The 234,338-nt window shown below is 59.4% G+C and overlaps 9 protein-coding genes and 4 long non-coding RNA genes across 42 annotated transcripts; 7 read left to right on the forward strand and 6 right to left on the reverse strand.

Moving 5' to 3' along the window:
• Positions 1-11,063: 11,063 nt before the first annotated feature.
• NES (nestin) lies at positions 11,064-19,669 on the forward strand. The gene is made up of 4 exons (XM_058700349.1): positions 11,064-12,006; positions 12,707-12,831; positions 14,557-14,630; positions 14,870-19,669. Exons 1-4 carry the CDS (start codon positions 11,227-11,229, stop codon positions 19,186-19,188), a joined length of 5,298 nt encoding a protein of 1,765 aa, XP_058556332.1. The 5' UTR covers positions 11,064-11,226; the 3' UTR covers positions 19,189-19,669.
• A 7,398-nt stretch (positions 19,670-27,067) lies between these two features.
• On the reverse strand, positions 27,068-43,196 carry BCAN (brevican). 8 transcript variants are annotated; one of them, XM_058700546.1, is made up of 16 exons: positions 42,975-43,196; positions 40,953-41,065; positions 40,480-40,701; positions 39,462-39,571; positions 38,508-38,882; positions 37,987-38,161; positions 37,593-37,720; positions 36,800-37,093; positions 34,666-34,887; positions 33,564-34,187; positions 30,294-30,401; positions 29,648-29,806; positions 28,993-29,075; positions 28,471-28,615; positions 27,803-27,993; positions 27,068-27,498 (listed from the first exon to the last, which is right to left on the reverse strand). In XM_058700546.1, exons 3-16 carry the CDS (start codon positions 40,485-40,487, stop codon positions 27,394-27,396), a joined length of 2,727 nt encoding a protein of 908 aa, XP_058556529.1. In that variant the 5' UTR covers positions 40,488-40,701; positions 40,953-41,065; positions 42,975-43,196; the 3' UTR covers positions 27,068-27,393. The 8 variants fall into 8 exon arrangements, with proteins under 8 accessions (XP_058556529.1, XP_058556527.1, XP_058556528.1 ...); XM_058700544.1 differs by having other exon boundaries at positions 40,953-41,069; XM_058700545.1 differs by having other exon boundaries at positions 40,953-41,120.
• A 12,006-nt stretch (positions 43,197-55,202) lies between these two features.
• HAPLN2 (hyaluronan and proteoglycan link protein 2) lies at positions 55,203-59,886 on the reverse strand. The gene is made up of 6 exons (XM_058700663.1): positions 59,821-59,886; positions 57,937-58,048; positions 57,367-57,720; positions 57,120-57,236; positions 56,810-56,992; positions 55,203-56,604 (listed from the first exon to the last, which is right to left on the reverse strand). The coding sequence occupies exons 2-6, from the start codon at positions 58,022-58,024 to the stop codon at positions 56,324-56,326; spliced, it is 1,023 nt and encodes a 340-aa protein (XP_058556646.1). The 5' UTR covers positions 58,025-58,048; positions 59,821-59,886; the 3' UTR covers positions 55,203-56,323.
• A 6,026-nt stretch (positions 59,887-65,912) lies between these two features.
• Positions 65,913-73,051, reverse strand: LOC131495326 (uncharacterized). 2 transcript variants are annotated; one of them, XR_009253892.1, is made up of 3 exons: positions 72,622-73,029; positions 68,004-68,711; positions 65,913-66,425 (listed from the first exon to the last, which is right to left on the reverse strand). It is a non-coding gene; the product is annotated as an uncharacterized LOC131495326 (long non-coding RNA). The 2 variants fall into 2 exon arrangements; XR_009253891.1 differs by having other exon boundaries at positions 65,913-68,711; positions 72,622-73,051.
• A 24-nt stretch (positions 73,052-73,075) lies between these two features.
• On the forward strand, positions 73,076-79,158 carry LOC131495324 (G patch domain-containing protein 4). The gene is made up of 8 exons (XM_058700170.1): positions 73,076-73,165; positions 74,861-74,999; positions 75,458-75,531; positions 75,635-75,727; positions 75,810-75,896; positions 77,240-77,331; positions 77,586-77,636; positions 78,050-79,158. Exons 2-8 carry the CDS (start codon positions 74,921-74,923, stop codon positions 78,777-78,779), a joined length of 1,206 nt encoding a protein of 401 aa, XP_058556153.1. The 5' UTR covers positions 73,076-73,165; positions 74,861-74,920; the 3' UTR covers positions 78,780-79,158.
• Positions 79,159-79,359: 201 nt separating this feature from the next.
• On the reverse strand, positions 79,360-81,628 carry NAXE (NAD(P)HX epimerase). Its single transcript, XM_058700171.1, has 6 exons — positions 81,398-81,628; positions 81,173-81,281; positions 80,980-81,090; positions 80,791-80,904; positions 80,033-80,180; positions 79,360-79,667 (listed from the first exon to the last, which is right to left on the reverse strand). Exons 1-6 carry the CDS (start codon positions 81,577-81,579, stop codon positions 79,465-79,467), a joined length of 867 nt encoding a protein of 288 aa, XP_058556154.1. The 5' UTR covers positions 81,580-81,628; the 3' UTR covers positions 79,360-79,464.
• A 3,336-nt stretch (positions 81,629-84,964) lies between these two features.
• LOC131495258 (uncharacterized) lies at positions 84,965-87,525 on the forward strand. The gene is made up of 3 exons (XR_009253863.1): positions 84,965-85,058; positions 86,142-86,391; positions 87,005-87,525. It is a non-coding gene; the product is annotated as an uncharacterized LOC131495258 (long non-coding RNA).
• On the reverse strand, positions 85,396-96,271 carry TTC24 (tetratricopeptide repeat domain 24). Its single transcript, XM_058700018.1, has 11 exons — positions 95,869-96,271; positions 94,133-94,201; positions 90,701-91,419; positions 90,306-90,509; positions 89,570-89,698; positions 89,361-89,473; positions 88,946-89,044; positions 87,988-88,055; positions 87,736-87,842; positions 87,032-87,128; positions 85,396-86,445 (listed from the first exon to the last, which is right to left on the reverse strand). Exons 3-11 carry the CDS (start codon positions 91,407-91,409, stop codon positions 86,364-86,366), a joined length of 1,608 nt encoding a protein of 535 aa, XP_058556001.1. The 5' UTR covers positions 91,410-91,419; positions 94,133-94,201; positions 95,869-96,271; the 3' UTR covers positions 85,396-86,363.
• Positions 96,272-96,377: 106 nt separating this feature from the next.
• On the forward strand, positions 96,378-131,409 carry IQGAP3 (IQ motif containing GTPase activating protein 3). Of its 2 annotated transcripts, XM_058700017.1 has the most exons (38): positions 96,379-96,543; positions 99,000-99,087; positions 103,585-103,741; positions 104,269-104,346; positions 105,630-105,706; positions 106,365-106,432; positions 106,521-106,634; positions 106,852-107,030; positions 107,650-107,728; positions 108,280-108,443; positions 108,858-108,945; positions 110,516-110,679; positions 112,077-112,234; positions 113,502-113,620; positions 113,699-113,862; positions 115,301-115,391; positions 116,185-116,352; positions 116,438-116,577; positions 116,676-116,846; positions 119,649-119,732; positions 119,890-119,961; positions 120,056-120,125; positions 121,351-121,553; positions 122,141-122,299; positions 122,557-122,720; positions 123,050-123,274; positions 124,105-124,245; positions 125,100-125,184; positions 125,533-125,765; positions 126,054-126,186; positions 126,294-126,396; positions 127,009-127,135; positions 128,037-128,124; positions 128,783-128,995; positions 129,390-129,556; positions 129,770-129,868; positions 130,201-130,309; positions 131,152-131,409. In XM_058700017.1, exons 1-38 carry the CDS (start codon positions 96,507-96,509, stop codon positions 131,263-131,265), a joined length of 4,893 nt encoding a protein of 1,630 aa, XP_058556000.1. In that variant the 5' UTR covers positions 96,379-96,506; the 3' UTR covers positions 131,266-131,409. The 2 variants fall into 2 exon arrangements, with proteins under 2 accessions (XP_058555999.1, XP_058556000.1); XM_058700016.1 differs by having other exon boundaries at positions 96,378-96,543; positions 125,533-126,186.
• Positions 131,410-140,188: 8,779 nt separating this feature from the next.
• On the reverse strand, positions 140,189-149,407 carry LOC131495640 (uncharacterized). Of its 2 annotated transcripts, XR_009254038.1 has the most exons (4): positions 149,005-149,407; positions 144,274-144,478; positions 141,876-141,964; positions 140,189-141,785 (listed from the first exon to the last, which is right to left on the reverse strand). It is a non-coding gene; the product is annotated as an uncharacterized LOC131495640 (long non-coding RNA). The 2 variants fall into 2 exon arrangements; XR_009254037.1 differs by having other exon boundaries at positions 140,189-141,964; positions 149,005-149,196.
• Positions 149,408-153,528: 4,121 nt separating this feature from the next.
• Positions 153,529-184,624, forward strand: MEF2D (myocyte enhancer factor 2D). 6 transcript variants are annotated; one of them, XM_058701811.1, is made up of 12 exons: positions 153,529-153,867; positions 169,634-169,825; positions 170,394-170,597; positions 171,891-172,025; positions 172,756-172,966; positions 173,145-173,201; positions 174,676-174,866; positions 175,286-175,306; positions 176,333-176,462; positions 179,766-180,003; positions 180,386-180,692; positions 180,967-184,624. In XM_058701811.1, exons 2-12 carry the CDS (start codon positions 169,772-169,774, stop codon positions 180,976-180,978), a joined length of 1,560 nt encoding a protein of 519 aa, XP_058557794.1. In that variant the 5' UTR covers positions 153,529-153,867; positions 169,634-169,771; the 3' UTR covers positions 180,979-184,624. The 6 variants fall into 6 exon arrangements, with proteins under 6 accessions (XP_058557794.1, XP_058557796.1, XP_058557793.1 ...); XM_058701810.1 differs by lacking the exon at positions 171,891-172,025 and adding an exon at positions 171,704-171,841 and having other exon boundaries at positions 153,534-153,867; positions 169,751-169,825; XM_058701808.1 differs by lacking the exon at positions 171,891-172,025 and adding an exon at positions 171,704-171,841 and having other exon boundaries at positions 153,535-153,867.
• Positions 184,625-190,149: 5,525 nt separating this feature from the next.
• On the forward strand, positions 190,150-194,708 carry LOC131495623 (uncharacterized). The gene is made up of 2 exons (XR_009254029.1): positions 190,150-191,696; positions 192,364-194,708. It is a non-coding gene; the product is annotated as an uncharacterized LOC131495623 (long non-coding RNA).
• A 17,142-nt stretch (positions 194,709-211,850) lies between these two features.
• On the forward strand, positions 211,851-233,106 carry LOC131495467 (uncharacterized). 15 transcript variants are annotated; one of them, XM_058700452.1, is made up of 8 exons: positions 211,997-212,677; positions 212,941-213,012; positions 221,025-221,135; positions 224,324-224,422; positions 224,744-224,882; positions 230,459-230,575; positions 232,128-232,328; positions 232,843-233,106. In XM_058700452.1, the coding sequence occupies exons 1-6, from the start codon at positions 212,507-212,509 to the stop codon at positions 230,509-230,511; spliced, it is 645 nt and encodes a 214-aa protein (XP_058556435.1). In that variant the 5' UTR covers positions 211,997-212,506; the 3' UTR covers positions 230,512-230,575; positions 232,128-232,328; positions 232,843-233,106. The 15 variants fall into 15 exon arrangements, 2 of the variants coding, with proteins under 2 accessions (XP_058556436.1, XP_058556435.1); XR_009253967.1 differs by lacking the exon at positions 221,025-221,135 and adding an exon at positions 229,696-229,844 and having other exon boundaries at positions 212,659-212,677; XR_009253965.1 differs by lacking the exons at positions 211,997-212,677; positions 212,941-213,012; positions 221,025-221,135 and adding exons at positions 217,783-218,008; positions 229,162-229,333; positions 229,696-229,844.
• The last annotated feature ends 1,232 nt before the right edge of the window (positions 233,107-234,338 follow it).

Raw genomic sequence — 234,338 nt, forward strand, 5'->3', positions numbered from 1 at the left:
GAGTATTGTGGAGGGGGGTAGGAGATGGGGGGGAGCTGAGTCCAACCAGGTATTTCCCCTGGCTGGGCCAGCCCTACCTAGGAAAGATGGGGGGCAGGTAGAAGGACTGTGGGGGTCTGGGGGGCCCTTTGGTCTGTAGAGAAAGCGAAGTAAGATGCAGACTGTGTGCTAGCACCAGCAGGGCCCCGGCAGAGCTGGGGGAGGCCGTTCCGGGGCCGGCCAGGGGTCCCCTGGGCAGGCCCTCCCGCGTCTCCTGCCGGTCTGCTGCCCTCCTGACCTCTCGGCTTCTTCCTGTCCCCGGCCCCCCCCCCAGGCGCTGCCAGTCGAGAAACCAGTTCTGTTCCCGTCCTGGATAAGGATCTCTGGGCTGGGCTCTTCCCAGGCAACGGCAGGAACCTGGCAGCCTGCAGCACCCCTGCCACCAGCCAGGGCCGCCGGGGTCTCCCCACGTCGGGTGGGGGGGGGGGGGATGGCCTGCCCCTTCCTCACCAGTCCTGCCCTGGCCTCCTTCCCCTCGAGGAAGACCTCCCAGCAGCCCTGTAAGGGGCAGGGGGCCTCCCTTGCCTTCTCCCTTGGGTGCCCCAGAGGCCGGTCCCTCTCCCCCTGCCCCCTCGGCGCCCCCCAGGCTCCCAGGCTCCCCACGGAGCCCTGACAATTGCTCCCTACGGCGGGGTCAGCCCCTCGCCCCAGTCGCAGGCACGGAAGGGGGCAGGGTGACACGGGCTTGACCCCACTTAACCCCAGCCCATGGTCTCCTCCCGAACCATCATTCCCATGACATTCTGGTCCCTTTCTCGTCCCTCGGAGCTTTCCCCCCACCCCCCAACTCTGCCAACTGGAAGGGTTTTAAAAGGTCATCTCCTGCATTCTTCTGCCTCCTCGTCAAATGTCTGCCTGACCTCTGCCCCTGCCCGGCGCCCCAGAAACCTCAGACCGCTCCCAGCTCCTTCACCAGCACTGCGCTGGCTTGGCCAGCCTCTCCCAAATGCCTGCAGGGACTCAACCGCTTGCAGGGGCCGTGGGAGATCAGAAGGCAGAGAGGAGGGCAGCTCTGGCAGCCACCGGGGAGACCTGGGGCATCTGGAGGAGACTTGACTCAGGTCCCAGCCCCCACCCCCACCCCTGGAGGTGAGCAGGTGTGACAAGCCAGGCTGGGATTCAAGCTGGTGACTCAAGCCCGAGCAGCCGACAGCTGCACGGTCCACGGCCGCAGCCAGCCCTCCCTTCCGCCGCCCCGAGGTGGAATCTTAGAAGCTGGGAATTCTAGAACCAGGGAACAGAGTCCCAGAAGGAAGGGCCCTCGGGGATCATGCCTCTCCTTTGTTTGAGAGGAAACTGGGGACCAGAAAGGGGTGTGGCCTGCTTGGGGGGTCGCTAGGACGTCAGGGAAATCACTGGTCACACAAAAGGGGGCTGCTTGGCTTTAGCACAAAGCAGGTGTCAGCTGGGCCCCTCCACACCCTCTCGCTCTCTGGGTGGACTGGGTTCTTCCGTGTGCAGAGAACTCTGTTCCCTGTGCTCTTATTTTCCATCCCTCACCCTGAGTGGAGCAAGCCTGTGCCCTCACTGGGCCTCCCTCTCCTTCTGGGCCGCAGATTATGAGGCCAGGACAGGTGCGGGGGGGCCATTCAGCCTCAGGTGAGGGATTATAAGCTAAGGTTTCAGCAGGAGCCTGAAGGCAAGGGTGTCCAGCCCAGAGGTATTCAGCCCAGAGCCGCCCGGGGAGGGGGGAGCCACCTTCCCCTGGCCCAGCGTGCTGCGGGAGGGACACCCAGCCCCCCACCCATCTCAGCCCACCCAGGCATGTGTCTGAGCATAAGGAGATGGGGGGGGAGCGGTCACCGCCCCCCTGCGTGGCACACGGCCACAGGTGTTGTCGCTGTTTCCAAGGCCCTACAAAGGGAGAGGCCAGGCCAGGCCTCGGATGGGCAGCATTTATTGACAACCATTTTCAGAGCGTGAGCGCCGTGCAGACGCCGTGTGGGGCAGAGCCAGCACCTTCCCTGGCACCTGTCATCAACCTCAGGGCCACTGAGGAAATATCCCCTGACCCCCGACCAGGTGCCAAGCACGTCATCCCACGGCACCCCCTCAGCTCCGGAGCCAGGCTGGGACCTGGGAGCCCGCCGCGTGGGACAGGGCGCCGAGGAGGAGGGCCCCCTCCCCAGTGTAGCCTCCCCACCCTCAGGCTGCCTGGGGCTCAGCTCCAGCCTCCCCTCCCAGCCGCGCAGAGGCTAGACCTTTCAGACAAGCTTTCCTGTAATTGTCCTGTCATCACGGCTCCGACGCAGAAACCAGCCAAGGGACTGTGGAAATGCAGAGGCAGAAAGGTGAGGTCACCCTTCCAGCAGCCTGTCTCGGGGCAAGAACGCAGGCCACGAGCCAGCGGAGTCTGGCACTTACTGGAGAAGGAGACGTCCGCCCTCCCACAGCCCTCTCTGGCTCACCCCTTCCCTTCACACCCAGCCCTCCCGGGAAGTCCTTCCCAAAGGCTAACTTGAGTGCCACCTGCTGCGGCCTTAGCTCCTCATCGGACGGAACCCAGAGGACAGGCTCCGTTCTCAGACGGCTTCGGGGACCGGCCAGAGGAGCGTGTGGGTGCACCCGGGCGGGGACACCGCCGTCACCCCACCTTTCTTTGCTCTCTCTCCACCCCACTCTCCCAGCCCTCCTCTCGCCTTAGCCCCCCACTCCAGCTCCTGGCTGGGAGCCAGCATTGTTCCCGCCAGGCTCCCTGCTCCCCTCCTCCTTCCCTCCCTGGGCACCCGCCTGCCCGGTCCCTTCCAGGGGGTGGGGGGGGGGTGGGGAGCAGGACTTCATCCCAGACTCTGCTTCCTCATCACGTTGCGTCCACCGACAGAGAAGGCTGGGGAGCTTGGGTTACTCAGGGGCCCCGGTTATTTTTAATGCCACCAGCTCACAAGATAAATATACCTCCCCACCCCCCAGCTGCCCAGAGTCCCTCCTTCCCCCACCATTCACCCAGTCTCCTCACACGGGGACTCACAGCTAACGCCTTCTCCTCACATGCCCTCCTGGTGGGTCTCCGTCGGCCCTGGACTCCCAGTGGGAGGTGTCCTAGAGACATGGCATCTGCCAAAGGGCTCCCAGGGGAGCCTCCCCCTGCAGCGGGAGGCAGGGGGAGGCTGGCGCAGGCCTCCCCGAGCCCTGGGGAGGAGGTGCTGGACGGGGGTCGCTCCTGCAGCTTGGTGGGCCTCCTCTCTGACCCCACTCCACTCCTGTTTGGTCCCACCACGCAAGCAAGTTCTTTCTGGAATTAACGTCTGGGCCTCTTGCTTTGGGTCAGAGAACACTGGTTCAGGGCAGGCACTGCGGCTCTGGGGAGGGCCGAAGAGCAGGCCTGGGATCAGGACGGATTGTTGCTCGTTCCTAGATGGTTGGGGTGTCTGTCTCCGCCCAGGCCTTCGGACAGATCCCAGGCGGCCCAGCCTGCAGAAGGTAGACGTCTGTGCACCGGTGCCGGGCACGTGCTCTCTCGGCGGCACCTGCTATGGCACAGAAGCAAGGCTTCGGACCTCGCGTCTGTCCGGCCTGGTACCCGGCCCCACAGTTTCCGCCTCGCAGGCCTAACTGGGTCCTGGGTCCACATGGGAAGAGTCTGGGCCCTTTTAACCAAGAGCCTTCAGATGCTTAAGATACCCTGTCCTCTGCCTGTATTTCCAAAGACTTCACGCACTCCGGCCGTAAAGAATGACAGAACACACAAGGGCACACCCGTCCACCCCCCAGCATCTCCCTCCTTCTCCCCAGAGGGAACTGCCGGCCTCATCGTTAGCTTTATCGTTAATTTGCCTTTCAAAAATACTTTCACAATAGGGGCGCCTGGGTGGCTCAGTGGGTTTAGTGTCCAACTCTTATTAAAACTTTCTTTCTTTTTTCTTTTTTTTAAATGTTTATTTATTTTTGAGAGTGAGAGAGACAGAGTGTGAGCAGGGAAGGGGCAGAGAGAGAGAGGGAGACACAGAATCCAAAGCAGGCTCCAGGCTCTGAGCTGTCAGCACAGAGTTAGACATGGGACTCAACCCACGAACCCTGAGAGCACGACCTGAGCCAAAGTCGGACCCTCAGCTGACTAAGCCCCCCAGGTGCCCCATCAGCTCAGGTCTTGATCTCAGGGTGGTGAGATCGAGCCCCACATTTTACTCCATGAGCACAATGTCCAAAGGACACACTGTTAGGCAGGGTTTGAACACTTACGCTCTGCCCCTCACTTTCCCTTCTCAGCATGAAGCTCGCGAGGGTCATCCGTGCGATGTGATCCCACAGTCGTAGCAAATGAATACACGTCACGGCGGGAAATGATTAATGACCTGACGGACCAAGACTACGTGTCGCAAACCGGACCTGTTTGTGCGCCGCTGGAGGGGAGTAAACTGCTAGGCACGTTTGGGAAGAACGGTGTCGGGGGCGTCTGGGCGGCTCGGTCGACTGAGCGTCTGACTTTTGATTTCGGCTCAGGTCATGATCTCACAGTTCATGAGATCAAGCCCCACATCAGCCTCTGTGCTGACAGTAATGAGCCTGCTTGGGATTCTCTTCTCTCTCTCTCTCTCTCTCTCTCTCTCCCCCTCCCCTGCTCACGCTCTCTGTCTCTCAAAATAAATAAATAAATAAACATAAAACAATACAAATAAAAAACAGTGTGGCCTTATTTGTCCAATGGAGCTGAAGACGGTGTGCCCCCTGGAACCAGCGACCCTTCCCAGAGGGTGCCTGAGAGCGAGGCGTGCACCTGTTCTGCAGGAGGCCTGGGTGAGGGCACCCAGAGGCAGCAGGTGGCAAGGGCCCAGATCCACCACTTTCTCCATTCATGTACCCACTTCACAGACGCACACTGAGCTCCCGTTAAGGGCCAGGCGCTGGGAATCTGGACAGGACGGACAGAGGTACAGAGGTGAGCGGTCTGGGATCAGGTCGGGTATGTATTACTGTCCCCACCTTAGAAGCTGAGACTCAGAGAGGTCAGGTGTCTCTCCAGAACCCAAACTCAGGTCTGCCTCCAGGGCCGGTGCTCTCCACAGCCTTGCCCCACTATTTCCAGGGGCCTGCTCATCGGACAGGCCTGCTATGGTGTCGGTGCCCTCCTTCAGTGCTCTGCTCAGGCCCAAACTCGGTCCTGGGGTGCGGTCAGTGAGTCAGCAAACACCTGCCGGGAGCTCCGTGTGGGCAGGACAGCCAGTCCCAGCCTGCCCCCAGCCCCCAGCCTGCACCCCCAGCCCGCCCCCAGCCCCTGCTCCAGTCCAGTCCAGCTCTTCTCTGTCTGCTTCTCCCCAAGCTGGGGGCGCCGGTGGCGGTGGTGGGAGAGGAAGACTCAACTTTAACCAAGGGACAGGGGCTTGAGTCCCAAGTCGGTCACCCCCTGGCTCCGTGGGGCCCATGGTGGCCCTGGAGGAAGATGAGGGGATGAGACCTCCCTATGAAGTCCCCTCTGACTCATCCTCCGACCCCCCCCCCCCCCGCCCCCACCAGCTTTGTTCCGGGAGAGAGGGTGGTTGTGCAGGCTGAGGCTGGGCTCTGCGCTCAGGTTCTGACTGTGTGCTCTTGGATAGGTCACTTGACCTCTCTGAGTGGTTTCCTCCAGCAAAAACCACGGACTATGACGACAGGATCGCCTGCTCTAGGGTTTAGAGATCGGTCCCCGGGGACGCCGCGCTTCTTGAGGCAGCAGCGGCCCCTGGTGGCCGCGCCGCAGGGCACAGGTCTGCGCGGAGCCCGGAGCCCGCCGGGGGGCGCCCTGCCTCTTTGCAAGCTGCTCTTCTAACGCGGGCGGCCAGAGACCGAAGGGAACAGCTGGACCCCCACGTCCTCTCCCCCAACGGCCTCGTCCACGCCCACGGGCCACCTTATCCGCCCCGCTGGTGCATCATCCTTCTAAATGGCAGGCCCGCCCTGCACGTCTCCCCAGGCCACAGCACCACACCCCCTATCCCCACCTGTCACTCTTCCTGGAACTGACATTCCAAGAATTCCCACGTCTCTTCCAACCTCTGCACTCCCAGCCTCCCCACTCATCACACCCCACCTTGGTGGTGGCCACAGCCTCCTGACCGACCATTCTCTCCCACCGCACCCCACCCCACCTCCACCCTCCACAGTGATCTTCCTAAAACGAAGGTCTGACCAGATTTACCCTTCGACTGGCTTGAAACCCTCTTGCTGCCTTGAGGGCAAAGGCCCCGGATTTAAAAAAAAATTTTTTTTTGAATGTTTATTTATGTGTTGAGAGAGAGAGACAGAGCATGAATGGGGGAGGGTCAGAGAGAGAGGGAGACACAGACTCTGAAGCAGGCTCCAGGCTCGGAGCTGTCAGCACAGAGCCCCAACGCGGGGCTAGAACCCACGAACCGTGAGATCATGACCTGAGCCAAAGTTGGATGCCTAATCGACTGAGCCACCCGGGCGCCCCAACAAAGGCCCAGATTTAACTATACTGCCTCGTCCTTTGCCTGTCTACCGATCACGCTCTGTGGCCCCCATGTGTGTCCTCCAATAGGTCCACAGGACCTGGGGGGGGGGGCTCCATACTCGTCCTTGGTGACTCCTTTGCAATATTTATTCAGTGCATAAGGTGCACCTGGCATTCAATATTGCCTCGCAAGTATTATCTTAATAAATAAGTGGGAAAACCGAGACCCAGAGAGGTACACTGACTCGTCCAAGCTGTGTAAAGGGACAGGGCTCTTTGTACAGTGACTTTTCCACCCCATCTGCTGTCCCTCAGCCGCCTCGCCAGGATGGAGCCTGGGAAGGCTGTGTGCCCTGCTGCGGAGGAGGCAGCCAGGCCAGCCCCACGGTCCTCTGGTTGGGTAAGGAGCGGGGACAGGGAGAGAAAAGGAGGGGCTGACTTCGGGATAGATGCCCCAGCCTCTGCATTATGAGACGAAGAAGGTGGGAGGTAAGAAAAATGAGGTCATGTGAGATCTCCGTGACCACCTCCATAACATCCTGGTCTGTCTCCCTCTCCTGTCCCTTAAGAGCATGCTAGCAGACCCCGTCTGAGCTTCTCTCTCCTCTGTAGGAGGCAGGAAACAGGGGTGGGAGCCGTGCCGCAGGCAGTCAGCCTCCCTCGGGCGGGGACCTCCTGGCACACAAAACCTCCCCTGCCCCTCCCTGTGTGTCCCCCTCTGTTCCCTGCCATCCCTCTCCAGAGTCTGTGTCCCTTATTCAGTGAGGCCCAGAGGGCAGATGAGCAAGCCCCCTGCCCAGGAGACCCCCACCCCTGAGGAGCTGTCCCCTTGGGGGCCCACACCCACTCACCTTGGGGGACATCACTCTTCTCCTCTGAGCAGAGGACGGAGAGGCCGCGGGCCGCCCTCCAGGGCTGGCTGCACCCCCAGGGCACCTGCACACAGGCTGTTCCAGCTCCATCTGCCTCCGTGCACGTAGACAAGGCACAGAGTCCTTCCCGGTGGCTCTGGGGGAGCTCTTCAGGGTGTGTGCGGTGCTCAGAGGCTGAGAGGCTGTCGCTTTTAGTTCTGGAGCTCAGCTGGGACATGGGTAGATTCAGAAAGTCTTCATCAAACATGACTCTGACTTTTCTTGCCGTTCAGTCTTCTTTCTCTGGGATCAATTCCAACCTATCAAGGTCCCTCTTAAAATACAGTATCCAGAGGGGCGAGTTTGCGAGTTCGAGCCCCGCGTCAGGCTTTCTGCTGTCACCACGGAGCCCGCTTGGATCCTCTGTACCCCGCTCTCTCTGCACCCCTCCCCGCTTGCGCTCTCTCTCTCCCCAAAATAAATAAATATTTAAAAATAAAATAAAATGCAGCATCTAGAACTATACTCCAGGTGTGGAGGCCAATGAGGATGTCAGCACCTCTGAGGTGGACACCTCGCATCCATTAACCACTTGCCTGTGTGCACACCCGCTTTACAGTGTTGGTTCACGACAAGCTGTGGTCTGCTAAGACCCTCGGGCTGTCTTCGCTGCACACTCTACTCCTTATTGTTCCTTTTTTTTTTTTTTTTAATTTTTTTTTCAACGTTTTTTATTTATTTTTGGGACAGAGAGAGACAGAGCATGAACAGGGGAGGAGCAGAGAGAGAGGGAGACACAGAATCGGAAACAGGCTCCAGGCTCCGAGCCATCGGCCCAGAGCCTGATGCGGGGCTCGAACTCACGGACCACGAGATCGTGACCCGGCTGAAGTCGGACGCTTAACCGACTACGCCACCCAGGCACCCCCTCCTTTTTTTTTTTTTTAATTGTGTTTTATTTTATATTTGAGAGCGCATGCACTTGAGCAGGGGGAGGGGCAGAGAGTCAGAGACAGAACCTGAAGCAGGCTCCAGGCTTCAAGCTGTTAGCACAGAGCCCGACCAGGGGCTCGAGAGGGGCTCGAACTCACAGACCTGTGACATCATGCCCTGAGCTGAAGTCGGAGGCTTAACCAACTGAGCCACCCAGGTGCCTCTCACCCCCCCACCCCCCCATCTCCTCACCGCCCCCTCCCGCTTACTGTTCCTTCCTTACGCTGTTGACTTAGAAATCAAAAAACAGGGGCACCTGGGTGGCTCAGTCCGTTGGGCATCCAGCTTCGGCCAGGCCGTGATCTCATGGTTTGAGAGTTCGAGCCCCACGTCGGGCTCTGTGCTGACAGCTCGGAGCCTGGAACCTGCTTTGGATTCTGTGTCTCCCTCTCTCTCTGCCCCTTCCCCACTCACACTCTGTCTGTCTCTCTCTCAAAAAATAAAATAAAATAAAATAAAATAAAATAAAATAAAATAATAAACATTTTAAAAATTAAAAAAAAAAGAAATAAAAAACCAGAATTTTACATTTATCCCTATTAAATGTCACCTGGTTCATTTTTTTTTTTTCTATCCTGTCAAAATCTTTCAGTTCTTGCATAATCTGTAGATTCCACAAATACAGCTTCTGTGCTTTCGTCCTGGTCTTTAACAAAAACGTGTGACAGTCAAGACCAAGGACAGAGCTCTGAGTGGCGGCCCGTGGAGCCTTCCCCACTTTTCTGACATCTCTGGGGATGGCCACTGAACTGTGTGTCTGCCCACTGTGGTACCGCGTGGCCCACGTGTCCTGAGCCCGGGCATAGAGCGAGTGCAGCCGAAGGCCTCACAAAAATCCGGGTAATCCAACGCAACCCCAGGGGGAGGAGAGGAGGCCGTGTGGCTCTGCCTGTGCCCATTAAGCACCTGCTGGCCTCCACGAAGGGCCTTCTTTTCCCCAATTTGTCATTGCTTCAGGGATCGGTTATCTGTTTAGATTCTGCTGAGCATTGCTGCAGCTCTGCTAGGCTGTGCTCGTCCCCACCTTCTCCTGCCTTAGGAAAATCAGTAGCACACTCTTCGCCAGCATTCTAGAGCATCGCTGCTCCCAACGACCCCCAAACTCACCAAGAGTGTTCATGGGAGAGTTTGCTCCAGTGTAATGGCGTTCGTGGTGATGGCCCTCCCAGACCTCCCGACGCTTGGTCTTGTTTGAGCTTCAGAACAAACTTAGGGGAATGGATACATAGTAACCTCCTTTACCAACCAGGTAAACTGAGGGTCGCTTAGAGAAGTTATGTGGCTTGCCCAAGGTCCTTTAGCCAGAAAGTAACAAAAGTCAGACCCGGCGCTCTGGCGCTCTCTGCATGACACAGTGTCAAGTGTCTCCCACCTGTCCACCCCCCTGCCACCCACCCCATCCCTCCAGGGAGCCCCATCAAGGACCCCAGGGGATCACGAGCAGGCGGCATCTCTCCCCGCAGCCAGGATCTGAAAGGGGACAGACCGGAAGTTAGCTCTGCTGGACACAGCTCTTGGGAGCCGCCATCCCAAGCCAGACAGCGGGCTTTGTGAGGTCATGTGAGAATGGAGAAGCCTCAGCCTCGGTCTGCACTGACTCAGTACCTCTGTTCCCCATCCCTCCCGGGCCAATTCCAAAGCGCAGTTGGCCTGGGGACAGGGGTGGGGTATTGGTGGCAGGGCCTTCTGGTCACTGACCCTGTTCCTCCGCCCACCCAGAAGCCCTCTCCTTCTCTGTGCTCCCCCAGCTCTCTGGCTCCTCCAGGGCTGGGGCGGGGTGCTGACACATAGCAGGTACTCGGTTCATACTTCGTAGCCTAAGTTGGATTTCCGTGAGCAGAAGATCCCCAAGTCTCCCCTTTTGACCCTGCCTCCCCTTTACATACTGCACATCTTACTTGCCCCTCACTACCCAGCCCCAGGACCCCCCCCCTCCTCCAGAAGGCCCGCCCAAGTGCTCCCACCCCAGTGAGCTCTCCGCTTTCAGAACTGCAGAACCCTCAAGGGAACGTTTTGAGGATGCAGAGACTGTCAGTAACACGTTGGAACGGGATCTGGCACATTCCAAAGGCTGAGTGAATTGGAGCTGCTTGTGAAAAAGAGCGGCACCTTCCGGGCCTGATCTGTTCGCCACCAGGGGGCACCCTCTGCCCAAAAACCCCCTGACACGGGGTGGGGAGCAGGATGGGGCGCCCCGTCCGGAGCACGGGGATGCGGGGGGGGGGGGGGCTCCGCCCCCCCTGAAAAGTGGGTCTGAGAACCTCAGGTCACCCGGAAGAGCGGTAGGAAGGCCGGAGGTGAGTCACGGGGGCGCGCACCTTTCTCCGGACCTCTCGGTTTCCCGGGGCGTGAGCACGTGCCGGGCGGTGTCCCTCTGTCGTCTGTCTGCGTTTCAGCAGGGTGAGCACTTGCTACCTGAAGGGCAGGGACACGTCCGGCAGCCCCGTGAGACTCCCACCACTGCCCCCATCGTATGGATGAAGAAACCGAGCCTCCGAGGAGCGCAAGAAGCGGTGCCCCTCCTGAGACGCGCCCCGCCGCCGCCCCGGGCCCCGGGCCCCCCTTCCACCGGCCCCGTTCTGCGCACAGTCCGCTTTTATGGGGGGGCTATGACCCTTCCTCGCGGCCTCCTCCCTCAGAAGGCCACTGCGTGGCGTCTTTCCCCGCGACTCCAGCACGGCGGGGCGGGGCGCAGGGACGCGGGCCGCCCCGCTTCCCGAACTCCAGGGGTTAAGGCCCGGGTCCCGCCCCCTTTCCCGCCAGCCCGGCGGGAGTATGAATAGCCCCGTTCCCTCCGCGGACGTCCAGTCGCCGGGCTGCTCCTCGCCCCGCCCCGTCATTGTCCCCGCCGGACTCCCTTTCCGTCCCCCGTCCGTCCTCGGAGCTCCGAGAGTCGCTGGCTGCCCCCGCCGCCCCGCGTCTCTCCACCGTCGGCGGGCCAGCCTTGCGAGCAAGATGGAGGGCTGCCTGGGGGAGGAATCTTTGCAGATGTGGGAGCTCAACCGGCGCCTGGAGGCCTACGTGGCGCGGGTCAAGGCGCTGGAGGAGCAGAACGAGCTGCTCGGCGCGGAGCTCGGGGGCCTCCGGGCGCAGAGCGGGGACGCCTCGTGGAGGGCCCGCGCCGACGACGAGCTGGCGGCCCTGCGGGCGCTCGTCGACCGGCGCTGGCGCGAGAAGCACGCGGCCGAGGTGGCGCGCGACAACCTGGCGGAGGAGGTGGAGGGCGTGGCGGCCCGGTGCCAGCAGCAGCGGCGGGCGCGGGAGCGGGCGGCGGCCGAGGCGGCCCGCAGCCGGCGCGAGGCCGAGGCCGAGAAGGGCGCCCGGGCGCGGCTGAGCTCGCGGGCGGCGGAGCTGGAGCGGGAGCTGGAGGCCGTGTGCGCGGCGCACGAGCAGGAGCGCGCCGCCCTGAGCGCCCGGCCCCGCGCCCCCCGCCGCCCCGCCGCGCCCCGCGGGCCCCCCGCGCCGGCCCCCGAGCTGCACGAGCTGGCGCGGCGGCTGGGCGAGGCGTGGCGCGGGGCGGTGCGCGGCTACCAGGAGCGCGTGGCGCTCATGGAGGCGTCGCTGGGCCAGGCCCGCGAGCGCCTGGGCCGCGCCGCGCAGGGCGCCCGCGAGGGCCGCCTGGAGCTGCGGCAGCTGCGGGCGGAGCGCGGCGGCCTCCGGGAGCGCCGGGCCGCGCTGGAGCACAGGTTGGAGGGCCGCTGGCAGGAGCGGCTGCGGGCCACCGAGCAGTTCCAGGTGACCGCGGGGTGCGGGCGAGCGGGGCGGGCCCCGGGGGGCCGGCGGGGGGCCGGGGGGGGGGTGGCCAGGGGATGGGAGCGGGGGCGGAGGTCTGGCCACTGCCCTCCTCCCTCCTACGGGGGGGGGGCGGGTCAGGGGCCCTGGGTGTGCGGCCACCAGCCCATCTCCCGCGTCTAGGCTTCTCAGCTCTCCTCGCACATTCCAGAGGCCTGGGACAGCTGCTCCCCCTCGCACGCACGGTGCGATGGGACCAGCAGCTGAGAAAACAGCCTCCTGCCTGGGCCAGACAGAGGTCCCCCCTCCCCCGCCCCGTCTCTCTGAAAAGAAAGATTCCAGAACTTGTGGGAAGCGGAGGGGGTGGGGGGGCTGGTGTGAGGACCAGGAGACCGTGATTGGGACCGGCGGTTGGCCTCCAGCCCTGCGGGGCCCCAGGCCTCTTGATGAATGGTTTTTCCTTCTGCTTCCGCTTCCACTCCGCCCCCCACCCAACCCATCTCCTCTTCTCCTTCCCCTCCCCCTTAAGGCGGGAGAGGGGCAAGAGGGGCCACCGTCCTCCTCTTGGGAGGGATTCGGGCGGCCCCAGGCAGAATCTGCTCTCCAGAGAAGTCAGGCAGGGGGCCGGAGGCCGGGCCGCCAAGGGGGCTGCGGGTTGGACGGCAACCGCCCCTTCACTGGCTGCCTCTGGCTTGTCCTGCAGCTGGCCGTGGAGGCCCTGGAGCAGGAGAAGGAGAGCCTGCAGAGCCAGATTGCCCAGGTCCTCGAAGGTCGGCAGCAGCTGGCACACCTCAAGATGTCCCTCAGCCTGGAGGTGGCCACATACAGGTATGGGTGGACCCGCCCGCCCAGGCACACACACACACACACCCCCGCGCCCGAGGCAGAGACACCACCCCCCCCCCCCCACCAAGGGGCTCAGGGCCATGGGTGCTGGTAACTGTGCTACCACTAGATTCTGTGATTCTAGACTGATCCCTGCCATACCAGGCTGTGTCCCCCCTGAGCCTACCTGCTCCCCCGTGGTCCAGACCATAGAAGCATCCAGTGCCAGGAAACCCCTCAGGGAGAGGTGATGTTGCCGAGGGGGACGGCCTCAGGAGAGACAGCTGGACATGTGTGGGGCATCTCCATCCAGACCCTCCCCCAAGGGGCTGAAAAGCCCAGTCTGTGTGTGTGTGCTCATGCGGAGGGGGTGATGTCCCCGGGCAGCCCCAGAAAGGAGGAATTGCAGGTGTGGGGGGCGGGGTGGCGCTGACTCACCACCTGACCTGGGCCTCTGTCTCCCTGTCTGGAGACGGGACATGGGCCGGGTGACATCCAAGGCCCCTTCCACACTGACTCCCCCTCAAGCCCCAGGGCCCCGGCCCTGCCTAGCCCTTCTGCTGATCACATTTCCTGTTGGCTCCAGAAAGGCTGAGACCGAGGAAGGGCTGGTCCTGAGTCTGTGGCCTTGGGCAAAGCCACAGTCTCTTCTGGGAAACTGGTCTGCTGGGCCGAGGACCCGGTGATGAGCCCGAGGAAGGGGCTTTGCCACGGAGGTGGGAGGGCAGGGCTAGACACGCTATGAGGACAATGCCCCCAGAATTCACAGGCCAACAAAATCAGGGGGCCTGGGACAGGTTCAGGAGGGCAGGGGAGGCAGGGCCCAGAGAGGGAAGGCCAGTGAGGGTCTTGGGACGGGGAAGAGAGTGTTGTATGGCCACGGAGCCCAGAGCCCAGAGAGCAGGACAGAGGTGTGACCATGGCAGACGCTCATCAGACTCAGAGCCCTTGAAGAAGAGTAGAGAGAGAGTAAGATGTTCAGCATAGCTTCCCCCTCCCCTATCAGCCCCCTCCTCCTCATTCCCCGTGGGGCACTGAGGCAGGGTCATGGACACAAAGGCCTCCGTTGCCCTGAAAGGCTTGGGATCCAGAGTGCTTAGAGATCCCAGGATGAGGGCCTTGATCCCCAATCAAACCACTGAGGGGAAGGTCTGGGCAGGCTTAGCCACTGGTTTTTGAAGCATGAAAAGGATTTAGAGAGAGAGCGCAGAATTCATTTGCTTTTGTCTGTGAGCAGCTTTGGGGGCCCTGGGGGAGAAGGAGGGAGCCTATATCCCATGGGAACGGCCTGAGAATTCCCATTTCCCCCAGGAAGCCCCCTACTCAGACCCTCCAGAAGGCACTGTGGACAAAGGCAGCAATTAGCATGAGAATCGGCCCCACAGGGAGGATGAGATCACTGGCCTGGGTGTGTGTGTGTGTGTGTGTGTGTGTGTGTGTACACACACTGTGGGAATCTGCTTGTGTCTGTGAGTCTAGCCCTGTGTCCCAAATAAGCGTGTGGTGCCGTGTGAACCAAGTGTGTGATACCTGCGGGTCTGTGTCCGTGTGCTTTCACGTGTACAGCCAAGTATAACCCCACGTGTGGCTTTTGTGTGATAGCGGTGACAATGGAGAGGAAGCCTGTGGGGCCAGGGACCGCAAGCTCAGCCGAGTTCTCCGGGGCTGGCTTGCCTGCAGGCCTTTGGGCAGAGGAAGACTGACTGACTTTTCCTCCCTCATCCCCAGGACCCTCCTAGAGGCTGAGAACTCCCGGCTGCAGACCCCCGGCAGTGGTTCCAGGGCTTCCCTCAGCTTCCAGGGTAAGAGGAGGGGGGCCAGATTCCCCCAGACTCTCTCCTTCTTTGCTCTTTATACCCCGGAGCCATTCCTCTCCTGGGAGGCAGGTCTAGGTCTTGACCCCTTGGCCTCATCAGCCGGGTGTGTACTCTCAGCTCCACTAGCCAGTGGAAGGTGGGGGCAGGGCTCACGGCACTCTTGCTGGAAGTGGGGGCCCCTGCCAGTACCTCCTGACCCTGTTTCTTGCCCTCTGCCTTTCCAGACCCTAAGCTGGAGCTGCATTTCTCTGGGACGCCAGAGGGCCGGCATCTGGGACCTCTGCTCTCTGCCCTGAGCCCTACTCCCCTCTCCTCGCCCTTGCCTGATACCCTGGAGACACCTGTGCCAGGCTTTCTGAAGAGCCAAGAATTCCTCCAGGCCCGTACCCCAACCTTGGCCAGCACCCCCATCCCGCCCACACTTCTGGCTCCCTGCGCTGTTACAGATGCAGAGATCAAAACCCAGGATGCCCCCCTCTCCCTGCTCCAGCCGCAGCTTGGGAGGCAGTGGGCTCCAGAGGCCATATGGGCTAAAGCCAAGGAGGCCATCACTACCAGCATCCTGCCAGGACCAGAGGAACCCGGGGGTGAGCAACAAGAGGCCAGTGCAGGCCAGTCCCCTGAGGATCATGTCCCCTCAGCCCCACCCCTCAACCCTGACCGCCCTAGTTTAGAGGCCAAAGGTGGAGAACCCAATGGGTCTGGAATGTCCAGCAGATTCCAGGAGGAAGGTGAAGGGCAAATTGGGGGGCTGGCAGAGAAAGAAACAGCCATAGAGGTCAAAATGGTGAACGGTCTGCAGCAGGAAACATGGCAAGGAGATGGGGGTCTGAACATGAAGAAAATCCAGGACTCCCAGGGTCCTTTGGAAAAAGAAACTCTGAAGTCTCTGGAAGAGGAAATTCAAGAGCCACTGATGTCTCTGGAAGAACAGACCCACGAGACACTGAGATCTCTAGAGAAAGAGAATCCAGAATCTCTGCGGTCTTCAGAAGAAGAGATTTTAGACACATCTAAAGGTCTAGAAAAGGAGAATCAAGAGCTATTGATGTCTTTAGAAGAAAAGAATGCAGATGTAGTGAGACCTCAAGAAACAGAGACTCTAGAACTACTTCAGCCTGTAGGAAATGAGGACTCACAGACATTGCGATCTCTAGAAAAGGAGAATCAAGAACTAATGAGGTCTCTTGAAGGTACTCTAGAGACATTTGTATATCCAGAGAAGGAAAGTCAAGAATTAGTGAGGTCTCGAGAAGAGAACTTTGAGTCAATGAGAGATCTAGAAAAGGAGAACCAAGAGCCCCTGAGAACTCTAGAAGATGGGAATCGAGAGAACTTGAGACTACAAGAAAGAGAGAACCAGGAGTTTCTGAACCCTCTGGAAGATGAGAAGCACAAGACCTTGAGAACTCTAGAAAAAGAGAACCAGGAACCACTGAGGTCTCTGGAAGAAGAGGACCGAGAGACAACGAAGCCTCTAGAAAAAGAAAACCAAGAGCCAGTGAAGGCTCTAGAAGATGAGAACCAGGAGACATTGAGACCACTAGAAAAAGAGAGCCAGAGGTCCTTGAGGTCTTTAGAAGAAGAGGACCAGGAGACAACGAAGCCTCTAGAAAAAGAAAACCAAGAGCCAGTGAAGTCTCTAGAAGATGAGAACCAGGAGACATTGAGACCACTAGAAAAAGAGAGCCAGAGGTCCTTGAGGTCTTTAGAAGAAGAGGACCAGGAGACAACGAAGTCTCTAGAAAAAGAGAACCAAGAGCCAGTGTGGTCTCTAGAAGAAGACCAGGCAACATTGAGACTTCTAGAAAAAGAGAACCAGAAGCCAGTGGGATCTCTAGATAAGAACCAAGAGACATTGAGACCTCTAGAAATAGAGGACCAGGAGCCAGTGGGGTCTCTAGAAGATGAGAACCAGGAGACATTGAGACCACTAGAAAAAGAGAACCAGAGGTCTCTAGAAGAAGAAGACGACCAGGAGACAATGAGACCTCTAGAAAAAGAGAGCCAGGAGCCAGTGGAGTCTTTAGAAGAAGACCAGGCAGCACTGAGACTTCTAGAAAAGGTGAAACAAGAGCCACTGAAGTCTCTTGGAAAAGACCAGGAGATATTTCGACCTCTTGAAAAAGAGAATCAACAGTTGTTAAGATTCCTAGAAGAAGAGAGTGCAGAGGTGATGAGATCTCCGGAAACAGAGAATTTAGAATCACTCCAGTCAGCAAGAGAAGACTTGGGAATATTGCAGTCTCTAGGAACTCAAGAGCCGCTGTGGTCTCCAGGAGAAGTGAATCAGGAGACAATGAAACCTCTAGAAAGGGGAAGTCAAGAACCACTGGAGTCAGTAGAAGAGAACCAGGAGACATTGAGGCTCCTAGAACAGGAGAACCAGGAGTCCCGGAGATCTCCAGGAGAGTGGGGCCTAGAAAATTCGAGGCCTCCAGAAGGGAGAGGTCAGGAAAGTCAAAGGTGCCTGATAGAGGAAGAGACCCCGGAGCAGGCGAGGAATCAGGAGCCCCCGGGGTCTTTGAAAGAGGAAAGGCAGGAGTCCCCGCTGTCTGCCCGACACCAGGGGAGGGAAGAGAGAGTGGCGGACCAGGAACTGGATCAGGAAACGCCCCCCGGTGGGGCCGCAGGGGGCAAGGAGGCCGAGGCAGAGCTGGGCGTGAGGGAGTGGGGTAGCCTCCCCGGGAAGTCCGCGGGGCACGGAGAGCTGCAGCTGGCGGCCGCAAGGGAGGTCTGGAGCACAGGGGAGGGGCGCCCAGGGGGCCCTGAGCCCGAGGAGCAGAGGGTCCCGGTTGAGGGAGCCAGGGGGGAGGGAGGCCCCGAGGGCTTCCAGGACCCTGAAGGGCAGCCAGAGCAAGCGGGGGGCCCGGGCCTCCGAGCTCCCCAGGGAGTGTTGGAGGGGAGAGACCTGGTGTTGGAAGGCGGAGAAGAGGCCCCAAGGGATGGCCAGGTCTCAGAGGTCGCCTCGACGGCTGTGGGTGAGGCTGCTTCGGGCAGCCAGCAGGGACCAGAGCGGGAGGTGGTGGTGCCACCCGTGGGTGAGGAAGGTTTGGAGGCAGAGAGGAGGCAGGGCTTGGAAGAACCCCAAAAGGACCCAGAGGAGGCAGCTGCTCTGAAACCAGAGCTTTCCAGCCCGGCTGGGAGGAGCACAGACCCCCCGGAGCCTCCCAGAGGCTGGGAGGAGTCGGAGCCCGAGGGCCTCTGGGGGGCAGAGGGGGCGTTCCCTGCCGAGACCCTGTGCCGCGCTCTCGGCGGAAGTGGTACCCCTCAGCCCGGGCCCCAGGGGCCCGAGGACGCAGGGGAAGAGGCAGTGTTAGAGCCAGCGTCGCCGCCCAAGCCATCGGAGCCCCGGTCGCCCACCCCAATCCCTGGAGATGCCCCTGGGCCCCAGCCCCTGGCTGCGGGGAGCCAGGAGGCTGGCTGGGGGCTGGAGGGCCAAGCGGAGGCTCTGGGAGGGGTGGAGGGGGAGCCAGAGGAGCTGGGTTCTGAGGGGAGCCCTGAGGATCTCCAGGAGGAGGGGGAGGAGAACCGAGAGGACAGCGAGGCTGATGAGCTTGGGGAGACTCTTCCTGACTCCACTCCCCTGGGCCTCTATCTCAGGTCCCCCGCCTCCCCCAAGTGGGACCTGCTTGGGGAGCAGAGGCCCCCCCCTCAAGGGGAGACCAGAAAGGAAGGCTGGGATCCTTGTGTGCTGGCCTCTGAAGAGTGTGGGGCCCAGCCAGGGGAAGAGGAGGAGGGGGAGGAGGAGGGGAGGAGGGAGGAGGAATGCGGTCAGGACTCTGACTTGTCAGAGGAATTTGAGGATCTGGAGGCTGAGGGTTCTCTCCTTCCTGGGGTCCCCGGGGAGGCTGTGGAGCCTCCAGGCCAGAGGCCTCAGATGCTGCTGGAGCCTGCAGCCTGGGAAGGGGATGGGGAGTCTGATGGGTTTGCAGATGAGGAAGAGAGTGGGGAGGAGGGGGAGGAAGACAAAGAGGAAGAAGAGGGGAGGGAGCCAGGGGCTGGCCTGTGGGGCCCAGGGCCCTCTGTCAGCACCCTCCGCGCTCTGAGTGGCCCTCAGAGAGGGACCGTCCCGGGCTCTGAGACCGTGGATGTCAGCGTTCCCTGGGACGACAGCTCGCGAGGCATAGCAGCCGATGCCGGTGAGGAGTCCCAGGACAGCACCGAGCCCGAGCCCTCGGGCTCAGAGGAAGAGTCTGACCCTACTCCCTTGGAGAGCGAGGACCCAGTCCCTGGCCCTCTGGAGAGCCGCTGTGGGGTGGGAGACACCCTTGGGGTCAATGGCCGGGTCCCCAGCTTGAAGGAGGAGTTAGAGCATGTGAATGGGGGGGTGGTAAATGGGCTGGAGCAGTCAGAGGGAGGAGGGCAGGGAGAACCAGGGGGCCCCCAGGGGGACCAAAGGAGCCCCTTGGAGGACGAGGAGGAGGGGGGTGCCCTGAAGACTCCTTGGGCAGGACCTTCTCTTCACCTGGGCCCAGGCCAGTTCCTGAAGTTCGGTCAGAGGGAAGGAGACGTGGAGTCCTGGTCCTCGGGCGAGGACTAGAGCGAGAGCCCCTCTCCCCTCACTGAGGACTTGGTGGGGTGGGAGTGGGGGCTCCGAGCCCCCTCCCTGCTCAGAGGCAGCACCCTTAAGTTATCATCTCCTGACCTGTGGTTTCTGTCCCTGAGGCCTGACTGGCCAGGGCGAAGCAAGGGGTGGCACAGGGAGACGCTCCAAGAACAGAGGCCCCCAGACCCTGCGAAGGGGCCACCCTGCCGGCACTGTCCCTCGAGGCTTAAGCCAGCTGAACCGCTGTAGGACTAGGCCCTTTCCTGACACCCCCTTTCTCCCCCTCCTGCCAGTGGGGGAGGGCTCCTCCCGGGAGAGGGGGCTGTGGCACCCTTCACCGTGATGTGCCCCCTCATCGCACCTTCTTGGGGTGTCTGGCCACCCATGAGGGTGTGTTCCCATGTCCTGACCCCCTGTGTTCCTGCCCCCTCGTGTCTGGCTCATCCCTGCCTGAATAAAGTCATGCTTCCACCTACCAAGTCTGGACGCCTCCTTCCCTAATTTGGGGGTCCGCAGGGCGGGCAGAGTGACTGGGGGAGGAAGCAGGGTGTGCTAGTGCCAGGGCCCGGCCACCCTCTGAGGACAGGAGGAGCCGGACGACCTCGTGGGACCAGGGGCCGGCCGGGCGGCAGTCCGGGTGACCCCAGGGCTGGCAGAAGCCAGGCCCGTCATCATCTCTACCCACAGCGCTGATGACAGGGGATTAGGCCCAGGGCCGCCCCACCTTGTGCACCCCCCACCCCCACCCCGGCCCCTCGGTGCCGCCAGTATAATGAACCCCTTGCGTCCAAACCCAAACAGTTGTCTGGCCTGGCCTGTGATGTCTCCTCCGAGTGGCCGGGTCAGAGCAGGATCGGGGAACAGGAGGCCCGCTCTGCCTCAGTCTGGTTGCGTGGCCTCTGGCCAGTGTTTGACCTCTCTGAGCCTCAGATTCAGCCACATGGTGAGGGGCGCTGGGCTGGGGGGCAGGAGGAGGCTGGGGGGAGCGGGAGCCGCGGTTTAGATCTTCCCCGGGACTTGCCTCTCGAAGAACGATGCTGATGTGAGGGAGGGGTAGGCCAGCAGGTGCGAAGGACCCAGGGGGCTATGCTGTCAGCTGGGGTTTGGCCTGGGGTCCCCCCCACCCCCAGCCATAGCTTCTCCCTGCCCCCATCTCTCTTCCCAGGAGTCCTCTGGGTCCCTGTGGGGGCAGAGGGAGACGGGTTCCTGGATGAGATGGGGCCCTGGAGCCTGGATGCCCAGATAGAGAGCAGGCCCGGCCCAGGCCGTCCCTCTAAGTGTCCCCGGTGGGGGCGGGGGTGGGGCTGCCCAACAAACGTTCCACATTTGGAGGCAAGCCCAGGTCCCGGAGCGGGGTCTTCCCCTCCCCAGGTCCAAGGCCAAGGGCAGGGGGACAATGAGAGGGGAAGTCCCAGCCCCGCTGGCCCCCACTCAGGACCTCTGGCCAAGGAGGGGTGGACAGGAGGTGCCCTGATAGAATCGTACTGTCTGCTTCTCTGCACACGCCTTTCTCCTTCTCCGCTTGGGAGTCTCTGTCTCGGGGCCCCAGGCCCCCATGTCACACACCCCCCTGCCCATGGGTTCAGGATCTTGGGTGTCCCCACCCTTCTGGCCAAGCCCCCTCTCTCCTTCCTGCGCCCACTGCTGACAAGGCCTCGTCTGACCCTGCTGGGCATCCAGGACAGTAAGGCCGACTCCCTGCCCCTCCGAAAGGGACAGAGGAGCACTGTGCTTGATTTCCCCAGGCCCTCGGGCACCACCGCCTGGGCGAGGGGCCAAGGACAGAGGCCACGCCAAACAGTCCTTCCCTGTCCCCGGTGCCCATCCTGCCCGTTGACACTGGGATCCCTGGTCCCCAACAGAGCTACCCACACGGTCCTAAATGGGGGTGGGAGTGGGGAAGGATGCGAGTTAGAAGTGAGGACCTTCCTAAAGGGGGTACGGGGGTACGTAGCGGGAAGCGTGTTCTCTTTGGAAATGGCAGTGTGTCTATGCAGCAGACAAACAAGGGTTAGACAGTAGGAGGGACACTCCTGGTGGGGATAACAGCTGTGAGTGTCACTTTTCGATAAATATTTGCTGAGCATCTACGTGCTGTGCCCCATGCAGATCCTGGGAACCCAGGGTTCCTCGCTCCCTTCTAATTGAACGAGGGCTTCTGAGTGGAAGTCATGTTTGAAAACAGACGATTAGGAGGCTGTGGGAGCACAGAGCAGGGGACCTCACCTGATCTGGGCTGAGGGAGTATGGGGACAGGTGGAGGGGGATGCCTGCCCCAAGAACCTGAAGCTGGCCAGTGGGGGGAGGACGTGGAGGAGGAGGAGGAGGAGGAGGAGGAGGAGGAGGAGGAGGACGGAAAGGATCTTAGAGGGAATAGCATGTGCAAAATCCTGGTGCAAGATGACAGAGTCTGGGCATGAGGAGCAGAAGGAAGGTGTGTGTGGCTGGAGGTGGAGAATGAGGGGGAAGAAGGCTCACAGTGAGACTAAAGAGTCTGAGTCACTGGGCCCAGGCCTCACCAGGTGGCCAGGAAGTACACGCTTCTTCCTGGGGGAACGAGGAGACTCTGAAGGGCTTGGGGTCATCAGGTTGGGCATGACCAGGTTTGCATTTTCAAATGCTGCTGATGGGTGGATAGGAGGGGGCAGGAGTGCTCCAGGGAGACTGCTGCAGTGGTCTGGGAGGGGCATTGGTGGCGGTGGGCACAACGAGGGTGTACAAAGGGAAGCAGGTGACCTGATGTGGGGGATGGGGGCTGATGTGGCCGCAGAGGCTCCCAGGGTTTTGGCTTGGGCAGCAGGAGAGGGCCGTCCCATCTTCTGAGCTGGAGCATCCGGCAGGAAGTTGCGACCTCCAGCAGAGAGGGCCAGGGTGGAGACAAGAGCTAGAGGGTGGTTGGCCTAGAGGTCACCTGGAGAGAGCCCGGGACGGAGTCCCCAGGTACCTCCCCGCAGAGAGGACATACTTGTGCAGGGCCCGCAGGAGAGGTCAGGCAGTAGGAGGACCCCGTCATCTCAGCTCCAGGAAAGCACCACTTTGGCCAACACAGTGCCTCTGGGGGCCCTTGAGATGGAGGGATGGACGGATGGACGGATGGATGGACAGATGGATGGATGAAGGAAGGAACAGACTAAGGGCTGTGATGGAGTCAGACCTCGGAAGCACTTCGGAGGGTGGAGTCCCCAGAGAAGGGAATGATCAGGCAGCACCCCCCCCCCGCCACCCCCCCTTCCAACACGAGGACAAGTGGGAGGTTATTCTGGGGCCTCCACTGAGTAAATATAGCCTCTGAACTGGGTGGGGGTGGGGTGGGGGGCCGGAGGTGGCTTCCTCGGTTTGTTTGGGGCACTTCCTTATAAGGCTGTGCCAGCTGAGGCGCCAGAGGGTGAGGTCAGGGGCTGAGCTCTCCATTCAGCCAGGCTGATGCTGTCCCTGTCGCTGCCACGGGCCCCACTGCCCGCCACCCGCCGGGGTCTCAGAGGAAATCAAAGGCCTGGGCTCTGGGCTCCGGCCCAGGGAGCTCAGACGGGGCCTCTCAAAGGGCCCCGCGGCCTTCCTGCCTGCTGTGCGAGCCCAGTGCAGGGGTGCGGAGGGCGGCCGTCCAGGGTCCCCTGAGAAGGTGGTCCTGGGTCTCCCCTCAGTGCAGCAGTTGCTGTGGCTCCCAGAGTCTCACCCGTATTCCTCCCGCTGCAGGCCGCCCCTCTTCCTCTTACAATCACTCAGATTCACTCACTGCTTCCAAAGGCCCTGGCCCTGAAGTCCCCCTCAGTCCCCCTCTCAGCCCCTCTTTGGGGACCAGCTGCTGCCACTTGACCCTGTGGTGTCTCAGCTGCCGTCTGCTCTGCCGTCCTTGGCAGCCAGGGAAGGAGGAATGTGGTTTAATTTCAGCTGGAATGTGCCCTCTGGGCTGCCCGCCGGCGGGGGAGGGGACGGGGACCGGGCCCACCCAAGCCCAAGAAACCCAAGAGGATTCTGGACTGGGGGACAGGCTCCTGGGTCCCCACCGGGCCCACTCCCACCCTGCAAGGGAGGCTCCGGTCCAGGACGCATCCGACAGGCTGAGTGTTTTTCAAAGCTGGGGCAGGAGATGCTCTTTGTGAACGTGGCGAGTGCTGACACACAGGACCCAGGTGCCACCCCTGAGTCCGCAGGTATTCGGGAAAGACAAAGAGGGAACCTCAGGGGGCTGATGCCCCTGGCTCAGGGACGGAAGAGGGACCGAAGTGAGGGCCTGAGGCCAGGGCCCATGGAGTCTGCGGTGGGAAGCAGGGGGAAACACGGAACTGTTTCCTCTGTCTGCACGGGGGCCCTTTCCCTCCCCTCCCCAACCTAGCACCCCACACCCCGATCAGACTCGTGTCTTCTTCCACATTCCAGGAGCAGCCTATTTTGGCTCCTGCTCCCCCACGCCTTCCCCAGGCCCCATTATTCCAGGGTCCCCTCTGGTAACCTAACAACAGGGATAGAGCCCAGACCCCAGGGACCCAGGTCCTGGAACCCTCTTGTCCCCTGCAGTCTTCTCTCCCAGTGTCACAAGCTCCCCTCCTCCAGCCCCATTCACCCTGCCCACCCCCATGACTCAGCTGTGGCTCCAGAAATAAACGGAGGCAGATGCCAGGGGGCCACCGTCGAGGAACCGCCTCCCAGCAGCTGTGGGCTCAGCTGCTGACAAGCCAGTGCCCCAGCGTCCGGGGAAAGGTGGCCGGAGGGCTTCGGGGTGGGGAGGTGCCCCACCAGCTCTGGCCCTCGGTCAGCCTCCCTCACCACTCACAAGCCCACCCTTCCCCCTGCTCTCCCTTCTTCTGTCCTATCCTCTACCTGCCCTTCCCCCTTCTCCCCGGCCCCTCCACAACTCCTGAATCCCTTGGTTTCTCCTGGGATCCTTCCTTTTCTAGTCACCCCACATGTCACAGAGAACGTCAGCTCACCTTGATGGGGAAACTGAGGCACGGAGAAATGTCCCCTGGCAATGCTACTAAGAGTCCCTAGATGCCTCTTGGGGGCCATAAACACGGGTCAAGGGGCTGTGGGATGCTCCCCTTAAATGTCCCAGTCCCAAGGGGTCAGCAGCCCTCCCTCGGCTAACAAGCTATCCAAAGACTAAGGAAAGAAAACATCAGGAAATACAGAGGTCGCAAGATCCACCCACTCAGACCATTAAATAGAGTCCAGAGTCCTTCGGTGGGCGAGTTGCCTCACATTCTTCCTCCTTCTCCCTCTTTCTCGGTTTTCCTCCCTTTCCAGCCCCTTCCTGCTGCTCTGCCCCAAATCTTTTGGTTCTTCCTTCCTGGGAGGAAGCGGGCTGCTTTGGCAGGTGGGGCAGGAAGCTACTAGATCTCAGGAAGGAGTAATGAAGGAACCTGGGTCCTCACTTCAGGCAGGGATCTGACCGCAGCCCCCAGGGGGCGCCTCCCACCCCCAGGGGTCTGACGGGCTGAGCATTTTTGGAAGTCTTTGCACGGCCCGGACAATGGGGCCCTTTCTCTCCCTGTGCAGGAGACAGGCCTACAGACAGGGCCTCGGGGCTGGGACAAAGGCCCCAGTGAGGTCAGGGCACTGTGTAGGAGTTGGGGGTGGGGAGGTGGGGACCGGGGGAGGAATGGGGAGGTGGGGTGAGGGTCAGAGCAGTCTGGGGGGTTGCTGGGGACCACAGTCATTGGAGGGCCTCTGGAAGGGCCATCTCAGCGGCCTTCAGGGCCCTCTGCGACCGATGGCCAAGCACCTAAGGCTGGACCTCCCTTCTCTACTCGTATCCATACGCTCTGACCTCATCCCAAGAGAACAGGAGACCCTGAGGTGGACCCCACATTAGACATGCGGGAAAGAGGCCGAGTTGAGCCACACATCCAGGGGTTTGACAGGGTGGGCACATGGTCTGTGCTGTGCCCTGGAAGGTGTCCCCTGCTCCGGGCTCTTCCCAGATGAGGTGCCAAAACCCCATCCCCCGCCATCTCACGCTCTCTCTCTCTCTCTCTCTCACACACACACACACACACACACACACACACACACACACGGGTCAGCACTGGATTCTATTCAGGGTGCTGAGTCATCCCTGGACCGGCTCCCCCTTCTCCAGGAAGCCCAACAAAGCAGGAGAAGGCTTCCGTTTCCGGCCGCCTTGCTGAAGCAGCCAGCAGGTGTCGGGAGGGGGAAAGGATTCGAGTTCCAGCTCTGTGTCAACCTGTGGAACTGCCCTTCTGCACAGGTCGGACGGCGGCCCCCAGCCTGCCGCCGTGGGGGAGATCCAGTGAGGAAGTGTTAGCCGCAGGGCTGGGAAACCCAAGCCCCCTCCGGCTCGCCCCCAGGAACCCTCTGGGAAAGCCAGCTGGCCATCTCAACTCCGTCACTGTGAGGATGTTTCCCAGAGAGCCTCCCTTAGGACCCCAAGGACAGACGCTGCCCCCCCTTCAGCCTCCTTTTTCCTCTTCAGGCCCTACCTTCAAAGACCCATCTTGTCTCCCTCAACTCACAAATCCACCTAACGCCTGACATCCGAACAGCGCACGGACTAGGCAATCACAGGCAATCCAAGTACAGAATAAAAGGGGGGTCTGCTCTGGCCTCAGGACCATTTTCCTCCCCGTGGCTCGCGGAGAAACAGCCCCATTCGCGAGCCTTGGGAGGCTGGGTTGTGTGGGGAGGGCAGGGGGAGGGCAGAGGGAGGGGCAGGTGAGCCCTGCGGGAGGAGAGGGGTCCTGGTGGTCGGTGGGTCTGGGAGGTCGTGCTGGATGCCCAGACACAGCTGGTCTGGGGGTCTCCTTGCACGGTGGGCAGCATGGCGGGGAGAAGCCCCCAGCTCCTCCCAACAAGCACCTGTCCTGCGGGCCTCACTATCTCTGGGTCTTTCTATGCGGCTCGCAGCCTCTGTGATTTGCCCCCTGTCTCTGACTTTTATCAGGTTTTCCCGACTTGCAGGGAAGGACGAATCGCCCATGTGGGCGAAGGCGGTTAAGAGCCGGCACAAGCAGAAGTGTGAACACCTGGCAGCGTGTGCATGTGCGCGACTGCGTCAGGGCGAGGGCTGGGACCCGCGGCAGGAGTTACCCCGTCCGGAAGGTGCACGACCACGAGGCCCAGTAAGGCACAATCCTGTACACGCACACTCGCGGCCGCTCATTCTCCCCGGTTCTGAGTGACCTCACCATCTCAACCTCCGATGACTCACAGCCCCCGGGGCCAGCGCGGCACGGCCGGAAGTCACCCTCCGCCCGGCAGCCCGCTACCCGCTTCCCCGCCCGACGGCTCCCAACCAGAGGTCGCGGCGCCCCCTGGCGGTCCCCCGGGACTCTTGCGACTCCCGGCGCCGAGCCCGGCGCACGCACGCGCACACGGCACCCTCAGGCCGACGTGCCTGAGTCCACAGCGCCCTCTGCCGGGCACAGCCTGGGAGACCTACCAGGTCACTCCTTGAGCCCAAGGCCACCGCAGGGCTGGGGACCCCTCCTCCGCTTCTCCCTTCCCGCCTCTCTTCTTCCTCTGCTGGAAGCAAGCCCTCCTGCAGTCTAACCCCCAAACCTGCACTCCCTCGAGTGACCCCCCCCCCCGGGGGGAGCCTCAGAACTGAGACACCAAGGCAGCCGGGTCTCTGCTTTCTCCATGGCCCTCCGTCTCTCTCCCTCCCCAGACTGAGCTCGTCTAGGTCTGCTGGACCCGCACTCTGAGCACTCCAGCTCCTTCCGAACACGCTCCCACTCCCCCGATCCCCGTGAGCTCCCAGCTATTCTGTGCCAGGCACTGTCCTATCCACTGGCATCTTGGGGACCGCTCCGACCTCCGAAGTTAATAAACACAGAAGGGCTGTTTATCCTGGGAGGCCCAGTCCCACCCCACTTTCCTTTTTCTCTCTCTCACACAGAAACATCAACCTTGCTTGTGCTGAAATGCAGCTTTATTTCCTGCTGGTTGGCAGGTACCCCATCCTGCAAGCCCAGTCCCCCCTGGGAAGCCCGACGGTGGGCAACGTGCCCCCCCAGGGGATGGCAAGGAGAGGGGCAGCTGAGGCACTTAGGGGCCTTCCCCGAGGCCCTGAGGGGAGAACCTGAGCCAAGGCACGGGGGAGAGGGTCTAGTCTAGGCTGGAGCCGCCCAGGTGCTTCCCGCAAACTCCTTGAGGCACTGCCGCCTGGAGGGCAGCTGCACCCTCCCAAGTGGTCAACCGGTGATAGGGAGAGGGCAGTGCCGGGCAAGGCCTTGCTCCCTAGGGGCCTGGAGAGGGACTGGAAGGAGGGGTCAAAAGTTCCTTCCAGCGTCCCAGTAGCCTCCCCTGATGTCCTGGGGCCTTCGCCAGGTGCAGAGCTCGAGCCTGGGAAAGACACACACACTCACGCTCTCCCCTGGGCCCCTCCTCCTCGTCTCTTCTCAGAGCCTGCGCCCCGGGTGTTACTGCTCCCTGGGCCCCGGTTAAAGCACTCGTCTTGGCTCCGCTACTGTTCTCAGACATCGGCACTGAAAGGGACCCCAGGGCATCCAGCCCAGCTCCTCCTCTTTGCCTCACAGACGGGCAGTGATTACTCCAAGGTCACACAGCCAGTGACCGGCAGAGCTAGGACTAGAGCCCAGAGCTACTGTTGGCTAGTGCCCCCCACCTGCATTCCCCTGGCACTCACAGGCCTGCGGGGCACACAGGAGATCTGGGGGGGCTCCCAGCGACCATTCTCCTGGCAGCGGATCAGTGGCTGGTTGCGCTGGGTCAGCCCCTCGCGGCACCGGTAACGAAGCACGGTGTCGACTTCATAGCGCCGTCGTGGGCGGCCAAACACTTGAGCCAGGGGCAGCTCTGGCGGAGGCCCACAGGACACTGCAGGGGGGACACAGTCAAGATCTGGGAGTCCGGGTCTGCGGGTGACAGCTCCCAGAGTCGGCAGGAGGAGGAGGAGGGGGTGGGCCACAGGGTGATGCAAAAAAGAGCAGAGATTCCTGGTGGACCACCTCGTTTGTTAGACGTCCCCTTGCCCATGGCCTGGGACACGTTTCTGACTCCTCTGTAGCTTTGCGCCCTCCTTTTAATTTTGAGTTTATTTATGTATTTATTTAGAGAGTGCAGGGGAGGGGCAGAAAGAGAGGGAGAGAGAGAATCCCAAGCAGGTTCCCCACTGTCAGCTTGGAGCCCCCTGCGGGGTTGGAACTCACCAACCCTGAGATCTTGACCTGAGCGGAAATTAAGAGTCAGTGGCCTGTCCAGCGACTGAGCCACCCAGGCGCCCCGCCCCCTCCTTCTATACACCCAGCAGTGATGGATCCCCCTGGCCCCCTCCTCCCCCTTGCCCGGCCTCACCCAGACCCATCTTGCAGGTGTAGGACAGGTGGTAGTTGCAGGGCACATCACTCCATTGTCCCTGATCGTGCCACACCATGACCACGCAGTTCTCCCCGGACAGGAAGTAGCTGTCAGGCTGCCCAGGGTTCCAGTTCTCATAGAGCTGGGGGGACGGGGTGGGGGAGGCGGTGAGGGCTCCCGCACCGCAGCGGGGGGGGGGTGCGGGGGGAGGGATGGACCTAGAGGGCCTGAGCAGGACAAGGGGGGGGGGGGAGGGGGGAGCACTAGGAGAGAGGAGACAGGGGGATGGGGGGTAGGGGTCCAGGAGGAGAAAGGACAGGTCGCGGGCTTTGGCGGGGAGGGGTAATGAGAGCCAGACTGGAAGAGAGAGAAGCGCACGGAAGGGAGGCGGGGCCCGTGGAGAAGAGCGGAGAAAGGGCCAGAAAAAGGAGGGGGAGGGATGGGGTCACTGGAGGTGGAGGGCAGAAGTGCTTGGAAGAAGCGACCGAGCCAGCTAGAGGGGCGGCCGGAGCCTCTCACCAGAGGGACGCCATCTGACCACAGGAAGTCGCCTTCGATGGTCCGGTCGTTGAGCCCGATCCACTGGTACTCGCGGTATCGACCTGCGGAGGAAGCGCGCGGGCGCACGAAGGTGCGCAGTGAGCCCCGCTGCCAGCAGGTGGCGCCGCTCCCCGTTACCGGCGGCCCGCGCGCGCGAGTCCTTCCCGCCAGACCCACCCCGCGCTTCCCTGCTTTCCTATCGGCCCATCTGCCCGCGGACGGGTAGAAGGCAGAGGAGGGCGGAGGGGTTGGGGAGAAGAGAAGTGTCACCAGGGCCAGGAAGGGGAAACTCTGGGGGAAGAGCAGAAGCTTTCATTGAGGTCAGAGTCGGGACCCGCAGAAGGAGGCGGGGGGGGGGGGGGGTGCAGTCTGGCCGATGCAGGTGTACTCCCCGCGCCAACCCCAGCCCTCTCGGCCTGAAGCCCCCCTACCCACGTGTGGAGGGAGCGAGGACAGAAAAGGGAATGAATGAATGGATGGATGGATGGATGAAGTAAACCAAGTAATGGGTACCTGAGTTAATGAGTAAGGGAGTTAATTAATTAACACACTCACGCATGATTCATGATGAGTTAATGGGTGAGTGCGAGAGAGCAGGTGACGAGGGTCCCCTCCAGCCCCGTCCCCAGCCCACTATTGATGAAGTTCTGCTCCTCGGGCGTGCTGATGCTGGCCAGGTGCGCGCCGTACATCCGGCACTGGGTCTCGGCCTCCTCCCAGCTCCTCCGGGTAGAAAAGTGCTTGTAGCAGGAGCCCTGGAAGGCGTCCCAGCCCGGACTGCAGAAGCGGAGGCCTGGGGCGCAGAAGGGCGGGCAACTGAGGCCAGAAGGGCCAGGTCCCCTGGAGGGGACTTGAGGGGGCGGGACTAAGGTGCCAAGGAGACAGGAGGGCATGAGGGGAGAGGGGGAGCCAGGAGGGGCCCTGTGCAGGGGGCCTTGATGGCTTCCTCCTCCGGGCCACAGGGACTGCCAGGGTGAGGGCTGCGGCCCCAGCCTGGGTCCCCCCAGTCCTCCACCCCAGAGAAGGGCCGCGCCCTCCTCTCTTCCCAGGAGAGAACTGGTGGGTACCGAGCACCCCTCCCACAGGGGCCGCTCGGGAAAGGCATTTCTGGTCCACTTGACAGATGAGGAAATTGGTAGGGCTCGGAGAGGTTGTGTGATTTGCCTAAAATGGAGATTCAGGACAAGGCCCGTGCCCTCCCTCCCGGCTCCAGAGCGAGCACATTGTGGCAGGGGCCAGGCTCCAGATCCGCCCCCACCCCTGCCGCCCACCACACTCACCAACATCACACAGGTCCCCCCCATAGCCAGGCAAACACAGGCAGCGGACCCCCTCCTCCTCCTCCAAGCATGTCCCACCATTGTGGCAGGGGCTGGGGACGCAGTCACCTGAGAGGGGAGACAAGTGAGGTGGGCGGAGCAGGGGAGCACAACTCTGCAGCCTTTGCCCCCCAGGAGAGGGTTCGGCGCGTCCACGGCCCCAACCCCCTTGTCCTGAGAGCTATCACAGCATCTTGAAGTCAGCCCAGCCCTCAGTTCCGGTTTCTCTCCCACCCTGACCCCCCTCACCACCTGCCACTTCGGGGTCGACTCAGCCCCGTGCTGGCCATCGCGGTGCCCCTTGGCATGGGCCCAGTCTAACAGGGGCTGGGCGAAAGTGGCCAGAAAGGCCCTCAGGACCCAACCCCACTGAAGGGAAAGATGCTGGGCTGTCAGTCATGAGACCTGGACTCTTATCTGGCTCCTGGCTCTGCCGAGTGACATTGGACAGGTCACTGTAGCTCTCTGGGCCTGGAGCTTGGTTCCCCACCGCCTTGTCTTTGTGCCGGGTCCCTGCACGGTTTTGTGTGGTTTCGGTGGGGGCTGGATGAAGCGGGAGGAGAGGAGAATCGCCACAGCAACAGTAAGGGGTGGCCTGCCCTTGACTGCTTCTGGGACCCCATACTGGGGTGGGGGTGGGGGGCTAGCTCTCCCTCTTACTCTCTGGGTAGAGTCAACAATCCCAGAAGCTGATAGTGAAGAACCAATCCCCTCCCCAGGCCCCCTCTGCAGGCCAGTCAGCCTACCCCCCTCCCCAATCCATCTCTCTCCCTTCTTCTGGCACTCTCTCCTCCAGGCAGTCCTCTTAGACTGACACGCTGCCCTGAAGGCCTGCAATCTGTTGTCTGGCTGGGTCTCCTGCCTTCTCCTCAGGACTCTCTCCCTCTGGATCCTGGGGTGGGAGGCGGCTGCCCTAGACCAGGCGGGGGTGCTGGACGGGGCAGATTCCACTCCTTCTGGTCCAGGAAGAGGAAGATGGCCCCACAGACTGACAGTGCAGGGCTGGGCTCTCAGCTGGGGAGGTAAAACCACCCCTGGGCGGGACTCTTGAGACCACGCCATACCCCCAGCAGCCAAGGGCGAGGCCCACTGTGCTTCCCTCCGCCTGGTGGGGGTGAGAGCAGAGGTAGGGGGAGGAGACGCTGGAGTCGATTCCAAGAATTTTGCTGGGATGACCTCGCTGTTTGGGGTGAAATGAATCAGCTGTTCCAGCACCACCACCCTGTCACCTCTCCTCCTGCCAACAGTTTCTTCCAGGCTGGTAGCACCAGCTCCCTGGGCAAAGGGGGAGGGGAGGTGTTTTATTTAGCACCAGGCCCCGAGGAGGGCAGGAGTCCTGCAGCCCCTTCTGTTCCTCACGCTTGCCTGCCCCTCTGCGTTCAGCCAGCCAGCCCTGGGGAACAGAGACTTCCACACTCGGTCCCTGGTTGTCCACCCCAGGCCAGAGGTCCCTCCCCTGAGCCAGGACCGACAGAGTGGGGGCAAAGGAACTCCTCTTGAAGGAACTTTCTGCTCTTCCTTCCTCCCCCTTCTTGGGGCCAACTGCTACATACAACCACAGAGTTCTTCACTCCTGCTCTAACAGCAGGGCCAGAGGACATCCCTCACCCACCAGGTGGGGTAACTAAGGTCCTGCAGAGACTTCCACTGATGCATCTCTTCCCACCAGACCCCCTCCTAACCCACACGGCACTGAACTCCAAGGCCAGTGGGCAGGGAGCCAATAGTTGAAATGGGGGAGCCTGGGTGTGATGCAGGGGCCCCTAGCCAGCCCTGGACCATGCAGGAAGGGCTGTGGGTCCTGGGACTGGGCGGATCCCAGCCGTCTCCAGGGATCCCCACTGGGAAGCTCAGCCTTCCCTGAATGGGTAGGGGGGCTCTCAGACCCCAGAATCTAACTCCCCACTCCTCCCCCCACCTCTACATTCCTTCTTCCTCGCCTCCTGATTTGTGTCTTCGCCAGCATTAGGGACTTGGAGATCCTTTGGTTCAGGGAGGGTGAGACCATTCTTCCTAAGGGTAAGGTGGGCTTTAGTGCAGGGGTTAGTGAAGAAGGGGGAGGCTGTGGGCAGGGGGATGCTTGTTAGATGCCGTCTCCCTGCTGAGTTGTGCTGACGGGGGGCTGGGGTGCCTGGATGCCAGTTTGGGCCTCTGTGCTGAGATGGACTTTCTCTATCACGAGTCTGTATGTATGGCTCTAGATGGGAGCCATCAAGATGGATCAGAAATGAATACAAGCACGTGTGTGTGTGTGTGTGTGTGTGTGTGCGTGCACGTGTACGCGCGCACGCACACCCACCCACACACACACACACCCACACACACACATTCAGGCTGGTGGGGGTTTCTCCCCATCAGGAGCGAGGGACAACCCCTCGCAGTCCCATAGACCGATGGACAGCGACTTCAGCTTTGGACTCTCAGCAGCCGGGAAGAAAGGCAGAGGAGAGCTAAGGGGAGGACAAGGGAACAGGGAGCGATGTTAGACAGGAGGGCAGGAAAGGGCGCTGGCTGAGGATGAAAAGGAGGAGGCAGAGAGGCGTGGAGAGCAAGGGACACGGGCGAGCGAGGGAGAGACACAGCACAAAGGGAAGCATCAGAGAGCTGCCTCCAACACAAATCCAGGGAATGAAAAGGGCAGACAGCTGGGGTGCAGACAGAGGGTGCCAGAGTTTTGGTTATAAAGTGGTTTAATAGAGATTTATTTCCAAGGCTTGTTTTCCATGAAACAGTCGAAAAATACTTCACAGAAGTAGTCGCTTAAGGCTCTGTGGGGGTAAGGGCTCTCCTAGACCCCGGCAGCTGACCCCAGGCCTTCCTGACATCAGTGGGGTGTCTGAAGGGGAGGGAAGGGGGCAGTAGGGGAGGGGCCTGAGCCCCGAAGAGTAGAATAGGGACCCAGGAACCCCTATCACAAGAGGAAGGAGGGTGCTCTGTGGGGCCAGTAAGTCACCAGTGGAAAGCCAAAGGCAGGAAGGAGTCCCAGGTGGTCAGTGGTGGGGCTGGAATCACGGGGTAGGGCCATGGCACTGGGGGTCGTGAGGTGAGAAGTCAGAGAGCTGGTGTCCAAGGTTGGAAACCCACAGGCAGAGGTGTACAGGAGAATGAAGACGAAGGACAGGAGAGGCCGGGGCAATGGCGGTTAAAGGATCATGGATCATGTGACCCAGAGCTTCAGGGGGAGAAAGGGGAGGAGGAGGAAGAGGGAGGTTGAGCCTTGGGCGAAGTTACCTGATGAGGGGGCCATGGCCACTCCACCTTGGCTGGCGCTGTCAGTGGGCAGCACGGGCTGAACCCGCACTGAGGTCCCTGCTGGGACAGTTCTTCCAGAATTCTCTTCAGAGGGGGCCTCCAGTTCCCTGGCACCCTCAGGGGCCCGTGTGGCTGGAAACAGGGCAGGGGTATCCTCAGAGCTCCCTGTCTCCTCACTCTCTCCTCGAGGGACCCCAGACAGCTCAGGACCCCCGACCTCCTCCCCCACCTCTCTCTCCCCAACCGGAGTGGGAGGTGGTGGGGAGGCCAGTTTCCCATTCGTGGGAGTGGGCAGAGTCTCAGTGGGTGGTCCAAGGACCCTGGGAGGCCTGGGAGCCTCTGGCTCTCCATCGGGAGGTGGTGAGGCACCAGGCTGTAGCACTGGCCTCGCTGGCGGTGGGGAGGCATGCAAGAGTGACTCCTCTGGGGTTGGCTCAGTGGGGAGAGAGGCCTCTGGGTCTGGGCTGCTGAGCTCGCTGGGCCAGGCCCACGGGGCCTCCTCCTCTGCCTCCTCCTCTTCCTCCTCTTCATCTTCTTCCTCCAAAGCCTTGCCTTCCTCCTCTGAGGACCCCGGGGGAGGGACGATGGATTGGGTTTCGATTTCTAGACAAAGCATAGGTGGTTCAGCACCAGGGACAGCACCGGCCGAACGGAAGACGGAAACGGAGGGGAAGAAAGGCGGGGCTGGGGCGGGGGAATGGGAAGGGAGGCCCGAGGCGGGTCGGGTCGGGGGAGGCCGGGAGGAGGCTGCCCCTGCTCGCCACCAGAAGACCTTCAACTTGAGCTGAACTGTCATTAGCCCGGTACAAAAATATCGTCACCATGTCTCCCTCTCCTTGTCTTAAAATTCTCTAGTCTATTTTGGGTAGGCAAGGAGGAGGAGGGAACAAAGGAGGGAGCACCCTGCTTCCCAGACCCAGAGAGTTTGGAGTAGAATGTGCCGGAAAGGCAAGGGGTGGGAGCGTACTGGAGAGATGCCCTGCATCACCGAGATGCTGAGAAGGGTCAGGGCCGTCAGGGGGCCGTAAGCCCAGGACAGGCGGCTTCACCCCCGCTTCTCTTACTAAGGGACTCCAGTTACCGAGGAGGGTCCTAGGGGCCTCCGCCGGGTCTTCTGGAGGGGACCTTGCACCTCCCGCATCCTCCACAATGGGGACGGAGTAGATGGCTCCCCGGGACTCGCTCTCCACGGCTTCCCGCGGCAGCTGGAGCTCCTCTAGGGTCTCTGTCACTGTGACAATGGCCTCCAGCCCATCAGAGGCTGGGTCAGAGGCCTCAGGCGTGGTGGAGGGCTGGCCAGAGTCTGTGAAGAGGAAAGTGTCAGTGGGAGGTTAAACAGGTGGCTTTGCACTCAGTCACAGCCTGAACTCGAGGGCTCTGGGTTAGACTCAGAGACCATGAAATTCTCCCAGTTCTCACTCATCTTTCCTGCGGAGGACCCATGAAGACCCAGGAAGCACTGCAGGACTTTATCACTTGTTCCTCAGGCATTAATCAAGTGCCCACTCTGTGTCATGCCAAGCATTCTTCTGGGCACTGAGGATACAGTAGAGAAAAAAGCACCAAGCCTCCTGCCCCAAGGGAGTTTATAACTTAGCTATGCAATAAACAAACACACATATAATGTTACCATATAAAGAACACTTGGGTAGAATAAGGAAACAGAACGGTGGGAAGTACTACTTTAGATACAGTGGTCAGGAAAGGCTCAGGGGAGAGAGATTCCCTTGAGAAAGGACACGGAGACAGAAGGATGGACAGGTGGCCTCGGGACCTTGGGACACCTTGGGAGCAAGGTGTGAGGGCTCCCAGGGCTCCTGAGACTTTTGAAATGGAAGGGGCCAGGGGGCATTGCCCAGGAGAGCTGATGGCTGGAGTGCAGGAAGGACATTCAACAGTCACCACCCGAGGGTCTCAGCATCGGGGCAAGAGGGCAAAGGAAGTGGTCGCCCCATCCTTCCAAAAGCTGCTCCCTTCCAACAACAGGAGCTTTCGAATAGATTACCTCGTCTTTGGAGAAGAGAGCCAAGATCAGAAAACCAATGAAGCGGCCGCGGAACTGGGCTAAGAAAAGCCCCGAGGGCTGTCTGTGCTTAGCCAGACGTGCAAGCACAGCACGTCCTGCCCCTCCCCTCCCCGCGTCACCTGCTCCAGTGAGCCTCACTCATGCCAGACAAGCAAACCTGTGTCCTTGCCTGCCTCTGTCCTCCACCTGTTCCCAACCTCTCCATCCAGCCCCTCTTTCTGTGGCTTCCTGGAACAGTGCTTGGCGCGTGATCAATGTATAGACATGTTCATAATTACTATAATCATCATCATCCGCCTTTCGGTTGGCCTTTCCACAGGGACCTGCCTTCCTCTAGACTCCACTTCCCCACCGCTCCCTAGCCCCAGGCTGAAGATACTTGGAGATCTGTCCAATAGAAGTGATGCTTTTCTCTTAGTCTCTCTTCGTGCTGGGAGCAGGGCATGTTGTCCTCCCTCAGACTGGGGGCTCCCAGGGCAGAAGCAGGCCTTCTCCCTTCAGAGTAGGAGCTCCCTGAAGGGAGAGGCTGTGTATTCTCCCTTCATTTTTGCCTCCAGCCCTTGTCGCAGTCCCGCGGGCTCACACTTCAGGCCAGGACCCACGCACGCCATGGCACTGCCTCCCTGATTGTCAGTCACTGGGGGTGCCTCTGGGGGTCCCAGGCACTGCCTTCCCTTCAGCCCCCAATATAAGATGTGATCAGGAAGCCATCTCTGCCCCCAACTGTCCTTGAGGACCTGCTCCCTGTGGGGGGAATTGTGTCTGTCCATCAATACTCCGTGGTTAAAGATCTGACACCCTCAAGCTGAAGGTTCTGGAATCCGCCCCCCCCCCCCCCCGCCCCGCGAGGGCTCTTGAGGGCATCAGGTTAACTGGAACAGACCATTCGTTGGGTTCAGAGAATGTCCATCATCTCTCTCCACTCATGCGCTGACCAGAAATGGAAACCTATCCAGCCGTGCGGTAGGGAAGAGGCAGCTTTGACCCTGGAGAGACAGGCGCTCCCCGGGGCCACACAACCCAAGCCAGAGGGCACAACCAGAATGAGGACCCTCGGTGCCCAGGCTCCTCCAGGTGAGCGGCAAAGACCTGAGCAAACCGGGACAGAGCTGGGTGGGACCAGAGGGCTCAAGGCTGTCTGACCCACAGAGAGAGGGTGGGCGCGGCGTCTGCAGGGGGGCTGGCTCACCTCGGAAGCAGTAGACGTTGAAGCGGCTGTACTTGTTGGGGAAGCCGGTCTGGTTGGGGAAGAGGAAGAGAGTCTTGACGCCAGGCAGGCCCCCACCGCAGCGCTGGCTGGGTGTGACGATGGGGTAGCGCACGCTGCCATCGGCCAGCCAGCCGGGGCTGCAGCGGTCCAGGCCGCCGTCCCAGGCTGCATACAGCTGGCCCGTGGTAGCGATCTCTGCACCCCGCTCACGGCAGTATGCCCGTGCCTCCTCCAGCGTCAGCTTGTCTGGAGGGGCGCCCAGGAACAGCTCTCCTGGTAGGGAAGAGGGGGCCGGGTCACCAGGAAGTTGGGAGCCCCTTTGACCCCGGGCTCCTGCAGAGACCCTAGGCGGGCTTCTCTGGGCCTCAGTCTCCTCATCTGTGACATGGAGTCAAACGTCCTATTTCAAGGTCAAAGTTCAGGTAGAGCCTCAGCAGAGATGTTATTACTCAGAGGAGCCTGGCTCGACGTCCTCATTCCGCAAAGAAGGTAAGCGAGGCCCAGAGATGCTAAGAGGCAGAGACATACACAGCAGGTGGCTGCAGAGTCAAACTCAAACTCAGTGTCGTCCCACCTGGCGGAGGCCTCGGCCATGGACTTGCGTCTATGACTGTGTTTGGCAGGAGGGACACCGGTTATTTCCTTGGAAACAACCCCCCTGGAGCCCCGAGTGAACACACGAGGGACGACGGGTCCAGCACAGGCCCCTGAAGGACCTACAGGCAGCACCGGAGAACGGGCTCAGGCCTGGGAACGCCTCACCCCCAATCACCATTTAGGTCTTCAGCATAGCAGTAGACATCATAGAGGTCATCCGGGTCCACCACGCCATAGTTCCGGACCCCAGGGAAGCCATCCATGTCTCCATAACAGGCCTCCCGTGGGGTCTGGATGGGATACCTGGGAGCGAGTACAGACGCCTTCACCAGGGAGCCATCCAGGGATGCCCCCCCGCCCCCAGCCGAACCACACTGCCCTCAAGGTAGCCAGCTGTCTTCCCAGTTCTGCAGGGACACCCCCCAGGGCGGGGTCCTCACCTCCCTCCTTCCCAGGAGGCGGGGAGCGCCGTGTGGCTGGCCCGAGGCGGTGGGCAGCCCCCCGCAGAGGCCGGGCCACCCGTCACCCCAGACACAACTAGAAACCCCCGGTCCGCGGCCCCAGCCCACCTCACGGTCTGGTCGGACAGCCAGCCAGCATCGCACTGCTCATAGCCCCCGAGGTAGGCGGCGTAGAGCTGCTCCGGGGTGGCGATGCGGGCTCCGATGCGGGCACAGGCCTCCTGGGCCCGGGCGAAGGAGAAAGCGTAGCGGGCAGAGCCCTCCCGGTAGAGAAAGACGACCCCTGAGGGGCACACAGGAGCCGTGAGGCGTGGTCACCCCCACACTGGCCTCCCCTCGCCCTCCTTGCCACTCCCCCGGACACAAGGGGGGGAAGTCCACATCGCGCTCACTCTACAGCACGAGGGGCTTAAGTTAGACTGGGCAGGATTTCCTCCACCTGAAGACAGAAAGGAGGTAACAGAGGTCTGTGTCTACGCACTCCTTTTCCAGCTCAGTCTGTGCCTTCCACGTATGTTTGCTTCCCCCTCAGACTGTGGGCTCCGGGGCGGGGGGGGGGGGGGGGGGGGCGGGGGGGGCGGGGAGTGCTACCCTGCCCTCCCCTCCCCCCCCTCCCCCCTGCCCCTCACCTTTGACCTTGACCTCCACGGCATCGCTGCTGTCGTCTATGCCGTGCTGGACCTCGCAGCGGTAGATGCCAGAGTCGTTGGGCCGCAGCTCGCTCAGCGCCAGGGAGACGTCGGTGAGTGACGCCGGGTAGGCGGGCAGCGCCACGCGGAACCGGTAGGCCTCGCTCACCTTGACGCGCAGCCCCCGCGCCACCAGCACCTCGGCCTCCCGGCCCCCAGACAGGAAGGTCCACTTGACCCGCGGGGAGCCCAGCACGGCCCGGCGGCCCGGCGGCGGCCGCAGGTAGTGAACGTGGCACGGGATGGTGAGGGCGCCGCCCAGCACGCCCTGCAGCGGCGCGTCGCCCGAGATGCCCACGCGGAAGGCCCGGTCCTCTGCGGGTGGGCGGGCAGGGCCGGCTGGGACTCAGCGCCTGGGTCCGAAGGGTCCCCCCGCCCAGGTTTCCATGCGCTCCCCCCCCACCCCCAGAGTACTGCATCGCCACCCCGCACCCTCTCCAGATCTGCCCCCAAAGTCTCCGGGTTGGCTCCGCCCCCAGAGTGGCCAGCGCCACCCCACGATTCCCAGGCTGCACCCCAGGCTTTCTAACCTCACCCCTTGGGTCCTCCAGTCCTCAGAGGTTCCCTCAGAGTCACCTGCAGGATTTCTCCCCCTGTCCTGCCTCCCAGCTCTATTCATCCCTCCCGCACCCTAGAGACGGGCAGCCTGGCACTCCTGCCCCTCCCCAGCCCTACCCCCAAGTTCCCCCTCCCCTCCCCAGAGCCCACAGCTCATCCCTTCCTTATCTCCAAGTGTCCCAGGCCAGACCTTTCCCCACAGTGCCCACCCCCCAATCTTATCTCCTCCCTGGGTCCCCCAAGGCTGGAACAGTTTGGTGGGATGAAAAGCGAGGCCATTCCCTTCCATAGGGGAGATGGAGAAGACAGACAGTGACCCTGAGTGGGGTCGCTTACCTGAGCTGTCCCCTTCCAGGGCATCAGTTGAGGCCGTGGGGCCCGGGGCCAGGGCCAGGGCTATCAGCAGGGGCAGGAACAGTGGGGCCATGCTCAGGCTGCTGGAAGGACTTGAGGAGGAGAGATGGGGTTAGACTTCAAGATGGACTTCCCCCGGCACCCGAGCACGCATATCCCGGCCCAAGAAGCCCAGCGTCCCCACCTCACTGTTAACAGCCTCGTTTCCGATCCTGTCTCCCCACCAGGGATTCCTCCTCGGAACCAAGACCTGGGCGCTAGTCAACTTGCTGCAAGTTCCTTAAGCTCTCAGGGCCTTTGTTTTCTTCCTTGTAAAAGACCAGCATCATAACAACCTCGCAGGGTGTAATGAGGCTATGTGCTTTCCACCCTAGGACCCCTGTACAGATGCACAGCGGCAGGCATACAGCAGGGGCTCAATAAATGCCCCCAGCATGAGTGGTGGGTGCTGTCATACTTAACAATTCCCTCTGCTTTTCCCAGTGCCAGACTCCTTCCTCGAACCCAGAGCCTCCTCCTGCCCCAGCACCCCTCCAACATTCCCTTCCTGTCCCTTCCTCCCTGAGTACCACACCCCCCTGGCCCCTTCCAGGAGGGCCTCCTAGACTGACCCTGGGCATTGCACAACTTCTCTGTAGCCCAACCCCTCCTTGACCTCTCCCTACCCCACCGTTACTTATAAGGAAACTCTTCTCTTTACTCCTAGCACCCTCCACCCCCTCCTTGGCTGCCTTCTCCCTTCTTCTTCCCAGCCTTCCTTTCTGCCTGGCACGGGCTTTCCCACCGGATCCCCTGGCTCAGAAACCAGCTGGGACAAAGCCCCTGTCTCTGCCAGTCTGGCTTCCATCCAGCCTCTCCCTTCCCCCCGCCCAGTCCCAGGCTGGGGGGTGGGCTAAGGGAGGGTGAGAATAAATGGGAGGGGCCATCTCCCTCTTGCTCTCTTGGCTATCAGACACTGTGAGAACCCGGAATATTCCTCTGAAGATCTCAAAGCACTTACACTCTCATAATGGAGGGATGGGGAGGGGGGATGACACTGAGAAATGGAACCCAGAGAGGCAGAGAGGGACAGGGCTGACCCAGAGTCCCCAGCCAGGCCAAGTCAGGTACCAGCCCGATGAGCCTCCAGGAGTGAAGGCTGCAAGGCTAGTGTCCAACGTCACCCTTAAGGGCCGGGCTACACTTAGGAGAGCTTGAAGGCCCTGCCATGGGGTAGGTCAACCTGCAGCAGGAGGGATGCAGGTTAGACTCCAGGGAAGACTTCCTACCGATCAGGCTCATTCCCACTCCAGGCCCATTGTTCAGCCTTCATCTTCTGTGCCCTCTCAGGCTCTGCCCTCACGCATGTCTCCCCCTTCCTGAGCCTGAGCTGCTGGGAAATGTCTCCCCCAAATCCCCCCAGGGAATCTCAAAGCCCCCCCACCACCACTGTAACCTCCATTTCTGCCACTACGGTGGGCTTCATTTCCTCACAGTCAGACTTGGGGAAGGAGTGACAGGAGCCAGATGTCCAGGGTCTCTCTCGATGGGGCCACATCAGAGGACGCGGAGACCAGCTCTGGGCGCGGGAGCACTTGGGAGGACTGCTTTCTGGGGGTGAGGGCGGACCGTTTGGCGTGAGCAGCCAGTGCCTACCGGGTGCTGGGCAGACGGTTCGCCATCCATCTGAGTGGGCCAGGCCCCGGGCCAGGCCCCTTTCTGGCGCCTTCCCTCCCCTCTCTCTGGGCTGGAGCCGGAACTGCTCACAGACCGGGTCCCAGCTCTCTGACAGGTGGCCCAGAAACCCATATATCTGGAGCCACTCTGGGACCGGCATCCTGGACCCCCCTCTCACTTCTGTTTTGAAGGTGAGGGGATAGAGGGAGAAGGTCTGAGACCGATAAAGACCTGGCCACCCCGGACTATGGAGGTGAGCCCACCCCCACCTCCGGGAACGGGGGTCACTGACCAGAGAGGCCTGGATTCTGTGGTTGTCACAATTGGCGACCTCTGCACTGTCCCCACCCCACTGCCAATCCGCCCCAAGCTTGGGCTTCAGCCCCATCCTGTGCAGCTAGGAGTCCTGAGAAAACTTAGCTATCCCCTCTTCGGGCTCCAGCCTCAGTGCGGGCATTGGCCTCTGCACCCCCTCTGCTGTCCTCTGTTTCTGTCCCCGAGAGCTCAGCTGTCTTCCTGTCCCTTCCCCTCGTGCCACACCATCCCTCTCTCCAGCTCATTCTTTCCTGCTCCAGCTCTGGAATTTCGGCCCTTGCCTTGAGTTTCCCAAGACCAGCCTGTGTGTGTGTGTGTGTGTGTGTGTGTGTGTGTGTGTGTGTTCATGCGTACACACGCCCGACACCCACCACCTCCGTGCTGAGTGGTGAGGGGGTGCTGACCCCCCTGCCCCCCGCTGGCAGTCCAAGGTCGGCCCCATAGGAACTAGGTTCCAGTTCTCAGCGGGGTCAGCAGGAGGGAAGCTCCAAACTGTCCCCTTAGCCACGGTGTGAGCAGCAACCCGAGTACACAACGGCGGCCGGGCGTTCGCAGGCCCCGCGGGACCAGCTAGAGAAGTCACATAAGCAGCGAGTGACAGACACTGTTAGGAACATCACTGCCCAGCCACCGCAGCTGCTCCTAGTTCAGAATCTGAAAGGTGGACGGTGCTAAGTCAGCCACGAAAACACAGGCACTGGTAATGCTCCGGGGGGTGTGGGGGGCAGTGGGAGGGGGGGGGTCCGTGGGTAACAGTGTCCCTTGACCTCACTGCTGTTATCTGGAATAGAAGTCACGCAGATACTAACAGCACTAACAAAACTGATGGCAAATCTCTTGGTCCCACTGGAAGCACGTGGGCAGAGCTATTCCAAGCAGAGAGGGACGTGAAAGGACGGGGGTGGGGTCCCCCAGCCCAAGGCAGTGCTAGAAAGGAAAGCAGGAGTGGTAAACAGAATTCCGTCCACCTGAGCCAGGCCTCTTAAAAAGGCTTCCGGTGCACAGCCTTAACTTTGAGAAAAATGCTGTTACACCGATGAGGAACCCCAGGTTCAGGGAGGTCAACTAACTTGTCCAAGGTCACACAGCAAGTAAGTGGCAGAGTTGGGACTCCAGCTCCGGCGGGCGCCCGGACCCCCAGCTACGGCTCTGGGGAGGGGGGCCCCCAGAAGGAGGGCCGCTTCCCGGCTCCTCCCGCCGCCCGCCCGCCGCGGACAAGGTCGGAAATCTGGGCGGGGGCGCTGACAGCGGGGCGCGCCGTAGGGAGGCGGCGGGGACCCGGGGAGGGGGGCGTTCCCATCAGAGTCGGGGGGCCGCGGGCCGCAGGGCTGGGGCTGGCAGCAGGCGCTCGGGGGCTGGCCCGCGGCGGACCCCGGTGGGGGGTGGGGGCGGGGGGGGGCGCGGCGGGGTCAGCGGGCCGGGGGCGCCGGAGCCTCGGGAGGCAAGGGCGGCGGGGCTGGGGGCGCGGACCCGCCGCCTCCCCTCCAGGGTCCGGGCGGCCCGGCGGCGCTCGCGCTCACCTACCGGCAGGCGGCCGAGGGCCGGGGCTAGGGTGCGGCACCGCCAAGTTTGCCGCCTCCTCCGGGCTCTCCTCCGGGCTCTCCTCCGGGTCCACGCTCGGTCTTGCGGCTGCAGCCGACTGCGGCGGGGACTGCGCGGGCGCGAGGAGAGGCCGGGCCCGCAGGGCGCTCGGGAGAGGGCGCCGGGCCGCCGGGCGCCGCACAAAACCCCCTTTCTTCCCCCCGCCCCCGTCCCGCCCCTCCCCTCCCCTCCCCGGGGCCGCCCCCGCCCCCTGGCCGGGGACGCGGGGGGCTCGGGCAGGTCACGCGACCCGCTGCTTCCTCTGCGTCCGTTCCCGGCGGCGGCAGCGAGAGCAAGGACGTGCGAAGTAGGACATGGTTCTGGGGAGGAGAGGCCGGGGACTTGGAGTCGGGGGGGGGGGGAGGGCAGAGGGGCGGGGAGGGAGGGCTCGCGGAGCTGGAGCAGGATGTTGCAGCGGGAGGGATGGGCGTTAGACTGCCGGCGGGACTTCCCGCGGGCAGGGGGCGAGGAGGAGGGACTCAGACCTGCACAGTAAGGGAAAGGATGATGGGAGCGTAAAAGGGGGAGGGGCGCTCATTCGGAGGCAGGAAGAGGGTGCAAACGACCACGACCAAGGCCACCTCCCTGTCGGAAGCTCTGATTGGGTCCCGTCTACGGGTGCTCCCACTGCCTGCGCGGAGGAGGGGCTGACTTTGCAGCTGGAGGGACGGAGGTTAGACAGCAGACTCGTGGGTTAAGCCGGGCAAGTCAGGGGCTCTCTAGACGGGCTGTGGGGGAGCGACAGCACGGTGCGTGGACATACAGGTCATGCCAACCAATGTGCGAACCCCCGGCGTTGCCGGGAGCCCACAGGGCCCCCTGAGCGGGGCTGTGGCTGATGAATGTGCAGCCTGGTGCCAGGGGGTGGGCCTCGAGTGCTGCCCAGCCGTGGGGGACTCCTCGGAATACCAATGATGCCCCCTCCCCGTCTCCAGGGCCTCCTCTTTCCTCTGCTTTCCCAGGCTCTCTCTGCTCCTCCCTCTCTCTTGCCCCCTCCCTCCCGGGACTAGAAGCAGAGCCCCTGGCACGGGCCGTGGGCAGGACAGCCAGATGCCTGGATTCCTTCTCCTGGACACCAGTGGTGGCACCAGGGATAGCTTGTTGGGGGGGGAGGGGTTGATCCCCATCATCTCCAGCAGCACCCCCAAAATATCCCCAGTAACGTGGGGTGCTTGCAATGCGAATCAGCCTCAGGACAGTTGTCTGTCCTTCCATTTAGACTGCACCCAAGTCCCTCCTTCCTGTGCTGGAATCTGGACTGCCCTCTGCTGATGCCCCAGCTGCCCCAGTCACCACTGCCTGGATTCTACGCCCAGTGCCGTAGACTTGGTTCCAAAGGGCTTTCGAGAAGCTCACAAAAAACTGCTCCCTGAATCCTTGAGGATCTAAAGGTAGAATCCGGGCCCCTCCCTGGACGCCCATCTACTGTAGAGACAGGACAGGAACACCTGGGGGTGGTGGGTGGGAGGGTCCTTTAGTAAGAGAAATGACCCAGGCAGGGATGTGAGTCTGGAGAGGACAGAATAGGTGCCTGACAGAGTCTGGGGAGGGAGAGACCTCCGTTTATTCATTTCATTAAATAAATGTTAACTGAATGTCCACTATGGACCATGTACCATTTTAGGACCAAGTCCTCCAGTGGAGAGGGGGGATCTGGCCTTGGGGCAGATCCGGGCAGCGCCAGGCAGCCCTAGGCTCCCTCTGCCCCCCTCAGGCCTTGCAAGCCCGAGCCGAAAGATATCCCGCCTCCCCCAGGGCAGCCTCAGCACGGGGGCATGCATCCAGCCTGTCCCCACAAGTGCCTGCTCAGCTCCACATGGGGCTTGAGTCCAGCCGGGCGGGGCCAGGCAACCAAGGGGCTGAAATTCAATCTCAGTGGTGGTTTGCCCGTAACTACAGCTCTTTGCCGCGGGGAAACCTGGCTGTGATGGAGGAAGAGAGAAAGTGACCTTTCTTGCCATCTCCCCTCATGACTAGAAGTGTGGACACACGTTTTGGTGTCTCCTGGGGGAGTCCAACCTTGACCGAGGCCAGCAGCCTCTGGGTCTGGACCAGGGCTGGTAGCAGACAGTCTGTTCCAAGAGGCAGAGCCCTGGTGGGAAACCAGACGCGGTGCGAGAACAGGCAGCCGCTGCCGAGCAGACTGACGAGGGCCAGGCCTCCGCAGGCGTGGGCACTGAGGTCAGACCCCTGGCTGGCCATCTGCGGCGGCCAGACCTCGGGACGGGCTTCGTTCCTCAAACCGTTTCCTGTTCTGAACGGGCCGCATCTATGGCACTCGGTAAAGACTACCGCCCCTGGCCACGGGTGAGCTCAGCAAAATCTAGTTCCTTTCCTTTGCTAGCCACACACGTGCATGCACACACACACACACACACACACACACACACCGTAATCTGCACCGATCTACTGGCCAGGAGCTCGGAGGCCACTCCCCTGTGGATGGGACGGAGGGCTCATCGTTATCTGAGAAAGGAGTCCTTCCTGAGGATTGCCCAGGGGAGGAGATGAAGGCCTCCCCACATTTCCAGCGCTGAAGATCTGCGCTGAAGTCTAACCAGCACCTGCTGATCAGGGGCTTTCTTTACTATCTTAACTAGCCATCTTGTCCCTGGCCACACGATCCCCCCCCCCCCCCGACTTCTGTCCCTTTCTGAGAAGAGGCAAGAACCAAGACCCCCTCGAGGTCTCCGAAAGGGACCCTCAGGGACCGGCTGAGAGCAGGAGGGTCGACAGAGGCAGGAGGAATTAAAGTGAGATTTCAGGGAGAACTTCCTGCCCCAGTAACAGAAGGAGAAGGTGTCAGAAGTCCTCGTACCTTCTGGACAAGGAAACACACCCAGAGGTGAAGCGACTGCCTCGGGTCACACAGCATGCGATTGGCTGACCATGGCCAAATGCAAGTCTTCTGACTGACGTCCAGGCCAGGGTTCTCGCCCGGGCCCCAGCTGTCTCTCAGGGGACAGAAATGGTGCAGGCAGAGAGACAGAAAGAGAGAGGGAGGGAGAGCGAGGGCAGCCCAGCTGGCCGGCCTCCCAGCCTCCTGGGCCCTGGGGACTTTTCCAGTCTCTCTGGATGAGAACAATCCATCTCCTGCCTCTCCCCCTCCCCCTCCCCTGACATCCCCTCCCCTCCCCTCCCCCCCCCACCCAGGCCAATGCTGAAGCCGTGACCCAAGTTGAAGAAACAGAGCCCCCTCCCAGGTTCTTGCAGCCTGGTTCCCCCCAGTATTAGCCCCCAGCCTTCCTCAGTGGACTCCCGGCCACGGTGGCCCCTGCAGCCCCTTGGGCACCTGGCCCCACTTTCCCAGACTTGGAGGTGGGGCCCGGGCAGCTCAGTTCCTCCCCAGGCCCTGCAAGTCTTAGAGGCACCTGGGCCCTCTGCCGTGGGGACGCGGGACAGGGGCTGTGCACACGCACTCCGGACGCTGGCACAGCTGTGCTGGGAGAATGGGGGCTTTGATAACTTCTGAAAGGGGCCAGGAAGCACGGGACCCCAGCCCAGACGGGGGAGCGGCCAGCAGTGTTCTGATGGTTCCTGCAGCTGAGGGCCGGGGGGCGGGGTGCCAGGGCAGGCCGGGTGGCGAGGGGGCAGCAGTGGGACCTACAGGCTGAACAGCATCTTGGGAGAGCCCTTGAGCAGGAGCGGACAGATCTCTGCCTGGAGGGGAGCAAAGTCCTGTGTTCAGAGGGGACCACCAGACTGTTCCCCAAAGAGCAGCGGAAGGGACTGGAGAGTTGGACCCTGAGACCATCCAGAGCTCCTTCTAGAGAAAGGGGTCCCGTAGGGAGAGTCCTCGTAGCCCCTCTCCCTGCTCCTGCTGGCGAGAGATTGTTCACTTTTCTGTGGTGCTGGGGCAACGCTCGTGTCTGTGGGCCTCAGTTTCTTCACCTGTAAAATGGTAACAGCATCCTGTTTATGGTTTTGACATTGGTGCCACATAAACAATTTATACAATCAAAACATAAAAGCAGGGCACCTGGGTGGCGCAGTCAGTCAAGCATCTGACTCGTGATTTTGGCTCATGTCATGATCTCACGGTGTGTTGGGATCGAGCTCCAATCTGGGCTCTGTGCTGACAGCATGGAACCTGCTTGGGATTCTCTCTCCCTCTCTCTCTGTGTGCCGCCCCCCCCCCCCGCCCCACAGTCTGTCAAAATAAATAAACTTTAAAAACACATAAAATTAAATTTGAAATAATTAAATTAATTTTGGATTAAATTAAAAGGAACACAGGGATGCAATCCCTATAAATCTGAAACAAAGCGGGGGCGCCTGGGTGGCTCAGTCGGTTAAGCGTCCGACTTCAGCTCGGGTCACGATCTCGCGGTCCGTGAGTTCGAGCCCCGTGTCGGGCTCTGGGCTGATGGCTCAGAGCCTGGAGCCTGCTTCCGATTCTGTGTCTCCCTCTCTCTCTGCACCTCCCCCGTTCATGCTCTGTCTCTCTCTGTCTCAAAAATAAATAAAACGTTAAAAAAAATTTAAAAGAATCACCATTTAAAAAAATAAAATAAAAACATAAAATTAAATTTGAAATAATTAAATTAATTTTGGATTAAATTAAAAGGAACACAGGGATGCAATCCCTATAAATCTGAAACAAAGTGGGGGTGCCTGGGTGGCTCAGGCGGTTAAGCATCCCACTCTTGTCGGACCCAAGCTGGTTTGACTCAGGTTATGATCTCATGGTTCATGGGATCCAGTCCTGTGCTGACAGCGTGGAGCCTGCTTCGGATTCTCTCTCCTTCTTTCTGCCCCTCCCTGCCCCAAAACAAAGAAATAAACTTAAAAAATAAAGAAAACAAAGTGAAACAAGTGTGCATAATTGTGCATAAAAGATGACATTGGAGGCAAAGCCACATGGGGGAATTTTCTTTCAAGTGATTATAAAACGCACCATTTTGACTATTCATCCCTCAGGACAAAAAGAACCACGAAGAAATCATAATGTTGGCATTGTTGTTTCAAAATGCATTATTTCTTTTAAGAAAGCAAATAAGTAATTATGGTAACGGTGTTCGGAACTAGGAGTTTCAGTGCGAGAAGAGGAAAGTCAAGCAAAACTGCCAATGTTTTCTGTGAATTGGAAATAACAGCATGAACTCGCGATTTGTACGGACAGCTCCCGTCTGCTGAAAAGGCTGAGCAACAGTGACCACCCAGTAACACTGCGTGGCCCCGGTGGCCAGATTGTGGTCTCTAAAGAGTACTCTCCACTCACAGGAACCAGGCCTCCTGGATGCATTCCAGTCAGGGACAGGATAGCTTGTCGTACTTGAGAATAAAGGAAGTTTTGAGACTCAGGCCAGGCTCATGTCAAAGGGACCCATGAGCCAATTTGTGAAGATTCCTGTTAGCCACGATGAAATGTCAGCTTTAAAATGAATATCGAGGGGCGCCTGGGTGGCTCAGTCGGTTAAGCGTCCGACTTCGGCTCAGGTCACGATCTCGCGGTCCGTGAGTTCGAGCCCCGCATCGGGCTCTGTGCTGACAGCTCGGAGCCTGGAGCCTGCTTTGGATTCTGTGTCTCCCTCTCTCTCTGCCCCTCCCCTGCTCATGCTCTGTCTCTCTCTCTCTCTCAAAAATGAATAAACATTTTTTTAAAAATCCATGGGCACCTGGGTGGCCTCGGTCGGTTGAGCGTCCAACTGTTGATTTTGGCTCAAGTCATGATCCCAGGGTCATGGGATTGAGCCCCACATTGGGCTCTGTGCTGAGCATGAAGCCTGCTTGGGATTCTCTCTCTCTCTCTGCCCCTCCCTTGCTTGTGTGCACCCTCTCTCACTCTAAAATAAAAAAAAATTAAAAATGAAATAAACAAAATAAGATCCCTGGTCACCCCTGGGCATTGATGGGGCAGCATCTCACAGTTGTGAGAATTAATAGGGTCTAGTGGGTCCTGTCAGTGTCCACCTGTGTCCCCTTACTGGCCACCCTGACAAGACAAAGGCTGCTGATTGCCCGAGGACTTTTTCTGAGCGTGCGGGTACGTTTGGTCCAAGTCATACGTGCGTGGGAGTTGGTGCCCTGGAAACAGGCCTCAGCCAGTGACAGAGAGAGAGTTGGTAGACTAGAACCCTGGTCCCCCTCAGGTGGGGACACCGTGAGGCAAGTCCCCCCGTCCCCCCTCACTCCCAGCAGCTTTGGGCTCCAGCTGTCCACAGTCATCACCTGCTCCTGTTTTTTGGGTCATTTACTCAATTTATGGGATTCCTTCCCTTCCCTGTCTCACTGTCCTATTAGATCTGGGAATTCAGGGCGCCCGGGTGGCTCAGTCGGTGAAGCGTCCGACCTCGGCTCAGGTCACGATCTCACAGTTCATTGGTTCAAGCTCCGCGTCCGGCTCTGTGCTGACAGCTCGGAGCCTGGAACCTGCTTCGGATCCTGTGTGTCCCTTGCCCGCTCGCACTTTGTCTCTTTTGCTCTCTCTCTCTCAAAAAGTAAATACACATGAAAAGAAAAAAAAAAAAAGATCTGGGAATTCAGAGCCACCAAGTCGTGAGCACGCGTGGGTGAACGTTTGTGCTGGGGCATGAGTGCATTCAGAGAGCACAAGCAAGCCTGCCTCCCACGTGCCCGGTCTGTGTCGTACCCGTGACTCTCTCAGCTCACCCGGAGCGTCGCGGGGCATCTCTGTGACCAGGCTTCAGAGGAGGAAGAAGTCCAGGCCTGGTTCCTGGATGGGTCGCTTTGATGTCCTGATGGGAGCTGATGGGGAGGAGGCTCCGCACGCTGGCCACGCTGGTTTGCAGGGGGGAGAGGTGGCTCAGGGGAGGGGCAGAGAGAGGGAGACACAGAATCCAAAGCAGGCTCCAGGCTCCTAGCTGTCAGCACAGAGCCCGATGTGGGGCTTGAACTCAGGAGCTGTGAGATCAGCACCTGATCCGAAGTCGAATACTTGACTGACTGAGCCCCCCAGGCGCCCCGGATTATGCACATCCTGGATACGGATTTGCCTCCCTGCCCAAGTGCTTTGGCCAGCACCTGTATCCAAGGACATAAAGGAAACGATTTATCCCTATGAGATCCCATAGTATCACCTCTAACCAGGGGGATCCACTTTATAGTGAAGGAAAAGTGACGAGGACACAAGAGCACGGCATCCGTTTGCCCCTCGGCGTACCAGCCAGGTGAGGTGGCAGGGGACGTCCGTGCGGCCTCTTTACAGCACGTCTAAGTACCATCTTGGGGAAGACATCCTCTGGGATTGGGTCCCGGACGTCGACACGTAGTATCCGTTTTGAGCCAATGGCCATTCTATGGCACCATATGCCAGACAGCTGGGAATCGTGGGAAACGAGAAGGAAGCAGGAACAATCCTGTCAGCATCAGCCCCGGTGGCCCAGCTCGGGGGGGGGGGGGGGGTGTCTGTGCTTCTGTTCCCGTACATTTAGGCCCTGAGGGATCAGAAGCCCTAGGTCCTAGGGTGGGAGGTGGGTCTGCCAGCAGCCTCTGGTCCCTTTGGGCAGCTCACTGCCAACTGACCAACGGGCCAAGAAGAGAATTCTAGTGCCAACGACATTTGCTCCTGACCGTCCCCTGTCCGGTGGTCATCGTGAGCAGGCAGTTGCCACAATGTTGGCCCGTCAGGGGCGTGGTGATGAAAGGCCCTGGGGGGTGAGGGTCTGGGTTCTCCTGTGAAAGCCCCACAGACCAATGGACAACCGTGGAGGAAGGCGAGGCGGGCTGCTGGGGACAGCCCCGGAGCCGACGCCAGCTGCGGCCTCCCCAAGATGCCCTGCTCACCCTCCTGCCGTGACTTTCCTTCCTAGAACTAGAAATTGCGCCCAGCCGCCGCCTTGAAGAGTCGGTGACAGGACAGAGCAAATATGGGGACACAGGGTGGACAGAGGCTGTGACCCCCATCCTCCGCTGTCATCTCCACAGCCAGGAGGCTTCTCCGTAGCCTCTGCGACTCTGCCCGAGGGCGTGTCTGTGCTCAGGGCTCCCAGAAGAGGCCATCGACTTTCAGACAGGAAGGTGACGAGTATGACCCTACTGTCTTTGCCCTGTTCTGCTTCACGCCCTTCCCTGCCTTCCCCCCCCACCTCCTCTCCAGTTCTGTACCTCTCAGCATGACCCTCCCCCCAATAAACGGCTCCTACTCAAAGCCTTGCCTCAACATCTGGCTTGGGGAAGCCCTCTGGTCTTAGTTCAGGCTGCTGTAACACGTCACCACAGGGGCACCTGGGTGGCCCAGTCGGTTGAGCATCCGACTCTTGATTTCAGCTCAGGTCATGATCCCAGGGTCGTGGGATCGAGTCCCGCCTCGGGCTCCATGCTGAGTGTGGAGTCTGCTCAGGATTCTGTCTCTCTCTCCCTCTGCCCCTCTCCCCAGCTCGTGCTCTCTCTCTAAAATAAAAACATAGGGGCGCCTGGGTGGCGCAGTCGGTTAAGCGTCCGACTTCAGCCAGGTCACGATCTCGCGGTCCGTGAGTTCGAGCCCCGCGTCAGGCTCTGGGCCGATGGCTCGGAGCCTGGAGCCTGTTTCCGATTCTGTGTCTCCCTCTCTCTCTGCCCCTCCCCCGTTCATGCTCTGTCTCTCTCTGTCCCAAAAATAAATAAAAAATGTTAATAAAAAAAAAAAATAAATAAAAAAAATAAAATAAAATAAAAACATAAAATAAACCAATCACCACAGACTGGATGGTTTCAACAACAAACATTTTGCTCCTGTCAGCACTGGAGGCCGGCAGATCTGTGTCTGGTGAGGGTCCCTCACTTCCTCATTGTTTTGGCGGGGGAGGGGGGAGCAGGGGGGCGGGGTGGCGCCAGGAGAGAAGCCAGCTGCCCCAGACCTCTCTGATAAGGGTACTAGGTTCATCCTGGGACTACCTCCTAAAGGCGCCGTGTCCAAAACCATCACCCTGGGGACTGGGCTTTAACACAGGACTCGGGGAGGGGGTGCAAACATTCACGCCGTAGCACCTGTCCCATTAATCCCACCTTCCCTGAGTGCTTCCAAGCCAGGGTAACAATAATCGACAAGGGAAACTTTTCTTTAGAGACAATTCACAGCTAATAATAAAAGAAGGAGAAATGACACAACTGGAGGGTCTGTTTGGGGCTCCTAACGATTGATAGGTCTAGACAATGGTCATCAGCAGCCATTAGATTAGAAGGCGATGGACCTAGAGGGCTGCATGGCGGCCACGAAAAGATATGTCCGCATCCTAACCCCTGAAGCCCCGAGAATGTTAACTTGTTTGGAAACGGGTCTGTGTGGATGTAACTCATTACATGAATTCCCGAAATTCAGTTGACGGTTTTGAGATGAGATCACCCTGGATTAGCAGGTGGGGTAAATCCAGTGACAAGTGTCCTCGTGAGAGACAGATGAAGAGGAGACAGACACTTGAGAAGGGTGAGGCAACGTGACCTCAGAGGCAGAGACTGGAGTCGTGCAGCCGGAGAAGCTGACGAGGGTCGCCTGCCACCAGGAGATGGAAGGAGCAAGAAAATTCTCCCCAGAGTCTGCAGAGGGAGGACGTCTCCCCCGGTGTGGACGTCCGGCCTCCAGAACCGTAGAACACATTCCTGGGGCGCCTGGGTGGCTCAGTCCGTTAAGCGTCCGACTCTTAATCTCGGCTCAGGTCATGATCTCACGGTGTGTGGGTTCGAGCCCCACATCGGGTTCTGCACTGGCGTTGTGGAACCCGCTTGGGATTCTGTCTCCCTCTTTCTCTGCCCCTCCCCTGCACATTCTCTCTTTCTCTCAAAATAAATATTAAAAAAGAAAGAATACATTTCTGTTGTCTTAAGCCACCACGTTTGTGGTAATTTGTTACAGAGGCCGTAGGCACCTAACACAGCAAGGAGCTTTGTAATGAATGGACCAGGCTGAAATTACCAGAACTTCCTGATCAACCACGGCATCGACAATCAGACACCGCGTGCCTCCTGATGGGATACACGGTACTACTTATGAAATATTCCTGGGAAAAAAAGAATGTATGTTTAAATATTTTTAAAGAATATTTTGTTTATTTGAGAGACAGAGACAGCACAAGGAGGGGAGGGGCAGAGAGAGAGAGAGAGAGAGAGAGAGATTGAGAGAGAGAGAACCCCAAGCAGGCTCTGCACTGTCAGTGCGGAACCCCACGCGGGGCCCAAACCCACGAAACCGTGAGATCATGATCTGAATCGGAACCAAGAGTCATATGCTCAACTAACTGAGCCACCCAGGTGCCCCTAAAAATAAATGTATGTTTAATCAAACTTCTAAATATAATTAGAGGGGACAGAGGACCACGTGAATTGTCACTACAGGGGCACACTCAACTGAATCTAGAACATGGGAAACCTGACAGGGAAATAACCCAGTTTCTTTTAATATATATTTTTTAATGTTTATTTATTTTTTTGACAGAGAGAGAGAGAGAGAGAGAGAGAGAGACAGAGCATGAGTGGGGGAGGGGCAGAGAGAGAGGGAGACACAGAATCCGAAGCAGGCTCCGGGCTCCGAGCTGTCGGCACAGAACCTGACTCGGGGCTCGAACCCACAGACCACGAGATCATGACCTGAGCCAAAGTCAGACGCCCAACTGACTGAGCCACCCAGGCGTCCCAACCCAGTTTCTTTTAAACAAATAAACAAAATGGCATAGAAGAAATGAAGGAGGAAGAAATATCACCATCTAAAAGATATTTTTTTAAAAACTAACCAAGAAAAATTAATCACATGCAATGTATAGACCTTACTTGGATCCTGGTTTGGGCAAGTCAACAATAAAATGATATTTTTTAGACGTTCAGGGGAAATCAATCATGAAATCTGTATTAGGTAACATCAATTGGGGGGGTGGAGTGTGATAATGGCATTATGGTTATTTTTATTTTGTTTAATGTTTATTTATTTTTGAGAGAGAGAGAGAGAGAGAGACAGAGCATGAGTGGGGGAGGGGCAGAGAGAGAGAGAGAGACACAGAATCCGAAGCAGTTTCCAGGCTCCGAGCTGTCAGCACAGAGCCTGACGCGGGCTCGAACTTATGAACTGTGAGATCCTGACCTGAGCCGAAGTCAGACGCTTAACTAACCGAGCCACCCCAGTGTCCTAAGTATGGTTCTTTTTCAAAGTCATCATACGTTAGAAATACATAGTGAACACGTACAGGTGATTTGCTTTGAAATACTCCAGCAGACATGAACACAAGTGAGGGAATTCATGGAACAGGAAAGAATTTGGGGATGGTCAAGCCAGATGATGAAGGGTTCCAATGTTCTATTTTGTGTGTCTGTTTGAAGTTCTCAAAAAAAAAAAAAAAGTAACAGCAGCACGGAGAGTAGTTGTAGAAATGAGCGGTCATGTGTATGCGTTTTCCGCGCGGGAAAGAACAAAGCGGTGCTGGGCCCAGCGTCTTGGCTTTCTGACTCCATGACAGGCCAGAACTTAGAAAAGCCAGAAGGGCCCTGGAGGAGTGGATGACTGCTAGCATGTTCCAGAATCTAGGCTGCCCTCCCGGGTGCCTGTGGTGAGACTGCTGCCAGGTGCTGAACAATTAATTAGTTGCAATGTTACTTCTAGGCCCGAGTAGGGTTGCTCTCTCCTGCCCCCTTGTGGTTGAGCGAGGTCTGTAACTAGTTCTAGACAAACAGCTGTGAACAGAAAGGGACAGGTGTCTCTCTGGGCGGCGGTGGCTAATTGCAGAGACAAGACCCTCCAGAGCTCTTTTTATCTTCTCCTCCTGGTGTGGGGACTGGCAGCATTTGAGATAGCGGCGGCTCTAGCAGCCTGGGTCCCTGAATAAGAAAATGAGAAGAGCCCCCTTGTTTGACCACCATGCACAGGTAGCCTAAGGGAGAAATGATCTTGTCTTAAGTCCCTGATACTCGGAGGTCGTTTGTTACCGCAGCATAACCGAGCTCCTCCTGGTGAACACAGCACCATACAGCAACCAGTCCTACAGGCTACCTGGTAAGAACCTGAATAATTGCTGCGGTTGTTCTGTTACTGTTAGTATTCTTGTAATAACAACCGTCCATCATCACAGGTACCATTTACTGAGCACCTCTATGTGCCCCCAGGACGTGCCACCCGTCATCTCAATTACCGATCCCGGCAGACCCTGGAGGCAGATCTTCCTGCCCTGTGACCAAGATCAGAAAAGCAAAGCTTAGGAACTGCCACAAACATTCCACTTGCTGTCTGAGAGTCATCGAAGATGCCGTTCATTTGATCATTCGTTGTCCTTTATATAAAACCCCATGAGATGACTTCCCTTTAACAATTACAGCCAAGAACCCTCACGGAAAGCAGTTTTACAACATATATATCAAGCACCATGAGAAAGTTCATACCCTTTGCTCCAGTGGTTAGTCACTAGCCCAAGCTTGTTGCGGTGCAGTTAGATTGCTTGAACAGTAAAATGAATAAACAAACGAATTAGTCAATTAATTAAAATAGTATACATATTAAAGAAAAACGAATTAATGAGAATTGAGCTTGTGTCTTGAGTTCCCGGTCTGTTTCCCGCAGCCGGATGTTAAGAATGCTCCCGGTCCAGCTCCCCGCTTCGCCTCGCGGCTGCCGGACACACAGTCCCCTCAAGGCTCAGCCCGGCAGGTGGCTGGTGGCCTTAGCTGGTGCTGGTGTTGGCCGCCTCCTCCCCGAGCACGGGTCAGCTTCCCGTCGGCGGAACAACGCTACGAGTTTCCTACACAGGGTAGGAGACTGGCAGGATACAAACACATTGTGAAATATGTCTAGGCTCATCTTTGCTCGTTCCGTGGTGCCCAGCGGGCAGGCCTGAGGGTTTGGAGCGCTCGGGCCGAGCTGAACCACAGTCTCCGGTGGGTGCGTGGCGCCCCCGCGTGGCGCCCGGCGCAACAGCACCCCGCGTTCTCCCGCGTCGTCCCCGGGTTCTGCCGCCCGCGGTGCTCGCAGTCCCCCTCGACCTCTGGGGCCCCCTCCTCGGGACCCCCGCCGTCCGGCAGGCTCGCTCCCAGCGGCAGGGGCCCCACCTCTGACCGTCTCCCCGGGAGCGTGGTCGGCCGGATGGGCCCAAGGCCACCCCGTGCCCACCCCCACCCCCGCCCCGCCTCGACACACAAAGTCCTCAAGTTACTTAACTGCTGTGTACAGAAGTGGGTTAATGCCCCGGGCGCTCGCCCTCCCCCAGCAGCGGCCGCGGGAGCGCGCGAACGGCCGCCGGTCCGGGTGCGAGCGTCCGGGGGGGGGGGGGTGTGTCCCCCCTCTCGCAGGGCGCCGCCACCTCCCCTCCCCCGCCCGGCCGGGACCCTGGGACCCCGGGACCCCGACCGTGGCAGGCTGCGGGACGGGGGCCGCGGCGGCCCTACTCCGAGTAGCAGTACGTCCCGAAGGCCGCCTGCTGCGCCCGCGGGAAGCCGAAGCTGCGCACGCCGGGGTCGGGGAGGCCCCCGCAGCGCGGCCGCGGCGAAGTGATGGGGAAGCGCACGCTGCCGTCCGCCAGCCAGCCGCCGTCGCACTGGTCCAGCCCCGAGAACTTCCAGGCGGCATAGAGGTGCCCGACCTTGGCCACCGTGGCCCCGCGCCGCCGGCACGCCGCGTGCGCTTCAGACAGCGTCAGCCGCCCGGGCACGAAGAACACGTGGCCTGGGGAGCGGGGCGCGTCACCCCCCGCCGCGGCCGAAGCCTCCCCGGGACCGAGGCCGGGCAGCGGTGGGGGTGCCGAGGCAGGCGCGCGGGAGGCGGGGGCGGGAGCCTGGCCCGCGCAGTGACGCAGGGACCACGCGGGTCTACGTCCCGCCCCCCGTCACCGCACTCCCCCCCCCCCCCCCCCCGCCGCCCTCGCGCTCACCTGCAGTCACCGAAGTGAAACAGAAGGCGTCGTAGCGGTCGCGCTTCCGGTCGCGGGGCCCGTAGCTGCGGATCCCGGGCCTCCCCGGGCCACCGCACGGGGCGCGCGCGGTGAGCACGGGGTAGCGCACGGAGCCCTCGAGCAGCCAGCCGGCGTTGCACCAGTCCAGGCCCTCGGTCCACGCTGGCGGGCAGGGGGAGACGGGGCGGGGGTCAGAGGGGTCCCGGCAGGAACCTGACCCGAGCTCGCCCCCTGCGGAGCCGGGTGACAGCCCCGACAGGCCCGGGCGGTGCCCAGGTCGGGCGCTCACCCTGGTACAGCTGGGCGTAGGTGGCCAGACGCCCGTCCTGCTCCTCGCACGCCTGTTTCGCCTCGTAGTAATTGAACTGGTACCGGCCCCGGCTGGGCTGGTACGGGAACACCACACCTGGGGGGGACGCCGACAGCCTGAGGAGGGCCCGCAGACGGGGGAGAGGGCTGGGGGACCCCGGGAGACCCGAGCTGGGGCTGCCAAAGCCCCACAGGAGAAGAGGGGGGCGGGAACCCAAGGGCCTCACCCTCCAGGCGCAGGGTCAGCGCCACGCTCTCATCCTCGATGCCGTTGATGAGTTCACAGCGGTACCTGCCCTCGTCCTCCAGACGCACGTCCGCGATGACCAGGGAGGCGTCCAGCCGATGCCCCCTCCGCATCCTGGCGCGCCCCCCCAGGGGCCCGTAGCCCCGGGCGTGCAGGCCGTTGGTGATGAGGATCAGCGTTTCCCGGAGCTCCCCCGGTTCCACTTTGCTCCAGCGGACCTTGTAGCTGGGAGGCGGGGCGCCCAGGACGCAAGGCAGCGTGGCCGTGGCCCCACGACGAGAGTGAATGACCTCGTGGATGGGGGGCAGGAGGTAGTGGGGGCCGGGGTGGGGTGCTGAGCAGAGGGGGCCACAGTGGCAGGAACCCCCTGACCCCCACTGCAGGTGCCCGTCCAGACGCTGCTCCCCAGGCCACCCCCCCTCCCCTCCACTGCGCACTCAGCAAAGGCTCTCACTCCCTGAACACCTCCGACGGCTGCCCTATCCACTTTACCCACCCCTGGAGCCGCTCCCCCACCTTCCCCAGAGTCTGGGCGGGGCTGAGGTCTTACCTAGGTCCCCCAGCGCTTTGTGGAAGATGGCGAGGGCCCAGGGGAGAAGGAAGTGGCAGAATGTTGGGAGACTAAGCAGGCCTGGCATGATGGAGAGTCAGCCCAGCGCCGTCTGCGGGGCACAAAGCGGGGAGGCAGTGGGGTTGGAGATGAGCTCCCATCTATCAGGGATCCCTGACGGGGCTGTCCAGCTGGAAGGCGTGAGGGCAGACAAGGGGGCTGTTGGGGGCAAAAGGTGATGGGGGGAAGGGGCAGTAACACACTCCCTTCCCCCAGGCCTGCTGCGCCGCCCCTCTCAGACCGCAGGGCCAGACTTGGCGCCGCCTCCCCTCCCCCTCCCATCCCAGGGGCCATCCCATCTGGGTCCCGAAACCCGGATTGCCTGGCCGGATTGCCGCCGGCCGCCGTCTCTCTCCTCTCCCAACGCTACCCGCCAGCAGCCAGAGTGACCAACGAAACCTTGTCACTCTCCTGCTTAAAGCAGTCGCTCCCTTTGCCCTAAGGATAAAGTTTGGTCTCCTAGCCAGGGCTTCCAAGGCCCTCTGGGATCCAGCCTCTCACCGTGCCTTCAATGTCGCCTCCCACCCGCTGTGCCCTCTGCACAGTCTTCCAGACACGTTGCACTTCTGGCTCCAAAAGTGTCCAGATTCACTTTCACCTGGTTCTCCCAGGCGTCACTGCGGGCCAAACCGCCTCTGGGAAAACCTTCCTCTTCCCCGGCCCGCGGCAGTGCACTGTGGCCTACCACACTGGCCTGGACACTTGTTCTTAGAAGGACTTTTATTAGCCACTGAATTAACAGTGTGAATTTTAATACATATGCGCGTGTAGGCCGTATCAGTGAGGTTTCTGGCAATTACAAAATTATAAAAACTAATTCCAAACACAATTGTCTATTTCAATAGTTGATTTTCCCCTCCTTTTTAAAAAAAATTTATTTGACTTTAGTAAGTAGGCTGTACCCCCAACATGGGGCTAGCACTCACGACCCTGAGACCAAGCGTTAATGCTCGGCCAACTGAGCCAGCCAGGCGCCCCAGTTTTCCCCCTGCCTTATTCTGTTCTTTATCACCTTGACCATTTTTTAGAAGTTGGACTAAGGACCCCTTAGCCTAGCTTGACTCATTTTCTAAACCTGATTCCTCTAAGTGCTAACTGCGTGACTCTGAACGAGTTCTTTAACTTCTCTCGGCCTCAAAGTCCTCATCAGTAAAATGCGGGTAGTAATTCCCATCGACCTCACTGAAGTAACGTGCACAGTGCTCAAAATCGTGTCTGGTATGCAGTAAGCGCCATGTATGTGTTAGCTATTATCCGCAGCATCCAGCATCGCTTCTGGCACACAGTGGGTGCTAAATAAGTGTGTGTGTTTGTGAATGAGCCCACACGAAGGATTCTGGGAAGGAGAGCCGGCCGGGAGGGAGAAGGAGGAGACAGGGCTGGAGTCGGAAGAGGTGGAGCCGAGCCCCTCCTCCTCCTGCAAACGAAGGCCTCGGCCGCGGGAGAAACGGGGGCCGGGCACGCAGGGCCTCGCGGTGGTTGGAGGGCAAGTGCGTGGGCCGGGGACGCGCCCAGGGCGGGAGGGCCGCGTGGGCCGAGGGCGGGTGGGAAGCCACGCCGACGCACCTGCGTGAGAGCGCGCCCGGCCCTCCCCTCGTACGTACGAATCCCCTTTTACGCATGGCCAGACAAAGGGCACAAATTCTAGGAGACTTGAGGGAGGTCGCACAGCTGGTAAGAGGAGGGTTTGCTGGGATTTGAACGCGGATTTGAGGTCAGGCTCAAGCCCACCGGTCTGCACTTCTGTCCTTGAAAGCAGGCGCACACATGCCCTCTTCGTAGCCCTTACAGAGAACCAGAGAGCCGACAGCCCCAGTTGCCTACCTGTTAGAAGCCGCTCCCTTCACAGGGACGGGAGCGACAGGGACTGGCGGCGGGTTCCGGTGAAGGCGCTGCCTGGGCCCCTGCGAGATCCAAGCACTTCAGGGCCCTGGGACTTGGGCGCCTGATCAGCGGGCTCCCTCCCCTTGCACCTTTGAGGAAAGGCTTCTGCCCTGAGCTCGCAGAAGCAAGCAGCCAAGGTGCCGAGAGCTTTGTTCCCCTCGCCACTCCACTAGGCCAGGCTAAGTGACCTGTGTCCAGCCCGTGACCCGGCACTGTATGCGCACTGCTCACTGTCCTGGGCCTGGGGAAGATGCGGCGCTTGGGGCCAGGGGTGGGGACCCCCAAAGGGATGCAGTAAAGGAGGCACCCGGGAAGGATTACCTGGAAGAACGTGGAGGAGGTGGTGCCTCGTTTCTTCCTGATGCTCGAGGGCCAGAGAAGGAGCAGACTGCCTGATGGGTATGAAGATGCTGGCCGCTGGGTGTGCGGAGGAGCTACAGGTGAGCTCGAGGACCTGTGGCCAAGCCCCCGCTGTCTCGGGTTTTCCCCGAGGGCCTCCTCCAAGCAGCACCCTCCCCTCCCCCAACCAGTCCTCACCTCTGTCCTCCGGAGCCTGGGTGCGCATTGCCTGTGGGAGGAGGCTCTCGGGGTGGGACCCAGACTTCCAGGACCTCCAGCTGCTTCAAGAAACCTGACCCCTTCTGTCCAGCCCCCTGTCTGTCCGTCTGTCTGTTCTTTCCCGCTCCGTCCCCACCCCATCGGAAGCACAAGTTCCCATTGTCTCTGTCTTTCCCCCTATTGTTGAATAACAGGGGCCCTTTCTTTATCCTGTGGGCAAGGGCAACGAAATGTCAACAGCTGGGGATGTGGGATGCGGGACCGGCTGGCACACAGCACCGGAAAAAGGGCCGGGGTAGGGGCAGGCTCAGAACAGGACTGGACATCCCCAGGGAGAGGGGAGTGGGGGCGGGGAGGTTGGTGAGAAGGTTGAAAGGTGGGGGGGGGGGTCCCCTCCACGCCAGGCTTCAAGCCTCGGGAGAGATGTGGTGTGAGGCCAGGGGTGGCGGGGCCCCGTGGAGGGCAGAACGCGTGGTGGGAATAGCACGGGGAGCGAAGGCAGGAGGGCTTTCTGCGCCCGGGAGGGTAACGGGAGTTTCCGAGAAGGACTTCGGAGAGCTCTCCAAAAGAGGGGTCGGTTTATTTTGTCCCGCCTCCTCCTAGTGCCAGTGCTCCGGAGAAGGGAGGTCCTCGACCTCCCTGGGAGGACATACGCTTCTCCACAGCGCCCCCTAGAGTCTAAGCGGCTGGAGTTCACACGCCCAGTCCGGACCTTTCTGTCGAGGTACAATCTGCCTCCGACAAGCCGCAGAGACCTCCAGTGGACAGCTCACTGCACTCACCAGTATACACGCCACGGAACTAACCCCCGGATCAGCATATAGAACGTTTCAACGCCCAGGATAAGCCTGTTTCTTTTTTGTTTGCTGTCAGGGCAGAGGGAGGACTCTCTCCGGAAATAGCCATTTAGGAAGGTTCCAGCTTCCGGTCCCTCTTAGCCTTACTTTCTGTCTGTCCGGCAACCCCGCATCAGTAGCTTTGGGTTATTGAGATCGTGCGCTTTTTGGAACCGGAGGGGACCTCAGGACGCCCAGCTTCTTCAGTCACCGACCAAGAGGACCTGGTGAGAGAGGGCCTTGCCCAAGCCCGCACGGAAGGCAGCTGTGGAGCCTGGGACTTGCTGCTGTTCCCGCCAATCCCTCTTCGGAGCCTCAGTCGGATTCTCCGAGTCCGCGGGCTGTGGGCTTTTCCGCTGGGGCCGCATCTCCTAACAGGGAGCCCACGCCACCTGCTCCCTTCAGGGCTTTGGAGGACAGTCTCCACCGTCCTGCATCACCATCCCCGTCCCGAGCCCTTCCCTCCTCCTCCCAGAGGAAAAGGACAAACGGCCCCTGTCTCGGGCCGAGGACACCCGGATCCGATCCCGCGCATCTGACTGGCCAACACCCAACTCAGACAAACAGCCCCCTGCAGCGGCTCGGAGGGGGACACGGCGGCTCTGCCACCGCCCAGGCCCCCCGGCCTGCCCTCCCGCCTCCCCAGATCGCTTCTGAACCGTGGTTTGGAAGTCTCAGGTGTGTGGACCCACGAGAGGCTGAGTTTGGCAGGGAGGAAGGCCTGGAAACAGTTGATGGAGGCGGAAAGAGCCCTTTGAGGATGGAGCTGGGGAAGGGACGGCCCAGGAAGAAATGTGCGGTGAGCCAGACTGCACTCCCTTTGCCCGAGGTCCTCTCACCCCCGGTCCTCAGTCTGCCAGACACTCAGCAGACCGGGAGGGTTGGCTGCTGGGCTCACTCTTCTGGGTGGAGGTCTTTGCCACCCGCCGCTGCAGACTCAGCAAGGTGACGGGAACGAGCCCGCACAAGCCCTGACTTCTCTTCCTCGAGCACCCAGACCTGGCGTCAGGCAGCCGGCCGACCAGCTTCTTGATCCCTGCTGCGCACAAGCAGGTCCCGTTGGACTGTTGCATGAGGGATGAGGACAGTTGGCAAGGCAGGCCTTTAGGCGGTTGCAGGGAGAGGCTGTGGGTGACTGGCAGGACCCCCTCTCCTTCCAGCGAGGTTCACACACAGCTGCCTCCCTCCTCCACCCTGTGAGCCCCAGGCCACGCTTCTCTCTGGCCCAGGCGGGGCCTCCTGGGGGGCTGGATCCCTGCATCCCCGTGGGAGGAGGTAGGGGGGAGGCTGGGGACGCATCAGTCTTCAGGAAAAGGCACTTTTTCCACTCAGGACCGCTGCTTCCCACTCTATACTTCTGTCTGTCTGCGGAGCGTGAGGACGTCACCTCCGTGCCTCAGAGGCCCCACGGAGCCTGGGCAGGAGACTGTTCCTCATCTCGGTGGCCCGGCCCCACCTGGACGTCCTGGACGGAGCTCAGTCTCTTGAGCCCTTTTAAAGCTTGGGGCTCCTGAGAAGTGGGTGTCCCGGTGCCCACTTCAGTAGGACCGGGACCTCGAAACTGGGACTGACCGTGTCCAGGGGGAGGACTTGGCTGGCCGCGTGGCCAGCTCCTGCCTGGCTCGGCAAAGTCTCAAGGGAATGGAATGGGGGTGTCACCTGCTGCTCACCCAACCTGGCCAGTGTTCCGGTCCATCAACCCTGTCTATTCTGAGGGCCTGCTGGGGGGCAGGGGGAGCTCCTCCTGTGCGGGAACCTTTTCACGGCACCAGAGGGCTGTCAGAGGAGAGCGGACAGAGCCTTAGAAGGCATGGCTGTCCCTGGCCTTTCCCTGAGGGACGAAAGGCAGCGGTGCTCAACTCAGCATTCTGCTCGATTCGGCCCCTCACCTGGATTCTGCTCCTGGCCACGGATGTACCCACCAGCTAGACAGACACCTGCCCTGTGTGTGCAGGACAGAGCTCCAGGGTCCAAACGTTACAGCCACGGGGCATGGTTGAGCCTGCATCTGAGCTGGCCTTGGGTACCGGTCATGATTCTGCTGCAGGCTGTGTGTCCCCGGGGCACAGCCTCTTCACTGGGCCTGTGTCCTCACCTGAACAACGGGACTGCGATCCATTTAAACTATTTTCTGGGGGCGCCCGGGGGGCTGTCGGTTCAGCGTCTGACTCGATTTCGGCTCAGGTCATGATCTCGTGGTTTGTGGGATCGAGCCCCGTGTCAGGCTCCAAGCTCACAGCGTGGAACCTGCTTGGGATTCTCTCCCTTCCTCTCTCTCTGCTCCTCCCCAGCTCTCTCTCTCTCTCTGTCTCTCTCTCTGTGTCTTTCTCTCAAAACGAATAAACAAACGTTAAAAATAAAATGACAATTTTCTGAAGGGCCTCGGTATGCAGAGAACGCTAACGGATGGAAGTTCCCAGTCTGGGGGTGATGTTTGGTGGAGGTGAGGGTAAGGTCAAATGGCAGGAAGCACAGAGAACAGTAAAAGACAAACATCTAGAAGCTATTTTCATGGTGGCAAAGATTTGACAATTATATTTTACTTTTTATTTTTATTTTTACATTTATTTTTTATTTTTTGAGAGACATAGAGAGACAGAGCACAAGTTGGGGAGGGGCAGAGAGGGAGGGAGACACAGACTCCAAAGCAGGCTCCAGGCTCCAGGCTCCAGGCTCCGAGCTGTCAGCAGAGCCCGACACGGAGCTTAAACTCACAAACCTTGAGGCCATGACCTGAGCCGAAGTCGGACGCTTAACTGGCTGAGCCACCCAGGTGCCCCCTACAATTATATTTTACTTTTTAATAGTCATGTCACCTGTCATTCTGTTTGTTAATAGTCTGTTCGCCACTGTGTTCAAGGGGGGCATTTATTTATTTATTATGTTTATTTGTTTATTTTTGAGAGGGGGAGGGGCAGAGAGAGGGAGAATCCCAAGCAGGCTCCACGCTGTCATCGCAGAGCCCGACACAGGGCTCGATCCCACGAACCGTGAGATCATGACCCGAGCCGACATCAAGAGTCACACGCTCAGCCGACTGAGCCACCCAGGCGCCCCACGAGTGGACCATTGAAACTGTATTTCTGTTCAACTACCTCCTGCAAGTGCCTTGAGACCCCGACTCCCAATTCATCAGCCGTTCTCCTGGGGCGGGGCCTGGGGCTCTCCCACACCCCTGCTTGTGTTCTCCGCCCAGCTGGTCGAGGCTAGGTCCCACCGCACTGTGTGCAGACCCCCACTCCCAGGCTCCCGTGGATCAAACTGAAACCCAGAAGGATGTACCCATCTACCATTCTTAGACCAGAATTTGGATAATTTACAGAGTGAGCCCGTCCCAGAGCTCCCATCCTTTCCCACGGGAGAGATACTGTCACAGCATCATTCCCGTCTCGCGGACACAAAAACCAGTGTCCAGAGAAGGTTAGTCACTTGTTCAAGGTCATCTAGCCACTAGGTAACCCAGGTAGCTTATGTCCAAAGCTAGAGGAGTTCCTCCCTTCTGTGACAGAATAATTCCTCCAAACTCGGAAAAGGTAAACGGACAAGTGCTTGTTCCGGGTGGTTTTTTGGTATCACTCTGGAGCATCGTCAAAAGCTTGCTTGACAGCCACCGGACTCGCCTGGAGAATGTACCTTTGTTGTTAGTCTACTTGATAAATAGTCCACAACCAGACATTTACAGTTCCGTCCTATTGGTGGTTAACCCGCAGAAGCGGATAAAGTAATCGGCTGTTGTTGCCCACTACAGAAGTTAACCATAAAAGTGTTTCAGTTTGGTTGCCTTAGAAAGTCGACCAGTCTCATATGTAAATTAGTAATCTTACTTTGAGATTCCTTTTTTGCCTTGTTCCCTCATTAATGAGTTAAATCAATGTTTGTTTTTTAAGTTATTTTTTAAGTTTATTTGAGAGAGAGAGCAGGGAAGGGGCAGAGAGGGAGAGAGAGAATCCCAAGCAGGCTCCATGCTGCCAGCATAGAGCCCAGTGCAGGGCTTGAACTCACAAACAGTGAGATCAAGACCTGAGCCAAAACCAAGAGTTGGACCCTCAAGCGACTGAGCCACCCCGGTGCCCCTGCATGTTCTTATTTTCTTTTTCTTTTTTTCTTTTTGAGAGAGACGGAGTGTGAGTGGGGGAGGGGCAGAGAGAGGGAGACAGAATCAGAAGCGGAAGCAGGCTGTCTCCAGGCTCTGAGCCCTCAGCACAGAGCCGGACAGGGGCTCGAACCCACCAACCGTGAGATCATGACCTGAGCAGAAGTCCGATGCTTAACCTGCTGAGCCACCCAGGTGCCCTGCATGTTCTTTTTAAATCTACTTGAGATCATATCCTAGGAGCTGTTCCCTGCCTTGCTCTTTTCGCCTAATAGTGTATGGCATGTGTCCCATCAGCATGGGACATAAAGCTTCCTCTGGTTCTGGGTCTGAATGGTGTCCCAGTGGGTGACTGCAGCATATTTACCCTGACGCCCCCTGGTGGACATTCACGGTGCCACAGGTTGGGACAACTAGTTAGACATCGTGAGGGAAAAAATATAGATGTATATGAGCCACAACCCTCTCCATAAACGAAATCAACTCCAGGAATCTTAGAGAATTAAATGTAACAGTGAAGCCAAAATGAATCCCAGACTAATCAATTTTTCCATTGGAAGGCAACTTTTATTGCTTTTTAAAAACACGATCACACGATGATACTTAATTGTATACAACTTAACATCGAAACATTAAAAATGAAAATCTCCCTCAATCCCACCACATAGAGTAAATTGAACATTTTCTTGTTCTTCCCAACTTCCAGGACCGGGATCACGTGGGTTGAGTCGGGCGTCTGGGCTGCCGTGCTAGCGTGCAGGGCGCCCGAGGGCCAGCAGGGCGCGCGCGCAGGTGTCCGCTCGCCCTTGGGTCGACCCTCGCTCTCTCGCGAGCCCGGGGCGCAGGGGGCGGAGTCCCGATTTCTCAAAGTCTGGTTCCGAGGTGGTGAGTTGGGGGGGGGGGGGGGCTTGCGGGGTCTCCCATGCCATCCGTTGCAGGACCGGTCCCACTGCTTTTCCACTGAGGTCTCTGGAAGGACTGCACTTTAAAAATAGAAAAAAGGGCAGCTCTCCCTGCCCAGGGTCCTCCCTGTGCTTTAATAAAATCACCTTTTGCACCTAAAAATAAATAAAACAAATAGAAAACAAGCAACCCAAATGTGGATGCATCCGCTCCCCTGAACACTGTGCTTCTCCAGGGTGACTCTAGAGGTGGCCCAGAGCTGCGGAGGGCAGAGGGCCCCTTGGCGCCTGCCCCCTCCCGCCCTCCGGGCTCACCCCACCCCAAGGCCAGCATTTCTGCGTTCGGGGTTCAGGCCCCTTCAGGGGGGACGTGAGGCCAGGAATAGGTCCTCAGAAGCACTTGGGGAGACTGCGATCGGAGTTCAGGCCTTGACCCCGAAGGGACAGGAGGATAGTACCAAGCGCAGGTGGCAGTGGCGTTTCTGGGACACACCTGTCTCCCCCTGAGACCGCGGTCCTCTCTCTTCATCCCCGTTTTGTGTGCCCTCTGGCCCTCCGCTGACTTGCCTGCAAATAGGGACAACTACATCCAACGCGGGGTCACGGTGGGGATCAAATATGATAACGTTTGGGAAAATGGCATTTTAAACTGTAAACCACCATTATAAAGACCGTTACTTTTCAATAGTAAAGCACTGTACGAAGAGGGTTGTAATGTGTTTATTATCGCGAACTGGGTCAATGAGGTAGAAAAACGAGAGACTGCCTAGGCGAGGGATTAGGAAGTCATCTCGGTCTAAGGAAAACTGAGACCTGGGCGCCTTCTTTTCCACCCGGAAACGAAAGTAAACAGAGGCTGTTCTGTAAACATGCCAGTGCTTGTGATACAGGCTTTTCAAAGCCCCGCATTGTACTTGCGACCGCAAGCTGTTTTGTCTAAGCTCGCTCTCAGGTTTTGTTTCATTTATTTATTTACTTACTCATTTTTGAGAGAGAGCAAGAACGCAAGCAGGGAGGGGCAGAAAGAGGAGGAGGAGAGAATCCCAAGCAGGTTCTGCACACGAACCCTGAGATCATGACCTGAGCCGAAACCAAGAGTTGGACGCTTAGCCTGCTGAGCCACCCAGACACCCCAGTTTCAGGTTTTATCTGCAGGGGAAAAAAAAGGGGGGGGGGCGACAAGAGCTGGGGAAGAGAAGTGACTCAGGCGTTCATGAGCCCTCGGGCTTTGTTGGGGGGGGCGGTGGGGCTTTAAACGCAGTACAGAAAATTAACCCAATACCTTGAGGATTTCACTCGAGTCCAGAAACACAGAAAGGAATTCAAGTCGGTAATCCCAGGGCCACTCACTTCCTCTATGTTTCTCTTCTCTGTGCCAAATCCCTCAGCACTGACTCTGGGCTGTACCCATTTGCTGCTTTAAAGTTATTTTCCAAGGGGCGCCTGGGTGGCTCAGTCGGCTAGGCATCCGACTTCAGCTCAGGTCATGATCTCACAGTCTGTGAGTTTGAGCCCCGCGTCGGGCTCTGTGCTGGCAGCTCAGAGCCTGGAACCTGCTTCAGATTCTGTGTCTCCCTCTCTCTCTGCCCCTCCCCCCACTCACACTCTGTCTCTATCAAAAAATGAATAAACATTAAACAAAATTTTTTAAGTTATGTTCTGATAAAATAATATATGCTAACTCCAGAAAATTTGAAATTCGGGGAAAAGGTACAAAGAGGAGGAAACTCTTACCCATAATCCCTTCACCTAGGAACGGCTGCTTATAACATGTTCGTGTTCTTCCTTTGTTCTAGTGTGCCTGTGCATTTCTTAAAGGTATAATTCACAGGCTGTAAAATGCAATTCAGTTGTTTTTAGGATATTCACGAGTTTAGCTGCCGCCACTATGTAATTCCAGAACAATTCATCAATCTAAAAAGAAGCCCTGTGCCCAGATCAGTCACTCTTCATTGCCCTCTCCCAAACTGACTTGTGTCTACAGATTTGCCTGTTCTGAACATTGTGTGTAGAGGGAACCACACAGGATGGGGCCTTTGTCTCCGGTTTCTTTCGCCTGGCACGTTGCCAAGGTTTCTCCACATTGTGGGGAGCACCGGCCCTTCACTCCTTTTGATGGTCAAGTAATATTGCACTGCGTGGGTCTATCATGTTTCATTTATCCATCCAGCAGTTGATAGATGTTTGGGCTGTTTTCACTTCTTGAATATTATAAATGATGTTTCTATTAACATTCACATACAAGTTTCCATACAGACATAGGCTTTCAGTTCTCTTTGGGCGCACACCCAGGATGTGGGACGGTCGTGTCCTATGGTAATTCTATGTTTAACTTTCTCAGGAACTTTCAAACTGTTTTCCAAGGCAGCTGCCCCATTTTACATTCCCACCAGCAATTACACGAGGGCTCCAATTTTTCCACATCCTCTCCATGTTGTTATCCTTAAAAAAAAAAAAAAAATTAGTTATCTTAGTAGGTGTGAAATGGTATCCCTTATGATTTTCATTTGCATTTCCCTGATGACTAATAAAGTTGGGCATCTTTTCATGAGCTTATTTGCCACACGTAGATCTTCTTTGGAGAAATGTGCATTCAGATCCTCTGTCCACTGTAAAATTCTGTTGTCTTTTTATTGTTGAGTTGTAAGAGTTCTTTATATATTCTGGACATTAGAACCTCAACGGATACATGATTTGCAAATATTTTCTCCCATTCTGTGGATTGTCTCTTGAATTTCCTGATAATGTCCTTTGGACCACAAAAGTTTTAATTTTAAGAGATTTAGAGAGGGGTGCCTGGGTGGCTTAGTTGGCTAAGCGTCTGACTTTGGCTTAGGTCACGATCTCACTGTTTGTGAGTTCAAGCCCGGCGTTGGGCTCTCTGCTGTCAGCACAGAGCCTGCTTTGGATCCTCTGTACTCCTCTTCTCTGCCTTTCCCAGGCTTGTGCCCTCTCTGTCTCTCTCAAAATAAATAAATAAATAAATAAATAAATAAATAAATAAATAAATAAATAAATAAAACATTTTTAATTACAAAAAAAGAGCCTTAGAGATTTAGCTCCTACATTGAGTTCTCTGATCCATTTGGAGTTCGTTTTTGCATGATAGGAGGGAAGGGTCCAAATTCTTTTTTTTTCTCTTTTTTTTTTTGCATCTGGCTATCCATTGTTTCATCACCATTGTTGAAAAGACTATTCTCTCCCCGTTGAATCCTGGCATTCTTGTTGCCAAAAAATTGTCCATAAATTTATGGGTTTATTCCCGGACTCTGGATTCTATTCCATTGACCTGTACATCTATCCTATACCAGAACAACACTCTTGATTGCTGTAGCTTTGTAGTAAATTTTGAAATAGAAAAGCATTAGTCCTTCAACTTTGTTCTTTCTCGAGAATGTTTTGGCTATTCTGGGCTCCTTGGATTTCCATATGAATGTTTGGATCAGCTTGTCAATTCATGCCAAAAAGCTGACTGGGATTTTGATAGAGACTGTGTTGAATCTGCAGATTCATTGTGTTGAATTTGGAGAGGATTGTGACATTAAGTCTTCCCATTCATGAACATGGGCATCTTTCCATTTATTTAGATCTTCCTTATTTTCTTTCAGTAACATTTTGTTTTCAGGTACAAGTCTTGTACTTCTTTTGCTATATTACTTTAATGCTTAACTGTCTTATTCCTTCTGATGCCGTTACTTATGGATGTTTAACAAGGATGAGCCCTTACCTATGGATGCTAAACAAGAATGAGCCCTTCTGTTACGTTTCTCAAGATCCACATATGAGTGAAAACCTATGTGGATCTTGAGAAACGTAACAGAAGACCATGGGGGAGGGGAAGGGGGAAAAAAGTTACAGAGAGGGAGGGAGGCAAACCATAAGAGACTCTTGGATACTAAGACCAAACTGAGGGTTGATGGGGGGTGGAGGAGAGGGGAAAGTGGGTGATGGGCATTGAAGAGGGCACCTGTTGGGATGAGCACTGGGTGTTGTATGGAAACCAATTTGACAATAAATTATGTTAAAAACAACAACAACAGGAATGAGCCCTTACCTATGGATGTTTAACAAGGATGAGCCCTTACTATGGGCGCCATCTTGTATCTGCTCTTTTCACTTCAATTACACCATAGACACTTCCCCCAAGTTATTAAGAATCCTTCTTCAACATCATATTTTAAGGCTGCATGTTAGCCCACCGTGTGGTCACACTAACTTATTTGGCCATTCCGTTGTGGGCTATTTAGGTTCTTTACAATTTTTCCATTTTTAGATATTACTGTAATAAGTATTTCTATGTACCGTGCTATGTCTGCAAGTCAGATTACCTCCTTCAAAGTACTCACGTATTCTTGTTCTAACAGCCTTTGTTTCTACTCTTGTGAGGAGGCGTGAGACTCCATGTCACTTGGAACTCCTTGAGGCCCACTTCCCTTGCAATCGCACACCGTCCCCAGGGCCAGGCCTGCACCTTCAAGGGAGGCTCCTTCAGAAAGCTTCGCCCGGGGGCCCCCGAACACGGGCAGGTGCAGCCATCTTACTCCCCACCCCCACCCCAGTACTGTGTCCTAACCTCACCAGAGCTCTCTTGTTCCTGTGATATAAATGCTTGGCAACTTGTATCTCAGCAAGACTGTGAGGGCCAACAAGACAGGGCTGGACACTTTTATACCTCCAGCCCTTGGTCTCTAGAAAGCCCTTAATGGGGGCACCTGGGTAGCTCATCAGTTGAGGGTCCGACTTGCTTTTGGCTCAGGTCATGATCTCACAGTTAGTGAGTTTGAGCCCCGCATCGTGTTCTGCGCTGACAACGTGAAGCCTGCTTGGGATTCTCTCTCTCTCTCTTTTTCTGCCCCTCCCATGCATTCTCTCTCTCAAAATAAATAAACTAAAAAATATGTTTAAAAGTATTAAAAAAAAAAGAAGAAGACCCTTAATAAATGTTTATTGAATAAATGAGTCAGGCAGAACACAGAGCTCAAGGCCTTAGACCAGAATAGGGGCCCTGGGTCAGGGAATTAGGGCCACTCGGTTTTTAGAGTGACCCACAGAGTATTGTGAGCTGGGAAGGGCCCCTGCGGTTCCCTCATTCCGGAGTTTTCAAACCTCTTTTATCACCACAATATGATGTAAGACATTGGATAGGGAGAGGAGAGAGAAGAAATGGAGAGGGAGGTGGTGGAAACTGAAGCCCGGTCTGGGGATTCCCTCAGTGGTCCCCGAGAGACCACAAAAGAACCAAGTCTGTAAAGGTGATTTAACTAGTCCAACATTCTAATTTTCCAGACAGGGAAAGGGTGCTCTTGAGCAGAAGTGACTTGTTCAAGGTCCCACAGTTAGTGACAGAGAAAAGGACTCAGAAGTGACTACCATTCACAGAAGATTCCAAAACTGAATCCAGTGTCTGAGGAGCATCTTCGTAGCAATCATGAAGAATTTCACTAGGCAAGCATCTAGAATTCCACTAACCGAGCACCATTGTTTAAACTAGTGTTCCCATGTAGCATTTTTAAAAATGTTTATTTTTGAGAGAGGAGGAGACAGAGTGCTAACGGGGAAGGGGCAGAGAGAAGGAGACACAGACTCGGAAGCAGGCTCCAGGCTCCGAGCTGTCAGCACAGAGCCAGATGCGGGGCTCGAACCCACCAACCCTGAGATCATGACCTGAGCCGAAGTCAGAGGCGTAACTGACTGAGCCACCCAGGCGCCCCTCCATGTAGCATGTTTAAAAAAAAAAAAAAAAAAATGTGTATTTATTTTTGAGAGAGAGAGGGAGAGGCAGAGAGAGGGGGAGACAGAGAATCCCAAGCAAGCTCTGCCCTGTCAGTGCAGAGCCCAACGTGGGGCTCGAACTCACTAACCGTGACATCATGATCTGAGCTGAAACCAAGAGTCCAACGTTTAACTGACTGAGCCACCCAGGCGCCCCCCCACCTCCGCACCACATTTAGCATATTTTAAAAGTAAAGTTAATTTTACGGAGAAAATGTGATGAAGAGGAGTGTGACAAAGTGAGCAATTTTGACAAACCTTACCGCCGGTTTTTTCTCTTCCAGTTTCTGGAGCAGGTGCACCCTTAACTTCCCGTAAATACTGATATAGGGAGGCCGATGGGCGGATTTTTTCAGGTTTTAGTTCTGCGGGGGGCTTGGCGGGGCCCAGGCACAGTGGGGTGGCTGGGGGCATGTGCAACGTCTCCTGCTAACTTGTTAGCCAAGTGCAGCGAACTGCACAGTTTCCTCAGTGGAGCCACCTTGCAAGTGCAAAGTCCCCAGCTTGGCGCGCATTCCGGGACCCCGGGGCCCGGCGTCTCGCTCCGGGCCCCACCCCCACCTCCTCCAGCCCCACTCACGGTGTCAACGACCCCGGCCAGGCCAGAGGCTCCCGAGTCAGGGCATCACCAGTACCAAAGAGGCAGGTCCCGGCACAGCGTTTGATGAGCCTACTCAAACCTCCAAACGCCTGTTCCCGCAAGCTGAGCACTGGTCCCGCCGAAACCACTCCCGAGGGGCCCCCTCCCGACCCCTGCGCGCTCCCCGGAGACTCCTTTCCCACGTCTGTGGCGGGACTAGCTCAGCGTCGCAGCCAAAGCTGTTCTCGGCGTTCCCGGGGCCAGTTAGGACAAGTCCCTCGGCCGCTCCGGGGCTGTAGGCTGGCGGCGAGTAGAACACCCCCGAACCTCCGAAAACTGGCGCGCGAGTTTCCATGGCAACCATACCCACCAGGGCGCCTCCGCAACACCCACCAGGCCCCAAGGACCCGGGCTTCCGGGGCCCGTGATGGTCTCTATGGTTTCGGCAGCCTAGAGGGGCCGAGCCCCCCGGCACTTCCGGGAAGATGGCGGCGCCCTGGTCGGAGGAGGCACGTGTTCCTGCGGAGAGGGCCCCGCGGTGACGGTAAGGGGCTACCGCCCTCCGCGACGGTGGCATTCGGAGCCCGGGCTCGGGAGCAAAGGCTAGAGCAGGAGAGTAGCTTTGCCCGGCGGGACCGCGGCGGGAGGGCTGGGATTTAAACCTCACGAGGAAGGAGGCTAGGGAGAGGGTAGCGGCCCTTTGGAACTGCTGTCAGGAGACTGGCCTAGGCCACTTTCCCAAAAAACTCAGGTTGACAGGAGAGGAGATAGTTCGTGAAGGCGCGCTCGCAGACTTCAAGGAGCCTGCGGCGCGCAGCCTGGGATCTGGTTGCTTCTGTCCACGGTTATCCATGGGCAGCGGGCTAAAGCAGCCCCCACCTGTGTCATACCGGCTGGACGCATTCTCACTCCGGGCGCTGCGTTAAGTGCACTGGGGTTGGAGAACAAAGTCCGACTCCGATTTCCAGGGCGAATGGTTTCTGCCACGAGGGAGAGGCTGCGGTAAACCTTTCGTCGGGAAGCACAGAGAGCCATAAGAGACCGAGGGGGTATTAACACCAGTTCTGGGATGTCTGAGATCCCGGATCCCCGACTTGCCAGCTCTCTGATTTGGGCGGGTAGCTAAACTCCTCAGTGCCATTTCTTCGTTTGCAAATGATGGCAACACTTGCTAGTAGGATTGTTGGGAGGAGGAAATAGGATAATCTGTGTAAAGCAATTAGCAGCATGCTGGCATCGAGTAAATGTGTTAATGTTAGATGTTTTTATTATTGAAATTTGGGGGCTGATACATCAGCGATAACTTCTGGGAGGAGGCAGAGTTTTGAGGTAGCCTTAAAGGCCCCAGTGTTTTTTTACCATTCTTAAAAATTCAAGAAGCAAGACAGAGCCATTTCTTCATTCAGCGCTCTTTTGTTGGGATTCTCGGAGTATCGGTTTTCAGGTAATCGTCCTTTAATCGTCCTTCACGGTAAGAACGTGAACAGAAGTGGAAGTCATTCTGAGTTTGTTTTCATACCTAACCAGACTGGTCATCATTTTGTTGTTGTTGTTGTTGTTTTTTAATGTTTATTTTATTTTTTGAGCGACAGAGAGCGAGCGGGGGAGGGGCAGAGAGAGTGGGAGATCTAGAATCTGAAGCAGGCTCCAGGTTCCGAGCTGTCGGCACAGAGCGGGCCTCGAGCCCATGAACTGCGAGATCATGACCCAAGCTGAAGCCGGACGCTCAACCAACTGAGCCATCCAGGCGTCCCTTTGTTGAGTATTCTTATAGCTCAGGTTAAAAGCCTCTCAGCTTTGTTTTTACATGGTAATAAACGGTGGGAGATGTTGTCGGGCAGTGGTGAAGAGCAGGGAGTCTGCAGACAAGATGTCTGGTGGCCGTCTACACATCAGCTGTGTAACCTGGAGCAAGTTGCCTAACCTCCTTAGGCCTTAATTTCCTCATTTCTAAAGTAGGGAGAGTAATACCTTTCTGAATGCAGAGTACTCTTCCCGGGCTGGGAAGATTGAGTGAAATCATCATGTGGCGAGCTCTCGGTACATTTCGGTATTATTATTGACACTAGGATTTGACTTTTCGACTTGCTGACCTCTCTGTGGTCAGACAGGGAGCTAGCTCCCCAAAGACTGGGCCTCCTTTCTCTGTCTCTGCCCCAGGTTCGGAAAAGAATTTTTATGAAAGCAGCCAGGATGGATTTGATGGGTGATTTGGGCACTTTCCCCTTTTCTCTTGAAGGGACGAGAATGATGTCGTCTACTCTGCTGAGGGCCTGAGCTTAGTGACCCTCCCGTCACCATGAGTGTCACGCCAGAGATTAAGAGCCGTGGGATGAAGTTTGCCGAGGAGCAGCTGCTGAAGCATGGATGGACCCAAGGTCATCCCCGTGGCGCCCCTTCCACATCCTCCCAACTTTCTGGCCACTTTCTGCCCAGGGGAGCGGCGGCGTCCCGGGCTACCCATTTGTAATCCGTGCAGCTGGAGGAGGAAAAGCTAGTTTAAAGGGAAATTTACAGGTGAAAATTCCCAGCTTTTCCAGAAAAGGGAAGAGTGGAAGGAATTTTACAGTGGGTCCGTGAGAAAGAAGTGGTTGGGAGGACTGGGAGAGGGGGGAAGGGGCACAACCTCTGTCCTGGAGGAAGCATGAAGGAAAAGACAGCTTGAGCTCAGACAAAGGCAGGGACACTGTGTGCAGAAATGCCAGGAACAGTGGGACTGGAGGGCATCCGCCCGGGACGGAGTGTGCCCAGCGCTCCGTGTGGGAGGGCAGAGTGGCCCTCCCAGTGGGGGCTCAGGGCAGGCGGCAGAATAAACGGGTCGCTCCCCGTCCTGCAGGCAAAGGTCTGGGCCGGAAGGAGAATGGCATCACCCAGGCCCTCAGGGTGACGCTGAAGCAGGACACTCATGGGGTAAGACTGGGCAGGCTGAGGGAGGGCAGTGTGGGTGGGAGAGGGGGACTCTGGGGACAGGGCGGGGACAGGTCCTCAGGGTTCACACTTCTTCCTCTGGCAGGTGGGACATGACCCTGCCAAGGAGTTCACGGACCACTGGTGGAATGAGCTCTTCAACAAGACTGCAGCCGGCTTGGTTGTGGAGACTGGGCAGGTAGGAGTGCTGACAGATGGCCATTGGACCGTGGGGGCCTGGGACACGCCTGTGCCACCCATTGACTGACACCTTCCCCCAGGATGGAGTCCGGATAAGGCATCTTTCTAAGGAGACTACCCGTCGTAATCGTCCCAAGCCCAACTTGCTGTATCAGAAGTTTGTAAAGGTACCGGGGGGTGGGTGTGAGAGGGTCCATCCTTTTTCCCCCCTCCCTGGCCTCCCCCGGGGCCTGAACAGTTGCTTTGCATTTCTTACCTGTTCTGGGGACCACCCTAACGTCGCATTCTGTGACCAACCTTGCCGTTGCTTGTCTAGACTGCCTGGCCCTTGGCCAGGACTAAGGTCTGCAGGTCCCGTGGATCCTACGATCTGCTGAGGGGCGGCGATAGAGGGTGGGGGGACAGAGATGCTGCCAGAGCAGGGTGAGAGGGGATGCCCAGTGCGAAGGACTCCAAATCCAGAGGGGACCTGAGAGAGGATCTGACCCATCCTCTGTATTGTGCAGTTGTGGCCCAGAGTGGGGAAAGTGGCTTGTAGACAGGACTAGAACCCAGGTCTGCAGACTCCTGCTTTCCAGCATACTGATAGAAGGGAGCATCTGTTATGTGCTGTATGGGCTGTAGCAGCCCTTTCCCCTGGTCCTCATCACTGTGGCCATTGTCCTTTCTGCTGGATTTTGTCTCAGCCTTACACGCAGACTCCTCACCCCGTTAGTTCAGTGCCACAGAGCGTCCAGAGTGCTCTCTGTAACAGAGTTCACTGGGGCTCTGGCTCGTCCCTGACCTAGGACGACAGTCCTGATGTGTCACACTGGCTCGTGTGCCCCTGCAGCCTGGTCCTGTACTCACCCTTGTTGAGACCTCTGCACTGTTAGCCGGATCGAATCAGTTCTCAGGAACGTTACATCTTCGTTCACCTTCAGGGCTTTGCACGCGCTCCTCCCGCTGCCTTTCCCCCTCTGCCTGCCAACTTTTGTTTGTCTTCCGGAGCTCACCAAGGTCCTGAAGCTTCCCTAAACCCTGAAGTCAGCTTGGGTACCCCTCCTCTGGCACAGGCAGCGCTTTCACCAGGATGGCCTGTGTTCTGTCATCCTCCCTTCGCCCCACACGTAGATTTCACGTGGGCTGGATCGCTCGATCCTGTTCCACTGTGTACCCCAACCCTTGGCCCGTGGTAGGTTTCAGTCCGGTTAAATAAAGCCCTGTGTGTAGGTGTGGGGGAGGAGTGAGAAGCACCGTCTTTGCAGTCAGCACCATGAGGACCTGCAGGTCCGGAGCACTCCCTCCTCCCTTGTGCCCACTGCCCCCCACCCCCCACAGCTGCAGCCCACCCCCTGCCCGAGTTGGAAGTATGCAGCTCGGCACACCTGCCTGGGGGTCTCAGGGAGCCGTATCGGGGACTGGCAGGTTTGTGCCTATGGCTACCAATTCCTGGGGGGTTCCAGGAGGGGAGAGGGATTGGCAGTGGTGTTGAGCGGGCTCTGTCCACCCCCATGATCACTCCTTCTAGACGGCCACGCTGACGTCAGGTGGTGAACAGCCAGACAAAGATGTGGAGAGCCACAGTGATGATGACAGCCAGGGGTCCAAGCCTCCAAAGATGTGAGACCTCATTTCAGTGGTGGGGGGGGGGTGCGGGAGGAGAGACCTTTGAACCTCCAGAGAAGGCACCAAGTCTCGTGCCTGACTGGGCTGCTTCGGGTGGAACCGCGTTGTACTGATCTTTGCATCGCCGGCACCTAGAAAGTGCCAGGTCCCGAATGGGAAGTCAGTGTTGAAGGAATGCCTTAGAGGGCAGGAGAGGGCAGGCCTTTCCACGAGCTCTGTGTGTAATTCTTGATCCCCCCACCCCACAGTCTGACCGATGACATGCTGCTCCAAGCCTGTGAGGGGCGAACAGCACACAAGTGAGTAGTGTTCGGCTCCCCGGGCTCCCTGCCTTCCTCCCTGTCGCAAGCCCACCCTAGAGGATGGTCTGCGCCACCCTGTACTCTCTCCGCCCCAGGGGGAAGGGTTCCAGCTGCCCGCAGGCAGCTCCGCGGCACCTGGGGGGCTCAGTCACTTAAGTGTCCAGCTCTTCATTGTGGCTCAGGTCATGATCTCACGGTTCATGAGATCGAGTCTCACGTCGGGCTCTGTGCCAACAGTGTGGAACCTCCTTCTCTCTCTGTCCTTCCCCTGCTCACGTGCGCCTTCTCTCAAAACAATAAACGTTGGAAAGAGAGAGAGGCAGCTCTTCCCCTGCCAGTTCTGCACACAATCTCAGGACTAGGCCTGCTCCCCCATACCTCACTCCGACCCGGGCCTCCATGTGTTCCAGGGCTGCTCGTCTTGGGATCACGATGAAGGCTAAGCTCGCTCGGTTGGAGGCCCAAGAACAGGCCTTCCTGGCTCATCTCAAAGGCCAGGACCCCGGGACCTCTCAACTACAGTCTGAGAGCAAGCCCCGCAAAAAGAAGAAAAAGAAAAGAAAGCAGGAAGGGGAGGAAGAGGCTACGGCAACTGATGGGGATGCAGAAGAGGAGTGCCCAGAGGACCCAGGCCAGAGCACCAGGAGAAGCCAGAAGAAGAAAGGGCAACAGCGAGAAAAGGCGGTTGCAGATGAGACAGGGGGCACAGCTGTCGGAGGCGGGGACGGGGAGGCCACAGGAACAAGTGAGCTGGGAGAGTGGAAGAACGGGGAGCAAACGGATGAGCCCTTCGGGAAAAGGAAGAAGCGGCGGCACCGAGCAGAGAAGGTGGGGGTGTCGGGTGGAACAGGAGGCATTGGGCCGGAGCAGGCGGAGAGCGGGGCACACGCGGAGCCGGGCAGCAGACACGAGCAGAGGCGGCGGCAGCAAGACTTAGGCGCAGAAGCCACGGCCCGGGCTGCCGAAGACAGTGGGGCCCAGGAGGCAGCGAGCAGAAGGCACGGTGACGGGAAAAGCAGGAGAAGGAAGAAGAAAAGGCAGCGGCCCCAGGAGGAGGAGGATGTGGGGGAGGGGGAGGGGGGCAGAGCTGGAGTCAGCCCTGATGGGAGAACAAGGAAGGAGAAACAGAAGAAAGACTGAAGAAGGGCAGGTCAAGGCGGGGCTCTACAGATTCCTTTTCAGGACTTGAAGTCTGAGACCCCCAGTGGACAAGCGCTCCTGCGCCCTCCCCGTGAGGAGTCCCTCCCAAGGAGGAAGCCGAGTGCCGGAGCGCCAGCTGCTCACAGGACGGTGTGGGCACAGCGCTGGGGACCGTGGGGACAGGAAGGCAGAGGCCCTCTGGAGGGGCACCCTTGCTGAAGGCAGATGCAGGTGTGGGCAGAATGGACTCCAGCCCATAGCCTGCCAGTGTCAGCACTAGAAAAAATGGTTAGCTTGGGCTCCAGGCCGGGTGGAAGTCCTGACTGGCCTCTCCACGCCCCGCCTGCTAACATCCTAAATACAAATTCGTTTCCTGGGATGCCTCTGAAGGGATTTCTTCTGTTCACCTCCTTCTTGCTACCCTGTTAGTGGACGGAGAAAGCTCAGAGAACCTCACTTGGGTTTTTTTTCAGCATCTGAAAGTCCATTTTCATTGCCCTCAAATGCCACGGCCACCTCCCTTGCCTGCTCTGTTCTCCCAGAAAGGGGGCGCCATGTCTCATTCAGTTTGCTGTCCAGCTCCTGCCACCCAGTAACTTTTATTGCCAGAACAGCTCCCAGGACCCCATGGCGGTAGGAGGGGGGCGCTAAGTCTTTATCGGGAAGGACGCCCGCCCGTCTTCCCTCACTGCAGACGGTAGACACACTCCGTGTCGGGGTAGGGCGGCAAGTTCAGCTGGTACTTCTTTTCCAGAGCAGGAGGCACGAAACGACCTCCCAGGTAGTGATAGCGACCGGTGAAGTGGCTCGCAGACTTTTTGGGTGCAGTCAGGGAGATGAGCAAGTCTGGCTGGATCCCTCCAGAATTTCCCTTCTCCACATCCCATCCTGGAAAGAGGGTGTATTCAGGGAGAGAGAAGAGAGCAGGTGTCCATTCTTCCATACCTTGTTCTGCCCCTGTCCTGAACGAGCGGGGGCCCCGTGTCTCTGCCTGGGGAACCCGCATCCTTGGAGCTCCATGGCCATGGCCATGGCCTCCTAGGCTTTGGTCTCTTGGGTCCAGCACACAAAAGGTGCTCCCAGCCTGCCCCCTGGCCCTTTTATGGAATCCCAAAAGCTGTGTTCTGCCCCTTTACACTCAGCTTGTTTAGAGCTTGGCCTGAGCCTTGGAAGAATGAGGACTCCTGGGTACCTATCTTAAGACAGGGCAGGACCCAGGCCCCCATCCCACCCGAGCTCCTCGGACCCGGCACCTGAGGGAATGTCGATACTCGCAATGGGCACGGTGAGCCCGCTCAGGACGCTCAGGATGCTCCGGAATGGCTCCCGGACGTCCCCTTTGAAGCTGAAGCCGAAGATGGCATCCACTACCAGCTCGTACAGTTCGTCGATCAGCATGGGCTGTGGTGGAGCAGGGAGAGGAGAGGGTGTGGGAGCCCCTGACCGGACAGGGCTGTCCCCGGCACACACCACTCAGGGGCACACGGGTCATTTTATCTCCCTCAGAGACTCAGTGCAAACTGGTCAGTGATTTAGACCAAGCGGAGTCCACACGTGGTTTCTGTTCTGAGTGCCTGTCTGCCTGTCTGCCTGCCTGCCATTGGGGCGGGTACAGGGTGGGGCCACCTGCAGCTGGAGGCAGGACAGACCCCTTGCTTTCTCTGCAACACCTCAGTCTCTTCACCTGTGAAATGCGTTAAGAAACTTAAAAAGCAAAGTCCTTATTTCCCATCCTTAGGTCCATGTCCCTGCAGAAAGGGCTTAGGATGAGGCAGTCACATCAGCCCCTTCTCAGGGGGTTACTGCCTGCCGAGCAGGCCCTGACCTCAGAAGTCAGAGGGAAAGGTGTGGCCATGGATGTGAGAGGCGGCCTCGGGCACTGCTGGAGCGGGGGCAGGCTCTTCACACTGTTCCTGGTCAAACGGTACACTTAGGCACCTGTGCGGGGCACTTCCCCACCTGCCCGGAGTCTGTCCTCCAGAGAGATGGGCGGGGGAGCTCAGCCACCTACCTCCGGGGGCATTTCACCAAGGAAGGGGATGTCCATTTTCTGGCACTGGGTCACCAGTGCACCGAAGAGTGGCTTGTTAGGCCTTTTGGGGTAATAGATGGTTGGCTGGTAGCCCTAGGGGGAAGGAGAGGGGTCATTCCAGGCCAGACCTCGGCGCCCCCCGCCGCCCAGCCCTTCCCCGGTACTCACAAAGAGCTTGAGGTGCCGGGCACAGACCAGGCCGTCTCCTCCGTTATTCCCGGGCCCGCAGATGACCAGGACCGTGGGGGGGCTCCGGGACATAGACTTGGGGGGATAGGCCTGGAGGCGGAGTCAGGGGGCGTCACAGGGGCCCTGGGCGGCCCCACCCCCCCACCCCCCGGGCTTGACCGGCGCCACCGACCTTGGCTATGGCTGTGGCACAGCTCAGCCCCGCCAGCTCCATCAGCTGGTCCACGCTGAACTGGTACTCGTTGAACAGCTCCTCGTCCACGGCCTGGGCCTCCTCCTGGCTGCGGACACCCACCGCCTGAGTCCCGCCCCAGGGCGCTCGGAGCGCGGGCGCGCTGCCGCCCCGGTCCCGGCCCCCGCCCCCACCCCGGAGCGAGCCCGCCCGAGCCTCGCCTACCTCAAGTACTTCACCGCCGGGCTCGCCATGAGCGCCGGGTCCCCGCGGCCGCCCGACTGCGGCCGCCGCGTCCCCCACCAGGCTGGCCTCGCGCGGCAGACCCCGGCCGGGCCCCGGACGCGCTGCAGGTGCGAACCGGCGGCCAGCAGACCAAACCCCAACAGCGCCCGCAGGGCCCTCATGGAGCTCGCGGCGCGCGCCCCTCCCACCTCGTCCGGCGCAGGCGCGGCCCTCGTCCCGCCCCCACCTGGAGGCGGGGCCTCGGCTCGTCCCGCCCCCTCGCGAGCGAGCGGCCGCCTGGCCTCGCGTTCCCTGGGGGCGGAGCGCTTCGCTCGCAGCGGCGTGGGCGGTGGCTGGTCGCCTTGCGGGTCCTGCCCAGAGGGCGGCCCGGGCACGTACCAGCTGCGAGTGCATGTGGCACCCTTGGTGTCAGTGCCCTGCGAGTACGCGCTCCACGGGCGCCAGCTCTTGCAGAGCCGGCCACCGCGCCCGCGACGCGGCGCTCGGTAAATCGGGCTAATGTTGTCACTTACACGGCAAGCGGTTCCCAACGCGGGATGGACTGCTCAGGCTGGAAGAGCAGTACTCGAGAGACAAGTGATGGGGGGAAACGAAGGTTTGCTTTATTCAGGAAGAGAATGCACTAACACCCCAAAGGCCATCTTCCCCATCCGGCCAAGCTGAGGGTTTAAAAAAAAATTTTTTTTTTAAATCTTTATTTTTGAGAGAGAGACAGAGTGAGAGCAGGGGAGGAACAGAGAGCGAGGGAGACGCAGAATCCGGAGCAGGCTCCAGGCTCCAAACTGTGAGCACAGAGCCCAACACGGGGCTCGAACCCACAAACCATGAGATCATGGCCTGAGCTGAGGTCGGAGGCTTAACCGACTGAGCCACCCAGGCGCCCCCAAGCCAGAGGGTTTTAAACGGGAGGGCGGTGCCAGAAACGTGGGGGCTTGTGCAAGGGAAGCTGGTGCCTGGGCCCTTAGTCGTTTGTGGTCATGATCTTGGGCAGGCCTTACCTCCCGGAGAGCCTGATCCCTCATTCCTCAAGGCCAGTGGTCTAATCCCTAGGAAAGTAGGTGTTCTGCTACAGACCAAGAGACTTAGGTCAAGCAAGCAAGGAGCCCCTAAGCTTGAAGTAAGTTAACCCTTAAGAGTGGTTGCAGTGCTGTTTACAGTATAATTTAAGACCCCTCCCCCAAATACATTAGCTGCCCCTACCTCTGCTTACCAGGATAGCATGCTTCATTTCTCTAATCATACATAATACTTGTTCCCTGTCATCAACATAATAGCTATGGAAATACAAAGTTATAAACCTTAAATAGGTTGAGAGTGTCATGGTTAAAAATGTAGTTGAAACCATAGGCTCCAGATTCCAATAACATATCAAGAAACACCTGGAGGGGAAGACTGCAATTTTTACCCAAGAGGTTTTAAGAACGCAAATACAAAAATAAAAAAATAAAAACTAAAAAGAGGGGTGCCAGGGTGGCTGAGTCAGTTAAGCATATGCCTTCGGCTCAGATTGTGATCTCAAATTTGGTGAGTTTGCCGCTGTCCTCTTCAGATCCTCTGTTCCCCTCTCTCTCTGCACCCCCCCCCCAAATAATAAATAAAATAACTAAATAAATAGAATGCAAACACACACTCTCACAGACTTAAGCGGCGGAGTGCGGGGGGGAAGTCTTGGGAATAACACACCAGTTACCACTAAGACATCACGATAAAGTAATTCACCAGGTGAAGGTCCTGTTTTTATGTTATTTTTCTGTGCCATGAATTGTATCCTGGCTAGTTCCCTGAGAAAGGCAAGAACCCTCCCCCCCCCCCCCCGCTTTTAATTACTCTTCTGCTATTCTCCTTTTGAATTATAAAAGATTTATCATCTCCTGTAAGATGTACCCTTGTCCCCCAGCTATGCTTGTTTTACATGTTTGTTGTATGAAATAGAATTTATCAGACTGCATTTGTGGTGGAAAATTGTTTTTGTTAGACTGTGTTTGTGGCTGGAAATTGGGTTTTTACATCTAAATTGTAATGTCCCTTACAATTGGATAATCTTATCCAAGACCTCATTCATTTTATACCATCACCAGTATGTACAAGTCCTTCCCCTTTTTGTTAGGATCTCTTTTTTTGTTTTTAAGTAATCTCTACACCCAACATGGGGCTCGAGCTCATGACCCCGAGATCAAGAGTCACACGCTCCACCAACTGAGCCAGCCAGGTGCCCCCTGAAGATTTATTTCTAAAACACAATATGAAGTGTGCTTTTTTGACAGATAACATTTGAATACTTACATGTGCCACACGCTAACATGAATCAGCTCATTTTACCCTTGCAGCAACCCTGTTATCGTTCCCATTTTCCAGAAGAGCAAACTGAGGCTTCAAGGTGTTGAACCACATGCCCGATGACACAGCGGTAGCTGTTGGTGGAGGGGGAGCTAGGGTCCAAACAGCCTGACCTAGAGTCTGCACCCTAAGGCATTATTCTGTACTGAACTGCCCTCTCTGGTGTGGAAATATGTAATTAAAGGGTTGTCATTGCTGCCTTCATTCTGATGAGATGTGAAGTATAGGACAGTGACACAAGCATATCTCACCACATGTCCCCAGGAAGTGGAGCCGAAGACCTACTCCATCCTATTTCTGCTTCCAGGCTTCTAGAGTTTTCTTTGAGAAATGCCTTCAAAACCAATTTATTAAAGGCTCATGGATCGGGCACTCCTGAGTTCCGGATGCTTACACATTTCACCCTGTCGGTCCTACGATGCATTTTTATCCTCGTGTTATAGATGAGGACATTGACTAGCACAGAGAGAAGTCATTTGCCTAAGATAATACAGCTATTCAGTAGTAGAGTCAGTGACGGTTGACATGGGGTTGGCCTGACCCCGTGGTATACTCCCGTGTGGCAGCTGCCGCTGCTTGTCCCTCAAAATCCACTCCCCTTTCTTCCTTCGGCAACAGAACCCCGGAGTTTTCTGTGGCCACACGGCTGCCCGGCTTCACACTACATTTTCCAGTCTCCCTTGCAGCAGCCGGGCATGTGCATGTGACTAAACTCTGACCAATGAGGTCCGAGCAGAAATGACTTGAAACTGCCAGATGGCACCTTCTAAAAAAACGCAGGTTTTCCTCCACTTCCTTTTTCCTTCTTACCGGCAGGAATGAAGGTGCTATGCCGCAGGTGGGGCAGCCAGGTTAGGACATGTCATGGGAATGCTGTGTTGGGGACGGCAGAGCGTCCTGCCTGACTCCCTGAGCTCCAGGAAGCCACCGCCTCCATGGGGACTGCTTACGTGAGACAGGAGTAAAGTTCTCTCTGTTTAAAGGCACAGTTACGGGGCTCCTGGGTGGCTCGGTCGGTTAAGCGTCCTGCTCTCGATTTCAGCTCAGGTCACGATCTCACCGTTCGTGGGTCGAGCCCCGTGGCTGGCCTTGCAGAGCCTGCTTGGGATTCTCTCTCTCTCTCTCTCTCTCTCTCTCTCTCTCTCTCTCCCCCCATCTCTTTCTGCCCCTCCCTCTCTCTCCAAATAAATAAACTTTAAAGAAAATAAATAAATAAATGGTAGATTACATTGGACTCTGTTACAGCTGGTGAACCTGCATCCAAATCAAGACACCCCCAACACCTGACGAGACAATAAGAAAGGTGAGCGGCCGTGTCCCCGGTGTCCTCAGCAGCTCGTGGCATGCCGGGCATATGGTAGGCCCTCGGCGGAGATTTTAATGAATCCGCAAAATCTCGCGGTGAGGAGTTCCCGGTGTAGTGGAAACCCTCTTCTCGGACACGACCTGGAATGGGTTCTTTTATTTCAACTTAAAACGAAAAAATACATTCATCTGCCATCTGTCAAAGTGTGGCCAGGGTCTCTTCTTGGAGAACAGGCCGCGACTGACTTCTTCATCCTTCGCGCATAAATGGACCACCTGCGATTTCCAGTTTGCTCACGGGGGGCGGAACAGCGAGTGGCGTGGTTGAAGCAATGTAAGAGCAAAATTCATCTAGACTTTTATTATTTTGCAGCCAAACGTGATAATTGTCTTGGTCCCATCTAATTCAATAGTAGTTTTTGAATTGAGTCACCTTAATCAAGACTTCTAAGGATTCGACTTAGTTTTCATAGAAACGGTGCTTGTTTTCACACTTGGTTCATCAGTTTGCACGATATTTAATTAAATGACAAATTGCAATAACACATACGCCAGCGTAAGCACACTCGGTACCGACACGGTCAGCTCTTGGTAAGCACCAGCATGACCGGGGCGGGGGTGGAGGCGCGGAACTGCCCCGCGTTCTAGAAGGTGTTGATGGCCTGGGTTTGAGTCCCGGCTTCCCCACTGCCTAGTGGTGTAGCCTGAGAGGACAAACTCATTAACCCTGGTGCTGTCTTTTCCGCATCTGGGAAAGGGGGTCATCCACTGTGAGGACTGCAGGAGGAAGCACCGTGTGGTTTGTGCCCTGTGTGACCGCCGTGTGACCGCTCATCGCGGCTGTCCCACAGGCCTGCGGGGCTGCCTCCCAAACCCCCGACGGTATAGCAGTGCGTTCAGAGGTGTCCTCTCTTGGGCTATATCCCCGTTTCCCATTCGAGAAAATAGACGTCTGGAGACGTCAGTGACTGCAAAGCCTCTTGGCCAACATGTCACAGCTTTTGGAACTGGCAAGGGCCTTAGCAATCATGAGGTTTGGATCCAGAAGGAAATTCACTGTCCATGTTCCTCTTTCCTTTAGCCCCCTGAGCCCCAAACTTCCAGCGAAGAGCAAACTGAACATCTCAGTGCCGAGACCGCCAAGCCCTTGTTCAATGCGCACAACAGCCCATCTGTCGTTGGTGGCACATCACGTGTCCATGCAGCGCTGAACCCCCGGGAAGAGGCTTGGTCCCAGAAACCCGGAACGTTTGAGTGTTGCGGAGGAAGCACAGAGGCCGCGTTCCGGGCCAGCAGAGTGGAGTCACATGATCGTACAGAACCCAGACTTGGTGAGTCTCCTCTGAGGGTTCCTGCTTGGGGTTTCCCTGGGCCGTCCGGGCGACCTGCGGGAGTCAGGGCGGGCTTGCCAGGGGCAGCGGCCGGGGACAGAGCAGAGGGCAGCCTTCACCTTGGCCACTGGGCCCCAGGGCAGGAGGGGGCAAGCTGGAGCTGCACGCCCCCCCCCCCCATTCAGTGGGACTCTCCCTCTCTGGGAGGCCTACGGTCAGGCTGTGCAGGAGACAGGGGACCCCCAGGGCTCCAGAGTTGGGTGAGTGTTGTTAAGAGTGTTCGAGGGCTTACAGAGAACAAACTGAGGGTGGACGGGGTGGGGTGGGGGAGAGGGGAAAGCGGGTGATGGGCATGGAGGAGGGCACCTGTTGGGATGAGCACTGGGTGTTGTATGTAGGTGATGAACCATGGGAATCTACCCCCAAAACCAAGACTGTATGTTAGCCAATTCGACAGTAAATTATATTTTAAAAAACAAAAAAAAAGATTGCTCGAGGGCAGACAGAGAGGGTCCAAGCACTATGCCCCCAAGTACTGGGCCGTATCTCCCCCACCCCCCCTTAAAACCATCCAAAGCCACATCCTCTCCTACTCCTTTCATCCATTCCCCAGGCCTCTTCCCCTCCCCCGGGGACCCACCTATTGACTTGGGGGCCACTGGGGACCAGAATGCCAGGATGCTCCATTTGGAGGGGGCCTTGGCCTCCAAGCGGGAGATGGGCCCCGGATCCTGGACCTGGATGGAGAGGGACGGGCACACTCATCACAGGCCTCTCTGCGCCAAGAACCACATGGTGCAAAGAGAAAACTTTGGGAGAAGAACAAGGAGGGTGCGTGTCGGGGTGTGTTCACCGGGCGCTGGCACGGGGCGCACGAAAGACTACCCTCCGTACGGGGCAGGCGCTTGGCAAAGCTGGGCCGCCCACCGCCCACTGCTGCCCGGAGGACGGCACACTGAACGGAAGACAGGGAGTTCAAGTGTGAATAGAGAGTAGCAAACAGCTCTGGCCCCAGAGGTCGAAGTCTTTGGGGGACGAGGCTGGTATACGGGGAGCAAGGGCAAGAAAATCACTCGGTCTCCGTACCTGGCACGTGGTAGGCTTTCAATAAAACTTGGTGTTCTAAGATGCAAAGTTCTAGAAGTTCGGAAAGCCACGGAAGCGGCCAGGAAGAGGTGACGGAGAAAGGGGTCAGGGAGACTGGGCCAGGGCCTTGAGAGGTGAGCAGGAAGGGGAGGGGGCTGGTCAGGCCTCAGCGGCAGACCCAGGGGGGGGCGGGGCATCCAGGAAACCAACGTGTCCAGGTAGGAGAGGCACAGCTAGGGACAGTGTGCTGCCACTCACACTCCAGCCTCTGCGCCCAAGACGCCGGGGGGACATCCGGTGGGGCCTGGTCCTCTCTCTCCTCCTGGCCCTCCTCCAATTCCTCTTCCTCCCACCCACCCGAAGACCTGGAGGGGTAGGGAACAGGAGGCAGAGCAGCACCAGGGACACGTCCCCCACCCCTCCCCGGGGGGGCCTGCGTGGCCGCGGCCCCAACCCCACCAGCGTCCGCACCCCCGTGGAGCCCCGGAGCCCCGGCCCCACCCCACTCACCTGTGCCTCACTTCCACTCTGCCCCTTCCCGGCCCTCCTGGAGCCTGGGGCCTCCCTGGAGCCGAAGTCTGGGGATGGCGGGGAGTAAAGGGAACCCGCTGTGACATATCCGCGAGCGTATGTATGTTCCCTCCACACGCAGCGGCCCCACACAGAGCGGTGCTAGACGCTAACTGGGATGGGCCACGCCTCTGAGAGCGGAAATCCGCGACGAGGTCCGTGCTAGTAACGCTCGAGTTAGAACTTGGGCTCACGGACGATCAGACATGGCCAGAGCCTGGCCTCCACCTCATCCTGCCTGGGGCCTCCAGGGGCAAAGTCACAGGAAGTCGGTGGCTGCCTTCAGACGGACCCCAGCTCTTCCCCAGTCCAGTCCTCTGCCCGGACCAGGCTAATTTAGTTTCACTTGCAAATTATAAATACAGTGTCCTAGTCTTTAAGAGAAGACACGAATCCCATTAAATAAATATAATAAATAGTCGAGTATAATTTTAATTCCTGGGTGGGAGGTTCCCCGAGGTTATCTGGAGGGGTGAGAGGCAGGGAGGCCGAGAGAGGGTGGGGGGAGCCAGAGAGCCAGGGGGTGGTGGAGACGCAGGGAGAGCCGCCCCGACTGGGAACCGCAGCACCGCCCCCACCGTGTGGCCTGTTGGAGAACTGCAGCCCGGAACTGGGTTTCCAGCTTCTCTGGGTAGGGCTCAGCCTCCGGGCTAGTGACCACCCGGGCAAAGGCCTGGCACTGCCCAGCGCTGGGAGACGGGCCACCCCCCGCCCACCTCCCTACCAGCAGGTGTCCTCGGAAAAGCGACACGTGTCCACTCTGCGGGCTCTGGGGCAGGTGAACACACACGAGCAGCCCGGGGCGGCAGCCCTGAGGGCATCAGCTCTGCTTTGCCACCATCCGCTTCTCTGGGCCACCTGTCCCCACCCCCACTCCTTGTCTCAGGTGTCACCTCACCAGGGCGTGCGTGGGGACGAGCCCGGCCCGGGCCAGGTGGGTCCTCATGGCGTCCGCCAGCTTGGCCACCAGCCGGTCCCGCACAGAGTCTGGCTCCTTCTGGAGGGAGGGTGGATAACGGGGGTGGTGGGGGTCCTCTGGGGATCGGGGAGGAAAGAGACAGGAGGCGGAGGAGGGGAGGGGGCTTCGTCTTCCTTCTCTTCTACCGCAGCCCCGGGCCTTTGCCAGGATCCTGTCACCGCCTGTGCACAGTTGTGGACAGACGAACCCCTCGTGCCAGCAGTGTCCCGGGGCCCGGCACACTGTGCCCAGTGTGTCTGGTGGGTGACGAGTGGTGGGGGAGACAAGGCGAAGGCAGGAGTGTCAGCAGAGGAGGGGAGCAGGGAGAGTTAGATTCTGGGGCGTGGGGTCTCACCTGACTCCGAGCCAGCGCCTCCTTATAATACGTCAAGGCCTGGTCGTGCTGCCCCAGTCTGGCTGCGGCAGCCCCCAGCCCCTCGCAGGCCTGCCATTGGCCCTTCGTGTCCCCTGGGGAGAGAGCCCGGGGGTCCTCTGGCGGCTCCCCACGCGACGGACCCTCCCCACCAGCCCCGGGGACCCTCCGCCCGTCCCCCTGCCGCTCACCGGTGTCCCGGGCCGCCTGCAGGGCGTGTAGGTAGTTGTCTCTGGCTGCCCTGTGCTCCCCCAGCTGGCTCAGTACAAATGCCAGGCTGCCAAAGCTCCGGCCCTGCTCCCGTCGCTGCCCCCCAGAGCCTGACGACAGAGCCACCCCGTCGTAAGCGGGGGCCTTGGCCTCTGAGGCGTATCCCCTGGCGGCCAAGGCCGGGCCCCCGGGAGTCCCGGCGCTCAGCCCCAGCGTGCCTCCAGCTGCACCGCGGAGGCCTCTCCTCAGGCCTGCTTTTCGGCCTGAACGCACCCCACCCCCCACCCCCGCTGGCCACCTGGAGCTGGGCAACGACCCGGCGACCTGACCCTGCGAAGCGGCAAAGTTCCCTTCCTGCACGTGCAGCAACCGAAGCTCGGAGAGCGACAGGGACTGACTTGCACACAACCACTTAACCAGAGAGGCACTGGCTTCCACATCAGGCTCCTCTCCCGCCCGGGGCTCTGCCCTCTGCCCCCCCACCCCCCCCCCCGTGTCCCCCCAGCCCCAGGCCTCGTCTCCGGGCCCTCAACCCACTGTCCTGTCTGGCCATCCCATCTCCTGCTCCCCCAACCCTCACCTCCTGGCTCTGGACTTCCTGGCCCCATAACCAGTCCCAAAGGTCCATCCACGCTCCAGCTTCAGGCCCCGGCTGGAGCCCCCCCCCCCCCACTTAGTCCTTCGGTCCCAACGCAGCCCCCAGCCCCTGGTGCCCACCATGCAGGTCAGCAGCCTTCTGGTGACACTCCCGGGCTTGCCGGTAGTTGCCGAGGGCACTGTGGGCCGTCCCGAGGTTTCTCAGCACCGTGGCCTCCTCTCCCGGCCCGCGACACAGGGGCAGGGCCCGCAGGAAGGCCTCCGCTGCAAGCGGGAACAGCTGGAGCTGGCAGTAGCTCAGGCCTAGGTCGTTGTAGAGATGCCCTGGAGGGCGTGGCAAGGGTCACGGGCAGCCAGGTCAGCTGCAGCTGTCCTGGCGCGGCCCCTGTCCCCCTCTCCTGGGGTCCTCCGACCCTTTCCCCAGCCCTCGGAAAAGCCTCCGCTTGCACCCCACGTCTCAGAGCATCGCCTGGTCTGATCTCCCCAGACCCCACTTCTCTGCCCGCAGGCCTCACCCAGCAGTCTGTGCTCAGGGCTCCTCTCAGCAAGCCTCCGGCTCTCCTCCAGCACCCGCGTCACCGCGCCCACCCCATGCCGCCCGCTCTTCAGCATACACCCCGCCGCAGCCCCCAAGGCCAAGGCCGCAGCCTGGGGCTGCCCTGCTTGGGCGTAGGCCCGGCTTGCCTCCTGCAGACAGTGGGCTGCCAGCTCAGGCTGTCCCAGAGCCTGGTAGCAGGCTCCCATTTTTGCCTGGACTTGCCCATGGTCGCCTAGTGGCTGGTAGTGACCCAGGGCCCTGTGGTACCAGGCCAAAGCTTGAGGCAGGTCGCCCAGGGCGTGGTAGGCCAAAGCCACATTGAAACACTGGTCGCCATGACGCCTGCCCTGCGCCTTCTCCTCAGGTCGGGCTCTCAGGAGCAGCTCGAGGCCCCGGGCTGGGTCCCCGGTCTCCACGTAGGCAGCCCCCAGGTTGAAGGCACAGGCCCGGAGAACAGGGGTGTCGCGAGTTTGCGGGGCCTCCGAGGCCAGGACGAAGGCCCTCTGGAAGCTGGCCAGGGCTTCGTGGTTCCGGCCAGCCAGGAGCGCCCCGTGGCCAGCCCTGGTGAGGGCGTGGACGCTGGCCTCTTGCTGTGGCCGCTTTCCCCTCTGTTTCTGCTTGGAGGTTGAGGGTTCAGGCTCAGACTCAGGCTCTCGGGGGGTATCCTCAGGGTTGGAGGAAGACATCGTGCTGACACTGGGGAGCAGGGGGGTCAATATGTCACCCTGGGCTTCCTCCAAAGCAGGCTCCCTCTCGGGTGATTCAGCTCTAACCCCGCCCCCAGGGCCGTAAGGACTTCTCGCTGCCGCTGCACTCCGCTTCCGCACCCTTACTGGGCGCCACATCACCCCTTACTCCAACGTCCCAACTCGTTCTCTGTCCTCCTTCAGGACCCAGTTCAAGTAACAGAAAGCCTCCTCCCTCAGCCATGTGGGTCCTTCCGGACCCCACGGCACCTTGTGCCCGTGTCTTTTCCAGCGTTTATCACACCGGGTGAAAGTTGCTGACTTTCTTGTCTACCTCTCCTACCAGATTTGGAACGACGTTAGGGTCTGGCACATAGTAGGTCCTCAATAAACGTCCATCGAATGAGATGGAGGTGGCTGGAGGCTATGGCTAATGCGTTAATGCGTGTGTACCCGCTGCCACTGGGCTGTGCGCTCAGAAACGGCTTGATGGGATAAAAAGGTATGTGTACCTTACCACAACACAAAAAACATTCACTGAACGAGCAAACGAAAGGGCAGCTGAACGGAGCACGCGCAGGGCCTCCCCTCCATCATCTGTTCTCCTCCACCATCACTGTTCCCCACGGACACCCTCGCACTCAATCTAGGCGCTCCTAGGTGTGGGTCGGGTCAGCTCAACAGACGCTGCACCCCGGGAGCCATACAGGGCGCCGGGGACGCGGAGCTGAGAGGGCTATTGAATCGGCAAGGAGTCAGCTTTCAGGACGGAGGATGCCGTCCGGCCATTCATGCCCACGCCCCACTTCGGGGCCTCTTGTTCCACAACTGGCTGGTTCTGGGCCCCCAGCCCCCTGCTCCAGTCATCACATGTGCTTCCCTGTTAGGATCTCTCTCCTAGAAAGGCAAAGCCTTTTCCTGAACTCTCTTCCCAGGAGACCGGGGGGAGGGTGGTAAAGACTGGGGCCTGCACGATCAGCACCCTCTCCCCCCCCATTTCTTTCCTTCTTTCCCCTCTTTCTTGGAAGAGGCAGGCAGAGATGTCTCTCTTTTCAAAGAAATTCCCCCTGCAACTAAGAACACCTAGGAATCCTGCCTTCAAGGCCCTCATCCCTGGGACATTCCGCGCTAACCCCACCAGGTCTCGGGGCCCCAGCCACAGGATACCTTACCTCCCTCGATCCTCTCTGCGGCCGGCTTTCTGGAATGGTCCCTCTGGCTTGGGTTACCTCCCCAAGCCCTTAGCTCAAAGCCCCGGGGTTACCAGACAACCAGGCACCGCCCTCCACTCCTAGGGAATTTTTTGATGGACACTTCAGATGACCTATCCCAGTGCTGAATCACTGATGGCACTTGGGCAGTTACCTGGATTCCATCGCCCTTCCTGCCCCACCACTGCCCACCTCTGCACACACCCCTCAAGTCCCTCACTTTAAGCAAGGAGCCAAAGCATGACGGGCTTGTGCCTGCTTACAACCTCAGAGATCATTTGTGCCAAACTCTCATTCCGCAGAGGAGGGGACCAGGCTCAGAAAGCAGGTGGGACGTGCCTGAGGTCACAGAACCATGCAGCTGGGGTTAGAGCCCAGGTTTTCTGATTCTGGGCTGATTAGCCCAGGGTCCCTTCCACTGCACTGGGATTGCAAGCTTTAATGAGGCCTGGGCTGTCCTAGAAGTGAGCCCTTTCACACACACACACACACACACACACACACACACACACACACACACACACACTGTGCTCCTGTGTGGGTACATTCCACATGTGGGAACGAGGGGAAAGGTGATGGTCAGGAAAGGCCTGGAGATCAGAAGAGTCTCTCTGCCCCCACTCTGATCTGCAACATCCATGTTCTGCTTAATGAGAGGACAGCAGGCCTGTGACAGCGGCCCCTACTGTGCTAACTCGCTGAGGGTGGCTGGCATTAGAAGGCAAGTGTCCTCATTTACCTGGGGCAGAAGACTTTTTATTTGTATTTTATATATTTTTTAAAATTTTTAATGCTTATTTATTTTTGAGAGAGAAAGAGCATGAGCAGGGAAGGGGCAGAGGGAGGGAGACACAGAATCCGAAGCAGGCTTCAGGCTCTGAGCTGTCAGCACAGAGCCCGACGCGGGGCTCGAACTCACGGACAGTGAGATCGTGACCTGAGCCGAAGTCGGACGCTTAACCGACTGAGCCACCCAGGCGCCCCCAGAAGCCTCTTTTAAAGTAGAGAGGCCTTCGCCAGAAACCAAGTTACCAGGAAGTAATCGGGCTCCCCCAAAACGGCTGGACAGTGTTTGCTGAACGCCTGCGGTGTGCAGACATAGCGCCTTGTGCCCGCAGGCTTTCCCAGCTGCCTGCAGCTCCCACCCGTGGGCCGGCCTCCAGGACACTCCCACAGCCCGGCCAGGGCCTGCCAGGCAGCTCCTCTGTGCCCAGTCAGCAGCCTTCCCTTAGGGGGAGAGGTTTTAGGGAGGTACGGGGACTCAAACTACTCTCACCGAGGTTCCAACGACCTCTCAATGACCCAGCGATCATTTCCGAATCATTTTCTTGTTTGATCCCCCACTTTATCCGACATCCCCTTGCAATTCCGTCCTCACTAGGGCTTCCAGGACCCGTGTCCTGGCTCTTTCTCTTCTTCGGATAGTTCCTTCTCTGTCTCCTTTGCTGGGCCCTCTGTCCACCCCTTAAATGCTAACAGTCCCCAGTGCTCTGCCCTCTGCCCTTTTCTTACCTTACGCACACTTCCACGAACACTGCATCCACGCCTCTGATTTTCACACCACTGATAAGCCAATAATTTCTTTTATTGTTTATTTATTTATTTTGAGAGAGAGAGAGTGAGTGAGCACCAGCTGGGGAGGGGCAGAGAGAGAGGAGAGAGAGAATCCCAGGCAGACCTTGCAATGTCAGCGCAAAGCCCCATGCAGGACTTGATCTCATCACTATGAGATCATGACCTGAGGGGGAAATCAAGACTCAGACGCTTAAGCTTAACCGACTGAGCCACCCAGGCGTGCCCCCGCCCCCCGCCAATAATTTCTACATGCACATCTCCAGACTTACTTCATCCAAGCAAAATTCCTGTTTCCTCCCATCTACTGACCCCATGTTCCACCACCAACCCAGTCCGTGAGCTGGAAACGCGGGGGACATCCGTGACCCCTCTCCTCCGCTCTGGGTCATACGGTTCTACCTCTGAAACCTCTCCCCAGCGCGCCCTCCTCCGCTGTCTCATAGCCACGGCCATGGAGGCGGCTTAGCGCACAGCGGTGGAGAAGTCAAGCTTGGGGCTGCACTCGTGTCTTGGTGCCACCAGTTTTTAGCTGTGTGACATTTCTAAGCCTCGGTTCCCTCATCCCTCTTGTGAAGATTCAACAAGATAATGCTAAATACAGTACCAGTAGGCAAGAACACCGGATGCGTGTCATTCTTGTGTGTTGGTCCCTAACCCTGGTATGCGAGAAATACCTCTCTGCTCAGCCCCTGTTTCAAGCCCCTGTTGCACTGGGATGGTGGAGACAATAGGAGTCGGGATCTCTGTCCCCTCCTTTCTCCCAGGATGCAGGGAGTAGGGGACGCTAAGACTCGAGAGGGAAGGCCCGTTGGGTCCTCAGCCATTTACTTACTATCCACCGACACCTCCTTTCATCTCACGGACCTGGCCCTGACGGGGCGAGGGGCCCTCGTCCCAAAGCAGAAGTGAGGGTAACCCACCCGGGTACTTCCTTTCTGGCTCAGCTGGGGAGTTTCTGCACAACCTCATTATGCAACTGCTCCTTGTCAGGGTCCTGTGCTGCCCGGAAAGCAGGGAGTGCGACCTCCATCCCCAGGAGCCTAGATTCTCTATGCTTTCCTGCTGGTGGAGAGCAAAGGGGATCCCTTCTGATCTCAGGGAGCACCCCCTGTCTTCAAACCCCACATCTCCCAGTTTTGTCTCCGCCCTGAGTCTCTTCTGTCCCTCTGAAGGTTTGGATGTTTTCTGTTTCGTACCCCTTCAAATCCCTCCCCTGAGGCTACGAACCTAGGCTGCCTCCTTGCTTGAATGAGGCATGGGAGTGGGGGGGGGGGAGGGCAAAAGGAGAAACACCAGATGGGGAAGCCTGCTAGTTAATATAGTAAAAAAATAAAATAAAATTCAGGACAGGTGTCAGAATTATTTTCACGAGTTCAGACTTGACTATCTCCCACCTGCGCTACTGCCTTGCGGTCTCCACTGGCCTCTGCCCCGGGCCTCCCCGGCTCCACGCCCTGCTGCAGAAGGAGTCTTTATAAACTCGGAATCTGGCGCTGCCCTGGGTCCGAGGTGTTCCTCGGCTCGTGACCGCCCCCCAGAGCACCTCCAGGCACGTCAGCGCCGCGCGAGGTACCGCAGCGCCCGCCGTGCCCCTCCAGGCTCTCTTCCCGCGTCTCCCCGACCGAGCGTCGTTCTCCGATAAAACCGAACCGCTTCTTACTTCCTGAACTCACCTCCGGGCTCTTGCACATGCTGTTTCCACGGACTGAAATTCCTCTTTCAGCCTGATGAATTCTTGTTCCCTTTCCAACCCAGATCAACTGCCGCCTCCACTAGGAAGTCTTCCTGACCTTCCCTGCCCTTAGCTTCGCGGCAGCAGTGACCTCGTCCCTCTGCGTATCACTGACCTCTAATTTATTTGACTTTAGGTCTGTCACCGATTCCAGAACAGCGGCTTTTAAGGCATTAATCATGTTGATTTACCTCTGCATCCGCACCATCCAGTTCAGTACAAGCTGGCCCACAAGTTGGCGGGAACCAAGAATGCTACAGGAAGCGGAGCGGGGTCCGTGGGGACACCGGGGAGAAATGACGGCGGCAAGGGCAGAGGCTACCTTAGCAGCGGAGGAGCCCTAGAGGAACAAGGCGCCCACGGCCGGGCGGAGAAAGGAGGGCAGCTCCCCCCGCCCTTCCCCCACCCGCGGCGGCCTCCGCCTCCGCACCTGGCGGCGCTCCTGCGCCTGCGCGCGCGCGGCCTGGAACTACAAATCCCAGCGCCCCCCGCGGCCTGGCCGGAAGTGCGCTCCGGCCGCGGCGTCGGTGAGGGCGGTGGCCGGGCGGCGGGAGATTCAAACCTGGAAAGAGGAGGAACATGGAGCGGCGGAGAGCGGGCGCGGGCCCGGCGCCGTGTGAGTGCGGAGGGGACCGAGGAGGGCGGCGGGCCTGCGCTGCGCGGGGAGGGAGCCCCCAGTCGCGTCTCCGGCGGGCCGCAGTGGCACCGGGAGCGGCGAAACGCCGGACCCCGCCGCGCTTCCAAGCTTACCGACCTTTCTGCCGCATCCCCACGTTCCGGGGCCCTGGGGCTGAGCGGGTGTAGGTGGCCTGGGTGGCCGCGTAGAAAGGCAGCAGTTGCGGATGGCAGGCTTGCACGCCCAGCGCTACGCGGGGAAGGGGGGGCGGGACGCCCAGAGACCTCGGCTTTTGATGCCGCTTTGAGATCAGGCCTCTCAAAGGTTAGGGTCAGAATTACCCAGGAGGCTTGTTTCCAATCCGCATTCCGCAGCCCTCTCCCAGAGCTTCAGCTCCAGCAGGTCTGGACTGGGGCCCTTCCCTGCGTTTGTAGCAAGCCCGCTGCGCTGCTTCCCGCACCCCACGTAATCAGGCAGGTAGTCCGTGGGCCGCGCTTGCAAATACACTGCTTGAGAAAGAGACCGGGGTCAGGAGGTTTGGTGGCAGAAAGGTTTCTGTTTGACCTTCCGAATGAAAGGCGAAATCTCCTTCTTCCGCCTCTTCCCCTTCCTTGCCGTTAGCGTTTAAAAAACAAAGTCCCCGTTCTCCGTTCTGTTGAAGGGAAGCTAGTTTCAGACCTTGGAAGGGCAGGAAGACTCTTTTTAAGACCCATGAGTGTACAAAGCCCCGCCCATCTCACACAGCCCTCAGCTCGGGGCTCTGAGGTGATGTCATTCGCTTACTGGTTGATTTTCCGTGCTTAGCAGCCAACACTTGTTCCTTGTACACTCCCTGGAGGGAACCGATGGATTTCCTATGATTGGCTGGGCCTTTCGGATCTGAACGTGGCGGTTTTGTGCGTGCGTGCGTGCGTGTGTGTGTGCGTGCGTGCGTGTGTGTGTGTTTTAACCTGCTCAACTGTCGATTCCAATAAGCCTGTCCCTCCTCCAAATCATGTTTCAGGATATGCACGATAAGGAAATGAGGTAAAGAGTAGGATTGGCATGAAGTGTTGAGTCAAAGACAGACCGATCCAGCTCTGTCTCTTTTCAGGCCCTCTGTGTTTATTTCTTGTGTGTGTGTGCGTGCAACTTTGTCTCACCGCGTCTGGTTCTGTATTGTCTTCCCTAAGGAGACTCCAGAGGTGGGGGACAGGAGGAGGGGGGCTGTGGGAGGGCACAATACGTGTGCTCTCTCACTTAAGGGACCCCAGTTCTCAAGTTTGGGGTCAGAGTGTTGTCTACATTTTATTGAGCTTGGAGATTATTCTCCTCCTCAAGTGACTTATACCAAAAAGGAGAGTAGAGATAGCTTTGTGATCTTTTAAGACTCTCTCTCTTTCCACTTAATCCTAAGTGATTGCCCTTTTCCACATGATTCCCTTTGTTGAACTACCTCCCCCCTCTGCCCCTTTCTGCCTGTTTGTTCTTAAAATTTTTTTTTAATGTTTATTTTTTGAGAGAGAGAGAGAGAGAGAGCAGGGGAGGGGCAGAGAGAGAGGGAGACACAGAATCCGAAGCAGGCTCCAGGCTCCCAGCTGTCAGCACAGAGCCTGATGTGGGGCTTGAACTCATGAAGCATGAGATCATGAGCTGAGTCGAAGTTGGACACTTAACCGACTGAGCCATCCAGGTGCCCCTGTTTCTTTGTGTTTTTTTTTTTTCAGTTTATTTATTTATTTTGAGAGAGAGAGAGAGAGCGAGAGCGTGTGAGCATGCATGTATATGAGCAGGGGAGGGGTAGGAGAGAGGAAGAGAGAGAATCCCAAGCAGGCTCCTCACTATCAGCCTGGAGGGCCTCGATCTCACAAACAGTGAGATCATGACCTGAGCCGAAATCAAGAGTGCGACTCTTAACCTACTGAGCCACCCAGGCACCCTGAGAATCTGTTTCTTGAGAGTAAGGGTCTGCTAGCCCAGGGCCTGACGTGCAGAAGGTAGGGTGTGAATGAGTGGCTGTGGGATGGTGAGTCCTGTTGGTCCTGTTAGCCTAAGTCTCTGGGAGGGTCCTTGGGGAGGATGACACGGGCCCAGGTCTTAGAGAACTCAGAGGCTATTAGGGATAGAATAAGGAGCTAAGTTCCCAGCCACGGAGGGGTCTGGACATCCGTGTGGGGAGACCTCGAGGGAAGGGCTTGAAATGGAGGGGAAGGAGGGGTCAGGAGCCGGCTGGAGAGGAACAGGAGGGAACCCCTCTGACACAGGGGAGCCCCCTGTTGCAGATGCTGACCAGAGCGGCTTTACGGGGTGGGGGCTGGAGATGGGAGCCAGGGCTGTCGGGAAGAGGGGCACCGACGTGTGAGGTGCTCCAGGTCACTGGGCAGAGTTGCCTCAGAAAGTCTGTTAAGAAGCAGCTTCAGTGCTATGGCCCTTTGTCCTATACTCCCCGCCTTGACCTTATCCCCCTGACTCCTCAGATGAACGCCTCACAGCCGAGGAAATGGACGAGCAGAGGCGGCAGAACGTGGCTTATCAGTACCTGTGCCGGCTGGAGGAAGCCAAGCGGTAAGCGGAGGGGCTGCCTCCTTCTGGAGCCCCATCCCCTCCCTGCCCGCCCCAGGCACCTGCCCCCTAGCCAATGCAAAAGGAGTCCATTCTGTGGGAGAGGGAGAGTTGAAATAGCACCTCTCTCTCTCTCTCTCTCTCTCTCTTTTTTAAGTTTATTTTTTTATTTAGAGAGAGAGCAGGTTAGCGGGGGAGGAACAGAGAGAGAGGATCTCAAGCAGGCTACTCACTGACAGTTCGCAGCCCGACACAGGGATTGAATTCACGAACCCGTGAGATCATGACCTGAGCCAAGATCAAGAGTCAGATGCTTCATGGACGAGCCCCCCAGGCACCCCATCTTTTTTTTTTTTTTTTCTTCTTGTTTTAAGACTTTATCTTGCTAGAGCAGTTTCAGGCTCAAAGTTAAGAGGAGGATAGAGATTTCCCATATGCCCCCTGCTCCCACACATACACAGCCTCCTCCACTATCAGCATCTCCAAGAGTGGTACGTTTGTTGCACGTGATGAACTCACCTTGACACATGATCCCCCAAAGCCCGCAGCTTACCTTGGAGTTCACTCTTGGTATCGCACGCCCTGTGAAATGCGTCACAAACGTAGAATGACGTTATCCGTCAGTGTGGTGTGTTGGAGTAAGTTCACTGCCCTAAACATCCTCTGTGCTTTGCCTCTTTGTCCCCGCATCCTGCCCCCTGGCAACCACTTATCTTTTTTACGGTCTCCATCGTTTCTCCATAGTTGGAACCATAAGGTACATGGCCTTTGCAGACTAGCTTCTTTCACTTAGTGATGTGCGTTTGAGATTCCTCCGTGTCTTTTCAGGGCTTGACTGCTCATTCCTTTTTTTTTTTTTTAATGTTTTTATTTATTTTTGACACAGAGAGAGACAGAGCACGAGCAGGGGAGGGGCAGAGAAAGAGGGAGACACAGAATCCGAAGCAGGCTCCAGGCTCTGAGCTGTCAGCACAGAGCCCGACGTGGGGCTTGAACTCACGGACCATGAGATCATGACCTGAGCTGAAGTCAGACGCTTAACCGACTGAGCCACCCAGGCGCCCCTTTAAGTTTATTTTTGAGAGCAAGAGAGACACAGAGAAAGCGTGATCAGGGGAAAGGCAGAGAGGGATCACCTACTGAAGGACTTCTTGGTTGCTTCCAAGCTATGCCATTTACCATCAAAGCTGCTATAAACATCTGCCTGCAGGGTTTTTATCTATCTATCTATCTATCTATCTATCTATCTATCTATCCATCCATCCATCCATCCATCCATCCATCTATCTATCTATCTATCTATCTATCTATCTATCTATCTATCTATCCATCCATCCATCCATCCATCCATCCCTCTATAGAGAGCACAAGCAGGGGAGGGGCAGAGGAAGATAGAGAATCTTAAGCAGGCTCCATGCTCAGCACGGAGCCCAATGCAGGGTTTGACCCCAGGACCCCTGGGATCATGACCTGAGCCAAAATTGAGAGTTGGATGCTCAACCAACTGAGCCACCTAGGCACCCCAGCATGCAGGTTGTTCTGTGGTCACATGTTTCAACTCCTGTGGGCAATTACCCAGGGTGAGGCGGCTGGGTTGCATGGTAGGAACATTCTGGGTTTGTAAGAAAGCACCAAGCCGTGTTCCAAGGCGGCTGCACCATTTTGCTTTCCCAGCAGGGTGAGCGAGGGCTCCTGGTGCTGCACCTCCTTGCGGCACCGGGTGTAGACGGTGTGCAGACTGTGGTCATTCCAACAGGTGCAGTGGTGTCTCATTGCTTCTATTTCATTTTTTCCCGGATGACATACGGTGTGGGGCAACTCTCCTGTGCTTTTTTCCCATCTGTGTGTCTCTGGTGAGGTGTTCGTTAATGGGTATCTGTGGCCCATATTTTAATCAGCTGTTCTTTTATTGTTGAGTTTTAAGAGTCCTTCCTTCCTTTCATTCATTCATTCATTCTTAATAAGCTCCACATCCAACACAGGGCTCAAACTCACAACCCTGAGATCAAGAGCCCCATGTTCTACCGACTGAGCCAGCCAGGCGTCCCGTTCTTTGTGTATTTCGGATACTGGTCTTTTATCAGATGTGTGTTTTGCAAATATTTTCTCCCAGAGTGTGTCTCGTCTTATTCTCTTGACATTGTCTTTTCTGGAGCAGAAGTTTTTCATTTTAATTAAGTCCAGCTGGCCAATTTTTTTTTTTCGACGACTGTGCCTTTGGCATTATATTTAAAAAGTCATTGCCAGGGGTGCCTGGCTGGCTCAGTCGGTGGAGCATGCGACCTTTGATCTCGGGGTCATGAGTTTGAGCCCCACGTTGGGTACGAAGATTACTTAAAAAAAAAAAAAAAGTTATCGCCACACCCAAGGTCACCTAGGTTTCCCCCGTGTTATCTTCGAGGGGTTTTATAGTTCTGCATTTTACATTTAAGCTGATGATCCCTTTTGAGTTGATTTTTGTGAAGGGTCTGAAGTCAGCCTCTGGATGGATTTCTTTTGCGTGTGGACGTCCCGCTGTTCCAGTGCCATTTGTTGAGGAGATGATCTCTGCTCCATTGGATCGCCTTTGCTCCTCTGTCAAAGATCAGCTGGCTGTGTTTACGTGGGTCTGTTTCTGGGCTCTGCATCCTGTCCCGTTGGTCTGTCTGTTCTTTTACACTGCCTTGATTCCTGTGGCTAAGTTGGGTCTCATCAGTCTTCCAACTCTGTTCTTCTCCTGCAATGTCGTGTTGGCTCGCCTGGTCCTTCAGGCTCCGCATACAGGCTTTAGGATCAGGGTCTTGCTATCCACAGCGTAACTTGCTGGCAGTTTGTTCGGGATGGCTCCGAGCGTGTGGATCCAGCTGGGAAGAGCTGGCGTCCTTACAGTACAGGGCGTGGGGTGTCTTCCACATAGTTTGGTTTTCCGTTGATTTTGTTCATCAGGGTTTCGTAGTTTTCCTCAGAGATCTTGTACGTATTTTGTTAGACTTAGACCTAAGTATTTCATTTTGGGGGTGCTAATGGGAACCGTGTGTGTTTTTCAAATCCCACTGTTCACTGCAGTATATGGGACAGTGGTTGACTTCAGCGTATTAAGCCCGCGTCCCGCAGCTTTGCTGCGCTCCCTACTGGGTCCCGGAGGCTTTGTGTCACCTTCTTTCCGATTTTCCACGGAGACGGTCACACTGCGGACAAAGACAACACCCCGTCTTCTTATCCCCCTACACACGTCCTTGCCTGTCTCTAAAGCGTGTGGACATCTGCTTACATACTAACCACGATGCCATTATAATAGCCAAATAAGTCATCCATCGATCCTGGGAAGGTCCATACCCAGGCCATTTTCAAATTTTCCTGATTGTCTGAAAAAAATAGCCTATTTGTCAGCTGGCTTATTCAAATAAGGATCTGAAAACGCTCACATATTGTATCCGACGTTGGTGTCTCTTACATCTTCTTTAATCCAGGATGACCCACCTCCCCTCTTCAGTTCTTTACGTCACGGACTTGGTGAAGAAACAGGCTCATGTGCCCCGTAGCTCATCTCCCCTCCTGGATTTGTCTGTTTTCTTCCTTGTTTCAGCCAGCTTGTTCCTCTGTACCCGTGTTTCCTGTAAATGGATGTGGGCTCTAAGGCAGCAGAAAATGCTTCATTCTGTCCTTTTAATCAATAGCGTATTTTTAATCTTCTCCAGGAAAACAGATAGCATGAGTGGACAGGAAAGCAGGCGTCTGTGGCAGGGAAGGCACGGAGTGCAGCGCAGTGTGACTGGCTCGCTCTGGAAACAGACACTTTCCTGTAGACGTCGTACAGGGAGAAGCCTGGAAAGCCCGTCTGAAGAATGCTTACGCTCTCCCTTGAGCCCCTCGCGCGACCATCAGCGATAATGATGCTTTACGTTTCTGTCCCCAGCACGCTCGCTCTCGTTAGCTCACTTGCTGCCGAGGCAGAGACAGTACAGGTCGCGTTCTCTTCATTTTGCAAGTTGTGCGAGTGAGGCTCCGAAGGCGAAGTGGGGGATGGTGTGGAAAGCAGGACTTCTGACTCAGAGGGCTGTGGCCTTCCTGGCCCTGTGTGCTGCTCCCCTCCCACCAAGCCTGGGGGTTCCCCACTACCCTCATCGTCCTCCAAGCTGGGCTATGAGCTGTGTAGGTCACTGGGGCGGACAGAACCCTTCAGTACCTGGGTTCCCAGAAAACATGCAGAATGACAGATGCGAGCAGGTTCGGTGTGGTCAGCAGGCCTGCGTGACCGGCCCGAGTGGGAGGTTCTGGCCCGTTTGAACCACACCGGGGATGCGCGGGTTCAGGATCTGACCGGGAGGAGTTTCAGCGGTGGAGGGGGCTGAGGACTGGCCATCCCAGTGTCCGGGGCGGCTTGGGGTGAGGTGGGAGCACCCAGACAGTGGGCAGAGAGGGGAGCTGGGGCAGGGGCGGGAACGGGAGGCAGGAGCTGGGGGAGGGGCGGGAGCTGGGCCAGGGTGGGTGGCAGGCACAGTCCGGCTCTGGTGCTTTCAGCTGGATGGAGGCCTGCCTGAAGGAGGAGCTTCCTCCCCCCGTGGAGCTGGAGGAGAGCCTCCGGAACGGGGTGCTGCTGGCCAAGCTGGGCCACTGTTTTGCACCCGCCGTGGTCCCCTTGAAGAAGATCTATGATGCGGAGCAGCTGCGGTACCAGGTGGGGCGGGAGGCCTCTCCCTTCTACCTGCTTCCTCTTAGCTTGCCCTTCTCCTTAGCAACAAGGGACTCTTGCTAGGTGGGCCCCGGGCTGCCCCTGCTATGAGGCTTCTGAGCAAACGGGTCTACCCAAGTCCACGCTCAGAGGCCTGGGGGCTTTGCCGCCGTGAGGCTACTTTCTGGACGCGCTGCCCCTTCGCCACGCTCTGGCCGGCACAGCCCTGTCTCCTTCCTGCCTCACCTCTGGACTCCCCTTTACTAGGAAGCCTTACTAGGTTGTTGATCCCCTGTCCGCCGTCCTTCCCAAATGTCCTGCTGGGTCATCCATTCCTGGTGGCTTCCGTCTGTGACTCTCTCCTGGAGGGTCGGGGGACGGAGTATGGGAAATCTGCAGGGCAGGGTCCGCTGGCTCCCCACCCCCCACCCCCCACCCCGCCCTTCAGATCTCCAAGCCGCGGTCTGGGCTGTGCCCATGGGGAGCTCTGAGAACTGTAGAAATAGATTCTCTTCTCTTTCCTTCCCTTTCAGGCAACTGGCTTGCATTTCCGCCACACAGACAACATCAACTTCTGGCTGTCGGCCATAGCCCACATCGGCCTGCCTTCGGTAACGCTGGGCCTCGAGACTGGGGAGCATCTTTACTCTCCACCGGCCCCCCACCCCCACCACGCACGCTTTGTCTCCCCGGATCCTTCAGCCCTCGTCAAAATGTGTCTCCTTAGCTAACTTAACCTGAGGGTTTAAATTGCCTGCAGGTGTCTGTCTTTGAACCACGTTACTTGGTCTCTGCCTCTACTTCCTGTGGGTGAGGGAAGTGGAGGGAGGTGAAGGCCCCCTGACCTAAGCTGCACTGTCCCCATTAGTGAGCGAGGCCCCCGTGCAACGCGGTGGATGCATATTTAGCCAGCCTTCCACCAGAATTTCGTGGCGTGATGTGGGCTTGCTACGGGCCATATCCCTTGGTGGTGGACTTGGAGGCCCGGGCCCGGGTCCCCTGTTGGCCACACATGGCACGTCCCCTTGTCCTTTGGATCTCAGCGTGTTACTTGACTGTCAAATGGGGATGGTGATCCCTGCCCTGTGTACCCCGTGAGGCTGTCAGGAGGACCGGATGATGTGCGTGAGTTCCCTTTATGAATCCTAAGGAACTGTACCAATTAAGGCATGATAGGACTCTGCAGGGTTCTTCCTACAGGCAACTGTGCAACAAGGAAGCAGCAGTAAGGGGACTTTGGTGGGAGGCAGGAGTAATAGGGGCCAGCTGTCCTCAGTGAGGCTGGAACGCTGTCAAGTCTCTAGATTGGGTCCTTCCTGTGAATCTGAAGTAACCAAGAGGTTTTGAGCTTCGACCTCATGGGAGTTGCCAGGCGGAATGGGACGCCGTGTCTTGGAGGGAGGACTCAGTTCTTCGAGGGGACCCCACTGATCAGAGGCCTGTGGCCCAGAGACAGGGATGAACGCCCTGTGCCCTCGGTGGTCCTGGACAGCGTGTGCCTCTTTGGGCCTTCCGAGGGAGCACGGCCGGCCCCCCAGCATGCCGCCTGCCTGGCGAGAGTCCACAGGGGCACAGGCTCGCTGTGTCTACGGGATGCATAGGGGGCCTCTTTCTCCTGGAGGACACGGCCTGTATCCTCTAACCGCAACAGTCTTGCCTGTGTCCCGTGAATCTGGCGATGTGCGTCTGCGCCTGGGCCTCGGCTTTCTTTAACACTTGGTGTGTGTGGCCACAGTGCTGGCTGTCAGAGGTTGGGGAGGCTGACTTCGAAGCCCCAGGCAACAAAGGAGTATCTCCCCGGGTCAGAGAGGAAGACCCATTCCTCAGCCCCTCTCTCCATAGCTGGTGCTGCTTCACGTTTCCAGCGGCAGTAACCAGCTGCTTTCCCCTCCAGACCTTCTTCCCGGAGACCACAGACATCTACGACAAGAAGAACATGCCCCGGGTGGTCTACTGCATCCATGCCCTCAGGTGAGAGGCCCCAGACTTCCGTCCTCCGGGTGGATACAGGAAACATGGCAGCAGGAAGGAAGGCAGGCACTTCTCAGGAGCGTGAGACTTCAGAGTTTTGCCGTTGTGCGTAGATTTATGCGCACGTTTGTGTGTGACCTGCAGGGGTGAAGGAAAAGGGCAGGAGGGAAGGGTCTTCCGTTTGTGCCTGGGGCCCAAAGCAATCAAAACGAGCCCTCAAGAGCGTCCCATGCGGCTCACCTAGCGGGAACGTTCAGGCTGTTTGGTTCTTCTCAGAACCGGCCATCAGCATCCAGCTGGCTAGAGCTTAAAGTGGCCGACCAGTTCCTGCGTCTGCCGCGTCGTCTCGTCCGGACTTCATTTCCCACGTCCTTTCAAGCCCGCCCGGCTCTGCGGGTCTCTGCTTGCCTTACCCTCTGTGTCCACCTGGTAATCGCAGTGTGCCCTTCTCTGTGAAGTCCCGATGCCCCCTGGCCTCTCGAGCATCGTACTTAATCTTCTGTAGCTCTTGCCTCGGCCTGACTTCCAGTAACATCGCTCCCCGTGGACTGGGGGGACTTGGGAGCAGGTGTGGTGGGCTCCCTGTCCAGGTCCCTGTGGCATCTCCTGCAGACCGTGTCAAAATAAATAGGCCCCAACGCCTTCCATTCTTTTCCAGTCTCTTCCTCTTCCGGCTGGGACTGGCCCCTCAGATACATGATCTCTACGGGAAAGTGAAATTCTCAGGTGAGCCCAGCTCCTTCCCCAGCCGCTCGTGCGGGCAGGGTCTTGGGGGCTCTGGCCCTGAGGAGAGGCACCTGTGGTGTCATTGCAGCCGAGGAACTTAGCAACATGGCCTCTGAACTGGCCAAATACGGCCTCCAGCTGCCGGCCTTCAGCAAGATCGGGGGCATTCTGGCCAATGAGCTGTCGGTGGATGAAGCCGCAGGTAGGGGTGTGGCTCTGCCCTGCTGGGGGGTGGGCTCCGTGTGAAAGGGCAGACTCCAAGCCTCCAATGCATTCTGGCTGTCATCTGTGAGGTGACCTGGTTTGCCCGGCCCTCTGGATGGAAAAAGGGAATGGTGTCAGGGTGGCCTGTGGCTGGTCGCGCTGCAGCGGTCTGGGGTTTGTTCTGGCCTCTGACCTTGTCTCCACGCCCCTCCCAGTCCACGCGGCGGTCCTCGCCATCAATGAGGCGGTGGAGCGAGGGGTGGTCGAGGACACCCTGGCTGCCTTGCGGAATCCCAGCGCTCTGCTGGAGAATCTTCGAGAGCCTCTGGCAGCCATCTACCAGGAGCTGCTGGCCCAGGCCAAGGCAGAGAAGACTGCCAGCGCCCAGACCCGAGTAAGGAGGAGCCTTTGCTGTGCAGGCGTGGAGAGTGGGGTGGCCCAGAAGGCCTCCGGCGGACAGGACTCCGGCACATCCTGTCTCCACGGCCCAGAGTTGCTGAGAGCAACGCTTGTTGGTTGTTGTAGAGAAGCAGAGGAGGCACCCAGGGATGAGGATTCAGGAGAGAAGGCGGGAGACGGGTTCTGGGGACTCGATCTTCTGGCCAGGCTGAGGTGGGGACGTAGAACTGGCCAAGACTGGACAGGAGATTTGACTTAACCGTGTCCATGCCGAGGGCGTGAACCCAGGGGTTCTCCAGATTCCTTCTTCTTCTTTTTTTTTTTAATGTTTATATATTTTTGAGAGACAGAGTGCAAGCAGGGGAGGGACAGAGAGAGAGGGAGACACCGAATCCGAAGCAGGCTCCAGGCTCTGAGCTGTCAGCACGGGGCTCGAACTCATGAACTGTGAGATCATGACCTGAGCCCTCCAGGCAGCCCCAGATTCCTCCTGAGCAGACTGACCTTTGGCCTGGGAAGGCGCCCAGGGGAGGGAAGAATTCGAGACAGGGAGGGGGGAGCAGGAGAGGACTGAGCTGGTTTCCCAGGTCTCCCTTTCGGCATGGTCTTTGCAGGATGGTGGAGAAAGCTGGGACATATATGACTGCTACCTGACTCAGGCTGAAATCCAGGGGCACATCAACCACGTCAACGGTAAGAGACCTGGGCCAGGAGGGCTTCGGGGTGCTCCCAGGGCAAGCCCCCGCATCGGGAGGTTCAGGGATAGCTCTCAGGCCAGAGGCCCTGTAGCCTCACTTGGGCCAACCCTGGTCTCAGGGAAAGACCAAAGTCAAACAGCAGGGTGTGTGCTGCTTTTCAGCTCTCGCTGTCCAGAGAAGTGACCCTGTCCGGGGGGTTTCTGTTTGAATGGAGATCCATGGACAGGGCAGAGGCAAAGGACAGGCCTTGCAGCTCTTGCTGCTAGAAGGGCAGCTGGCCCGGGGTCCTGGGAGAAGGAGCTGCGAGGCATGGACGGGGTGGGGCGGACACGAGGGCAGGAGGGGCTGTTTGGAGACCCAGGATGGAGTGGGCAGCTGCCTGTTGGGGTCAGGATGTCCTCCCGGTCTGGGGTGGGGAGGAGGGGAGGCTGCCAAGATCAAGGTTTAGGGCGGGGGGTCATGCTGGGCAGGAAGAACAGGGCAGGTCTGGGGTGGTACCGGCTGGGCTTCTGCACATCGTTCATTGGGGGGTCTTGGTCTTTGCAGTCCATGGGGCTCTAGAAGTTGTTGATGATGCCCTGGAGAGACAGAGCCCTGGGGCCTTGCTCGAGGCCCTTCATGACCCTGCCCTGGCCCTGCGCGGAGTGAGGAGAGACTTTGCTGACTGGTACCTGGAACAGCTGAGCTCAGACAGAGAACAGAAGGCACAGGTCAGCTGATTACCTGCTCCCTGCTCTGACTGTCTGCTGTGGGATGGGGACTGCCTCTTTCTTAGGCATCCCCTCCGTCCCCTCCTTGTATTCAGTAAGTGCTGACTATGTGTGTAAATGGTTACATCACCCCAAAGCCTAATGGCCCAGACTGACCAAGGGGTCCCCGGGGGCAGCCGGCGAGCAGTGACGTGCTCCCCCATGGCTGAATGGGGGCCTCAGTGACAAGGGTCCTCGCTGCCATTGGCCTTCTCCATGACACTGTCTTCGTGCTGCCTGTGTTGTTAGTTCAGTGCCTGCTGCGTAAGAAAGAGCCAGACTTCTAGGCAGGGAGGTGGGGGTGGGTGGGCCTGGGAGCCCGTGAGGGCAGCTCCTGTGAGAGCTCTCTCCTACGTCACCTCTTCCCCTCCCCAGGAGTTGGGCCTGGTGGATCTTCTGGAAAAGGAGGAGGTCCAAGCTGGTGTGGCTGCAGCCAACGTGAAGGGTTATCAGGAGAAAGCCAGTAAGTCACTTCCAGGCTGAGGCCTGGCCCCGGGCCCATCACTGCGGCATCTAACCCTCGCCTGGCTTCTGTGTAGGGGTGTGTAGGGCGATGCAAACTGCTGCCCACGTTTCCAGCGGGACCTCTCCCCTCCCTGATGTGTCCGGGCCCAGGCTGCCTGCGTGCACACTACAGACGGGTTCCTTAAGGCCTTAGGGGTAACGACAGTCACATCAGGCTGGCTCCTGGGGCAGACAGTTTTCTTCAGGGCACTTGCCCTGTATCTGGACGGTTTCAACCTGCTTGAGTCCTTGCCTCTCGACTGTAGTGAGAAACTCATGATCAACTCACTTTCCCTTAAAAACATTATCTACAGGGACACCTAGGTGACTCAGTCGGTTAAGTGTCCAGCTCCCGATCTCAGCTTAGGTCTTGATCTTGGGGTCGTGAGTTCAAGCCCGCCACTGGGCCCCACGCTGGGCGTGAAGCCAACTGAAAAACAAAACATCATATACAAACACAATTTTTTATTAGAGGAGTGTGGCCTGGTGATCGTGTCCCTCCCGGGAGGTCAGCGTGTGGCAGGAGTGAAGTGAAGCAGAGTTGGGGGGCGGGGGGGGGTGGTGCCACAGCCTGTGGCCACCAGCCCCGTTTCAGCCGTGTAACTCCGTCCTGACCTGCCGTTAGAAGTCGCGTACGGGTGTGAGACGCTCACCTCTGTGTCGCGTGTCTTCGGGCCTTCCTGGCCTCTTCCCTGACTCGGCCTGGACTTCGGTCCCATATGCTCCGTGAGGCAGATGAGGCCTCCGGTGCCCCCTCCTCTTGTCACACGCCCATTCCGCCCGGCCGGACAGCCTGTCCTTCCCTCGCTCTCCCGCTGCCAGCCCTTCGGTCGTCCGGGCTGCTTTCCTTGTGCACTTTCACCCGGGGAAAGCGGGTGGTGGCATCCGTCAGCGCCGCCTCTGCCCCTTCCGTCCCCCGTCTCCCACCAGGACCCCTCCTTCCCCGGCTGCCAGAGCTCTGGGGGCGGGAGGCAGCGCTGGCATGGAGTGGCCGGTGTCTTTGGACCCTTACTTCTCCCCAGGGGATGCATCCTGACACCAGGGCCGGCATCTGCTCGGCACTTCCCAAGCCCCGGGGTTTGAAATCGGAAACCCCCCTGGTGCCCCGTGGCCCCTCCAAGCTCGCTCCTGCCCCTTGTGGCCCAAGCGGCTCCACTCACCCCTCTGTGCTGTCGGCGAGATGTGGCCCCTAGAGCCCTTGACTGACCTCTTCTTAGCCGTGCCCCGTAGCCTCCTGCCAGTCCTGCGTCCACCGCCCCTGCACCTCCCCCCGCCAAGGCGGCCCCTCTGCCACCGGCCAAGCTGCTCCATCTCTGGGCCTGACGCACTGCTTCTTTCAGTGCCCCGCAAAGTGACTCGGCACCCCTCCCTCACAAACACTTAGAAGCTCATTCTGGACCTAGCAGAAGGCAGAACGGTTTTGAAGAGGCGTTTCCCCCTCGGATACCCCAGCAGAAGCCAGTTAGCCAGGAGACTAGGACGGGCCCTGGACGCCCGGCCCGTACAGCCCTCTCCCTCCTCCCCTGCAGTGCTCCAGGCCGTGTGCAGGATCAACGGAGCCATCCGGAGGGGAGTGGCGGCTGACACGGTGGCGGAGCTGATGTGCCCAGAAGCCCGGCTGCCTCCAGTGTGCCCCCGCGCCCCGGCTGTGTACCAGCAGGAGCTGGCAGTGCTCCAGCAGCAGCAGGGAGGGGTGAGCCCCAGAAATGAGGGTCCTGCCCCCGCGTCCTAAGCGGGGGGGGGGGGGGGGGGTGGGGCGGGGGGGTCCGTGCAGAGCACCCTCGGAGGGATCCTGAGCTCATAGTAGCTAGCACTCTTGAGCGGACGCTGCTCTACGCGGTCATTGATCCTTGCTAGAACCCTGGCGGGTGAGGAAGATTTCCATTTAGAGGTGAGGGAACTGAGGCGCAGAGGTGGATACGGTTCCTGACGGCTGTGGCCGGCAGTGCTGAGAGGGCATGCTAAGCCGGCTGCGTGGAAGTCTGTGCCCGTCACCTCTCTGTGTGCCCCCTCACCCCTGTCCAGACGGCTCCCGAGACATGGAGGTGACAGAGCCCCCCTGCAGGGAAGTCCCAGTCCCTGCAGGAGGTGGAACACACCTGAGGGTCCAGATAGTCACAGGGAGGGAGAAACGGATGGTGTCAGTGGCAGAGGACTTCAGACGAGGAAATGGAGGGAGCAGAGCTGGGGGTAAGTCCGGGAAGGCTTCCTGGAAGAGAGGAGACCCGTGGAGAATCATACCCACAGAGGGAAGTTTAGAGCATGACCCCAGTCATGGCCTTCAGGAAGGGCACGGTCTCCATACCGGTGACTGCAGTACGAGGCAGAGAAGACGAGCCCTAGGAGGTGACGCACGGTGACCCGGGCCACGGACGGCAGAGCGGGAGTCAGCTTCTGGCTCTGCTGTGTCCTCACTGTGCGACCTTGGGCGTTAGTTCCTTGTCTGCCCCTCAGTTCATGTGTGAAATGGGAACAATAACATAATTCCCTACAGGATTGTTGTGAGGGCTACACGCGTCACCGCGCACGCTTAGAAGTGGGCCCGGTATGTGAGCTCAGCTGCTGTGACCCTTATCTGCGGTACTCCTTCTGTACGGGACAGGGAGGTGCTCTAGAAGGAGGGAACAGTACGCGCAGGTGTTTGGAAGGGAGGAGAAAGCTGGGCCGGGAAGTGGGGCGTGTGGTGCCGTGTGATGCCGTGTGGAGGGGCCCTGTGTCCCCCTCTCTGTCTCCCGGGGCCTTGCGCCCTCCCTGGCGTGTGCCAGGAATCAGAAAGGAGTCGGTGCGGCTCTCTGGTTGAGCGTGGGCTCTGGAACCAGGCGGCTAGCTTCAACTTGTGCTGTGTGCTCATCTGCAAAGTGGGGACATTAATGGTACCTCCCTCGCTGGTTCGTTACGAGAACAGAGTGAGTGTGTGGGGGCATTTACCCCCTGAGCACACAGTGAGCACACTCAGTGTTGGGCACAGTGAATTAGCGAATGAGTTGGGGCTTGGGATAGAGACTGGGATGTGGGAGGGCCTTGGGGGCAGGATAGCAGTGGCCCCAAGCCCTTGACCCGCCCCACGGAATCGGTGCTCCCCTGTTGTAGGAGCTCGGCCACGAGGAGCTCTTTGTGGCCGTGGAGATGCTGTCAGCCGTGGTCCTGATTGACCAGGCCCTGGAGGCCAGGGATGTCGGCGGCTTCTGGAGCAGTCTGATGAACCCCGCCACGGGCCTGGCCGAGGTGCAAGGAGAGAACGCTCAGCGGTGAGAAGGTTTAGCAGGTGTGAGCGGGAGGGGGCGGAGCCAGGAATCCACCCTCTGCTTGGGACCCAGCCTTCTGCGCGGTTCCCTGCTCCTGGGCCCAGGCCCCTCTCTGGGGCTGTTCGCAGCCCCTGGCCTGCGACTCGTCCTGGGAGTGGGGCTCAAGCATCCCCCCTTCCTCCATTCCTTGTGCTTTCGTAGAGGTTTGAGTCCCGCCCCGTGCCAGATACTATCCCGGGTGGTGGGAAATGTCAGTGAACAAAGCCAAGTTCCGGCTCTCATCCAACCCACGTGCTCGTAGAGGGGACAGGCAAAGCCAACGTGCCGGATGACTGGCGGGGAGGAAGAGCCATGGCAGAACCAGAAGGGGCCGAGGGGGTAAAGGCTGGGGACAGGCGGGGGGTTAGGGAAGGCCCCGTCGGTAAGGGGGCGTTGAGAGGGACCTCGGGGCATCTGTGGTTGCGGGGAGCTGCGTGGGGCACAGGCCCAGAGCAGGACATTGCTTGGTGTGCGCAGGGAGTGCCAGGAAGCCGACGTGGCCAGGCAGAGAGGGCAGAGTGGTGGCTGTGAAGCAGTGGGGGCCACGCCATAGCTTGGGAAGGGAGCCACAGGAGGGTTTCGGTGAGGAGGGGGCGATGTGACCTTTTGCCAAGCTCTCGGTGGCTGCTGCACTGGGGATGGCTCCAGGGTTGATCAGGACGGGCAGGCAGCCTCCAGGCCAGGCGCGAGGAAGTCATGGCTGAGGGCAGCGGGCGTGGGTGGTGGCGGAGGGGAGTCTGGTCCTGGGTCTGTTCCCCAAGTGGACCTGACGGGACTTGGTTGCGTGTGGATGTGGCTGTGAGGGGGAGAGTGTGGTCACCTGTGGCTCCAAGATTTCCTCCCTTAGAGATTGGAGTGTGTGTTGACAGGAGTGGGAAGGACTGGGGCACACAGGCCAAATGGAGGTGCAGAGCTCAGGCGTGAGCGGCAGGCGTGGGATCACATCCGGCATCCGTGGAAGGAGCGAGGAGGCCGCTGGCGTTCACGCACGGGTGGCGGGTTGGGGAGACCTTAAGGTTTCGGCGTCCCGAGCCGTGGGGTCAGGGAACGAGTCCGGAGACCGAGCGGTGGGAGGCTGGGGCACGCAGGGCTCGGGCCGGGCGGGGAACCAGCACAGGGGCCTCGGAAGAACAGTGGACAAGGGGAGAAGAGAAGGAGGAGAGCGCGGCGAGCCCCCTGACTTCCCGCTGGCGGGGCCCCCGCTGCCCGCCCTCTCTCCCTCTGCTGCCAGTTACTTTGATGCGCTGGTGATGCTGCGGCAGGGGCGTGCGCCAGACGGCGTCTTGAGCTGGAATGACCTGCAGGCCACCGTGAACCAGGTCAACGCTCAGGTGCAGGAAGAAACCGATCGTGAGTGGAGTCCAGGGCGGGCGGAGGCAGCCCATCCCTTACCTAGTCCCTCTGCCCACCGACGTCTGTCTTGCCCAGAGGTGCTGGCGGTCAGCCTCATCAACGAGGCTGTGGACCAGGGCAGCCCCGAGAAGACCCTGTCGGCCCTCCTGCTCCCCTCGGCTGGCCTGGACGACGTCCACCTGCCTGTGGCCCCTCGGTACCATTTCCTCCTTGTGGCGGCCAAAAGGCAGAAGGCCCAGGTGAGGTCTGCGTCGGTCGCTGGAGCAGAAAGAGCGTCCGCCGTGGGCAGAGCTGTGCCCAGGATGCACCTGGGGCCAGCCCAGTCTGATGAGAGTCCGCTCTGGGGGTGGAGGGCCGGAGGGGCCGTGGGGGCAGGTGGCCCCACGGCCAGGGTGCTGGACCGAGCTCCGGATGCCAGCATGCAGAGGGTGGTGGGGGCTTGTGCGTGGGTAGAGCACGGGCCTGGGGGCCAGAGAACGGGGCCGCACTTCCTGCTCTGACACTCGGCGACGTTGTGACCTCCAGCAAATCCCGTGTCTCTGAGCTCTGCCCACGCGTCCGTAACGTACTGCCTGCGCTGGTTCTACGTGCCTTCTGGAATGGGGGAAATCACACGATCGGAGAGCGTGGTGGGGTCCTAACCCTGTAGCGCCCTGAGCCCACGGTGGCGCGGGGGGTTGAGGGCTAGACCCGCTGGGCCAGACGCCTCCTGGTGGGCTGACCCTGCCCACGTCCTGCTGTTTCCTCACCTGCACACACGACATGACAGTCGACGTGTCTCGCGGTCAGGGGTTCGGTGACATGGCGTGCTGGTAAAGCTGCCTGGGTTCTTCCTGGGCCGAGCATCGTTTGTGGGCTTTGCAAAAGCCGGTTCCAAAGAAAGTGCTTTAGAGCGCTGCCTGGAGCACAGCGGCCCGTCACGTTTTGTTTAGAAAGTTTCTCCCGTGGGGCGTCTGGGTGGCTCAGTTAAGCATCCGACTTCGGCTCAGGTCATGATCCCACAGTTCGTGGGTTCGAGCCCCGCATCGGGCTCTGTGCTGACAGCTCAGAACCTGGAGCCTGCTTCGGATTCTGTGTCCACCCCCCCCCCCGCCCCCAGCTCCTCCCCCGCTCACGCTCCATCTCTCTCTCAAAAATAAACACATTAAAAAATTAAAAAAAAAAAAAAAGAAAGTTCCTCCTGTCTGTGAGGAGGGTTGGCAGGGAACGGAGTCGGGTTGGGGCTGGGTGAAGGGGGGTGGGGCAGCGGGGAACCAGCCTGACCCTGTGGCCTGCACAGACTCTCTCAGCCTGTGGTCACACGTAGCCTGCCACGCCTGGTGGCGTAGAAGGTTCGGAGCAGGGATGGGAAGGACAGAGGGGAGGCCAGGGTCAGGATCGGCCCGAGAAGGTGCGCGATGAGGCACAGGGGCGCAAGGGCAGGTGCAGGGAGACTTTGGTCCGGGCTCTCCTGGGACGTGGCTGAGGCACAAGGGCAGGGAGGTGAGCTGCCCGGAGGGCGGAGGCTCTGGGGTGCTGCGGCCAAGCTGAGAACAGGCCCGGACCGAGCCTTCTGAGCCTGGCAGCAGCCCACCGGAGCAGGTGACAAGGCCATGCCTGCACGCGGGTCCTCGCACAGCTGAGCTTGGGGCCTGCCTGGCCCGGCTCTCGTCTCTCCCACATCTCTTGACATCCCAGGCAACGGGGGACCCCGGAGCGGTGCTGTGGCTGGAAGAGATCCGCCGGGAGGTGGTTCGAGCCAACCAGGACACGAACGCCGCACAGCAGAGTACGTGGGCCTGGGGGCCCTGCAGGAGTCTGGTGGCCGGGGTGGGGTGGGGGCTGGGGGAGGGAAAGAGGTGTGGGCTCCCCACCCAGGGAGATGGGCCAGAACCACAGCAGGGCCTTGCTGCTTGGACTAGAGGGTGGGCTTCCAGCAGCCGGGCTGGCAAGTCTCAGGGTTGAGAGCCCACAGCCCACCCGTGCCTCCGTCCACGCCTTCCAGTGGGTACTTGACCCCGAAGCCTGAGCGTGTGAAATTGGATGGTGGCCGAAGGTCCATCCCATACCGCCCGCTCCGGCTGGGGGGTGTTCAGGCGTGGGCGGCGGGGGTCAGTACACAGAGACACTTGTGTTGCAGAGCGTGTGTTGGTGGTGTCAGTCCGTACTGTCTGGAGTCCCTCTGTCTGTCTGTCTGTCTGTCTGTCTGCGTGACGGAAGGCAGGTGCTGCACTTCTCGGACTTTATTCTCTCCCTAAGAAACTGTCCTGAGCTTCTCTGCCCGTATCCTGCCCTTGAGCTTCTGTACGAGAGAGATTGGAGCTGTCTTCTTACCCCGCCCCAGCCAGCCCCATGCTGCCTCCCTCCAGGAAGCCTTCCTTGACTGCTACCTTTTCCTCCAGGCACAGCTGCATGCTCTGTTTTCATCTATGTCTGCATCCATGCTGGGAGGTTCCCTGTCCCCTCCTTCAGATGGGCCTTTTGTGTCCTGTGAATCCCACCCCCGTAGGCAGGACAGGGCGCTTGGGAGGGACTTGGGGGAGGGCTAAGGACCAACCCCTGCCTCCTGATGCCCCTGTCAGTGGCTCTCGGTGTGGCCGCCATCAACCAGGCCATCAAGGAGGGCAAGGCGGCCCAGACAGAGCGGGTGTTAAGGAACCCCTCCGTGGCCCTCCGAGGGGTGGTTCCCAACTGCGCCGACAGCTACCAGCGAGTCCTGGAAGGAGCCATGGCAAAGAAGCGGTGCCCAGGTAATGGCCCCAGCCCCTCCCTCCGCCTGTCCCAGCCGCCCGCCGCCTCCTCGGAGCCTTGCGTCCTTACCTGGCTTCTGCTCAGGGGACGCGGCTCTCTGGGTCCAACACGACATGAAGGATGGCTCCGCCTACTACTTGCACCTGCAGACCTTCCGGGGAACTTGGGAGCCGCCCACCGGCTGCCGCCTGAACACGTCCCACCTGACTCGGGAGGAGATCCAGGTCGGCAGAGCCCCTGTGCAGGAGGGGCCGGGGAGGGCCTTCCCTGTAGCTGAGGCTCCGCCTGCCAGGGTACCACAGGCTCTCTCCTGCCTCCACAGTCCGCCATCACCAAGGTCACGGCTGCCCATGACCGCCAACAGCTCTGGAAGGCCAACGTCGGCTTAGTCATCCAGCTCCAGGCCCGCATGCGCGGCTTCCTGGTTCGGCAGAAGTTCGCTGAGCGCTCCCGCTTTCTGAGGACCTGGCTGCCGGCGGTCATCAAGATCCAGGTGGCGGGCACTGGCCTTGGAAGTCCAGGGCCTGGGGTCTGGGCTTTGGGGTTTCCTTCCTGCCTGCTCTCTGCTGAGTGGGAGGGGGATGATCTTCCGGCCCCCGAGCGGTGGGGTTTGAGAGGAGCATGTGTTCCAGAGCCTGGGTTTGGGTCCCATCTCCGCCACTTAGTCACCACGTGACCCCGCCAGGCACGTACTCTGGACCAGCTTCCCCGTCTGCAGAATGGAAACGTGAATGTCATAGCAGGGCTGTCGTGAGGGCTAATAAGCAAGGTGACATCCAACGAGCATCTGAACAGTGCCAGTCACTGTCATCACCGTCACTGTCCTCAGGGCATGAGCTGCTTCGTTGCCTCCCCGTGGGGAAGAGGGAGTGAGGTTTAGTGAGCCATTGGGGTTCGGACGTGAGGGGGGCGCCCCGGGTCGGGGGTAAACAGGAAAGGGTGGACCAGCCCCAAGGGGAACTTTTGTCTCCAGCCAGCCCTTTCTACTTGTATCCTTCCGACCTGCAGATGGTCCCACGAGTAACTGGGGGCAGGGGCAACTCGGAAGGTGGGCCTCGGGCCCGACCACCCTACGAGCCAGGAAAGATGGGAGTCGAGCACACAGAGACTCCCCAGGTAGATGTGACCTGCAGGTGTCACGGGCACGTGTGCACCGTGAAGATACTTTACGTAATGAACGTGCGCACACCCGGTATCTGCAAGGATGCCCGCTGGCCCGGGGCAAGGGCAGGAGACGGACGGGAGACACACAGAGGAGTGACCACATCTCCCCTGGCGGGGCCAGGAACACAGCTGACATTAGATGCTGTGCTGATAGGGACGCAGAGCAACCCATAAGAGTCCCCTGGGGCGGGGGGGTGGGGGGGGCGGCGAGTGGTCCCTGAGTATGCACTAGCCCGTGTGGGAGCTGGTAACGGAGGGCTTGGGCTTTAGAGTTAGAGGCTGGAGTTCGCCTCCTGGTCCTGCCATTTCTGGGTCGTACGAGGACCTTGGGCGCCTTCCCTAAGCCCTCTCCAGCACCGTCCCCTCATTCACGACGATGGTCCTGACCTCACGTGTGGATTGTGAGGGTTGATTGAGCAGGACAGTTTCACGTAGCGCTGAGCTGGTGAGCACTCCACTGGTGGTGGCCGTGATACCAGGTTATCTGGCAGGGCGCTGGTCCCAGAAGTCAATGCAGAACCTTAGCAGTTAGCACTGAGTGGTCTGATCGCAGGGATTCCCCCCGCCTGAGCCTGGACTGGAATTTGACCCCAAAACTACAGAGCTGAGAAGCCACGGCAGCAGTGGCAGAGGGGATGGGGTCAGGGCGCATTTGCCACCAGTCCTGGAGCTGTGCGGGTTCCGGCCTAGGTCCTGGGAGGCGGGGGAAGGGAGAGGTGGCCCAGAGCCTCTCGGGCCACCTGTCCTCCAGCCGTAGAGAAGTAGTAAGGGTCAGCAATGGTGTTGGTGGGGCGTACGGAGACCTCCCTGTCTCCCGAAGGCTCTGAGCCTGGCTGAGAGCCAGTCCCTGTCCTGTCTTTTGACCAATCCAGACTGGGGGGGGGGGGGGGAGGGGGGCTCTTTAGGAAGGAGCTGTGTGTGGGTGGGCGGAGGAAGAGAGGAGAGGGGTCCCCTCTGCTTTTCACCGCAGCAGGTATCCAGAGGGACAGTCTGTACCTGCAGAAGGAGAGGATGTAGCACCTGGAAAAGGCCTGGGCTGGGGGCTTCCTGGGCCCGCAGGCTCCAGGGTGGACAGCTGCTGTCCTGGGGCCACCCTGCCTCTTTTACACCCCATCCCAACAGGGTGACACGGTCAGCCTCAGGAGGGAGCCCGGCCCGGAGGACTGGCTCTGGGGAGGGCTGGGAGGGCAGTTAGTCGAGAAGGGATACTCCAAACGCACCAGCCCCAGTGTCAGCGATGGGGTATCGCCCAGGGCCTGAGCGCCCAGGACATGTTCCATGTGAGCCCTAAAAGACAGGAAGGGTTTTGGGGGTAGGTGGGGCTGGGGGTCAGGATCGGGGGCGTAAACGAAGGGTCGGGGCAGAAAGTCACCAGGCATGTTTAGAGGAAAGTGAATCATCTGGTGTGGCTGGAATCATGAAGGAAGGAGCCGGTGGGGGGACATGTGTGTGTCAGATGGTTGAGAACTTCTGGAACTTTGGGGCCGAGAGAGACACAGTCCGAGAAGTACGTTAGGAAACTAATCTACACGGGCTTGGCATGAAAGGGGAGAGGCCCCTGAGAGGGAAGGGGGCCGTGAGGTTTGGTTTTAGAGACCAAAGAGGGCCGGGTGCCCTGAATCGCTGTGCTCTGTGCAGGGGAGGCTGGCACAGGGTTGGGTGCGAGCGGGGTGGGGCCGTTGGAACAGGAGTGTGACTAGGGGAGCGTGGGCGGCCCGCGGCCCCCACGGCTCCGCCTGTGTGCCTGTGTGTCTGTGCGCCTCCCCAGACTGGGCGTGGGGGGTGGCGGAGCACGTGCGTGTGTTTGGGGGGACACGGCGCATGCTCTGGTGATGGGGTGTAGACTGTATGACTACTGTCTTTTAAGCTCGTTGCCTTACAGTAGAGTCCCTGCGAGGAGGTGTTGGTTGGCCTGGGTGCGTGCGTGTGCATACGCGTGTGCCGGGACCAGGGAGGGCGGCAGGTGTTTGGTCTCCCCGTGTGGATGGAAGTTCTCTGACACCAGGGCCGGCTTTCCCTCCCCCCCTCCCCCTCCCCCTCCCCTTGCCTGCCTCCCTCCTGCTTCCCTGGAGGGCCTCTCAGGCTAGCGGGGACCAGCCGGGCTCTTCTCCTTTCCTGTCCTGACGCCCAGGCTCACTGGCGGGGTTACAGGCAGCGGAAGACCTACCTGGGACGGCTGCAGTATTTAAAAGCAAACTCGGACGCCGTAATCAAGGTAGCTGTCACGGTTTGGGTGGGTTCCTGTCTCTTGAAGGGCCCTCTGAGAACAATTGTTTAGTCCTCTTGCCTCGTGGCCTCTGGGGACAGCTGGACTGGCCCGGGCCGGAGGGTGGCCCCCGAGCCTGGAGCTCTGACGCGGTGCGCGTCCTCAGATCCAGGCCTGGGTCCGGATGTGGGCAGCTCGGAGGCGGTACCGGAGGCGTCTGGGATACTTCCAGAAGAATGTGAGTGTCCTCCTGCTGTCCCCGTGCCCGGCCTTCACGCATGAGACCAGGGCAGGGGCGGCCAGCAGCCCTTTCGCACCTGTGTTCACCGCAGGTTAACTCCATTGTGAAGATCCAGGCGTTTTTCCGAGCCCGGAAAGCCCGGGATGACTACAGAATGTTAGGTACGCGGCTTGGTCTCCTCTCTGTCGTGAGTACACGGCCTGCCCTCCCCTGTCCGCGCGAGCCCATGGCCCCCGAGAGTCAGCAAGGCAGAGGGTCACGCCCTCCCCAAGCTTGCAGCTTAGGCTCTGGAGACGTCATTGGCCCTTCTTGAGCCCCTGCCCTCGTCGACAGCTGATGTCCCCGACCTTGAGCATATGGCTCAGGACCCGGGGTGCGTGTGGGAGTGAAGACATGTGCTCTGCCTTTGGGGATCCCCCAGTCTGGTGGTAGAGACAGGAAATCCCCCAGGCTCAGACAGGTCCAGATGTCCCTCCTGGGGCCACACAGCAGGGAGAGAGTAGGAGACGTCTGTGCAGAACGTCCGATAGGGGTTGTAGCAGAAGCTCCTGCCCGCCAGGTAACATGGCCCGGTCCCCTGGAGGACTCCCTCGAGCATGTTCTTTCTGTACCAGGCCTCCACTATCTCCCCGTCACTACCAGCAAAGTAATCAAGGGGAAGGGCTTCTCCCCACACTCTTGCGTGACCCGTGGCTCCCCCAGCTCCGGCCTCTGGGCCGTGCATGAAGCCTTCTGCCGTGTCAGGACTGAGTGCCAGCACCTAGGGGTGCTCTGTCATCCTGCCCCTTGTCCCCTCAGCGGGGCACGCACCTAAAGCCTCAAAGGGGTCCTTCTGGGCCGTTCTTGGCTCCTGTCCTGAAAGTCCAGAAGCCCAGCCTTGGATGCCCTGCTCTTTGTGAAGTAGACCCAGGGTCCATTTCCAAGTTTCCTCCAGTCCTTGGGTTCTGGAACAGGTGGGCCCCTTTCCCTTCCAGGCCTGAGGCAGCATTCCTGGGCATCAGGTGGCCTGCACTGCCCTGGGACGTCCCTCTTACCCCACTCTGCCCGTCCTGCCCGCAGGGGTGCCGCCTGCCCTTCTCTGACTCTGGGCACTCAGCCGATCGGAAGAACAAATTGGAGTAGGGGGTTCGTGGAGGCAGCTAGGGCTCTGACTTGGGGGCGGGAGAAGTCCCCGGCCTGGGCCCAGGGGCGAGGAGAGCAAGGGAAGGACGGTTCTTCCGTCATAGCCGCCCATAAGAGACCAGGAGCTCGGGGACAGGACAGGCCTGGAGGCGGCCTGCTGGCCTCAAGCAGCCTGGGGACCAGGAGGTGGTAAGAGGCAGGGAGCTGCTGAGGAAGCCCCCGCGGGGGCTCGGCTCGTCCTGACGCCTCTTCCCTTCCCGCCAGTGCACGTGCCCCATCCCCCTCTCAGCGTGGTGTGCAGATTTGCCCACCTCTTGAATCAAAGCCAGGAGGACTTCCTGGCCGAGGCAGAGCTGCTGAAGCTTCAGGAAGAGGCGGTCAGGAAGATCCGGTCCAACCAGCGGCTGCAGCAGGACCTCAACCTCATGGACATCAAGATCGGCCTGCTGGTGAAGAACCAGATCACCCTGCAGGTGAGGGCCCGGGCCGCCCACCGCCAGACCCAGCTGCTTCCAGGGAGGTGGCTACTCGAGTACGTGTTACGTGTCGGATTTCATCACCTGGCTCAGGTCCTCGCTCCCGCGGCGCTTCGGGGGCAGGTGACGGTGGAATTACAATGCCCGCTTCTGCCGCTTCCCAGTGAGGGGGCCGCCAGCCGCCTCTTTAACCTCTGAGTCTGTTTCCTCCTCGGAGGCGGGAATAATCAGAGCGCCCACCTCACCAGGCCCGTGTAGACAGACAGGAAATTTCCTCAAACCGCAAATTACGAGGCCGCGCCGTGTGGGTAGAAGCGGCAGTGGTGGCCCCAGCCCGGGCGCGCGACGTGAGAAATGAGCAGAATCCCACAGACGCGACGCCCGGGCTGCTAGCCGGCCCTCCCTGGGGACGGGACGCACCCTGTGGAAGCAGAGGTGCCAGACGGAGGGGCGGGGCGGGGGGCGGGGGGGCGCGCACCCTAGAACCGTGTGTGGGGGCGCCTGGAACCGCAGAAAGGCCCGGTTCCCTGAGGCCTGATTCTGCCCCTGCGCCGTGCCCCCCCCCCCCCCACCGGCACCTGCAGGAGGTGATCTCCCACTGCAAGAAGCTGACCAATAAGAACAAAGAACAGCTGTCGGGTCTGATGGTTCTGGACCAGCAGAAGGGCCTGAAGTCGCTGAGCAAAGAGAAAAGGCAGAAACTAGAGGCTTACCAGCACCTCCTGTACCTGCTCCAGGTGAGCAGGAGCCTTTGGGACGAGAGGACCCCACCGTCCCCGAAGGGCCTGGGGCCTGGAGGCCTCTCTGTGCCTGTAACCCGAATGCCTTGACCCCGGAGACTGCCCCCCACTGCTGCTTGTCTGGAAGGTTCCTCGCGCCTCGCAGGCAGCGGGCCGGCGCCGCCTCCTCTCCGGGCCCCATCGGGAGAGCCTCTAATGCACCGCCGGCCCTCGAGGCACATCACACGCTTCCCGTTTCCCCCCGTTGCTTGCAGACTCAGCCTCTCTACCTGGCCAAGCTGATCCTTCGCGTGCCACAGAACAGAACCACCAAGTTCATGGAGTCCGTGATTTTCAGCCTGTACAACTATGCCTCCAACCGCCGCGAGGCCTACCTCCTGCTCCAGCTCTTCAAGACAGCGCTCCAGGAGGAGATCAGGTAGGCTTTCCGCGCCCAGACGAGTGGGAAGGGAACGGGCTGAGAGACGCCACCGCCGGCCCCGTCACAAGGGGGCGGTTGGTTGAGGTTTGAGGGCACAAATGGAATCACGAGACCTCTTCTCAGCCTCACGTGGAGCGTCTGTAAGAGCCTCCGGGGACAGTACGGAGGGAGGGTGTGGGCGGGCAAGTTAGCGCACAGGCTGTCAGGACAGGCCTTGAGAGGGGCCATAGCAGAGCAGGCCGTGAAGGGCCACAGTCGGGGAGAGGAGCAGCTCTTTGTCCTACACAGAGACAGGAGACCAGCTCCGGTGACCTCTCGAACTACAGGTCAAAGGTGGAGCAGCCCCAGGACATGGTGACAGGCAACCCCGCGATAGTGGGGCTCGTGGTGAGGTTCTACCGCAATGGGCGGGGCCAGAGCGCCCTGCGCGAGATCCTGGGCAGAGTCGTCCAGGACGTGCTGGAGGACAAGACGCTGAGTGTCCACATCGACCCCATTCACCTCTACAAGAGCTGGATCAACCAGAGCGAGGCCCAGACCGGCCAGCGCAGGTGAGGGGCGGTGCAGGTGAGCAGCAGCAGAGGGAGATCTCCTTTGACCAGCTCCGAAGGTGGCATAGAAATGAGCTGCTGATTTATGCGGATACGACCCCGGCCCCGCGGGATGAAATAAAGTAGCTTTTAGCGCCCCCTCTGGTGGTTAACGTGGAACTGATGTCAATGACGCGGACCTGGGTGTAGAGGGAACACAGGTGAACGTGCAAACGTGTTTAATTGGCGTGTCGGTGCTTGCTTGAGAGTGGCCCGTCCGACCTGCCGGGAGTCGGGATACGGACGCCTCCTTGATGGGGGATAGCTGAGCACCCAGATTTGCAGGCGGATAGACAAGTGAGGTGGCAGGAGAGCTGGGTCGGCCTTGTAGACTGGGGGTGCTACTTGGGGTCACGGTCCTTGGGAAGGGGGCCGCCGAGGAGCCGCCCGCGCTGGCGGCCTCTCCGGTGGCACACGGGCCTGCGTGTTGGGGCTGCAAGGCCGAGGCCGTCTTCCCGATCGCCCCAACCGCCAAAGACTAGCTGAGGGATGACCCTGCCTCCAGCCCCGCTGAGGAGTCCGCGCAGACCGTGGTCGTCCGCTCGTCCCTCCGCCTCCACCCCGTGGGCCCTCAGCTTCTCCTCCTTCGCCTTCCACCCACCTCGCTCCCTTTCCTCTGAGTCCTTTCTCTTATTCCGGCCTGGTCCCCTCCAGCACGCGGGGCCGCCCTTAGCGCGTGTGTAGGTATACGCACGCGCAATCCTGTTAGATGGAGGGTTCAAAGGGTGGAACTCGGGAGGGGAGGCCGTGGGAGGGGCTCTGGCCGATACCTTGTCTCTCTCTGCCCACAGCCACCTCCCCTATGACGTCACTCCAGAGCAGGCCTTGAGCCACCCCGAGGTCCAGAGACGGCTGGACATCTCCCTCCGCAGCCTCCTCGCCGTGACGGACAAGTTCCTTGCAGCCATCATCTCCTCTGTGGACCAGATTCCGTAAGTGCATCAGCCGTGCCCCAGCCCGGGCACGGGACCCCAAGAGGGCCAGGCCAGGCGAGCTGTAAACCTCTGTGTCCAGCACTCTAGGAGGCGGGAATAGGTTAAATCAGTAGGTGGCACATCTGTGGTAGGAAAAGTGACGATAATAGAATCTAACACATTTGAACACTGTTCTGTCATCGTACGTTACTTCCACGACATAGTTTCACTTGATCCTCACAAAATCCCTGAGCTAGAGGGAGGGCAGGAATGGCCCATCTCCATCTTCCAGACCAGGGAAGGAGCCGGCGAGGGGGAGGGGGTGGTGTAAGCCCCCATCTGTTGTTCTCCTCGGGCCCCGCCTCCAATCCAGCCCCTCCCGGGTGCTCGGTGATGACAGACAAGGTTGGCCTTCCCAGAGCCTCCCAGGCTGTCCTGGGACAGGGTTCTGGCTGGGAGTGCCCCACACCCCAGGTCCACGCTGAAGGTGCTTCTGTGGGGGGGAGGCAAAGTGAATATCGGGACCTGGGCTGCTCCCCAGGGGAGACTGGAGCAAAGAAGAGGGTCTTGGGCCAGGCTGAAGGCCACATGCAAACTTAGTGGGCGGCTGGGCACTGACACTAGGGCAGGGGAGGGGGCGGCAGGACCCTGGTCCTTGGGCACTGACACTAAGGCAGGGGAGGGGGCGGCAGGGCCCTGGTCCTTGGGCACTGACACTAAGGCAGGGGAGGGGGCGGCAGGGCCCTGGTCCTGGGCACTGACACTAGGGCAGGGGAGGAGGCGGCAGGGAGCGGGCCGTGAGTAGCAGGGGTCACTGCCTGGAGCTCCGGCAGAGACGGGCGGACCGTGGCTCACGCACACTTTGTCCGCAGGTACGGGATGCGGTACGTTGCTAAGGTCCTGAAGACAACCCTGGCGGAGAAGTTCCCCGACGCCCCAGAGAACGAGGTCTACAAGGCGAGTGTCCCCTCCCCAGACTCGCGAGCTCCCTTTTGCCCTGCTGGTGAACCCCCGACTGAGACAAATGGAGAGAAGACCCAACGCTGTAAAAATCAAGCGGGGAAATCTCCACGCTGGCTCACCAGCAGGGCCTCTGCCGGCGGGCGGAAAGGCGCATGCATGGTCGTGAGCTAAGAGGCCGGACAGCCCCGCACGGGCCCAGGGGATCTGGGTTCCGGTCCCAGGCCCTGCCCAGCTTTCACCGCGTGACCTTGAGCGGGTCGCCAGCCTGGGAGCTGGGGGGCGGGGCAGGGGCTGCCAGGGCGGACCCCCGGACGCTTCTGGGACGGTTTCCTCTGCCCTCAGGTGGTAGGGAACCTCCTGTACTACCGCTTCCTGAACCCGGCCATCGTGGCCCCTGACGCCTTCGACGTCGTGGCCGTGGCGGCGGGCGGTGCCCTGGCCGCCCCCCAGCGCCACGCGCTCGGGGCCGTGGCCCAAGTCCTGCAGCAGGCCGCTGCCGGCAAGGCCTTCCGCGGGGAGAGCCGACACCTGCGGGTCTTGAACGACTACCTGGAGGAGACGCACCTCAAGTTCAGGTCTCCGTCCCGGCACCCTGTCCCTCCTGTCCCCTTCTCTTGCTCTCGTCCTCTGCTGTGCCCCCCCCCCCCCCGGGCCATGGGGGAAGCGCGGCACGGCCCCGGGCGCGGCGGTCAGGGAGCCCGAGCGTGGGTCGTTGGAAGCATCGCCCGGCGGAGACAAAGGAGGGCCGTCCAGGGCAGTGGGCTTGAGGGGACACCGGGAGGGGGGCCGGGCGGCCCCGCGGGGGCGCACAGAGCAGGTGGGGGTGCCGCGCGCCCTCTCCCACACCCTTCCTCCGGAGACAGGAGGTTCGTCTGCCGAGCCTGCCGGGTGCCGGAGCCGGAAGAGCGCTTTGCGATGGACGAGTACTCGGACATGGTGGCTGTGGCCAAACCCGTGGTGTACATCACCGTGGGGGAGCTCGTCAACACGCACAGGGTGAGGGGCGTGGCCAGGGGTTGCAGCGGGGCGGGGCGGGGGCGGCGGGGGCGGCCCTCGGAGGAAGGTGTGGCTTGGAGCCGTAGCTGCTCTCCTTCCGCCTGCAGCTGTTGCTGGAACACCAGGACTCGGTCGCCCCCGATCGCTGCGACCCCCTGCACGAGCTCCTGGAGGACCTGGGGGAGCTGCCCACCATCCCTGACCTCATCGGTGCGCGCCGTCCTTGGCGAGGGGGCCCGGCAGCGGAGGGGGGCGGGGGGGGAGGGCCTGCAGGGAGGGAGGGACGGACAGACTGAACGGCAGGCCGGCAGGCTCTCTCCAGAGTTACATGGTCAGGGACGCGTGCCGGAAAGCCAGTCCGCGCAGCACCTGTCCTCTCCCTCTGGTCCAAGATGGACACAGGGACCTGGACTGATAGGAAGAAAGGGGACAGACAGTAGAGGGACCCAGTGCCAGCGTGCGAACGGCCAATCAAATCGTGGGAGAGCGGTGTGGATGAATACGGGTCCGTTTGGAGTCTCTAAGGGTTTCTCTGACAGGGCCTTGAGTCCATGGAGTGACAGGATGTGGCCCTGCAGGGGTGGAAGTTCAGGGTGGGGGTGGTGACGCATCGAAAGCTGGGAGCCCCAACACCTGGGCAGAGGGTGTCGGTCAGAGGTTCATCCGCAGGAACCGGGAGGCTGAGCTCTATGGACGAGAGCCGTCCTGTGGGTGCTGCCCCCGGTGGACCCGCCTCTCCTGGCATAGAGGTGCCCGGAGCGGGCACGTAGCACGGCTGTCTGCACGTGGGGCACGCTCGTCTCATCCCTCCCCCCACTTCAGGGGAGGGCGTGGCCGCGGACAGGAGCCTGGACCCGAGCAAGCTGGAGGTGTCCCTGACGCTCGCCAACAAGTTTGAAGGGCTGGAGACGGACCCCGGCGATGCCAGTGCCCGGAGCCTGCTTCTGAGGTGGGTGAAGGTGGCCCCAGCCCCGGCCCCTGCTCGGATGGGGGGCGAGGCCATTCCACTGTCTTCCTGGGCTCCTGTCCTTCGGGCGGGTCCCCCTGAGGCTCACCGGCACTGCCCTCGCCGGGCCTCCGCTGTCCACCTCGGCCTCTGTTCTGTGCTGAGCTGAGGCCGAGGGAGAGCAGGGGTGTTGGTAACACCCGACGTTTGTGTGTTTCTGCGCTGTTACCGTTTGACCCGAGGGACAACCGTGAGGTCGGGGATGGTCTCCCTGCTTTAGTGTAGAGACCCGGGATGGGTGTCCTGCTGAGAGAGAAGGTCGGGAGCTTTCCGCCCCCGGTCCTGTGAAAGCGAGGGGGGCGCCCCGCAGGGCTGGCTGGCCATCTGGGCAGAAGAGGAGCCAAGTCGCCGCCGCGGTCCCGCGCTGGCAGGGCGGCCCCTCCCCACCCACTTGCCCAGTGAACCAGTGAGCTGGGCCCTTGGCCTTGTCTTGCCATCGCACTTCTAGAAGGGCGGGGCCGGGCGTGAGCACACAGCCAGAGCCACCAAGAGGAAGGTGGCCGTCAGGCACCCTGAGAGCTCAGAGAAGGGACACCTGAGCTGGGGAAGGTCTCCCACAGGAGGAGGCACATCCTTTAGCTCGTGGACTCAGGACGACGGTTTGTGGGAGGGCATTGTTGGCAGGAGGCCGGGGGTGAGGGCAGGGGTGAGGCGGCCCGGTGTGTGTGCACACAGGGGGTTCTGTACTCAGGCCCTGCATCTCACCCTGGGGTCTCCCTCCTTGTTTGTTCTCCTGACCTCCCGAGGTCCCTGGCAGCCATGACGTGGGGCAGGGTGCACCCACCCTCAGCTCCTGGCTAGCCCCGGGCCCAGACCCTTCCCTGTCCCTCCCCTCCTCCTGCAGCACCAAGCAGATGCTGGTGGACATCATGCAGTTCCAGCCTGGGGACTCCCTCGAGGAGATGCTGTCCCTCCCGGCGTCTAGAGAGCAGGTGAGTGGCCGGGTAGCTCCGAGTCTGGTCTGTTCATCCCCCCGCTCCTGCCACCGCCCATTTCCTCCCCCAGACCCACCCAGTCTCCACAAGCAGACAGATGTGCCCCCCAGGAATGAGAACAGCACCCCCGTCCCGGCTCCCCTTGCAGCAAGAGTGAGCTCTGTAGGGACCCCAAAGCCCCTGATGTCCGTGCTGTGGGGAGGGCGGCTCAGGGGCATCGCGCAGCTACCCCAATGGGCGCTGGAGGGCAGGCATCCTGCAGGGAGAGGGGCCGCCTGAGGCCTGGAGGCAGAGAAGGTACTGGGTGGAGGTCCGGTTGGGCCCCCGGCAGCAAAGACTAAGCCGAGGGCCTTGCAGAGAAGGTGAGGATGGCCCGTAGGGGCAGGTCCCAAAGCACAGGATGGAGGAGAGGGGCGCCCCAGATACCCTGGAGCCATCGCGGTGTTGGGAGGTGTGTGTCCAGAACCCCTTCCCCTGCGGCTTCCGCCCCGGTCTCCTTGGGCCACTGCCCCACTGTGGGGACCCCCGAGGCCCTCGCCCGTCTCTGACCTCCCCACCGCACCCACCCCTGCCCCAGATGAGCTGGGGTCCGCCCCGGCCTGGGGGCGGAGTGGCGTGGGGCCCGGCGGATCCCTGCAGCTCTTTTGCCCCTCAGGAAGCGGCCCACGAGCGGCTGACGAGCTGGCGCCGGGCCCGTGAGAGCCAGACCCCGGAGCCCCTGCGACGGCACCGCTCGCTGACCGCGCACTCCCTCCTGCCGCTGGCGGACAAGCGTCGGCGCGTCCTGCGGAACCTGCGCCGGCTGGAGGGCCTGGGGCTGGTCAGCGCCAGCGACGGCTACCAGGGGCTGGTGGACGAACTGGCCAAGGTAGCGACCCGGGGCGCCTCGGGACATGCCCGCCCCCCCCCCCCCCCCCCCACAGCACGTGTCCGCCCAGATCCTCACCAGCCGGGGGAGGCCAAGGCACGGCCAGAGGGTCCGTTTTGAAGGCAAGGTCTGAACGTTACTCAGGGCACTCTTGTACTGCAAGACCAGGAGCCTTGAAACCGTGACTCCTCGGTGGGGGCGAGGCCCCGGCCCTGAGGGTTCGGGCTGGAATCCTCGAGACCCTCCTCCTCGTCGGAAAAGCAGCTGGGAAACCTCCCTCTTCCTGCTTTTCCCGGAGACCCTCACAGGGAGTTGTTGCGGGCCCGGCCCGGCCCGGCCCCGAGGCGCTCCCGTCGCAGGGGGCAACTCCCCCTCCCTTGTCCCCCAACCCCAGGACATCCGCAACCAGCGCCGTTGCCGGCAGAGGCGGAAGGCAGAGCTGGTGAGGCTGGGGGCCACGCTCCGCGGCCTGGACAGTAAGGCCACCTTCTTCGAGGAGCAGGGCGACTACTACAGCCAGTACATCCGGGCCTGCCTGGACCAGCTGGCCCCCCGCCCCAAGTGGGTGCCCCCTCCCGCTCCCCGTGACCTCTCACCTCTGCCCACGTGACCCCTGAAAGGGAGGTCGCCCGGGACGGCAGGGTCCCTTTCTGATTCTGGCCTTCGGTCCCCTCACAGAACCTCGGGGTCCGAGTCGGCCGCCACAGGGAGAACTGGGGTCTTTGGTGTTGAAGACCCGGCTCCATGAACTCCCTGGGCCCTTTTTTAAACCAGGAGCTCCGGGAAAGGGAAGAAGCCGTCGCTCCGTTACACTGCTGCCCAGCTCCTGGACAAGGGGGTCCTGCTGGAGATTGAGGGCCTTCCCACCTCTCAGTACGTGTCTTCGGAGGGCACAGTGTCAGACCCCCACCGGGCCCCAGCGTGGCCCCGCCTGGGAGGGGCTGCGGGGTGATGGGGAGACGGGACACCTCCAGGCAGAAAGCCGAGGACAGCGCACGTGGTCCGGCACAGCCCCGGACACACCCAAGGGGGAGGGCACCGGGGACCCGTCCTGGAGGAGGGGACGGCCGTAAGGGCCAGGCACGCCGAAGACAGAGGCAGCCGGGGCCCCGCCAGCGCTGACAGGAAGTCTGGGCTCTGGAGGAGGGGGGCCGGGGCCCTGGAAGGAGGCACTGAGTCCGCGTTTTGAATCCTGTCCCTGAAAGCTTCAGAAATGTGATCTTTGACATCAGCCCTGGAGACGAGGCAGGGAAGTTCGAAGTCAATGCCCGGTTCCTGGGTGTGGACGTGGAGCGGTTCCAGCTTCACTACCAGGTGAGAGGCCCCCCAGGGGCCCCAAGCCGCCGGCCTGGCTCGGGTGCCCGCCTGAGGACAGTGGGCCCGCCTCGCTCCTCTCAGCCGCGGAGGACGTCAGCTCCCCACCCCGCCCGTCAGCACCGTCGGTTCCTGAACAGAAGGGTGAGGGTCTTGCAGCCCGAGCGCCTCTGTCCCCAGGCCCTGGCCCAGACCCCACCGCCAAGCACAGAGCGTGCAGCGGGGATGAGTCCTGATGTCCCAGCACGTGTCTGGGACCTCGCACACGCCGCCCTGCGGCCCTCTGCACAGCCCTGAAGCGTGACCCCTGTTCTCCAGGCTCTGAGGCTGACACAAGACGCAGCCTGAGACACAGGCCAGTGTTCAGGACAGCTGTGATTTTGTTTGTTTAGGTTTATTTATTTTGAGAGAGCACGAGCTGTAGAGGGGCAGAGGTGGGGCGGGGGGGGTGGATCCCAAGCAGCCTCCGCGCTGTCAGCACAGAGCCCAACGTGGGGCTTGAACTCACAAGCCGTGAGATCATGACCTGTGCCGAAGTCGGACGCTCAACCGACTGAGCCACCCAGGCGCCCCAGGAAGCAGTGACTTTAAACCCACGTCTTTTTGTTCTGCCCTTTGGCCTTTTGAATGAGAGAAGGGGTTTGAAGCCCTGACTCTGCTCGAATTGACATTTGGTCAAGTCCCTGTGCCTCTCTTGGCCTTGATGTCCTCATCTGTGAACTGGGGTTTTGACGGCCAGTGCCCCTGGGTGGGCGAGGGAGGCTCGGGGGCATGAGCGTTGTGTAGACTGGCCGGGCCACCGCCAGGAGCCCTCGCGCACCCCACCCCTGCCCTCTCCCCAGGACCTCCTGCAGCTCCAGTACGAAGGTGTAGCTGTTATGAAGCTCTTCAACAAGGCCAAGGTCAACGTCAACCTTCTCATCTTCCTCCTCAACAAGAAACTGCTGCGGAAGTGACGGAGGCAGGGGCCGCTCCGCGAGCCCCTCTTCCCTGCCAGGTTGCGGGGTCTCAACACTAACACTAGCTCACAGCCCTGCGGACGCCCAGGGCTCAGGGCTGGGCCGAGCTCCGGGAGCATCACCCCCCCCCCCCCCGCCCCCGCCCCCGCCCCCGCCCCAGCTGGAGCAGCTGGCCCACCGGGCCACACGAAGGCTCCCTGGCGACAGTGAGCCTTGCCCAGAGGCTGGCCGTGTGGCCGATAAGCCCCAGAGCCCCTCGGTGTCCCTGCCGGACCTCAGCGCGGGGACCTGGGCCCTACACCCTGGCCCGCAGAGGCCCTTGCTCTTTGCCCGCTGCTGCCCTCCCGCGGTCACCCCGATATTTGCAAGCACTGCTCCCGCCGCCTCTGCCTCCCTGCTCCCTGCAGGCCCCAAAGCCAGGCTCCCGTTCCCTCCTCCCTCTTCAGCAGCAGCGGGTGAAACCCCCCCCCCCCCCCCCCCCGTTACCTCAAGTCCCGCTCCGAGCATATTTATTCTCCCCACCCCCCCACCCCCGGCACTGGGGGTCACCGTGTGGCCCTCCCCCTGGGTGTACCCCTTCATCTCTTTGAGCTCAGAGAAGGCGTTGCCATCTCCCATGTCCCAACAGTCCCGCCAGCCCCTCCCGCCGTGTGCGCAGGACGCCTTGGGTGGGGGGCAGGAAGGTCCCCATTCGTGTTTCAGACTCGTCCTGTCCCCTTCCTACGGCACGAAGAGCGTCTTTCCCTCTATTCGCTCACCCTTCCGGGCAGTCCCAGTCCCTGCATCCTTGTCCCTGACACTGTCTCTCCCCCCACGTCCACCCAACTTCCTGTCCGTCTGCCCCTGATGTCACTTGAATAAAAGCAGCCGTCACCCGCACATGTGCAGTTCACCCCGGCTTCATTTCCTGCAGAGCAGGTCTCCGGCTTCTGAGACGGCTCTTGCCCGGGAGAGGAGAGCCGGGGGGGGGGGGGGGGGGGGGGTCCTTGCTGCAGCCCCCGAAGCGCCCGCCTGGCCGAGCTCGTAAAAGCTTAATTAGACGAGGGTTGGTTCCTCTCCCGCCTGCCCCGGGGCACGGGCACGGGGACGGGGAAGGAGTGCTTAGGTTTTGGTGCTGTTTTTATCGCAGCTCTGGAGGCTAAAGCCAAGAGGAGGAGGGACCAGGCCTAGTTGCGCCCCACCCGCTCCGCACACACTTCCAGCAGCTTCTCCTCGTGTGCTCTGGCCACAGCTGCTTAGGTGTGTTGCAGCCTCTGTGCTCTGAGCAAAACCCCCTTTCCGCGACAAGAGCCCCCCTCCTTTCCTCCTTGCTGTCCGGGAACAGGGACAAAGCCTGGGGACGAGGGAACAGTACAGAGGCACCCGCCCTGACATCCCGCCCAGAAGCCCCTGCTGGGCACCCCCGGTTTGCCTGGCGGGTCTGTCTTCCGCTCCGTCACTCAGGATCTGTCTCGCTGTCACATCGTCTCCTTCCCATAACATGTCAGCAGAGACTTACGGTACTGCCTCACTCTGAGTGACAGTGACATACACAGTGGATTCGGGTTCCCACACACCATCAGCCGTCACTGAAAAGCTCACACTCGCCCGACGGCTCCAGCACCGGGTACCACCGTGATGCTCCCCGGCAGCCGTGTGGGCTCAGCCACGTGGAGCACGCGCTGGCTCGTCACCGTGGCTACTGTCACTAGGGCCTGTGTGGCTGGGCTCTTTGCAGGCGCTTCTCACAGCAACTCCGCAGAGGGGAGCGCCCCACCCCCGCCCTCTGCAGGGCAGGTGACAGAACCGAGGCGAGGCTCAGAGCTCTGGGTCACAGCCGGCAAGGGGCAGAGCAGGGCTCTAAACTCGGGCCCACCCCCTCCGGGCTCACCTTCCCCCACCTCGTGTCTTATCTGAGAGAAACATTTCCACTTTCTCATGCCGCCCTCTTTCGAGCCCACTGCTCAACCCTCCCGGTGGCCCCTGACACGCCCCGCCCGGTTCATCACTGTCTTCCTGTCAATGGCCAATGTGACACAGAGGCACGTAGGTCCTATGGGGGAGTGCACTCTCTTCAGGGACAATTTGGCAACATCAGAAATGGGGAAAGAGAGGTCTTTCTACCAAATGTTGTTGGGGCAGCTGAATATCCACGTACAAAAGAATGAAGCCGGACCCCTACCTCATACCGTATACCAACATTGAAACAGATCATAAGCCAAAACTAACAGCTAAAACTATAGCATTCTTAGAAGGAAACGTAAATTTGCATGACGTTGATCGGGCGATGGTTTCTGAAGACACCAGAACCACCAGCACCAGCGGCAAGAATTAGATACACTGGAGCCTCAGCAAAGTCAAAAACTTGTGCTGTAAAGGACACCTTCGGGAAAATGCAGACAGGGGCACCTGGGTGGCTCAGTTGGTTGAGATCGGTTCAGGTCATGATCTCACGGTTCGTGGCATGGAACCCCGCGTTGCGCTCTGTGCGGACAGCACTGAGCCCGCTTGGGATTCTCTCTCTCCCTCTCTCTCTACCCCTCCCCTGCTTATGCTTTCTCTTGCTCTCAAAATAAATTATCTTAGGGGTGCCTGGGTGACTCATTCGGTTAAGCATCAGACTCCGGCTCAGGTGATGATCATGCAGTTTGTGAGTTCGAGCCCTGTGTTGGGGCCCTACGCTGACAGCTCGGAGCCTGGAGCCTGCTTCGGATTCCGTGTCTCCCTCTCTCTCTGCCCCTCCCCCACTCACACTGTGTCTCTCAAAAAAACATAAACGCTAAAAAATAGTAAAATAAACTTTAAAAAAGTTGAAAAAAATGAAAGGACAACCCACAGAAAGGGAGAGATGTTTGCAAATCATTTGTCTTTTTTTTTTTTAATGCATATTTTTGATAGAGAGAAGCACCAGTGGAGGAGGGGCAGAGAGAAGGGGAGACACAGAATCCGAAGCAGGCTCCAGGCTCTGTGCTGACAGCAGAGAACCTGACACGGGGCTCCAACCCACAAACCACAATATCACGACCTGAGCCAAAGTCGGACGCTTCACCGACAGCCACCCAGGCGCCCCACAGATTGTGTTATCTTGTAAAGGACTTATTTCAAAAATAAAAAGACAACCCAATTACATGGGCAATTTTGGTGGCCATCTCTCTAAAAAACATATACAATTAGTTAATAAGCACATGAAAAGATGCTCAGCATCGTTAGTATTAGCATAATGCAAATGGATTTTTTTTAATCTTTTATTATTTATCCTCGAGAGAGAGACAGTGTGTGAGCTGAGCGGGGAAGGAGCAGAGAGAGACACACAGAATGCGAAGCCGGCTCCAGGCTCCAAGCCGTCAGCACAGAGCCCGACGCGGGGCTCGAACCCACGGACCACGAGATCATGACCTGAGCCCAAGAGGGACACTCAACCGACTGAGCCACCCAGGCGCCCCGCAAATGAAATCTTAATGAGATGCCACTTCATCCCCAACTAGGATGGCTGAAGTAAAACAGCTAACAACGAGGTTTGCTGAGGATGGGGAGAAACTGATTGCTATAGGGCCCGGGGGGTTGGAAAACGGTGGAGCCACTTTGGAAAACAATTTGGCGTTTCCTCGAAATGTCAAACATACGAGCCAGCAACTCGCCCTCCTGAGCACGTACCCGAGAGAACTGGAAGCCGACGTGTCCGGGAAAGTCTGGGCACAAATGCTCACCAGCTGATGAGCGGATGAAGAGAGGGTGATATATACGAAGGGAGTACCGTTTGGCCATCGAAGGGGATGAAGTCACGACACACGCTACCGCACAGAGGGCACTTGAGAACACGCAAGGTGAAAGACACGAAAGGTCGCGTGTGTCTGATTCCATTTGTATGAGGGTCCAGGACAGGCCAATCCACAGGAACAGAAAGTCGATCAGTGCGCCAGGGTCTGGCGAAAAGGGAGAACAGAGTGAGTGCTGGTGGGTGTGGGGTTTCTTTTAGGGGTGGTGAAAATGCTCCGTAATTAAGTAGTAAGGCTGAAATTCCTTTTTTTTTTTTTTTTTTTTTTTTTACATTTATTCATTTTTGAAAGACAGAGAGAGAGCATGAGCAGGGGAGGGGCAGAGAGAGGGAGACACAGACTCCGAAGCAGGATCCAGGCCCTGAGCTGTCAGCACAGAGCCTGACGCGGGGCTCGAACTCACGAACCGTGAGATCGTGACCTGAGCCAAAGTCGGACGCTCAACTGACTGAGCCACCCAGACGCCCCTAAAGGCTGCAATTCTGACCATGGTGAAACCACTCGATTTCATATCTTCAAAGGGTACATTTTATGGTATGTGAGTTATATTTCAATAAAGCTGTACTTTTTTTTTTTTAATAATTCTTTTTTTTTTTTTTTTTAATTTATTTTTGGGACAGAGAGAGACAGAGCATGAACGGGGGAGGGGCAGAGAGAGAGGGAGACACAGAATCGGAAACAGGCTCCAGGCTCCGAGCCATCAGCCCAGAGCCTGACGCGGGGCTCGAACTCACGGACCGCGAGATCGTGACCTGGCTGAAGTCGGACGCTCAACCAACTGCGCCACCCAGGCGCCCCTGTACTTTTTTTTTTTTTTTTTTAATTTTTTTTTTTCAATGTTTTTTATTTATTTTTGGGACAGAGAGACACAGAGCATGAACGGGGGAGGGGCAGAGAGAGAGGGAGACACAGAATCGGAAACAGGCTCCAGGCTCCGAGCTGTCAGCACAGAGCCCGACGCGGGGCTCAAACTCACAGACGCGAGATCGTGACCTGGCTGAAGTCGGCCGCTTAACCGACTGCGCCACCCAGGCGCCCCGTAATGTTTACTTATTTTTGAGAGAGAGAGAGAGAGAGGGAGAGCAGGAGTAGGGGAGGGGCAGAGAGAGAAGGAGACAGAGAATCCAAAGCAGGCTCTGAGCTGACAGCGCAAAGCCTGATGTGGGGCTCGAACCCCTCAACCGTGAGCCGGCCTGAGCTAACGTCACTCAACCAATGGAGCCACCCAGGCGCCCCCAAGCGGTTACTTTTTAAGGCTGAAATTGCACACACCCAGCAGGGGATGCTTCCTGTGAACGCACCTGGATGGGGCAAGGATTGTGCGTGGGGGCAGAGCAGCCCCACGATGGGACATGGCACAGCCAACGGCGACGATGAGTACACACGAGCGGACTGGTGTGAAAAGCGGCCCACCGTGTGTGCTGTTCCGGACGATGCCCGGGGACTCGGCGGCGGCCGCCTTCGGGGACTAGAAGGGGGGGGGGGGGGGAGTGTCTGTGCCGCTACTTTGATGAGCTTCCGTCACTCTCAGGAAGGGGAGAGCCAGGACACGCTGAGGACGAGCGTCCCTTGTTCCAGAGCGGCAGCTCCCCGCGGGCCCCACGAGCCGTTCCTTCTTGGCCCCCAGCCGCACGCAGAACCTGAGACCAAGTGCTCGGAAACTTACAGCCAGCTGGCAGGGGCCTAACCCCCGAATCTACAGAGAGAAGATGGAGCTTGTATTTCACAGGACTTCTTCGCTGCATTTTTCTAGTAACTAGCGTTTGTGGTATTTCACAAAAATGTCGGCCCGGCGGCGCTGGGCTGGCTCAGCCAGTGGAGGGGCGGCTCTTGGTCTCGGGGTTGTGAGTTTGAGCCCCACGTGGGTGTGGAGCCTGCTTAAATAAGAAAAATAAAAATAAATCAAAAAGTTAAAAAAAAAAAAATATGGGCGCCCGAGGGGCTCAGTCGGTGGGGCCTCCGACTTCAGATCTAGAGGCTCAGGTCAGGATCTCACGGTTCCTGAGGTCGAGCCCCGCGTCGGGCTCTGTGCGGACAGCTCGTAGCCTGGAGAGCCTGCTTCGGATTCTGTGTCTCCCTCTCTCTCTGCCCCTCCCCTGCTCACGCTCTGTGTCTCTCTGTCTCAAAAAGAAATAAACATTTAAAAATAAATAAATAAAATGATTGTCGCTTTTTCCCAATTACATATTCATTGTAGAAAGTTTGGGAAATATTTACAAAGCAAAAAAGGGGCCATAACAATTCATGACACTGTCACAAAATGATAACCACTCGTAACATTTTGATGTCTTTTCTCCCAATCGTATTTGCAATTAGAACCACGCTATGCATCTCACTTTATAACCTGCTTTTTCTATTTACATTGTAAACAGCCTCCCATATATTTTTTTAATGTTTATTTTTGAGACAGAGAGAGAGACAGAGCGCAAGCAGGGGAGGGGCAGAGAGAGAGGGAGGCACAGAATCCGAAACAGGCTCCAGGCTCCGAGCTGTCTGCACAGAGCCTGACGCGGGGCTCAAACCCACGAACCGAGAGATCATGACCTGAGCCGAAGTTGGGCACTTAACCCACGGAGCCAGCCAGGTGCCCCCGTGCCTCCCACATTAAATGAGACAAACCAGGGGTGCCCGGCTGGTTCACTAGGTGGAGCGTGTGACTCTGGATCTCAGGGTCGTGCGCGTTCAAGCCCCACACTGGGTGCAGAGATTACTTAAAAAGAAACAACTATCTAGATGCTTTATGTTCTGGCAGACGAATGCTGTTACAAACCCTTTGCCTGTCGGCGTCAGTCTCTCTGGGTCTCCTCCTTTGGGGAGCTGATCCCCCTCCCTCCACGCAGCCGTGGGGCTAACAGTCAGCGGAACTGCCTCCCACCAGGACGTTGGGCTCAGGACTCCAGAGCAGACACTCAGACTTCCTTCCCCTCGGCCGTGGGAACTTGAATTCTGAACTCTGAGGGCGGCACCCAGGAAGCGAAGCCGGATGGGGCTGAGTCACCCGTTGGCAGCACCCTGCAGAGACGGCCACCAGCTTCTGGCACCGGGGTCCCCGGGGGGGAGGGGGTCAGACCGTCACCTCTCCCGGCTCAAGTCGCTCCGCTCCAGACAAGCCTGGAAGCCTGTCGTCACCTCTTGCTTGACGTTCCTCTCTTGCTGCTAACCAAGACTGCTTTCCCGATTCGTCCTGGCACCTAGATCCGCGTGCCCGTGTGTATCTCCTTGGACTGTTTCTGCTTCGCAGGGTGTGCACTTTATAAAGGATCTTCTTACCTGCAGCCAAGCGTCCAGAAAACCTGCACCAACTCACAGAAAGAGGGCACAGGAGGTGAGAGGAAGGGGTGCGCGCCGCGGTCAGCTGTCCAGAGTCCGGAAAGGAGCCCAGCCTGACTCCTGCGAATCGACAGAACCCGCCCTCGCCGGGTCTTGTGAAACCCGTCCACTGCCTTTCCACCAGGGAGGCATAAGAGGACTCCTTTCTCTGCGGGGAACACACACATCTAAGAAGGACGGCTTGCCAGATGCAGTGTGGGACCCTGGACTGGATCCTGGGACGGGAAAAAAGGGCCGTTAACGGGAACACCGGTGACACTGAGCACTGGAGTTGAGTTGGTCAATACTGGTTTCTTCGTGTTGACAGATGGACCGCAGGAACGCGGGGCGCTAACCTCGGGGAGACCGGGGAGCGCTGTCCGGGAACTCTCTGTCCTGCTTTTGCAACCTTTCCGTAAATGTGACGCTGCGCCCAAATTGAAAGTTGACTTAAAACGACAGTTTGCACCAATTTGTAGTCCCGCCGAAAGGGCACAGAAGTGCTAGTCTTACTGCAGCCTTGCCAGCGGCAAGTATTTTTAAGAAATTCAGTCCTTCAACAAATATTTAGTAAGTGCCTGAGACGGCGAGGCCACGTAGCACGCTACACTGCCACGCGCTCCGTGGCCTCGCGATCTCAGGCACTTGGGACGCACAGTAAACAAAGCCAACCTGAATCAGTGTCCTCACGGAGCGGACGGGGTGGGGGCGGGGGGGGCGGGACAGATACTCCGGTATGTCCAAAACAGTAAGTGCTTAGGAAAATGGAAAGAGCAGAACAAGGGACATCCCGGGTGACGCAGGGGAATGGGGGGGGGGTGCAATTTTAAATAGCGTGATCAGGAGGGGCTTCCCCGCAGAAAAGACATCTCAGCACTGACAAGGAGGGAGAGGTAAGCCGTGGGGACGCCTGGAAGAAAGGTGGTGACACAGACCACGTGTGGCCTTCCAGGTGCCAAACAGGTTGGGGCAGAGGCCCCCCCCCCCCCCCCCCCCCGCCTACGCTGCTTAGTCTCCCAGCCTGGTGCAGTTAGGCGGGGCCGCGCCACCGGCCCGGCCACGGAAACGGGAGTGGAAACGCAGCAAGTTACCTTCGGGCTCAGGAATAAAAGTCCCGCTTGTGATTCTCTAGCCTTCCTTTCCCTGGTGTGGGATCTGTGCTCCAGGGGGAGCAGCGACGACAGCCCTGGAGCCTCCATCAGCCTGGGACCCGCCGTGTGACCCGTGTCCTGAGCCCAGTCACCGGCCGGTAGCACCCTACAGAGACAGCCACTGTCTGGCACTGAGACTTTTTTTCTTTTCGTTTGTGTATTAATTAATCAATTAATTAATTAATAGTAATCTCTGTGCCCAGTAATCTCTGGCTCAAACCCACGACCCTGAGATTAAGAGTCGCACACTCCCGGGGAGCTCAGCAGGTTAAGCATCCGACTTCGGCTCCGGTCATGATCTCATGGTCCGTGAGTTCAAGCCCGGCATCGGGCTGTGTGTGGACAGCTCGGAGCCCGGAGCCCGCTTCGGATTCTGTGTCTCCCTCTCTCTCTGCCCCTCCCCTGCTCACATGCTGTCTCTCTCTTTCAAAAATATAACAAAAACATTAAAAAAAAAAAAAAAAAGAGTCGCACAGTCCCCTGCCTGGGTCAGCCGGGTGCCCCTGGGCACTGAGGCTCTTGCTCTGGGATTTGGGCGCCTCTCACTGGAGCACAGCTTAGCTCATGCCCTGACACAGAAGGCCCAGCTTTTACTGCATTAACTGAGTCCACTGTTCGTTTGAAAAACACAAGCATCGCTGTTTACCTTTAATTTCCTTGATAATTACTGAACGTAGGAGACTGTATTTTCTGTCTTTAAAAAAAAAAATTTTTTTTTTAATGTTTATTTATTTCTGAGACAGAGAGAGACAGAGCATGAGTCGGGGAGGGGCAGAGAGAGAGGGAGACACAGAATCCGAAGCAGGCTCCGGGCTCTGAGCCATCAGCCCAGAGCCCGACGCGGGGCTCGAACTCACCGACCGTGAGATCGTGACCTGAGCCGAAGTCGGACGCTCAACCGACTGAGCCACCCGGGCGCCCCAACGGACTGTATCATCTAAGGTGGACAGGACAGAATCCCCGTGCCTGTGCTCTTGCTGTGACAGCAGCACGGCTGCCACTGAGAGGCGACATCGGTGCTCCCTCCCCTCGAATCTATATTCACCCTGAGAGCGAGGCTGTTGACTTCTACGGCAACGTCGTAAGAAATGTGGTGACTTCCGTCTGGTCCTGGGGGACATCCTCTTTTGGAAGCCTCCGGTCACGCGGTGAAGAAGCCGAGGTCTCGTGCAGAAGCGTCAGTGTCCAGGGACGTTGGCGGTGGACGCCCCAGCTGGCAACTGAGCGTGAGCGGAAGCCTCTGGGGGCCCTCCAGCCACCGGAGCGGCCCTGGGAGAGAGCCGCCCGGCTGAGCTCGGTCAGGCCCAGAACCATAATCATACCCATCACACTGTTATTGTTGTTCTGAGCCACTACGTTTTAAGGCGGTTCGTTACATAGCAATACACGATCACCAAGGGTGGAGAGGAACATCTTCACTCCTTTTATCTCATATGTACGGACACACGTTTAAAGATTTTTTAAAGTAGTCTGTGCCCCCGGCGTGGGGCTCGAACTCACAACCGGAGATGGAGAGTCGCTCGCTCCACCGCCAGCCAGGCGCCCCGATTTTTATCTAATACGTTGAAGTCTTTTTATATCCTGACGCCATCTCCTCGACAGGACCCGCTTTTCTCTTTCCACGTAAACGTGGGGAGCGGGACCCGGCCATGGAGGGACCTAGAGAGATGTCCCTCAAAGCTAACTCAGACCTGCTAACAAGATGTCCCGGGTACGGCCGCAGCAGGCAATAAATGTTTGTTAAAGGACTGAATCACACTGTTCTCGGGGGCAGGGGTAGAAATGGCGGATGTTAGTCAAAGGGCACAACCTTCCGGTCAGGAGAGGAGCCAGTGCTGAGCGTGTAACTCACAGCGTGGTGACTACAGTTAGCGACACGTGATAGTTGCTGAGAACAGGTCCTAAATGTCCTCGCCACGCACACCCGTGGGCACACGATGATGGTGGTGGAGTGTTAACTAACCTTCTGTGGTGATCCTTTCTCAATAGGAATTCGCATCGAATTGCTACATTGCACACCTGAAATTGATATAATGTATTATATGTCAATGATATCTCAATAACGCTGAAAAATAATAATAACTCTGTCCGCATTTCTGCATCTTACTTAAAATGTAACCAACCTGGGGCTCTGGGGTGGCTCAGTCGGTTAAGTGTCCCACTTCAGCTCAGGTCACGATCTCGCAGTCAGTGAGTTCAAGTCCCGCATCGGGTGCTGCACTGACGGCTCGGAGCCTGGAGCCCGCCTCGGATTCTGTGTCTCCCTCTCTCTCTGCCCCTCCCCTGCTCACGCTCTGTCTCTCTGTCTCCCCAAAATAAATAAACATTTAAAAAATTAAAATAAAATATAATAAATAATAAACAAAACAAAACAAAATAAAATATAACCAACCTGAGGCTACTGGCTGGCTCAGTTGGAAGAGCCTCCAGCCCTTGATCTCGGGGCCGTGAGTTTGAGCCCCACGTCGGGTGCAGAGATTACTAACAAAAATAAACTTAAAAAAATAAATAAAACATAACCAACCTAATGAAATGCGTTCATGAAATTCAGATGCCTGGTGCCATAGTCTCCAGAAACACCAATCTATCAAACCTGTTATGATGAAGGGCTTACAGCCAACTTTTACCTGGTGTCTTTCCCTTTTTTCTTCCCTTTCCATTCAACAAAATAACGTACAAATCATCTCAAAGTAAAAAACTCAAGTAATGCATATGAAGGTAGACAGAAGACACCTGCACCCCACCCCCTCCACAGGTAAGCCTTGCTGATATTTTCGTACAGACCCTCTGGGGCCTTTTTTCTATATATTTGCATCCACGTGTGCAAACATACTGTGGCAGAGTGCGGTTTCCAGAAACGGGCAGGCCACTTCCTATCCCACCGCTCTTCCAAAACCTTGTCCTGTCCACCGGTGGAGGCTCCGTCCCCACCCGGGAGGGGCCCGTGACCGCCTCACTTCCGTGGCCCAGAAGTGATACTAGGTCACTCCCAAGGCCAGGTCCTAAGAAGCAGGACCGACCCCCCGTGGCTCTCTGTGCTCAGACACGTCAATTCTGGAGCCCTGAGCCCCCCCTGGAAGGATTCTGAAGGCCCCGTGCTGGAAAGACCACAAGGACGGGCTAGACAGAGAAATCAGCAGAGCTTTTCTGGAGCCCGCCCATCTCAGTGTTCCCAGCCCGAGTCCAGACACGTGAGGCCAAGAGGACGCCTTCACCCCCAACCCGGTCAGAACACGAGCTGCTGAGTGAAAACCACCCAGCTGAACCCAATCGATCCCGGAAACCGTAAGTCACTGTAACGACAGTTGCCATTCAGCGGGTCCGGCTCGGCTCCTCGCCCCGTGCAGCCATGCGGCCTTCCTTCCGCGGCAGAGACATTCCACAACGCAGCCCGGCGGGGAAGGGGGGTTGCTTTGGTCTGGGGAGGGGCTTCAAAGGAAGGCCTACTTGGGGGCCCACTGTGCGAAACGAACGAAGGAAGCCGCTGGGCCCTGCGTGGAGCTCCGGGAGGGCCCTTGATGAGCTCCTAGCCTTCGAGGCCACCCTTAAAGACCCCTGCCCTGTGCGCAGAGTCCAAGCACCGGGCACAGCAGTGATGCTCCGTCTTCCCTCTTTCCCTGCGAGTCCACTACCCTATAACGGTACATCTGCTTCAGGCACACAACGGAAGGACCGGGTGTCTGCACGTGCCGTGGCATGACCACCGCGACTGTCCGGCGAACGTCCATTACCACACAGTCGCTAACTGTTCTTCTTGTGGCGAGAAGTGTTTCTCAGTCTCAGACACACGCTCAATTCACCTGTGCACTCGTGAGATGCGAGCAGCGACTGGCGGGTGAGCAGAGGGCTTTGTTTCCGGGTGGTTCCCGCACCTGCCAGCTGGCGTCCACAGGCCTGAGCGGTCGGCCGGTCGGTCCGGGGGCTGGAGAAGCCCGGCCCGCTCTGATTTCTTCTCTGACCTTCCCAACCTGTGGCTCAGGCCTGCAGCTGCGAGGGTCTGGCTTCCCCCATTTCCCTGGAGCCTCCTCTCCCCTCCAGTCTTAGCACATCTTTCTCCAAAACGCCTCCCAGACCAGGCGAGGCCGCCTGTGGGTTCGGGGCACAGCGGCTGATCGCCATGTTGCACACAGGAAGTCACGGATGACTGGGCTGGGGAGTCTATTGTCATCCTTTCTAGAACTTCCATTCTCTTGTCTCCACTTTATTTATTTATTTATTTATTTATTTATTTATTTATTTATTTATTTTAAATGATTTGCCCAAAGTCATATGGGCTTTCTTTTTTTTTTTTTTTTTTAAGTTTATTTATTTTTGAGACAGAGAGAGACAGAGCATGAACGGGGGAGGGGCAGAGAAAGAGGGAGACACAGAATCGGAAGCAGGCTCCAGGCTCTGAGCCATCAGCCCAGAGCCCGACGCGGGGCTCGAACTCACGGACCGCGAGATCGTGACCTGAGCTGAAGTCGGATGCCTAACCGACTGAGCCACCCAGGCGCCCCTCTTGTCTCCACTTTAAATATCTGTCTTGGGGGGCGCCTGGGTGGCCCAATTGGTTAAGCATCCGACTTCAGCTGAGGTCATGATCTTGTGGTGCATGAGTTTGAGCCCCACGTCAGGCTCTCTGCTGACAGTGTGGAGCCTGCTTGGGATTCTCTCTCTCCCTCTCTCTCTGCCCCTCCCCTGCTCTCTCACTCTCTCTCAAAATAAATAAACTTAAAAAATATCTGTCTTAAAGGTGAGAAACAGGAATGGACATTGTGTCCCCTCTGTCACCTGTGGTCATTACTCACCTCTCCAGCAGAGGACAGCTTTCGGGCCCTTTCTTGATAACTCTTGCTTCATACGTCGCTTCCCTGCTGCCCCCGCCACGAGACGGGGAGACATCTCAGAGACCTTCCACAAACCTCTGCGAGGCTCCCCCAAAATACTGTTGTCACTCGGCCACCAGGTTTGCGTGGGCCTTTCAATGTGCCCTTGGTCACCCGCGATCTCCTCCTGCAGGGAAAGGAAGGAGAGGAGAATTATTGCAAGGCACCACACTTAGCCCTATCTAATCTCTGCAGTTTTCCAGGAGTGTCACCTTCACGCTGAGGAAAGTGAAGCTCAGAGAGGGTCAGTGGCGTGCCTAAGGCCACACAGCTAGAAACGGCCGAGCTGGAACTCAATCTCCGGTCTGCCCGACCCAGCCTTCTGCACTGGCTTTCTCTAAACCTGAGCGATTCCGAGGTCCCCGTGTGACCACGCAGGATTTCTGAGTGCCCGCTGCTTCTTTATTAGTTCATGGGGGTACTGCCTAACTGTGCTCTGAGGTCTCCCCTCCCTCTGGGGTCCTGGGCCCCTCCAGTGTCCCTGTGACCACGTAGTCAGGGCAACAGGGAAAGTGTTTTCTCCCTTGATCATTTACGGGGCAACAGACAGGCCTGGCTTGGAATCCCAGAGCCATTTCCTGCTGTGTGACCATGAACATGGCTCCTCAACCTCTCTGAGCTTCTGTTTGGTCATCTGTACAAGGAGGATGAGGATTCAGACATCCGTGGGCTTGTGGTGCCATGCTGAGAACATATGCCTCATGCCTTCCGGGGTGCCCCCGTGAGGCGGGCATGAAAACAAAATGAGCCTGTACCCTTTTATTCCCAGGTTTTTCTCTTTCTCGTGGGTCAGCAACCAGGAGGCCCCTGTGTCTTCCCAGCAACACGGCCCTCGGGGGTCAGTCCGGAGCACGTGCAATGGCGGGGGGGGGGGGGGGGGTCTCGCGACTTGGCAGCGCTTATGCAGAGGGGGCGAAGCACAGGCGGTCCCCTGCAGGGTCTGGGGACCATCCCGGGAGAGACCGCAGGTGCGGGGGGAGAGTCCACCGGGCCCACCTCTCGCCGCTTCCCCAGGACCCCGGCACAGATGCACAGCAAATGCTCGCCCCATGAAGGTGCACTTTCTGGATGGGAGCTGAGTCCGTGGGGAGCCACCAGCCACGCGCGGGGGCGGTCGTGTGTCCACACTGCGGATGGCCTGAGCGGCTTCCTTAGCCTGGCAGGGATGCAGGTGTGTGGGCCACAGGGCTCCCTTTGGTGGTTACCTCTGTCAATCTCCAGCCCGCCCCCAAATATGCTGAAAATAATAGATTAGAAACGATGAAATACGGTGGACCGCACGGGCCTTGAGAGCACTTGGACTTCAGGCGGCCTCTCCTGTGTAGCCTGTCTCACCCAAGCTGCCCCCCTCCAGCCGCAGCGTCTCCATAGGGGCGCTACCTTCAACGGACAGGCAAGCCCTCCCCCCTCCCATAACCAGCGAGAGAGGCTTACACTGTCTTTCGGCCCCTACCCCCAGCCCGGCCCCGCCTGCCCTCAGAGAGAGTCCCACGGGGGCCGTGTGCGGCGGCAGCCCCCCGGAGAGGGGCCACACGCTCACACATTCATCAACACACTTACTGGGTGACAAGGGCGTCCCTCCTCTGCCGCTGTCAGGAGGACGATGGCAGAGGGAGCCTTGAGCTTTGTCCACCCACCCAGGCCTTCCGCGGTCTCCCCACCTCCCTGGCGCCGGGGGCCCCCTCCCATGCCCTCCAGGTACACAGCCTCTGGTTGCTTAGCAACGGCCAGCCTCTTCCCCTACCTCGGCACCTTCCCCTGCAGCTCCGGTAGAGCCGAGGCAGGGGTGGGGGCAGGTTGGACTTCACAGGAACCGCTGCCAGGGAATGTGTGGGAACAAGCCCCCAGGCAGGCCGAGGGTAAAGCCCAGGGCCCTCTTTAACACTTGGGTCCCACACGGTCTCTTGGAAAGTCCTGCCGGGCTCCGCCGCCCCCGCCCCCAGCTTCTGGCAGGCTGCCGCCTCCCCTCCCACACTGGACCTCACGCCGCCGCCCCCCCCCCAACTTGTGTCCTGGGTCTCCGGGTCTGTCCCTGTGGTCTCTTCCTCTCTTGGGGCTCAAAGCCCTAGTCCTCTTGTCCATCTCGTAAGTCTGCCTCCACCTGCATCTGTCCCAAGGGCAGGCCCGGCCTCTCCTTCGGCCCCTCCTGCTCGGACTGAGCGAGGCCCAGTCCTAACACCAGCCCCCCCCCACTACGCTCCCCAAGTTGCCATAGCAACTGTGGCCACACCCTTTGTTATCACCTCTCTAGGAAAGGCCTAAGGGGGGAGGGGGGGATCCCAGAACAGACCCCCAGGGGTACCCTGCTTTCCGCACCTCCCCTCCCACCGCCACCTGCAACCTGGGCTTCAGTTTCAGTGGAAACTGACATTGAACTTCTGGGCGACCAGAAGAGGATTAGGCCCAGAAAAACAAAGTCCCTGCTGCTTTCCCTCTGTCCCTTCAGCTACAATATCAGAGTCCCCAAGAGAAGCCCCTGAAGAAGCTCAGCACCTGTGACAGGAACCTGCCCCATCCAGAAAAGCGTCCCCCAGCCCCCCCACCGACAGAGTGCCCTCCAAGGGCCCACTGTCCACCTGACTTGACCTCTTTACCTGCACTTGCTGCCACCCCACCCCCTCAGTCCTGGATGCTTGGGTCTGATAATAGGATCTGTGGGATAAGAACCAGGGCTAGGAAGCCGTGAGCGCACGCTTCCAGAGTGCGGGCTGGAGCCCGGCTCCCCGGCAGGACGGGCTGCCACAGAGCCGGAGATGCAGGGGGGGAGGCCTGGCCTCTGCCTTCTAGCAGAGGAAGCAGGCAAACAGCAGATGGAACTTTCAGGCAGGAGACCGGACCAAGTGACCTCACCCAAACCATGTGGCCCTGTTGGTAATGCAGCCTGGCGAGCCTCCCAGCTCTCCTGGGTCCCCAAGTAGGAGAGCTTTTTATAGTTCACTCCCCAACTTGGGTTTGAATAATTAAACAAGATGGACAGAAATAGCAGCTGGACAGCAAAGTTGGGTTATTTTGGGGTTTTCTGGAACACAGAATGCTCCTGGACAGCACCCTACCCCGGCAGAGGGTGGAGCCGGCACCCAGGCAGCGGGGAGAGTCCTGTGGGGACCCATCCGTGCCCCTCGCGGTTCCTGAGCTGACAGGGTTGCTCTCTCCCAGAGGAGGGTCACCCCACTTCCTCCTGGTCTTCAGGGAAGGAGAGGGCTCTCAGAGCTCCTCCCCTGGCAAGAAGTTCCTTCTGTTGTCTGAACGCCCTTCTACTTCAGAGATGGTGACAGATATTGAAAATCAGATCGATAAGCAGCTACGAGCCAGGCCGAACCAGGATGAGGTGGCTCTTGCTCCTGTGGCCAGCGAGCTGGAATCAGGTGGTAGGAGGCCTTGTGCCCCCCTCACCCCCCACTATAACCGCGGGGAAGCTGTAGAAGGAATGAAGGTTGGGGTGGGGGATGGGAGGCAGAGCCGGGCACAGGACAGACAGGGCTCCGGAGAAGGAGAGGCCAAAGATGGACCCGTGTCTGGGCTAAGAGACTCTGAAGGGGCAAGAAACTCCCCTCGTCCAGCTCCATTTAGCGTCCTCTGCCCCTGGCAGCCCAGCCTGGGGGTCCCGGGTCAGGGTTCTAAGCAGCAGAGCTGGGGTGGGGAGGCCCCCTCAACTCTCCACTGCAGACCCATCATTTCTGGCTTGTTTGCATAATACTTTTGGTTCAACCACAGTGATGAGGGCCTCACCCCAACCTCTGCCACAGAGCTGAAAAGCTGGGGCACAGAGGGGGGGCATTTGTAATGTTTTCTCCCTTTGGGTAACAGCTTCAGGGGTGGGTTTGGAGGTCAGATTTCAGGAAATACTGAAATCACTCATTCACTCATGTTTATTCACTCAGCAAACATTTTTAAATCACCAACCCTAAACCCTGCATGGTGTGGGTTCTGGGAATAAATTAGTGGGCACGGTCCTCGCTCTCAATAAGCACACAGTTTAGTGGGGGAGGGAAGCATCCTAAAACGCACTCCCCACCATCACTGAGCGGCTTACAATGAAACAGATACCATGCAAGAGGGGCGGCCTCCTTCAATCCCGCTGACAAGTATGTGGTCCAAGCAGCGTTAGCCCCATTTCACACTTAGCAGAGGTAAAATGAACACACTTGTTCCAAAGTCCCTCAGCTAGTAAACAGTAAAAAGGGGATTCGACCCCCCGTGCCTACATCGCTCCAAGATCTGAGCGCTTCAGCACTGCCTCGTGGTCGCTAATGCAAGGAAGGAAGACGCAGGTTCGTTGAATGCTGTGGGCGGTCCGTCCTTAGCAGCTGGGACGCGCTAGCCCGCCGGTGGGGCATTCAGGGAGAGCCTCCTGAAGGAGGCGACTTTGCACTGGATCCCATTGGTTCTACAAATACCTAATACCTGCCTACCAGGAGCTTTGCTCTCCGTGCTGGAGATGCCGAGGAGAACGAGTTCCTTGCGTTGCGGACATGCGGGGCAGGGATGAAGGAAGGACTGACATTATAACTGGGCGAGTCTTAAGTGCCAGCCTCCTCTACCCTCAGAGCTGTTCTCCTCCAGCGCTGCTCTCCCGGGCGCAAACCCCAACCTTCTGGGGAGTCTAGAGGAAACGCCTGGCCCTCCTACTCTGGGAAGGAGCACAACTCCTACCTGTCCTTCCTAACGTCTATCCTGCATGTCCTCTCGCTCCAATAGATTTCCCCACCTCTCATTTCATGCCTCCTTTCCAAGGCCAAACTCACAGCTGCGACCCTGCCGTCCGAAGGCGGCTGGCCCTTTAAGGCCACCTTCTTCCCCCCACGTGCCGTCTGGTTGGGCTGGCGACGCTGACGCACGCGTGACGTCAATGGCAGCTGGCGGAGTCTGGGCACGAGGAGCGAAGTTGGGATGGGGGCGGGGGGCGAGAGCGAGAAGGCAGTTCATTTGCATTTAAAGGGGCCACTCCCGAATTGGTGAGCAGGGCTTTAAAGAAATGTGTATCTGGCAAACTTTCTGTCCTGGGCTACGAGGCAAGAAAAAGGCGTGGTACCGCTGAAGTCGAAGGTGACTTGAGTTTGCCATGTCAATTATGTCCTTCCGCAGAAAGGGAGAAATAGTCCGTCGGTGCCCGGGCTAGAAGCACGTGACCTGGAGGGGGCGGGTTGGGGGGGGAGGGAAGGAGGGAGGAGCTGGGGAGGCGAATGTCAGGCTTCGTTTCAGCTGCCCCCACCCCCACATCCTGCCCACCCTCTTGCAGCTGCCACCACATCCTGCCCAGCCCGGGGCAGGGAACTCTTGTAGGGGGGGCACGGACCGAGGACCCGGCTTTGGCACCCCTTTCCTGCCCCCTTCAGATCCAGGGTGGGGCCTCTGCCCTTTGCCCCGGGCCTGGCCCCAGACAGGGCACCCTGGCACTGAGCTTGGGGCACAGCTTTGCCAGCACAGCCTAGGACAACTCTCTGCTTAACTCCTCCCCCCCCGCCCCCCTTTCTGGCCTGGAGCTGGACTTGTCTGGGCCCCAGATCAGAGCCCCATCCCTGGGCCAGCACAGAGTAATCAATGGACAAATAGAGGAGATATCCATTAAAGTTTTTGTAATCTTAACTGAGATACACGGCTACGTACACAGATATGCACAGATTCACGTAACAGACATTGGCTGAACGCGTTCCACTCCAGGCCCTGCAAAACCAAAGCTTATTTAACTGCTGCCCTCAAGATCAGGACCTGGTGCAGAAGAGTAAATTGGAAACCAAAAATGTCAGTCCAGCCCGATGTGTACTGGCGAGGTAGCCACGTGGCTTACAGAGCACTCTACACAAGCAGATGATACACAGGCCCTGGCGGAGAATGTGCGCACAGGAGGGCCCCCAGGCCCCCGCTGATGGCCCCTGCCCTCACAAACAAGGTGGAAGGTGTGGGGAGAGATTGAAAAATGGGGAGGAAGAATGATCAGCCCAGTAGAAGGGATGAAATGGAGGGAGGTGGGGGCCGGGGATCCTCCAAATGGCAGTGAGGAAGGAGAAAGGGGTCAAACCAAGCAGCCAGAAGAAGGCTGGAACAGCAGCAGTGGCTTCCTAGGGTTCTGGAACAACAGGCAAGAAGGGAAGCAGCCCTTGGGGGTGAGGAAGACCTTTCCCAATTACGATGGCGGTGTGAATAAAGGGTGTCCCTTTGTTGTAGAAACTAAGAGGGCCACGCTGTACGGAGGAGTCACACACTTTATAGGCCTTTGGTGGGCACTTGTCTGCCTCCTCGGGGGTTTTATAGCAACTTTGGGCTGTAAGATGACTTTTCTCTACAAAAGATGGGTTGGGAGCCAGAGGGGGAGAAGGAAGAATGAAAACCCAGGCCCCTGAGGCTGCCAGGGTATTCCTCCCCCTAAAGGATCCTGGAATGGGTAGTGCAGGGGCTAGAAGGCAAAGATGCGGTGAGTCAGTTTCAGGAAGTCTTTATTATAATCTAACTCCCAGCAACATTTCTCCCTAGATCCTTTCTTAGTCTTTCTCGGAAATGAAGACCTTGTATTTGTTACTTTTCTTTTCCATGAATTTCTCCCAATAAATATATGTAAATTCTACCCCGCTTGTAACGTCAGTCTCTGCGACTCTCTCCTACTCTGTTCTCTAGCGAATTATCATTCAGCATCGCAGGGGTCGGGACACTCCATCTCCGTCACTGAACTGTTCCCTCGCTCCTTTCTCTCTCCAGCTCCTGGCCCTTTAACACCCTCCCAGGTGACTCACCTTCCTTCCTCATTCCTTTGTTAAGGACCCAACATTCCAAGGCAGGAGGACTAGCCAGCCAATCACAGCCCTGGCAAGCCGGCCTCCGGCTTGAGATTGGCTGGAGCTGTGGTTGGCGGGAGGCTCACCGCGCAGATCTATCAGAGGTTGGGGAGGGGGTTTCTGGGAATCAGCGGTCAGGGAGAATTTGTTCTGGGGGCTGCTTATGTTCTTGGAGAAAATCCTTCAAGTAGAGCTGGGGCCATAGGGGTCTCTGGCTTGGAGAGACTCCAAACTGGAGGCAGGCTGAGAACCCATCTCTCGGTCTCCTGGGGGCTTGGCTGCCCCGTGCCCACTTTGGTTTTTAACTACGATCTTGGGACCCAGAGGTCTGAAGGCTGAGTTCCCAGGCCTGTTCCTAAGAAGTCTTTTCCAGCAGCCCTGGATCTCTCCAGTCTCAACATTCTGCTTTCCCGACGTCGGAAACAGCCGGAAAATAAACACCCTGATGACTAAACGGTTTCTCCAGCGAGAGCCTGGGGAAGCACTAAAAATAGAGGCCACAAGTGAGGGGAGGTTCCCCACTTGAGGGGGGCGGCACTTTCCCATCTTGCTACTGCCACAGCCCCAGCCCTGGCACAAGGCTCTGCTCCTCTCACGGTCCTCTGGGACGGGACAGATGGGCTCCCCTAGCCTCCCCTGAGTGAGGTCTTTGGGGCAAGCTAGCCCTGCCTCGCAGGGAAGACTGACATCTTCTGGTGCTGGGGCCCCATCTCCCAGATCTGATGGAGAACCGAGAAGCTACATTTGGGGACAAAGCAGGACACTGTTTAAATCAGGTTTCCCGAAGGAGGGGCCAGGTGGAAGGGTTGGAAACTGAGGCCAAGGAAATAGGAGCCTGCTGGCTTCCTGTTTTAGGACATTTTTAGGACATACAAGATAAACCTCCAACCTATTGGCAAAGCAGTTCCACTGATCTTGCCTCCTTTGAGGCTCGTATGGGATAATGGGCCTAAAGTTGTCTTGGGAGTCCAACCCTTAAGTTATTATAATGTAGCGTGAGGCACTGTTCTAAGCAGTCTGCTTGCATACGCTCACTTAATCTCCACACCAAACGTGGGAGTCAGGCACTGTTATCACCATCTCCATTTTAGCCATGAGGATCACGAGGCTCAGGGAGGTTAACCGATGTACCCGTGTTCACAGGTAACATACATGGGGGAAGGTAACGCAGGGTAAGGTGAGGACTCGAACCCAGGCAGCTCCACTGGTCCACTGTTGATGCTTTCAATCACCACGACTAGCTGTCTCTCTCGTATGTATTAGTCTCTTCACCCAGAACTTAACCCAACACTTCACGCAGAATCTCGTCTTTGTTCAGTAAATCAGACCCAGCCAGATAGAAATCAGGGTGTGTGAAGAACTGAGCACCCCTCTGTTCTGCAAGGTTCTTAGAGATCGCAGCCGGATTCCATCATTTCCTAAGGCTGCAGGTAGAGAGTAGCAGGATCTGGAGGTAATAGGTTTGCTGGAGAAGAAGTCTGCCCGGGTCAGTGGGGTAGGCAGGCATGGCACCCACACTCCTGTTGTAGGGCACGTGAAGATTCACCACGCCCTGGGGCAACTAGGGATTTTTTAATTTTTAATTTTTTTTTTTTTTTTTTTTTTTAAGAGCTACTACTGCTTCTTTAATAAGATGCTTTCGGGCGTTTCCTGTGCTGGGGGAAATTAAGGTCCCGCCCCTTTAAATTGCCCCCCTCGGCTGTAAGTGCTCTGGGACCGCAGGCACTGGGGATTAGGTCACCCAAGAACTATGAGCTGTCGCTTTAAATTGCTGGGCGTCTGCCGAACCGGGCCCGGGGAGGGAGGCGCCCGTCACAGGTAGAGGGGCGGGCGAGCTCCCCAGGTAACCCCCGGCAGAGAACGTGCTCCTCTGCGCGCGGCTTCGGCGCACACTAAGTGGGGGAGCCGGAATCTTGTCGCCATTTGGCGTCCACCCTGAATTTGTCTACTTAGACCGCCACCTCCAACTCTCCCGGGGCTTGGGGGCCGAGGGGGGCCGCTCGTGTGCGCGGGTGCGCGGCGGCTGCCGCGCCTGCGGGGAGGACCGCGGCAAGCGCACGGGGGCAGCAGCGCCGAGGGGCGCCCCGCGCCGGCCGGCCCTCCGCGATCGGCTAGCCTCGCCTCCCCGCGCCGCCAGCCCGGCCCCCTCCCCATCCCTCCCTTCGCCTCGCCTCGCCTCGCCTCGCCTCGCCACCCCTCCCCTCCCCTCGCGGCCGGCGGAGGGATCCGCCGCTCCCGGCGCCGCAGCCTAGCCTGGAGGGCGGTGGGTGGGGCGCCCGGCCCGCCCGGCCGGCCGCGGGAGGCGCGAGGCGGGGCCGCGGCCAGATCCGCCCCCTCCGGCCCCGCCCCGCCGCCGCGGGCTCCTCCCATTGGCCCCCCTGCCTGCCCGTCAGCCCCGGGCCCCACCCCTCAAGCTAGGCTGAGCTGTGCCTACGTCGGCCTCGACTCCCGGGGGCTGGAGGAGTTACCTTTGGAGCCCGAAAGGAGGAAGGAAGCAAAATATCAACAACGCCGAGGCGGCTCGGGCGCTCGGCCCCGGTTCCCCCTGCCCGCCGCGCGCCTGTCCGCCCCCGCGCCCCCGGCGGGGGCCCAGGCCCCCCGGCGCCGCCCAGGGCCCGCGCGGACGCCGGCCTCATTTGTTATTCCCCCCGCCCGGAGCTGCGGCTGCCCGGTGTTGAAGATCCCCCGGACCGGGGGCGAGGGCCACCCGTCCCAGCCGTGACACCCCCTTCCCCCAGCGGGGCCGGTGAGTAGGGGAAAATAATGCGCCTGCCGCTTTAAGAGGCCCCCTCCCCCACCCCGTCCTGGGTTTGGGGTGGAGGGTGGTCGGGACCGTCCCCCTGAGGGGTGGGATGGGGTGGCCCCCGGGTGGGAGGAACTCGCGGAGCTGGCTGTTTCCGGGCGGCGCCGGTGGGAGACTACGTGGGGGGCTGCTTGTTTGTGTGGGGGACGCGGCCGGGGGACAAGTGCAGGGGGCTCATTCCCCTGCGCGTCGGGGTCGGGGTGGGGACCCGCGCTTGGGGACGCGCCCGGCTGCGGGTGTCCGGGGTTACGACGGCCTCCGAGTGGTCTGCCGAAGGGGCGCCATCCTCAGAGGGGGTCTCCGGTGACAGCCGGGAGCGACTGACATTTTAACAGGCGGCCCTCCCTCCCTCTCCCTCCTCGCGCCGCCTGTTCACTCCTCCTTGGCCCGAAATGGTGCAGAAGGGGGCCTGGGAGGGCGGCGGGAGGGTGGGGGCGGGGGGAGCCGCAGCTGTTTGGGAAGCGGGGGAGGGAGGGGGGACGTCGTTCAGATGACACCGGGGTGGTGGGTTGGGGTGTGTGAGTGTGTGTGTGTCCGGGGCCCGGGTTTGCCGGGTGCCTGTGGAGTTGGGACGCGGGGCCGCCGCGGGCGTGGGCACGCTCGACCCTTCCTGGGGACCTCCTGCCCCCGTTCCGAGACCCCTGATCTGGTTCGGCAGCAGCGCCAGTCGGAGAAACCCTGGCCAGAAGTTTGCAGCTGTTCAACATCTGGGCACGAGTTCTCCAGTCCCTCTCTCCACCAATGGCAGGCTGGACTGGTCTGGGAGTGGGGGTCGACGGAGAGTTTGGGGGGCTTTCGGGGAGGGAGGGCCAAAGGAGACTGGGATGCATCTTGTGTCTCGCGCCCACGCCAGCGCCCTCCTGTCAGGTTGGGGTCTTAGGGGGATGAGCAGAAGGCTCCTTCTTCGTGATTCCAGCCGACCTCTCAGCAGCCTCCGGAGGTCTGTCCCTGTGCGGGGAGGGTCCCGGTTGGGGGCACACTTTGCACCACGACTGGGTTACCTCGGGTTTGTCCTTCCGAGTGGGAGGCTCTCTGTACCTCCTCCTAAACGGTGCATTGTTGGTGGGTTGGGGGAGGGTACAGTGGGTGGATCCTGTGTCCCCCTTCCCTGTGCCCAGTCCCCTTTGTGAGGGTTCCCAGTTGGCCTGGTTTCTTTGGTTTGGGGGGTGGCCCTCCCCCCCTCCCTTAGCCCCTCCGCGGGTCTCCTAGGCAATTCGGGGGCCAGCCTGGACTATGGGAAGTTTGCCGTCTGGGGCGGTGACCTTGGGCTGCTCTGGCCTCAAAGTAGGAGGGGAGCCCAGGCCAGCTGGAGATTGGGTGTATTGAAGTTAGGGAGCTGTCCGCCTCCCACTTGTCCTCAAACCCCGGACAGGGAGGTCCTGGTAGCCAAGGAGAGCATTGAAAAGGCACATGTCAGTGTTCACAGCTGTCCAGCCCGCCTGTGGCCGCTGGGTCACACCCGCCCCAGGACTTAGCCTGGCTGTCCCAGCTCCCACGGCCTGCCTGGGAATGAATTTCCTTCCTGTGGTTTCCCAGTGTGTTGGGCAGGAGATGGGGGTGGGGTGGGATCAGCGTGAGGGTGGCTGAGGACCCGTTTATGTGGGGTGACTGGGGGGGACACTAGAGCTGATGTGTGGCTCTTTCCCACTTTGTCCTAGCACAGGCGTTTGGACCCTTAGGTGTCAGTGGTCATATTCTCTTTGTTGTCTCTCCCCCACCCCCCACCTACTCTGTATGTGCTTGTGTGTGTGTGTGTGTATGCGTGTGTATAGATTTGTAAGGGAGGGGTCTCTGGTTTCCCTGGAAAAGGAAGAGTTTTCACTCACACTCCTCTGAGACCAGAGAGGTTGAGCCTTTTGCCTGAGATCACATAGCAAGTCTGTGTCAGAGCTTCAGTCTCACTGCGCTGTTTCAGGCATGGCTTCGTAGTAGGCAGAGGCCATAAGAAGGAAGCCACAATTCTTGCTCTTGGAACCCCTGGTCCAAGGGAAGAAGTGGGACCTGGTCAGAGAGCATCATAACCCTTGTGTTGGGGGATGGGCGTGAGAGGTTCCTCCGGGGCTTCTGTGCCCTGGACCCATTGGCTGGAGCAGAGTGGTGGGGGATTTAGAAGGGTGGCTGTTACTGCCCATTGCCCACCCCACTCTGTCCCTTCTGCTTCGGGGCTGGAGGGCCCTGGGCTTCCCAGCTCTGCCCTGGCTCCTGGCTCTTCTCACAGGCTGGGAGATATGATAGTCTTTCTGGCTGCTGTTATATAATCTTTCTCCAGCAGGTTTTTTTTTTTTTTTTTTTTTTTTTAATCTTCCCTGGTCTTTCCTGGGAGGTGTGTGCTGGGGGGAGGGGGTGCGTGGAGGATACACTTAGGTGGGGTCTAGAGTATCAGAGCAAGGAGGCGGGGTGGGGGGAGGCCCACTGGCCCCTTAGGGGTCCCGGGGAGAGGAAGCCTGAGGTTAGACCCTCACTGATTGTGACCTAACCCTTCCCACTGTTCCTCCTCTGAGCCTGCCCTGGGAAGGTGTCTCTGAGCATCCTGAGCCCTCGTGCCCCCAGAGAGGCCTGGTCCTCCACTCATCTTGCTGACCTTCTCCGGGCCACCTGGGCCTGCACTTGTGCCCACCTTCATCAGCCTTCCCGAGGCTGGCACTGCGTCCAGAATCTCGGCGCTCACGCTGGCCTGGTGTGGGTGGGCCCCGTGCGGGACACCTTGCCAGCCCCTTCTCTGCCTGTGTGGGAGGAAGAGGAGGCAGGGACAGACGGGTGGGGCCGGCATTTCCCTACTTGCCTTTGGAGCCAAGGCCCCCGTTTCTCTGCCCTTCTAGTGCGGGCGGCCGTGGCCTTACCAGAGAAAGGGAGCTGATGGGGGGTGGGTCGTAGAGGCCCGACCTCCGGGGCACGGGTCGTAGCTGGCGTCCGTTCAGTTTCCGTGGCGGACGTGAGGATCGGACGTGGGCCTGGAGTCCGCCGTCGAGGGCCAGATCCTGGGTCTCGTGGTACGGTGGTGGTGGTGGGTTCTCCCCATCCCTGGGGACCACGGCTGGGACTCTCCGGGCTCTCTGAGGCCACCTGGTCTGAGGCAATTGTCTCCCTTTTTACAGGGAGGAGGAGGAGGTGGCGAGCCGGCAGAGCCTCAGCATCACTGTAATTGCTGGTGGCTTTTATGAGCCAGTCATGGGGCCGGAGTCCGGCCAACCGACCGTCCTTCTGTCCCAGTTTGGTGACTTACTCATGGCGGGAGGGGGAGGTGTGAGGCGCTAGCCGCTCTGCGCGGGACGCAGGACACCCGGCCGTGCTGTGGCTGATGCTGCCCGGCCTGTCCACCCCGGCAGCATGCGGGGAGGGACCCGTGGGCGGAGCTGGCTCAGGGCACAGAGGTGGCTCTAGCCTGGCCTGGGAGAGACGGGGATCTCCAAGCACTTGCTTCTCGGGCGGTTCTAGGCGGCTCTGCTGGAAGGCCTCACACGGCGGCCTTGTGAGGACGGGGAATTTATTTTCTCTCCTGCTCCCCTGCCTGAAGCCGAGGAGAATTTGTCCTGGAGTCTTTGGGCCCCTTCCCCCCGGCAGGGGTGCTGGGGAAGGAGGGTCTCCTACAGACTGCTGTGCCCAGACGCACCTGGCACGTCCCCAGAGTTCAGTGGTGCACACGCATGAAGGTGTGCAAGTACACACGCGCGCACACGAGCCGCTGCCGGTCCGAGGGGGGCGGGGGAGGGCAGCAAATGGAAAGATGATTAAAGGCTCGGAGGCCCAGGACGGGTGGGGGACGAGGGGCGAGAACGTGCAAGAGGGAGGGCTGACTGGAGCAGGAGGCACGGAGGTTAGACCACAGCTGGGCAGCCCCCCTGGCTGACCTCTGTCACCACCCCTGCAGCATCCCCACGTGCCCCTCCCCGAGGCCCTGGCTCGCACCGCCTCTGCCCCTCATGCTGACCTGTGCCCTGGGGTAAGTCAGCCCTCCAGGGATCCAGGAGTGTCACTAGCCTTGTGATCAGAGGACCCGGGAGTCCTGCTCTGGCTGTGGTCCCTGTCACCCTCCCCACTCACTCTGATGAGCAGGGTGGCGTCTGAGTCCTCAGGCATTGTGGGGGTAGATCCTCAGCCTGGCTGGTCCCCAAGCCCCTTTGCGTCTGATTTTTCCTTTTCCTGAGGCTGTGGCCGCAACCCCCCCCCCCCCCCCCCCATTCCTGGGAGCCTAGCTATGCTTCTGGCTGGTCCTGGTTGGCGTGGAGACCTGAGGACGTGTTCACGGACTCTGCGCGGGACCCCAACAGCCTTTGCAGGGATGGGAAGTGCCTGCTGTCTGGGCTGTCTCCCTCTGCTGCAGGCTGCGAAGGGAGGGACTTGTCCAGAGCTTGGCCTGTTGCTGGCCACACCCAGGCGGGACCATATTTACTCATTTAAAGTCAGCCTCCCGGGAGGCTCCGGGCTCTAGGCCTGGTCACTGACCTTGGCTTGGTGCCCCTGGCCGGGTGCTCCGGCCACTCCCCTAGGAGTTGGGCAGACCAGGGAAGCATATAGAAAAGGAGGCGTTCTTGTCCTCTGGTCAAGGGAACTTCACCGTCGGCAGCACCCCTTTGCTCTACTTTCCAGTATACTTTGGAGACCTAAAACTGAAAGTTTTGAGATCCCTGGGGACTGGAGGAAGGAAACTTCCATTTGTCGTGTCCCTGTGTGCCAAGCTCTGTGCTGGGCATGGTGACACGGAGACTTGCGTTTGTCTGCACGACTTCTTCCCAGTTGGGGAGCCGAGTTGGAGGTTGAGGCTACTTGCTTCAGGGGTCGTCTGCTCCACCCCTGTCTCCACATCACTCGATCCAGCTGGAGTAGGGAGACCTCACAGGCCCCTCTTCCCAGTTGGCAAGTGTCAGGGGCCTTGTCTGAGGCGAAGGGAAGGGTCCTGCCCTGCAGCCGGGGCCATGTAGCCGGGGGCCCGGGGAGGCCTGGGAGGAGGAAGAGGACGAGTGGAAGGACTCCCTGGCAGAGGTCAGAGGTGCGTTTGGTGGCACAGTGAGGGACATGTTGCTTCGGTTCCCTGAGGAGGTGTTGTCCCCCGATGGAGTGCCACGGGAGGAGGGCCCCAGGCAAGGAGTGTGAGGGCAGGCCCCAGTGACCCCCTGCTTGTGCCCCCTCGAGCTGGGTACAGCGAGACACCAGTGCGGGAAGGCGGGCCGGGCCAGAGCTCTGGCCTGTGGGAAGGCGGGAGGCCTGGCTGGTGGGGCCTGTGCCCTGGGAGGGGTTGCTAGAACCCCCAGGGGGAGGGAGGTGCGGTGGGCCCACCTCTGTCGCTCCACTCCACCGCTGACCTGCCGACCGGGGGGCCTGTCCCTGCCCGGCTCTGAGTTGACTTCCGCGGGGAGACGCGAGGCTGTCCGGAGAGCGGGGGCTTAGACGGTGTGCCTCTTTTCTTCTGGACCCCAGTTGCAGCCTGGCCTGGACCTGCCGGCCCTGGGCGGCCGCCCTGAAGACAGGGTGGGGGCAGGCGGTGTCCTGGCAGGGGCTTGGATGTGTGGGAGGTACTGAGGGGGCCCTGCGGGGGCCTCCGGGCCTAGGGCTCAGTCTGACTCTGGGATGGGCTGGGGACACTGAGCGGAGCCCTGCCTCCCCAGCCAGCTGCCTCCCTGCCTCAGAACCGGCCCCTCCACCTCCACCTCGCCGTGAGTCCGAGCAGATCCCTCTGGCCGCATGCTCCCTCAGTCCTCATGATTGCCCCCCACCCCGCCCCCTCCCAGCAGATACTTGGGGTTCAGGTTTGGGAGAATACGGAGTAAGAGAGCTCATCCCCAACCTCAAGAGGAAACAGTCGGTGGGGGTCGGGGGGGAGAAGAGGGGTCTGTCTCCTTTCTGGAGACTTCCTGGTCCAGGCTGCCGACAATCAAGTAATCTGGAGGCCTAGAGAATGGAGCTGATGACCTCAAACCTCGAGTTTTCTCCTTTAAAGCGTGTCTGTGTTCTGCGTTTGGTGAAGGGTCACGGTTGGGGTGGACCAGGAGGAAGGGCTGATTTTGAACGGGGTGGGGGGGCACTTTGGCCTCCCCCCTCACATCTCTTCTTGACCTTTGAGCCCCTTTCCTCCAGCCAGCACAGTTGTGCCCCCCCCACCCCGCCTTTGCTGACTCCCCGGTGCACCCCCCCCATGGCAGGCCTGTGGGGCCCGGACTGACTGGGTGGAGACAGGTGTCCTGGCCCAGCTGTTCCCTCTTGTTTCTCCCACCTGTCAGCCCAGGGTGGGGGAAGGGGTGAGGGGCTGGCCGGCAGGGGAGGGTAGGAACCCCTCTGCCCCCTGGGTGGGGGTGGGTCCCAGTGGTAAAGTGTGGCAGAAGGGTTGAGAGTGGACAACTGGCTGGACTTCCCCCCGCTCAGAGGAAGGATTGCACCAGATCACAGGCAGAGAAAGCTGGTCGACAGCCAGGGGTCCTGGCCGGCGAGCAGAGGGTCTTTGCACAGAACCTTCACGCAAGGGCGGGATGCGGGGTAGCAGGAGGGGTGCGACTTGAATGTGGGGTCAAGTGTTTGCATAGCTGTGTGGAGGTACCCCCCTCCACCCGCCGGGCCCCCTCCATCTGGCTGGGCATCTTAGCCCCACCTGGCACCTTTCCTGAAAGCAGCAAGCTAATCCTGTAAGAGCTGCCTGGCTGGCCGCCTCAGCAGGCCCACGCAGCCGCACTGCCCGCCCTCCCCTGCCAGGGGCTTAGAGGACTGTCCTTCCAGTCCGGAGGAGACCCAGCCACCGCCCTGAGCGGCCCCTTTAAATCCCCTGTGGCTCCCTGAGGTCATGATGTCTCTAGGAGGATTTGCCTTCTCTGATTGGATTGGCCTCTTTCGGCCCGGTGTGTACTGTGACTGTAGGTGGACGGTCACATTCTGACCCCCCACCTTGCCCGTCATCAGGATGGGTCCCACCCGGTGTGAGGGAGGGCCCAGGCCTCGGGCCTTCTCTTCCTCTCTTCTGGCCCCCGGGTTCTGGCAGTCAGGGCCCAGACCCCCTCCGTCTTCTTCAGCCGGGCCCCTGCCCTGTGGTTGGGAAGGAAAGATCTAACCGCTTTAAACAAGGGACCAGGCGCCGCCCTGGAAGAGAGTGCCCTTCCGAGACCGTCCACTGCTCGCTTTCCTCCATTGTTTCCTTTTTAGCCTGCTCTCCCTTTGGTCGGGGGCCTCCAGTCCATAGTTACCCCATGCCCTCATTTCCACGGGAAGTCCCTCCCCTGGTCTAACCATCAGCCCACCCGTTTGCTATGGCAGGCGGCCCAGACACGGCACCGGTGGCGTTATGCTCACCCAACGGCTCCCAAGCTGACCCGCCCCCAAGGCCCCAGCTGCCACTTTCACTTCTGTCTCCTGAGACCCCAGAGGGAAGTTGGGTGGGGAGGTGGAAGGTGACACACTAACCGTCCCAACCGCTTCATCTGGCCAGGGGCCCTTGTCCACCACTCTCCTCTAGGCGACTGAAGTGGCTTTAGGTTCCAGTGGAAGGATCGGCCACTGTGGGAGGGAAGGAGGTTAGATAGCAGGAAGGACTGCCCCAGGATAGGAGGCCACTGCCGGGCTTCCCGTGTTTCAGAGGGCAGGGCTGGAAGCGTCGACACTGTAACTGGACAGGCAGAGGTCAGCTTGTCCGACCTCCTCAGGGCAGGCAGGGGACCGGTGGCCCTGGGGTGCCCATCGGTTGGAGTGGTGTACTAGGTCCCCATGCTCTCCCGTACGTTTACCCACTGCCCGTGCTTGGCTGGATGACTTTTTTTTTTTAAGCTTATTTATTTTGAGCGAGTGAGCAGGAGAGAGAGAGAGAGAGGGAACACAGGTGGGGAAGGGCAGAGAGAGGGAGGGAGAGAGAGAGAGAGTCCCAAGCAGGCTCAGTGCTGTCCGTGCAGAGCACAGTGTGGGGCTCAAACCCATGAACTGTAAGACCATGACCTGAGCCAAAGCCAGACATTTAACCGACTGAGCCACCCAGGTGCCCCTGAGTGACTTCTAACAAAGCAAACTTGAGCCCCAGAGACTATTTTGAGGCCAAAACTTCAGCCCTGGGAAGTCCTCTCGGTAGCTTTGCATCTGTCTTGCCTGCTGCGCTGGGCCGCCCCCTCTCGTTTGGAGTGTTGGAAATGGATTTTAGAAATAAGGACAGGGGCGGAAGTAAAGGACAGCCCGCCGCATCCTTCTGCTGCCCCAGCCTTGGGGCCTTGGTGCTCAGCCGTGGGGCAGGGCTTTTCTCCTGGGGAGCCCCGGGCAGCCGTGCGGCGGGCACGCTTCACTGCCCGAGTCTCTCCTGCTGCAGCCCTCACTCTTCACTACACCTGCTCCCTTGTCCTCACCTGGACAGGCACCTGGGCACAAGTGGGGGACCCTGTTGCCTGAGAACTTAGACAGGACCACCAGGATTATTGATCAATCCAGGAGTGCCTTCTGGAGGAGAAAGATGGCACTGGAGGTCTGAGGTACCAGGAACGCCATCCGAAGTGCCTAGGGATGCTGGGGGCGGGGGGGGGGGGCAGTTCCTGGAATGGGAAGTTGAGCCCAGATGGAATAAGGTCAGAGACACTATGCAAATCCTCATGCAAATGAGTGGTAGTGAGTCATTCCTGATCAGTCCGCCCGGTAGAGTGTGAAGCAAGGCTCAGGCTCGGGTTCCAGAACTGACCCCACTTATGACCATGACCGTGACCTTGGGCCAGTCATTACTTAGTAATCAGCAGTAGGACCCCAAGCCCTGGGTCCGATAGGCATTCCAGGTGTGCTTGGGCAGTGCGGTAGCTGACTCTCGGCTGCCAGGGCCCTGGTGTCCCCTCCTGGCGTGCCCTCCTCGTACCCGCCCTGGCTGACCCTGGGCCTCCATCGCCCCTCGCCATCTGTTGTGAGGATGACTGTTCAGAAAACACCTTCCCCCTTTATCAGCCCCATCCCTACTCTCTTCTGGCCTCTACGCTGTCCTTCCCTCTAAGCTGGAGGACAGTGGACCCAACCGGGCCATCTCTTCTGTTACCTCCCGATGGAATAAGCCACTCCGACCTCCCTTTTGGGCCTCTCCAAAGGGCACGGGAACCAAATGTCCTGGCTGGAAGGGCACTCAGGTGCCTAGTCCCTGCCACCCACCCATTGTACTGGCCAGCGGTGTAAAGCCTGGAGGGGGCAGTGACTTCTTCAAGGTCACGCTGCGATTTAGGGTCAGAGCAGGGACTAGAACCCAGGCATCCAGAATCCCTGTGTCCAGAGACCCCACGCCTCCCTGGGCTGTTGATTGCCCAACCGCACCCACCCCTGTTCTGCTAAGATTCAGTCTCCTGTGACCCCCAACTTCTTCCTGAGATCAGACTGGGTGGCTCCAGAAACTGGTGAGGAACTGGGTCCTCGGAGCCAGCCCAGAGGCCTCCGGGGAAGGCCAGAGCTGCGGTGGGCGGTGCTGGAGCCTGGGGGGTGGGCTGGCCGCTGCCTGTGTGGGAGCTGGACACCGACAGCTGCCGCAGGAAGGATGGGAGCTAGACTACAGGAAGGACAGGCTGGGGGGAGCAGCGGAGGAGGCTCGGGAGACGGACCCTCACTGGAGAGGCATCTCCTGGGCAGAGAACAGGATGACCCCATCCCGGGAGATTTGCCCAGAGGGAAAGCCTGGGGTGGGGCGCGGGAGAGGTGTCCAGCGGAAGCCGCGGGGAGGGCGCCCGGGGAGCGGCCACTCCGGTCGGTGCTCCTCTGGCGAGTCCATTCCTGTCCCTTCAGCCCGAGCTGCAGAGCCTGCCTCCACTTGCCCTCCTGAGGCGCCTAGGACCCGAGACCACCCGTGCCCGGGGTCCAGCTTTCCCGGACCGCTGCTCCCCCTCCCCCCAGCCTGCCAGCCCGCCCCCAGGTCCCTGTCGGTGAGTTAAAATTAGCTCAGTGCCCAGGCTAAAAATAGCCCCTGCCCAACCCTGAGGCTGCCGGGCTGGGGGAGGGGAGATCCCGAGGGAGGGGAAGATGGTGGGAACCCGGGGTTTGGGAATCGAGCCTGCCAAACAGAACTTTGAGGGGAGGAGGCTAGGGACTGGACGGGCATCGCCTGTGCCTTTGAAAGCAGACGCTGGAGCCCTGGGTTGGACGAAGAGGCTGCCCTGGCTGGGGGAGGGGCGGGACCGGAGAGGGACACCAGAGAGGAGCAGGGGAGCGGTGAGGGGAGCCGGCTGGGGGCGTGAGAACTGGGCACTGCCCCCCGCTGCTGGCAACTTTGGAGTTTGCGGAGGAAGGCTCCCTGTGTGTCCCCCAGGGGCCCCGAGCCCCTGCACCCTCTCGCTGTTTGGGGCCGTCACTGGGCTTACCTGCCCACCGTACCTTCCAGAGGGCACTTCCACATGTCCCTGCTTGGGGGGAAGAGGGCTGCAGGGCCAAGAGGGTGGCCAGGAGGGCTGTAAGCTCCAGGTTGGGGTGGGAACAGAGATGGCACCCAGGGGGACCCACAGGGCTCCTGGGCCTCGTGTTCACCTCTGCCCGCCGTGGGTGCCTGCCCGCCCTCAGGAGCCCAAATGCCCCATCCCAGCGGGGTCTGGGCCCAGTCCAGACCCCTAGGGCCTGCTTGCCTCGCCCTGCCCTTGCGCTGGGTGGGACCTGCCCTTCCCTGGCCTGTCTCTTGGCTGGACTGCAAGTATTCGGAGGGCAGGCCTGGCGGCCCATCCCCTTGTGCCCACGCACCCAGCCCAGCTCCGGGGCGCTGTTGAGCCTGCTTCTGTTGTCTGCCCGCTTCTCTGAGTCTGGGCTCCAGCCTCGCCCTCCGTCCTCTGGCCCTCTGGCTCTCTGGCCCTCTGGCCCGTCGCTGCCTCCTGCCTCTGCCCCACACTTGGCCTTCCTCTTGGCCTCTCTGCCTCTTTTTTCGCATCTGTGTGTCTGTCCCCTTCTCCCACCCCCCTCTGTGTCTGCCTCACCCACGCCTCCTCCCTCGTTAGTGAGCAGGCTGCTTGAGGCCGCCTGACTGTGGGGGTGACAGGTGGATTGGATTGTCACCCCCTCCCCCAGCGCCTGCTGCTTACTTCATGCCCTGCAGCCCAGCCACGGGGAAGGGGCGGGAGGAGGGATGACAGCTGTCTCCAGCGCCTCCTGCCTTCCCTTCCAGTCCACAGCCTGCAGCCTGGAGCAGCCTGGGAGGAAGGGTTGGAGGGCCTGCCTAACGAGAGCTGCCTTCCTTGCCGTGCGAAGCCCAGTGCTCTGTGATGGGAGGCCGCTCGCTCAGCCTCTCTGGGCCTCTGCTCCGTTTTGACCTGCACCGGTACGGCAGCTCTGGAGGCAGATAGGGGCCAAGGGCAGGCAGATGCGGGCGGGAGGCTATGGGGGACGCGAGGAGGCAGGAGAGGGGCTGGAGGCTGGCTGCTGGAAGGTACTTCTGGGCTCCCCAGGAAGGCCAGCCCTGCCACAGCTGCCCTGCCCACTCCCCGCAACTCTCCCCACTGGCCCCAGGCCACCCTCACACAGGAACTGAGATAGCATCATTCTGAAACCCGAGAATGGTTTGAACATTGCTCAGGTACCAAGAGGTGTTAAATTGGGGGAGGCAGGGGCCTGTGTTTTCTCCCTTGCCCCTTCCAGACTGAGACCCCCTTTGGGGTGCGTTTTGCATATTGTTCGCACCTCGTTTGCATGTAGATACAACCCTCTGGCTTCCCATTGGGTCTGGATCCCGGCTTGGGCCTGGACACATGTCTGTCTGTGGGGTCCTTCTGGATTTCCTACCATCTCTGGTTCCCTTAGCCCCTCCTTCTTGTCTGGGGTGTTGTCAGATGAGCTCCTGCCCTGCGTCCCTCTCTGTTCTCCATTTGCTAAGGCTTCTCTGCAGCCACCCTTCCCCAAAGAAGGTGGGTCTGTGCCTGCCTCCCCAGGGATCAGCCCAGCTGCCATCCCCCCACTCTGCTCTTTCCGTCCTCGCTCCCCACCCCCAGGAGGCCCACCCTGCCCAGCTCGGTCCTGCCAGCACTGCCTCGAGTGGGAGAAGCAGAAGCAGCAGCGGCCGGAGCCTTCCAAGGGCTGCTTTTGGTGACCCAGATGCTGCCAGCCTGAGGAGTCCTAGCTGTGGCCTGAGGTCAGGCGGGCCCTGGGGCCGCTGGAGCCGGAAAGCCATCCTGGCCAACCCCTTGTCTCCTTGGCGTCTTGCTAAGCCCCCTCAAGCTCTGGGCTCCAGGAGAAATAGCCAAAAGCCAGGTCTGGGAGGGCTTCGTAGAGGAGAAGGCCAGAGAGGAGAAGAGGAATGGGGGCAGGCAGGGCCAGGGAGAAAAGGTACACATCTGGAGAACAGATGCCCGGGCCTCTGGCTCCTGGCAGTTGGTGAGGTAATCAGGCAGAGGGCTCATTAAGGAGGTCCAGGTGTTCATTAGGCTCTTCCTAATTGAGTAGGAGGGAAGCAGGACAGGATGGGTCTCCGTACCTCAGGAAGGGTCTGTATAGGGCCCTTTGTGCCCACCCGGGCCCCAGCGCCCTTCTTCCAAAGTGTGTGCCCAGTTCCTCTCCTCGCCCCGGGGCTTTCAGACTGCGGCAGCATAGAAGGGATAGAAAGGATGGAAGGGGAAAGACATTATTACAGACAGCCTGCTCTGTAGGAGGGCTCCTGGTTAGATAGGAGGAAGGACTGCCGACTCAGGGGCATCTCGTGCTCTGGCAGGTGTTGTTGGCACAGAGGTAGGGGCGGCAGTGGGCACGGGGCCCTGGGGACATGGGCGGTTGGTTAAAGAGGTGCTTGGGGTACCTTGGCAGAGACCGGGGATGGATGGAGCCTGGTCTGTTCATCCCTGACTCCCCTCTGCCGGAGGACGCTCAGGGGGTCTCTGGCTTCCCTGTCTTCTCAGCCCTGATCCCTCTCACATCCCAGCTCCCCCAGCATGAAGCGGGGGTGGGGGGGTGGTGTAGGAGATCAGCCAGGGAGCTGGTTGCCAGGCGACAGTTGCCTAAGCAACTCCATCCATGTGCTCAGGGCTGCTTCTTAGAAGACTTTAGAGTCTCACCCTCTGCACCAGCCGGAGGGCCGGGAGAGTTGAGGCCTGGAGAGGCCGGCGTGGTTGGAGGGTAGATGGTATCCAAATGGATGAGTTTGGGGCGGTTGGGGGAAGAGGGGTTCCGCCCCCACGGAGGACAGAGGGAAAGGAGCTGGTCCCGCAATAGGACTGACTGAAGTTAGACCACGAGGAGCACTTCTCACAGGGTCACGGCAGTGACACAGTCTGCCCTTTCAGCAGACATTTCCTGAGCTGCTCCTTCCAGGGGTGGAGTAGTGGAAAGGGCAGATGTGGGTCCTGCCCTCACGAAGCCCCAGCAACTTGGGAGCCAGGCATGAAACGGAAGCGCAGACTTGGAACTAACGGACGGTCGTGACGAGCGCTAGAAGGGAAGGAACAGGGCGCCCCGAGGACCACAGGAACAAGGTCAGGCTGCAGGGGGTCGTGAGAGCAAACACAGGGTTCTCTCTCCACTTGGAGGAGGAGGCAGAATTGGCCATAAGCTGATAGAAGCTGTGTCTCTGTGAGAACCTGCTTACGCACAAAAGGTGGTGAGAGGGAGATGGGAACAGGGGTGTTGGAGGGAAGGTGGGTGCTCTGAGCCACAGAAGTGCAGCAGTGACAGCATTAACCAGTCTAGACTGGGGTTTTCATGGCCAGGCCCCAGAATCTAGTTGAAAAAGCCGTCGTCTTCGCCCCCTTGTCCTCCGCGTTCCCTCCCCACCCTCCTGCCAAGCCCAGATCACCGGCTCTGGAAGACACAGCCTTGGGGTCGCATGGGGAAGCAGCCTAGCTGTAACCCTTGGGCAGGGGCCTTTGAGGTGGGGCTTTGGCTGAGATGGGCATCAGAGGCAAAGAATGGGGTGTCTGTTGGGCCCCCTGGGGCGTGTGGGTGTTGTCCAAGGGGGGCAAGAAGGGGGGCAGTAGGAGGCCCAGGGCCCGTGGAGCACCTTGAGGGCAAGGAAGAGAGGAAGAGGTTCTGGGATCCATCTCTGGGGCGAGAGAGGGGTACAGGACCCCTCTAGCTGTTTCCTGAAGGTCTCAGGACAGAGCAGAAACTGTCTTTGAGGCTGGGCTGGAGAAGGATGGGAAGAGGTATCCCTGGCTCCTCCCAAGTCCTCCGATCCCCTCCTTCCCTGCCCTCCGTGGCTGAGATGCCGGCAAGGGTGAACTTTGGTTTCTGCTCTGGCACCTTGGGGGCCACGGTTGAGAGGGGCTGGAAAGGCTCCAGGAAAACTCAGCAGCCGTTGGAAATGGGGGTTGGGGAGGGGGTTCCTAACTACAGGCATGTCCATCACCTGTGCCCAGGCCGGGGGGAATTGAGAGCCCACCTCCCTGGACTCTGCAGTGGGGTCTCTGCCTGGGGCTCTATGGGGGGGGGGGGGGAATCTCTGGAGGGGAGGCCTGGATTCCTAGGACCTAATCAGAGTGGCCTCAGGACGCACGGGCCTCGTGCTCACTGCCCGCTTGCTCGGTGTCCTGGAAGGCTCCGCCCCCAGTTCTCCTGGAATCACAGAGCTGAAGGGGTCCAGGGGTCGTCAACTGCCTCCACCCCACCCAGGGCCCTTCCAGGCCCCAAGGGCTCACCCAGCCTGTTAGGGCACCAGCCTCTCCCACACCTGAGAGCACGTAGCTTTTCTGGGTCAGGCTGGGTTTCCATCCCCGCGCCCCCTCCCGTTCTGGAAGGGCTCCGTGTCCCGTCCTCCGTCCTGGCTGTGGAACTGGGGCTCCTCGCCCGTGGGCCATGACTGGTTTACGGGTGTGTGAGATGGGGCGCCCTCTTCCCGGTGCCTGCCCCGGCCTCCCCCATGCACACCCGCGGCTGTGAACCTGGGTTCTAGACGTGGCCCGCTCCTCCAGAGCAGGACTCGGCACACTGTGACCTCTGGGCCCTATCTGACCCGTGCCTGTTGTTATAAATCTGGTTTTGCTGGAGCTCAGCCACGCTTACTTGTTTATGTGTCGTCTGCTGCTGCTTTCCCGCCACAATGGCCGTCAAGTAGTTACAACAGAGCCATGTGGCCTGTGAGGCCTAAAGTAGTTGTTATCTGTCCCTTTACAGAAAAAGTTTGCAGACCTCTGCTCTAATCGGGGGGCGGTGGTCACGTATTGACTCATTTTAAGCAGCAGAGCCCTTTCTTCTAACGACACCGTAGGCCGAGGCCCACCGAGTAGTGCCGACGGGTGTGGAGCAGCCCCTGACGGAGGGGAGACAGCCCTCCCAGTCGCCCCAGCCCCGTCGGGGACTCCAGGCCCCGGGGTTCCGTGAGGCTGGTGCGAGGACCAGCGCTCTAGCCCAGCTCTGCTGTGCTCCGGACCGGGGGCCCCAGGGCCCTGCCATCTTGGCAGGTGCACCGTGGTAGCCGCTCACGGCCTCAGCGGGGGCCCTCTGCCCACCGGGCTCCAGGACTGCAAGTGCCGTTCTAGGCCAGAGGGGCAGCCGGCGAACCCCGATGTCTCTGTTCTGGGCAGGGTCCGGGGAGAGGAAGGGGTGCGGGGCGTCCTCCAAGACCCAGAGCCCTGGACACCGGCTCTGTGTGATCTCGCACCGGAGCGTGGCAGGGCTGGTGTGGACGGAGCCTGGGCCCTGGGTGCGAGTTCCAGCTGGTGCCTGGCCGCGGCCTGCCGTCGTCCCCTCGGGACATCACCATTTCCTCATTCTGAGGATGGGGTTGGGCGCTGCCCAGCCTCCCCCGGGGGTGCTGTGAGCCCGGCCTGCGCGCCTGTGTGCTGGCACTCGCCGGGCTGACAGCCGTCTCCTGGCCCTCCTCTCCCAGGAGGCTGTGCAGAAGGTGTCCTGCAGACCATGAACTGAGCCCTGGTCCCAGGCCGTTCATGAGCACAGTGTAAGGCGTGCCGAGACCCGCCACCCAGCGATCCCCTCCCCTCCCTAGCACTGCGGATCCCCGGAGAAGATGGGGAGGAAAAAGATTCAGATCCAGCGAATCACTGATGAGCGGAACCGACAGGTGAGGAGGTCTTGGAGCCACGTAGAGGGGGATGAGGAGGGCAGGGAGCTGGCCTCTGCCTCCACTCCTTCCCGCCAGTCCAAGAGGGCTTCCTGGAGGAGGGGGCCTCTGGAGGCTATCATGGAAGGGGAAGGACTGAGTGAGGAGGAGAGGAGCCCCCACCTCCCGCAGCTCTCGGAACCCTGTGTCTCAGAACTCTGAGGCTCCTCTGTTGCTGCCAGCACGTGGACCTGTGCCCCCCACTGCCCACCCAGGAGCCATACCCAAGCCTCAGGCCATCCCTGGGCACACCCTCTCTTCCCCCAGAGGAATTCTTCCCCTCTTCCTACTCCAGGGGAGGAGCTGGGAAGCCCTTCTCTTCTCCTTCCCTGACCTCCTTACAGCCCCCAGCACAGAGGTGTGGCGTTCTGTGCGTCCACACCCTCTCCCTTCAGCGAGTCAGCTCTAGGCTCCGTCTCGGCCCTGTGTTGGCAGAGAGGCGCTGGCCTGTTTCTTCCCCGGGGCCAGGGGCTCCTGGGCGGGCTTTGACTGAGCCAGACCTGGCCGCCCCCCTCCCCGCCACCTGCAGGTGACGTTCACCAAGCGCAAGTTCGGGCTGATGAAGAAGGCGTACGAGCTGAGCGTGCTCTGTGACTGCGAGATCGCGCTCATCATCTTCAACCACTCCAACAAGCTGTTCCAGTATGCCAGCACCGACATGGACAAGGTGCTGCTCAAGTACACCGAGTACAACGAGCCGCACGAGAGCCGCACCAACGCCGACATCATCGAGGTGGGCCCGCGCGCACGCCTGCCCTGCCCCTGGCAGCCCCTCGCCCGTGGGCACGCCGTAGGGACCCACATCCTCTCTCGCGCTCGCTCGAGCCCAGGCCGGGGGGAGGCGGGCGGGACCGGGATGTCGAGGTCGGGTGGGGGTCGCCCGCCCGGCCTCTCTGAGTTCTTGCTCGGCCGGCTCGCCTGACGTCGTCTCTGCTCTGGCTTCTCTCGGGCTCGCTCACTCTCTCCTGCTCCGTCTTTTGGGCTGCTCCTGCTTCCCACTCTTCTGCCTTTGTCTCCCTCCTTGTTTCTGTCTCCCCTGCTCCACCGCGGCCCCTTTGTGGGTCCCTGTGGCGCAATTTTCCGTTTCACAAAGAGCCAGTGTTGCGAGCCGTCCAAGGACACGGGCTTTGGGATCCAGCTGTGGCCCTGACTGGCCACACGGCCTTGGCTGGGTCAGCCTCCCAGGGCCTCGGAGCCTGCCCCGCTCAGGTGCCCTCCCAGGGCACAGAACTGCCAGTGAAGAGGTGCCCGGAAGCCACGGGCTTGCCTTCCCCGAGAGGGACTTTAATTCCGAGATGGGGAGGAAATTGCCTTAGTTTTCTGTTCGAGAAAACAGGTTTGGTCTAGGATGGAACATTTACGCTCGCTATTGACTTTAAAGACAAACCACATCTGTGAAGATGTTCTGACAGGAAGGCGGCAGCCCTGGGGTCTACTCCAGGCCTACCGGGCGTGCCCCGACCTCGTGTGGGCATGTGCGGGGAGCCCCCGGCCTCTGGGCAAGGACAGCACACGGGGCGTCGCGTCGTAGGGGCTCAAGAGACGCTGCTGTCCCCTTGGCCTTTCTCCCCCTCCTTCCTCTCCCTCTGTCTCCCTCTCTGCTTCTCTCCCAGAGCCCAGGGGCCACGCGGGGCACCACCAGCCCTGGCTGCCGTCCCCCCGGGGCGCTTCCTTAGGGCCCCTCCCCACCTGCCACCCTGGAGGGAGGGGTCTGTGCCAAGTGCATGCCACATTCTGGGGTAGGGCCCCCCCCCCCCCCAGCACGCGTTCACCCCCCCCACCCCGGGGTGGGGTTGGCCGCCCCCCCTCCCCCCAGCTGACACAGTGGTGCGCTTGCAGACCCTGAGGAAGAAGGGCTTCAACGGCTGTGACAGCCCGGAGCCCGACGGGGAGGACTCGCTGGAGCAGAGCCCCCTGCTGGAGGACAAGTACCGACGCGCCAGCGAGGAGCTGGACGGGCTCTTCCGGCGCTACGGGGTGAGCCCCACTCACTATCTCCCTGTCGGCCCCTCCGGCCCCCCCCCAGGCGCTGCACAAGAAACACAGGGAATGTGAGAGCCCTGAGGTGGACGAGGTGTTTGCCCTGACCCCCCAGACGGAGGAGAAGTATAAAAAGATAGACGAGGAGTTTGATAAAATGATGCAGAGTTATAGACTGGCCGTGAGTAGTCGCGTGGAGGAACGCCTGCCCGTGCTGCATGGTGTGGCTTCGCGCCGGCCCTCGGCTGCCCCCGACGGACGCCCGCCCTGCGCCGTGTGGGGGGCGTCGGTCGCCCCCGAGCAGCCGCTGACCTTGCTTGTGAAAACCCCGTGACCCTTGCCGAGACGCGCGTCGTGTCGGACGCAGCACAGGCGGGAGAGTCCTGGAGCGTCCCTCTCCCCGGCGAGGCGTGTGTAGATGACATGAGGGCTTCAGCCGACAGGAAGTAGGGACCGCGCTCCTTGTCCACGGCGCCGGAGGGCAGGGACCCTGTCGGGCCTGCGCCGACACCCCCTCCAAGTAGGGAGGGCGGCGAGCGGGGTGCCGGGAGACGACAAGGGACGTGGTGGCCTGGCCGGTGGTTGCGGGCCCTTCCCGGCTGTGCGGGTGCGTTCGGGGCTGTACTCAGGGCCTCTAACCTGCTCCCTGTGTGTCCCGCCTGGCTGAGGACTAACCACCTCCTCTGGGGGCCTCGGGGCATCCCTGGGCCTGTCTGTGGTGAGCGCAGCTCCACCCCACGGCACCCCGCCCTCGTACTTCCTCCGAGAGGGCCCAGGGCAGAGAGGTCAAGCTGCTGGCCCTCGGACACGCAGCCCAGAGACAAGAGGAAGCCTTGCCTGCCCCCTCAGGCAGAGTGGGTCCGGGGCGAGGGGTCACCTGGCCTGACCCTGCCTCTCCGTTTTGTGTCTAGTCAGCCGTGCCGGCCCCCAACTTTGCTATGCCCGTCACGGTGCCCGTGTCCAACCAGAGCTCACTGCAGTTCAGCAATCCCAGCGGCTCTTTGGTCACCCCCTCCCTGGTGACATCATCCCTCACGGACCCCCGGCTCCTGTCCCCCCAGCAGTCAGCGCTGCAGAGGAACAGCGTGTCTCCGGGCCTGCCCCAGCGGCCGGCCAGTGCAGGTGAGGTGGGACCGGGCCGTGCCGGGGACCTCAGGATTCCGTCTCTAGCACTGGGTATTTCCCTGCACCCAGTGCAGCATTCTGCCGTTTGTGTGGCTCCTCCCGCTGCGGGGTCCCTCGGGACACACCGTGGAAGGGGGCGTCCTGCCGACTCACCACGGTTCTGCTTGTCCCCCAGGGGCCATGCTGGGGGGAGACCTCACCAGTGCTAACGGAGCCTGCCCCAGCCCTGTCGGTGAGTGCAGCTGCCTGCCTGCTCGCGGCCTCGCGGGCCCAGGGACCAAGAGGGACCCCCGTTAGATGAGAGGAAGATGCCGGGGCCTGAGTTGGATGGGTCTCTTTTGTCCGCAGCAGTGACTGGTGTGGACGATCATCAGAGACGCAGGCCCAGGGCGTTCTGGGCAAGTGGGGGAATGAACCAACATTTCTAGTTGGATGAGAATATCCAAGTCCTTTCAGTTGAGTGGGGGCACGTGGGTGGGATCTGGAGCGTATGGTGTTGCCGATGGACTCCCACCCAGACCCCCGGCAGCCGACAGCCTCTCCTGCCCTGTGCTGTTGTCCGACTGGTGACTGTGACTTCGAATGTCACCATTGACGTCACCCTGACATTCTTGCCATTCCCAGAGTGATCCGGGAATTGGGATGAAGGCAGCCCCACACTTCCAGGGGAGCGGTGTGCTCTCAGGGGACAGAGCAAGGTGACACGTCTGACTGTGGTCATCGCCACTTCTCTGGGCCTTAGAATCCCCCGGCTTAGCCCCAGGCACCACATAAACACCTTGGTGGCAGTGATTGTGTGTTGGGGTCAGAGGCGGGGATGGCGACTTTCTTTTCCTCTCGAGGAGAGGGCCAGAGAAGCGCCCGCAGACTCCCGGGCACTCCCGGTGGTCCTTGCAGGTGCCCGGGCCCAGCGTGTGGGGTGCGGGTGCGAGCCCTGGCTTGGCCTCCGCCCGGCCGTGCTGCCCCAGGCCAGTCCTCACCCCTCTGGCAACCAGGCCTCGAGTCTGGTCTTTCGTGAATAGGGGTGATGGGCCACGTCCGGTCTGCCTCGCACGGCGGGCGTGAGGATTAAATGAGATCGTGTGCACGTGAAAGTCCCGTGCGGTGTTGAGCGTGGGGCAGACGTAAGAGATAGTTATTATGCCTGTTGTTGCCAGTGTAATTATGGTGGTGGCTGTGTCGTCCGTTCCCCATTACCAGTGACGCCACCGCCGCCAGCGATGGCTCGTGTGCCCCAGAGCCGCGGGCGTGTTGTCATGCACCCACCCAAATCAAGGCACCCGTCTCCTGGCCAGAGGCGCTGTCTTGCGTCAATTGGCCTCGGGGGCCGGGATCCTCACCGAGGGGAGCTCCGGGCTGCCCACCCCTTCTCCAGCTGGGGCCACCGTGAGCCAGTCGGGGCAGGTGGGGGGATTGGCAGGACTTCCCGTCTGAGACCAAGAGGAGGAAAGGTGGGAAGGGCTGGCCGCAGGGCGTGGCCGCTCCTTCCTACCGGCCTTAGGGCTCCCGACCGCGCGAGCTCCATCGCACATCACTTAGAGGCAGAGGAATGAGCCCGGCGATGCCGGAATCAGGGCGGTTTTAGGGGAAAACCGAGAGCTCGGCACCCACCGGCAGCCTGAGCGTGGAGTCCTGGTGCGGGGGCAGTTAGCGGGGCTGAGGGCTGGGTCCGCGTCTCTCCTTTTACCCCCATCTCTTTCTCTCAGGGAATGGCTACGTCAGTGCCCGGGCTTCCCCCGGCCTCCTCCCTGTGGCCAATGGCAACAGTCTAAACAAGGGCATCCCTGCCAAGTCTCCGCCCCCACCCGCCCACAGCGCCCAGCTTGGAGCCCCCAGCCGCAAGCCCGACCTGAGGGTCATCACTTCCCAGGGAGGAAAGGGCTTGATGCATCACCTGGTGAGTGGGTGTCTGCACCGAGGGGTAGGGGCTGGGGAAGGGGGAAGAGCGTGAGGCTAGCCAGCAGGTGGGACCTCCGGAGAGAGACTGTAGAGGCGGGACTTCTGAGCTTTCTCTCGGGAGGGGCCCTGTGAGAGGTTGGAATGTGGAAGTGCCACCCACAAGGGCAGTAAGAAGGGACAGGAGGTGGGAGAGAAGGAAGAGAGGGATTTGACATCCCTGTGGAAGCATGAGGACTGGATTGTGAAGGTTTCGTACCTGGTAGTCGTTGGGATATAGCATTTTCCGGAGTCCGAGGCTGGAGAGCCGTTCCGCTCCTGTGTGAAGAGGTAGATGGGGTGGCCGTGGGGACAGGGGTCTGGGGGGGTGTGCAGAGGTCAGAGACTGAACCAGCCCCTTGGTTTTATTTCCGCTGCCAGACTGAGGACCATTTAGATCTGGTAAGTTGAGGCTGTGAGGTGTGTGCTGTGGCTTTGAACTCCAGGTCCACCCATGGCTCGTGCCCCAGCATGGAGTGTGCGTGTGCCCCCTGCCTCCCGCCTGCGTGTGTCGTGTGTGTTGTTTGTTTACTCGGTTGTTTGCCAGGAGCTGTGCTCAGTGCCAAGCGGGGTATAGAGGTGAATGGGGCAGGGGTCAGGGTTAGACATGCATGTGTTTGTACCTGTGTGGACGTGGACGTCTTTATGTGATGCGTTCACACAGACACCCCTTAACCCTGTGTGTGTGTGTGTGTGTGTGTGTGTGTGTGTGTGCGCGCGCGCGCACGCGCAAGGGGGTGGGCCGGCCTCTGGCCTTGGAGGGCCCGTCTGGATGTGCCCCAGGACGCCTGCATTGGCGGGGCTGGACCATACTTGCCCTCTGACTCAGTCCCACTGAGCACTCTTGGAACCCAGGACAGGGACCTCCTTGGGAGGGGTGCCAGCCAGACCGTGGCAGCACTTTCCCAGAGGCAGCTGCGGCCCAGGGCCAGGCCAGGGGTGTCCTTGGTAACTCCCTGCCTCCTCTCGGCCTCCTCGAGCTCAGTCCCGCTCGCAGCCCGCCTCACCTGCGCTCCCAGGCGCTCGCAGCCGCGCACGCGCGCTCACGCTTCCATCCCGGCCCCGAGCCAGGAGCGGGGCGGGGGCTCCTCCCTCCCCAGCTCCCTGACGGGAGGCCAGAGAGGCTGGAAAAGGCAGGCGGGCTTTGGCGGCCAACACGGCGGCAGTTTCGGCCCCAGCGTGGAGCTGGAATAAACAAGTGACTCAGCGGCAGATGGAGCTGACAGCCCCACACGCGTGTGTGCTCACACGCAGGCACACGCCACGCCTGGCAGATGCGGGCGCGCCTTCCTCCCTGCACGCGTGCATGCGCCCCTCGCTGGGCCCCGGCGTCCCCGTGACGGCGTTGGCGTGCGTGTCCGCGCCGAGGCGTCCCCTCCAGGCGGGCCCGCCCCCCGCAACCCATTGACACCCGCTTCTCTCCCGCAGAACAACGCCCAGCGCCTTGGGGCTTCCCAGTCGACCCACTCGCTCACCACCCCGGTGGTTTCCGTGGCAACACCCAGTTTACTCAGCCAGGGCCTCCCTTTCTCCTCCATGCCCACTGCCTACAACACAGGTGAGTGGCTGCGTGCCCTTGGCCTTGGGGCACTGTTCCCCGGAGGGGGGAGGGGAGGGGGGAGGGGGGTGCTCCAGCCCCAGCGGGGAGCCCCCACCTGGCTGCCGGTGCCAGACTCAGCAAATAGAAAGAGAGAGGATGCCCCCTGAAATTTGAATTTCAGATGAAACCCCGAGTAATCTTGCAGTATAAATACGTGTCAAAGACTTTTTTCTGCTAAAGTATGTCCCAAAGACGTATTAAAAAAACTATTCATTGTTTTGCCTGAAATTCAAATTTGCTAACTGGGGATTCCTCGTTTTAATACAGGACCTAATGGAAGAGGAGTTCCTGTCCTTGAGGAACCTCCTTGTCTGAGGAGGGGCCAGGCCAGCGGCAGGGGTGGGGGTGGGGGGCTGAGCACATGACTCAGGCTGCCCTTGTGGGGGCAGGGCAGGCTTCCTGGAGAAGGGACAGGTGGAGGAGGCCAGAGAGAGGGAGGCCCGTCAGGAGGGTTTGCCCAGCCTCTCGGGAAGGCCAGCTGGGGGCTTCGGGCAGGGGGGCAGGGGGAGGAGGGAGGAGACGGCCTCTCACCCAGGAGGTGGCTCTGCTGTGGGGGGTGATGGGGAGGGGAGAGGAGGGCCCTGACAAAGGGAAGGTCAGAGAGGGGTGTGAAGGTGGAGAGCCGCTTGGGGGGCGCAGGAGAGGCCTCTGGGTAGAAGAAATCAGGCCACCCAGTGCCCAGGCTGTGCTGGGTCCCCGGGGCTGTCCTGGCCTGTGTCACCCACTGTCCCCTCCCAGCAACAGCCTGTGACACTCAGCCATCCTGGCCTGCACTCTGTTGTTGCATCAGGAAGGACTTCTCGGTGGGGACGTGCCTCGTCACCTCCTTTCAGAGCACTTGTTTCCCCGCGAAGAGACTTCTGCAGCCCCCACCCCCCAACTGCCGGTTCCCTCGCTCGGGAACAGCTTGCGTGAGGGCTGTTTGGTGATCAGATCAAACTAGACCAAAAGACCCTTACGCTTCTCCAGCCACCCCACACCCTGGTTCCAGAATCATACCATGACGCCTGTACAAATACAGAATCGAGGTGTCCGGCTGGCTCCGTTGGTAGAACGTACAACTCTCAATCTCAGGGTTGTGAGTTCGAGCCCCACGTTGGGTGTAGAGATTGCTCAAAAATTAAAAAAAAAAAACAAAACCAAATACAAGATCCTATCTCTTCGCCCTGGGCAAAAATCTAGAACCCAGCAGCGTCCGTAGGGATGCCCCTTGGGGCAGGTAAGAGACCTGGGGGAACCACCTCCTGTTGAGGGGCCAGACCCTGACGTGTGTCTGTGTCCAGATCTTATCACCCAGGTGTCTAATGAGTCCCCTGTCCCTGTGTGTGTTCCTGTACGTGGACCCACTGCCCGGTTACGCTGTCCTGGGGCAGCCTCAGGCGGCCGTCCTCCTGGGCCCCAGTCTCCTCATCTGGAAGAGTCGTGGGCCCGCAAGGGGTCTCTCAGGCTCCCTGGGGGCTGGCAGGGCGTTTGGCGGAGGGCAGTGCAGGCCACTCTCCAGGAGCTGTCGTCCGGGGGGTTCCCGAAACACGTGGTGGTGCCTTCCTGCCGCCTTCTGTGGCCCTTGCAGGTCTCCTCAAGCAGGAGGGGAGCTTAGTGGGTGTCCATGAACCAGGGACAGGCGCCCAGCAGGGCCAGACTTTAGACTCCGTTTGTCAGTCTGGTGTGAGGGCAGATTGTGACCCTGAGCCTGGCCCTGCGGCCCCGCCGGGAAGTGTGGGCTTCCCCACGTTGTCCCAGAAACCAGGGGCCCCGGCTCTCTTGCTGCAGGAATAGGTGAGCAGACCTCAGTTTAAACAGCACGTGTTTTCAGGTGACCCTAGGTATCTAAACAAAACCCCGGCAAACACACCACTGTTTAGTTATTCCCCGTTCATAGTCCTTGGCCCCCCGTTCAAGTTCCGGCTGAGGTCGATCTGGCTCCGGTAATGTCCTGGGTAAGGGACAGGCCTGGCCCCTTGTTGACCCTGGCTGCGGAGGTCTGGCTCTGTTTGCTCCGGGAGCAGATCGAGTGGGCCTGTGGGCCGTGTTCCTCCCGCCCAGGGCGGCGGGCGACGACGCAGTGCGCCTTTCTAGGCTGGGCTTCCTTTCTGTAAGATGACTGTGGCAAGGAGCTGGTCCTAGGGGCTCCTCCTGCCCTGGCTCTGGTTTTTAAGCAGCCGTCTCGAAGCTGCTGGCTGATGTTAGAAGATCAGAGGCAAGTGTGGAGCGGATATCCCTAGGGGGGATTTACGGGTAATCGGAAGCCCTGGGGTCTTGCCTCAGCTCAGCCATTGGCTTTCTCTGTGAGAAGCCCACGCTTCTCATAGAGGCTCCCCAAATGAGAGGCTGCAGTTGCCTCGTTTGTGGATTCTGGAATATTTCCTGAGTGCCAGAGTCTGTTGCGTGTGCCCCACGTGTGAGAGCTCGGTCCTCACAACCGCCGCGCGGTGCGTTTGGCTCTCATGTGTCCGGTCCATGAACAGGGAGCAAGGCACTTGTCCCCGCTCACGGACCTCCGTGGAGGCCACCGGGACGTCTGACCACGTCGCTCTGGCCCTTCCCCTTGCTCTGTGCCCGGCGGTGTCTTCCCTGCGCGGAGCTGGGGCCACGGTGTGCGACTCCGCTGCCACTGCCGTTGTCACCTTGGGCTCCGAGGGGGACGCTGCTAAACCACCCCAAACAGGCTGCAGCGTGAAATGCACCAGCGCGTGTAAATTGTGAACCCCCTCGCGTTGGTTTAGTCTCTGATGGAGATGCTGCAGCTTCTTCACGAAGACAGGAATTTAGAAAGTGAGAAGCAGGGGAGGCTTGGCCGGCTATGCTGAGGGCAGGCTCCCCTCCCCGCCCCCCTGTTCCGCGGGGGCCCGTCAGGGCAGGCGAGCGGAGCCTCGCCGCCCTCCTCTCCCTGACTGGTGTTGGCGGTCTCGAGGCCGCGGGTGGAAGGGCGGCGACGGTGGTCTGCCCCAGAACGCCATTCCCCGGGTGTCCCCGCGATGCCCCTCTGTCTGGGAAAGGCCCCGGAAGTCCTGGCAGTGGAAGAGGTGACACTTAGACGTATATTGGGCCTTCCTGACGTTTTCCTCTTCTTTTCCAGTCGACATTCTGAAAGTGATACTTACGGGTGGGTTAAAAAGAAACGACTTCAAGGCCATTTTAAAAACCCAGCCCCTGGTGGTGGTTACGATTCGCTTCAGCTTTGGGTGCCGGTGCCCGGCACGGTGACGGACGCCGCACGGGGGTGTGCCCGCTGACCTGTCCCCTTCTCCCCCGCCCCTGCAGATTACCAGCTGACCAGCGCAGAGCTCTCCTCCCTCCCAGCCTTCAGCTCGCCAGGGGGGCTGTCGCTCAGCAGCGTCACCGCCTGGCCGCAGCCGCAGCAGCCCCAGCCGCCCCAGCCGCAGCCGCCCCAGCCGCCGCAGCAGCCGCAGCCGCCCCAGCCGCCCCAGCAGCCCCAGCAGCCCCAGCAGCCACCCCAGGCGCAGCCCCACCTGGTCCCCGTGTCTCTCAGCAGCCTGATGTGAGTCCCGGGGCTCCGTGGGAGGGTTGGGGACAGAGCCGAGGGCGGGAAGACGGGGTCCTCTGGGGGAGCTGGGGCCCCTTCGAAGGGCCCTGTCACCGGCGGACAGCACAGAACACTGAACGCCGAGCGGCCCCGGAGACCCAGCCGGAGCCCCTCCCCTGCCAGCCCAGAGTACCAAGGGGCCGTGGCTGACACCGGCCAGAAAGAACTAATGTGGCTTCTTCCTTCTTTCCCTCCCGTGGCCCCTCTTCTCTTGTCTCCTCTCTGTCTGCTCATCCCTCCCCACCCCCACCACCTCCTTCTCCCTCCCTTGCCCCCCCATCACCCTGTGTTCCGCACCTCCTCTGCTTCTGCCCCCCCCCCCCCCCCCGGTGCCCAGCCCGGGCAGCCCCCTGCCCCACGTGGGGGCCGCCCTCACGGTCACCACCCACCCGCACATCAGCATCAAGTCAGAGCCGGTGTCCCCCAGCCGTGAGCGCAGCCCTGCGCCGCCCCCTCCAGCTGTGTTCCCGGCCACCCGCCCTGAGCCTGGCGACGGCCTCAGCAGCCCCGCCGGTGGCTCCTACGAGACCGGGGACCGGGACGACGGCCGGGGGGACTTCGGGCCCACGCTGGGCCTGCTGCGCCCGGCCCCCGAGCCCGAGGCCGACGGCTCTGCTGTAAAGAGGATGCGGCTCGACACCTGGGTACTGTAGCGTCACCCTCCTGCCCGCCAGTGTCCGCTGCACCCCGGGGCCCCCTCCCCGCCCCCCCCCCCCGCCCCCGCGTCGCCCTCGTGGGGCAGCACCGCCACCTCTGCCCACCCCCACGGGCCCGTCCGTCTGTCCCTCCAGCACCAGGCCCGCACCTGTGTCCGCCGGCTGCCTCCAGTGCCCTGGCCCTGCAGGGAGAGGGGAGTGGGGGGCGCAGACCCCCACAGCCTGGGCCCTCACACCCCTTCTCCATCTCCTCTCTTCGCAGACATTAAAGTGACGATTCCCACCCCCCTCCTCTCAGCCTCCCTGATGAAGAGTTGACAATCTCACCGCCCACCCCTCCCCGCCCCGGGCTCCTCCCGCTCGACCCCATTTCCTTTTGTGCCCCGTGTCCTGTTGACGGTTACATTTGTGTATAATTATTATATTATTATTATTATTATTATATTTTTTTTAATTTGGATTCTCGCTTTGGAGAGGGGATGCTCCCGTCCCCTCTTTCTGCACCCCCACCATTTTACTGGCAAGGGGTGCTGTTTTTGCGGGAAGGGGGGGGACACTTTGCACGTTGTTCACATATGCTGCAGGAGGGGGTGGGGAGCCCGATAGGCCTTTGGGACAGGACAGGTGCCGAGCCCTCCCGCCCCGTCCCCCAGAGAGAGGGAGATAACCAAAAAAACTACCAAACAGCAAACCCCCTTACAATAGACTGAGCCCCAAAGTCGGCTGGACGGGTGGGTTTGTGTTTTGGGGGGGAGGTGAGGCAGAGGTTCTGGAAGGGGTCTCTGCTTCTGGGCTGTTCCTGCGGCCACAGGCACGTGGGGCGGAGTATCCAAGCCCAGCCCCTTCATGCCCCCCCCCACACACACACACACACGACACACTCTCACTGATTCTCGAGCGAGCTGCACCCCCCAGGTGTGGGAGCGCCGGCCGAGCTTGTGGGCTGGGAAGGCCGCCCGGGAATCTGAGGCTGGGGGCAGAGAGCTGGGGTGAGGGGCGGATCGGGGCCCCCTTCCTTCCCTAGCGGTTTCTCTAAGACACACAGTGCAATAGCCCCATCCCTCAGCCGACACCAGCCCCAGGAAGCGGCCCCAGAGCGCAGGGAGGGGAGGGAAGCTGCAGTGAGGCTGCTCAGCAGGGTCGGAACCCTCGCGTCCAGCGGCAGGTGTGAGTGGGGCTCGCTCTTCCTTGCACGGACACGTCCCCACACCCCCGTAGGAGGGACGCCGGGGTGGCGAGAGGGTGGGAGAAGGGAGATGGGGGAGGAGGTCCGCAGAAGGCCCGCCTCCCTCCTTCCCGCCTGGGCCCTCCCTCCCCGGCCCCCTCCGGGCCCCTGCCACCCCCGCTCCGGGCGTCCTCCTGGTCTGCTACCTCCTGTCCCCCCACCCCCAGGCCGCATCCCGCCTTCCCTCTTGGCTACTGTAATTGTAAATAGCAACCTTTGGAAAACGTTAGCAGTGTAACAGTCCAGGAAACTGTTTTTTTCTGTTGTTGTTGTATTGATATGAAATGAGATTCTATTTTTGTCAAAGTATATTGTAATAATAATGACTCAAACGGCCCGTACTGTACAGATGGGATTCTTCTGCTGTTGTTCTTGCCCCCGTCCCCCCCAGCCCACCCCTCCCTGCTGCCGCCCCAGTGGGGGCAGCCTCAGCACGGGGTCCTGAGACCTCAGGCTGGATCACAGATCAAAGCGGAGGGGGCAGGCCCCCAGCCTGCGATCCACCTCCCCCCCCCCCCCCCGCCCCATCTAAGGGGCCTGGCCTGAGGTAGTGTGTGCAGGCGGACTGGGGTGGGGGGCGCCCCCATGTCTCACAGAAGCCTCGCTCCTCTGCCCTGGGGGTGCAGCGCTCCCTGGGGGTTTCATCCCAGCCCAGCGGGAAAGTAGACTAGACAAGGCCCAGTCTGTGGCAGGAAACTGTGCCTGCCTCTGTGACCCAGCCGCTTGCAGTATTCTGACACCTGACGCAGGGAAGGAACCAGATCAAGGGGTGTGTGTGACCACACGAGCACCTGAGCGTGTTCACGAGGGCATCTGGTATTTGTGTGTGCATGGGCGTACCTTTGTGTGTCTCTGAGCCTGTCTGGGCATATACACGGATATTTGTGTGGATTGAGGGCATCTCTGGGGGTGCATGTGCCTGGGAGTGGAGGGGAGAGGGGGGAGACAGGTGGCTGTGTGCCACACGTGCCCCTCCACCCCGATCCCCATTCCCGGCCCTGTTCTACCCTGAGCTCTGACAGGCTTGCACTGCAGTTGGGGGGGGGGGCGGGATCCGACAGTCGCCCCGTTTGCTTGTCCTTGCGGCCCTACCTCTCCTGGGCTCCACGCACAGGCAGCCCCCCTGGCCCCCGGCCCTTTGCATACACACAGCTCTCTTTCCGGCTGTACACTCTTCCCCCACCCCGGCCCTGCCTTCAGGGTGACACTCATGTTCCCCTTCCTTCTGGAAGCATTTTCCTCGCCCGGGCAGTGATTTCTTCCTTACTCAGAGTTTAACCCCCACCTGCTGGCTGGGCACACAGCGCGTCCGGTCTTCCTGCAGGTTCCTAGAGGGACTTTCAGGAGTCGACGAGACTTGATCAGGGCCTGGAAAGACAGTTCAGGGTGTAGCCTTGTGCATGCATTCCCAGAGCCCTGCCCCGTGTCTGCCGTAGGTAGTGCTCAATAGATGCCGAATGGGTGAATGATCGGCGCTCAGTAAACCTTGGGTGCCTGGCCGTCCCTCCTCAGGCTGTTCCTGCCGCCAGTCTGCCCACCTTTGGAAGCCGGGCTTGGCCACCACCAGACACGGGGCGGGGACGGGAGCCCCTGAGGCTCGCGGTGCAATATTCACCAGTTTTGCCCTCTGCCTTGTAATGGCAAACCTGGCTTCCGATTCCCCCGTGTGGATGTGTGTCTGTCTGTCTTCTCTCCCTCTGGGGGCGGGGGCTGGTCCGTGAATGGCTATGTGACATTTCTGTGATGCGGTACCCCGGGCTTTCTCTTGGGGGTAGGGGCTCCTGGCTGGCCAGATGAATGGGTCCCTGGGAACCCGGACCTCCAGCGAGGACTTCATTTCTTCCTCTCACAAGCCAAATTTGCCTCCACCTACTCCTTCCTCCTAAGAACTGGGCATTTGCCAAAGTACTCACTGGAGTCCCCCACTGCCCCTCCCTCCCCAGCTTTCCCAAGCTCGCGGGGACAGTGGGCAAGAGGAGCCTCCCATGCCGTTGGAGCACGCCATTTTCCCTCCCGCCCAGCAATGCACTCGGCACGGCGAGACCGACCCCTGACCCTGACCCAGCCCTCCCCACCTTGGACAGGAAGGAAGTAAAGCACCTTCTCTTGATGATTATTTATTTGTTTGGAGAGACAGAAATGCTGTAAAAGTGTATCTAGAAATATCTATATCTATATATTTTTAACTGACTTCTTTGGAATCTCCCGGGGAGGGGTGGGGGTGAGTCTAGGCTTTCATGGAAGAGAGAGGCCTGCAGCCTGGGAACTCTGGTTCTCTCCTCCGCGGCCTCTCTCCACCCCCTGAGCGGTGGTGGAAGGCGTGGGGTTTGTGTGGGGGCAGGGGGCTGGAATGTTCTGTGGAGAATCTGGATTCTCTTTGTCTTCCCCATTCAGGTCCCAGAGGGAAGGGGGGAGAGGGAGGGGAGGCATGGAGGCGCCCCCCGCCCCCGGAACCCGACAATCACCCACACTCCTGGGGCCGCTCCTGGGTCCCGGGCAGGGCGCGTCCAAGTGTGTGACTGTTGATTTGTTTTCAATATTTCTTTTCGTGCTGTATGGTGATGCTTTCTTAGTATTCTACACAATAAGAAGACAAAGTCCTCGGGATTCTTATGAGTTTTGTTTGAAAACTCTTTCACTATATTTGTTGTAAAGAGGTTTACTATTAAAAGAAAAAGAATACACGTTTCTGATACTCGGGCTTGGGTTCTGGTTTCTTTGGTGCGGCCGGCAGAGGAGAGGGTGACTGTGGGGGGTGTCCCCTCAGCAGGAGGGGGTGCTCTCCGGTGACAGTTTCCTCCAGGTGCGGGGTCAAAAGCAGAGGCAGCCCCAGGAGGAGAGGGTTGTCCCGCAGGAAGTCCCCCAAAGGATCTCGGGACATGGGAACACCCATAAGAGCACCCAAGGCCAGGTCAGGAACAAGGGGGTGGCCGGGGGGAGGCTTCACTACTGCAAACCCTTTCTGTGGCAACAACTTGCCGTGGATCCCATGGTCACAGTGCGCGGGCACAGTGCACGGGCGTGTCTGCCCTCTTCTCTCTCTGACAGTGCCGGGGAGCCTCTCCCTGCGGTCCTGAGGCGTCCCCACGGGCCCCCCAAGCTGGTGCCCTCCAGCAGGGGCAGGGGACCCCTATTCCCGCCCCCACACCTGCGGAGTGTCCGCAGAGGCCCAGCTCCGAAGACGGAGGTGGAGGGAGTCCACGTCGCATGGTTGACGCTCTGGGCCTCGGGTTCTTCATCCGTCCCGGCCCTGCCTCCCCGGGGCCACCGCGGGCCGGGCCGCACCTCACTGGGCCCCCCTGCCGCGGCAGACAAAAAGGAGGAGCCAAGCAGGAAGGGCCCGCTGTCCTCCAGATGTGACTCCACTTCCCCTTGGCCGCCAGCTGCCCCAACCTGGCCCTCGTGCCCTCGCGCAGCCGTCCCGTCGCCCCGACTCGTGGTGGGCGTGCATGACCGCGAACCGCCGCAGAGGGGAAGGCCTGAGACTGCCGAGGCCAAGTCGTGACTTCCGTCTCTCTCTCCGTCTCGTCCTTTGCCCCTGGGGAAGCCAGATGCCACGCTGTGGGCCCGACGGCAGCCCCGGGGAGAGGCCCACGCGACCGAGAACCCGGGCCTCCCATCAACAGCCTTTGCGAGCGGTCCCTGTCTCCCCTGTCCTCACCGTGTCCGAGCTTCCGCAGACACTGCTCCAGGGGACACCCACCTGCGCCCGCGAGGTGCCCTGAAGTATCACCCGGATCCCCGAGCAAAACCCCTGTCCTTTGTCCCTGGCTCCTCTGTTCCTCAGACCGTGTGGCCTGCATCACTACAGCCCACAGGCATCTCCTGCCCTGCTCTCCTTCCTGGACGTGTAGAAGACTGTATTTCCCAGTCACCGTAAGTCAGGCGCGGTCATCGGACTGGTTCTGGCCAAGACCCGCGTTGCTCCCGAAATCGCACTGGCGCTTGTGCTCCAAGCGCTCTGTCCCTGTTGGGGGAGCGGCGGGAGCCATCCGAGTGGCCTGGGTCGCTAAGGGGTCTCCGGTGCTGTCCAGTAGGACAGGGACTTTGTGTGACTAGGAAATAAGCGTGTCGGGCCACAGAGATGTTAGTGCTGTGTCTGCACCGTGACCTCTCCTATCCTGACTGATGGGGCATCCACTCACACCTGCACAGCCCCGAAGCCCCACGGACCGCGGTACCCCCTGTGGCGGGGCACAAAGGTCTCTGAACTCGCAGTCCGCAGCTGGCTTGCCTGCTGGTCCCACCGCCTCGCGGTCGTGCGGCCTCATCAGCTGGGAGATGCCTATTTCATAGCCGCCTATTTTCTCAAACCCCTGCCTCCCCTTCCCCGGCCACCCCCACCCACCCCCGTTGTGCCGTTCTGGTCCTCTAACATCGCAGGGGGCTTTGGGGCCAAGTCCAAACCCCACCGCTTGGCTCCCAGCCCCCTCAAAGAGCCAACCCAAACTCTTGTTCAGGCTTAGTCCCCGGGTGTGTCCCAGCTGCACACCCCTTGGAGTCCAGGCCGACCAGGAGGCCCGCTCCGGGCCCTGACGGACCGTTCGTATCTTTGCTCCCGCCATCTTTCCATCTGAAATGCGACCAGCGTGTATTGAGCGCCTACTCCGCGTGAGCCCATTTGTTAGGCCCCGGAGATGGAGAGACGGACCAGACGCATCGAGATCCCGACTCCAGGCAACTCACAGCTCAGTGGGGACAAGGGCCAAGTGACACAACACTTACCACCTGACTCAGCAGTCTGTACTAAATGCCACATAGGAAGGGTGTGAGTGGGCTGTGGGGTCAGACTTGAGGCACACCCAAATCCAAGCCAGTTAGAGATCAGGAGAGTCTCCTTGGAGGTGTCTGGGCTGGGTCTGAAGGCATCCGGAGTTCCCGGGCAAACATGTACAAGGAAGGCATTCCTGCTGGCAGGGAGAGCATGTGGGGTGGGGAAGGAGAGCGGTGTGCTCCGGAAGAGCGTGGGGCAGGTCGAGGGAACAGCATATAAAGCTGAAGCCTCGCTGTGAAGGGCTGTGATTGCCAAAATTTGCACTTTATTCTGGAGATGTGTGATCATCGAAGGTTTTTTTTTTTTTTAATGTTTATTTTTGAGAAAGAGAGCACAAGCAGGGGCAGGGTGGGGGAGGGGCAGGGAGAGAGGGAGACACAGAATCCAAAGTGGACTCCTCCAGGCTCCCAGCTGTCAACAGAGCCCGACGTGGGGCTCGAACCCACGAACCGTGAGATCATGACCTGAGCCGAAGTCAGACCAGACGCTTAACCAACTGAGCCACCCAGGTGCCCCGGTCAGGCCATCAAAGGGTTTTTTTGTTTAATTTTTTTTTAATGTTGTATTTATTTTTGAGACACAGAGAGACGGAGCATGAGCAGGAGAGGAGCAGAGAGAGAGGGAGACCCAGAATCCGAAGCAGGCTCCAGGCTCTGAGCTGTCAGCACAGAGCCCAACGTGGGTCTCGAACTCACGAGCCGTGAGATCATGAAATGAGCTGAAGTCGGATGCTCAACTGACTGAGCCACCCAGGCACCCACCTCAAAAGGTTTTAAGTAAAAGAGGGACTTGGTCAGATTTGCATTTCAGAAAGCTCCAGCCTGTATAAGCTCCTCCTGACAGCAGAACCGAGGCCCAGATGGGGTCCTTTACAAGTGAGAGAGGGTCAATTTAGTAAATACTATTTTTCAAGATTTTATTTTTAAGAAATCTCTACACTCAGAGTGGCACTTGAACTCGCAACCCTGAGATCAAGAGTCACACATTCCACTGGGCCGGCCAGGTGCCCCTTAGTAAATATTAAAAAGGGAGAATAACGGGGCTTGGAAACCGCCTGGTGAAGGTACAGGAGGAAGGAAACGGAGGAGCGCCAGTGGCTCCCAAACTGAGCCTTGGAATTCTGACGGGGTGGTCGGGCTGCAGCCCCAGGTGTGTCTGGAGAAGGGAAGTTTTGTTTCAGATGAACCGAGTCCCGGGTACACGTGGAAGCCATTGCCCACTGTTGATAGATGGTCATGCTGTTCAGGCCTGGAGGGTGAGATCACCATGTGGGCAGGGAGGTTTTTCTGAAGAGGGAAGCCATTCATGGTGTTGGTCACCCATGAAGACATCAACCTCAGGACACGGGAGCTCCAAGGACCATGAAGGAAGGCTGGGGGGCCTGGCGAGAAGAGTCATGTAGAGGCCCTGAGCCACCGAAGGGTAGCAGTGTTGTGTAGGTGCGATTAACCAGACATGTATTTCCTATCTGTGGTCTCCTGTCTTTACTAAAGCCTTGCTTGACTCACTAGCCTTGTGCTAATCTCAAACAAGGGAAAACTCACTGATGAATTCTTTGAGGCATCAAAGGGGGGGGATGGGTGAGTACAGGTGCTCTGCTCCCCAGGGGTGGCTGCGGGGGTACGTCAGGGGTGGTAGGAGAATGGGGGAACCTCAGGAAGATCTGGTTCCAAAGGCCCCACTGCTTCTTCATAGGGACACCAACCCAGTGCACCCTCAGAGGCTCTTGGTTTTTTGTTTTTTAATTTTTTTTAAATCTTTATTTATTTTTGAGAGAGAAAGAGACAGAGTGAGAGCAGGGGAGGAACAGAGAGACAGGGAGACACAGAATCCGAAGCAGGCTCCAGGCTCCGAGCTGTCAGCACAGAGCCCGATGCGGAGCTCGAACCCACGAACCGTGAGATCATGACCTGAGCTGAAGTCAGACGCTTAACCCACGGAGCCACCCAGGCGCCCCTCTTGGTTTTCTTTTGATGAGGGAAGAAGACACTTCTCAGGCACCTGAAGAATATTCCAGAGGAATAAAAACCATTCTTGATCCATAATATGGGTTCAGTAAGTGTGAGTCACTAATTTTGTTACTGCTACTTGTCAAAGACAAGAAACTGGATGGATGACTTCCTAGGGTAAGAAGAGGCCTGTGCACCCAACCTGCTCTACACCTGTTTCTACCTTTGAAACTTTTCCTGCCATTCAAGGCTCCCTTCCCAGAAAAACTTGTCCTGGTTTTCCTGTCTTGCCCCACTGGTTCATGCCAGGGGTCTTGGGAGGCCTCCTTCATAGCCCCCAGCTCATCCTGCCCCGAAGTGCGGGCCCTTGTTTCCTATTTTTTTTTCTCTACAACTGGACCGAAAGCGCTCCCCTTTTTCGTGTCTGGCTCAGTGCCTGGCACACAGCGTGTTCCGTCGGACTAAACGGGACACTGGGCTTTGTAAACTGCGGAGCCCTACAAACGTGACGACGCTTTTTTTTCCCCCCAGGGTGGGGCGACTTTCTGCAGCTTCTCTACTTTCCAGCTCCTGATCCAACAGGGCGGAAGAGGGGTGTGGCTTCCAGTTTCCTGGGTCCACTGGAGAACGAGCACCCACTGGGCTCCTGTCCCCAAAGAGGCGGCCCTGGGGAGACGGGAAGCAAAGGGTGGTATCTGGTCGTCCAGCCGAGGAGGCGGCCAGGCCAGTTCGCTGTAGCTCATGTTCTTCTGACTCATTCCACAGTCCCATGGGCTGAGTAACTTTTCCAGCCTTGTGATTGTGGAAACGTGTTTCAGGAACAGCGAGCGGATGGGAAGAGGACACGGGCGACCCCACCCCAGGCTCCAAGGTGGCTCCTGCTGGAGTCGGTACAGACGGCTTATTTGTTTGCAGACTTCCATCACCCCTTGTCACTGCCTTCCTCCACAGCTGGTAAACCCGAGGGCCCCAAGCAACCGGTGGCTCCCGGGTCTGTCCCCTGCGCGTCTGGCAGGTCCCGGCTGGGAGGTCTAGCGCGGAGGAGCCTGGGGGCCAGAGTTTACGGGCCGCTGGGACTCGGCTGCATTTGCCCTCCCGCGATGTGGGCTCGCTTTCCCGCAGCCGCCGCTCTCCGGCCCCGCACGACGACCGGGCCGCCCCGCCCCCGCCCTGGCTGCGTCCCCGCCACGTGCCGCTCAGGAGCCGGAGGCCCCAACCCCTGGCGACCCCGGCCCCCCCCCCCGCCGGCCCGGAGGACGACTCCGTGCAGGGCGAAAGGGGGGGGGGGGGTGCAAAGGAACACCGGACAGCGCCAGGCATACAGCAAGCGCTCAATAAATGGCCGACTGGCAACTGCCCGTCGTCACTGAGCCCAGGACCCTTTACGTCGGCCCGTCAGCCGCCCACTGCCCCTCTCCGCCGCGACGCGGCAAATAAAGCAAACGTTAATGGTAATGCAGCAGGTCAATCGCTCTCCCCCCAGCGCGGGAGCGGACAAAGACCCGAGGCCACGCCCAGCGCCCCCACCGTGGGGCGGGGTAGTGGATCTTGAGAATCCCCCCACGCCCCCGTTGGCTATTCCAGTGACGGACGGGGTCATCAGCCAACCGCAGCCCGGGCACGACGCATGCGTCCACAGAAGCTTTAGCCCTAGATGGGGAAAAAAAGCCGCGGGCGCACCGCTGTGGCTGCGTCTGGCCAGGGCCTGGGGCAGCGGGTGCGCATGCGTGAGCCCGACACCACCCTCTCGCTGCGAGACGCGAGCGTACGCAACGTGGCCGGCCGGGGTCTCCGGGGGCGCGCCCCGCAGGGAGAGACCTCGGCCCCACGCGTGCGCGCGGGCCGCGATCTCGCGCGAGGCCGCCGGTGGACGACGCCCCGCTGGCCCCGCGCGCCCGGCCGTCGGCGGGGGCCCCCTCCTGGCAGCCGAGGGCCCCCCCCCCCCCCCCGATCTCTGGAGACCGCAACCCCTGACCGCGCACACCGTGACCCCCAATCCAGGAGGCCGCGACCCCCACCCGCGCAGGCCAAGACCCTCAATCCTGGAGGCCGAGACCCCGGCCCTTGAGAGGACTGCCCGCCCCGTGGGGCGTTGCTGCACTGGACAGACCAACAGAGAAGCCCCGGAACACGGCAGACATTCGGAACCGTGTTCCTAAACTGCACAATACGCACAATGAAGCAGTATAGTGTCTAGGTGTGTGTGGTAAAACTTTAAAAAGGCAGAGGAATGATAAACACAAAGTTCGTCAGTAGTTATGTTGGAGAGGGGTTGGGGGTGGGATGCGGAAAACCAGGCGGGTGCTAGTGGTAACGTTCTAGTTATCGGGCTAAATGGTACATGGAAGGGTATTTCCTTATGGTCTATACATAACGCATAGGACCGTTACTCATTTGTATAGAATATGATTTAGAAATAAGTGGAATCACCTCGCCTCCCGAAACAAAACAAAAGACGCGGTTGGAGAAGGAGAAGGTCTTACCTGTATTGCACTCGATTTCCAGAGCATTTCTGCACATGTTCTGTCAGTTGATTCTCACGCCAGCCCTTCAAGGTATTGTCTCCATGTGCAAGGTGAAGAAAGGAGACCAAAAATTCATGAGGCCGGTGGCACAAAGACAGGAAAGGTGAGCGTGCAGAAGGTCAGCGGGGAGCCCTGGGCAGTTAAATCTCCAGGGTGCCGAGCACTGTGCCTGGAACAGAGAACGTGGTCGGCAAGCACTCGTTCAGCGGGTGAGTGACGGAACTTTCTGACCATGTGGGTGTCCAGGAGTGACAGGAGCTGCCCCGAAGGCAGGTGCCCTGCTCAGCAGCTGGCTGACCACCGTGGGGACCAGGAGGACGAGAGAGGCCACTTGGGGGCAAACTTCGGAGAGAAACCCCCTCTGTGACTGTTTATGTGAGTCTGTATATCAGAGGCTGAAGACAAGACCATGTTACGATAATAAGGTTCTCGCCTGCAGCGGTCCCCAGAGAAGGGCCGGGGCAAAAGAGACATGTTGAAGGGAAAGTTCATAGGACTCGTTGCCGGAATGGGTATGAGGTGTGGTGTTGTTGTGTGTTGTCTGTGGCTCCCGGATGCTGTGCCGCTGACTTCACAAGGGCGTAGAGGAACGTGGATTCGTGCCTAGCAGGGGGTTCGCGACGGAGGAGAGCGCTCAGGACGGGTGAGGGCTGACGACACGCCGACACGCCAGGGAAACAGCACCTCAGTTTGAGTTAGGAGACCCGATTCCTAGGCCTGTCACCCGGGACACGTCACTTCACCTGAGTGTTTGGTACAGAACGTATACGCGCAACAAGAACTGAAAGAAGAATGTGCCTGAGCCCCTTGTCCAGATCTAGTTAAATCGACTCCTGTACTTAAATATGCAGATACCCGCCCCTGGAACTGTGCTTGCCTCCGTTGTCCCACGATGTTACGTCCTTCATTCTGGGACTGCCACATTTGTGCTGGAAGTGCTGTCTTACCCGAGTTTCTGTTCCCCCCGCCGTGCCTGGCACAGAGCCGGAGCTCGGTAGATGTGTGTTGCCCCGCACAGAATTGTGTGAACTAGAAAGAACATTCATTTCCCCAAGACCTAGGTTTCCTTATTTGTAAATGAGACTAGTTGACCTTTAAAATTCTTTTGAGTTCTGGACTTCTGTTATCCAACCACGTTCTATTGATTGAGAAGATTGAACTAGCTGATTGCTGAATTCCTTTCCAGCTCCAGTGTTCCGTTGTAATACTGAGTTGCAGGTAATCTCACAGAAGCCGCGGTTGGGCGGGTTCTCAAAGGGAAAGCGTGGGGAAGGTTGAGGACAGAGACAGCACCCGGTTGTCCCAAACCAGAGTGGCACAGAATGACCAGGCTGGGAAGCAGGAGGAATACGAATGGCAGAGTGTCAAACTGAGACGCCCAGAGGAGCCAGGCGGAGGATGTGGATGTGGGACGTGGCCCCGCCGTGTGACGGAGGCCATGCCCACCCAAGGAAGTCCGCGGTCTCTTCCAGTTTTTGAGATGAAGCTGGACTCCCAGCGTTTTATTTGAAATCCCGTGGTTTTTAAGTACTGACAACCAATTCAGATTATCTTAAAACTCCGCGCAGGTTAGAAACCAACAACAAACGAACAAAAAAGCCCTCCGCGCCTCTTGGCCTGCTGGTCTCTACCCTCGCTGGCATGGTGCCCTCAAGCCGCGCATGCCCCAGGACGATGTTGCTGGAAGTTTCCCGTTTCTGTTCACGTCGGTTCTCCGGTAGTCCAACCCTTCCCGATGCTCCCTGGACTTTGATCATTTATCCCCTCCCTGCCTTGTGTTTTCAGCGTCCCCCTTTGTGTTTGTGTCTCCTTCAGTCTCGAAACCTGCCAGCGTCTTTCCACATCCTGAAGACGCTGCTTCGTTCTCCTACGGTCCCTCCCAGGGCCTTTCTAGAAAGTTCTTTCTTTTTCCCTTCCACACATTTCCTAGCAGAATACACTGCATTCTCCCTGTCTTCCTATTGTAAGCCGGCTTTGCTGCTCAGCTCGCTGTAGTTTAAGGTCTGCCTCCGTGATTCCACTGAAGGTTTTCCGACCAGGGCAGAGGTCTCTGTTGCTGAATTCGTGAGACTGCTCCAACTAGGCTAAACTCACACTCAGAGACCCAAGTGGTGCCCTTTGCTTTAATCTATTACCTGAGAAAGGTCGCATCGGTGTTTATGGAACCAAACGGGAAAGTGTCCTCAAGAAAGAAGGACAGTCGGCACCATGGGATTTGCAGACAGATCAAAGTCTGTGTCGGCCACACGAAGCCCACTGGGTTGTAAGAAAAGGAGATTGCCACTAGCTTTTGAGAGGACAGTTTCGGCAGAGGCAGCTGGAAGGTACGCTGCTGTAGTCTGTGAAGAAAAGGGTGGTGACGTGATGACAGACGGTGCCCAGAGGTGGCGCCTTGGACAAGTTTGGCACCACGGGAAGTGACATCAAGCAGGAGGTATTGGAGACACGCGTGCCCGTCAGAGTCCCTGAGGTTGAGGAAATCCCGGCATGTCTGCAGGTAAAGCGGGCAAGCCAGTGGCACGGGAGATACTGGAAATGCTGGGGAAGGACTACCTGAGAGCCGGCCGCCAGGGGCGTCGGGAAGAATCGAGAAGTCAGCCAGTTGAAAGGACTGGTCCGCCTTGACGAAGAAGCGAGGAGTCTCTGAAGTAGGCAGAATGGTTAAAGGCATGAGTCATCATTCTGTCCGGACTCTCGTGGGGGCAGCGGTGACGCAGGAGAGCCCCGGTGTGCGTTTCGTCCGTGACACGGCAGCGACGTCCCGTCTCCAGTCAGAGGGAGGCATAGCGGATCCAGGATTGTTGGCCGCCTTAGCGACATCACTCTGCACTGGCTGTGTCCCTTCCGCTCCCTCTGCACTGATTCCGGGGGGCTCTGGCCTTGGCTGCCCCCCTCTCCTCGTCAGGGAAGTGTCGTCCCCACACCTGAGGTTTAAGCAGCCACCTCAATGCTAGTGACTCCCAATCTGTGTCTGTGACATAGATTTCTCTCCTGTGACCTAGATCTCTCTCCTGAGCCTCCCATCTATGTGCCCAGTATCTTTATGACTAGAACTGGTCATTTCTCCTTAATGCTTTATTCTAATTTTTTATTTGATTAAAAAAAATTTTTTTTTGATGTTTATTTTTGAGACAGGAGCCACAGAACACGAGCAGGGGAGGGGCAGAGAGAGAGAGGGAGACACAGAATCGGAAGCAGGATCCAGGTTCTGAGCTGTCAGCACAGAGCTTGAGGCGGGGCTCAAACTCACAAGCCGTGAGATCATGACCTGAGCCGAAGTCGGCCGCTCAACCCACTGAGCCGCCCAGGCGCCCCAGTTCCATATCCTAGCTAATGGTCGCAGTCATTTTGCAGTTGTCAAGCCAGATCCAGGTTTCACCTCCCTCCCCCCTCCCCCCGCAAGTGTGCATGTGTATAGTAGATACTTAAAAGAACAGGAACATATTTATATTTCGTGTGTTGGGTTTTCTTTTTCACTTACTACCGTCATGATCACTTGCGCATGTCAATAAATGCCTTTTTACATTCTTAGCTGCCGCCTGGTGTTCCCTCGTACGTGCCTACTCTGGTCTGCCGCCTTGTTGAAAACCGTTTCCTTCTTTCTGTTGCGCACAGCACTGAACATGTCTGTACAGATACTTTTTATTTCCTTAGATTTACCACTCAGAACTGAGAGGAGGACCGAGGAGTGGGACATTTGAAAAGCTTTTAATACTTATTGCCAAGTTGGCCTTCCGGAAAAATCGTACCAGCAGTACACGGTCCACTCATTGCCTGTACCTTTGCTAGGATTGGATGATATATTTCATTTTTGCTGATTTAATAAATTCCATCTGAGCCTCCGAGCCCAGCCCCCATCCCTCTCCCCAACCACCCCCACCCCGTGTCCTTCTGGGTAGCTCCCCAACTCACATGTCACTTGGGACACACGTCTCTTGGGAGGCAGAGGGGAAGGTGACGCCAGATTTCCCATGGGGACAGGTCTCAGTCTTAGGCTCTGGCCCCACTTCTTCTGCTCTTGTGCACAGAGCTAGCTTTCCGCCACCCTTCAGTATCTTCCCTAATCTCCCTCTTTTCCTAACTTCCTGCCTCCGGAGGTGGTGGTTTTCTCCCTGCGCGTTGGGGCTGATCCCCCAGGGGCACAGCTGTCCTCCCCCCATCTCTGGAAGCTTCGTCTCCCATCAGCACCGGCTCCCAGGAACAGTGTTTCTGCCTTCCATTGCCCAGCAAGCAAACCTACTCAAATCTGTCCCGTACAGGGGAAGACAGTTCCGTCACCCTGTTACCCTCTCAAACTGCCACTTTGCCTCCGCCTTCCTTTGCCATCAAACTTCTCCCAAGGTCCCGAGAGTAATTAGGAAGAGTGTTCGTCCTCATTTGCCTCTCTCGGTTCCAGCCCCTTCTTCTCTGCTGAAACCGCAGTCTTCAGGGTCCCCAGTGACCTCAAAGCTGCTGGAAGGCCAAGTCGCCCCCCTCCCTTCAGTCAGCTGGTGACACAGGCCACGCCCTCGATGCCCTGGGAGGCTGTCTCCCCTGTCCCTGTTCTCCCCTCTCCGGACAGTGCCTGTGATGCTGCGTGCCCTCCAGAGGTCTGCAGGCCCTCACCCCGTCTCCCCTCCCTCGCTCTCCTTCTCTCTTGGGTTTTCTCGCCTCTTTCTGGGGTACCAGGGGTCTCCTTTGCACCGATGGCTCACAGGCTCTCCGGGATGCCAGACCCCGGGTTTTATAGTCACCTGCTAGGCCGCTCCACCTGGATGTGACTGCGCGGATCCCACAGGTTAGCCACCAGGCCCCGCCCACTGCTCCCCTGCCATCGGAGAGCTGCCCCGTGGCACATCCCTGCAGCGTGCCAGGTGCTTTCCGTAGGCATCGAATCAGGCTCTCCCACAACCACGCGAGGCTGCCTGACTATTCCCGTCCCGGCTGTGAGGTCTCTAGTAGACGGTGGTGGTGTTCAATGAGCCTGGCTCGTGCTAGAGCCACGGTGTGGTGTTTGCCCACGTAATCTCTTCCTGCTCCCCTGTGCCAGCGGCGGCCGCTCTCCAGTCCCCCCCCCCCCACCGTCCCTGGGAGTGTTCCCTGTGCGCCCACCCAGTACATGCCGACCCACTCCACGCAAGTGTGCGTCCCTTTTGCCTGAAACCAGCAAAGCCCTCTTCCACTGTCCCTGACAGACTTCATTCTAAAGCACAATTTTAAATAAACTGCTACAAGCAAAGAGCCTAAATAGTTTTGGTGCCGGACACGGTTCTCGCCTGCAAGGCCCCCACTCCCGTGCCAGCTTTTCGCCCTCTGGGGGCCGGTCGTGCGCGTGTGCTCCGCCCGGCCGAGAGCGCGAGCCCTGGACGTGCCCCCCACCCTGCCGCCCAGCCCAGCCCCTCCGACCCTCTCCTTCCCATCCTGTCCTCACCCTCCGGTGAGGAGGACACTGCCCAGCATGGCCACTGGGAGGAGCCCTTGTGCCACAGGCGCGCCCGCGGGACAGAGCTGTGCGACTGCGTGCTGCTGTCTGGCGAGGCCAGCACGGTCCCCGTCCCTCCCCGCCCAGCAAGCACGGGGCCCTCTGCGTCTCCGTTTCCATGCTCTTCTTCCAGACAGCCTGCTCTAGACGAGCGGACCCTGGATGGGAGCCAGGGGGCCCAAGACCGCCGGCCCAGCTTGGCCACCGGTTGGCTGACAGCTCGGCTTTTGTCACCTGTGAATCAGGGGCGCTAAGCCCCGCCCTGTGAGCCTAACAAGAACCGGCCTGATGCTATTTACCAGCTACCAAGTGCTCCAAGGTTATACCTTCGTCTGATCTCAGATGGTGTCATTCCCCCCTCCCGGGCACCCTGGGCCTCCGGCTGGGAGCTCACCATCCGTGAGGGGTTCCCGCCTCCCTCCCACCTCTGCTAACAGAAAGGGATGAGCCGGAGGAGGCGCAGCGAGGGGGCTGGAATGGACGTGACCCGAACATCTGGAGAAAGGGGCAGAGCGGGAACCGCAGGAAAGGACAGGCGCGGAAAGCAGCTGGGGAGGCGGTGGCCAGGTCCAGAGCCAGAGGGAAGGCTCCTCGTAGTTTTGCTAAAACACTAAGTGAATTAAAGGGAACGTATGCACGAATCTGAGCACGTGAATGAAATGCCCCTCCCCCGGGGGAGGGATTGGAAGGCTTGGGGACACTAGGTGGCAGCACAGGGCAGCAAACCAGGGGCGAGTGCCTTCCGGCCGCGGGAGCCGGAGCTCCCCACTTTAGGCACCGCGGCCCCTTCTCCACAGGTGTTCTTGCGAATGAGAACACCCTCAGTGGCGAGGACACCGAGGCGGGCGGGGAGGAGAGGCCCGGGGGGGAGCCAGGTGTTTGTCGTCTGGGGTTGTTTTCAAAGGGCCCCCGAGGATTAGAGTTTCCAACTTTCAAAAGGATACCAAAAAGAGGGGGAGTTTGGAACGAGGTATGGGGAATCTGGATTAGGGTCAGGGGGATTGGGATAGGATTCCCCGACCCAACTGGCTGGGAAAAGAACTGTTGCAGGAATCTTTTCTTTTCTTTTCTGTTTAATGTAGGAATGGTCCTACCTCATCCATTCCTGCCCTCGGACACCTCAGACCCCTCTCCTCCAGTTTCCTCATAGACGGAGAGCCCCTAACCTTTCTCCACAGAGCAAAAGCAAAGCAGAAATCAGGCATGTAGCTCACAGAAGCTCTCCATCCTACCCTTCCATCGAGTTTGGGTTCTTTGCTACAGGATAGAAGGCTCCGCCCGAACCCAGGGACCACTGAGGACACCCCCCCACCCCCTGTCAGCCAGGAAGCCCTGAAAAGCTCAGCGTGGCACAAAGCCGCGGGTTGGCCGCCTAGCCACCACCGTGCAGGTGTCCTGTGTCTCGAATATGGCCCCAGCGGAAGATGCCGCCTCCGCCGTGGCCTCGCTCTGCTTGCGTTTGTAATTGCGAGACAAAATCTCCCTTTCTGGATCATTTCCCCTCCCCTGCTTGCCCAGTTCAACCTCCTGTTTTAGCAGCCAGCCACGGACACGCAGACCCAGCCCCGCCTCTCATCCTGTCTCCTCTGCCTACGGGCTATGACCCCCTGCCTCTTCCCATGCTCGTCCTGTGACTGAACCCCTGTAACACTTACTGTCTCTACAGTAATGCACAGAAAGCACCCGAGACGCCATTCAGCAAATGTCAATGATTGTCACTGCTAATTCTAACTTTACAAGAACTCGGTTTATAAGAACTTCCACATGCACTGTCGAACTCACCCGTCCACTCGTGCATCCATTCCACAAATTTTATCAAACACCCGCTAAATGCCTGTCGCTCTTCTGGGCGCTCGAGAGAGAAAAGAACCCAATGGGCATGATCCCTGCCTTCACGGAACCTCCAAGGAAGCTTGTGGTTTTCAACGTCAGCTGACACCTGCAGAGTATTGGCGGCGTTGGGAAGAATGTTAGAAACTGGCTAATCCAGTCACTTGCCTCAGACAGAAATTCCTTCCACATCATTCACGGGTGGCCATTCTTGACCAAACATTCTCTAGATTTGGTCTTTTCCAGCTATTTGGACAGTCTTCCTCATGCCAAACCTAATTGGCTTCCTCCCTGGCATCTCTGATCCTTCCTGCACCCTTAACTAAGTTGCCCCCCTTCGGCGGGGACCCCCAGGGCGAGCAGCGAGAGACCACAGCCCGTCTCCAGCAGTTTCTTCGTGAAGCTTCTCTTTTGAGGAGTTAGATCCTCTTTTTCAGGAATCACGTGGGGTGTCTCCCGCTTCCGCAGATGCTTACATATCATCTGACCTGCCCCTGGCTTGCTGTGCGGAAACAGGTGAGCATCCCCCCACCCCCCACCCCACCCCCCCCACCCCACCCCCGCACTCCACCGAGCAGGAGAACGACTCCCAAGGTCGCACCGCTCACTCGGAGGACCCTCCAGGCTCTGGCTGACCCTCTTCTCGCGGCTTGTATGCCAGCAGCTCACTTGAGGTGAGCCTGCTCCAAAGTATCGTGACGGGTTTTTCGTCTTTCTTGATCCGGACGTGATTCCCCCCTAACAGAGGGAGGATAGCATCAGCTTCCCAGGTCCCTGATGTTGCTGGCTTATAACGAGCTCGTGTTTACCCGAACGTCCAGGGCTTACTGGTACACATCATCGCCAGGCGATGTCTTCCCCACATGCTGCACCTCCGGGGCCTAGCATCCTTCAAGGACCAGCCCTCCACGCTTCCCTGAGGAAAGCTTTCCCGATCCCACAGTACCCCATACATACGCGGTGCTCTCTTTCTCTCCCCAGAGAATTGCGGTCTTATTTTCTGCGCACACGTCATGTCCCGCAACGTACGCCAGCAGTTCGTGTCCTCGTCTGCCCTCTTTAATCGGGGCACGTGCCTCAGTGCTCTTGGTGGCCCTCAGAGCTTTGTGCATACAGGTCCTCAGCACACGTCTGCCAAACGGGCAAATCTTATAACTCGGGAATTGATATTCCGTCCCAACATGTGCCAATACTTTGCCCATCCCTGTGGAACTTCTTGAGCAAATGCTTTCAAAGCTTCCTGCGGTCCTGGGACTAGCACACTGTGTGGTACCTCACTGAATGTCCACAGCGGCCCTGCGAGGCGGGCATGACCTTTTACAGGTAGGGGGTGGAGGGTCCGCACCCGGGGTCACCCTGCCAGTGAGAAGCCGCCGCGCTGGGGCTGGTTCAGGCTGAGGTCCTCCCGACTCCCGTGACTTGTTTCTGCCGCCTGCTGCTTTTCAGAAGCAAAACATGTGCCTTTTGGGGGACCAAGTGTGTCTGGGGCAGTCGCCCCAGACAGGCAGCTGTTGGGCGGAGCTGGGGAGCCCTGCCTCTGCAGGCTGTCTTGCGGTGGTTGGGACAGGCTGCTGGGAGTCACTTCAGCTCTTTTTATTTTTTTTCAGGTAAGCTCTACACCCATCGTGGGGCTTGAACTCGCCACCCTGAGATCAAGAGCCGTAGGCTCTACTGACTGAGCCCCAAAAAGGAGACTGGGCCCCAAAAAGGAGAGAATAAAAAAGAAACAAATTTTTTTTCAAGTAATAGCCCCTTTAGTTTCTCGAGTGGGTTAGAAAACAGCTAAAAGGTTGGTTGAGGGCCAGGGTGGGGAAGAAGTGGGCACATGGACAAACCTGTGGAATACCCCTGAATACCCCTCTCACCTAGAAGTCCTTGTTCACAAGCCACCTTTTCAAGGAGCTCCCCCCGCCCCATTTCAGGCCTCATGTACTTCCCTTCCCGTGTGACTCCTGGGGCCTGGGTTGCACCTGCCCCCCCCCCCGCCCCCCGTTCCAACCATGAAACCCCCTCCAGGCTCCCCTGAAGCCCCTCTCCCCCCAAGTATGAGGTCCCTGTCGTCGACAGAGCAATCACAAAGAAGAGAATAAATGTCTATGAAACAAATGACTTAGATGGAAACAAGTTGGTGCTCCTGTGCATTTTCATGTGCCGGGTAGGCTGGGAAGCTAGATCTCCCCAGGGACCCAGGTGGGAGAGACTCAAAGAGGCCAGGCCAGGGCCGGGCGGGCCGGGGCTGGGGGTGCCCCCGGGCAGCCAGCCCCACACCTCCACGGGGCCGGCAGCCCCTCTCCCCGATTCCCAGCGCCGCGGGCTCCCGAGAAGAATACGGCTCAGGAGCATAAGTGACCTTTCACACCTCAGACAAGCCAAGTTTGTTTTCTCCTTTTCTGTCCAGCCCACAGCAGGAGGGAGGGGGGAACGGGCTGGGCCTTGTCGAACTTTCTCCCGCTACAATACCCCAGAGGGGTTGAAGTGGAGGGAGTAAAGGATCTATTTATTTTGGCTCAGGAGGGACAATGTAAGCAGATGGTCTTTGATGGGATTAGCGGCGTAATCTCTAAGACCCTGGTAAATTGGAAAATGATCCATTATATTCCACGAACCTTTGGCGGCTTGGGCTCCTGGGGAGGGAGGGGCAGGGCCCAGGGGCACCTTGTTAGAAAAGACCCCCCTCTGGGAGCAGCCCAGTCCCGCCCAGAGAATTTGGGAAGGGGCTCGTTAGCTGCGCCACCCCGGCCCCTCTCCTCCCAGGGCTCTCAGAGCCTCCTCCTTCCCCGTCGCCCTCCCCCCTCTTTTGAGAGTGTTGAGGTGTCCGCACTACCGCCCCTGCCCCCAACCCTTTCCATTCCCAGGGTGTCCGGGGACTCTTCTTTGTGGTGAGAATGATATTGGGTCTCTCGCCTTGGAGGGGCAGAACATTCTTCTTAGGCTCCAATTTGTATCCCTCGAGCTGTACTTCCCAGTCTGTCCCCCCCACCCCACCCCCGCTCCCGAGCGGACGGGAATAGCCCAGAGGACCCCCGCCGCGCCACGCCGCGGGAAGCGGGGCAGAGGCTGGGCCAGGGAGAGGGGGAGGGACAGACCCTCCCCCCTCCCCCAGGAGGGACGGGGGCGGGGAAGGCATGCGGAAGGGGAGATGAGGTGCTAATGAGCCACTCCGCCCAGCCCTCCGCCCTCTTCGCTCACCTCCGTCCCCCAGAGCCCCAGCGCCTCCAGGAGCAGGAGCCCCTGCGTCTGGGGGACCTGGGCGGGGGCGGGGCGCCTGGGGGACCGCTCCGCGTCAGGTGCGGCGCAGTAGGTCCCGGAGCTCTCTGCGGTGTGCATCTGCGTAGTAGCCTGTAGTTTATAGAGAAACTTGGACGTTCAGAAAGTCATGTGGATCTCCTCACCACGGAATGAGGAGGGCATCGGAAAACTTGGGAGGCAGGTCGGGAGAGGGCCGGCGGCTTGCGAGACGGGCCCCGCTCCGTGGGCCCCGGCTGCCTTCGCTTCACTAGCAGACCCGTCGGTGTCGGTCAACGCGCGAAATGGGTCTGTTAACCCGCCGCGCGATCTGTTTTTGGGGAGTCTTGTCCGAGACCTCGCCTGGTTACAGCCATCCTTGAACAGGTGTCTGGTCGTAATCGTATCACATGTATACATTTAATTTGGGGGAATTAAAAGCCAAAGCAGAAACAACCAAAATACGCAGTTTTCCGCACGTAGAATCTCCACAATTCTTTAAAACTAAATACACAGATAAGGGAAGCTGGAGGGGGACAGACAGAAAGGCAGCAGGAGTTACCTGGAACAGAATAGAAATGCAACGTTTCTCAGTGTATTAACTTTAGCTGTAAGAGGTGTAGCAGGTGACTGGTGGGGGTTCCAGGAGGAATTACACTTGTACAATATTTTGTTTCAGGCTATTTCAATGTATTAAGATATAGTTTACTTTATTTTAGCATTTTTTTGAAAGAGGGACACTTTGTAATGTATGTATTTTTTAAATATTCTTTTTTTTAACTTTACTTTTTTTTTTTTTTTTTTTTTAATAATCTCTATGCCCCACCTGGAGCTCGAACTCAGGACCCTGAGATCAAGAGTAGATCAAGAGTCACCCGCTCCGACCACTGAGCCAGGCGGGAGCCCCTAATGTATGTATTTTTTTGAGATAGCTTGAGCCAACGGGGATTTGCAGACTGGCTGACACAGGAAGGCAGAGTGGAGGCCCATCGAGCTACAGCCCCCCCCCCAACAACCTTTCCCACTGCCCCCCCCCCCCAGTGAAAAACTCACAAAGTTGACCGGACAACCCTGAATGGGAAGAAAGTACAATCTCGTGAATTTCTGTGGATGGCCAAGCTGGCACACAGGCACACACTGGGCACGTTAATTTACTGAGTTCACGGCCCCAGGAAGTAAGTTTCCTCTCGTCCATTTTCCCTGTTCAGAAGAGAGGCTCAGAGAGGGTAGGCAACTGGCTTAGACTCACACAGCCCGTTAAGTGGTGGGGCGACCATTGTAGACTGTGTCCTCCCCAGCACCCGCACCCTCCACGGGCCCTCGGGCCTTCACATCAACCCTCTGCCAGGAACAGCCCGCCTGGACGTTCACCTCAGGGCAGGGACCCTCCTGGGCAGCCGTCCTGCTCCCCGTTCTCCTGGGTTCTCGCGGAAGTACCCGCTCTTCAGCCTCACTCCCACAGCTCGTGGTGTCCTCTCAAGTCTGTGCGCACCCTGCCCCGGATTAATGCCGGAGACACTGACCAAGTCCAACACGTTCTGGGGTGAGATTGAGCCAACAAATCCGTGTCGGTCTGGTTCCCTCCCGGCTCTGGTCACCTTCGCACTGGAAGGACGCTTCTTTTATGGAGGACGGAAGGGGTGGAGGAAACGACGAGGCCAAGGCCACAAGGTTGGTAGTGGGAAGAGGCTGGGGGGGGGGGCATCTATTCGGGTGTTCTGAGAGTGAAATGCCCCCCTCCCCCAGGCGGCCGGGACTTGCTCTCAGGTGGCAGTGATCCCAGGATCCCACCTGGATCTGGAGGGCTTGGGCGGGCTGGGTCCCCCTCTTGGCTATCTGCTCTGTGCCCTGGAATGTTAGAGCTCCCCGGGGAGCGCGGCTCTCCATCCCCTTTCCCTGCCCGGGAGAACCACAGACAAGGTCCGCGAGGTCTACACGGCCCTAACTCTCTGGAGCCGGGCTCCCTCAGCCCCTGGAAACCTGGGTCTAGGAACTACGCAGCTTCGGAAGGGAAGGGACGGGAAGGGACACCCGGCGCCGCGGGAGGAAGGGAGGGTAGCAAGGCCTCCGGCCAAACTCCGTGAGCCCCCCCCCTCCCTTCCAGCGCCCTGTCCCGTCCCTGTGTCCTCCGTTATTTCTCCGTATCTCTCTCGCCTCCGTATCTCTTCCCCTCCTGTCCCCTCGGTCTTGGCCCCTCTTGTCCCCAGCCTCTGTGTGTCTCATCTTCCTCGTCCCGGGCTCCCGGGGCTCCCCAGGCTGCCCCCGTTGCCCCAGCTTCTCCGGACCCCGAGGCCGGGACGAGCGGGGACCAGCGGGGAGTGCGGCGGCCGCGGACCCGGGTCCCTGCGCTCTCCACGGTTCTGGCTTCGCGAGCCAAAGCCTGGCGCCGCGAATCCCGAGACGGCGTCTGCAAAGGCCTGGCGGCCGAAAACTCAGGACTCGAGGGAGGACCGGGGGGGACGGCGGTGGCGGGGGTGGGGGTGGGGGCGGCGGGGGGGAGGTAGTTCTCGGCTTTATTCCCCCGGGACGGGCTCCGCGGCGGCAATGGGGGGAGGGGGGTGGGGACCCGCACAGCCTCGAGCCCGCTTTTCGCCTGACCCGGGTCGGGGGAGCGGGCGGCCAGAGGAGACCCCGCGGCCCCCGCTTCCCCGCTCCGGAGACCCCGCGGCTCTGGTTCCTGCAGCCCCTTGGATCCCGCGCCTCCTGCTTCCCTCGGCCCCCCATCCTGCACCGCCCCCTCCCCGCGGCCCCGGATCCCGCGGGCACCCCCCCCCCCCATCCTGCAGCCCCTCAGTTCCAGTGTCGCCTGCTTCCCGCAGCACCCGACCCCCGCTCCCCGCACCCCTGAAAGCCTGGGCCCGCCCGGATCCTGCGGTCCCCCCAGACTTCCCGAGCCCCCCCTTTCCTGCAGTCTTCCGATCCCGCGCCCTCCCATCCCGTGCCCCCCTCCCCCGCTTCCCGCGGCAGTTCCCGCGCCCCCTGGATCCTGCAGCACGCCCCCCCCCCGCCAGGACCCGTCCCCCACATTCCCACGGACCCCCAACTCCAACGCCACATCGCCCCGTCTCCGCCCCTCCCCTCGGGCGCCTTGGAGCCTTTTCTTTTCCATTTTGTTACCTTGCCTTTATCATTTAATTTAACGTTTTTAATATCCTTGTTATGTTTCCCTTTTATTTCATTTAGGGTCATTTTATCCCTTTGGTTTTAACGTTTTACCTCATTTCACATAGTTTTTGTTCTCCTCCTCCTCCTCCTCCTCCTCCTCCTCTGTTTCCCTTTCCCTGTGTTCTTTTTCTTTCTCTGTTTACTGGTCGCCTGGGCCGTCGCGTCCCCGGAGCTGGCAGAGCCTAGAAGGACCCCCGCCCCCAGCGGGGACTTTGTGGGAAGCGGGCAGCCAGCCACCTGGAAAGCACGGCTGGAGTCGGAGGGCAGGGGGCGCGGGGCCTGGCCCCAGGCAGACAGAGGGACAAGTGCACGGTTCACCCTGGGACTCAGGGACCCCCAGACACACCCGCAAACACCGGGGTCGACACATGTCAGACACGCAGCCTCAAGCCACGCAAACACTGCGCGCCGTGGAGACAGGACTCAGACGCACTTAACCTGCGTGCACACCCCTGGGCAGCCAGGGGGGTTTCAGCGCTAACAAACCATCAGAGTGTGACCCCCCCCCCCCGCAGCCTCGGGGTGCAGAGGGAACCTGCGGTCTCCCCGGCAGGCACCGCGGCCGCATACACAGCCGCCCAGAGTTCATTACCTCTGCCTCGACTGAGGTGGTAGGGGCTCCAAAGGTGGGGAATACTGGCCGCCTGTTTGGCCCAGGGTTCCGGCCCAAATCCGGGAGCCCAGCCCCAGAGGTGAGCATCGGACCTGGAGACCCTTCTGTGAAGCAGACAAGGGCCAGCACGGCATCCGGAAAAGGCACTGTGTTAGAGTGGCGGGCGTGGGACCCGTGTGCCCGTTCGTTCCTATTCCCGCCTCGCGGATCACGGTGCTGCCGTTTGGTCAGGGGCCCACAGAGGGACCATGATTTCCGTGAAAAGGAGCAGAAAAGATGTGTGCGGTTCTAGGAATAAAAGTACAGATATAGTTACCAAGTAGACACCCAGGGAGATGTCAACAGAAAATCCCTCTCCAGCCCATGGGTGTTGTGACCAAGCGGGCACGCTAGCCGGACCTCTGTGGCGAGGTCTGGGGTGACTGGTGCCGTGGGAGCTGCGTGGGGAAAGGCTGGTTTGTGGGGAAAACCCACCATTATCAATTGTGTTTGACAATACATTATCAAATCAACAAAAAGGGATATTTTGGCAGCCTCTCGGGGATGAACTCTGGGGTAAAAGACCAGCTGGACCGGGTCCCAGAAGTCCTGGGTCTGGAAGGGTCCCTCGGGTATAGCAGCACACGAGTGGTGGCCAGATATGTGGCCAATGGCGACGGCGGAACCTGACCCCAGGCAGGCGTCGGGACACACAGACCCTGCTGGGCGAAAACACAAAGCTGTGCGTGCCCTCTCCAGACCTGCTCCACCCATGGCCCCTGAGAACCATACCAGGCAAGGGGCAGGCAAGGTTACAGATGTCCAACTGATTGCCAGGGACATGCATTTTGCAGGAGAGAAGAGGAGAGAAGAGATGTTCACGTGCACACACACAACTCCATAGGTTTGGAGGTCAGTCATTGTATGTGAGAGCCACAGACGTGGGCAAGTGCATAGCTCAAAAGGGAAATGCTAGTGAGTCCCTGTCTGGAATGCTGGGTGGCTGGAGGCCGGGTCTCCACGGGACAGCCCTGGGAGGGGGTCCAGCCACCGTCCAGAGACTCCAGATCCAGGCAGGGGGGATATGCCTGCTGAAGCCGCCGATCCATTCGCCAGTTTCTGGACTGAGCCTGAACAGGCAGATGTAAGGGCCACGTCCCAGGTCGCTAACGTGGGACAGAGAAGGCAAGCTGGGCCCCTGGGGCTGGCTGGCTGTCAGCCTCCTGGTCTGCCCTGCCTTTGACTGGCTCCTTGGTGCCTTTCTTGTAGGTGTTGGTCTCTGCCTCTCTGGGCTCCTCTCTCTGCTGGGTGTGTGTGTGTGTGTGTGTGTGTGTGTGTGTGTGTGTCTTTCTTTCAGTCCCTCTTCGGCTCCTTCACTGTTGTGTATTATACGCCAGAGGAGCAAACAGACCCAGGAGGACACACAGAGACAAATGCATTTCATAGACGTGGAGGTCATTGGCCATAAAGCCATCCATCGTGCTGGTCTCTATATACTTTATGTGATCACACATTTTCGTGTTTGTGTAAAAAATCTAAGTACAGCCTCGACATCTTGTTTCCCTGCAGGCTTCTGGCTACTGTCTCTTGGGTGTCTGTCTCTGCCCGCTTCTTTCAAAGATCTTTCCCTTCTTCATTCTATCACAGCTTAGGTCATCTCCCCAGTATGCCTTCTTTGAAGTCGGCCTCAGGTGGGCAAAGGTTCTGTTGAGACGGGGGGGGGGGGGGGGGGGGGGGAGCTAGATGGCCACTTTAGCAGTACCTAGAGGGGGACATTTGGAATTGCTGGGGCTGCGGGTATCTCTGGGGACGTGAAAAGGCCTTTGTGGCCACTCAAATGGAGAAGTCCCCTTGATCCACTCGGGGGGTGGAAGGGCTCTTCCGAGGGGAACGGAAGAAAGGATGTCGGTGAGGCTATGAAGTCCGTGGCTCCTGCCCGGCCAGGCAGAGGAAGGGGGACCCGAGTCGGTGGGGCGAGTCCTGGGAACAATTGTAGAAAAAGGAGAAACCCCTCAGGTCCCACTTCCCAGCCCGAGAGGCGGTGTACAGGAGGCCTGAGTGAGACAGGGCCGGAGCTGGGAAGGGAGACAGTGATGTGGGTCTTTAGAACCCGAGGCAGCAGGGGACATCTAGGTGGGGAGCCCCACGGAGGCCAGACACCCTGGGGGAGGGGAGGGGCTCCAGTGGACTCTATCCTCTCCGTGGGCGCTCACCAGCAGCTGGACCGAAGCAGGTGCCAACACCCGTGCTTAGTGCCCTTGACTATTTACTAGGTGGGGCAAACAGGGGCGGGCACAGGGCCTGGGAATGGGGTGGCTTTGCAGCAGCTGGGAGAGCGCCCAGCCCCAGCCTACGACCAGAACGTCCGGGATGAGCCCATGCCCCCCCCCTCCAGATAGGCAGGCCCTCGTTTTCTCCCCCAGTCAGGACGCCCCCCTCCGTGTGCCCTCCCGAATGTGTCCCCGCTCCCCCACTCCTTGAGCCGTGCGTCTGTCTCTCCACCTCTGTCATTCTTCACAGCTTCCCTGGCTTCGTCCGCCCCCCTCGGTCCCAGGTCTCTGTCTCTCCACCCTCACCCCACCCTACCTTGTTAATTCAAAGACTTCTTCCAGCCCTCCTACTCTTCCAGAGAAAGCTGAGCAAAATGTCCCCCTCCCTCAGCCCCCTCCTCCAGGCCTGCGGCCCCTCTCCCAGTGTCAGATAATTGCTGGCGTGCGGCTCTGATGCCAGAGCTGGAAGGAGAGGGGGGAGAGAAATAAATAATAATTTGCTTCCATTCAGCGTATATAGGTTACTTGATTTGCATATATGCTATAATGCCATAATTACGCTGCTGTTCTGGCCTAGGATCAAGTTCTATAAATACATGGGTAGCAGAGTTAGGCCCAGCAACACCACCCCGAATTATAAAGTATGTGTCCCCTAAATCACAAGCCTCTCTTTGTTACAACACAGCCCTCGGAGGTCCTGGCTCCCGGCCCCTCCTGTGTTCTTAGGAGGGGAGACCGGCCTGGATGAGAAAATATTCTAGATCACATGTGATTTGTATGTACTGATGTTATGAATCAGGTGTGACCAGTTTTAGGAATATCGAAGGTCTCCCCCCACACACCCAGTTGTTGAATTAGTTGTTATTACCCGGATGCCCTCACCTCCTGGGGGGGGCGTACTTTGGGGTGCAGTTGGGGCACAGGAAGACGACACCTCCCTACCCTTGGGTCTGTTGAGATGTTTAGGAAGTGCCGGCTACTGGGTGCCCCCGCACCTCAGCCCCCCCCCCACCCCCCCACCCCCATCCCCCCCGCACGTCAGGGGGACGGTGCTCACGGAGCCGTGCAGATGTTTGGGGACGCAGAGGTGGGAGGAGGCGTGGGGAACATAAACGACGAGATCCACAGCTGTCTGCTTTTAATTATAATTATCCCTTTCGCTTCTTTCTGGCTAATGAGGGGGGGGATTCGATCTTTTTCTCCCTTTTCTCCCCCTCCCTCCTTTTCCTGGAATTGAGGGGTGGAGTGAGTTCAGGTCCTCCTCCCCCCCCCCCCCCCCCCCCCCGCCGCTTACTGGGAGAAGGCAGACTCCAGAGCGTGGGGATAGTGTGAAGAGATTTGCGGAACAAAGGGAGGACAGGTTTGGATTGCTGGACACGTCCCTGAGTTGGAGAGACCCCCTCCGCCCCACTGGCACCCCTCCCGCCAGCCCCCAGCCCCCTAGACAAGGAACTCAATGTCTTCCAGCCGGTGAGAAAGGAGCTGAAGGGAGCCAGGCCTGGAGGGAAGGAGGAGGGAAGGGGTGGGGAGCTGGGGGCGCAAAATTAGTCTCAAAGGATCTTTATTTCTGAGCTAGTGAAGCAGATGTAATCAAGGGGAGAGCAAAATAATCATAATGGGAGGAATGGGGGGAGGGGGGGCCGAGGCTGGAGTGGGGGCAGTCTGGCCTTCCCCCACCCGCCCGCTCGGTCTCCCTGCTCCCTGCTCGGGGTGCGGAAGGAAGCTCCGGGCCTGCGGACTCTGACCTAAGCCCTCGAATCCCGCTTCAGAGCTCAGGACGCAGGCCGGAAGGTGGCTGGGAAGGCACCGGGCAGGAGAGAGGCCCCCGCCCCGGCTCAGGGAGGCAGTGGGCAGGGGGGACACTGAAAGCAGTGGGGGAGGGTGAGAGAGGGGAGCGGGCAGGGACTCGAGTGGCCTCAGGTCTGTGGGACAAAAGTTGAGGGAGATTTGTGTATGAGAGAGGAGGGGAGGGGGCCTTGGGGAAGGGGGGGTTTTGACAATGAACTTGAGACAAACTTCATTAGCATGCAGGCCTGCTGTCTGTCACGTCGAGCTCAGACTGAGTTCCCAGGCCGGGCCGGGAGAGTGGGAGGGAGGGGAGGGAGGGCGGGGTGGGGGTGACAGAGAAGACGCGGCCATTGTGCCATCCTGGGCGCCCCCCCCTCCGCGTCCGGCAGATATTGGGACCCCGGCCCTCGGAAACCAGCCCTCGGGTGCTCTCCTTGCTCTGAGAACAAGATAATTTATCTCCCACTTTGAATCTGTGGTCCCACCCCTCCCGTCTCCCGTCTAGACTTCCGAGCGCTGGCCTTCGCCGCCCCCACCCTGCTCCCCCTCCCTCAGCCCCCAAGTGTCACTTGTCCTTCACAACTAAGATGTGGACTTGTGATTCGTCCAGCTGACGAGACGGGGTCGGGGGACACCCTGAAACGGCAAGTGTCCTTCTGCCGTCACTCCTCACCCCCCAATCCGGGACGCTCCCGAGTCGGAGGTCAGTTCGACCTGGCGGAGACTGGGGACCGCGCGCGCTCCTGTCCCAGCCTGTCTCTCTCTTCTCTGGGATGAGGGTGGCCGGAGAACAATAGCTTCCCTCGCCCTTCTTCCTGCCTCAGGTTAGAAAAGGCGGCGGAGGAGGTGGGGACGGACGAGTGACAAAGACCCCTTCCCACACAGGCATGGGAGCCGGAGAGGAGGGGGCGTCCTCCGGGCGGGCTGTCATTTCGGTGGCCGTGGTGTCTCCAGACAGGGGCAGCACCCCCTCTTTGCTGCCTTCCAGGGAGAGCAGCAGGAGAAAGAAAGAGCGAGGCGAGCGGAATTCCTGAATGGACGGACCGATGCTAACGTTCACCACGTCACCGGGCCGCACCTCCCGCGCCACGGGAGGCTGGGAGCCGCGAGAGAGGCAGTCGGGCGGGCGGCAGGGGCCACCGAGCCGCCTCTCCTCCTCCAGAGCCGGGTGAGTGGCCATGGGGAGGGTCCTTGCTGCCTTCGGCCATGCGGGCTGGGGTGGGATGGGATCCCCTGAAATCAGTCGGGGCGCCCCACCTGGCCCAATGGCTAATGCAGGCGGGCGCGATCATCAGAGAAAGGAAAGGCTGATAAAAGATTAAGGGGGGACAGAAGGGGTGGGGCGGGTGCGTGCAGGGTGGTTGGCAGAGCGGGGTCTCCCTCTTGGGGTCCGGGCGCCAGGGCAGCGAGCCGAGGCAGCGGCCCTGCCCCGCCTCCAGAGCCTGGGGTGGGGGCCCTCCTTCCGCTCACCCCGGGCGACCACGAGACAGCCACCAAGTTTGTCTATGGGATTCAGGGAGCTTTAGGGTCACGGTGCTACTGATCCCATTAATCTGCCCTCCCTCTCTCCAGCAGACGGCCAACATCTTAATGCTGGTACCAGAGGAGGGGCGGGAGGGGAGAGGAGTGCGGATGGGAGGGAAGAGAAATGGTTCTGTATCTGGACTCCTGACCTTTCCTTTCCTGACTCTGGGCCTCTCCGCCCTTACAGACCTCAGCTCTTAGGAAAGGACAAAGTCTGAGGGGCTGGGGGCACGAGGGGGAAAAGGAGCCACGTTCCCACACAGGGGGAGACCAGAATTAGGAAAAAAATCCAAGAGCATTTTGTAGGATTTAGATTAATTCAATTCCCCCTTCGTCCCCGCTTTTCCCAAGAGCTGGCAGGTGGGAAAGGGGCTGAGGGGAGCTGAAAGGCAAGTGAGGTGTTGGGGCCCGAGCTTTGGGGAAGGAAGGGGTAACAGCCCTCCCCATCCCCTCCCCTGCCCATCTGATGCTGTCCGTAATCTCTTGTTTTTTTCAGAAGGGCCAGGGGATGTAGACAGAAGGCACTGGTGTCCCCACCTGCACCGGGCTTCCTGGGGGCAGGCTGGGACCACTGTGGGGCAGTGGGGGCGGGAGGCCCCCAGACCACTTCTGGTCCCCCAGAGGCCAGATTTCTGGGAGAAGCCGAGGCTGTGGGTCACCAAACATACACACGCTCCATGACCCCCGAGCACGGACCTTGTCACCGTGTTTCCCTGGGCACTGTGTGTATGTTTTGGGGGTGGGGTGGGGTGCAGGGCAGGGCTCAGCAGGGAGAGGCACACACAGGGACTCCGCGACTCTCTCTGATGAGGGCGGAAGGAGCCGGAGGCCTCCAGCTGTGTCTGTGTCCATTTTCCAGGGGGTGTGCAAGCTGGAGGGTTGGCGCCTCTTTGGCTTGAGGATCATTTCAGAGGAAACATCCCTTTATGCATGGGTGGGCTGGCAGAGCTGAGGCTGGGAGCAAGGGGGGGGGGGCATTCCAAGCACTCCTTCTAGAAATCAGGCTTTGAGGTAAGACTTACTCCTGACCCCTAGCCTTCCTTTTTATGATTTCCTCTGCATTAAGGTAGATTATCTTCCTGATTAAAAAAAGGAAGGTGAGGAAGTTGTGGAATTGAGTTTGAGGCAGAAGGATTCACCACCTTACCCCCCCCCACACACACACACACACATGCGCGCACACATACCCACACGCACACACAAATACACTTCCCTTAGTGTTTTAAAGCCGGGTCACCCAAGTCATTCCCCTAAATAAAAATTCAGCCTGAAAGCAAAATACTGGGCCGGGAGAGTAGGTTCCACACCCAACATCGAAATGAAAAAGCTGCTTTGTATTCTCACCTCTTGTGTGTGTGAGCCGGGGGGAGCAGAGGAGGAGAGGGGAGGCCAGCTCCAGGATCTGCTCCTGCGGATAGGAGCTCTAGAAAGCTCCCCCGCGATATCCTGAGGGCAGGGCGCTTTACAGCTTGTAATGCCGTCGGATCTGGATGGAAAAACAGAGGCTTGCCCCCGGGTCTTCCCTTCTGTCCTGAGCAGAGGGGATGGCGAGGAGAGAGTGTCCGGCTGGGCGAGGGGCTCCTCCTCCGGGACGAGCGAGCAAGCGAGGGCCCTTGCTTCGCTTCGGACCGAGGCACAGCAGGCTGTGAGTGGGGGCTGAGGACACGGGGTCCAGGCAGCTTGGGGCTGGAGAGTCCCCGGGCTGCCCAGGGCCCTGCCCTCCTGCACATCTAGGCATTTCTCTCCCAGCTGCCGCCCTGTGCTGCCCGGAGGGCTGGTGATGGACGAGGGCAGGACTGTGGAGGAGGGAGAGATGGGAGGGGGGAGGGTGGCAGGGAGATGGGGGGGGGGGACGGAGAGAACCGAGCCACTCTGGGACTGTAACCTTCGCATTCTCCTCTTTGACAGGGCTGGGCGTCCGGAAGCAGCGGCCTCGGTCCTGTGTCATCGTCATCGTGGGCGACCACCTTGGCTTTTAGGGTATTTATCTTATTTGTTTGCTTTCAATGGAGGGGCAGGCGGGGGAGCTGGCCCTGTATGGCCTCTGTGTCCTCTCGTTCTCCCCACCTCGTCAGGTCACCCTGCCTCTTCCAGCTGTGGGCTCTGACTTTGCTCCACTCTGATGGCAGTAAGACCTGTGGAGACTTGATGATGGGCGGGAGCTAGGGAATGAGGGGCCCCCCTGCGCCCAGTTCTGCCAGAGGGAGGAGAGGCCCTGGGGATTCAGGGGGCCCTTCCCCTTCTCTCAGCGGCTCCTAAGGGCGGCAGCCAGGGGACCCCGGGGAGGCCCGGAGATGTCTGTACCTGGTGACAGGTGAGAGAGGAGAGCGGTGTGGGTTGTGCTGAGCAGGATCCGGGAAGCAGGCACGTGAGGGTGTAAGCCTCTGGGAGCATCCGACGCTCCTGCTGGGAGGGCCGAGGACATACCCTGGCATTTGCCTGTGTGTATGCACAGGCTTCTGTGAGTGTGTGTGCAGGCACAGCGCCCTTACACACCCACACTTTTGCCCCTCAAGGAGGCCATTTGCTGATGTTGGACCCTCTGCCACCTCTGTCTCCTTGTCCTCACCTCCCTGGCTCCATAGGGCTCGGAGGCGAGCAGGCGAGCGCACCGCCTGTGGGTTTAAGGGGGGACCGGGGGCAGGAGGGGGCAGCCCTCACAGAGGCCGGAGGAATTCTCAGGCTGGCCTCTCACCACGAGAAAAACACTGTCTTGGGGGCAGGGAAGGGCGGCAGCCCCAGCGACAGGATCCTCCAGATTGTGTCCCCAAGCCCTCAAACCTCCTCTGCCCTTATGGAGGTAGACGGATTGGTGTCCCCCAGAGCATCAGCATTTCTTTTCCTGCCAATTCTTGCTTTCCGAGTCGCTATCCCACAGACAATGCAAATATTCCATAGCAAAAGGATAATGGGTGACAATGTTCATAATAAGGATGCACTTAAAAGGCAGAAATAAATACCTGAACCCACCTCCTCCAACCGCCGCTTCCATCTGTGTCCTCAAGGCAAACTCCTCTGGTGACCGAGACAAAGAAAAAATATGCTTTTTATTTAATTACCTGAATATTTCACAAGCGTGGCCTAACGCCAAAATGTATTCTGGACCCAAAGTATAAAAATCTGTCCCAAAGCTGCATCCAGAGAGCACAATTGAGGCCATGTTTTTCTCTACGTGGGCTCTTCAGGCACAGACAATGGGTGGGCATCGGGATGGGGACCGTGGCGATGGGGGTGGGGCAGGCACTGGCAAGGGACAGGCTCCAAGCTGACTGAGACACTTCCAGACTCAGATCAACGCCGGGGACTTGGGGGGCTCTCCCCGCAGCACCCCCAGAATCTCCCTGGAAGGACGGGGATGGGGTCTGCAGGCCATGGCTCTAGAGAACAGCGACCGCAGCGGAGAGTGCTGTGGGCTCGGGTGGAGGCCTTTTTGGGGACACTGAGGCTGACAGGCCAAGCAAAAGGGGACCTCAGGCCCCCTCTTGCCCTAGCGGCCGTCTCCCTCAGGCCTGCTGCATCCGGTCCGAGATGGCGGAAGGGTCCCCTGCGGCCAGAGGAGCCGACACACGCGGCCAGGTGGCCCCACCCCTCCCCTCCCACGCGGATCCCACTCGGGACACGCATTTTGGCAGCACCCTCCCTCTCCACCCACAGCGCGTGAGAGCAAACCCAGACTGGCAGGCGCACCCACAGGTGCAGGCCGTCACTCCTGGGCGCCCACCCCGTGTCAGACCCCCGAGATCCCAATGAATGGGTGTGACGTCGCCTCTGTCCCAGAGGGCGGTCTCCTCTGCTCCCCTTCAAGTGGTTTCCTTTTGGAAGCTGGAATGCGGGCGCTGGCTGTGCAAACCAAGCCGCCTCTGTCCCAGAGGGCGGTCTCCTCTGCTCCCCTTCAAGTGGTTTCCTTTTGGAAGCTGGAATGCGGGCGCTGGCTGTGCAAACCAAGCCCGGCTAAGGTGCCAGTGGAGGTGGGGGGGGGGTGTCTCTGCTTCCCTCAAGGCTTACAGCCCCGTGTCCCTGGGAATGAGCCCGAGGGGACCCCACTCGCCGCCACCCCTGAACGGGAGTCCTGGGAGTTTGAGTCTGCCCACACAAAACCGAACAGAACGTTGCTTCATCCGGAATCTGGACAGATAGGGTGATTCCGACTTAAACTAATCTCCATTTTCTTTTGTGGGGGACTCCTTAAATGTGGATGCTGTCGGGGTTGAGGTGCTTCTGTAGAACCCACGGCAAGAGGCAGAGGACCTAGCTCTTTATCTAGCTATTTGGGGGGAGATTGGGAAATGTACCCATTTCTTCCCAGACCTCATTTTTTCAGAAGATCCAGCTGAGTCTGATGTTGGCCAATAGGGGTGGGGGTGGGGGCTCTCCACGGGGCAAAGAAACCTTTCTGTGTCTACCTCCCCCACCCCCACAAAATTATAGCAGTGGCTGAAAGAGAAGGAAGGTTCGTGCTGATCCCCACTCCGAGCTCACAGCGCTGCTGGGTGGCTCTGGGGTTAAGGGAGGGGTGGGGCTAAGCCTGGGCCCACGGAGGGGAGGGGCCCCGCTGGCATTGGTGACAGAAGAGAACGGAGCAGAGCCTGTTGGCTAGTGAGAGAGCCAGCTCTTTCCCACCTGCCGCCCAGCCTTGGCCTCGCAGGCACTGGGCAAGGGGGATGGGAGGCCGAGAAAGTTCGCCTAAGGTGCTTTTAAGGGACCTTGCGGGGAGGGTGGGGGTAAATGCGGAAATATCTGTAGGGGAAGCTGGTGTGTGTGTGCGAAGTGTAGGCCCTATTTAGGGTTACTGGAACGTCTGGAGGGTATTGGGTATCTTATAAGGGGGTGTGAGGTCGTGTACCTAGAAATATTGGGGGAGGTCTGTAGGTGGGAAGCTGGAAGGCTGGAGGGGCCTATTGTTTCTCTGGGGCCTGTTTTGGAGGGTGCATTGAAGGAGTGCGTCTAGCAGCACGCCAGTAGGGTAGGTTTATCTGTGAGTGTTTGGGGAAGGTTCCACTTTTCTGCCACTGAACTGGGGCAACAGAGACCCCAGTGCACGCCCCCCCCCCATCCTCCATTTTGAGTTCGAGGGGCACCTGGGAGGGGCAGGCAGAAAGAAAGCAGGCAGTGGGCCCTTGATCTCTTTTCTTCTTTCCCCACTGTTGGCTGCTGTGCTCCCAGTTCTGAGAGGGTAAAGAATTGATGCTGTGGAAGCTTCTAGAAAGCCTTTCCCTTAGGTAAGGGTCCTGAGACCCTCTGGAGGCTGACAGAGGGGAAAAAAAAAAAAAAAAAAGCTGTGCCAAGCACAGTCCCGAGACCTGGGGAAGTCAGGCCATCTGCTTCAGCCCCATACTGGCCGCTTGGGTAGGGAAACTCAGGCCCCTGGCCTTTATCCTATTTCAAAATGTCCCCCACCTCACAATAATGTAGTGATTATTCAGACATTCTCCAACCTTTGAGGGGTGCATAAAATGAAACCCATTGGCCACGGACTTGCATCTAACCAAGGCGAAAGGTGTTCAGGCTCGGCTTTGTCCTAGACTGTGCAGAGAGGCGGGGCCTTAGAGTGGATAAAACAGTCTGGCTGGGCCTGCTGGGGAGACCCCAGGTCCCCTGGAGCGCTCCTCTGCTGGCATAGTGTTCAAGGACGGCAGGTGATAGGGATCGGCCCTTACCAAGCAGACACACAGGCTCTAGGTATGTAAATCGTCGGAGTTTTTAGCAAAGGGACCGAGAGCAACGTGGTTGGAGGGGCGTGACAACTCCGGAAGGGAGTTCGCAGAGCCGAGGACCAACGCGACTCAGCTAGGGCCCCGCAGCTCTCCCAGAGAGCTCCGCCAGGCAAGGAGAATCCGGACTCCCCCTGCGGGGAGACGAGAGCTGCCCGGGGTTGCGTTTTCTGATTCTCTGGGCCAGATGGGGAGCCAGGTCAGGGAAGCCCGGAACTTCAAACCCCAGCTCTCCAGACACCCGGAGCTGGAGCGGAGGTGGGGGCGCAGGGCTCGCCGTTGGGGCGCACCAGGAAGGGCAAGGGAGAGAAGGCGGTGGCAAGGGCCTCCGTGGCTGGGTCAGATCTGTGGGTGCTGCCCGGGTTAATGCCAGCTGGGACCCTCCAGCCTCCTCCACCCGGAACCTTGGTGCAGCGAGCAGGTTCCGAGAGATGCCCGTCCCCGCACAGCAAAGAGGGAGGCCCTGTCTCGCTCAGACTAACTTCCAGAATCTCTCCCTCCCTGTTTGGGGTTGAAAACCAACAAGACAGGTTTCCGCCCGTCCTAAAAGGTTAGGATCCCAGTCTGGAAGGGATCAGAACACAAGCACAAAGGATATCCTGAGCGGAGGCGGCAGGTGGGGGTAGAATCTCCAGTTATCTGGTTCCTTTTGACATTTCACCGATCTCTTTTCCCGTCTCTGCCCCCACCCCCACCCCCGGACCTGGTGCAACGTGTCTGGGGCCCAAGTGGAAAATGTAGGACCTCCAGAAAGAGGGAGGATTGAGATCAAAGCCCTAAATGGCAGCGGATGGGAGACGGCAGGCGGGTCTCGGGGTGGGTGAGGCCGCAGGAGGCTGGGAATCCGCACCCAGAGGTAGTAGTTCCTCCCCTACCCCGTTCTGGGGGGGAGGGGCGCCCCAATTGCGCGCTCCAGCTCTTCCAAGGCAGGGGAGGGGCGGGGCCGGCGGGGAGACGAGGTGGTGACGTCAGACGTGGCGGAGCCAATCGGAGGCTGGTCTGGGGAGGGAGCGTGAAAGGATGAATGAAAAGTCCGGAGCCGGAGCGCGCCCGGGCCAGAGCAGCGGCCGCCGAGGAGGCGGGAGCTGGGGAGGCGAGGCCCGTCCGGCCGTGCTGGCCGCGGCTCGGCGGAGGCTGAGACCCGCGAGAGCCTGCACCCCGCGCCCGATGAGCCCTGGCGCCCCGGACCCGGGCCGCGGCTCTCCGTGGCGGGAACGCGCCGGGAGGACGGCGCGGGAGAGCTCGATGGGCGCCCTGGGCTCCATGTAAGTGGCCTGGCCGGCTCGGGGCCGCAGGTGGGCGAGCGCCAGCGTCCAGCGTGCCGGCGCGCCCGCCCCGAGGGGCCGGCCGAGCCCCACACCCTCCTCCGGGCTGCCCGCCGGGACCTCCGTGACGATTCCCGTTCTCGATCGGAATCCCCGCCAAGCCCCAGGGGCACCTCCCGCCTCGGGCCCCCGGCCATTTTCACAGCCTTGGGGGCTTTGTGGACCTCTTTGTACAAAGCCATTTCTCGGGGGGGGGGGGGGGTGAGGTGGGGCCTGGGGCTCGCTCACCTGCACCGCCTGCCCCATCTCGTGGGTGCTCTCCCGGAACCCCTCCCGGGTGGGGTCTCTGCCCTTTTCTTCTCTCCCCGAGGCGCGCTTGGGAGGCCCTGGGGGCGCCCACCCCGCACCAGCCTGCCTCCGTCCCGGTTGCCGGGATTTCCTGTTCCCTGCCGGGACGCTGCCGGGGCTTCCCCCCCATGATTCGCTGCTTCCCCCCCCCCCCCGTTTCAGCGGCAGCGGGGTTCCAGCCCTTGGCGAGCTGGGGGTCCCCGCGGCTCCCACGCAGAGGCTTGGGCTGTGGGGCGCGCCCCGCAGCCTCCAAGGGAGGGCGGCGGGGACCCCGCGGGCTGGCCGAGGCCTCCGCCGCGGTCCCTGCGGTCTTCCCGGGTGGCGCGAAAGCCCGCGAGTCCCTCTTCGTGCGGAAGGACCCGCCGAACTCGCGCTTCTGGCTCGGATGGGGAAACCGGGCGTTCGAAGCTTCTCGGGTCGGGGGGCGATCCCTGGGCCTCCACGCCGCCGGCGCCGCGTCCTTCCCACGCCCTTTTCGGTGTCCGTGGTGCCTGTGTCCTGTACTCCGGGTCCCTTTCCGTCTTGGGCTCCGTTTCTCTCTCCGCCCCCACCTCCACCCCTGTGCCCTCTCCCACCTCCACCGGCGGGCGTCAGGGGGCGGGGGCGGCGGCGGCGGCGGCGGCGGCCGGGAGGCTGCGTGGAAGAGGCGGCGGCAGCAGCCAGGAGGCGGGGTTGGTTGTTATCTTTGGTTATCTAGCTGTATGAGTGGTGTGGAGTCTTCATAAAGCTAGATAACCGAAAGTAAAAATAACCCCATACACTGCGCAGAGGGCCCCGGGAAAGCTGGCCGCACGGACGGGCGGGGGGCGGGCTAAACGAGGGGCTGGGGGCGCGAGGACCCCCGGGCCGCGCGGGCGAGAGGAGGAACCGGTGGCCCGCGGGCCTCAAGACCGCACCCCAACCCCGGGCGGCGCAGAGGCGCCGCGCGATCTCACGTTAGCCGGGTGCTCTGGGGGGGGGGGGGGGAGGCGAGAAAGGGGCGGGGTGGTTACTCAGGATGGGGCGTCTCCCCCCCCCCCCACGCCCGGCCAGCCGTCTGCGGAGTGGGTCAGTGCGGGGGGGGGGGTGGGGGGGGTGGTGGGAGGGGGGAAGCCGCTCCAAGGGAGGGATCTGTTGAAATCTGGTTGCAGGGTTATTTGGGACAGTGCCTCAGGCTCCGGGCCCAGGCCTCTCCCGGGGGCGCTGGCTTATCCACAGCTCTTGCTGGGGTGGGAGCTTTGGGGGAGCGCCCCTCCTCAAGAAGAAAAGGAAAGAACAGGGTCTTTGCTTAAATCGGTTCCTTGAAGCCACATAGGTCTACCCAGCTGGGCTGGGAGCTGAGAATGGCGAGGTGGAGACCAGGGGAGGTTGAACGGAGGTACAGCCTGGGTTCTGGTCCGGTGGGGTGCACGCTGTGTCTCAGCCTCCTCGTTTCCGCATTCGTTACTCCTTCCCACCCAGGACCTGAGTCTGGTGTCTTGAAAAGCTTCTCGTGCCAGCATTGTCTTCACTGACCAAATGGCTTGAGTTGGGGTCTTTCAGGACACCCCACCTTCCCACGCCATCCTGGCTCTTAGAAATCATCTCCAAGAGCACATAGCCTGGAGGAGCTCGAACACAAAGGAATTTGTAGCTTAGTATTTATGCTGCCCAGAGAAAGCAAAGAATTAGAGAGATTAATCAGGGCCTTTCCTCAAAGAATCCATTTATCTGGCCTGACCTAAATATTTTAAGCAAAAGTGTTTTGGTGCAGCTGAGAGGAGAGTGGTCCAGAGTGACTTGGTAGAACAAAAGTGAACAAACAAAACTAGATAAAACTAGATAAATGCCTTGCTGCATTTATCCCCCCCTTCCACCCCCCACCACCTGGCCTTCCAGAACGCGGGACAACTGGACAAAATGACCTTGTACTGTCCAGTTCCCAGTGTAAATTTACAGCTTCCTCCAGGAAATGATTTTACAGCTCGGAGATTATGATTCAATTACATATTATGTGGGAGAAATATTGGGGAATCCGAACGGAAACAGTCAGGCTTCAGAGAGCCTGGGGCACACGTTTCCTCCCTTCAGAGATCTGGAGGAAGGAGAGATGAACCGCCTCTCGCCTCTCCCTTTTTCAGCTGTTTGGAATTTGGCGTTTTCGGAGGGGGGCAGCGGAGACAGGATTAGGAAGAAGAGAGCGGGTTCAGGCAGGGACCGGGAGTCCCTAACACCACACCGCACCTCCCGGTAACAGCCTCCGTCTACGAGCCTCTCTTGGATCCTCAGATGCCGTAAGGTAGCTGTCACTAACCCCATTTTACAGATGAGGAACCATAGACCCCCGTGCGTTGCTAATGTCGCTCCGTAGTTTCAAACCCCAGGGGAAGGACTGGAAGGTAAGGTGGGGATGTATCGGAAGAGAGGGGATTAGCGCGGCAGGGAAAGGGAAGGCCAGGGAGAGAGGAGAAAGGAGAGAGCCTCAGGCCTGGTTGTGACCGGGGGAGGAGGGGAAGGAGGAAGAGGAGGAAGGTGAAGCACGAGAAAGACAGGTGCTTTTTTTTTTTTTTTTTTAAACTCTTCTTGCAGCTGGTTGGAAATGCGTATTTGGATCTGCTGAGACTCATGCGCACAAGACTTCCAACTTCTGTTCTAACCACAGTGGGTTTATATTGTTATCGTAGGGCCTCATTAGCACGTCTGACCACAGGGTCTCCGAAGGAGGATGGGAGGCCTGAGGAAGCTGGGCGGGTGGAGGGCTTACACCCTGCAGAACAAGGGTCTCCGGGGAGAGGGGACGGAGGCCGGGAGGGACGTGGGGGTGAGTGCATGCTGCCTGCCTTACGGGTACATGTGGTGGTGCGCGTGGGTGTGTGGGCAGGGCTGCGGGAGAGGGGTGGGTGGCTGTGCCGGGGGCTGTGTCTGCTCATGAGGGTGACAAACTCAGTAACTGCTGTGAGGCTGGGTGTGTGCGACCCCCGTGGGCAGGAGGCTGGGCTGTCAGATCACGGATGCCTGGCTGCACATAGGTTTAAGTCCACCGGAGGAACAGACACTCTGGGATCCGGGAGGCTCCTCGAAATGCAGACATCGCCGTGACACTACGGAGTCCTGCTGCCTGCCTCCCCCAACCTTTATGGCAGCTGAACCCGCTAGGAGCACTGGTGGAGTGGGGGTGCAGGGGCCTCGCTTGAAAGGGGTTCACAAGGGCCTCACCGGTTACCGGTTAGAAAATTTCTTTCTGACTATCAACACACTTCTGTCTGTGTCCATGAGTTTTTAGTTTTATTCTTCAGATCTTGCAACATCCAGCCATTCCTACTGGGAACCAAGTTCCAGGCTGGTTTCTTTACCCATTTTGGTCCCCTGCCCTCATTCCAGCACCCTCCTATTGAATTCTGAGTCCCAGAGTTCAAAGGCAATTTTCTCCTCAGTATCTGACTCAGGTTTTACATCATCACTCACACCCTCACCTGGGTCAATTTTTCCCCAACTCGAGGCATTGCAAGGTCTCTCCAGTCATAGGCATCATCACCATCAGCAAGCCTCGGGAGGGACAGAAATGGAAACAGCCTGTGTGACTGAATGGGGGTCTGTGCTTCTGTGTGTCATTCACCAGCTACGATATCTCTGAGCTTCAGTGGGATGTTCACATAAGGGGGAGAAGAAGATGTGCGCTCAGGATTGTTACATGGAGCAGACAAGGAATTGTGTGTAAAAGATCTTGTAATATGTTATGGTGTCCATGCGCAGAGAGTAATTCTCAGGGTACAGCAGGGTTAAAGGCCACAGTTTGGAACAAGGATTTGAAAGCATACGGCTGATCTCAGAATGCAAACAGGGTAGCTCTTGAGTATGTTCTTGACCGAGGGTCTCACAACATTTAAACTTGAGGAAGTTCCTCCTTTTCCAGCTTCGGAGTTGAGGAGGGACTCCTGGGGACCTGGGTAGGCAGTGTCTGAAGCGTGGGGAGAAGGAACAGCCTTTGAGAAGCCTGTTAAGAGGCTAGAGTCCACAACGGCAAAAGGGCCATTGTGTTTTCTGTTCTTTACGGATCTTACCACCTACTGGTAGAGAACTTACAACTGGTAAACTGAGTTATGGAGATAGAGAATGTGGCATGGGTAAATGATAACTCCAAGTGTATTCCATTAAGTTTCCAGAGTGACAAAAAACACAGGTGTTAAATTTAAGGACCGGTTAGGTAGTGGGTAGAATTAACCAACCAAATAGAGACCTGCCTACCAGCATACAGACTGAGCAACTTTAAGAAGAGGTGTTTTCTCTCCTCTTGCCTCCCAGCCTCCACCCCTACCCCAACCCCCAAGTCAATTCCCAAGGCTAGTAACCCACCAGAGAAGCATAGGCCCCTCTGCATTCTTCTGGGTCTGGAAGTCCTTCTTGAAGTCTGCAATTCCCAAGGTTTGGGAATTGGAATATTCTGATATTTATTTCTTCCCCACCTTTCCACCCCAATGCTCTGGGGACAGATTGACCTTTCCGCCTTCCTTCCTTTGCCATCAAGACCTCAGAGATCATGGGGGGTTATGGCGCTGGCTCATCCAGGGGCAGGTGTGCCAACTTCCCTGCAGGATAAATGAATTTAGGTTAACGTTTTAAAAATCATTGGAGGGAAAGAGTAGACAAAAGTATGAAAACCATTCTTGGAGCTTTGAGGAAAATGAGAAGCAGGGTTATAGAAGGTAAAGGTGAGTAGCTGCATATTCAGGTGGGAGAGAGCTGGGAGAAACAGGGGAGCCCTTCATTGCCACCCAGGCTCTCCCAAGGCTCCGAGTGACACCCCCCTCCTCCTGCCCTAATCCCCCCATTAAGGCTGCTCTGAGTTTGTTATGACAGCGGCTGAAGGCAGCTGAATTGCTGTTTGCTGTGTCTGCTAATTGGACTGAAGGGTTGGAATCTGGACACTGAAAGAGACCATTGTTGCTGTTTACCTTCTACAACTGCCTCCCTGGGGACCTTCTGGGTGAAGGGGAGCAGCATGCCCCCAGGGTCATTGCACCCATGCCCTGTCTCTGCACAAGGGCCTGGGATGGGGACACAGTTCGTCTCCCTGCCTCATCTCATTGGGACGGTTTGAGCTTCCACAGCACCAAAGAGACAAGCTCGATGCCTTAGTCGGTCTCCAATCCAGATCAGGCCTGGGGCCACCAGGAGGTCCCAGGAGATGCTTTCCTTCCTGCTTATTCCCTTCCTCTTCAGGGGCCCTGGATTTCCCTCTCCCTCCAGCTCATCAGGCTTAACCCCTGTACTTTTTCTTATGTGCTTTCTTCCAGGCCAGTGATTCTCAACTTGGTTATGCACTAAAACCACCTGGGGAGCGTTAGGAAAAAAAACATGTTGGGGTCCAGCCCCAGGCCAATGAAATCAGAGTATCTGGGACTGAGGCCTAGACATTGGTATCATTTAAAAGTTCTCTCCGTGTTTCTAATGTGCAGCTAGGGTTAAGAACCACTGATGTAGGCTTACCTCTCTGCCCTGGGACACACACACACACACACACACACACACACACACACACCTGTGCACACACACACAGGCACACACATGCCCTTTCCTATTTCCCTGCCTTTCCTCTCGAGCTCTTGATGGTTATAATACAACTGAGCAGATTGTGTATCTTCAACTATGCATCTTTCCCAACCTTATTTCTAAACTCCTTGTAGGAACCTTAGAATTTAGGATGGAATTTAGAGGTCGGTACCCTGTCAACTACCTCAACCCGAGCTCTTCCCCAAGAGCAGGAACGATGACTGTATCTCCCTGTGGATTTCCAAATAGGATCCAGATGGAGACTGAGTTAACCTATGACCCTTAAGTCGTTAGGGATGAAGGGGTGTGAGGTTCAGAGTTGCAGGGACCCTTGGGCTCCTCCTCCCCCCAAGTAGCCCTGGCAATTTGGACATCTTCCCAGAGGAGAGACTTTCCTCGGGGGTGTCTGCGCCCTTGCTTACTGTTTCCCAATGTTTCCGCTTCTTCTCTTCCTTTTAGCTTCTCACCTGGGGCGGGTGGGTGCTCGTCACCCTCCCGCCCGCTTTCCTCCACTCCTGGGCCAGAGCCGCGTCCAGCACCACGGACAGCTCCCGGGCGGTGAGTAGCCGGCCCGCAGGCCCCCCTTGGGAGGCTTACGAGGGGGTCTTCTCTCGGTCTCTAGATTTTGTAATCTGTGGGGACTGTTTGCAGGCAGCTGCGGGGTCTCAGGAAGAGGGAAAAGCTGAGGGCAGTTGGCATTCCATCTCCAGGAAATTGGGTCTGTCCTCTTCGGGGAGTGGGAACTGAACGGTGTGGGGGTGGGGTGCTGTTGCAGCGGTGGGAAGGATGAGAGGTGGATGCGGGAAGTGTGTACCCTAAACTCATGTAAGGTCAGGCAGAGCCAGGAGGAGCCTCCGCCCTATATCCCTCATTTTGCAGATCCCAAGAGAGTGGAAGAGTCATGCCCAAGGTCACTCAGCTGGGTGGTGGAAATGCCAAGAGGCAGCCTCCTCAAGTCCAGCCCGGCCCTGCCCACTGTGTCTGATGTGTCCTGTAGGAACCTCCCTGCCTGACTCGCGTGCGTGCGCAGGCCTAATGCTGGTCGGGAGGGTCACAGGTTGTCCTTGCACGGAAGGGGACAGAGCACGTGTCTGGGCGTGTGAGGTGTCCACACAGGCCGGGAGGAGGTGGGCCCAACTGCTCTCTCTGTCAGAGGTTTGCAGGGGAGGCCTCAGAGAGAAGCACAGGGGAAGGCATACCTAGCAATGGCTGGCAAGCCCACGGGGAAAGGGGCAGCCATCTGCCAGGGCACAGAGGCCAGCGGATGGCCACAAGGAGTCTCCAGAGGCCAGCAAGAGCCACGCAAACTGGAACGGGGCCTGGGAAAGGCCCTTCTGTGTGCCCAGGCCTGCTCCTCCGACACCGGGAGCCCAGAAACAAAGGGGCTATTCTCGCTAGGATGTGATGCCGCCATCTCCGGCTGGCAGTGCCAGGTGGTGGGGGCATCAGGGGGTGTCAGTCTATTATGCCCCCCCCAACTCTTAGGTCCTCTGGGGCTGGATGTTGGGGAGGTGGGTGTTCCATGCTATGTTGCCATGGCAACCGCCCCAGCCCCCACCTTCCAAAGCACAAAGAGAGACAGCTTTCACCCCCACCCCCAGGAAGAACCTGGGTCTGGTTGGGAATCTTCCCTTGGGAATCCTCCTTTCTGAATCACAAGCCTTGGCATGCATGAGCCTCAGCCTCCTTTCAGCACTGGAGCCGCACAGGCAGGGAGGCTGGTGCATCCAGAGACTCTGGGAAGGTTGTGGAGGGAGCCGGAGTCCCCTGTACTTAACCCTCTCCACCCTCAAGCTCTCCTGTCCCTCACCTACAGCCGAGGCCATCCTCAGCCTTCTAAGGTGATGGGGCCTTGACCTTCTGCTCTTTCCCAGAAGCGAGGGACACCCTGCTACCCCCAGCCAGCCTCCAGGCTGTGGGAACGGGAGAAGAGGAGGGGGGGTCATTCCTGCCACCCTCCGCCATTACTCATTAGGCATTCTGCCCCCTCCTTCCGCTCGTTAAGCCTGATTTGCATACATTTGCATAATACAACTCATTTGCATTCCAGGAGGCTCATGGTAGGAGCCAGAAAAAAAGGGGAGGGGGTTGGAGAAGAGAGAAAAGGGGAGAGATTTTGTTTTCATCAAAGTGTGTGTGTGGGGGGAGGTGGCAGGAAGAGGACAGAAATAAAAACTCACACTACTTTCTTTCTTCCCTTCTGCCGTCCCTCCCTGAGCCGGACTCAGATGCCAAAGAGAGATGCCAAGGGGCCGGCTTTTCTGTCCTTTTTTGTCTTGCTTCCTCCGGCCTTGGCTCCCCAGCCTGGCCCCCCACCTTGTTGGGCTCGGGCTTCAGAGAGAGAGAGAGAGAGAGGCAGGGGTAGGAGGCAATGCTGTGGGAACGGAAGCGGAGGGCGAGTGAGGGCGCCATGTTAGGCAGCTGGCACCCCTACGATGGCGGCCTCTGACAGGTGGATGGACGTGGCGGGGGCTGAGGCCCCGGGAACCCAGGAAGGACTTGCTGGCAGGCCGGGAACATGGCTGAGTCTCCTTGCTAGTAGAACTGGGGAGAGCGGACGGGAGGGATGAGGCATGGCAGTCCCAGAGGAGAGTGAGGCTGGCACAGGAGCAGGGCTGATGGGGCGGCCTCCCGTCCACTCACAGACCCCGTGAGCACCCGGTGGTCAGAGGACTTGACGGAGGATCTTATGGACTGTGGGTGATGCACAAAGACTGGGGGGGGGGGGTGGTGAGAACTGGGGGGAGGGTAAGGGGTGGGCAGGCAGGACCGCCTGCCAGTTTGAGGGTCTCTCTGGGGCCTTGAAGGACTGTTGTGTCCTCGAGGTGGAGCTCCAGGTTTTCCCTGCTCAGCCTGGCGGTCTGGCTTCCCTCCTCACGGCCCTTGTGAAGCTTGGCCCTTGGGAGACCACCCACGGCCCCGCCAAGGGCCCACCGCCCACCCCCACCTCAGGCCAGGAGACCTCTGCAGAGCAGTCCCCGCTGGCCCCGGTCCTGCCTCCTCCTGTGGCCTTTGGCCCTCCTGTTACATCCTCGCTCATGCGTCCTGGGTTCTGCTCATTCAGTCTTCCAGGTCTTCATTTGTGAGTGCTCCCCAGGGCTCCACGGTCCTGCTACGTTTATCGCGTCAGCCATCGTGTGCTCTAGACTTCTAGAAACCTGCCCGCTTCACAGGTTCTGGCCTCTCTGAACTCCAGATCTGTGTGTGCTCCTGCCCTTAGCTCCTGGGGCAGAGGCTGGAGAGGTGCCCCTGCTTGGGTTCCACCCAGGCCCGAGCAGCAAGGAGGGCTGGGAGCATCCTGTGCTTTTGGCTTCCCTGGTGGCGAAGAAGCCAGCCTCCCTCCCAAACCGCAAGGTGGCCCCTCCCCAGATGCAGTACAGGGTCCCGGTGCTCACTGGCTCAGCATGTGCTCCCGCCTCCCCCCTCCACCTGCGGTGTCACCAAACTGCTAGGCCCTCAGGTCCCTCCCCCTCCACATCACCCACGTGAGGACCATCCCTTCCTCCCGGGCAGCGCCTCTCGCACCCACACCTTCCTTTCGCTTGGCTCCTGCCTCCGTGGCTCATTCCGTCAACAGGCGTGTGCCGAGTGCCGCTGGGTGAAGGCGGAGGTGGGGTTCGGGGCTGCTCTGCGGAACCAGCAGTCTGGCAGGGAGGGCAGACAGGCACCACGGGACACCGGGAGGACCGTTGTCCTGAAGACCTGAGCCAGGCTCTGGGGAGCATGGGGCTGGGCAGGCAGGGAGGGCCTCCTGGAGGGGCCAAGGGGCAAGTGGTAGGGCAATCGGATGGAAGTGGTGACAGGTGAGCAGGAGGTCGTCAAGTCCACACTTGATCTTAGCCAAAAGGCCGAGAAGCGATAGGAGGTCGTCAAGTCCAAGGTGTGAGGGAGTGGGCAGTGGTGCGGGGCCAGCTGATGTGAGGGGAGGGAGGAAAGATAGGGGACGGGGCTGTCGTCACAGGGACTCTGGGCTGGGAGGAGATGGGGCACGGAGGCTGAAGTTGGTTACCGAGAGAGCCTCATGTGCCCCAGCGGGGGGGCTGGACTTGCAGAGTGCTTAGCTGACAGCCTCAGAGATGCCATGTATGGGCGGGGGGGGGGGGGGGGTGTTGGACGGCGAGCAGCACACAGCCCCTCCCAGGAGGGACAAGGGCACGGCATCCAGCTGCCTGCTTAGCCCAGTGCCCAGCCGGTGGTTTCACTGGATCCTGCTTAGTTCTGCAAATGAGGGAACAGAGGCCTGGGAGCCCCCCAGGAAGAGTCTCTGCCCCTCCCCCAGACTCACCCCACCGTCCACATGCGTGCCCCCGCTTACACAGTGGGTAGGCCAGTGGGGGCTCCCTGGGAGAAGCACGGGTGCCCCGAGGGCAGCACAGGAGATGGGCAGCTGGGGACTGAAGATCAGAGAGGGGGCTCAGCCCTGGAAAGTCCCTGGGAGACTGGGTGCGGGAAGGGGTGCGGGCTATCAGGCGGGGAGATCCTTCCTGGAGAAGGTGGCGGAAGGCTGGAGAGGCATCTGAGGAGCTGCTGTGGCCACCGGGAGGAGGGGGAGAGGGAAGTGGGGGGGCTGGCCCCCGCCCCTCCCCCAGGCCCAGCCTTTGCACAAAGGCTTCTCTGTGAGTGGCCACGGAAGTGGCCTTGTCAGGTGAGGGGGCTTAGCTCCCGGGGCTAAGGGGTGGGTGGAAGGGGATTGGAGGAGGGGAGGGCTGAGGGGCAGCCTCAGGCTTTAACCAGATCTGGGAAGGAAATGGAGAAGCTTACACCTAGCCAGAGCCTCACAGTGAGGCCCTGTCCGAAACTTCCCAGGACAGGCTCCTCTCCACGGTCCTGTCAGGCCCCGAGGGCCCCCAGCAGCAGGGTCCTGCTGCCCGCCTCCTTCCTTGCTGTAACTCCCTCCACCCCGCCCCTCTACCTCCCTTCCCGCCCTTTCACGGGGCTCCCCAGCTCCTGCACGGGGCTTCCCCCTCGCTCGCTCGCTCGCTCGCTCGCTCACTCCGGGAGGGCTGTGTTGGGAAGGTAGAGAGAAGCCAGGGCCCAAAAAGAGGCTCGAGGCTGCCTTAGACTCCACACCCAGTCTCGTCCTCCCCCGGGAAGGTTTCTCTCGTTGCCTGACCTGAGTGCTGCCTGCTGTGAACCAGCATGTGAATAGACCCCTGCCCCACCCCCAACGCCTTGTTGCGTACACTGTTCCTTGTAATAAGTGTGTGGCTTTGGGCCCCGGGAGCAGCAGAATGGCAGCGGGCACCTCGTCGGGCTGCAGGCTGCTCACAGATTGGATAGCGGGGCTCCATCCACAGGACGGACAACAGAAGGAGGTTTTGGTTGCCGACTCTGAATCAGACCGGTCAGGAGACCCTGGCTTCCCTCCCTTGCCAGCTAGGTGACCTTAGGCAAGTCACTTACTGTCTTTGGACCCTAACTTCCTTCCACGGTGACTCCGAGGGATCAGTTGGGTCGGTGTGAATGAGGGTGAGGCCATGTGCAGGTGGACAGTGCTAATTCTAGAGGGACACGGAGTTAGAGGGGCCACTGAGGTGGGGACAGTCTGGAAGGGCTTCCGCGGCTTGGAAATGAGGGCAGGGATCGCTGGGGAGGAGGGAGCCAGGAGGGACTCGGTGCAGTCCGTGATGAAGGCCTGTTTGAGGGTGGGGCTGGGCTCCGGGCACTGCCCAGGGCTCTCGTGGGCTCAAGCAGGCAGGTGTCTTGGTGGCCATCCTCCTCAGGAAGAGCTTCCCCTTAGGGCCGGTGTAGACACCGTCCAGCAGCCCTGGGAAGAGCGAGGGCGGGGTGAGGGTCCCCCACAGTGTCCTAACCCTGCTTGCTCCCCGCAGCCCGCATCTCGTCGTTCTCCAGAGGGAGCGCTAGCCAGACATCGTGACGCTCCAGCGAATGAGCCCAAAGTGGTCCCTCCAAGCCCTGCCATCCAGCCCAGGACTCTCTCAAGTCCCCGATGATCTTATGCTCCTCAGCATTGTCAGGAGTGAGCTGAATTCAGACTTACTGAGGTCCCTCAGCCTATGGGCCAGCGAGACTTTGAGCAACAGGGGCTTTTGTCTCGGAGCGGTCATTCCTTGTTGTACAAGCAAGAGCTGGGAGGAAGGATGGTTTGGGCATCATCCCCCACTGATAGCAGTGGAGCCTGTAGGCCTGCAGGGAAGGACCAGGCTGAGGCTGGCATATGGAGGGAGAGCCCTGGGCACAGGGGCATGAGCCTCACCCGGCCAGGGCTACCTTCTGCCGGGTTTGTCCATCTGGCACCAGCTGGCTTTCCAGCGCGGCCCCCACAGCCAACCGGACTCCTTCTGCTTCTGTTGCCATAGCAACTGGCTGCCATCTTGTACTCAGGGCACTATCTCCTATCTGGATTTTCCCATGGGGTTCCTGGAGGATGGGACGTAGGTCTCCAGCGATGTATCCCTTCCTCCTGATAGCCATCCAATAAGAATGGCCACGATGGGGGCCAACGACATGTCAGGCTCTATGCTAAGTACTCCCTATGTGTTATTTCATACGGCAGAGAAAGCATCCATGTGATCAATTTAAAAGGTTCCCAGTTTCTTGTTTCCATGACAGACCTTTCCTCTCTCCAACCAGGAAACACCACGATCTTGCTTATTCTGTCTTGCAAGGTCCTTCCCAGTGTCTAACTGAGACCTGTTCTGCTGAAGTACCAGTTCTCTGACCCTGGGCTTGACATGGCGAATTTGAGAGGTAAGGAATGGACTGTCACCTGCTTTAGTCACTTTATTGGGCTTCGTGGACTCCAACTGATGGCCTAGGGAAACACACATGGGTACCTTGGTGAGGTCTGAGTGCCCCTTAAAGACTTGGGGACACAAGTCTGCAATCTTTTGTTCAGAGGGGCACCTGGCTGGCCCAGTCAGTAGAGCATGCGACTCTTGATCTCAGGGTCATGAGTTCAAGCCCCACATTGGGTGTGGAGGCTACTTAACAATAAAACAATGATAATAATAATAATTAATGAATGAATAAAATCTTGTTGAGAGAAGGGGAGTCAGTGTCACAAAACGCTTTGAAATTTCCCTTCCTTGCCCCCATCCCCACCCAAAGAGAAAAGCCAGAACCAGAGGCCATCGGAAAGGGCTGGTCTCTCAGGCCCTCAGCAGGGGGGGAGTCCCCTAGGAAGGCAGGCTCCCTGCTCCTGCCACTGGGGAGGTTCCAACAGGGTCCCTGAGAGATCCTGAGATGGTGAGGATTCCCTCCCTCTGGAGCTCCAGCACAAGGCAGAGAATGGTCACCTTGACCTAGAGGGGCATCTCTAAGGGGCACTGAGCAGGGGCCAGCTTTGCTGAGGGAATCTCCAATGAGGGGCAGGTGGGGAGAGAAAGGAGGCCATTCTCAACTGAGGCAGGGTGGGCTGGCAGGGAGGGGCTGGGGATAATTTATGATATCATTGTTTCCCCGCCCCGCTTTCCCGGCCCCCCTTCCCAGCCCCCTGCTACTGTACTGTTGCTAGGAGATGCTGGCTGTCCGTGTCTGGGCTGGGAGGGCGGAGCCGACAGACCCTGCTCCGTCTGGACTCCTCCTCCCCCCCTGCGGGGGAGGGCCTGCTCTGAGCTTCACCCACCACCCCTCCCCAGGCCCCCACACGCACCTTCTCTTCTGTTGTCCCCCAAATCTAGCCAGCCTGGGGCTCGTGGGGCTCGTGGGGCTCGTGGGGCTCCCGGGCGGCCTGAGGATCTGGGGCAAGGAATGGGACAGTGAGCAGTGGGGGGGGGAGGCTGGTAGACTCAGCGGGGGTGCTTAGGACTGGCCGGCTCACGTCAGGGCCTCTGGGAGCCAGCCCGGGTCAGGACGAGCGCCAGGAGAAGTCGGAGGCCTCGAGGAGCCCAAGTTCGAGGGAGACAAGTCTTTCCCTTTGGGGAGCTACCAGTACAATGGGTGAGGCAGACCCCATCCACACCCCTCCACGGTACCGCCCCAGTCAAGGTCGGGGGCCTGTAAAGACCATGTTTAGGGGCAGGGGTGGGAGCGAGAATGGAGGTAGGGCAGGCAGGGACGTAAGGCTGGGCCTCTGGTCTGAGCGGAGCTGGGCAGCGCAGGGGCTCAGACCCCCCTCCTCTTCCGGAGATTCTCTTTTCAGATTTTAAAGCCCTTGGAGAAGTCAGATGGGGTGCACCTCAGGGACTCCCGAAGCTGCTGGCTCCTGACTCCGGCCGGGGCAGGGGAGGGAGGCCGTGGCCACGGTTGTGCCCCTAACGCAGGTTTCCGTGTGGCCCCTGCTCGTCCTGTTCATTCCTAGGTGCTGAGGCTCCTAGGTCTCCCCACCCCAGGAAGGAAGGGACTGACCTCGATTCCACACCCACTTGCTCACGCGAGCCCTCTCGCAGCCGTCTTCTCTGTCAATCTGCTGACAGGCCTGGAGTGGCTCTGGCCCCCGCTTGGCAAAGCTGCAGTCAGGGCCCCACGAAGGATGTGTGGGTCACCCCGCGTCACGGGGCTGGTAAGTTGGGCTTCAGATGGGGCCTGGTGGGTCCCCCGCACCGGCTGCGTCCCTCCCCTGTGCCTCCAGCAGAACACCTCCTAACACACTCTGAGTGACTGAGGGGCAGAGCCCGTGGGCAGGGACCCTGCGGCAGGTGGGAAGCCGCAGGATGCTACGGCCGTCTTTGGGGGTGAAGACGGGACTGGAGAAGAGACCACAGTTGCTGCAGAAATCACCCAAACCTTCCCAGGTTTGTCCTTGGCCAACGGAAGCATGTTCCCCACCTGGTGCCGAGTCTCTTGGGCCTTTACCTCTCCCCTGCTGGGGACCTGAGTCCCTCGCCCTGTCATGGCCTTGGGCAGAGCTCCTGGAAGACATGCCCAGGCTCAGCCCTCCCCAGCCCCCTGCCTTTCTGGTGGAGGGGAGCCCCGAGGGCCGCTGGACACTCTCCCTGGAATTCTGTCCTCTGCTTCCTGCTAAGGTCTCCATCCAAAGAGAACCTTTTTCACTCTTGCCATTTTTTTCTTTTCAGACCGAAAAGAAGGACTTATTGTACCCAGCTGGCATGGGTTCCCTCTGAGAAGCCCTCCTGGATTGATCAAAGTGGCAAGACCCCAGCTCCAGCCTGGGCTGCCCGTTACACCCGGAGCCACCCGGGAGAGGACTTCGTCCCACCCTTGCTCCCGTGGCCACCGCTGTCCACCCTGGTCCATCCCAGTTCCTGTGGCGTCCGAGCTGAGAGTCCTCTGAGGTGGCGGTCCCGTCTCAGATCTAATAAAGACTCCTGAATGTTGAACCAGTCCGGGTGGTGGTGATGTACCTGGGCAGGGTTGGGAGGGGAGGGCTCCCTTGGAGAGACCCTTGCTGGGGGAGCCCCTGTTGCAGCAGAAGGGGGAGGGGAGCCTCACTAAGACAGAACTCCCCGCTGTGGGTGTGGGTGGGGGGAGTGAAGACCTCCTCAGCTCCTTCCACCTCTCTCAGCCGTCCCAGGGCTCCTGTCAATGCCATCGAGGCTCTGGTCAGTCCCAGCTCAGAGTGCTGGGCGGATGCTCCCAGCAGCTCCCCAAATTGCAGTTTGAAACCTGGATTTTTTTTTTAAAGCTTATTTATTTATTTTTTTGGGAGGGAGGGACAGAGAGAGAGGGAGAGAGAGAATCCCAAGCGGGCTCCGTGCTGTGAGCGGAGTCCTACGTGTGGCCCGAATTCACAAACCGTAAGATCATGATCTGAGCCAGAATCAGGACTTGAATGCTTAACCGACTGAGCCATGCAGGCGCCCCCAAACCTGGAATTTTTCTAAATAAAAAGGCTTAAGACCGTGTGCATGGCACACTTTCAACAGCACAAAAGGGAAAGTATGTCTCCTTCCCACCCCCGTCCCCGGCCACCCACCTCCTGTCCCAAGAAGCAACCACTGGTCCCCGGGTCCTCCCGGAGACAGTCCATATGCATCTAAGCACGTATGTCTACAACCTCCCCCACCGCTTTCATTTAAACACTGACCACAGCATTTTTAGCCCCCTAGGCCAGGACTCCTAGCCTGAGGTCAAGGTGAACCTCAGAGGAGGCTGGCATCTGCTGAAATTGCATCCAGAATGCTGGCTAGGCACCTGTACCCTGTTTCTTGGAAGAAGGGACACATTAAAGCCACCTGGTCTAGTCCAGCTCTCCATTTTACAGAGGAAACTGACGTCGGGGAGGAGAAGGGCTACGTCCAGGGTCCTCAGCACGGTGGGGGCCCGTCGGAAGAATGCCAGGCTCCCTGCACCTGCGCACCAAAGACCCCCAGGGTCTCCTGCCAGGACAGGGTCTCTGAGGGCTGACTCAGGCCCAGGATGCAGCCAGGAAGAGGCATTTCCATTTGTATCATAAATGTGGCTTATTTAAGAGACTGAGCTTGGGCCCCCCAGGCCTGGCTAGTGCTTCTGAGGCTCCCAACCCTCCCTTTGAGACCCTCCATGCTGTCCAGCCAGGCCAGCAAGGACCCCCTGCAGCCCCCCACCCCCACCCCGCACCGGGTCAGTCTCT

Source organism: Neofelis nebulosa, chromosome 15 (assembly GCF_028018385.1).
Source record: "Neofelis nebulosa isolate mNeoNeb1 chromosome 15, mNeoNeb1.pri, whole genome shotgun sequence".
Classification (NCBI taxonomy): Eukaryota; Metazoa; Chordata; class Mammalia; order Carnivora; family Felidae; genus Neofelis; species Neofelis nebulosa.

What these genes read in the sequence shown, in the direction of transcription:
- NES (XM_058700349.1), top strand. Translation starts at nt 11,227, where the DNA reads ATGGAGGGCTGCCTGGGGGAGGAATCTTTGCAGATGTGGGAGCTCAAC. An exon ending in GGGCCACCGAGCAGTTCCAG is followed by an intron (nt 12,007 to 12,706) that starts GTGACCGCGGGG and finishes CTTGTCCTGCAG; the next exon opens with CTGGCCGTGGAGGCCCTGGA. An exon ending in CTGGAGGTGGCCACATACAG is followed by an intron (nt 12,832 to 14,556) that starts GTATGGGTGGAC and finishes CCTCATCCCCAG; the next exon opens with GACCCTCCTAGAGGCTGAGA.
- BCAN (XM_058700546.1), bottom strand. An exon ending in GGGGGACCTGTGTGATGTTG is followed by an intron (nt 29,807 to 30,293) that starts GTGAGTGTGGTG and finishes TCTGCGCCCCAG; the next exon opens with GCCTCCGCTTCTGCAGTCCG. An exon ending in CACCTGCAAGATGGGTCTGG is followed by an intron (nt 27,994 to 28,470) that starts GTGAGGCCGGGC and finishes TCCCCCCTGCAG; the next exon opens with TGTCCTGTGGGCCTCCGCCA.
- HAPLN2 (XM_058700663.1), bottom strand. Translation starts at nt 58,024, where the DNA reads ATGCCAGGCCTGCTTAGTCTCCCAACATTCTGCCACTTCCTTCTCCCC. An exon ending in GCTGACCCTGCGCCTGGAGG is followed by an intron (nt 57,237 to 57,366) that starts GTGAGGCCCTTG and finishes CGTCCCCCCCAG; the next exon opens with GTGTGGTGTTCCCGTACCAG. An exon ending in TTTCACTTCGGTGACTGCAG is followed by an intron (nt 56,605 to 56,809) that starts GTGAGCGCGAGG and finishes CCCGCTCCCCAG; the next exon opens with GCCACGTGTTCTTCGTGCCC.
- LOC131495324 (XM_058700170.1), top strand. Translation starts at nt 74,921, where the DNA reads ATGAGTGTCACGCCAGAGATTAAGAGCCGTGGGATGAAGTTTGCCGAG. An exon ending in GAAGCATGGATGGACCCAAG is followed by an intron (nt 75,000 to 75,457) that starts GTCATCCCCGTG and finishes CCCGTCCTGCAG; the next exon opens with GCAAAGGTCTGGGCCGGAAG. An exon ending in GGGTCCAAGCCTCCAAAGAT is followed by an intron (nt 77,332 to 77,585) that starts GTGAGACCTCAT and finishes CCCACCCCACAG; the next exon opens with TCTGACCGATGACATGCTGC.
- NAXE (XM_058700171.1), bottom strand. Translation starts at nt 81,579, where the DNA reads ATGAGGGCCCTGCGGGCGCTGTTGGGGTTTGGTCTGCTGGCCGCCGGT. An exon ending in CCGGCGGTGAAGTACTTGAG is followed by an intron (nt 81,282 to 81,397) that starts GTAGGCGAGGCT and finishes GGGTGTCCGCAG; the next exon opens with CCAGGAGGAGGCCCAGGCCG. An exon ending in CCCGGCACCTCAAGCTCTTT is followed by an intron (nt 80,905 to 80,979) that starts GTGAGTACCGGG and finishes CCTTCCCCCTAG; the next exon opens with GGCTACCAGCCAACCATCTA.
- TTC24 (XM_058700018.1), bottom strand. Translation starts at nt 91,409, where the DNA reads ATGTCTTCCTCCAACCCTGAGGATACCCCCCGAGAGCCTGAGTCTGAG. An exon ending in GAAGGCTGCTGACCTGCATG is followed by an intron (nt 89,699 to 90,305) that starts GTGGGCACCAGG and finishes CTCTGTCGTCAG; the next exon opens with GCTCTGGGGGGCAGCGACGG. An exon ending in TTGGGCGCAGAGGCTGGAGT is followed by an intron (nt 87,129 to 87,735) that starts GTGAGTGGCAGC and finishes CTCTCCATCCAG; the next exon opens with GTCCAGGATCCGGGGCCCAT.
- IQGAP3 (XM_058700016.1), top strand. Translation starts at nt 96,507, where the DNA reads ATGGAGCGGCGGAGAGCGGGCGCGGGCCCGGCGCCGT. An exon ending in TGACTCGGGAGGAGATCCAG is followed by an intron (nt 116,578 to 116,675) that starts GTCGGCAGAGCC and finishes CTGCCTCCACAG; the next exon opens with TCCGCCATCACCAAGGTCAC. An exon ending in GGATGACTACAGAATGTTAG is followed by an intron (nt 120,126 to 121,350) that starts GTACGCGGCTTG and finishes CCTTCCCGCCAG; the next exon opens with TGCACGTGCCCCATCCCCCT.
- MEF2D (XM_058701810.1), top strand. Translation starts at nt 169,772, where the DNA reads ATGGGGAGGAAAAAGATTCAGATCCAGCGAATCACTGATGAGCGGAAC. An exon ending in CCAGCGGCCGGCCAGTGCAG is followed by an intron (nt 172,967 to 173,144) that starts GTGAGGTGGGAC and finishes CTTGTCCCCCAG; the next exon opens with GGGCCATGCTGGGGGGAGAC. An exon ending in GCCCACTGCCTACAACACAG is followed by an intron (nt 176,463 to 179,765) that starts GTGAGTGGCTGC and finishes CCGCCCCTGCAG; the next exon opens with ATTACCAGCTGACCAGCGCA.
- LOC131495467 (XM_058700452.1), top strand. Translation starts at nt 212,507, where the DNA reads ATGCCGTCGGATCTGGATGGAAAAACAGAGGCTTGCCCCCGGGTCTTC. An exon ending in GGACCGAGGCACAGCAGGCT is followed by an intron (nt 212,678 to 212,940) that starts GTGAGTGGGGGC and finishes CCTCTTTGACAG; the next exon opens with GGCTGGGCGTCCGGAAGCAG. An exon ending in CCACGGACAGCTCCCGGGCG is followed by an intron (nt 224,423 to 224,743) that starts GTGAGTAGCCGG and finishes CTCATTTTGCAG; the next exon opens with ATCCCAAGAGAGTGGAAGAG.